The 210,536-nt window shown below is 44.6% G+C and overlaps 1 protein-coding gene across 1 annotated transcript; it reads left to right on the forward strand.

Moving 5' to 3' along the window:
- The first annotated feature begins 704 nt into the window (after positions 1-704).
- On the forward strand, positions 705-172,497 carry TFCP2 (transcription factor CP2). The gene is made up of 15 exons (XM_033939022.1): positions 705-2,031; positions 53,074-53,225; positions 59,567-59,643; positions 61,720-61,825; positions 64,583-64,689; positions 65,217-65,369; positions 84,501-84,611; positions 86,704-86,792; positions 116,069-116,144; positions 116,249-116,342; positions 133,626-133,716; positions 134,522-134,631; positions 147,002-147,144; positions 165,163-165,214; positions 171,463-172,497. The coding sequence occupies exons 1-15, from the start codon at positions 1,910-1,912 to the stop codon at positions 171,498-171,500; spliced, it is 1,521 nt and encodes a 506-aa protein (XP_033794913.1). The 5' UTR covers positions 705-1,909; the 3' UTR covers positions 171,501-172,497.
- The last annotated feature ends 38,039 nt before the right edge of the window (positions 172,498-210,536 follow it).

Below are 210,536 nucleotides of genomic sequence, written 5' to 3' on the forward strand. Positions count from 1 at the left end.
ACCAACCACCAGTTAATGACTATAGCAGACTCTCTCCTCATGGCATCACTCATCAGACTGTATTAGCTCTTCTCTTCTGTCTGTATTTTATCCCTTAATATACTTATGTAATGTACTTCCTGCAGCATCTCTGAACTGTACCAAATTATCTCCTTAACTGCACAATATGACAAGTCTCTACCCCATAGAATCTCAAAGGTTCTATAATGTAGCTCTACTTCATTCTTGCACTACACTAAACTGTATCTCCATAAACTGTACTGGAATTCGCCTTGAACCTTTTTTAAGCATGCATGACTCATAAATCCGAGATTAGATTGTAAACTCACACCAGCCGGCACAGTAGAAATAATTAATCGTAGTAGCAGTTCTTAATACCATTCTCTAGTTATCTGAAAAGGTCTGGGTATTAACCCGATATACAGATCTATCGCTTGAATATTTAGTAAATGAATGACCTCTTCATTAATAGCAATAAAGCTTTAAAAACAAAAGAAACTTGATGCCGCCAACGTATTCCCGACCAATCCTATCCACTTTCTCTCCGATAAACACCGCCCTCCTCATACAATTGGTCAGCACAGCCTTTTGCCAAGTACGAAGCTGTACAAAGGCAAAATTGAGTAGGCAGTCTCTCAGAAGACAGAATATGAAAAAGAACAGTATGGTTTACGATTCTCCTAACCAAACCTAGTCAAACGTTTCAAAAAAAAAAAAATAATAATAATACGCGTAGGGGACTAGTAAACCATTTCCGCTACGATGAGAGAAGGTGAAGAAAAGTCTGCCACCTTCAAGCTACCGCCTTGCTTTTATACTGTCGTCTCCTGCTGCCACCGCGAATCGACCGGCGTCTCTCTTTCCCCGGCGCAACCCAGCTCCCCCCCCCCTACTCCACCTCCAGGTTGCCCTTATCCAAGATGGCGCTCACGCACTCCTCAGAGCCCTGAAGGCGCCCACTCGCGGGCGGTGATTGGGCCAATGACGTCATTGACCCGGGCCCGGCGGCGTGCGCGCACTTCCTTCTCCGGTGGCTGCTGTGTAGGCCGCGGAGGGAGCCGGAGCTCGAGGGCTGTCCGTCCAGCTAGATTGTATGAATACGAGGAAAGAGGGACAAGCACGGTGGTGGCGAGGCGGGGCCCCCGGAAACAGTTCCCCGTTTCTCCTCGTGACCCGGGAAATATACTTGAAGGGAGGGGTGAGGGGTTCATTCGCTGCTCTCTCCTCGTGTGTATGATTTTGGTGTGTGTGTGTGAGATTTGTAAATTTCCTTTCTCCCTTGCCTGTTTTGGGATTTAAATTTTTTTTTTTTAATTTGTTTTCTGTATCTTTCTGTTTGCTAGTTTTATTTCGTTTTGCCTGGGTTTGGTTTTATGTCTGCCTGTTTAGAATTTCTTTCTGCTGTTGTAAGAGCTGTCGGCAGTGCTTTTGAAGAGTTCTGGGCTTTTACACCTCTTTCCTGCATTTTTCCTATTTTATTCTATTTACTACAAATATTTATGTTGTATGAACTGGACGAATTAATTTTATGCAGCTGGAGCCAGTCACTTTTTGCTGCTGGTTTTGTTGGAGGCGTGTGAAGAAGGGTGAGAGGGCTCATTTGGGCGCATGTGTGCCTCTCGAAATGTTTGGGGGATTGTTTCCTTAGCCGAGGCAACAAGAAAGTGAACTGCTTTGGCTTGATAAAATATTTAGCAGACTTTTTATTTATTTATTTATTTTTATTTCCCCCCCCCCAAAGAAGGCATCTATCTTTGATATGACACCCAGAAAACTCTAAGAATTGATTTCTCAGCATTCCGTTTTGATACTTTTCTGCTTCTTTTCAAGGACGGGGTTGGGGGGAAAATATACAGTGTGGGTGAATCTGTTTCAACTTTGGTGGGAATAATTTTTTGGACATAAGAGAATGGCCTGGGCACTGAAGCTGCCGCTAGCGGATGAAGTTATCGAGTCTGGATTGGTTCAGGATTTCGATGCCAGCCTCTCTGGGATTGGACAGGAGCTGGGAGCTGGAGCTTACAGTATGAGGTAAATAAAATAATACTTATCTTGTGGTATTGGTGGTCCTGAAAACTGAGTATTATTAACATTGCAAAATCAGATGAATGGTTGAGTTCACATTGCTTCTCAAGGCTGCTTATGCTCAGTCAGCTTTCACACGTGCTACTCCATGGAACAAATCTGTATACAGACAGTCCCCGGGTTAAGAACGAGATGTTCTTAAGTCGGATTTGTATGTACCTCACAACTTGTAGATCTTAAGACTCTTGCTACTTAGCTCTGCTCCCAGCTGACAAAAGGACCAATTGTCCATACCAGTGTTCTCTCTAATCTACAGCATGCACAACCGCACACTGTTCTTAATGTGGCCCTGCATCATTCCTGAATCTATTACAGGAGAAGTAAAGGAGTCTATGCCACTGGAAATATTGCTCAGTGAAATCAAATTGTGTACTTTTCTTGTACTTAGAAAAATTTTAGTTGGCTCGGTTGAGATGTGTTTCTCATGTATGCCCATAACTAAAAACCTAATGGTGTGTGTGGCCAGAATATCTTATTTGAATATAAGATGCATGTGAGCTTCCCATTCTTCCTAAAACAGTTAGAGGGTAAATGCTGAGGTACTAACCATTTTCCTTATAGACACAATGAGGTCCTTTTACTAAGGTGTGCTAGCCAATTTAGCGCGTGCTAAATTCTAACGCATCCATTATATTCTATGGACGCATAAGTGTTTAGTGCATGCTAAATTGGCTAGTTTGGCTAAATTGGCTAGTTAGTAAAAGGATCCCTTTATGTACAAAACCTTTTGGTCCCTCTGTAGGTAAGTAAGTTCATGTTCATGTTACAATCTATAAAGTAATTCAAGCAGAGTTAGAATGGAAATGCCAATAACCTTGTTAATGTACAAGCGTCCTGTGTCTTTCTTGAACCATGCAATATTTCAGTTGTGTGCAAAAAAATTCCTGGCTTATAGCTATGAGTTGATAGCATTTGGCTAGTGATATGTAGTCAATTGGCAAGATTGCCATCTGTTATCTCTACCTGCCATCTGTTTCAGAGACCCAATGCATACATGGAGGGTTCGTGTATGTCTCAGAATCCTCAGCTTTGCTCCTTTTAGCTAGGAAATAGAATAATTTCTGGCAGTCCCACATTTTAACTGGGGAGAATTGATACATGCATTCCATAGGCATGCATTGTTGGATGTGTGCACATAAGTGGACTACATTGTAAAAGATTTTCTTGCTCAATTCTTTATTCCCTAATGTGTTGTCTCTTGATAGGTCTCTAATAATAGAAAATGTTAAAATTGCCAAGTTATATTATTGACAAGTGTTGAATTGTTGATTTTAAAGCATCTCTACTCACTTTTTTTAGTGTAGTCTTTTGCCTCTTTTCTGTTGGAGGATAGGGAAGTTTGGAAGCATTTACATGATGCCTTTTATAAACTCTCTACAACCATTTTTTTTTTTTTTTAAGTTTGTTAAAGAACAAAAAATAGTTACTTAGTATTTTGGGGCTGATTCTGTAAATGTCAGTCCTTCCAGGCAAGTTATAAACAAATGTCAAGAGGGCCAAGTTGGGCATGAGGCTTCAAGACCTTATAATTTATACTACTCGGGTCTAGTAACCATACATTTTCTGGGGAAACCCAGATTCTCTGCAGATTCTGCAATGTCCAATTCTTGGAGTAACAGAAGAGTTTTTACATTTGAAGAAATGACCCATGAATAACAAATGTCCCTTAAGGCTAAGCTTGGAGAAGAGATGGCTGAGGGGGCATAGAAACATGATGGCAGATAAAGGCCAAATGACCATCCAGTATGCCCAGCCACATCATCCACTATCTCCTCTTCCTGAGAGATCCCATATGCCTGTCCCATGCTTTCTTGAATTCAGACAGTTTGTTTCCACCACCTCTCCTGGGAGACTATTCTATGCATCTACCATCCTTTCTATAAAAAAAGTATTTCCTTAGGCTCAGGAGTAATCTATCGCCTCTTAACCTCATCCCATGTCCTCTCACTCTGGAGTTTCCTTTCACTTGAAAGAGACTTGCCTCATATATATTTTTGCAGGATAGGTATTTAAACGTCTCTATCATATCTCCCCTCTGCTACCTCTCTTCCAAAGTATACATATTGTGCTTTTTCGGTCTGTCCCCCATATGCTTTATGATGTAGCCCACTGTCTCGCAAACTTTTTTTTAGCTCTGGCATAGTAACGGAGCAAAAGTTTTTTTTGCAGCACATGCAGAAAAGGACACATGGCTCTGCTTCCGCATGAACTTCATCTCTTCTTCCCTGAGCTAGGGGCCATGTCTGGAGGGCCTCCGAGCATGCATGGACATCGACATGATGACATCACATGCATGCATCATGTCAACATCTGCATGTGCTCGAACACCTTCCAGAAGTGGCCCTGAGCTCTCGTACTGGCAAACATATTGAGATACACCAGGAGGTGGAGAGGAGGAGAGGCAGTGTCGAGAGGAGGAGAGGCAGTGACACTTAGCGTGCACGTCATTCCCTGGTGGCACACCCAGAATCTCGCCGCAGCACACAGTTTGCAATACACTGACTTAGCTCACTGACCATTTTAGTAGCTTTCCTCTGGACTGACTGGAGGAAGGGCTGTGGTTCATTGGTTGAGCTGCTGCCTCTGCACCCAGACGTTGTGAGATGAAATCCCAGTGCTGCTCCTCGTGACCCTGGGCAAGTCACTTAATCTTCCCGTGCCCACCACTTTGAATGTAAGCTTTGAAATGCCAAAGCCACAAAAAGGCAGTATACAAGTTCCCATTCCCTTTCCTCTTTATATATTTTGAAGGTGCTTTCTCCAGAATTGTACACAGTATTCTAAACGATGTCTCTCCAGAATCTTATACAGGGGCATACCTCTTTTTTTTCCTACTGGCCATTCCTTTCCCTATGCACCCAAACAACTTTCTGGCTTTCTCATTATGATAGTGATCTAAAAATACTGAGTGGAACGGGTAGATGTGAATCGCTTGTTTACTCTTTACAGATATACAAGGACTAGAGGGCATATAATGAAACTTCTAAGTAGTAAATTTAAAATATTTCTGCACTCAACATATAATTAAAACTCTGGAATTCGTTCCTAGAGAATGTGGTAAAAACAGTTGACTTAGTAGGATTTTTAAAAGATTTGGATAATTTCTTAAAAGAAAAATCTATAAGCCATTATTAAGATGGACTTGGGGAAAATCCATTGCTTATTTCTAGGATAAATAGCATAAAATCTTGATTTACTCTTTTTTGGATCCTTTTAGATACTTATGACTTGGATTGGCCACTGTTTGAAATGGGATACTGGGCTTGATGGATCGTCAGTCTGTCCTGGTTTGGCAATGCTTATGTGTTTTTATGTCCATCCTCATCTCGTTATGCTGCATATGCTTTTTCAGTTAAGGCTGTCACTGCCTTCAAAGAGTCCAAAAGCTAATATTCACTGAAGGCCGTTTTTTGTGCATTTAGCAACTTATTTTCCTAAGTCTTTTTTCCTACCATTTTTTTTTTTCAGTATTGAATGTTTTGCTTGTTAGGGTAGAGAGTGTGAGGAAGAGATTTCTGGCCCGTCCTGTCTCAGGTGATTTCCTTCTTGGCTGTGTGGAGATGCTACTCGAAATGTGTACATGAGGTGTGACCTGAGGACAAAATTAGCTGTGTCCTGTTAGAAACCTTTCACTTTATGGATGTGCAGTAGTAGGATTACAGGTGACTCACAAGATGATGTGACTTTTAAGCGTTAAACAAAAATAAGATTGCTTACTCTCTGTTGTTCTTTTGGATGTACTGTGTGCCACTTATCTAATCCACCATACGGTATATAATATAAGCTGAGATTTTTAGGTTTAAAAAAAAATGGCCCAAAAATGGGAGTCTCGGCTTATATTTGGGTCAGCACCCCTCCTGGACTTGTTACAAGCTTCTGTCGGGCCTGCTGTATGAACTTGTGGGGTGGGCCGGGGCAGGAGGGATCTCTCCTGTCCTGGCTAGTGCTTCCGATTCAGGAAAAAAAAATTTGATTCGATTCAGCCTTTTGAATCGATTTTCCTGCCCAAGTGGATGGTTTTCAAATATCCTGGTGGGTTTATTTTATAAAACTAGTTACCCCAGCAGTATACAATAATACAATAGAGATAAATCCAAAATACTGCTAATTACAAACAATACACATCAGTATTGTTAGCCCGACAGACTTGAAGGGCTATGGCCTCAGAATCGGAGCCTACGCACAGCAGTGAAAATCACAGACTGAGGATAATCCGCATAGTGATACAGCTCCTGCTCCAATCATTGGCCGATGTATATATATATTTTTTTAATAATTTTCTCAAGCATTTCAATCAAGCTAAACCCAGACCCTGAACTTAAAAAACTTTTTCAGGGATACTGTGTATATGTGCAAGCCAGGATTTGAAAAACATAGACCAAAAAAGACTTATCTTGTTGCTGACTTGTCTTTAGAAATAGATTCAGTCACTAGTGTTTGTTTGCCACAAACACTAGTGACTGAATCTATTTCTAAAGACAAGTCAGCAACAAGATAAGTCTTTTTTGGTCTATGTTTTTCAAATCCTGGCTTGCACATATACACAGTATCCCTGAAAAAGTTTTTTAAGTTCAGGGTCTGGGTTTAGCTTGATTGAAATGCTTGAGAAAATTATTTAAAAAAAAATATATACATCGGCCAATGATTGGAGCAGGAGCTGTATCACTACGTGGATTATCCTCAGTCTGTGATTTTCACTGCTGTGCTTAGGCTCCGATTCTGAGGCCATAGCCCTTCAAGTCTGTTGGGCTAACAATACTGATGTGTATTGTTTGTAATTAGCAGTATTTTGGGTTTATTTTATAGCCACCCCTTTTATAGCCTCTTCATCCACTTTGCCCTCTCCTGGCGCTGTGGTGTAAACAAAAAACACTTTTTCTCTCTCTCTTAAATCCTAGCTCACATTCGTGGTCTAACACCATAAAATAGAAAATAAAATTATGTTTTCTACCTTTTGTTGTCTGATAATTATTCAGATCTTATCGGTCCCAGGCTCCGGTTGTCTTCTGATAACTTGCTTGCCAGGGTCTCCTTCTTTCTTCTTTCTCCATGCTAACCATCTATCTTCTGTCTCTGTCCTCCCCTTCTGTTTCCCTTCCCTCCCCCGGAGGTCTGGTATCTTTCCTTTTTTTTGTCTCCATCCACAGATCCATCTTTTCTGAATTACCCTATCATCCTTCATCTCTCTCTCCTTTCCCACTACCCCAGGGTCCACCATCTCTTCCCAACTACCCTCCTATCCAGTATCTCTATTCCCCCCTCCACACCATCCCTTGTGTCCAACTTCTCTCCCTTTTTGTTCCTTCCCTCCCTAAATCCCATTGTCCACCATCTATCTCCCTCTCCTGTTTTTAGATCCTTATTTCTTCTATTCTTCCCCCATCTCCCCTCTCCATGATCTCCCCCAAGCCCATCTCCCCCTAGTTCATTTCTCCCATCTATCTTCTCCCCATCTCTCCTCCAGTCCACCAACTCCCCATCTCACTTCTCCCTCCATCTACCTTTTTTCATTTTTTTTATGGCACTCCTAAGCCCCCCACCACCACCACCACACCCCCGCACCTTTCCCAAAGAGAGTCCGGAAGAGGTCTGCCGGTGGCAGTAGTGATCAACTCCTGCTACTACTCCTAGCGTCTTCTCTCCACTGCGACCTGCCCTCAGTGAAAACTTCCTGTTTCCGCTTGGGCGGCCGAATGGAGAGAAGACGCCCAGAATAGCAGCAGGATAGTGAATTGAATTCGCTACCGCCGCTTTTGCCTGGCCAGGGAGGAGAGGAGAAAACCTTGCTTGCGGGATGGAGAGATCCGTGCTGCCCCGATCTGCACCAGAGATCCGTTCGGGCTTCTCCTCTGCCACCAGAGTCCTTGCTTCGATGTAACTTCCGGTTTTGAAAAACCGGAAGTTACATCAGAAGCAAGGACTCTGGTGGCAGAGGGGAAGCCCAAACGAGTCTCTGGTGCAGATCGGGGCAGCAAGTCTCTCTTCTCCTCCCTGGCCAGGCAAAAGCGGCGGTAGCAACGGGGCCAACGAATCGGTAAGTCCGATTTTCTTTAATAGTAAACCGATTCGAATCGATTCGAATCGCGAATCGGGTAGCACTAGTCCCAGCCACCTCTGACAATTTTTTGCCTCCCCCCTCTGTACCTTTTTGAATCCCTGGTGGTCCAGCAGTAGACTGTGCAGGAATGAGCTTTCTGCTCTCCTACCCTGCACTGAGCCCCTCCCTGAAAGGCCGCCTCAAGTTCTTGCGGTCCAGCGGTGTACAGGGCAAGAGCGAGCTTTTGCACTCTTGCCCGGCGCTGAGATGCTCACTGAATGGCTGCCGTGAGGCTCAGATCGACTTAATATTCGAGTATATGCAGTATGTCTCATTAGGCAAGCTACATGGTGGTGTATCAGGAAGAGCCAAACTACCCTGCCCAACGGCAAGGACAGTTGTTAAATAGTTTTTAATGGAACAATAAAAACCCAAGGGCCTCTCTGCAACATTTTGTGAAAAACTTCTCAAACTTCTGTTAGGTATGTAGAAAAAGTCTGCAGTATGTAAAGCCACAGTGAAAACAGAACCATCTTGTAACATGCTAGGCACCCCTGCAAACTTATTCCAGGCTGTTCAATCACCAGGACAGGTTGGAACAACCGGCTTGGGTTTCATGATATCTACAATGAATATGCATTTGAAAATTTTCTTTAAGTGGATATCTGGTATGTACAAGTTCTTGTGAATATTTGTCATGGATTGACTGTCCTAAAAATGTTTTCACTTCTGCAAGTGAGTTGAAAAGTTGTCTTTTGATCTGCTCTGATCTGATTTATTTTATTTTTGGGTACTTTCTTCCCAAATTGTGAGGCTTTTGTGCTACAGAGGTTCTCCATGTTCCTGGGACAGTTCTGACTGCAAGAAGACACACACTCACTAGCAGACTTCTCTGAGAGTACCTACCTAGCCAGCCTGCTTTACTGGTTAAGAAGGCTCAGGGACTGTTCCCCTGGGAGCGTGGCTCACACCAGGCTCTGTCTGGATTTTGAGCGTAGGCTGTATGATTCCCAGGATGGTCTGGAGTGGGGCTGGCTGTGTTTCTTCCTTCCTTTGGTTAAGCAAGTGGATCAGTGGGGGTTTGGGGTTTCAATCCACCTTCTTAAGATCTGGCTGATAGCTCAAAGAAGTAAGCACCTGGAATATTTGCTTGTCTGAGGCAGAAAGTCTTCATGGCTGCACTGGCAGCTTAAGCAAAAAAAATGCAGTTCCTAGCACAGCATGCACATGTGAGTACTGGCTATTGTATCCTGAGGGGGTCAGATTATTGCAGTTTTGAGGGATCCTGGGGCCAGATTGGGGCTCTCCTATCTCTAGAAACCCCTGAATTTTTGGAGGTTTTTTGGCTACCAAAGACTGTTTTTAGTGCCAAAATCTCTATTTCAGCAGCCATCTTGGATTTCCACATTTGTTTCAATATCTCTCAAATTTTCAATAATTCACCACAGATGGATTCCTCAGGCTCTGATACAGTGGATTCATGCCAGATTGGTGCTGGATGGCCAGCTGAGGAGTGTCCATGTTCTATATGCCGTGGGGTATATGAGGACTGGGGGCTTCGGGTTCAGTCTCCTCAGATCCCTTGAGAGTCCTAGGACTACAAATTGGCCGCTCTGAAGGGTCTAGGTCTTTTTCCAGAAGTGGCAAAGGCCAAATCTGTATCTGTGGTGAAACAGTGCTGCACAGAAGACCCTGGACCCTCAAGGAGGTACAGTGAGTACACAAAGGGCTCATCTGGCCCTTCTGTTCAGGTCTTTACACATGACTTAGTAAGCTTGCTGTATGATGCCTAGTTGAACTATAAAAGTCAGTCTTTGCCTGCTTCAGTGGTAGTCTGGGGTGAGCGCCCCCAGGAGCACAGGGTCTCTGCTAAGCAGGTGTCGCCTTCAGATCCAGAAAATCAGTCAGAAAAGGACTGGGATCTTTGGAGCTTAGTCTCAATGGCAGGGGTGTCAAACTCAAATCACATAAGAGGCCAGAATCTAAAACACAGGCTAAGACGCGGGCTGGATTTTTTATTACGATACTTACCCCCTCCTTTGCTGACGCACAGCGTGAGCCCCAGCGGCGGCTGCTCCGATGCTCACAGGACTTCTGTGAGCGTCGGATCAATCGACAATGCTGGTACCAAAACCCATGCTGCATGCCAGCAAAGGAGAGGGTTAGTCTTAGTTAGAAATATAGGGGAATATGCAACCTCTCCAACCCACACCGGCTACAAAATAAATTAAAAAAAGACTATTTCCTCTCTTTTAGGTCCTAGTTCACGCATGGCTGTCAACACTAGCTCTGTCATTATACGCATTCTGAATCTGACTTATTGTAATGCACAAAATATAAAATAAAATTATTTTTCCTACCTTTTGTATGTCTGGTACCATTTTGCTTTAGTCCACAGTTTCTCTTTCTGATTTTTGTCTTATCTTCTAATTCTCTTTCAGTGTGTAGCTGTCCCATGTTTCCTCCTCGTCTCTCTTGCTCCAGTCCCTGTCTCCAACGTATTGATGTCTTCCCTTTCAAGCATTTCTCCTTTTTTTTCTTTCTGCATCTGTCCACTCAAATCTCGCCCTCTTTCTCGTCCATCTTTTTTAAATTTCAGCTACCTATCAATTTTCCATCTTCTCTTATTCTATAGCTCTCCCATTTCCCATCTCACTCTTTTCAAAGCCTCCTATTTCCTTCTGTCTCTCCTCCTCTCTCCTCTTGGTTCACATTTTGCTTCCTCTCCTTTCTGTTGTTGTTCTTCTTCCCTCCCTCTTGATGCTGAACAATGAGATGGAAGGAAAAAAAGAGATGCTGCATCTCTATCTCCCTTCCATGTCCAACTTCTCTCTCTTTCTCTTCCTAACTGTCTCCTATCCCATCTCTCCCCCTGTCTGCCTGCCTCCCTCCATCCCCCCAGGTCCACCATTTCTCCCGTTTTCATCTCAACGGTTTTCCCTTCAAGTATCTTTTTCCCTTTTTTCACACTACCCCAGGTCCAACCCTCTCTCCCTTCATTTCACTTCTCTTCATAGCCCAGCCTTGCCTTTCCCTCCAGTTGCCGGTCCCTCTCTCCTCACAGCCCGGGCGTGTCTCTCCCTCCGGCGTCGGTCCGATGTTGCTGCCAAGCTGAAGAATCTGCCGGCCTAAGCAATTCAGCAGTGTTGTATTGTGGCTCCCCTCCTGGCTTTTCACCTGCCGCAGTCTGTCTCCAATGACGTTGCAACTTGCTGTTTCCGCCTGGATGGACCGCAGCAGACGGAAGGCAAGAGGGGGAGCCATGAACAACAATGCCGAAGCCGGCAGACTTTCTGGCATGACAGTGACGTCGGACCAGTGAGGGAGGGAGGACATGCTGGGGCTGTAGAGAAGGGAACTTTGGGAGCATTTTCACGGGCCACACACAAAGTTATCCACCGTAAGGGCACATCGGTTAAGCGCACGCTTCGGTTATCCGCATCCAACATAGAAACAGACGGCAGATAAGGCCACGGCCCATCTAGTCTGCCACCCCAATGACCCTCCCCTACCTTTCTCTGTGAATAGATCCCACGGTGTCGTATCCCATTTGGCCTTAAAAATCAGGCACGCTGCATGGCCTCAATAACCTGAAGTGGAAGACTATTCAGCGATCAACCACCCTTCAGTGGAAAAAGAATTTCCTGGGTCCCGTGCAGTTTCCCGCCCCTGATTTTCCACGGATGCCCCCTTTTTGCTGCGGGACCCTTGAAAAAGAAGATATCTTCTTCCACCTCGATGCGGCCCGTGTAGATACTTGAAATGTCTCGATCATGTCGGGCCCCTCTCTCTGCGTTTCCTCGAGTGAGTACAGCTGTAACTATCCAGGCCGTCCTCGTACGGGAGATCCTTGAATCCCGAGACCATCGGGTGGCCATTCTCTGTGACCGACTCAGTCCTCAGCACATCCTTACGATAATGCGGCCTCCAGAAATTGCACACAGTATTCCAGGTGGGGCTCACACATGGTATCTATACAAAGGCATAAATGACTTCAGGCTTATGATGACGAAACTTCCTGCGTATGCAACCTATGATTTGCCTGGCCTTGGATGAAGCTTGCTTCACTTGAATTGGCAGTCTTCATGTTCTCTCATGACGATCACCCCTAAGGTCTCGTTCTGCTTCAGTTCTTGTTAGGATCTCCCTTTTTTTTTTTTTTTTTCCGCCCCATTACAGTCCAATGGACGTAAACGCTGGATATTTGCAATTCTGGATAAGTTACACAATCCGCTTTGCACACTGTTATAGGTCGCCACCTCTTATTCGTTCACGCTACGTTCGGCTCCGGTTAAAATCAATCATGTTCTGACTTGGATGAGCACATGTTTCGGAACTACAATCTAAGCCTGGCCGAGGTAGTCGATACTTTCGGAACTGCACCATGGCGTCGCAATGGACAAAATCATTGTCTTTGGCTTAAGCCGTGTCCATCCATACTGACAAAATTTATTGCCTTTTGCTGAACGTGTCAATGTCTTAAAGAGACTATGATCAATTGGGAGAGTCAGGTACTCTATTGCAGAAACATTACTTGTTCATCCTAGCTAGTATTTCTTTGGATTTACAAAAAAGCAAGCCATATTGAAAGACTGGGCAAAACAGCAATCCTATCAGAAAACGGAAAATAATTAGGAAAGCTGGAGACGTTGAACAGGCATTGCTGCGATGGTTTGCTGAAGCTAGAAGTTGACAACTGCCAAATCAGTGGGCCTGTGCTGATGGATAAAGCAGCACAAGCTATCATGAAGAACATGGCGTAGAAGACCTTCAAAGCAACAAGCAGATGGTGTTTGAGAGGTAGAAAGTTTGTAACTGCATAAAATTTAAGAAGCAGCAGGCGAAAAAACAAGATACGGATGAGTTTGGTGCAGAAAGATGGGTTTGTTTTCCTTTTCGGACGCGCATGAAGTCCCCTACGCTGCATTGTTATCTGGAGATAAATGGATGTCAACAACATCAGTAGTCGGAATATACAGCCTGAATCATGTATTTTACTTTTGTGATTATGATAAACACTACCGAGGGGCCTCAAAATATGTACCTGGTGGGCTGCAAGTTTTGAGACCACTGCATCTATATGATAATGCAGTTACTGATGGAATGGGCTCAGCCTGGATGGGCCATTTGGCCTTTATCTGCCATCAATGTTTACTGTGACACATGTTCAAGGGTCTTGAGCAAGGTGTCTGCTTATTATAGTTTCTGCCCGGCAGAATGCTCTGGATCAGGCATTGGGCAGGCGAATCTTCTTCTATAGGCTACTTTGAGCAGGCTTCCATTTTGGGAGCCAAATATCTCATCAGCAAGGGTCTGCATGATCTTATGATGAGTGGTAACAGAACGTTGTCCCAAGACCCTACTGGATATTGTGCCCAAGGACAGCTAAGGGGTCTGGGCGTGGTAATTTTTGTGACTCGCAATTATTCCAGCTTTCTAGAAGGGGTATCTCTGGGCAGACATCCTACCAGAACTCTAGGCAGAGAATCAGAGGTGCCATGAATCCTGTGGCTTCCGCAACACAGTGGGCCTCATCTTAACAGATCCAAGCCGGTGCGGAGGCCGCTTCCATATCAAGATGAAAAAACAATTCCTGATCTCATTGAAAACACATTCCAGGGGAAAGGGAAAGAGATTGGGATTTGTATATTGCCTTTTTTAGTGTTTTACAATCATACTCAGATTTAAGTGATTCATAAAATTTTTTTTTAAATAAATAAATACTCAAAGCAGTTACATACAGGTACTAGTTGGCTCACCAATCTATTTGATGCACTTGGGGCAGGTGTAAGATTAAGTGACTTGTCAGGGTCACAAGGAGCAGTGTGAGGTTTGAACCTACATCTTCAGGGTGCTGAGACTATAGCTCTAACCACTACACCACATTCTCCAGCTTGGCACTGCCCGAGGAAATTTGTAGGGTGGTGATATGGGCTACTCTCCTTACTTTCACAGAGTTTTAAAGGGTTGATGTGGTGGCTTGCCTGGACACACAGCTTTTGGGTCCTCAGACTTTAGAGACTGCTTAGGTACGTCCCATTAGTTCAGGATCTTTGCTCCCATTGCATTGGAAAGAAAGATTAGGGTCTTGGCTTGATAATCTTCTTCCCTATAAACAGGAGCAGAGATCCTGAAGCCCACCCTTCAGATGTTACTGTTGCCGGCTTCCTATTTTTGAAGAGTACTATGATAGACTGCACTGTCTGCCTCAGACAAGTATGTATATCAACAGCTGTTTGAATTCCCCTTTCAAGCAGGGTCACAGAATGCTGTTGCTTCTGAAGTCTAAGTGGGTATGAAACTCCTTAACTGTTAGTGCAGGTAGGTGGCTAATGTTGTTCCACCTTGTTTTGTGTTTAAGTGTTTATAACCATGTGGTTTATGCATGTTACTTACAGAGCAGAATAAAGTTATAACTATTATGCGGGGAGTTTCCCCGTACCTCTTCTTTCTGAGTTATTTGTTACCTCCATTGCTTTGGGACAAACTGAGGGGCTGCAGCACAGCCCTCTGGGAGGAGAGGTGGAGCCGTGCAAGAAGAATTGGCCAGCTTCTGCAAGGAAACTTGCGGTTTTTGGGGTGAACCACTCATTAGTTCAGGATCTCTTCTGCCATTTATAGGAAAAGAAGATTATCGAATGTAAGAACCTAATCTTCTGTCAGCTATCTAATCTACAGGTGACATTAACATAGCCATGCTTGGTTTTAGTTCTTGAAAATCATACTTTCTTCAGCAGCGCAGTTAGAATGAGGGAAATGGATATGCTCGATTGCTTTCCTAGCTATTAAACTCGTAAGAATTCATGTGGTATACATTGGGACCAGTGGGCCTCCCTGCAATTTATTCAAAACTTGACAATGAGCCTTGGGAGATGACTCCATTGTACAGTGGTGCCTCACACAACGAACTTTAATTCGTTCCAGGAGCAAGTTTGTTATGCGAAAAGTTTCGTTATGTGAAACGCGTTAAGCGCAGTGACTAATGACGCCTGCAGTGCCTGCGCGGAATGGATTCAATAACATCGGCAGCGATCGTGGAAGCTCGGGCGAACATCTCGTTGTGTGAAACGAAGTTCGTTTGTATGAATCATGACAATGAAGTTCGTATGTTGTGCAGCGATTCGCTGTACGAGGCGTTCTTTAAGCGAGGCACCACTGTATATAGTTTTTTCAAATGGATAAGAAACTTTTTTGCATCCTTGGGAGAATATCTAGTCCCATTGGATTCCCACATTATTAAAGCATGAAGCTTGTTTCTCCAAAACCAAAATGTCTGTGGGAGGGGGCTGTAACCAATGATTAAATATGCATTTGCCCTCAGTTTTTATGTTTGTTTAGTAAAAGTTTTAACCGCACTTCAGTTTGTCAACAGCACGGTGTACAAATATATAATAAAAACAAGAAATGAAAAGAATGTCCTTAAAACAGGAAAGAAAAGAGCCCCCAATAGAGACAGAAATGTAATAAAATAAATTTAAAAATTATATTAAATCTAATCTAAATCTAAAGAAAATAATCTTATTTATATAGTTGCCAATAAACAGGATCCCAATTTATCAAACTTATAAAAATGCTAAACCAAAAAGAGGCATCTTAACCATTGATCTGAATTTTACATAAGATAACTCAGAACGAATCATAACTTCTTGTATATTCATTTGGTTTTTTTTTTTTGTTTTAATTGTCTTAAGAAAAGAGTATCCACTGACACTGGAATCGTCTTTTTCTCTAGGTACCTTTTTCTTCCTAAAACATGTACGTTGTAATCCTGCCCTATCCTCGGCAATGTTTCCACTGGGCATAGATGAAAAGGCAGTATATAAGTTTCCTGGCTAGAGGGGTGGGTTCATTTGCTGCAACATACATATTTGTTTAATATGTATGTTTTAGATATGATAAGTTTATGTATGTATGCAAGAAAACTAAAAAAGCTCTAGGAAATTACATTTACAATCTAAAAAATCGTAAATGTTGTCAGTGTGAGTCAAATTTACTAACCAAAAAGATTCACATGTTTATGGAAAATATAATAATTAGAAGTAATGTTGTAATTCCACTGGTAAATGCATCCAAATTTTAGCAGCTTGGTAGGCAAAAGTAGTATGAAATTAATATTAAAAATATTTTTCCTTTAGGTATTGGAAAGGAAAACAGAACTATTACAGTATCTGCAATCCTTATTACAAAGAGTATACGTGTAAGATGGTAATGTAACATATAAACCTTTACAGAGAATACAGATAAATTTAAATATAATTCCTTAGCAGCGGCAGCAGATGAATCCAGAGACTAGTGGGATAGCACACATCGACCAGCAGGTGGAGATAGAGAACTGATTAACAGGTGGTCGTCTTGGATGGAACGTCTCCTGCAGCTTCAGTATGCTCTATCTCCCAGCAGGTCATGGTCGCTATTCTCATAGCTCCTGAATTCTGGCTGTCTCTGGCCGTCTGCTCTACTGTTGAGAATTCTCTTCAGTGAGAAAGGGGTGTTCGGCTGAACGGTGCCGACTTTAGAGGTTACATCTGGGCCCCCCCAGTTCCCTGCCTCACCCTCCCCTCGGAGCCAGTGAGGGGTATTCACTCCCTGTTTTTCTTCTTTCTCTAAAAAAAAAAAAAAAAAAGGAACAGGGAGCTTCCGAATGTGAGTAGCTGTCTTTTACTTTGTAAGCAGTCTACAACTAACTACTACTCTATTCAGCACTTCTTGTGTGGAGTGGAGCGAGTGTAATTTTTTGATAATATGGTGTAATTTTAGCAGTTTTATACAAAGAAAAATTTAACCTACCATATATACTTGAATATAAACCCATCCGAATATAAAACGAGGTAACCTTTTTCCCCTTAAAAAAGGGGGGGGGAGGTTGACTTGAACATAAACCGAACTTGTGGCAGTCTCACAAGGTTACTGTGGGAATTTGCATCAGCCATTTTGAGTAGTGAGAATGCACAGGATAGGAGCATAGGAGGATCACTCTTGTGCCCTAGCTCACCAATGGACCAGCAGGGCTTATGGTAGGCCTGGAGAGAGGCCTGAAATGAGTCCATGTGTGTTTTTATCATTCCCTCTGAGAAATTCCCTAATCCTTATTTGTCCTGTTTGTCTGTTTTAACCCTTTATTTGGCATTGTTGCTCAGAAGTAACATGTGCTTCCTATGGCTCTTATGGGAGATCTGTATCTCCAAATGCCTGTTACTTGGTACTGTTGCTCTCGTTCAACATCAAGTTACATAAAGCAACCATTTCATCATCTGCCAATTAAAGGGTTAATTAAATTGTAAACTTTATTGAGCAGGGATTGTCTAGAGCACTGCATATGTCTAGCAGCGCTATAGAAATAAGTAGTAGTAGTAGTAAGACTCAAATACCATAATAGCAATATTTTGTATAGTTTGTGCTAAAAATTTGTACGTTGCAATCTAAATAAATTAGATTTGCAATAATGCACTTGAGACAGTAAGAGAGCCTGTACCAACAATCTAAATTGATCAACTCTGAAGTAATTACGAATGGGACATAACTTACACATTAGTAAAAATAATAATAATAATTCTTGACCAGAAGATTTAGAGGTTCTAAAAATAGTCTTATAAAAAGTATTCCGAAAATCCTAATTGTAGAGAATAAATTATGCTCTGTTAAAAGAAACTGATTCAGAATAAGTAGATAGATATTGCTTCAGCTCCCTTGCAACATAATTGAACCTCTACCTTACTGTTCAGAAGAAAGCCCTGACCCTGGCCAATATTTAACTGGTGGCCCATGGAGGACTCTGAGGGCTCTAATAATTCTGGTAACATCTCCCTCCCTCCCTCTTTCACTTCAAAGTAAACTATTAATAATGGCAGAGACAAGGACAACTTGTCCTTAGCTGGTCATTTGTCACACATTTTGAGGGAGGATAGTGAGCAAAATTTATTTTTTTTTCCTTTTTAAATGAGAACTGACCTTTGTGAAGGTCTTTACTGCCTCTTTCTTCCGGAAACACAAATGTATGTGCACAGTTTCCACTAATCCTTTCCTTTGCTCTTTGCTTTGTGCACTTTATCCTTGCTTGGAAAATGAAAGCAGAACTCTTCAAAGAGATTTTGACTTTAAATATTTTCTCCGTCTTGTCCTGGGAGTTGAGTGAAGTGGGTACGTGGAGTTTTGTATCTTTCTGAAACCGAATTGTGAACTGTTTTAGTTTATGGCAGTTTTTATTTAGAAGAAAAGTTTTTGTAAATCTGTGGTAGCAATTCCTGCCCGGCAATATGAATCAGCCCACTCAATTCCTATGGGCTGCATCACATTTTGATGTGCCGGGACTTACTACTGCAGCTTTGCAAGAGAGGCCCATAATTTTAAGTGTTTGCTTTCATTGTGTATTTTAGTGTATGCTCTTCTGGCCATATTGAGGTAAGACAGTATTTGGACAGCCAGTCTATCACATAAATTCCTATTTACCTCCTTAAATGTCTTTGAAAATGTGTTCTCAAGGTTTCACTCTTGTGTGAAAATTTTAAAAATTATTTAGAGAACTTAAGCTAACTTTCTTCTCTAGCTAATGTACTACTTTCCAGGCATAGCACTGTAAATCATTTGTTTTTAGTAACTTTAATCAGCTTCATATGAACAGGTCAGAAGCCCTCAGGGGAATACCTATTTAGGTGAGAGATCCATGTGCACAGTGTGTTCCAAAGTTCAGCATAAAACCTGGGATGACTTAAGCTGCTATGAATTGGATGGGAACGACAAGTGAGGTGGTTAAATTTTGTAGATACAAAACTATTCAGAGTTGTCAAACTTCATACAGTTTTTTTAATCTGCTTTCATTTTTCTATGTTCTATGAAGAGTGTTAAGGAATTCAAGACAGTTTGGGACAAGTATGTTGGATCTCTTAAGGGAGAGGAGGTGGTAGTGGATGGCATGGTTAGGCAGACTAGATAGGCCATATGCTCTTTTTAAGAATTGTACAGAATAGGGCAGTCCCCTTGATATTTGGACTGAAGAAAAGCGACCATGCTAGTTCCTACTATATAGGCTGTTGCACTGGTTGCCTATGGAGGTACGAATAATGTTTAAGGGCTCCTTTTACGAAGCTGCGTTAGCGCGCGTGACTTTTAATCACTCGCTACCCCTGTGCTAGCTGAAAAACTACTGCCTGCTCAAGAGGCTACTGCGGCTTCGTAAAAGGAGCCCTAAGTTTTTTCTTGCTTTTGTTTTAAGCTGGTTTGGGGACTAGCTCCTACCTCATTTCATTCTATATAGCCCTACAAGGACAACCAGAAATTTGTAATTTATTTGCATACCCAAGGATCACTGGTTGTAATTACAAGTCCTTTTTGGATAGATCTTTCATGTTTCAAGCAAGTAAACAGTCGTGGTTAGTTAACTACATCAATGGAGCCAGGCTGACCTTTCGGAAAGAAATTAAAAACTGTATTGTTTTTGACAGATTTATCTCCTAAACAGAAGTCATACAAAATTTAATAATTTTATACTGTTTATTTCTTGACTAATATGTTGTACTTTCACTATTTGCATTTTGTAATTCGCTGATTGTCCAGCTCTCTTCAGTGTGAACCGCCTAGAAGTCGTCTGATTATGGCGGTATAGAAGAATAAAATTATGTTATGTTTTATCTGCCTTTATTTTTCTCTGTTTCTGTGTCTGTGAAAAATTGCAGGAAGACATTAGGAAATTTGAAAGGCTAGGCATCCAAATGGCAGATGAAATTTAAAGTGAACAAGTTCAAAATGATGCACCTTGGGAAGAATAATCCAAATCATAGTTACCAGATGCTAGGGTTCACCTTAGGGGTTAGCGCCCAAGAAAAAGATCCAAGTCTCATTGTAGATATTACACTGAAATCTTCTGTTCAGTATGCAGTGGCAGCCAAAAAAGCAAACAAAATGCTAGGAATTATTAGGAAAGGGATGACAAATAAGACCAAGAAAATTATAATGCCTCTTATCACCCCATGGTGCAACCTCACCTTTTAGTCTTGCGCTCAGTTCTGGTCAATGTGATGTCCAAACCAACAATACAAATTTTATTGTATAAATTAAACGTCCCAATAAGGATCCAAGTTTCAGCATATACAATGCCTTCCTCAGGGGACACTAAAAACAAAGACATTAAAAACATAAATACAAATACATACAGAATGAAAATAAATGTATAAATTTGAATAATATGTAAGAGGATAGTTAAAAATCTAACTCCTTCCTTTAGAAAGCCGTGCTAGTGTTGTGGTAAGAACTCTGATGCTCATAGGAATTCTATGAGTGTCTTGAGTTCTTACCACTGCGGCTGGCACTAAAAACGCTTGTATCGCATATTGTATGATATTTTAAAAAGAACAATTTACCAGTGACTGGATGTCGAAAATGACAGTCGGTTTCAAGCTTTGCAGTATACACTTCTCCCTCCGTATTTGCGGTGGATGCAGGCAGAACATAGCTGTGAATACCAAAAAACCGTGAATAACTTTTTGCATGTTGTTCACGGTTTTTCGGTAAAAGAGGCCTGAAAAAGATAATAAATCGTGAATAACCCGACCTGCGATTTATTCCGTACAACGCCGGGAGCAGCAATTTCCTTCAGGAACCACCGGGAGCAGCGATTTCCAATGTGAAATGCCGGGTTCAGTGACAAAAATTAGAAGTCAGCAGCCGAAAAATCGCGAATAAGCGAATCCACAGATAACGGAAACAACGGATACGGAGGGAGAAGTGTATGTGATCATCTGTCCCTGTCCAAAGATCTATGTGGGGCAGACCATGAGATGTTTCAGGACCAGATTTGGGGAGCAGAGGAGCAGTGTGAACTGTGAGAGAATTGAGGAACCCCTAGTCAAGCAATGACTGGAAATGACACATTCATTTTCAACTTTGAGATGTTATGTCGTGGACCATTTACCTGAAGATCACTTTGCTGATGACAGAAAATTAATGTTATTGAAGCTTGAACAACAATGGATCTTTTGTTTGAGGACCAAGGAACCATCGGGTTTTAAACACCCACATTGTAACATTTATTTTTCTGACTACCGTATATACTCGAATATAAACCGGGATTTTGGGGACAAAAAATTGGCCCAAAAATGGGGGTCCCGGTTTATATTCGAGCCAATACACCCCCTTTCAAAACTATTGCAGGCAGCCGCCAGGCTCTGAACCCTGCCGCTCTCCCTGTCCTAGCCTCATATCTCTACTACCGATTGTCGGTGGAGGTGCAGTGGGCAGGAGCGAACTTTCCAAGTTCCTGTCCCGCTGTTAACTTGCTGCCATGAGTGTCTTTGGCCACTGAGAAGCACGAGCAGACGTGCGATTTGGCGTTGTTGCTCAGTGCTGAGCGGCTTTTTTAATGGTTCCCGCGAATTCTCGTTCTCAGTAGCCATTAAGGAAGATGCTCAGCACTGAGCAGCAGCACCAAATCACGTGCCTGATCGTGCTTTTCAGTGGCCGAAGACACGGCAGCCAGTTAACAGCGGGGCAGGAACTTGGAAAGTTCACTCCTGCCCACTGCACATCCACTGACAATCGGCAGTAGAGGTATGAGGCTAGGACAGGGAGGGCGGCAGGGTGCAGAGCCTGGGAGCTAGGGAGGGTGCAGAGACTGACAGGGGAGGGAGGGAAGGAAGGAAGGGGGCTGGGTGCAATGCCTGACAGGGGAGGGAAGGAAGGGAGCTGGATGCAGTGCCTGACAGGGAAGGGAGGGAGAGAGGAAGGAAGGGTGCTGGGTGCAGAGCCTGACAGGGGAGGGAGGGAGAGAGGAAAGGAAGGGTGCTGGGTGCAGAGCCTGACAGGGGAGGGAGGGAAAGAGGGAAGGAAGGGTGCTGGGTGCAGATTCTGACAGGGGAGGGAGGGAAGGAAGGAAGTGGGCTGGGTGCAATGCTTGATAGGGAAGGGTGCTGGGTGCAGTGCCTGGCAGAAAGGGAGCTGGGTGCAGAGCCTGACAGGGCAAGGCACTTGAATATTAAGCCACCCAACTTATATTCGAGTCGACCATTTCCCTCCTTTTTAGGAGGGGAGGGGGGTCTCGACTGATATTTGAGTATATATGGTAATCAACATCAAGAGCAGCGTCCTACATTGTTTGACATCGCACGCTCCAGCGCGTCTTAAGTTCAGCTCTACCAACAGCCGGTTCTGCTTTCCTGCTGAACACAGAGACTAGGTGCCTGAGTTTGTAAGTTTTTGTTGGTTTGTTCCTGTTCCTGAGGAGATTTTGATTTACAGTTCGTTCTCTGATGTAGGTTTACCTGCACAAGGGGAAGCATTACCCCTTTTTTGGCTTTGGCTCTTTGGTGAATGCAAAAGAGAAACTTTTTAGCACTGGACCCCGTGGACATTTGAAGCAGCTCTCTCAACTATTTCAGTGGATTGTTTGGTGGATTTCAGAAGATTCTGTCCATCCTGGACGTCTTTCCAGAGTTCAGATAAGTGACACTTGCTAAAGTAATGAGTTTTCAATCCATCTGCAAGTGAAGTTTGAGGGAGTTTCTGTGGGTGGTCTACATGGTTTACTGGCTTGACTAAGTGAATGAATGGTTTAAATTAGTGATTCGGGATATTCATATTCAAACAAAAGGTTTTTTTTTTTAATGAAGGTTGAAAAGATGATGTTTTCTGCCAATGAGGGTTCTCCCTGTATTATGATCCTTTTGCATAGAAATTGATTACAACAGGTTGGAGCTTGAGGCTTTTCCTCCTCTTAGTGATACAGTGACTCAATATGCAATAATGGACTGAAACTTGAAAACATCATTTTCAAAAGTGACATTCACAGTTTCTCCTCGGGAACAGGACTAGAACTCAATTAAATAAAAAAATTGAAGCGTATACTTTTTTGATCGGGTATTTTTTTATTTATTTATGTTCTTTTACAAGTTGAATAAACAAAATTTGAAAGGAAATGTAACAATTTAGAAGGGAAAACTAATGATAAAATTATAAAATAATTCCACATTAATAAACTATAATTAAAATCCACATTAAGAGGAGAGAGAATCAACCATTTCCAAGGGAAGTTGGATTCCAAGAAATAATACTAAATTAATCAAATTACAGAGTGCAGCTGGAATCAATTAATGGCCTGGTTGGGAGATTCCATGGAAGTCTCTGGAATTCTTATAGTTGCTTTACCTTCAAGAAAAAATTGCAACTGATCGGGTTCATAAAAAATATATCTATTACTTTGATATGTAATGCAACATTTACAAGGAAAACATAACTGTAAGGTTGCTCCTAGACTCAAAACAGATTGACGGTAGGCCAGAAATTTCTTACGTCTGGTCTGCGTCCATTTCAATACATCAGGAAAATTTGAAATTTTGAATCCATGAAATTCCACATTATCAGTCCTATAAAATAGACGAAGAATTTAATCTTTATCTTGAAGAAAAACAAAAGTTACCAATAAAGTGGTTCTAACCAAAATTTCCTCTTGAGTGTCTCCAGCATACCAGTGAGATCCAATTCTCCTGGTGATGCATCTCCTTTTTCTTTATCCACTTTTGGAAGGTTTAGGTATTATAACTTTTGCAACGGTGGCATATTATTTTCAGGAAATTTCAAAACTGATTTCAAAAAGGAATGGAATAAATCGCTAGGTGATTGAAATTTAGAGACAGGAAAATTTTAAGTCTCAAGTTCAAATTCCTGTTTGCGTTCTCCAAATTTTCTATTTTCCTAGTGAGCAGAACCTTTTCTTTCAATTTTAAATTAGTGGAGACCTTCACTTCTGCCACAGTTTTCTCCAATTTGTCCATTCTACCAGACTGGTGTTGGAATTTCTCATCAAAGGTTTTAAATTGGATATTAAAATTTTGAACTGAGGTAACAAACTGGGAGCATACCTTATGCAAAGTTTCCAAGGCACTCCAGATCGCCTCCATGTCACTCACTGCTTGTCTAATCAGAGGAGCAGGGAAAGATATTCCAGGATGCTCCACCGACTATTCCGCCTCCCCAGTCCCTGCTTCACTCCGAATTCAAGATGCTCCAGGCACCAACGCCGGCTATAAAGAAGTCGGCGAGCTGTAGTTCCCATCCGGGGTCAGAGGTGAAACCTGCAACGCCGACTGAGACATCAACTCTGGCGCTTCCTGAGCTGCTGAAGGCGTCCCCGACACCATCCCGGGACGCGGAGGAACTCCAGGCCCCAAAGGGCTGAGCGATACCTCGCCCTCCAAGACCGAGGTCTGTCCACCTCGGTCAGTGGAAACGCCTGGTCCAGCTGGAATGGCATAAGCTGTTATTGCTGCTTGTCGCATCAGGGAGGTGAAAGAGGAGGCAGGAAGAACACTCCTCTGCTTACCTCTGCGCTTAAGCATGCTACACAAAGAAGAGGCAAGATTCTCACAGGAAAATGCAAAGATTGCTAGCAAAGTGCAGGAGCCACCCGAAAACACGACTCACTCAGTCACCATCTTGATTCCCTCCCCAGGTATTTTTTTTGATAATTAGAGGGGTTCACCAGGGGTCTATGATGGGTCTGCTGCTTTTTAGCATATCAAAGATCTAGAGATAATTAAATTTGCTGATGACAAAATTGTTAGATTGCATCAAGATGGGAGATGACATTTAAGGCTAAATTCACTAACGTGCCCAAATCGGGCAGGTCCGACAAATTCACTAATCTAAAATATGCAGATGGGGGCGATTGGAGGAACGCCTCCATCTGCCTGCACAGATCGTGCATGTGCAGACCCGTCCGAGCCATGGCTTTTTTTTTTTTTTTTTACTTTAAACTTTTGCGAGCCCATGGGTTTAACCCACTTCGGGTTAAAACCATGGGCTTGCACAGGCGTTCGGGGCCCAACTCTCATATGTTGGCAGCGGGAGTAGCCTTCATCCCATCCTTTCCTTCAGTGCGAGCCCAAGGGTTAAAGTTGCGCTGTACTGCGGCGTGCAGTCCCGCTTTAAAACCACGGGTTTGCACTGGCGGGGAAGGGCAGCATAGAGCAGGAGAGTCGGTATGAGCAGGTGTGTTCGAGGCAGGGCACATTCAGGCTGCAGGAGATGGGGCTACAGGTTAGAAAGCAGGGCAGTCGCAAAGGGCTTCAGCGACGGTCCTCAGCAGTCGCTTTATGTGAGCCCAGTCGGATCGGAAAAAAAGTTTAGTGAATCGCATCCCATGCCTAACTTTGCATGCAGTTCCCACCTCATTTGCATGTGCGCACCGGAATCTGATCACTAAACAGAGGTTAGTGAATACTGCAAGAGGGAAATCTGGTTGCAAAGGGCTCGCAAACCGATCGGTACAACGATCGTTTTGCTAGTGAATCTAGCCCTTAATGTGAGCGAGTGATGCATGTGGGAAAGAGGAACCCAAACTTGGGTTCTGTGTTAGGAGTGTTATAGAACGATACTGGGTTCTGTGTTAGGAGTCTGCCCAGGAAAAGAATCTAGGTGTCATTGTTGAGGATTGTTGAAACCCTCAGCTCAATGTACGGCAGCGGCTAAGAAAGCAAATAGAATGTTAGGAATTATCAGGAAAGGAATGGACAACAAAGATGGAAATGTTATAATGCCCTTGTATCACTCTATGGTACAGCTGCATCTTGGATATTGTGTGCAGTTCTGGTTGCCGTATCTCGAAAAAGATATAGCTGAATTAGAAAAGGTACAGAGAAGGACAACAAAAATGATAACGGGAATGGGACAGCTTCCCTATGAGAAAAGGCTAAAGCGGCTGGGGCTCTTCAGCTTGGAGAAAAGACGGCTCAGGGGTGATGATGGAGATCTGTAAAATACTGAGTGGAGTGGAAAGGGTAGATGTGAAACACTTGTTCACTCTTTCCAAAAATACTAGAACTAGAGAGCATGCGATGAAGCTACTAAGTAGTAGAATTAAAACAAACTGGAGAAAATATTTCTTCACATAAAGTGTAATTAAACTCTGAAATACATTCCTGAAGAATGTGGTGAAATCAGCTTAGAGGGGTTTAAAAAATGCTTGGATAATTCCTAAAAGAAGTCTGTAGGCTTTTATTGAGATGGCTTGGGGAAATCGATGACTTATTCCTAGGATAAGCAGCGTAAAATCTGTTTTACTACTTGGGATCAAGTTATGGGGAAACTCGCTTTGATATATGAGTAATTTGGTTTACGAGCATGCTTCTGGAACAAATTATGCTCATAAACCAAGGTTCCACTGTACCTTGGGCAGGTCACTTCACCCTCCTTTGCCTCAGGTACAACTAGATTGTCAGCCAATTTGGATACAGATAGATAGAACGCATGGACATTAATATACAATTTTACCTTGTGCTTAATTTTGGGAAAGGTGACCAATACATCTAAAATCCAAATCCAGTTTGAAAGGAGCAATTCTCAATTTGTATTTTCCTATTTCTAAGCTCTATGGGCTCATTATCAAAATTTAAATATGTATAAAAACCCACCCAAGTCGGCACTTAGACAATCTAAAAGACAGGTTGTCCAAGTGCTGATAATCGAAACGGCTTTTTGGACGTATCCAGGGACATTTTAGGCCTCTGAATCCTGCTGTGTGCCTAGAGCCGGGAGGAGTGGTTAGGGTGAGATGTGGGCCAAACTAGACTTAGTTGTCCTGCAGGGATGATCGAATGTTTGACGAGAATGCCTAGATGAAATATATGTTGTGAGTTAGACAATGTAAAGACCAGAATAAGTGCCCAAAAGATATCAAAAGTGACCAGATAACCACTGCAGAGATAAATACCCAACACACACTCCCCCCATATTCACTGGCCCCTTTACACCCCCACAAAGTTCAGAATAAAAATGTACATACCTGCCTCTGGAACATCAGCACCTGGCATAGGAAAGCTGCATAGAGGTGGCTTAAGTGAACCATAGAGGGGATGACCCAGGCCATAAGCCACTCTAATAACTAAACTCATGGTGGAAAATTTGATCCCACTAAACCAGTGGTCTCAAACTCAAACCCTTTGTGGGGCCACATTTTGGATTTGTAGGTACTTGGAGGGCTGCAGAAAAAATAGTTAATGTCTTATTAAAGAAATGACAATTTTGGCATGAGGTAAAACTCTTTATAGTTTATAAAACATTTCTTTTTAACAGTTAAAAAGGAAAGATATATAAACTATAAAGAGTTTATACCTTATGCAAAATTGTCATTTCTTTAATAAGACATTAACTATTTTTCTGAGGCCCTCCAAGTACTCTAGAATGTGAGGGCTCCAGAAAAAAATAAAGTTTAAATATCTTTTCTTTCTCAAAACTGACACATTTCAATCACTATATCTATATATACGGTATATAAAATCGGAGGTATGTATGTGTGTGTGTATGTGACGCGATCACGCAAAAACGCTTGACCGATTTGAACGAAACTTGGTATGCAGATCCCTCACTACCTGGGATGATATGTTCTGGGGGTTTCGCGGCCCACCTGCACACGTGGGCGGAGCTACAAACATAAAATCAGATTTCACCCATTCATGTCAATGGAAAAAATGTAAAAAGCTGCCATTCTACAGTAATTTCAAAAACAGCTTGACCGATTTGAACGAAACTTGGTATGCAGATCCCTCACTACCTGGGGTGATATGTTCTGGGGGGTCTCGCGGCCCACCTGCACATGTGGGCGGAGCTACAAACAGAAAATCAGATTTCACCCATTCATGTCAATGGAAAAAATGTAAAAAAGCTGCCATTCTCACTAGTAAATTCAAAAACAGCTTTGACCGATTTGAACGAAACTTGGTATGCAGATCCCTCACTACCTGGGGTGATATGTTCTGGGGGTCTCGCAGCCCACCTGCACACGTGGGCGGAGTTACAAACAGAAATCAGATTTCACCCATTCATGTCATTGGAAAAAATGTACAAAGCTGCCATTCTCACTGTATATTCAAAAACGTGCTTGACCGATTTGAAACGAAACATTGGTATGCAGATCCCTCACTACCTGGGGTGATATGTTTCTGGGGGTCATCGCGGCACACCTGCACACGTGGGCGAGCTCCAAACAGAAAATCAGATTTCACCCATTCATGTCAATGGATAAAAATGTAAAAAGCTGCCATTCTCACTGTAATTCAAAAACGGCTTCACCGATTTGAACGAAACTTGGTATGCAGATCCCTCACTACCTGGGGTGATATGTTCTGGGGGTCTCGCGGCCACCCTGCAACACGTGGGCGGAGCTACAAACAGAAAATCAGATTTCACCCATTCATGTCAATGGAAAAAATGTAAAAAGCTGCCATTCTCACAGTAATTCAAAAAACGGCTTTGACCGATTTGAACGAAACTTGGTATGCAGATCCCTCACTACCTGGGGTGATATGTTCTGGGGGTCTCTCGGCCCACAACTCTATGTTGCTTGCTAAAGGGTGGGTTCACCCAAGAATTTATATGTTCTTGCTCCTGGAGGTGAAACTAAAAATGTTGTTTATAATCACGTTTTGCGTTAGTTGTATTGTATTCATTTTGTCAAATATTTCACATTATAATTTGAATATTGTACTTTTTATTAAGCTGTAAAAAAATAATTTCATTCACCACTATAAAATATCTTTATTTGAATCCATTTACAGTGTTATTGCTATAATTAAATACCCGTGCAACGCCGGGGCATCAGCTAGTTGAAAATAAAATAATTTTACCTACCTTTGTTGGCTGGTGACTTTATTTTTCTGTGCTTTTAACTATGTTTCCCGGGCTTTCTTGTCCTTGACTGTTTTTTCTCTCCGTCTTCACTTTCTGCCTTGCATCCATCTTTGGCATTAACTTAATATTCAATTTTTCTGCTTTCTTTTCAAAATCTGTTTCCATGTCTTACCTTCCCTTCCTATCTCTCTCTTCTTCCGTCCTATTTCCATGGTCTGACATCTCTTTCCTTCCTTTCTCTCTCTTCCTCCTTCCTTCCTTTTCCCTGGTCTGGCATCTGTCTCCTTCCCTCCCTCCCATGAACTTGGCATCTCTTGTTCCTCTCCTCTCCCTTGCCTTCTTTCTCCTTCCTTCCCTCACTTTCCCTGTGCAGCAGCATTTCCCTTCCCTCTTTCCTGTGCAGCAGAGGCATTTCTCTTCCCACTTCTCTCCCTCTCCCCTTCCGTTCCCTTCTTTATGGAGCAGCAGCGTGTCTGGCTGGCTCCCTTGCTCAGTCGATCGTTCCGTTCAAAGCCGCGGGTGGGGGCTTCTCGTGAGATCCGCGCCTGGGTCAGAAGCCTCTCTGATGTTGTGACATCAGATAAGCATTCCGATGCAGGGAGTGGATAGCGTGAGGAGCCGCCACCCACGGCTTTGAACGGAACGATCGACCTGAGCAAGGGAAGCCAGCCAGACACGCTGGCAATGCTGGTATGGATGGCGCGAGGAGCTGCCGGCGGCCGCAGCTTTGATCGGAACAATCAACTGCAGCAAGGGAGCAGTTGATCATCGTGTCTAGACCGCAGGCTGCAAAATAGCACCTGGAGGGCCGTGAGTTTGAGACCACTGCACTAAACCCTCCTCCCATATAGGTGCCACCTGTAGCCATAAGAGCTATTGGGTTGTAGACAGGTGGGTTTTTAGGGGGGCTCACCATAACTTATAAGGGAGTTCTGGTGAGATGTTTGTGGCAACCCTTTTTGTGAAGTTCACAGCAGTTCCCTGTAAGATGCCCCACTTCTCTGTTGCCATGTCTGGGTGACCAGTCCATCACAATACTAACTCCTTCCATGTCCAAAAGGTCTTGTTCTGGATGTTTGGGACTTAGGATAAATTTTTGGTTGAGAATGTGGCGGTCTGGATGATCAAACACCTGGACATATAGACAAGACAATTTTTGAAAAACAGAATAGTTTAGACTTACTTTTTGAAAGTTGACATTTTACCAGTGCTGACTTTGGGTAACTAGCGCTCTATGTCCAAATCGGACTTAAACATTTCTTTTGATTATGGCCCTCCACCTCTTTTTGCCTGTCTCACAAAAATGTCTTGGTCCATGACCCTTTTTATTTTCTTCAAACCCCTCTATAATTTGGCTATCACTATCTTTCCCTGGTTTACCCCCTTGCCAGAATTGGTCCCATTCCTTTACATTTTCAGAGAACTATTTTTGTCTCCATACATTCAAAAATCATCAAACCCTTATGATGATTTGTTTCCATAAATTAGAAGTTACTGGTATAAGATGTCCATTCTCTTCCGCTGCATCACAACCCTTCCCCCTCCGACCACTCTCCCCCATATCTTTAATTATATGGCTGACTAGAGAGATGCCTACTCCCTCTAGTCAGCTGGCCTGCCTCTTCCAAAATGAGCCTTCTCCTCCTCGGTGCATCTTGAGGCTCTGATTGGCCCAGGTTGTTTAAGTCCCCTCTTCCGCTGCAGGGGGAGGTGTTGTGTGGCAGCGGGAGAGACTGGATATCTTTTCCACTGCGGGGGAGTGGGGGTTCGCTTGGCAGTGGGAGAGAATAGGAATCTCTCCCACTGCAAGGAGGTGGTGATGTTGGTTGGTAGCGGGAGAGATTGAACATCTCTCCCGCAGTTGTTGCCCATCGCTATCACGAGTGTTGGGCATATGCAAATTTAGTTAGTCTTTGCTACTCTCCACCAATCTCAAATACATGAGCGTTTTTTGGAGAATGGCTCACTTTTTTAAATTTGCTATCCGAATGTCTGCAATAACAGCCTAGTGTTTTTTAACAAAATTTTTAATCTAGGCCTAAGTCTCTTGTGAAGTTAGATTTTAGGGGTGGTCAGTTTTCGTAAGTAGTTTTAAAGGGTGGGGCAGTTTGGGGGTGTTGTGACAGTTTCAGGGAGTAGTATTTTGGAGGTGGAGCAGTTGAAATATAAATATGTCTTGGGAGTGGGAGCAGTTGCAAGTAGGTAGTTTTTTGCACTGTGGCGGTGTTATGGAGGGGATGGAACAGTAGTGGGGCATTTTTGAAGAGTAGAAAATTGGGAAATTCCACCTCGAAACTTATTTGGCCCATTTTCCACTCAAATGTGGTGTCCTGATGGTTTTTACTCGCATGCCAAGTTTAGTGTAGTTACTTACCTGTAACGTAGGTTCTCCGTGGACAGCAGAATAGTCAGCCACATATGGGTGTTGTCCCAACACCTCCCAATTTGCGGATAAGCTCTCCAATAGCTCAGAGATTTTTTTTTTTTTTTTCTCTGAGCACGTGCAGTGCCCGGGCCCCACTGGGCATGCCCGAGCCCTACCCATTTCCCCCTGCTTCCCCCTAATCCCCAGGATGTTCCTAGCTGTGGCTGGGTCGGCCGTATATGGGGAGGCGGGTGGGTTGTGTGGCTGACTATTCTGCTGTCCACGGAGAACCTACGTTACAGGTAAGTAACTACACTTTCTCCTAGGACAAGCAGGATGAGTCAGCCACATATGGGTGACTCCCTAGCCGAGGGATGTACCGACTGGACCTGCGCCTTAGCGCTTTGTGCATCCCTCGCCTGGCTGTGGAGGCCGAGCCGGGCAGGGTAATCAGGCAAAGCAGGTAAAGTTGTGGAAACAAGGTTTTAGAAAAGTGCTGTGTTAACTGAGCAATAATACTCACAGAACAATGAACTGGTCAATGACAATCAAAGAACAGTGAGAAACCAACTGGTCAACAGTGACCATTCGTACTTGCATGTGAGAATTCATACTTGCCTATTCCACATTCAGTCTAGACAGGAGTGCTGGAAGACCTACTTAACTCACAGAACAGCGAAAACTGGTCAATGACAATCAATGAACAGTGAGAAAACCAACTGGTCAATCGGTGACAATTCATAACTGTCAATAGTGACATTCGTACTTACATATGAGAATTCATACTTGCATATTCCCACATTCAGACTAGACAGGATTGCTGGAAAGACCTACTTAACTCACAGAACAGTGAAATTGGTCAATGACAATCAATGAACAGTGAGAAACCAACTGGTCAACAGTGACAAATCGTACTTGCATGTGAGAATTCATACTTGCCTATTCCACATTCAGTCTAGGAAGGAGTGCTGGAAGACCTACTTAATCAATATCTATAACACCCTACTTCACATGTGTCAAACACAAGGCCCGCGGGCCAAATCCGGCCCGCCAGGCCTTGCAATGTGGCCCGCACCGCGCTGCCATCACTGCACGCCACTGCGTTCCATCACAATGACGCGCGGTGACATAGGAGGCTTGTGATCTCGCCGGCCGTACTTGCTATTTATCTCCCCCCATCGACCGCCCCCCCAAGAACCTCCGACTGCCCCCCCAGCCGACCCGCGACCCCCCTGGCCGACCCCCACGACACCCCCACCCCCCTTCCCCGTACCTTTCTGTAGTTGGCCGGACAGACGGGAGCCAAACCCCGCCTGTCCGGCAGGCAGCCAACGACGGAATGAGGCCGGATTGGCCCATCCATCTCAAAGCTCCGCCTACTGGTGGGGCTAAGGCGGCCTGGGCCAATCAGAATAGACCCGGGAGCCTTAGGTCCCACCAGTAGGCAGAGCTTTGAGACGGATGGGCCAATCCGGCCTCATTCCGTCGTTGGCTGCCTGCCGGACAGGCAGATTTGGCTCCGGTCTGTCCGGCCAATCTACAGAAAGGTACGGGGAAGGGGGGTGGGGGTGTCGTGGGGGTCGGCAGGGGGGTCGGAGGTTCTTGGGGGGGGGCGGTCGATGGGGGGAGGGGAGTTTGCGTCGAGGGCAGGAGGGCCTGGGATCCCTCCTGCCCGTAATGTGTGGGGTGGGGGTAGGGGGTCGCCGTGGTCAGGAGGGTTTGAGCTCCCCTCCTGGCCCGAACAACTAGCGGGGGGGGGGGGGGGGGGGTGTCGCCAGGGCCAGGAGGACTTGAGCTCCCTCCTGGCCCGATATTGTCGGGGAGTTGGGGAATCGGTGGGGCAAGAGGGCTTGGCTCCTTTTTGCCCCGATCGTGTCGGGAAGTTCGGGGGGGCAAGAGGGCTTGAGCTCCCTCTTGCCCCGATTGTGTTGGGAGTCGGGGAGTCGGCGGTCCTTCGGGGTGGGGGTGCAGGTGCGTAGCGAGCGTCCTGCTTGGGGTGAATCGGACGTCGGGGGGGGGGGGAACTATGTAAAAAAAAATACACAGCAGAAGCTGCCAGTTCCTGGCATAAAGTGTAGGCATAAAAATCGCAACAGAATCTGCTATCTGTACCCAGCCAGGCATTTATTGACTTGACTTTTTCATTCTAACGCAGATTTCCAATAAACTACATCTTTTACTGCCAATATTGATCCCAAAATGTCCAGGAAAAGAAAAGTTGACGGTGAAGGCAGACAATTTAATGACAAATGGGAAAATGAATACATGTTTGTGCTTAGTGAGGGCAAACCAGTGTGTATATTGTGTTATGAGACAGTGTCGGTGATGAAAGAGTACAATATACGTCGTCATTTTGACACCAAACATAATGTTAAGTATGGCAAATATACTTTGGAAGAAAAAGCATAAAATTGTTTAAAGAACTAAAAGGCAAACTACAATCACAGCAGCAAATGTTTACAAAGGCTACAGCGAAAAATGATGCTGCAGTGAAAGCAAGCTTTATAGTGGCTGAAGAAATTTGCCCGTACTTCAAGGTGTTTTTCAGAGGGTGCCTTTTTGAAGCAATGCATGCTAAAAGTGTGTGAGAAAGTATGCCCAGACCAGATACAGAGTTTTTCAAACTGTCAGTTGTCAAGAAACACCATTGCAGACAGAGTTCAAGAACTCTCAGGAATCTATCATCACAGCTGGCCGAACAGGCATGCAGTTATCTCGCTTTTTCACTTGCTATCGATGAAAGCACAGACAACACTGATACAGCGCAGCTGTCCATCTTTATACATAGAAACATAGAAAGATGACGGCAGAAATGGGCCATAGCCCATCAAGTCTGCCCACTCTATTGACCCACCCCATTAAGTCTGAATGCTAATGACCTAGTTCCTTAACTCGACCCTCGTAGGGATCCCACGTGGATGTCCCATTTAATTCTTAAATGTCGAGCACGCTGGTGGCCTTGATCACCTGCACCGGAAGTCTGTTCCAGTGATCTACCACCCTTTCTGTGAAGAAATACTTCCTGGTGTCACCACTAAATTTCCCTCCTCTGAGTTTGAGCGGTGCCCCCTTGTGACCGAGGGTCCCTTGGGAAAGAATATATCGTTTTCCACCTCGACACGACCCGTGACGTACTTAAATGTCTCAATCATGTCACCCCTTTCCCTGCGCTCCTCTAGGGTATAGAGCTGCAGTTTGCCCAGTCTTTCTTCGTATGAGAGACCCTTGAGCCCCAAGACCATCCTAGTGGCCATCCTCTGGACCGACTCAGCTCGAATCACATCTTTCAGGTAATGTGGCCTCCAGAATTGCACACAGTATTCCAGATGGGGTCTCACCATGGTTCTATAGAGTGGCATTATGACTTCAGGTTTACGGCTGATGAAGCTTCTATTGATACATCCCATCATTTGCCTTGCCTTTGATGAGGCCTTCTCTACTTGTTTGGCAGCCTTCATGTCTGCACTGATGATTACCCCCAAGTCCCGTTCCTCTGAGGTCCTAGCTAGCGTTTCTCCATTCAAGGAGTATGTTCTGCATGGATTTCCTCTGCCGAGATGCATGACCTTACATTTTTTAGCGTTGAAACCTAGCTGCCATGTCGAGGACCAGTTTTCTAACGTGATCAGATCTTGTGTCGTACTATCCTGTAGGTTGCTTTCACTTACTATGTTACACAGTTTGGCATCATCGGCGAACAGTGCTACTTTACCCTGAAGCCCCCGGGTCAAGTCCCCTATGAATATGTTGAAAAGAGATGGTCCCAGGACTGAGCCCTGCGGCACTCCACTAGTCACCTCCGATGTCTCAGAGAGGGTGCCGTTGACCACCACCCTCTGAAGTCTTCCACTCAGCCAATCACTGACCCATGCAGTTAGTTTCTCACCCAAACCCATTGATTTCATCTTGTTTAGTAGTCTACGGTGTGGGACACTGTCGAAAGCTTTACTGAAATCCAAGTACACTATGTCCAGAGACTCTCCCAAGTCTAGCTTTCCTGTCACCCAATCGAAGAAGCTTATAAGATTGGATTGGCATGACCTGCCTCTGGTGAATCCATGTTGACAGGGATCCCTTAGATTCCCTTCATCCATTATCGTGTCTAATTTACCTTTAAGTAGAGTTTCCATGAGTTTGCACACTATTGATATGAGACTCACCGGTCTGTAATTCGCAGCCTCTGCTCTGCAACCCTTTTTGTGCAGAGGAACGACATTAGCTGTTTTCCAGTCCAGGGGGACTCTCCCCGTACTTAGGGAGAGATTGAAGAGCATGGCTAACGGTTCCGCCAGAACATCGCACAGCTCTCTGAGCACTCTTGGGTGCAAATTGTCCGGTCCCATGGCTTTGTTCACCTTGAGTCTTGAAAGTTCTCTGTAAACATCAGCTGGTGTGAACTCAAAATTCAGAAATGGGTCTTCCTTGCTTTCCTTTACTTCCAGCCGTGGCCCGTGCCCTGGCGCCTCGCAGGTAAAGACTGAACAGAAGTAATCGTTCAGTAGTTTGGCTTTTTCAGAATCTGTTTCCACATAATTCCCGTCTGGCGTTCTAAGGCGTACTATCCCGTCTGCGTTCTTTTTCCTGTCGCTAATGTACCTGAAGAAGGATTTGTCCCCTTTTTTAATGTTCTTCGCTAGAGTTTCTTCCATTCGAAGTTTGGCCTCCCTGACTGCTGTTTTGACTGCTGCAGACTTTGTCCTGTATTCAATGTTTGCTTCTTTTTCCCCGGTGCGTTTGTACAAGAGAAACGCTCTTTTCTTATCCTTGACGAGGTACGAGACCTCATCAGTGAACCATTGGGGTTTCTTTTTTCTTTGTTGTTTAGTTACTGATTTTATGTAGCGGATAGTTGCCTCATAAAGGGTCGATTTCAAGGTTGACCACATAACCTCTACGTTCTCCATTACTTCTTGAACCTGAAGCGTCTGATGGACGAAGTCTCCCATGCGTGTGAAGTCAGTGCCCCGGAAATTGAGTACCCTTGTTTTTGTTTGTGATCTAGGGAAGCCTTTCCTAAGGTTGAACCATACCATGTTATGGTCACTGGTGGCTAGCGGTTCTCCCACCGAGATCTCTGAGACGCTTTCCCCGTTCGTAAGTACCAGGTCCAGGATGGCCTGGGACCTAGTGGGCTCTAATACCAATTGTTTGAGTCGTACTCCCTTCATGGACGTTAATATCCTCCTGCTATCATAAGTAGTCGCTGAGAGTGTGTTCCAATCTACATCAGGCATGTTAAAGTCTCCCAACAGAACAACGTCTCCCCGTAAGGTGATATTCTCAATGTCTTCAATTAATTCAATGTCCTTGTGCTCCGATTGTCTTGGAGGTCTGTACACCACACCAAGATACAGGCATTTTTCTCCGCCTCTGGCCAGGTTTACCCAGATGGATTCCCCAGTATACTTGATATCTGTGATTCTGGTTGTCTTGATGTTTTCTTTGATATAAAGTGCTACCCCTCCTCCTAACTTACCCTCTCTGTCTTGGCGAAGCAGGTTGTATCCTGGTATAGTTATATCCCACCCATGAGAGTCTGTGAACCATGTTTCTGAAATTGCTACTACGTCTAGGTCTGCATTAACTATTTCTGTTTCCAGTTCTAGAAATTTATTCCCTAGGCTGTGTGCGTTAACATACATAGCTCTCCACTCTTTTTGTTTACTAAGCTCATGCAGAGAACCACCCATTTGAGTTAAAGTGTCTCCTAGCAATTCTTTTGCAGTAAGGGTACTTACCTTAGACTTAGAAGCGGAGTTTTGGTTCGCCACATCAGGATTGTTACTTACTGCTCTGGTGTAAAAGTGGGTACCCACCCCCGACTTACCTAGTTTAAAGCCTTTCGAAGTAGGTGGGCTAGTCGGTGTCCGAAGACGTTCTTACCTCTGTTGGTCAAGTGGAGTCCGTCTGGTCCCTGTAGTCCCTGTAGTGTCTCTCCGTGATTCAGGAATCCGAAGTTCATCTCCCGGCACCATCGTTGTAGCCACTCATTCGTCTTCAGGATACGTTCGTCCCTGTCCCTTCCTCTGCCCCTAACAGGAAGAATTGAAGAGAATACTACCTGTGCTCCTGTCTGCTTCAGCCTCTTTCCCAGAGCTCCGAAGTCTCTGGCTATGTCCTCCAGGGTGTTCTTGGCAGTGTCATTCGTTCCGACGTGGATGAGCAGCATGGGGAAGTAGTCCTGGGGCTTGAGAAGTCTATCAAGACAGGTGGTCACATCTCGTATTCTGGCTCCAGGAAGACAGCAGACTTCCCTCGACTGCATATCTGGTCTGCATATTGGTCCCTCGGTGCCCCTCAACATGGAGTCCCCAATGGCTATGACTCTACGCTTCTTTTGGGTGTGTCGATCCATTGTCCCCGGAGAAGGAGCTATGTGTTGATCCTGGTCTTGCTCCACGTCGGTAGTCTCCTGCAAGACCTGGAATCTGTTCTTCAGGTTCAGATGTGGAGTCGATGTGAAGCTGTCCTGGTGAGAGAAAGAGTTAGAAGGTGAAGAGTTTGTAAATGGGGGCGGGGTCTCCTACATTTACCTGTGGATGAGGTCACCAACTGCCAGGAGTCAGTGTCTCCATCCATCTCCTGAACTCCAACAGTTGGTTTCTGTGGTGACGGCCCTGGCGTCACCATGGGAGATCCGTCACGGGCCCGTTCTGTGATTTGGGACAGTTCCTGCACTATCCCATCGATATAGGCCTCATCCTCTCTAATGCCTCTCAGACGTTTCACCTCCTCCCTGAGGCTCCTGAGTTCCTGAGTATACGTGCTACGAAGACCGACCTCTCTGTCACTGAGGAACTTTTGGATGTAGCTGCCATGCATGGGACGACGACTGGTAGAGATATATTTGAGGCTGTGGAGAAATCTATAAATAATTTTAAATTACCCTGGGAAAAGTTGGTGGGGCTAACTACCGATGGCGCACCTTCAATGTGCGGAGAAAAGAAAGGCTTGGTTGGACTAATGAAGGAAAGAATGCAAAAAAGTCACTGCCACACACCCTTGATTACTTATCATTGCATTATCCACCAAGAGGCTATGTGTGGAAAAGTTCTGGACATGAATGACATAATGACCACAGTCATTAAAACTATTAACTTTATAAGGGCACGTGGCCTGAATCATCGCCAGTTCCAGCAGTTTTTTACAGGAGGTGGGTGCAGAGCATGGAGACGTGCCATACCACACAGAAGTAAGATGGCTGAGCAAGAGCGCAGTCCTCAAAAGATTTTTTGAGCTCAGAGAACAAATTGCTCTTTTCATGGAAAGTAAAGGAAAGCCCTTGCCTGAACTGTCGGATCCTGCCTGGCTATGTGATTTTGCTATGATGTGTGACATATGCGAGCATCTCGCCCAACTGAATCTGAAGCTGCAGAGACGCAAACAAGTCATCACGAAGATGTCTGACATGATCACAGCATTCCAGTGTAAACTTCAACTATGGAAGTCCCAACTGGAACAGGACAATCTTGCCCACTTTCCCGTTTGTTTGAGTATCTCAACCACTATTTCTGGTACTTTTCCTTGCAGTCGGCTGGCTACCAAAGTTAGCCGTTTACTAAGTGAATTTGAGCGGCGCTTCTCTGACTTTAGAACACAGCACTCAGGCTTTGACATCTTTGCCAATCCTTTTACAGTTGATGTCAACAATGTGCCCCATCACCTTCAGATGGAGATAATCGAGCTTCAGTCTGACAGTGGCCTGAAATCAAGGTTTCAGGATGTTGAAATTGAGGACTTCTACCCTCTACTGCCCCCTGACTCAATGCCAGAGCTCCGACTTCATGCTGCCCGTATTCTATCCATGTTCGGGAGCACCTATCTTTGTGAACAGATGTTTTCAATAATGAATCTGAACAAAAACAAGCACAGATCACGCATTACCGATGACAACCTCCATGCTGTTTTGCGGGTTGCTACAGCCCAAGAAATAAAACCGAACATTGACTCATTGATACGGGGAAAACGGTGTCGGACATCTAGCCAGAAAACAAAACAATGAGCATTTTAGGTACATTCCAATATTACTGTTTTGCTTGATACCAATATTACTGTTTTGCTTGATAGCATGTGAGTTGGTTAACAGCACTGTTAAGGAAAAGATTGTTCCACTCATTTTAAATTCACATTTCTGGTTAACATTGTCAGTTTATGACTGTTCAGTAAACCATTCGGCCCGCGATTTAGGCTGGATTTTAGATTTTGGCCCCTTCTCTGATTGAGTTCGACACCCCTGCCCTACTTGATCAGTGTTTGTCGATATTTATAACACCCTACTTGATCAGTGTTTGTCAAGGCTGTGCTAGTGGTTGCTGTCCCTCCCGGGAGGGAAGAGCCACTTCCAAGACTGCTTGGCCGAATGCATTTGGAGCGTGGAATGCTATGTCGAGGCAGTAGTGCTTGGTGAAGGTGTGCATGGAGGACCAAGTGGCTGCATCGCAGATATCCCCTATTGGTGTGTGGTGCAGATGAGCCGTTGTGTTGGCTATGGTTCTGCGCTGGTGGGCGTTGGCTCCCACCTGCGGTTGATGCTGCGCTTTTCTATAGGTGAAGGGGATGCACTCTTATATCCAGCGCGAGCACCTGCGTTTGGTGGCCGGAAGTCCTGGTCTGTATTGGTCATAGGAGACGAACAATTGAGGCTTGTCTAATCTGCTGCATAGTCAGGGCCTGCACACAGTCCAAGAGGTGTTGCTGAGGTGGCAGTGTGCCTCCCTGTGGGGAGATGTAGAGTGCCGGGAGGCACGCTGAAGCTACCTTCGGCAAGAATCGGGGGTGGGTTCTGGGTACCACCCTGTTCTCATGAGGGAGTGTGTCGGTAGACACGATGGTCAGGGTTTTCCCAGCCAGGAATACGGGATCTGCCTCCCCCCAAAGGTTTGAAGGGGTCGAGGTGAGATGATGCGGCACCAAGTTGAGGTCCCATCCGGGCGGTGGTGGTCTGACCGGTGGGTGCAGATTGGACAGTCCCTTCATGAAATTTTGTGATTACTGGATGCCTCGACACTGGTTTGCTGTCTAGGCCAGCGTGGTATGCCGTGATTGTACTTAGGTGGACCTTGATGGAAGTGGGTTTTAGGTCCCCCTGAGATAAGCTCATTATGTACTGCAGGATGTCCGGTATGGGGCAGTTGTAGGTGTCTCGCTACGTGTCTGTGCACTGGTAGCGGAACCTTCTCCCTTTCAACCCATAGCGTTTTCTGGTTGAAGGTCTTCTGGCTGCCATAAGAGTGTGCTCCACGTCTTGTGGTAGGTTCATCCTCTCATCATCCATGCAGTCAGGGCTAAGGAACGCAGGTCGTGGTGGAGGGTAAGGTTCCCGCGTTGTGTAATGAGAACTGCACTGATCGGGAGTGGGGAGAGGTGGGTGAACCGCTATCCCTTGCCGGAACGGGAACCATGGTTGCAGGAGCCCGAACAGGGCAATCATGATCACCGTTGCTCTGTCCTGAAGAATCTTCTGCAGGACTTAGGGTGTTCCAACTCACAGACAGACCGTCGGGGCTGAGACGGCGATGGGTTGATATCTTTGCGCAGAAGGTCGAGTATTTTGAGTTCGGTTCGGTTGCAAACAGGTCGATGCTCGGTGTGCCCCAGGTGCTGAAGATCTTCTTCATCGCCGCTGGGTTGAGACACCACTCATCGGGATCCAGCTGGTGGCTGAGTCTTTCTGCCAGGTCGTTCTGCTCCCACAGGAGGTAAGTTGCCTGGATGGGGCATTGAATGGAGTTGGAGAACTCCCACATGTGGCAAGCTTCCTTGCATAGCGAGGTTGACCCTGTCCCTCCCTGTTTGTTGATATAGTGCAAGGCCACCTGGTTTTCTGTTTGGGTGAGGACTGCCCTGCCTGTTTGAAGGTTTCGAGGGCATTCCCTAAGGCCCTGAGCTCCAGTAGGTGGGTGGTCAGAGGTTGGGTACACTGGTCCCAGTGACGTCTGAGGTGCCCTTTCAGGGATCACATGAGTAGTCTGGTGTGCTGCACAACAAAGACCGGAGCGTGCTGACGATGAGCTGCTGGCAGGGATGCACTGGGCCAGGGATGTCATGGCGTCGATCTGGTAGTCCCGTAGGACGGCCTTGGTCTGCGTGGTGTCGATGATTGCCCAGATGAACGATATCCCCTGGGTAGGTATCAGGTGGGATTTCATGTAGTTGATGAGGAACCCCAGTTCTTGGAGGAGGGTTATGGTGGTTGACGGGGCTGCCAGCTGTCGAGATAAGATAGGACGCGCACCCCTTGAAGGCGAGGATGTGCCACTGCCACGCACTTTGTGAACGCTCTTGGAGCCGTTGAGAGTCCAAGGGGCAGGACCTTGTACTGGAGGCGTCTGTCTTGGCTTTAGAAGCGACGATGCCTCCTGTGGGCTGGGTGCATGGGATACTAGCCAATACTCAGGCTGTAACAGGGCCAAGACTGTACCCAGAGAGTGCGTCTGGACCTTGTGTATGCATCTGTTGAGCTTACAGAGATCCAGGAACGAGCGTTGTCCTTGTCCATGGTGACACGGCGGTTCCTGGAGTAGAAACCCCTTGGTGATCTCCTCTGTTCGTCACCGCCTCTATTGATTCTGCCGAAGCAGGTCCTCTCCTTGCTGCAGGAAAGTTGGGTCGTCAGATGGAGGGTGCCCCGCCCACTCGGGGGGGGGGGGGTGGGAGTGGAGACGAATTCGGAATCCCTGCTTGATGATGCTGAGGGTCCACTGGTCGATGGTGATCCTGGGCCAAGCCTTCGCAGACAATCTGATCCTGCTGGGCCGGAGGGTGGTCAAGGTTCTGTCTTTGTCTTGGGGAGAGGGCTGCACTTGGATGCCCCTGCCCCTCGGACGGTGCTTGTTTGCGTAGCAGTTATGTTACTGTTGCGAGCGCTGGGGCACAGACTGCTGCCAGTGTGGACTGGCTCAGTTGTGAGCTGGAGTCTCTATTTTATTTTATTTATTTATTTCCTCTCACTGGCCTCCTGATAAAGCCACATCTGGAACTGGAGCGCAGCAATTCGTGCGCTCAGCATTGCGCCCTCGAAGGTCTTTTTCCTCGTGGAAACCAGGGTTTTTCAGGTCCTTCCCTGACGGGGGTTGGAGGGAGGGGTCGTGCTGCCCTGTTTCTCTTAAGCTACCGCAATGTCCATGTATGGCTGCTGCGGGTTGTCGAATCCCTGGGCTGGAAAGATCTGGTACTTCAATCCCAGTCTCCTTGATGTTGGTTGCCCTGAGGAGGGAGTCAGCCAAATCTTGTCTCTGCAGTCCAGGAGGTTCTTGTGGACTGGAATCGCCACTGCCTGCGTGAAGTACTGGTAGTTCAGGCCTTGTAGTACTCTGTCTTGGGTACTTGTTGTCCACCCACGTGGATCTTGAGAAAGGCTGTGAGTTTCTGGAGGGACTTGGGGTGAGTCCTCGCTTGTGGGGGGTTTTTTTTTTTTAAAGTAAATTTATTTATTTTTGTGGGTGGTGACTCGGGGCGTGGCTGGAGGCTGGTGTGTAGCTTGTTCCTCCGTTGCTTGGGTGCATGGCATGCCGCTGAACCGCGCCATGTTGTTGTGCGTGGCTCCCTCTAAAGGGGGACATTGTGGGGAGTGTAGCCCGCTGAGAGAGGAGTGGGTCAGCAGGAGGATTAACTGTGGATGCTGGTCCCACCCCTGGTGGTTCGCAGGTTCATGTGCTGCTCCACTTGACTGGTTGGGTGGCTCCATGTACCCCACCGCCCTTCTCTGTCCTTCTTGAGAGGGGGGGAGAGCCTGCAGAGAGGGGGCAGGATGCACCCCTTCATCTGTGCCAGTGCTCCTGGCTGCGTTTCCCACTGTGCCTGGAGGCAGAGAAAGAGGAGTGATAATGCCTCTTGAGTGGGCTTCTGCTGCTGTACTGCCTATTGTATATTAAACTGTTCAGCGCTGCATATGCCTTTCAGTGCTATAGAAATCATGAATAGTACAGAGTCCCTCATGCTGGCTGGAAAAGCACTCTGCCTAGGTTTTATGAAGAGCAAACAGCTTTTTAGACTGAGGAGTTTCAAACCCCCACCTTTGGAGAGGCATGGTCTGACATGCCGCATCTCTGATGATATCAGCACCCTGCTGAGAAAGGCAGACTCCTCGTTCCCAACATGGGAGGGGGGCGGGGTGGGAAAGGTGTGAATTGCAGACTCTGCAGGACCCCAAGAGGGAAAGAAACATCGAGTTGTTTTTTTTTTTTTTTTTTCAGCATGTCCTTTATAAGCTGAACTCTGGGGCAGCATGTCTCCTACTGGGGGGAGAGGTCTGCAGGTCCCCTCCAAGGGAAAGAAGCATGGGAGATTCTTTCTCCTTAAATTCAGATTGGGAGGAGGGTGGGGCAGAGCCCCTCGGGGCTGCAACAGATTATCAGAGGTTTTCCCAAAAACAAGCAGATAGGACTTACCTTTGAACCCCAATCGGCTCCCTGCAGAGGCTGGCTGTAAGCGGCAGCATGCCGTCTGGAGGGTGAAAGCCCCGATCTGTTGCTTGCAGAGGCTGTGGATTTACGCAGCAGCATGCAAGACTCCTATCGGCTGCCCTGCAGAGGATGGCTGTACGTGGCAACATGCAGGGATTCCTGGAGAGATCTCTCGGTCTGGCGAGACTCCTATCGGCTGCCCTGCAGAGGCTGGTTCTAAGCGGCAACATGCAGGGACTCCGGGAGATATTTCTCTACCGGGCCAAGTGCAGGCGGGGGGATTAGCTGAGCCAGGGCATCCTGGAGGCTCCTTGCCACTGTAGCTTGTGGATCCCCCGCTGCTGCATTCTGATGAGGATGGCTGTTGGAGGAAGATTCTCGGGCCTCACTTCTCTTCATGCCCTGCAGAGGCTGGCTGTAAGCAGCAACATGCAGGAACTCCTGGAGAGATCTCTCGGTCTGGTGAGACTCCCATCGGCTTCCTGCAGGGGCTGGCAGCTAGCGACAGCATGCAGGACCTCCGGGAGAGATTTCTCGACCGGGCAAGTTGCAGTCGGGGGGGTTGACTGAGCCAGGATGTCCTGGAGGCTCCTCACCGGATTCGTCTGTGGATCCCCCGCTGCTACGCTCAGATGAGGATGGCTGCTGGAGGAAGATTCTCGGGCCTCACTTCTCTTCATGAAGTCTCTCAGTGCCCTCTTCCTTCGCTTGCATGCACGTGGTGACATGTGCGCACAATGCAAGCCACACGGAAACCTCGAGCGCCGGATCCAATCAGTGGGCGCACAATTCATGAGGATCCAGTGTGTTCATCCTCCTCCTGCATCCCAGTTGTTTCTTTAGATGATTCAGGCATCTTCAAGTTGATGAGTAGAAAAGTTGTAATGGAGAGCTGTAGAAAAATCAGACCGATGGGAACGGGCGGAAACTAAAGACTGGGGATTAGGGGGAAGCAGGGGGAAATGGGTGGGGCTCGGGCATGCCCAGTGGGGCCCGGGCACTGCACGAGCTCAGAGAGAAAAAAAAAAAAAAATCTCTCTGAGCTATTGGAGAGCTTATCCGCAAATTGGGAGGTGTTGGGACAACACCCATATGTGGCTGACTCATCCTGCTTGTCCTAGGAGAATATCTTATTCCATTAAATTTCAGAAAGTTATTTTGTCCCTAGGTGGACAGATATTCTCAACCCCATTTTGTATAATTCTTTTGGACTTCCTTTGAGTTGGATAGAATAAAACTAGCTTTGAGACCAAATTGTACTGCTGTGTGACCCTGTTGATCTAAGAAATCATGATCCATGTCTTTGAGAAGGTGGATAATGTGATAAATCAGATTGAGTCCATGGCAAATTCAGGCAGCCTCGGGTTTTGGTCAAAATCAGAGCAGTAACCCCCTCAATATGTGTAGGATTCATAATGGTGGGAGTATCCAAGTGAGAGCAGCTTTTAAACACCTCATTCATTTTATTTGCACTGATATTTAAAAAAAAACGGGGGGGGTGTGGGGGGGAACCCCCCCGTCGGAGCCCTTTAAAACAGTCATTTTCTTCAGCGCGCACCTCCGCATTGCGCTCAGTTGTCTGAGCACGCCTTTGTCCCGGCGCGCTTTTGACCTGACACCGTTTAAATCACTTATGTGGAACTTAGGGGGGGGATTATCAGCAAGTGTCGCTGCATATCCCCTCTAACTGCCTGTGCCGAAACTGACTCATTTGAAGGCAATCTGGGGCAGATTAGGGTGGAAATGTAGCAGCAGTTTTCTTTCTGTTAACCTGCTATATAAAGTTAGGAATAACGAAACAGCTGCTCTTCTGGGCACTATTCTGAAAATCAGCCAGTACCCAGTTAACTTTTGGGTTGGCCATCCCGGTTATTTCAGCCTGTGGCTGGAATACCAGCCACTTATTAATCCAAATCAGAACAATCTGTGACTTCTCCAACAATGACACCACAATTCAAGGGTATTGAACTTAGGAGGAAAGGACCTCTGTAGCTAATTAACTGGAATGCCGGAAATACAGCATTCCTTACATCAAATCAATCATCAGTCATAAAAACTTCCCGTATTTTACAAAGCATATCTTGTCACAATATCACATTCCAAACATACAGGGAACTTATCCTAATAGGCTCAGGCTCAACAGAACTGTTTTTGCTAAGTAAACTTCTGGAGCAAAGCTATCAAGCTTTCATGCTGAAACTTTTTCCACAGAGGATGGGCAATACTGGCAGTAGGTTTTTAATCAAGAGTTTTGCTCCAGAAGAAGCTTACTTAGCGAAACGGACAGTTCCATTGAACATGAGTCTGAGCCTATAAGTCCCTTGCTATGGTCATATTGCTGGTTTCTGTTGTTGCCTTATTTACCTGTTTGGCTACTTTAAAATCATCAGATAGTCACTCCCAGTTCCTTCTCTTGTTTGCTGCAGATAAGAACATGACTTCCTTCTGTACTGTGTTCTTTTGCTTGTCTTTGTAGCCCAAATGCATGACCATACTGTATACCGTATGTTTGGAATGTGATGGTGTGACAAAATATGGGAAGTTTTTATGACCAATGATTGATTTGATGTAAGGTATGCTGTATTTTCAACTTTCCAGTTCAGTACACTCGAATTGTGGTGTCATTGTTGAAGTCGGAGTTTTCTGATTTGGATGTGTATTGCTACCAGGATAATAAATCTGTGTTCCTTCCATCTTGTTCTGTAATCTTTGGCATTTACCAGCCACTTACGTACTTATTGCCATGGGCTGAATATTGAGCCCAGAAGATTTTTTTTTAAATTAGCGGGAGGAAGGTTCTCTAGCAACTGAATTATTTCAGATTGCTTTGCATGCTAATGCGGCTTTAGAGCTGGTTGTCTTTGTGACCTTAAGGCTGGGAGAGTGCACATTCTTTTGAAATCTTTCCTTGCAGGCCACTGGAATTCTTGGCTGTTGCTTTCGTCTTGGATAGCACTTGGGCTGCTTGGGTATAGCTGCCTGCCTGTGCTGTGTTTAACATTCCTTTTCCTCAGCTTCATCAGCTGTCCTCTGATTTACATTTTTGTTCAGCCTTGGCAAGATTATGCACTCCATTCTTCTGTTGCTGAATAGCTTTAACCTGCCTAATTTGTTCTATATTAGCATTTTGTTTTTTTGGGAGTAAAGGTGCAATCAAATTTAATTAATTCCTTAGTACATATAGGCTACACACCTTACCAGCTGCCTTTTGACTTTGTGGATTATATTAGGGAGCTGCTGCGAACCCCTTTCCCCCCCTCCCCCCCCCCCGAACAATCGCTGTAGGAGGGATGCCCAGTCCACATTGTCCAGAACCTGCAAACTCACCCCAGTGTTCCAAGGCAGGAGAGATGCCCAATCTCTCCTGCCAGAGCCCCTCCCCCCACCACTGAACAATTGCAGCAGGATGGATGCCCAGTCCCTCCTGGTGACACCCGTGAACCCCCCCCAATGATCGGAGGCAGGAGGGATGGCCAGTCCCTTCTGTTGAGCCCCCACCCTCCCCCCAAAAGGTCACCCCCCCACACCCGGACCCCCCTAACCTGTTTTCATTCGCCAGCTGGATGGCTCCTGCCTGCGTCTGGCCGGCAGACCCGCCTTCGAAGGAATGGCGAGCCTGCCCTTTCCCAAATGCACCAGGGAGGGACCTGATTGGCCCAGGTGCTCAAGGCCCCTTCTTTAGGAGGGGCCTTAAGCACCTAGGCTAACCGGAATGTTAAGCCCATCTCCCAGTGCATTCTGGAATACACTGCGAGGGGCCTTAGATTCTGACTGGCCAGATCCCCTAGGCCCCTCCTATGGGGAGGTGCCTAAGGGATCTGGCCAATCGGAATCTTAGGCGACTTCCAGTGCTTCCCAGAATCATTGGGAGCGGGTTTACGATGTGTTGGCAGGAGGGATTGGGCATCCCTCCTGCCGGGAAACATTGGGGTGGATTCAGGGGTGCTTGGCAGGGGGGACTGGGTATTTCTCCTGCCGCGATCATTTGGAGCTGTGTGGAGGGAGGGGTTCCGGCAGGAGAGATGGGGCATCTCTCCTGCTGGGGAACATTGGGATGGGTTCGCGTGTGCCGGGTAGGAGGGACTGGGCATCTCTCCCGCTGCGATCGTTCAAGGGGGTTTTGCTGCAGGTCGGCAGGAGGGACTGGGCATCCTTCTTGCCGGCGATGTTCCGGGGGGACAGGCGGCTGCGGCTGCTAATTTTATCGCAGCAGAGAGATCCCTCTCTCTCTCTCTCTGCCTAAGGCTACTTCCAGGCCAAGCCGCACCCACGCCTAGCCTTAGGCAAGCTTAAACGGGCTTGCGCACCTTCCTAGGCTCCCGGAGACACCTCTAATGTAGGCGGCCTTCCTCGGGAGGTGGGGTTGTTTGTTGTTTGGTTGGGTTTTGTTTTTTTTAGAAAACTTGTTTCCCGATTGGCTGGTTAGGCAGCAGTTGGCTGCATACAATCGGGACACTGTTTATAGAACTCGGGCCTTGGTGTTTGGTGTCACATACAAATGTTTGGTGTCTCACAACAGAAGAAAGGTTGAGAACCATTGTAGTAGATTAATGAATTGTGGTGATATGACCCATACAGTTCTTTATAATGGGAAAGTGATTGCAGAAGAAAATGTGGTAGTCAATTTTGGACGTAACTGCGATCTATATATCAATCATTGGTTTAAGTAGAAGTTCTGTGAAGCAGGACTTTGCAGTTTTTAATTAATATTAAATAATCAAAATGGTATTTATATGTTAAATAAAAATTTCACCCAGTGCAAGGAACACAAAAGTAAATCTCTTTTTGTTAAATATGAATTGCAAGCAGTTTCTTGTGATTAAGACAGGTAGCTTAGTATAAAGTGCCTTTTCAAATCGCTCAACAAAAGATTTTTTTTTTTTAAATACCCTAAGGTTTGGAATCGGGCCTAGCTGTTTGGCTTTATAGAATGGATAGCTGTGTAGGAGACCCCAGCTCAGTTTTCCCCAAGAGCCAAGGTAGCTAGTGGTACAGAGTGTTATTACTCCACTTTTTGATTATTATAATACTTTTACTAATGGGTGTGTTTAAGAATCAGTTACAGGCTTTTCAATTTGCATAGAATTCTGTGGCAAGATTATTAGTAGGCTTTAATCAGTATGAGCATATTACTCCTGCCTTGATAACATTTACATTGGTTGCCCATGGATTTTAGAATCAAATATGATTTATATTTTTTTTTTCAAAGTTGTGACAAACAAGTTTCAGCTCAAAATTACATACATTTCAACCACCTCGAACATTAAGATCAAGCAATCGGATGCCAAATTCCTTTTGCAGCAGGTGGTTCGATTTTAGAGCAATATCGTGCCTCAACTTTTTTTTTTTTTTTAATTCTGGGCCTACAGTTATGGAATTCATTGCCTTGGAAACAGAGATGTTCAGCCATATGATCTGGGAAGATTAGACCCGACATGTTTTGCATTTTTGCTTTATCAAGGATCTTTCCTAAACATATTGTATATATTGGGATCTGAATACAAGTCAAGGAAAAATGGTTGACTCGAATATAAGTCATGTGGCTTAATATTCAAGTGCCCTGCCCAGTCAAACTCTGCACCCAGTTCCCTTTCTGCCAGGGACTGCACCCTTCCCTCCCTCCCCTGTCAGACTCTGCACCCTCCCTACCTCCCAGGCTCTTCACCTTGCCCTCCCTGCCACCCCCGTTCACCCTGCCGCCCTCCCTGTCCTAGACTCAGACCTCTACTGATGATTGTCGGTGGAGGTGCAGCGGACAGAAGCGAACTGTCCTAGACGCAGGCTCATACCTCTACTGATGATCATCGGTGGAGGTGCAACGGGCAGGAGCAAACTTTCCAAGTTCCTGCCCCGCTGTCAACTGGCTACAGAGTCTTCAGCCGCTGAGAAGCACGAGCAGGTGCGCGATTTTGCGTTGCTGCTCAGTGCTGAACAGCTTCCTTAATGGTTCCTGCAAATTAATTAAGCCGCTCAGCACTGAGCAGCAGCGCAAAATCGCGTGCCTGTTTGTGCTTCTTCTCAGCGGCCGAAGACACTGTAGCCAGTTGACAGCGGGGCAGGAACTTGGAAAGTTTGCTCCTGCCCGTTGCACCTCCACCGATGATCATCAGTAGAGGTATGAGCCTGCGTCTAGGACAGGGAGGGCGGCAGGGTTGAACGGTGGCAGTGGCCTGCAAAAATTTTGAAAGGGGCGGTGTATTGGCTCAAATATAAACCGGACCCCCCATTTTTGGGCCAATTTTTTGGCCCCAAAATCCTGGTTTATATTTGAGTATATACGGTAAGAGCTTCATTAATAGCACTTCCTTATTTTGTATACAACTACATCCATAAAAGTATGTGTTTTTAAATATCATTCAGTACCCACCTAGATCATTCCATTGTCATCCGACCACTTCACTTTCAAGGTGTCAAGATTGCGGCGGTGTAAGTTCTCCACTACCATTCTTGACTTAAGTTCATTAAGACATAATTTTATTGATCTATTTGTGCGGCCAATATATACCAGATCACAGGGGGAAGTTATTGCATAAATACCATCTTACTATTACAATCTGTTTTCGTTTTAGATTTTAATATGAGTTCAGACATATATCCATCTTGTGGTGCAGTCTGCAGAACTGTGCATGATATTCCAAATGAAATCTCACCAGAGACTTACATAGTAACATAGTAGATGACAGCAGATAAAGACCCGAATGGTCCATCCAGTCTGCCCAACCTGATTCAATTTAAATTCTTTTTTTTTTTTTTTCTTCTTAGCTATTTCTGGGCGAGAATCCAAAGCTTTACCCGGTACTGTGCTTGAGTTCCAACTGCCAAATCTCTGTTAAGACTTACTCCAGCCCATCCTCCTCCAAACGGCCATGCACAGACACAGACCGTACAAGTCTGCCCAGTTAACTGGCCTAGTTCAATCTTTAATATTATTTTCTGATTCTAAATCTTCTGTGTTCATCCCACGCTTCTTTGAACTCAGTCACAGTTTTACTCTCCACCACCTCTCTCGGGAGCGCATTCCAGGCATCCACCACCCTCTCCGTAAAGTAGAATTTCCTAACATTGCCCCTGAATCTACCACCCCTCAACCTCAAATTATGTCCTCTGGTTTTACCATTTTCCTTTCTCTGGAGAAGATTTTGTTCTACGTTAATACCCTTTAAGTATTTGAACGTCTGAATCATATCTCCCCTGTCTCTCCTTTCCTCTAGGGTATACATATTCAGGGCTTCCAGTCTCTCCTCATACATCTTCTGGCGCAAGCCTCCTATCATTTTCGTCGCCCTCCTCTGGACCGCCTCAAGTCTTCTTACGTCTTTCGCCAGATACGGTCTCCAAAACTGAACACAATACTCCAAGTGGGGCCTCACCAATGACCTGTACAGGGGCATCAACACCTTCTTCCTTCTACTGACTACGCCTCTCTTTATACAGCCCAGAATCCTTCTGGCAGCAGCCACTGCCTTGCATAGTAGCATTGCCTGTTTCCTCTCATTATGCACCCAGATAACCTGGTTTCTGTTGTTGCCTTATTTACATGTTTGGCTACTTTAAAATCATCAGATAGTCACTTCCAGTTCCTTTTCTTGTTTGCTGCGGATAAGAACATGACTTCCTTCTGTACTGTGTTCTTTTGCTTGTCTTTGTAGCCCAAATGCATGACCATGCATTTTATTTAGCATTAAATTTTAGCTGCATAGACTGTTCATCATGATTCTCTGAATCGTAAGAAAGTCATACTGGGTCAGGCCAGTGGTCCATCTAACCCAGTATGTTGCCACAGTGGCCAATCCAGGTCACAAGTACCTGGCAGAAACCCAAATAGTAGCAACATTCCATGCTACCTACATGTCTATCTCATGTTATCCACATCTTCCAAGTTGTGGTGGAATTAGGTTTGCATCATGCATACGATACTGCAGAAGGATAATTGAGAATGGTATCACTCAAAAAAAATGTTGAAAAGAATTAGACCTGGGGATCAGTGAAGCTGTATATGCACCTTCCAGAGTCCACATGTAGTTTTTGAAGATTTGACAGTATGACCTGAGGAAGAAATTATTAATTTACTTTTGACAGGGTGTTAATCTGAAGTTCACATGCGGATGGTGTTACGGACATGTGGGCTAACCTGTCTTCCACACCTGGGATGGTTGACCCAGGCCTAGTTGTCTGTATGCCAGTGGAGATAGCCTGTTAATTTAATCTAATCTAGGATTTGTGGATTACTCTGTGCCTATAGAGGTTCAACGCAATTTACAATTACACATGAAAAAGACTACTACTATTATTTCTATAGCACTACTAGATGTACGCAGCACTGTAGAGTCACAAAGAAGAGCTTACAGACTAAACAGACAAACAGGATGTCATGGATACAGTTAAGGGGAACAGTTAAAGTCTGTAAAATTATTGCCTTTTAGCTTAGTCCATTTGTCTATAGGTACATTTTTGGATCTAACCCATCAAGACATCATTAGAATTGAGGGTTAGCCCACTTGTCCATAAGACCATTCATATATCATTTTCTTCGGATAACTCCAGTATGAGGTATAACCTACATACAGTCCAGTATTCTCCAAAATCATGCTTTTTAAAGAGGGATTTGCAAATCCAGTCCTCTGGGGCCACAACCTAGTCTTGACTTTTCTGGAGTTCCACAATGAAGGCAGTAAGTGCAAATTTTAATTCAATGTTTATTTAAATTTTAAGTTCAAACATACAATTCAAAACAAGATGGAAGAAGAACAGCAAAAATCTAAGAAAATTATAAATACATGTATGTAATACAACAACAGGTAACAAGTAATAACCAACTCCAGAAAAGAAAAAAAAATGATTACAGAGAAAGATGTATCACTGCAGGATGCCATATCAACAAACATTTGGAACGGTAGTGAGCTCTAGTAGCCAAAGACACACACTTTTCCACCATGCACAGTGTCTGACCCTGCTAAAATCTTTCCAAAAATAGAAGATATGCCTTCATGCCAACACAATTAACAGGCCAAAAAGGGAGCTTTCTGCCCCACCAAGGCGACCCAGGGCACCAGATTTCAAAAACACTATTGCAAAAGAAAGGGGTTCCTCAGTTTTTAAAAATTTCAAAATGGTAGCCCAGCAACTGCAAGCAAGGACAATAAAAAAACAACAAAAACACATATGGCAAAAAGAACTGAGCCCAACATGGCAGGACCAGCAGTGTGTGCAAATTTAAACCCATGTATATACTTGGAAGAACAAGAGTGGATTTGGGTACCTCTATTGTAAAGCCACAGGAATTAAGAGACCTCGCTGTGGCTTCTTGGAAGTGTCTCCTAGAAGGGGTAGAGACAGAGACCATGTCAAAAGGGCCTGGAATAGGTACATGGGATCTCTTGGAGAGAGAAAATGGTTACTGTGGATGGGCAGACTAAATGGGCCATTTGGCCTTTATCTGCCATCATGTTTCTATGTAAATGGTATAGAAACTGAATCCTCTCTATTTTGTCTTGCTAAAGAGTAGTATGTTCTGCTGTGCCCTGCCCTTGCAATGTAGAGCAGACTTTAACTGTCTTCTATTTTTGTTTCAGTGATGTGCTGGCTCTGCCTATCTTTAAACAGGAAGAGTCAAGCTTGCCCTGTGATAGTGAGAATAAAATTCTACCATTTCAGTATGTACTGTGTGCGGCCACCTCACCTGCTGTGAAACTGCATGAAGAAACACTCACATACCTCAATCAAGGTAAGATGTGCTCCTGCCCTTTTTTCTGGTGCTTGTGGCAGCAAAGAGCAGGGATCTTTATTTTACACAGACTTTAAGCCAGGGGTGTCCAACGTGCGGCCCCGGTTGAAGGCGATGCAGTGTTTTCCCTCTGCAGCCCCTGGGTGTTTAATGTCTTGCCGGCTTCCTCCTCTGTCTTTCAGTGACGTACCAATGGGGGTGGCCGGGGGGCGGTCCGCCCTGGGTGCATGCTCCAAAGGGGTGCACAGCCAGCCGGGTCCAGAAGCTCCCGTGCTGCTGAAAACGGCACCTCAGCGCGGCTGCTGTATTTATTCCAGAGCAGAGTCGGCAGCAGCACTGAAGTGCACAAAGGTCCTGTGATGATAACTTTTGCTGCTGATGCTTCGGAAGAGGTAAGTGACGTCAGAGGGGGGGTAGACCTGCAGCCGCAGCCATTGCGGGACCTTGCCTCTGCCGGCCTAGCCCCCCCTCTGATGTCACTTACCTCTTCCGAAGCAGCGGCCGCAAAAGTAATCATCGCGGGACCTTGCTGATTTCAATGGAGAGAGAAAGAAGCATAGCAGGGTGGTGGAAGGAGAAAAAGGGGGGTCAGGGTGGTATGGAATCATGGTGAAGGGTGAGAAAGGGTCAGGGTGGTATTGAAGTGTGGTGAAGGAGGTCAGGGTGGTATGGAAGTGTGGTGAAGGGGGTCAGGGTGGTATGGAAGCATGGTGAAGCGTGAGAAAGGGGGCCAGGGTGGTATGGAAGCGTGGTGAAGGGTGAGAAAGGAGGCAGATGCTGATGGAAGTGGGGGGAAGGGAGAGGAGAGAGTGAAATGCCACACCATGGGGGTGTGGGAGAGATGGAAAGGGGAGGCATAAAGTTTCTGCAAAGTGAATAGAAGGAGAGAAGATGCCATATAAAAGGGGCAGAGAGAGGATAGACCGTGGATGAAAGGAAGAGAGTGACAAGAAGATGAGGAAAGCAGAAACCAGAGAAGACAAGGTAGAAAAAATTATATATATATTTTTTTGCTTTAGGGGAGATGCATTGCTGTTTCTGTGGTGTTGCATTGTATGCAGAGTCCAGCTTCTTGGTGCTTCAGTTTAATCTTTGTCTACATATTTTTATTCTATCTCCCCATTTACAAAACTGTAGAGCGTTTTTTAGCATTGGCATCTGAGCTGTTACCACCATGGCTAAAAACCACACTACAGTTTTGTAAAAGGGGGAGGGGTTAGGTTGTGATTACATATTCCATATTAGGCGAAGGTGTTTTCTGTGTTCTGTGTGTTCGAAAGACGTGGTTTTCTGTTAGGATTGACTGTGTAGGATTGATCTGTACTAGTCTGGCTTGTTTAGTTTTACAATGGGTTTATTGACATACTGCCCACTGCAGTATGTAAGATGCTGCCTTTTCCTAGGTACACTCTTGTGTGACGTGTGGATTGTTATTAAATATCATGTTTTTCAAACAGATGGGGGGTGTCAAAAAATGATGGGCCCCGGGTGCCACATATGCTAGGTACGCCACTGCTGTCTTGCTGCAGCGTTTGCGCATTTGTGTGGCCACAGAAACATTTTTTTCGGCCAATGCGGCCCAGGGAAGCCAAAAGGTTGGACACCCCTGCGTTAAGCTCTCGTGGACAAGAGTCTTTTTATCTTGTGTGTCCAGATCTCTGTCCACTAGCTGTCCTCAGTGGCATGTCATGGGTGACCTCTTTCGTACCCATTTCTGTTTTGATTCTCATCAGGTAACTATTGTGACCTTCCTGCTTTTCTCTCTCCGTAGCTCTTTTTGGAGTCCATTTTGTATTAGTCTATTTCTGATTCTTCTGATGTACCTGCCATGCTACCCTCTCACCCCATCACCACTTGAGCGCACCCACTATGGATTCTACTGTAGCTCTTTACTTCTTGTGCAAAGGAAAGTGCTCAGTCAATAGCTGGTGCACAAACCTGCTGCTGAAGCCTTGGAAGAAGAGAAATAATAAGAAAATGTTCTGATTGGTTGTTCCAGATAGGATAGTATATCAAATCTAATAAACGATAAATAAGCTGGGGACAGCAGAGCCCTCCTTGCCTGCTTCCAAGATAAGGTCAAAGCAGAGAAGTTGTATTTCACGCCACTGCTAATATTGCTGGCCAGCTCGGCTGTGCTGGAGAGCTGCCCCTTCAAAGCCATGGCTCTATTCAAATGCATGGCTTGCGCATTAAGTTGGCGCTGACCCTGCTGATTCTCCTCCAGATCTCCTCATGGTTAGTTTCTTCCTGTATAGCTTTCTATCTGGCTATAATTGGGGTGCCAGCCTGCATGGCTTCTCTCCTTGTTCCTTCCTCCACCCCCTACTTCAGTTGTAATCAGGCAGTTGCTGAACATGTTCTCTAGTTTTTTGGGGTAAGGGGGATATATATTTATGTTTGAAAAGTTTCTCTCTATATATGTTTGAAAGTTTCTCTCTATATATAGTGGTGGAAGTATAGGTAAAGTATTTGTGCGGGACTGGTGGATCGGGCTGTGTTTCGGTGGGCTGAGCGGGTCCTTGACAGTGAGTCTGATGGTCAGGAGGTGGCGAAGATTCAGATGGCTGCCTCTTTCCTCTCAGACACCCTCTGACTTCTTGCGAACGTCTGCCAAATCTATAGCTGCGCGTCAGACCTTCTGGCTTCAGACTTGGTCGATGGATGCCGTGTCCATCACTAAACTCTAAATTTTCTTTTTCGGGGGTCCTTGTTGTTTTCCAGAGGTTTTGGACTAGTTAGTTTAAACTCTGATGGACTCTAAAGTGCCCTGCCTGCCTGAAGACAGTGCTTGCCAGGCTGTTCGAGGTGGCATTGCTCGGGGGAGTCTGTGAGATTTCCGCAAGTAACACCCTGAGCGTGGGACTGCTCCCTACCTGACCTCTGATTTTGCCTGGGGTCATATCTTTCAGCAACCCGATGGGAGGATGAGAATCCCTCCGCCAGTTCCCCCGCTGTCTATCCTGCTCAATGACTGTGCCCGTGCCCCCTCTGGTTCCGGTGGGTGCTCGGCTGGAGGCGATTCGGGACGGTTCTGCTTTGCAATTTGCCCATTCCCTGCCAGATCATTTTCTAGCTTCTCATCAGGCAGCGTGGAAGAAGCAGGTTTTTCGCCAGATCCTTAAGACTGCTAGTTCTCTAAGCTGTTGTTCCAGTTCCCCCTCAAGCATGTTGCACTGGCAGGTACGACAGGTACTCGATTTACTTTGTGGTGCCAAAGAATGTGGGGTCCTTTTGGCCCTTCTTAAATTTGTAGGGGGTCTACAGGGCTCGTGAAGTTCTGTCTTCTCACTTGGAGACACTGTGATATGTGATTCTGGCGGTTCAGCTAGGGGAGTATTTAGCCTCTCTCGACCTGACGGAGGCCTTTTTGCACATTCCAATCCGGCCCTCCCATCAGCGCTTCCTTCGTTTTGCGATCTTGGGCAGCACTTTCAGTTCTGTGCACTACCTTTTGGTCTGACCATGGCTCCCCAGATGTTCACCAAGGTTATGGTGGTCATCGCGGCGGCCTTGCGGACACAGGGCATTCTGGTGCATCCTTGCCTGGACAACTGGTTGATTCGTGCAAAGTCCTTCCAGGAGAGCACCCAGGTCATGGCTAAGATGGTGGAGTTCCTGCAGTCGCTGGGATGGGTTGTCAACCTTGCCAAGAGCCGGTTGGGCCCCTCACAGCGCCTGGAGTATCTTGGAGTTGTGTTCGACACCTCTTTGGGGAAGGTCTTCCTCCCAGAGGCCCGGGTAAGCAAATTACAATCTCAGAGTCGCCTGCTTATGGCGATCCGGTGTCCTCGGGCACATGATTTCCTCCAAGTCTTGAGGTCAATGGTGGCTTCCCTTGACATGGTGAGGTGAGCTCGGGCCCACATGCGTCCTCTTCAGTATGCTCTGATTCAGAGGTGGTTGCCCCAGAGCCTCAGTCTAGATCACAATGTTCAAGCGGACTTCCTTAGTTGTCACGTGTTAGATCCCAAAGAGTGATATCTAAGCCATGTGGCCTTTCAATTGATCGTGCAGACTTGGGGTCAGCCCCTCATAGACCTAATGGCCACAGGGGTCAACGCCAAAACACCCCGTTTCTTCAGTCTTCGCAGAGATGGTCAGGTCAAGGGTCTGGATGTTCTGGTTCAATCCGTGGCCATTAGTGAGCAGAGTTCTTTTCTGCATTGTTCGTCATCCGGGCCTGGTGGTTCTGGTGGCTCCGGATTGGCCTAGACGCCTGTGGTATACAGATCTGGTGCGGCATCTGGTGTCAGATCTTCTACCTCTTTCGCCCGATCTTCTGACTCGGGGTCCCATTCCCTTGTTCGATCCGGGTCCCTTTTGTCTTACGGTTTGTCTCTTGAAAGGGAACACCTAGGTAAGAAGGGGTATTTAGAAAAAGTTATCTCCACTCTCTTGGGAGTCCCGCAGACTTTCCACATTTCGGGCTTATGTGCGAGTTTGGCGTATATTTGAGGAGTGGTCGCTTTTTGCATTTTTCTGCCTAACATCTTAGAGTTCTTGCAGGATGGCCTGGAAAGGGGCCTGGCTTGGTCTTCTCTACGGGTTCAGCTTGTAGCCCTTTCAGCCTTTTGTGAGATATTACAGGGTTAGCGTCTGACTGCCATTTCTGATGTTCGCTTTTTGCGGGTGGCCAAGTTGCTCAAGCCTCCCATGCGACTGTCTGTTCCCTCTTGGGATTTGAATCTGGTCCTGTCCAGGCTTGTGCGCCCCCCCCCCCCCCTCATTTGAGCCTTTGGGTGTTTGCTCTTTGAAGGACCTTACTCCTAAGGCGGTCTTCTTGGTGGCTATTACTTCTGCTAGACGTGTTTCAGAGCTGCAGGCTCTCTCTTGTAGGTCTCTCTTCCTCGAGTTTTCTAGGGAGAGGATCATGTTGAGGCCTGTTCTTCCTTTCTGCCAAAGGTAGTTTCTCCTTTTCATGTCAATCAGTCTGTGGTCCTCGCGGTGTTGGCTAGTCAGACAGGTGCTTCTGAGAAGAAACAGTTGTGCAAATTGGATGTTGGTCAGGTCCTTCGCGTCTACTTGCAGCGGACCCAGGAGATCAGGAAATCAGATAATCTTTTTGTCCTTCTAGTGGGTCCTCGTAGGAGGGATGGCGTTTCCAAGGCTACCATTGTGCGCTGGATAAAGGAGACTATTGCTTCCGCTTATCTTCTTCAGAAAAAGACTGTTCCGGAATTTCTCAGGGCTCATGCCACTCAGGGTCAGGCAGCTTCTTGGGCTGAGTCTTCGCTAGTGCCTCCAGTGGATATTTGTAAGACAGCGTTCTGGTCTTCTTTACATTCCTTTGTCAGACACTACCCTGTGGACGTTCAGGCGCATCAGGACGCGGTATTCAGTGAGCGTGTTCTGGTGTCGGCCCATGATGGGGACTGCTTTGGTACGTCCTGCTTATAAGATTAACCTGTGCTGGTCTGGAGAGTTGCTAAAGAAGGAGAAAATAGGTTCTTACCTGCTAATTTACTTTCTTTTAGCCTCTCTAGACCTGCATAAGACCTCCACCCTATCTATTGTTATGTTCTTGCGTGCAGATTTTCATTTTTCAGTCGCTTTCTAGTATTTTTCTAGGGCCGGGGAGATTAAGAACAGCAGCTGTGGCTTGGCTGGTGTAGTTGGTGAACTGTGGGGACGTTTGCTATTGGCATTTGTTCCTTTGCATTTTCCAACAGCGTTCCTGTTTTTATTTGTTGATACTCCTGTTTGTTTTCTGTATATAGTTCTTAGTTCTGCTTGACTATTCGGCAGACTGAGGTAATTAGGGAGGGGTCAAATGATATATACATTTCCAAAGTTTTGTATCATTCTCCACCTGCTGGTCATGATGAGATATATACCCGCTTGTAAGATTAACCTTTGCTGGTCTGGAGAGGCTAAAAGAAAGTAAATTAGTAGGTAAGAACCTAATTTCTCCTTTCCTTTTGAGCGTTTATGCAAAGGCTGTGAATAAAAATATCTGTGTACCTTGCACCTGACCTCAAAAGAATCACTATTGCAAAATGCTCTACTTCCACCTGCAACCAAATGCCACTGTGAGAGCAAGATGCAAAAGCTAACTCATGTGCACCACTTTGCCCAGTCTCTATGAATACTGACATAAGCTTTGCATAGCAATATTTTGTTCTGAGGCATTCATTGCTGCATGAAGATTACACTTTAAAACTGAAAAGCAGATAAACCCAGCAAATCTGTTTGGCAGGAGAATTCAAAGTACCGGGTCATATTTTAAATTGTTTGCTCTGTGGAACTATTTTTTCATTTACTGCAGAGTGATTAATGTAGAAATTCAGTGGTGAAATTTGTGTAACTTGTAACCCTTGTGTTCTGTTCATATTCATTAGGGCAGTCGTATGAGATTAGAATGCTGGATAACAGGAAGATAGAAGAATTGCCTGAGATAAATGGGAAGCTGGTGAAGGTGAGTGACCAGAAGATGGGAGTGCTACTACAATGTGAGTTTAGCAGTTCAGATGTTGCACTGAAATCAGCTTAGAACAGAGAACATCCCAGGTCTTGCCTCTCTAAGCCAGGTCTGGTCTTGTCTGTTAAAGTTCTGTGCTGTAGCAATGTTATGGAGACTGTTCACTGTCTTTTTCTAAGACCCCCTTACATATTTCAAAGTACTTTGCAATTGTTTAAACATTTAGTATGACCTTTAAAAATCCATTAGTATAATTGGAGGGGGGGGTTTCTTAATTCATAAATTGCGTTCATAGTGGCCTCCGACTTTGACATATTCACCAAGGTTTATGATGCCACTAAGCTGTTGGCTCATTGAATTCTGGAGTTTCATTAAGAGCTCAACTGTTGCTGGAGCTCCATCCTGTTAGAAAAAAAAGACTCAGAAATTTTCGCTTCAGTCCATATTATAATACTATGCATTGTTGTGGCATAATACTAACTTCATAAAACAGGTCAGTGTTCAGATACCTCCCCTCACCACAGAAACATCCTACATATTTAGAAAAAAAAAATCTAGCTGTGGGTTGAAAAACCATTTGTGGCAGAATGCACATGTCCTTCACCCTCTACTTTTTCCCCTTTTGCACTTCTCTTCCACTTCCTCATAGCAGCTCACATCCCAATCTGTAGCTTGCCTGGGGCTTGGTTATTTGGATGTTCCAGTGGTGGTAATATGAGGGTGGTTTGAAAAGATTGGTTAAAAAAAAGTAAAACAACGTAGTCTCCTTCAAGGTCCTATACACTTTGTCTAGCAAGTTTCCAATTTTTTTCATATCAAAGGAAAAATAGCTATGAAGAAACTGAAAACTCGCTGGACTAAATGTGTAGCCTTTGATGGAGACTACATTGTTTACTGTACAGTATATACTCAAATATAAAGAGATTTTGGAGCTAAAAAAATGGCCCAAAAATGGGGGTCTCGGCATATTCGGGTTAATGCTTCCCCCCATCCCCCCTGGACTTGTTGCAGGCTTCCATGAGGCCGAGACAGAAGGGATTCCTCTGGTCTCAGCTGACTGTGCCATTTTTTTTTTTTTTTTTTTCCTCCCCCCCCCCCCGTGTACATTTTGAATCCCTGGTGGTTCCTCTTACTGTGCTCCTGCCCCATGCTGAGCCCCTCCCTGAATGATGGCCTAGAATTTTCACGGCCAGCGGTATACTGGGCATGAGAGAGCTTTCCTCGCTCCTGCCCAGCGCTGAGCCGCTCACAGAATGGCTGCTGCGAGTTCTCGCTGGTACACCACTGGGCTGCGAGAACTTAGGCAGCCGTTCAGGGAGGGGTTCAGCGCAGGGCAGGAGCATGGAAAGCTCGCTGCTGCCCAGTACATCACTGACCACCAGGGATTCAAAAAGTTAGCAGGGGAAGGTGGGAGAGAGGTAAAAAAAAAATTGGCAGAGTCGGCCGTGAGAGGAGGAATCCTTCCTGTTCTGGCCCACCATGTCATATGGAAGGCCTGGTGGAGGCTTGCGGGACCTCAGGAGAGAGGGCGGGCTGGGTACATAGTCTGGCAGGGAGGAAAGGGAGCTGGGTGCAGAGTTGGGGGGAGGGCAGGGCACAGATCCTGGCAGGACCCTCCCCCCATCTTATATTCCAGTCAACTTTTTTTTTTGGGGGAAAGGGTACCTCGTCTTATATTCGGATCGACTTATATTCTTTCAAGTATAAATGGTAACTTGCTTTTTTACCAAACTTTTTAGACCACCCTCATACGTACATTGTGGTATGTGCCAATAGTGGGTACGGATGTATGTATATTTGACAGTTCACAAGTGCCTGCTGGCAGCTACAAAGAGCACAATGCGGACAGGCAAAGAACCAGCACTCAGTAAAATCTGTATAGATAGAGCAGAAGAGCATACATCTCAGAATGAACTGCAATCAATATTTAAGAATTGTAGGCTTTGCTGGAGGTGTCCTGGTGGTTATTGAGGGGAGTGGGGTGCTTTAAATACATTGTAAAGTGTAATTCTGTAATCTTCTGGCTGTTGGTATTCTCTCTTTCCCCTACAACAACTCCCTTTCTCTTGGTAGAGTATCTTTAGAGTTGTGTTCCATGACAGGCGACTTCAGTATACAGAGCATCAGCAACTGGAGGGCTGGAGGTGGAATCGGCCTGGAGACAGAATTCTTGATATAGGTATGTTCAGAGTTAATAAAAGATGTAGAAAATTTGGACATCAGCTAAAATGTTCAAATGCTAGAAATATTTTTTCCCCTACTTATAATTTGACTTAAAATTCTTTTAACATTTTTATATGTTTGCCTTTTGCTATTTTTGGAAATTTGGCATCTTTTTTTTAAAAAAAATTTATTTTCTGTTTTGCTTGTTTTTCTTCCTTTCCTTTAAGCCCTTTTACGACGTTTTTCCTAACTTCTCAAACTACAAGCTACTACTGTCTCCTAAACTACACTGGCTCTAACACTCTCTTTACTTTTATTCATCTTAGCTTATTATAACTATTTTTATTTTATTGAGATCCTGGAAAATATACTCATAAGATGCAGGGAACTATTACACAGTGATATGTTAAGCTCTTCAGTGGTCTCTCAAATACAAACTGTAATAAGCTGTCTATAATCAAAATTCAAAAATGTATCAAAAAAATAAGACCCCATTTTTTATATAGGGAAAAAAAATCCTAGAATCATGTTTTCCAGAGAAGCAAATTTTAAGTTTGTCAGTGTGTGAGGTCTAATTTTATAGATTGAGGTTATTGAATTTTCTCTTACCTCTCATTTTTCCATAATTAATACTTCATAGCTTCTCTGTAGTCAGCTAGTCAGTAAAGGTGCTTAGGATTTTTCCAGTGGGCAGCTATGATGTATCAAACATGTGGTTTTTAAGGAAGTAATTTACAAATGATTATTACATGTTAACACCTTTATCAGACATTTGATACACTGTGCCCTGCAGAGGATAATTTTTCCTAAATTTACTTTCTAAAAAGAATCCCAGCAAGACAGTATTATGATACAAGAGTCTGGTTATGCTTGGGTTTCACAGTGTACACACCTCTCTGTGGGCCAAGGCTGATGTGATGTCTCCCTCTCTGAGGCTTGTACTGCAGCAGACACATTTTCACATGACTCAGATTTCTATAAATTATTCCCTCTCCTCCTCCCTCCCCCCCCCACACTCCACACTACTCTTAATCCTTTAATTAATGTCCTTGCTGTCAAATGCGTAAAGTGTGACGCTTGGTTAATGAAATTGTGTTGGGATTTTATTTTTTACCCATTCAGTTGACAGTTAAAGCAAACGGTTAAGATCACTCCCTTGTTTTAATTTCTGATTTTTTTTTTTTTTTATATATCCATACTCTGGTGGTTTGGTGTGTTAAATAAAACTTTACCCCTATCCCCCCAAAATTAGTGTAAGTAAATGGTGATGGGGTTATTGGTGTTCAGTACCAGAAGCCTGTTACCCTTATCTCCCCTCCAGCCTACTTACTCAATGAAGGCAACATCAAACTGATTACATGTAGAGCATGAATACAGTACAGACAGTTGAAGAATAGATCAGTGTGGGTGGGTGGGAAGGGATTTTTATCTTGCTCCTTTGTGTTTCAAGTTCAGTCAAAAACTGGTCTCTGTTAGGCCACAGTGCCTTGAACCTTTATTTGTAAATCTCCGGCATCTCATAGCTGTGCCAGTGCCTCAGCCACCTTTAACTGGAGGCCAGGCACCACAGGCTCCTTCTAGAACCTTCAGTTATGGGCCTTAGATGTTGCTATGATGTGACAATAGCCTTTACTGCCTCCCACTTGGGTCTATGAGCGCTGGTATCAGACCCATGTTCTTTGCATGGCAGCATCCAGCACTGCTACTAGACTCAAACAAGTCTTATCAGAATGCCTTGCACCTGTCACAGGGACCGGCATGGAGGTGGTTTGTAAACATGAGTACTGCAACCAGGGCTCCCTCTAAGAATTAACCGGGTGCATGCAAATTTTTTCTCTTACGATCTACAAGTTATACATTTCTGTGTGTGTGTGAGCAACGAGTTCTAACAGTTTTCCAGATTTGCAAGTATTTTTGCTAGCGACGCTCCTAAAATGTATGAGCAATTGCTCACATGTTCTGCTTAGAGGGAACATAGACTGCAACTATGTTTGAAAGCAGCATGGCTTTTAGTTCAAATTAGTGTGAAAATATAAATTAAAATGCACACAATATATAAGTGAGGAGGACCAGAAAGTAACCCAAAAAGGGAAGCAATGGTGCCAAGAGAGAGATGCTGATGTTTTTGAGGAATCCAGTTAGTATTTCATCCTGTTCACTGAGGTCTTTATATACTCTGTAAAATAAATTAGTAACAGTAACTACTTGGAAAGTTAATTTGTGAAATTTTCCCTAGGATCGTTATATTGCAAGGCAAATCGCTAATTTTCATCATGTGTTGATGTCTGATTGGGAGGTGTGAGCATCTCTTGTGAGCATGGACTGCCTGGGAGGAGCAGAGAGAAGGCCAAACTGCGTATTTTAAATGCTGCAGATGGTAGCTTTATCTGTATAGCTCTAATTTCTTATATTCCTCCTGTGTGAAAAGTGTACAACTTTGCCAAGTAAACACAGTAAGAGCATTGGATGCTGATTTCCCAGCTCATAATTGAGCGGGGGTAGTATCACAATAAACCAAATTGTTGCAGAACCCATGACCTTTTTTTTCCCATAATCTGAAACCTAGAGTGTGTAAGCAATACAACCTGACTGTCCCTTTGTTGGGACGGCATGCTCAAAAGTCTGAAATAGGCTGAGTTGGAGTTCACAGCTAGAAATACACTCAGAAGAAAATAATTTCTTTCAAATAGGGGGGAGAGGTATAGCCTGTTGACAGGTCTCTGGTACTGCTGTAACCTGTAAGCTCACTGAATGATTAACTTGGGTTTTTCAGATATTCCCATGTCTGTGGGTATAATTGACCCCAGGGCAAATCCCACACAGCTAAACACGGTAGAGTTTCTTTGGGACCCCTCTAAAAGGACATCCGTGTTTATCCAGGTAAGGACTTGCTGTTGCAGTACCCAAGCCCAAAATATGCAAGCTATGCTCATCAGAAATGTTCTCCCACATCCTTCCCTCTCTCAAAATAGGTGAGACAGGTTTGGATTTTGTTGGGCTTGCATTAAGGAAGAGGCCCTAGCTAAGGAATATCTCTGAAAATCTACATTCCAGTGATTCCAGTTTTGTAAGTCCCTAAAAACCACAATGCCTCCTGGAAATTCTATTTAATCGCTGAGTCCCACTTTATCAGATTCTGGAATAATGCCCTTCAGTCAGCCAAAAGTCATTGATATAGCCATGCCTTTCCCCTTGTAATGTGTATCTTAAGGAAATGGATCTCTAAAAGCCATGTAGTTGTTTTTGGGTGGGGGGTAATAAAATATCAACTTTTTCTGTTGTGTAAGCTGGATAGTGAGTGGAGTTTGCCTAGAACATCAGCTCAGCCTTAAACCCTATGTCCTCCTTGTGTGCTTTTTATTCTCTCTCCTCTTCCATCATTGACCGGGCCTGATCTTTGCATTCAGGTACACTGTATCAGCACAGAGTTCACCATGAGAAAACATGGCGGGGAGAAAGGTGTTCCCTTCCGCATCCAGATCGACACATTTAAGGAGAATGAGAATGGGGAATACACGGAACACTTACACTCTGCCAGCTGTCAAATCAAAGTCTTTAAGGTAGGAAGCAAGGGTGAAAGGTCACTACTGTTTTGAGCATGGGAATATTCTTAATTTTTTTTTTTTTTTCCTTCCATGAATTTATTTTTAGAAATTGTTTACCCTGTATCATCTAAGTTAATCACAGTTTCATGGCGTTATACCAGTGGTTCCCAACCCTGTCCTGGAGGAACACCAGGCCAATTGGGTTTTCAGGCTAGCCCTAATGAATATGCATGAAGCAAATTTGCATGCCTATAACTTCCATCATATGCAAATCTCTCTCATGCATATTCATTAGGGCTAGCCTGAAAACCCGATTGGCCTGGTGTTCCTCCAGGACAGGGTTGGGAATCACTGGGTTATACAGCATTTCTGAATAGTTTTGTACTTTCCTGTAAGTTTTAAATTAATTTAAAATGGAACTTATCTCACTTTTCTCCACTTGTATTCAAGTTGGGATACGACAAGAAAAGAATCGATACAGTGTACAAAATTCACCTAAGTAGCATCAGGCTCCTACCACTGATTCCCCTCCCCATCCTTTAAAATTTACCAACCTACAGTCAACTTAGATTAAAAACAGACTAAAACCACACTAAAATGAATTACTGAATGTGGTTTTATTTTTATTCTTTTGTCCCATTCTTGCAATTCAGAACTGGCCTCTCTTGATGCAATGGCACCATAAGCCTTTTTACCAACCTAGAGTTTCCCCTCATTTTTAATCCCTATCCATATCGGTGTTTTGGAAGCAAGACTCATTTACTGTTAACAAAGACTGTGTCATCCATCTGTATGTAGGGGAATGGGATTTGATATACCACTTTTCTGTGGTTACAACAAAGCGGTTTGCATGTTATATACAAGTACATATTTTTTAAACCTGAAGTAATGGAGGTTTAAGTGGCTTGCCCAGAGTCACAGGAAGCTGCAGTGAGAATTGAATCTGGTTCCCCTGGTTTTCAGACTCAAGTTGAGCTACTCAGAGTGGAAGAAAAGGGAAAGTGAAATATAATGGCAAATAAAAGCCAAATGACCCATCCAGTCTGCCCATTTATATCATCCACTAGCTCAGGGGTGGGCAACTCCAGTCCTCGAGGGCAGGAATCCAGTTGGGTTTTCAAGATTTCCCCAATGAATATGCATTGAAAGCAGTGCATGCAAATAGATCTCATGCATATTCATTGGGGTAATCCTGAAAACCCAATTGGATTCCAGCCCTCGAGGACTGGAGTTGCCCACCCCTGCACTATCTCCTCCTCTCCCTAAGATATCTCACACTTCAGTCCCATGCTTTCTTGAATTCAGACACAGTCTTTGTCTCTACCACCTCTACCGAGAGATTATTCCACGTATCTACCACCCTTTCTGTAAAAATGTATTTCTTTAAATTACTCCTGAGCCTATCACCTCTTAACCTCATTGTACAGCCTCTCATTCTGGAGCTTTCTTGCAAATAAGAGACGCACTAGAGAGTGACTCGGGTACAAATTTTTCCCCATCCCTGCAGGAACTCAATTTCCCCGTCCCATCCCCGCAAGTTTTGTTGCTGCCCCCCTGTCCATACCCCATTCCTGTAAATTCAGCCTTAACCACACAAATCTCGAACATTAATAATTTTAATGTTTCAGGCTACCCTAGAGGAAAGGAGGGACAGGGGAGATATGATTCAGATGTTCAAATACTTGAAAGGTATTAACAAAAGGTAATCCAAAAGGTAGAACAAAATCTAATCCAGAGAAAGGAAAATGGTAAAACCAGTGGCATAATTCGAGGTTGAGGGGTGGTAGACTCAAGAGTAATATTAGGAAATTCTTTACAGAGAGGATGGTTAATGCATGGGAGGTGGTGGAGAAGAAAATGGTGACAGGTCAAACAAGCATGGGATGAGCACAGAGGATCTCTAATCAGAAAATAATGAGTATACATTGAAGGAACTAAGGCCAGTACTCGGCAGGCTTGCACAGTCTGTGTCCCATATATGGACATTCAGTTGAGGACAGGCTAGGGAGGGCTTCGATAGTTAAGATGAGCTGAAGTGAGCTTTGATGAAAACTCCAGTAAATAGAATCTAAGCACACTACCGGGCAGGGCTAGATTTCCTACCCCCCCCCCCCTAATAAATTTAAAGTTCCCATGCCACTTCCAAAAACATTCAGGAGGAACATAATTAGGAAAGACCTGAAATAAGTACAAAAAACGAGGGAGCACTATCATACAGATGGCCTCCATCCTTCCCCACCAAGAAATAAACAATTTGTCCCATTGAGCGAGATCCTTAGTAGTGGCGGCCACTAAAGGGGGATAATTGGTGGCAAATAATTGGGACCAATCCACCCCAGCTGTATACCAAGGTACCGGATGAGACCCCTCACCCACCAAAAGGGTAAATGTTGCTGTATACTTGGAACCTCCGATTCCGGTTCTGAGATGTTAAAAATCTCCATTTTGGAAAGATTCAACTTAAAGCCAGAGAAGGCACCATATGTGCTCCTCTGGTCCTGTAGAGCCCTCAACGATTCCACGGACCCTTCCACAATAGCAAGAATGTCATCTGCAAAAAGCAAGAGCTTATACTCTGTACCATGTACCTGCAAACCCTGAATACTCTCCGTTTGCTTGATGGGCCAATGGCTCGATGACTAGTGAAAGCGGGTATCCCTGCCTGGTTCCCCACTTCAACTCAAACACAGAGGAGTATACTCTATTAACTTTGACACAGGCCAAGGGTGCATTGTACAAGGAATGAATTCAGGAGATAAAATGATCTCCCAACCCCATCATGTGCAGAACACAAGTCATAAATCTCCAATCCACACAATCAAATGCCTTTTCAGCATCTACCGCCACAGCCACCCAGTGCCCACTCCCTGCTCGCGCCCGCCACACCAAATTCAACACCTGGCGAATACCATTTGCTTGTCGGCCCCCTATAAATCCCATTTGATTGGGATGAACCAAAGAAGGCAGAAACCTGTATGATCTATCAGTCAGCACCCTTGCCATAAGCTTCATATCTATATCTAACAAGGATATGGGACGGTAACTACCACATTGCGTAATATCCTTCCCAGGCTTCAGCAGGATCGTAATCACCACCAGTTGCATATAATAGGACAACTATTGCCCATCTTTCTGAGAGTTATAGAGCTGAACGAGCAGAGGTGCCATCCAAACACTCAACTTCTTATAGAAAAGGCCTGTAATCCTGTCTAAGCCCGGAGACTTTCCCGGCTTCAAGGATTTAATCGTCTGCTGCACCTCCTCCACTGTGATGTCCATGTCCAGGGAATGAGCCGCCTCGGGAGCCAAGGACGGTAAGGCTAGTTCTAACAAATAAGACATCTCTCCCCTCAGATTTTTGTTGCTTTTGGAGTATACAGCTCCTGGTAAAATTCCCAGAACCACATTTGAATCCGTACATCATCAGACAGCAAAGTACCCCCCCCCCATCCCTGATAGATATGATATTAGACTGCATTTGACGCATTTTCAGCCGATCAGCTAGAAGTTTACCTGCCCTGTTCCCAGACACACACTATTTATGGCGCAGCCATTCTAAGTTAAATTTAAGAACCTCATCCTCCAATTTACCCAATTGCATCCTAATGTCCTGTATCCACGTCGAGCTCCCCCCTCCCCCCCTCATCTTTCTGATGGGATGCAACCCAACGCGAGAGCTCTGCCCTCAAGGCTTCTTCTCTGCTTCCCTACTGTGATTTTTAAATGCAGCTATAGAAATAAGTTCCCCTCTTAAAGCTGTCTTTAAGCTCTCCCAGATCATGGATGGAGAGAACTCCTGCGCATTATTATGCTCCAAAAAATCTTGAATAACCCCCTCCAGCTTGCGCACCACCAAAGGTTCCCCTAACAAGCTATTATTTAACCTCCAATACCTGGTTCCCGGCCATACATCCCCCCCAGCCCAGATCTAACAACACTGGCGCATGGTCAGACTAAGTAATAACCTCAATACCTGCCCCCTCAACTTACCCCCCCAAGCTCTTATCAGGACATACCATATCAGTACGGGTATAGGTATCATGAACAGCAGAGAAAAAGAAGTACTATTGTTTCTAGTGGCTTTACAAAGCAGTTACCCAAGTATGTCCTTTAATGAATCATGTACATTTAATTTCTTAAAATGTTTAATGTCCTTTTATTTTTTACTCTTTGTACAACGCTTTGTACCTTTTGGATAAGCATTTAATCAAAAAACATGAATAAACTTGATACTCCCAATGCTGACTGCACCAGCCATCATCTACTTTGAGGACCTCCACAAAATTACGTAGTTTGCTCCTATTTTATGTCAACCTAAGCCCCCCCCTCCTGCCCCCCACAGCATCCACCCGAGGATCAAGAACCAAGTTGAAATCCCCCCCTCCTCCCCCCCCCCCCCCCCCGCCACTATAAGGTGCCCAGATTTGACTGACAAAACCCTAGGGAGCAGTTCTTCAAAAAATAATTCCTGTTTATTGTTGGGTGCATACACGTTCACCGGAATCCCATTTATAACTCCCACCCATATAAGCCACCTCCCTCACTCATCTTTCCACTCCTTCAAATGATTAGCAAATAAAATACCCACCCCGCCTTCTTCCGCTCCCACCTATTGGAAGCCCAACTCCTCACCGCAAACCCCTTAGCAGAAAATAGCTTTTCCCCAGTTTTCAAAAAATGTGTCTCTTGTACAAAACCCACATCTACATGTAACCTTTTTAAACTCTTTTAACAATAATTGCCTCTTACGAGGTGCATTTAAACCACAAACATTGAAACTGCAAACACGGACGGCATTACCATCCTCTCCCTTCATCATCCCACTTTAAAATCCCCCATGGCAGCAGTAGCCCCTCCAATGCCAAACTCCCCTACTATCCCCCATACACACATCCATACATACTGCTATGACTTCCAAGCTCGAACTGGGAATCATGCAACCAGCAAATAAACCAGAAAATCCAGATAGACAACAAAAGTTCATTCAGGTGGCTTCATGGGTACCTCGAGCCTCCCGGATCCGCTGCTCCTTCTGCTTCACTCCAGGCAGACGCTGACATCGGGGGACTTCCCACCAGTGAAATTTCTCCAGCTGTGTCGCAGCGGCTTTTCACTGCTCCTCTGAACCGGGCGTCTCCATCCCTTCCTTCCGCAAAAGCTTCCACGCTTCCTGGATAGTAATTAACTTTTTTGTGATTGCCATTAATCACAAAAGCCCAAAAGGAAACAGCCATCTAAACTTGATGGAATGTTGCTTCAACACTGCGAGGGCTGGGTGGAACTCTCTTTCGCTGCAAGGTGATAGATGAGAGATCCTGAAAGACCTCCACCTTACAATTTTTCCACACAGTCATGCCTGCAGTACGGGTAGATTTCAGAAACTGCTTCCACTCCCGGAAATTATGCATGCAGGCAACAATATCTCAAGGGGATTCTCCTCGCTGGGGGCCCAGGGCCTGGTGTGCCCAGTCAATTTTAGGAACCACCAGCTGACCAGGATCTCCATCCTCAACCCCTCCTAGCAGGTGGGCATATAAACTTTTCACTACCTGCTCTGCATCCTGGTATTCTTCAGTATCCAGGACCCCTCTCAGCCAGATATTATTCCGGCGAGATTGATTTTCTAGGTCTTCCACCCTAGTAATAACACTCCAGCAGGTTCTTCTGTGTCTCAGTGGTCACAGCATACAACTCCTGCACTTGCTCCTCTTGCTCTCCTATTCTCTGTTCCATCGCCTCCATTTGCTGTACAGTCTCTCCCAGATCTTGCTTAATGTTCTGGACAACCTCTTATTTTCCCTTTGACGCCCGCCACTTCTTGTTTGATCTCTGCAGGTCCGCCTTAGTAATAGCGGCAGACCGTTTGGATGGGGAGAAGCATTGCTGCTCTTCTTGCCCAGAATCCTGCTCTGACTCACTTTCTCCCCGAGTCCTGGGCCGCCATCTTGGAACTTGCTCCCATGCGATGCAGGGCGCTGCCCTCTGCGTCTCCCAGCAGCTGCTTAAAAGATGTGATCTTCAGTGGCATAATTTTACTCCACCGCTCACCCGCAGTCAAGGGCTCGCAAATCACCCTCAGGGAGGTGAAAAGAGCACCAATTAAGGGTTTTTTGTGCTCAATCGGGTCAGAGCTCACGCTCTAACCGGCTATTTAGGTATGTGATGTCACCGGAAGCCTATGGCAATTCTTATGTTCTTAACTAAAATTCAATGAAGGAAGTGCAGAGTGATGCATTTGGGAAGTAGAAATTCAAGGGAGATATTCTGAGAGACGAGAGGCTGATATGCATGGATGGGGAGAGGGATCTTGGGCTGATAAGTATCTAAGGATCTGAAGGCGATGAATCGGTGACAAGGCAGTGGCTGTAGCCAGAAGAATGCTAGGCTGTTTAGAGAGAGGCATAACCAGAAGAAGAAAGGTGTTGATGCCCCTGTACAGATCATTGGTGAGACCCCATTTGGAGAATTGTTTTCAGTTTTGGAGGCTGTATCTGATGAAGGGCATAAAGATGCTTGAAGTAGTCCAGAGGACAGCGACAAAAATAGTAGAGGGTTTGCATCAAAAAGTACGAGAAGAGTCTAGAAGACCTCAACATGTATACTCCTGGAAGAGAGGAGGAACAGGGGTTATATGATACAGATATTTAAACATTTGAAAGGTATTTAATATAGAACCACATCTTTTCCAGAGAAGAGAAATTGGTAAAACTAGAGGACATAAATTGATGTTAAGAGGTGATAATAGATTTAAGAGTGATGTTAGGAAATTCTTTTTCACGAGAGGGTGATAGATACCTGGAATGCCCTCCCAAGGGAGGTGGTAGAGAGGTAAACGGTGACGGAATTCCAAAAAGTGTGGTATGAACACAGAGGCTCTCTAATTAGAATATGAACGGGCAGACTTTCACCATCTGAATCCTGCTAATTAGATGGTTTGGATAGGCTTGAGTGAACTTCAACAGCAGTTCCAGTAGTTGGAACCTAAGGACAGTATCAGGTAGACTTCTAAGATCTATGGTCCAGAAATAGCAAAGAAAAATAACCTTTTAATTTAATCATGAAATTATAATGCATGTAATTACAAGGCAGACTGGATGGACTGTTCAGATCTTTATCTGCTGTCATTTAGTATGTTACTATGTAGGCACTGGGGACAGAGAAAGTACCTGCATATACTATGTACAGCGCTGCGTACTAGTAGTGCTATAGAAATTAGTAGTAGTGGATAGATCCTATGCATACTCATTGTAGAAATCTTGAAAGCCTACTGGGTCTTGACCCTCGTGGACTGTGATGTCCCACCCCCGTTCTATCCGTTAATGCCATGAGCTTGTATACACAGCCATTTGGAATATTCTCCCCTATCTCAAATCTTTTTTTTCACATGTTCCAGCCCTTCATCTGAGGCAACTGAGAGCTATTTGACCAGTCTTAACACAGAACAGTTTTAGGATAGTTGTGCAAGCTTTCCTATTGCCATACCTGGATTGTTGCTGCTCCTTAAGAACATAAAAATTGCCATACTGGGACAGACCAAGAATCTATCATGCCAAGTATCTTGTTTCCAACAGTGGTCAACCCAGATCTCAAATATCTAGCTAGATCCCAAGGAGGAAAACAGATTTTATGCTGCTTATCCTAGGAATAAGCAGTGGATTTCTCCAAGCCATCTCAATGGCCTATGGACTTCTCTTTTAGGAAATTATCCAAACCTCTTTTAAACCCTGCTAAGCTAACTGATTTCACCACGTTCTCCAGCAACGAATTTAAGAGTTTAATTACATATTGTGTGAAAAAAATATTTTTTCCAGTTTGTTTTTTCCAGTTTGTTGTTAGTAGCTTCATCGTATGTCCCCAAGTCCTAGTATTTTTAGAAAGAGTAAATAAGCGATTCAGATATACCCTTTACTTCACTCCACTCCAGTATTTTATAGACCTCTGTCATATCACCCCTGATCCGTCTCTTCTCCAAGCTGAAGAACCGTAACTGCTGTAGGCTTTTCTCATAGGGAACATTCAGAAAACTAACACTATGTTCTTTCCATGGAAAGAATACGAAACACTTTCCTCTCCTATTTCTATTAAGGGTATTCCTTTGCAAATGGCCGAAAACATTAGGATCTTAGGAGTAATATTTGACAACAAATTATCTTTTCACGATCATATAAGCCAAGTGGTCAAGTCAACTTTTTACAGACTCCGTCAGATTCGATCTATATCAAAATTTTTATGTACACAATCTCTGAATATCCTACTTCATTCTCTTGTAATTTCTAAACTTGATTATTGTAATTCCCTATTCATTGGTTTGCCACAAAAAGAGCTTAGACGATTACAGATAATACAGAACGCCTCCATTAAAATTATATATAATGCTAAAAAATTTGATCATGTGTCACCATTACTCAAGAAAGCACATTGGCTTCCGGTCGCACACCGTATCATATACAAACAATGCCTACTTACACATAAAACTTTAGAATTTAAAACTCCTGCCTTTATCTATAGAGTATTAATACCGTATACTTCCTCTAGATCTCTCAGATCACAGGATCAACATCTCTTAGCTATCCCCTCATTGAAAGTCATTAACACAAGACGTACCACAATCTTCTCTATAACAGCCCCTCAGTCCTGGAATAACCTTCCACTTTACTTAAGACAAGAAAAAAATTTAGGAAAATTTAAAGCTCATCTTAAAAGTTTTTTATTTACAGATGCATTTAATGATTGTCTGTTAATAACTAAACCTCTCTGCTTTGTCAATTTAATTCTCTGAATTTATTGTTTACCTTTCCCCTCCTAATGTATTTCCCTTGAATTTTTGAACATAATAACTGTATGTAACCATTAAATTAAATAACTTTCCTTATGTTTTATTATTGTCAGTTAAATCCCATTTAAGTTTTAATTTTTCTTTTTTGTTTTTGTTTTTATTGTAAATGATATATTAATTAATTTTTGAACAATTTGTACATCGCCTAGAAATGTGAATAGGCGATAAATCAAGACATTTAATAAACTTGGAAACTTGGATCCCATCCCTTTTATCATTTGTTTTCCTTCTTTGTACCTTTTCTTATTCTGCTATATCTTTTTTAAGATACGGCAACCAGAATTACACACAGTATTCGAGGTGCAGATGCACCATAGAGTGATACAAGGCATTATAATACTTTCATCTTTGTTTTCCATTCCTTTCCTGATTATGCCTAACATTCTATTTGCTCTCTTAGCCACCGCTGCACATTGAGCTGAGGGTTTCAATGTATCCTCAATGATGATACCTAGATCCTTTTCCTCGGCAGTGACTCCTTACATGGAATCCTTTATCATATACTGTAGCTATAGTTTGGGTTCTTCTTTCCCATATGCATCACTTGCTCACATTAAAATGTCCATTGAGAATACTGACCATTTAAACCTACAGTACTCTGTTTTCTGTATTTCAACCAGTTCTTAATCCATAATATTACATTACCTCAAATCCCATGAATCTCTAATTTCCTTAGAAGTCTTTCATGAGGTACATACTTTGTCAAATACCTCTTGAAAATCCAAATGCACAATATCAACTGGTTTACCTTTATCTACGTGTTAATTCACCCCTTCAAAGAAATGTAGTAGATTAGTGAGGCAAGATTTCTCTTGACTAAAGACATGTTGGCTTTCTCTAATTGATCCCTGCTTATGTATATGTTCTGTCATTTTGCTCTTTATAAGAGTCTCTACCATTTTGCCCACCGGTTTATAATTTCCCGGATCACATCTGGAACTTTTTTTTGAATTTTAGAGAAAAATTACAAATTATTAATAATAGCTGTGCAAGTTCATTTTTCATTTCTATTAGCACTCTGGGATGTATACCATCCAGTCTAGGCAATTTGCTATTGTTCAGTTTGTCAAATTGACCCATTACATCTTCCAATGTTAGAGGTTTGTTTGAGTTTCTCTGATTCTTCAGAATTGAATTCCCTTTCTGGTACTGGTAACTCCTATATATCTTCCTCAGTGAAGACCAAAGCAAATAATTAATTTAATCTCTCCGCTATGGTCTCGTCTTCCCAGAAAGCCCTTTTCATCCCTCGGTCGGTTCAACCAATTCTCTTCCTGGCGGCTTTTTAATATGCCTAAAAAAGTTTTTGCTTTCAGCGCAGTCTTCTTTTTAAGGCCTCTATTTGCCTTCCTTATTAACACCTTGCATTTCACTTGCCATTCCTTGTGTTGTTTACCATTATTTTCAGTCTGATCCTCCTTCCACTCCATTCTCTTTTGGCTCTAATTGCTTCCTTCACTTCACTCGTTAACCACGCTGGCTGCCATTTGGTCGTCTTTCTTCCTTTTTTAGTACATGGAATGTGGCTTCCAGGATGGTATTTTTTAGTAACATCCACACCTGATGTAATTTTTTTGACCTTTGCAGCTGCTCCTCTAAGTTTCTTTTTTACCATTCTCATGTTATCATAGTCTCCATTTTTTAAAACTAAAACACTGTTGTATTGGGTTTTGTGTTTGAATTTATTCCAGGGATTATATCAAATCTGGTCATGTTATGATCAGGGCCGGATTAACGGATAGGCCCAGGAGGCACGTGCCTAGGGCCCGAAATTGTGAGGGGGCCCCACTCACCGTCGCCTTTCCAACTTTTTTTTTTTTTTACGGCCATGACAGAAAGATCGGGCCCCCCTTCAATGACAGCAAGATCGGGCTTCCCCACCCCTGCTCCGATGACGGCAAGATCGGGCCTCCCCACCCCCTGCTCCGATGACAGCAAAATCGAGCCTCCCCACCCCTGCTCCGATGATGGCAAGATCGGGCCTCCCCACCCCTGCTCTGATGAAGGCAAGATCGGGCCCAGCACCTGCAAGCGGTGCTCAGCCCAAAGTTCCCCTCTGATGCAGCTTCCTGTTTCCGCCTGGACAGTTCACGTCAGTGGGAAGTGTTGGGCTGAGCACTGCTTGCAGGTGCTGGGCTGATCTTGCTACCTGCTAACTGTATGAGCGTTCTTCGGCTATGGGATGGAAGCGGGAGCCTCTGCAGCAGGTGAGCGCTGTGGGAGGGGCGGCTCCAGGATGCATGAAGAGGGAGTTCCGGGGGGGGGGTTGGTGCAGGTGTGGGCGCAGTGGGGATGGAGGAAGAGGAGTAGCTGGTGGCGTGAAGGGTACTACAAACTGCAACTCCTCTGAGAAGTCCGTAGAGGGAGTGCAGGGCCTGGATGCAGTGGGGAAGAAGGAGCTGGAGAGGCCTCTGCAGCAGGTGAGCGCTGTGGGAGGGGCGGCTCCAGGATGCATGAAGAGGGAGTTCCCGGGGGGGGGGGGTTTGGTGCAGGTGTGGGCGCAGTGGGGATGGAGGAAGAGGAGTAGCTGGTGGCGTGAAGGGTACTACAAACTGCAGCTCCTCTGAGAAGTCCGTAGAGGGAGTGCAGGGCCTGGATGCAGTGGGGAAGAAGGAGCTGGAGAGGAGTGGAGGCTGCAAGCACCCCGAGGAGCTGAGGGGGAGAAGTGGAGGAGCAGAGGTCGGAACCCTCGGAGGAACAGGAGAAGGTGATGGTGGGGAGGGTTACAGGCCGCAAACCTTCCAAAGAATAATGTAAGTGGCGACCCGCGAAGGTGAGAGGAAGGGAGGGAGATGGGCCTGGGGTGGAGGCTCTGAGTGAGTGGGAGGGAGAGAGAGAGAAAGAGAGGGGCAGTTGGGTAGATGATGGAAGTGGGGAGAAGGGAGAGAGAGAAGAGGGAAGACGGATGTCAGTTGAGAGGGGAGAGCAGATACTGAATGGAAGTGGAGAAAGAGAACACATACTAAATGGAAAGAGGGGAGAAAGAAAAAGGCATATGCTGGATGGGGGAAGAATAGAGTTAGTGAGATAGTGGAGAGGTAAAGGAAAGGGGTGGCAATCTGTGGGTAGGCACAGTGAAAAGAAGAAAACTGAGGACTGAATAGTAAGAGAGAATTTAATTTATACAGAAGAAGAAAATAGAGAAGAGAGAGATACCAGAGCATGGGGAGGGGAGGGGGAAGGAGACAGAAATATCAGATCTGAGTGGAGGAAATGAGAAGAGAGAGGGAAATGGAAGGAGAGAGATGCCAGACCATGAGGGGAACAGAGGGAAGAAGATGGATGCCAGACCAATGGGGCAGGGGGAGGGCAAGAGGAGAAATGGAAAGATGGAAGGGGGTTGGCAGACAGTGGATGGAAGGAAGAAAATGACAACATGAGGAAAGCAGAAACTGAGAGACAAAGGTAACTGTTAGGTCCCATCAACTCGTGCTCGAGTCCTAGTCCATTATTAGATGAATATTGGAGAAGAGCAGAGAACACCAAAACTACTACTTCGACTACAGCAAAGCTATTGACTGTGGATTACAATAAACTATGGAGAACTCTAGTGCAAATGGGAAGACCCAAACACATAATTCAGCTGAAAATCAAGATGACAAAGGTAGAAAATAAAATTTATTTAATTTTTTTTTTTTGTTATAAGATAAAGTAGTATTGTAGCTGTGTTGCTAAATGTTTATAAATGGAAAATGGAAATACGGTGATTGTTTTATTGGACTAATTTTAATACATTTTTGACTAACTTTTAGAGGCCAAATTATCCTTCCTCAGGTCAGGACAGGATACTGTAACAGCAGTATACTTTACTGACCTAAAGAAAGAGGGTTTGACCTCTGAAACCTAATTAAAAAATGTATTAGTCCAATAAAATGATATCTTATTTTCCATTTTTTATGTGTTAATTTGTAAAAGTGATTTGAATCTCCTTATTGTCTGCTGATCTTCTTTTGTTCCACGTTGGATTCTTTGGTGGACCGCTTGCCTTGTTGTTTTGTTACAAATTAGCATACATGGAGTGGAACGTACCAGAGGAGTTACAGATTTGGTTGTATATACATATGGGTTAAAGTTGAATGACTGAGTGAGGCAGTTGAGACGAGTTGCAAACTTGGTTATTAATATAGACTTATGTTTCGGATAGTATTACTGCTTTACAATGCATTTGAACACTTTTATATACGTATGGAAAGGGTTCAGAGTTAAAGTCCTGGGAAAGGAAGGAAGGGCGAGATTTGTTCAGAGATGTTTGGGGCTTGCATAGAACTAAAACTGTTGTTTGTTTTTAATTTTATAATAAAAGAAAAAAAAAATACGAGTGGAAATAAAGAAGTAAATAATAAAACAGGTAAATAGATGTGGGTGGGGCACAGCTATGGGGCCCAGTGTACTTGTGTGCCTAGGGGCCCTTGAAGAATTAATCCTGCCCTGGTTATGATCACTGTTATCAAGTGGCCCCAGCACCTTTACCTCCCGCACCAATTCATGTGCTCCACTAAGATCTAGATCTAGAATTGCTTTTCCTCTTGTCAGTTCTTGAACCAGCTGCTCCATAAAGCAGTCTTTGATTTATTTTGTCAAGAGTTTTATCTCCCTAGCATGCTCTGTTTACTTGGTCAATATCGAGATGGTTGAAATCACCCATTATTACTGTGCAACCCAGTTTAACCTCCCTTGTACTATAGATAAAGAACTTGGAGGCTACAACTCCTTCAAAATTCAGCAGCTAGACTAATCCTTCGCTCGAATCGGTTTGAAAGGGTCAGCCCGCTACTTGAAGAATTGCACTGGCTTCCAGTGAAAAAGACAACCCAATTCAAGATGGCTTGCATGGTTAATAAGGCCATCTACGGGGAGAACTCTAGTGGACTTGCATCCAAGTTTAAAGTCAAACATGTCTTCATCAATTTAAAATCTATGCAACACTTTAAAATACTTTTCCTATCCCCTTTGCAGGTTTGCCAGAAAAATATATTTGAGTCTACCTTTGAGTTTCAAGGACTCCCTCATCTGGAACAGTCTGCCAACATTCTTAAGCCAGCCCTTGTCATACTTTAACTTCAGAAAAAATTTAGACATATTTCTTCTCCTTGTGATCACATATTACCCAACTTATACTCTCTTAAGAAATTATATATAATCTGATTTATGCTCTCCTCTGTTCACTCTTGTGAAATGCCCTGTAATTCATTTCCTTGTAACTCTTACTGTGAATTGCATTGATTCTTTGTTGAAATATGCAGTATAAAAGAAACTATATGGTATGGTACGGTACTTTAGCATTGAGTGATAGGCCTCAGTTCTCTCCAGAGCTGGTAGTTGTGCATCTTAATTCCAGATGATAGATTTTTCTGATGTACAGAGCTCCAGACCTATGAATACTGTCTCTGAAGGTGGTCTTGGGGGAGAGAGCCGGACCTTGGAATCAAAAGTAGGTCTTCCCTATCAGGGTAGCCAAAGTAGAGCTTATCTTACCCTCATTCCCCCTTGTTCCCGGAGAGCACCCAATTGAGGTCAGCCACCTCCCTTGTTTTATGAAGCAGAATCATAGAACAGAGAGGTTCCCAAACCTCTGTAATCTCTTTAATTCTTTGGGTTAAAATTTGTGAACTTTTTTTTAATGACATACTCTAGACCAGTGGTTCCCAACCCTGTCCTGGAGGAACACCAGGTCAATTGGGTTTTCAGGCTAGCCCTAATGAATATGCATGAAGCAAATTTGCATGCCTATCACTTCCATCATATGCAAATCTCTCTCATGCATATTCATTAGGGCTAGCCTGAAAACCCGATTGGCCTGGTGGTCCTCCAGGACAGGGTTGGGAATCACTGCTCTAGACCACATGTGTCACTGTTCCATTCGGTGGAGATCTCCAGTGTACATTTAGCAGACCCTAGTTAAATAAACAACCAAAACATCATATCCTCCTCTGAATTCAAGAAAACTTGGGACAAGCATATAAGATCTCTAAGGAAGAGATATAGGCTTGTGCCAAGTGTTTGTAAGAAAGATATATTTATGGCATGCAGCCTAATTTTAGTTGGAATTCAGACATGCCGGTCAGAACATCTCTAGTTTCACCAGTATTTGAGAGCAGAATCTGCTGATGTAGAGCCTGTTCTAAAATACAGGCCAAGTGGGTGTTTGTGCCATGTATGTATAGCACAAACATCCACTTTAGCAAAATAAACACAGAAAATATTGATGGGTTCAATGCCAGCATAACTTGGGGGGGGGGGGGACTTTAGAGACATAACCAGCGCTTAAGCGCAGAGCTGTGGAATTGGTACACCAAGTATTCAACTCTCTTCTATTTTTTACTGTACAGCTACAGCTTTTACTGATTCTAGGCTTTAAATTTTTTATTCTGCGTCTAAAGCACTGGTAAATATAACCTATATTTAATGATAAATTTGCTATAGTAACATAGTAGATGATGGCAGATAAAGATCTGAATGGTCATCCAGTCTGCCCAACCTGATTCAATTTAAATTTTATTTCTTCTTAGCAAGAATCCAAAGCTCTTAACGGTGGGTTTTGTTTTGGGTTTTTTTTTTCTATTTTGAAGCTGCAATTGGTCCATTTTTACCACAGCCCTGCTTAAATATTTGTCTTGCATAAATATCTAGGTCCCCATTTTACAGAATCAGGATATGCACATATCAAGCCTAAATGTGCGTAAATGTCAGGGGAGGGGGTGGTCTTGGGTGGGACATGGGCATGGCAAATTAAAACATTAGTCCCCTTCTGAATGTCAGTCCTAAAAGATCAATATTGGGAGGTTATAGCTGCTACCAAACACAATTTTGTAAACAGTTGTTACTGAGCAGCACTCCACTGGAGGGATTAGGGCAGGTTGCCTTCTCAACCCTTTTAGTAGTGTTTATCCTCCTTCTTTCAGTGCCAGCTGGCAAGGGAAACTTTTCACTGTGACAGCATTTGGAAAATACACGATTTATGCATATATCAAATGTGCATAGGGCTTGTAAAATAAGGGCCATAGCTTGCATCAAGAGCAGGACATTCACAGCAGATGTGAAGGATTGCCCGCTCTCCCTTGTAGCCACACCAACATAGTTTAGAGGTGCTAGTTGGGTTTTTGTCACGTACTTGTGACCTGGCTTGGCCACTATTGGAAACAGAATACTAGGCTAGATGGATCATTGGTCTGATTCAGTATGGCTAATCTTATATTATCTATAGAAACTTCAGACCATTTCCTCATCTTGCAATAAGTATTTTATTGTTTTGATATTTTTGTTTCATTTTTTTTTTTTTTTTTTTTTTCTAAAAGATTTGGATTGTATACAATGCCTTGAGTGTAATGTTGTGGAGACGTGTAGTTTTAAATTGGATTTTTTTTCTCTCGATTCTTTTTTTTCTCCATATTTCTCAAATTTTTAGGGATTTTCTCCTTAGTTTAGCTTCCCAGGCTGTGATATAGTTTACAAACTAGAACAATCTAAAGGCATGAATTAGCTTGCCAGATTTCTTCTTCACTGCACTCTATTACAGTTTTGAAGTTTATTTCTTCAATGTCTTGTTTCTAATACACTTCCTCAAGCTGTCGGAGGAAGAACATTTAGGTCAGATGGGCTTTTGGTCTGACCCCTGTTTCACGTCTTATGATGATCAAGGGCTTATCTATTATCTTCTGGGCTGCTATGGCTCTCATTCAGTGTCTATATTACTTGAAGTTTCTTCTCCTGCTTTCTCTTTCTTTTGGGAGATATTTCAGATATTGTCCTGCAGCTCTGTAGTTCACCTCCCTGGCTCATATCTGCTCAAATTACCACCTGCAGATAGCTTTCCTTTTTTTTTTTTTTTTTTTGTAGTAGTAGTAGTTGTGTTCTGCTATGTTACATTTTCTACTGTAGAGCATGTGGCATGCAGAGCTGTGCTGACACATCTCTGTTTATTTGGATTTATTAACCGCCTTTATGAAGAGATTCGCTCAAGGCGGTTGTGTTGTCTTGAAGAGGAATACTTCCTGAGCTGAACATAAATGGGATTGACCTGTCAAGAGTGTTGTGCTTTGGTAAATATGAACGACCCGTATGAGTGATATAGTCTGGATAGACACAGTACTTAATGATCATAATAACTGCACCTTTAACAAAAATTCAAATTAACATTGACAACCCGAGCCACAAAATAACCTTTTTCAATATAAGCTACTCTCTGTGTCAGTACAAGCTAGGAGCCTAGAGTTGTGCAGATTTATGGACTGCTTGCCATGTTAAGCCAACCTAGGTTCTCAGTCTGTGCTCTCTGTTCCTTGTTCCTGTCTTGAGGTCAGCTCCTGTTGAGACAGTCTGCCTGACGCACGCCATCCTGCTATGTAGGTGCTGTTCAAGTTCATCTATTTTTGATATACTGCTACAGGAAGTGTACCATCTTAACGATTTTCAATTCGCATACAATAAGAGGAGCACAGTAATGAAAGGAACTACAATTTGGATAGAAAGCAGAAAATATCAGAAAACTACATACCTGCAAATAAACACCAAAATCTAAAGCAGCAGAACTAGCAAACTGGGTACCAAGCAGAGGTCCCTGAAAGCAAGGGCAACTAAAAAGGGCCAGACGGCCAAATTCAGGAGGTGGACTCAAATACCTGCCTAAATTTGCAGCATACGCAGTTCAAGAGGAAAACCATTCCAAAGAATGGGGCCTGCAGCATTAAATGTGGATTTCTGAAAAGCACTCAAAAAATTGGAAGGAAGGAAGGAACAGACAAGATTAAAGAGAATGGCTAGAGGAGTAGAGTATCAGATTGTCAAGAATTAAGTTTGGAGGGTAGAATGTTGATTATGCATGTTAGGATTGGACCATCAATAATGTCTGTGGCTGGTGCCTTGCCTGGTATCCTACGATTCTGTATTGGGAGGATAAATTTTAAGAAAATGCAATTATTTGCTAATGCTATTGTTCCATCTGAAAATATCTTCTTCAGAATACTCTGACAGTAATGTATGAGTTAAAGCTTGTTTGCATTTCTGAACTGTTTGAATTTGATTTGTTTTGCCTGTATATGTTGATTGGTTTTGTCATCTACCATGGAATGGATCATTTGATATAATGCTTTTTTGCTTCCTTAATTGTTGAAATCTGATTTGACTTGGTATATTGACATTTTATATGGGGGGATGTTAATGGTGTTGTCTAGTTATGTCTGTTATATGTGGAAATCATAGGGAACGTAAGATATTATGTATGTGATATGTAAACCGCATAGTTGTATGCGGTATATAAATTTTTCAATAAATAAATTGGATGTTGATTTGTGTTAAGGGCTTTATGGACTAGCTTGAGGAGTTTATAGGTGATTCATATGTCAATGGGCTGCCAATGCTCTTGCCTAAGAAAGAGATTATCATATTTATAGCCAAAAGTAATTTTACAGCAATTCTGCATAAGGTGCAGATGCCAGACTTCCTTTTGTGTGGTACTATTAAATAATACATTGCAATAATCTATAGAGAAGTACCAAGGCATGCACCAAAATATGGAGAGCTCCAGGTTCTAGGAAAAGATGGAGACCTAATCTGGCATAGTCAATAAAAGCATTTACTGACTGTGGTAGAAATATGAGAGTGAAAGTAAGACTGGCATCGATAGTGACTCCTACAATCATTTTGAAAGCCTTTCCTGAGCAGTTTTGCATGTGGTCTCTGCCTTTGTTTTGGATACTTTGTTCATGCAAATTGCTACAATAATTAGAAAAACTATAATATATCTTGCCAACGTTAGTATTGAATACATTGGACATGCATATACTAAGAAGGGATCCTTGCTTGTTAAAATAGTGAGGAGTGGGCAGCTGTTTGAGGTGGCTGGGTAAGAAAATTGCTGGAATCAGAGCACTGAAACTTAGTGGTTGTTGCTTTACTTAATCCCCCTCCCCTTCCTCCTTCCTGGTTTTTCCACTCCCTGCGAGAGCTTTTCTGCCAGAACCTTATTTCAGTAAGCTTTTTTGAAAATTGTGGGATACAGGGAGGGAGAAAGGGGAGGAGATCGTGAGCTCATGACCCAAATATATGCTTCATTTTTCTTTGTTCAATATCCTATAAAATGGGCAGATGGGTGAAAGCTGTTGGACAAGTACACTTGAACATTTCCAAAGGTCTCAATTTTACAAAAAAAAAAAATCCTGTTTTATTTCCTCATTGTTCCTTACAAAACACAAACTTAAAATGGTAATACTGCATAAGAAAAGCATTTTCATCATCTTTAAAATCATAAATATAAGGATTTTTGTTTTCATTCATACTGATTTGTGGGTGACTTATTATTATTATTTATTTAGCCCAAAGGAGCAGACAGGAAACAGAAGACGGACAGAGAGAAAATGGAAAAACGAACTCCTCAGGAAAAAGAGAAATATCAGCCTTCCTATGAGACAACAATACTCACCGAGGTAATATTAATGTTCATCATTTCCTTTATTTTATGCTTTTTACAATAAGCTCCACAAGGAAAATATTCCTCCTCTCCCCAAACACAGGCTGCATCAGATTTGAACTATCTGCTAACCTAAAGTACTAAAGAAAGTAATAACCAAGTATATTACAAACATGAAGGTTGAGTTAGATTAAACTGAGGATGATCCTTGGTCCATATCTAAAATTGAGCCCAGATGGCTTTGAGCTTATCCAGCTGCCCCAGTGGCTGGTGGTCAACTTACTCAAGAAGTAAATTTCCTTAGTTACCAGACCATGCCAGAACTTGTTGGTTTGTGCTCGCCAATCAATAGATGGAGACAGACTAAAGACAACTAAAGACTTGTGGGTTTTGACCTAGAAGGGTACAATGTAGCATCAGATATTCAGTATTTCTCTTTCTCCAGCAGATGGTGATGGGTGAATCACACAGTTCTTGCACTGATTTCTGAAAGGATGCTCCTTACTCAGATGGAGTCTGTTAAATATATAAATAAATTAAATTAAATTAAATGACTAGTTGAGAGAGGGACTAGTTGAGAGAGGGAGATGCTCCACTTCTAAAATTAAAAAAAAAAAAAAAAAAAAGGGAGCCTAGGATACATCTGAGGAGTCAGAATTTCTCCCCTTCTCCCTCACTGCCTATCCACTGCCAATTTTTTAAAAGTGATTTTATGTTCTTAATTTAAGACTGCATTTTGATTAATAATCATGTGATTAATGGTATTTTATTTATGTATATATTTTTCCTTGTGATTCTGGGCAAGTCATTGTTTGTTCCAGATTTGATATACTACTTAAGAAACATAGAAACATGATGGCAGATAATGGCCTATCCAGTCTGCCTTTCCGCAGTAACCATTATCTCTTCCTCTCTCTAAGAGACTGTTCTATGCATCTCCTCCCTCTGTTTCCCCTTCCCCTCCATCCCTGTGCACCATCTCATCCCTCTCCCATGGTCAGACAACTCCGTCTTCCCCCTTCCCTTTCATATGGTCTGGCATCTCTCTCTCCTCTCCTTTCTGTGGTCTGGCTCTTTACTCCGTGTAGTCTGGCATCTCTCCCCTCCTTCCCTTGCACTCTGTGGTCTGGAATTTCTTTCTCTCTCCTTCCCATTCCAGTGATCTGACATCTCTTTCTTCCCCATGCATCTCTCTACCTCACTCCTTTCCCACCACCATGTCTAATAATTCTCTCTCCCTCCCTTTCTCTGCCCAACAAGTCTCCTTTTTCTTCATCTCCTCATCTCTCTATTTCTCTCTGAGACACCCAACTCTCACTTTTATTCTCTCCCTCACCTCAGCATCTCTTTCCCTTACTCTCTCCATCCTTCTAGTCTATGTCCCAAGTTCATGCCACCTCCCTTCTACCATTTGTCCTAAGTTTGTGCTCCCTCTTTCTTGAGTCCCAACACGCCCCTTTCCCTCCCTCCATTCTGTGCCTTAATTAGGTGCCTCCCTCCAGCAGGTGTCTTACATTTTCATTGCCGCCCCCGGGTGTTCTATCTTCTGGCCGGCTCCCTCCTCTTCACTGCTGCAGTGTGCACAAAGCTGCGGGCGGCAGCTCCTATGAGCGTCCTGCGCCATAACCGGAAGCCTTCTCTCTGATGTCGCAACATCAGAGGGAATGCTTCCGGATGAGACGCAGGACGCATGAGGAGCTGCTGCCCGTGGCTTTGTGCACACTATGGCAGCGAGGAGGAGGGAGCCGGCTAGAAGATAAAACATTTGGGGGCGGCAATGAAAAAGGCGCATCCTTGTGTTTGATATATAGCATGGGCAGTGTGCATTGGTCCTCTTTTTCCGGGAAAGAGGAAGAGTTACAGGAGAGAGTTTAAAAGAAACTCTATTTGGGATTCACAAGGTTGCACTACATAGTGAGATCTTTATAAGCTTTCAATTGATCCAACTTAACCTGAGCTATATACTGAAGGGATTAATCTTGGATTCACAGATTATAGTAGTAAACTGCTATCTTGTTAACTGCTGGTCCTGAGGGCTATGACCAAAGGTCAGGTTATGCTGCTTTTTTTCACTCTTGATATCATATGATATGTTTTCCTTTTTATAGTGCTCGCCATGGCCAGAGATCACATATGTTAATAACGCACCCTCTCCTGGCTTTAACAGCTCACATAGCAGTTTCTCCATCAGCGAAGGGTAAGTCTGGCAGTGAGCAATCCACACACTACAAGTATTAAAATTTAGAGATCAAATGATCAGAATGTTTCTTACTCTGCCAAACATGGTCTCCTTTAGGTAGTTGGTTTTGGGTTGTGTGGGGTTTTTTTTTATGGTTCCCCGATTGTTGCACTGCCATGAGTAGTACCACCTAAGGTAATCCAAGCAAAAAATATCCACATAGGTGTTTTGCTTAGGATTCCACAGCCAACATCTATATAAGGTAGACAAAACCTTACAAGTCAAATTTTTAGACCAAAGGCAATTGTACTGGAGAAATCTGCTTTCTGTAATCTGCCATAAAAATATTGTGTATGCCTTATAAGTTATCGATCACTTTTTCCAAAGATCTGGACAAGTCATTATGGCCTTGAGGAATGAACTCTGGCATTTGCAATAAAGCTTGGCTATGAGATCAACAGTGAATATGAGCTCCTAGACCCATAAATATAAATGTAGAGTTAGGCCAGTGGCTCTTTGGCAGATGCTATTTACTTCTCATTTATGCTTGCTGCTTATTGGGCTGACAGAACCTGAGTAGTGCTACTGCATGTACTTTCTTTCTTATATGGGACAGTGAATGTGTGAAGAGAGCTTGCGCCATTTATGGTGCTCCTATGGTTTTTCCTGTTCTGTGGTGGAGCAGTGTGTATGAGGGGAAACTTGCACTACTGCTCCCTGTTGTAGTCCCAGTTCTGTGGTAGAATGGGGAGTATGTAAGGGAAGTTCTGCAATATTCAGTTGCTCATGGTTTATAATAATAATAAATATATTTATATACTGCAATACCTCACAGTTCAGTGCAGTTTACAATAAGAGGTAAGAACTTTAAAAACACAGCAAATTTACACCACTCAAGTAGTTTTTCATAGGCACAAAGATTGTGACAGTAGATGAGCTCAAGGTCAACCCAGTTTCATTTCTGCTGCATTAACACTGGTCGCAATTGTTAGTACTGAAAATTAGCTTTAGGTTAGTTGTGCATTTTTTGGTGCAGAAAATCATGTGAGTGATATATGATGATTGGTGTGTTTTACTTATGTCCATAGCACAGTAAAAAGACACCTGGTGTCTATACTCTGACTTCAAGCTAGCAAAACGGAGACAAAGCAGTATCCAGTCCTGGAAAAAAATGTCAGGGTGCACAAAACAGATGCATGACTAGTAGAAATAAGGGGGTGATTTGCACAGTTGTATAGGTGGTTGGTAAGACCTTACCTAGAATATTGCCTTATTCTGGAGGCATCGTCCTCGGGAGGATGAGAGAGGAGGAGTTTGAGAGAGGTTACTAAAATGGTTTGGGGTCTTTGTTACAAGAATTGTGAAATGATACTGGGTGCAGAGCCTGGCAAGGAGTGTGGGGTTGGGTGCAGAGCCTGGTAGGGAGAATTTGGTTCAGAATGGGTTTTTTTCCTTATTTTTCTCCTCTAAATCTTGGATGCATCTTATGGTCAGGTGCATCTTATGGAGTGAAAATACGATAATAAAGAAATACATAAAAAAGAAATTGTAAGGCAGGAAAGGAGTTTAATCCTCCCCCATTTTATTCTAGAGGTAGAGAATGACCCGGTGACTGTTACCCACAGCTAGCCATAGGTAACCCGCCGAAACGGGGAGGAAAAAAATCTGGTTGCCAAGGGTACAGGGACAAGACAAGTACGGGGAAAGTACCGTTGGACTGGAAAACTGCCAACGTCGTTCCTCTACATAAAAAGGGTTGCAAGGCTGAGGCTGCGAACTATAGACCGGTAAGCCTCACCTCAATAGTGTGTAAACTCATGGAGACACTGGTTAAGTATAGATTGGATACGATCCTAAACGAGGAAAATCTCCGGGATCCCAGTCAACATGGATTCACCAAGGGTAGGTCATGCCAGTCCAATCTTATCAGCTTCTTTGACTGGGTAACAAAAAGACTGAACTCAGGCGAGTCCTTGGACGTCGTGTACCTGGACTTCAGCAAAGCGTTTGACAGCGTCCCACACCGCAGGCTGCTGAACAAGATGAAATCGATGGGGTTGGGAGAGACTCTAACTACATGGGTCAAAGATTGGCTTAGTGGAAGACTTCAGAGGGTGGTGGTTAATGGTACCCTCTCTAAAATGGAAGTGACTAGCGGAGTGCCACAGGGTTCAGTCCTGGGCCCTCTCCTCTTCAACATATTCATTGGGGATCTGACTCAAGGGCTTCAAGGCAAGGTAACCTTATTCGCTGATGATGCCAAACTATGCAATATAGTAAACGACTATAATCTAAAGGATGCTATGGAGCAAGACCTGCGTACTTTAGAAAGCTGGTCCTCGATCTGGCAGCTGGGCTTCAACGCCAAGAAATGTAAGGTCATGCATCTCGGAAACAGAAATCCTTGCAGAACTTACACCCTGAATGGAGAAACTTTAACCAGAACTACGGCAGAACGAGACTTAGGAGTAATCATCAGTGCTGATATGAAAGCTGCCACTCAAGTGGAGAAGGCTTCATCTAAAGCACGGCAGATGATAGGTTGTATCAGGAGAAGCTTCATCAGCAGGAAGCCTGAAGTCATGATGCCATTGTACAGAGCCATGGTGAGACCTCATCTGGAATACTGTGTGCAATTTTGGAGGCCACATTACTGTAAAGATGTGCTCAGAGTTGAATCGGTTCAACGGATGGCCACCAGGATGGTCTCGGGGCTAAAGGGTCTCCCGTACGAGGAAAGACTGAGCAAGTTGCAGCTCTACTCTCTCGAGGAGCGTAGGGAGAGGGGAGACATGATTGAGACATTTAAGTACATCACGGGACGGGTTGAGGTGAAAGATGATATCTTTCTCCTGAAGGGACTCTCGACCACAAGAGGTCATCCGCTCAAACTCAGGGGAGGGAAGTTTCGTGGAGACGCCAGGAAGTACTTCTTCACGGAGAGAGTGATTGAGCATTGGAACAAGCTTCCAATGCAGGTGATAGAGGCACACAGCGTCCCAGACTTCAAGAATAAATGGGATACCTATGTAGGATCCCTACGAGGGTCAGCCAAAGGATAGGATCACTAGGGTATAGACTTGAAAGAGCGGGTCAGTAGAATGGCATTATTACTATTCTACTTAAAGGGGACATTAGACTTAAAAGGGAGGGTCGATGGTGTGGGCAGACTTGATCTGCCGTCATCTTTCTATGTTTCTAAGACCATGCACCGCCTTGTGGAGCGGTGCATGGCATTGTTCCCGCAATTAAGTATTTTGCACGCGTTGCCTCACTTATCACCTCTCTTAATTTTGTGGTCCAGCAGCCTCCTATCTCCTGTCTCCCGATCACCATGGTCCGGGCATCTCCCTCCGTTCCCCTCACCTTCGCTAGCGATTTTCATTTTTCTGTCTCTGAGTGGCACAAGCCTTTAAACAAGTCACGCACAGCTGCATGAAACTTCTCCTCTGATGCAACTGGAAACAGGAAGTTGCGTCAGAGGAGAAGTTTCAGTGCAGCCGTACGCGACTTATTTAAAGGCTCGGGCCGCTCGGAGACAGAACAATGAAAATTGCCAGCGAAGGTGAGAGTAAGGGAGGAAGGGAGATGTCTTGACCATGGCAATAGGGAGGGGGCTGCTGGATCGCACAAAGAGTGCTGAAGGGTAATGGAGAGGAGAAGGGGGCAGACACTGCATGGAAATGGGTAGGAGGGAGAGGGAAAAAGACGCTGAAGGAAAGTGGGGAAGGGAGAGAGTGGGGAGCACATACTGGATGGAAGGAGGGGATAAAGAAAAAAGGGTATATGCTGAATTAGGGAGACAGATCTGAGGGAAGGAAAGGAGAGAGAAGCTAAAAACCACCAGGGGGAGGGAAGGAAAGATGGAAGAGATGAAGACAGAGATGCCAGGCTTTCAGGGGAGCTGAGGGAAGAAGATGGGTGCCAGACCAATGGGGTGGGGGGAGGGAGAGATGGAAGGGAGAGGCACAGTTTCTGGAGAAGCATAGAAATAGAGCAAATTCCATATGGAAGAGGCGGAGAGAAAGCAGACAGTGGATGGAAGGAATTGAATGACAAGGAGATGAGGAAAGCAGAAACCAGACAACAAAGACAGAAAAACATTTTCTATTTCTTTCTTTCTTTTTTTGCTTTAGGATAAAGTAGTATATTAGTTGTGCTGATAAATATTTATAAACAAAGCCCTGCCAGCTGAAGATCTCTTCCTCTAGTTCAGCAGCCAGAATTTTGATTTATAAAATGACAATTGTACAGAATATTGTTTCTTTTTATACTTTAATAAAATAAGTTCAGTATAAAACTATTTAAGGCTTGTGCAGATATGATCAGATGGTTTGCGGGGACGGGGTGGGGACCCAGCTTATGGGGATGGGGCAGAGATGGAGACAAATTTTTCCCTCTGTGTCATTCTCTAATTAGAGGATCAGTGAATGAAACTTGGAACCTGTCAGTCTTGACTAAAGGCTCATTTACCAACTTCCAAGCTGGTTTCTGAGATCCTCATTCTCCCTTTATTTACATTCTATACAGTATATAGTGGGATTGTTTATTGCAGTGCACCCCATTCATATCCTTTCACCACCTCTCCCAGAATTGCTAAAACATTCCATTACAGCATAAGTTTTGGATTGTCTCATACACCATTCCAATTCTAGCATTATAACTACTTCAGCTGTGTTGATCTTGGTGCACTAAGTACATTTCAGCCACCATTAGTCAAGAAAGTCCTTTACCATACCAGGCCTCCTCTCAAACCTCTTCCTGTTGCCTGGATCCTCACTACTATGCTTTATATGCTGATGAAGTCTGCTTTTCGACCATTCAACTTCATCCCTTAAGCATCTCACTTGAACAGTAGTCTTCCTCACACCTTATGCGTCTCCATGCCACATCAGTCTTCGGTGACTGGTCAAATGCACACAAGACAATAGCACGCACGATCAAATACGCGCTATGCAATCGTGAGCATGACAACTCGGAGCAGACAATCATGCACATGACAAATTGTGAGGTGATGGCGTGCAATGTAAATGCGCATGCACATACCTCGCTGTTATGCGTGAGGCAAATGTGTGTGCGCATGCGCAAACTGAAATGTCCATTGGAACGAGCTTTTCTGTTGCCCTGAGTTACGCGAGTGCATTTTCCGTGTACTGACTCCTTACTTTCAATTGCCATGGTAATTTACTTTAGCCTCGGAGATAATATGACAAAATGAACAACATGAACAGTTTGAAATATCTCTTATGACATGTAGCTATTATCATGCAAATGTACTGAGCAATGAGCTTTAACACATTTCAACCTGAAATGCTCAGATGTTTTGGTTCCATTGCAATTATAGTAAATCACTTTTATTAAATAAAAGTCCCAAACAAAGATCTCATCATTAAAGACAAAGGTATGTAAAGTAATGGGATGAGTCCACATCATAGAACGGCGAGATCCTGCAGGGAAGAGAAAATACAAAAAAGTGAATAAGGGTGGCAAACCAAAAAAAAAGAAAGTAAATAAGGGAAGTTAATGAATGCTACATACCTTGAGTAGGTGGCCTGGTTGGTTGTATTGGCGTCAAAGTATCTGCGTGTTATGCAGAAGGACATACAGGTAACAATTTATATATGCCCCTTCCTTGCCATTAGGGTGGATCAAAAAACTAAATTCATGATCCAATCCTATTTCATAGAACAGACGAGAACCCTACAGGGAAGGAGACAGAAGGACCGGTGGGGGGAGGGAATAAAAATCGGTGGCGGGTCAGCTTTGGTACAGACAGGTACCGTGTTTCCACAAAAATAAGACAGTGTCTTATATTAATTTTAGGCCCAAAAACGCACTAGGTCTTATTTTCGGGGTATATACATGATCATCTCTCCCTTCCTCTCCTTCACCCCAATTCTTCCTTTTTTCCCTTACTTGTACAGCATCTTTCCTTCCCTCCCTCCCATCCCTTGTGCAGCAGGACCCTTGAGCGAGCCCCCGCAGCCGAACCCCCATCCTTCCCTCCCTCCCATCTGAACCCCTCCGACAGTGAGCGAACCCTACATACCTCCCTAAGCAGCATCAGGCCGGCAGCACTCTAAACAGGTTGCTTTGGCCTTGTCTACACGTGAATTCACTCTGCCGCATTACTAATGATGTCATCAGTAACGTGGCAGAGTGAATTCATGGATGGATAAGGGAGAAACAGCCTGTTTAGAGTACTGCCGGCCTGACGCTGCTTAGGGAGGTATGTACTAGGGCTTGCTCGCTCGCGGTCAGTGGGGTTTGGAAATTACTAGGTAGGGCACAGTTTAACAAATTCCATGACATCAGTGTCGGAAAAGTTAAAGCCCTCAAGTGCACAAATTGTTTGTTACCTATTCTCAAAGATGGAACTGTTGATAAAGCCTTGAGATGTATATAACAAACACAAAAGATAGTACCTATCGAGGCTCGAAGAAGGGTCAGGTGAAACTTCTTAACACAGCGCTCTGATAAATTCAAATTGCCTTGGATAGTTAACATGCTGATAGACTAGGAGCCAGCATAAACCAATCAAAGTGAGTCTACTATCAAATTTACCCCAACCATCAATCTGGTTGCCATATTTTGTGCTATCAGAAGTGCCTTAACTATAGCAGGCAAACCAACCATTTCTTAGCATCATCAAAGATCAATACAGCACTTGTGGGTTATACTTGTCTACCAGGAAATGGAGATATAGGAGTCTGAATTGAGTTTTTTATTCATTTATTACCTGCAGCATCCTGCAATTCTATGCGGGGTACAATAAAACATATACAATAAAATCAAAACATACAATTACAAAAACATTCATGAAATTTAAAAAAATGAGTTTCAAGAAAAAGCTTGCTTAAACAAAATTGTCTTAACATATTTCCTAAACTGCAAAACACTGGAAATTCCTTAACCTCAACAGGCAAAGCATTCCACATAGAAGCATCCTGTATCGATATCATGGAGCGCCAAAAAGTTGAATGAGTCACATTTAAATAACAGGATTTCAAGCAACATGTGGTTCTCAGAATGTAGTGATCATGTTGGATGGTATGTATGAAATAAAGAACTTGACACAACAGGACCCACTGTCCTTTAACCCTTTCAGGACCATAAGGATCGTAGGCCAATTTTTGTGGTTTTGATGACATTTTTATGGTAAAAAGGGCTTACAGATGCCAAAAAATTGATTTTTTTTTGTGAAATATCATTATTTTTTTTTAAAAAAATCAAACTTCTGGCTTATGGACAGTGTGGCAAGTGAATCTTCTCGTCAATCTGGCAACGACGCTAATGAATGAATGTCGGAACCAGTTTGTTTACATAAAGGCAGTATCATGGAATCCGTACATATCAAATTTAGAACTGTAGACTATCCCAATCAAAATTTATAGGATTTTAAAGTTATGGGACAAATATGTCCCTTGGTCCTGAAAGGGTTAAGACCTTAAAAATCAAACATACCACTTTAAATTAAATATGAGATGAAATAGGTAGCCAATGCAAATCACACAAAATAGGCATAATGAGGTAAAATTTGAATGCATGCATAATCTGTGCAGCAGCATTCTATGGCAGTTGAAAAGCATAAATTACATATTTATTTATTTAGGCGGATTACAATAAAAACCAAGATAATGTGAATTGCAATAATCAAACACAGGGTCAGCACTGCAGTAATAACAGTTTGACAGTTTGAAAATTGTCCAGTGAGAGTTGTGCTGTAAGACATTTGCTCCTGGTCCAGTGTTCCGGTGGAGCTTGGGATATAGGCAATTTGGAAAAGCCTTGCCCTTAGGGGCATGCCTATTGGTGGTATGTTTGTTTTCTGTGTTTGCTTTACTGCCTTTTTCTGCTAAAACAGGTCAAGGCAGTTTACATAATATTAAATAAAAAGTAGTGTTTAAGCCTGTTACATTAACGGGTGCTAGAAAGCAGCCCCCTTTCCCTCTCCCCCTCCAGTTCCTCCCTGACTGTCTCTCCATGGCCCCCCTTCTGTCTTCCCCCCTTAAGCAAAACGATCTGCCTCCCAGCACACCCCTCCCCCTGAAGCAGCCCCCTTTCCCTCTACCCCTCCAATTCCTCCCTGACAGTGTCTCCGTGGCCCCCCCTTCTGTCTCCCCCCCAAGCAAAGCTGTCTGCCTCCCAGCACACCCCTCCCCCAAAGCAGCCCCCTTTCCCTCTACCTCTCCAGTTCCTCCCTGACTGTCTCTCTGTGGCCCCCCTTCTGTCTCCCCCCCCCCAAGCAAAGCTGTCTGTCTCCCAGCACACACCTCCCCCAAAGCAGGCCACTTTCCCTCTCCAGTTCCTCCCTGACTGTCTCTCCGTGGCCCCCCTTCTGTCTTCCCCCCTAGCAAAACGAACTGCCTCCCAGCACACCCCTACCCCAAAGCAGCCCCCTTTCCCTCTCCCCCTCCAATTCCTCCCTGACTGTCTCTCTGTGGCCCCCCTTCTGTCTCCTCCCCAAGCAAAGCTGTCTGCCTCCAAGCACACCCCTCCCCCAAAGCAGGCCCCATTCCCTCTCCCCCTCCAGTTCCTCCCTGTCTCTTCGTGGCCCCCCTTCTGTCTTCCCCCTAAGCAAAACGATCTGCCTCACAGCACACCCCTCCCCCCGAAGCAGCCCCCTTTCCCTCTCCCCTCCAGTTTCTCCCTGTCTCTCCGTGGCCCCCCCTTCTGTCTTCCCCCCCTAAGCAAAACGATCTGCCTCCCAGCACACACCTCCCCCCGAAGCAGCCCCCTTTCCCCTCCTGTGAGAATTTTTACCTGCATGGGCCACCTGCAGCACCCTCCAGCCGTTCCTCTGAGCTGAAACTCCTTCACGCACCTCCCGCCTACATACTGTTGAAGATGCGCGCCATCCTCACTGTCTGGCCAGCTCCCCTAGTCCCTTACCGTCCCCCCTCCCTTCCTGTGGTCCAGACAAACCTCAAGCCGCCGCGGCCTCCTCCCGGCAGCCGCCACTCCGCACTGCCTTGCCGTGGCAGCGTCTAAAGACAGTTCGGCCGGTAGGGCCGTATTGTGAGGTGGAGAGCAGGGAAACGTGTCTGGCGCGCATGCGCACTCGTGCCGCCGTGACAGATCAGGGAACACGCGGCGCAAGTGCGCATGCGCGCTTAGCGTTTTATTATATATGATAAAAGAGAGAAAAAAAACAATCAAGAACAATCATACAAACAGAAAATTAATTCTAGTGCAATAGGTACATCATTCCTGAATCTTCAAGTAGTCAATCTATCCCTGCGAGAATTTGTGTAGTCTCAGAATTTTTTGCTCCACTTCCCATCTCTCTGGGCTGTGCTCAAGTTTCAAGTTTATTAAAAATTTGATTTGATTGCAAAATCGTAATTCAATGCAATTTACAAATAATGATAAAATTGGGGTAAAAAAGAAAAACACATTAATCAAACCAGACAGTTAAAACAACTTTAGATCAACCAATCACATAAGGTAAAAAATAATAAATAAAAGGTTAAATACATTTATATACAATTTATAAACAAATAAAAAGGGCAAGATGGTGAGAACGTCTCTTCAGCTTGAGTTTATTTTTCCTTTATTTGGGGGGGGGTTCTATCTCATTGTGAGGCTTTTTGGTGCTATAGAGTAGTGGTGTTCAACCTTTTGACACCTATGGACTGGCAGAAATAAAATAATTATTTTGTTGACTGGCACCAATCCGCGGACCAGCAGTTGAAAAACACTGAGCTAAGTTGTGGGCCAGACCCTGCCCATCTCCACCCAATCTCTGCCCCGGACCCCACCCCCATAATAATGGTTAACCACAAAATTAAACTACACAAACCACACTGTATGCTTCTCAGTATTCATTCCTACCAGAACACAGATAACCCCTTGCAAATACGGGACCAAAAACTAAAAGTACTAATATATACAAACAAACCCTAAGATGCAAGACTCTGCATGCAGTACAACCCCAGAGGAAAAGAAACAAATGCATTTCTTCCTGAACAGACAGCAGATGTAAATCAATCACTAAATTAAAAAATAAAATCATTCCCCCTACCATTGTTGTCTTCCTCCCTCCATGCTGTGCCTTGCCTTCTGGCCTGCCCCCCGGTGTTATCTTCGAGCCGGCTCCCTCTTCCTCAGTGCTGCAGTGCACAAAGCCGTGGGCAGCGGCTCCTTGCACGCCCCACACCTCATCTGGAAGCCTTCCCTCTGATGTTGCGACGTTAGAGAGAAGGCTTCCGGTTCAGGCGCAGGATGTGCTTAGGAGCCTCTGCCCACGGCTTTGTGCACTGCAGCACTGAGGGAAGAGGGAGCCGGCCCGAAGACAACGCCGCATTGATCGCACCCTGGACCGGCGGCTGAAGATCACTGGGGCCCAATGCATATGCTGGCTCTGTGGACTATCCTCTTCAAACACTTAGTGATTATAATAATCCAAAAAGATCTGTGCAATTTCTCAGTGGTGTAGCAATCTTATGTAATCACTAGTCTTTAAGCCCGTTACATTAACGGGTGCTAGAACATATGTGTGTGTGTCTGTCTTTTTTTTATCTCTCTCTCCTTAGCCGCTTTCTTTCTTTCTGCCTTTCTTTTTCCTTGGCTGTCCATCACCACCCCTTGCCTGCTCCCCCTGTCCATTTTCCCTTCCTTTTACCTCCACTGTGTCCACCACCACCCCTTCACTGCTCTCCTTATGCAGCAGCAGCCCTTCTCCCTTTGTTTTACCTCCCCCCTGTCCAGCAGCACCTCTTTCCTTCTCCCCCTATCCAACATTAGTCCTCCGTTCCTTTTTCTTCACCTCCCCTGTCCATCACCATCTCTTTCCTTCTCCCCCTGTCCAGCAGTAGGCATCCCTTCCTTTTTTATCCTCCCTCCTCCTTCTTATCCCTATGATACTCTTACCTTGCTCTGCCCCTGATCAGAGGTTCACGACAGCTGCCCAGTTGCACCCATTGGAAAAGTTCCCACTGCCGCATCACGCACCCCTCCTGACGCGGCTCCCGCTGTCCTTTCTGTCTGTCTCTGTCCCTGGCCCCCTTTGCCTGTCTGTCTTTCTGTGTATCTCCCTGACCCTGTGTCTTTCTTCTTTCCTTTCTGTCTCCCTTCCTCCCTCTGTCTGTCTGTCCAAAGCAGCATTCCATCCCTCTCCATTTCCCTCCTCCCCCCCCAGTTCCCTGTGCAGCAGCATTAGCGTTTCCTCTACCCCCCCTTTCCCTTCCCGCGGTCCGGACTACAAAGGTGGTGATTCCAGCAGCGCTTGCATCAGTCTCCACACGCTGCTTCGGGCCCTTCTACTGCCCTGATTTACTCTGGCACGTCCCTGATGACATCATCCACTTCTCTATTTTCCTTCTAGCCCATGGGTCCAGCATCTCTTTCTCTCTTCTCTCTAACTCAAGCTCCGAGCTGCACGTCCAGTACCTCACCCTTCCTTCAACTCCAGTCCCTCCCAAAATGGGCCCAGCACTTCCCTTTCCCCCAGATCAGTTCTAGCACCGCCCTTCCCTTCAGCTACAGCTCTGGAGCTAACTAGCCAGCACCCTCCCCCCCCAACTTGTGGATCATAGTGTAACCCCCTGAGCCAGCTGACTCCACAGCTGCTCTGGCATGCTCCCATGTGCGTCCACCAGGAGTCCCTCCTGGCTGGGCCCCAGCTGCAGTCCAACAGCCTCCCGGACCCCAGCCATCACCCAGCTGGGATCCACTCACATTTCCACTGATGTTGGTGGTGCTCCAGAAGCCCTCTTTTCTTTCTTGGACCTCTTCTCTTCGGTGCGCTCCTGCATGTTCTTTGGCTCTGCTGCCAGTCAAGGCCATACATGTGCTGCTGATTGCTTTTCCTCTCCCCGGCGGCCAGCAATCATATGTTTTGCTGTGCAAAGGACCTAAAGCTGTCTGCCTCATTGGGTGTGATTTAGGCCTTACTGCCGATTCCACTGGCCCAGCCTGCCACAACTGCTCTTCCCAGCTCCGGAGACACAGGGACCAAAGGGCAAAAGCCCTCACTGCCACCCTTGGGTGCTTTCTGCATCGGAGCCCCACACCTCTGCACAGGCCCTGACACAGCCAGACTCCAGCACAGAGACCCCTCCCCTAGGTGGACTAAAACCTTAAAAAAGAAAAAAAAAGCTGGCTGCAATAGCAGAGGCCCCCCCCCCCCGTACCACCATGAGGAACCTTCAGAGACTTCTCTGGGACCTTCCTTATGCCAAGTCCCTTCTTGATATAAGTTCTATCAAGATGCCGAGGAGGAGATGCCAAGTCCGACTCAGGTGCAATTTTTTTTTACTGCGGAAGCAAGGCTTTTTATTGCTCTCACAGGGCAGTAAAAGGCCTTGCTCCTATTCCCACAGTAAACCGGCTGCAATTTTTTCCCATTTCTGCAGATTTAATGCAGTTTTACTGTGGGAACCCATCCCCGTGTCACTCTAATCACGACCAAACTCTTCAGCAGAAGAGTTAGGTTCCCTGGGGTTGGATGCCTTGATTCAGCCTTGGCACCAGAATGCTCTTCTTTACATATTTCCTCTTTGGCCTTTGATAGGCAGGGCTTTTCACTGGATCGCTGTTCATTTGGGTCATGTGATGCTGATCACACTGGACTGACACAGAGGAGATCATGATATGCCATTCTAATTTGGCTCTTGCTCTGCCCAGTTCTAATGAAGGATTCCTCTTGCTTTGGTCTTATTGACTGGCTCTTGAGAAGTCAAAGTTAAGGATGTCCAAAGGATGTAATTTCTACACTCCTTTAGGCTAGGGAGTGTTTTACCCCTCTATAGCTTGTGCTAGAGGATGTTTGAAGTGTGTTCAGAGAAGACTATTTCCCCTTTTGCTTTTTTTCCTGTCACATATTTTGGCTTTTATTCGAGCAGGGTTCAAAAAGGGCCTAGCATTAAATTCCGTGGCTTCACTCATTTGCTTCAGAGTTTGGATAAAAATATTCTTCCATATCTTTTCACCCAGATATCGGGTTTATTTATAAGTTTTCATTATAACATACCAAGAGAAAAAAACACTTTGTACAGAAAGTGAATTAGTGTGAATACAATTCCATAAAGTGTAAATTATATCTTAATACAATTTACAAAAAAGAAAAGGATTTAGGAAAACTTTGACTAATTCTCTCAAGTCCTCAATCTAGGATTCCAAGATTACATATAGATGAAAAAGAAAGAAAACTATTAAACAATTTAGCAAGATCTGATACAGATAGCGCTGGGGAAGGAGCTTCTTCTATAATTATTGAGAGCTTGATTTTCCTTCATCCAGGTGGGACATTGCCAGAAAAACACTTAATTGTTGAGGTTCAAAGAAAACACATTTAACTGAGCGGTGGCAAATTATACACTTGCAAGGATGTCTCAAATAAAATGTTGCCCCCAGTAAAGTGACTCCTGGTCTCAGGAGAAGAAATTCTCTACGACGCTTTTGAGTTTCCCTTGAAAGATCAGGAAACATTTGAATTCTTTCTGTTTGTTTTTGAAGAAAAGCCTCAATAACCACATTTTATCAATTGAAAGAGCTGCTGTTAATATCATTGTAGATGGTATTGCAATGTCTCTGTCTGATGTTTCCAAAATTTCCGATACATTTAATGGAGCTTGATCGGTCATTTTAATCTGTTGCTGTTTCCCTCCTTTATTAGGCAAATAGAAGACTTGGGGAAAAAGGTGGTAATGTTTCCTCTGGAATTTGTAAGATTTCCACTAGGTATCTCCTAAGTATCTCCCTAGGAGTCACCATCGTTAATCTTGGAAAACTAATTATTTTTAAATTATTATTTATTGCATTGTTCTCAAGTATCTCTAACTTCCTCCTAAGATTCACTTGATCCTTAACAAGGGATTACTGTACTTGTTTAATTGATAATAAGTCTTGGTCAATCTTTTGGATTAAGGATTTTGAAACTGTCAGACCCTCTTTTAGCACCTGAAGCTCTTTAGTATGTTGAATCAATTTTGCTTCAACATATTGGAAATTGGGGCTTATAGTCTTTGTAAAATTTGTAATTAAATCCCATAGGGATTCAAGAGTCACTTGTTCTGGTTTATCAGGAATTAAGACCTTTTGCTGAGTATAGAAATGCTCACCGTCTGTAGATACTGTTCTGGTTGGATATCTTTACCCCCGATAGCTGGTACTCCCCGGGTTTCTCCCACAGAGACACCTTGAACCAGGGGCTCTGTCTCCAAACTCTCCGGTAAACTCGCCTCTAGGGAGAGTTCCTCCCCCATCTCCGGGGTTTCCTCCTCCCCTGGAGAGCTGGTAACACGAGGCTGCGGGGGTGGAGCTCTCACGTCGGGGCTGAGCAGGTGTCTGGTTTCGTCATGACCAGGCGCCCTCAACGGGCTGGTTCCTGGCATTGCAGCTGAAGCTCCCTGCATCCTCCGCAGACACTGCTCGATGGTGCCAAAGGTCAGGACATCAGGGCGTCGTGAGGTGCTAACGGCGCTCCTGCCTCTCCTCTTCGGCATCGCTAAAGGTAGGCTACACGAGCCGCAATAATTAATAGGAAAAAGGCTTTAAGTGGTGCGGTTCAGGTGCGATCCTCTCAGCACTTCTGTACCGTGGCCATCTTGGAATCTCCGTACAATTTCTCACATGAATGGTCTTTAACCTCCTCTTAGGTCTGTGTCCTCAGTCGAACATCAACTTAGTGCTTGAAGCTCTCCAATGTCCTCCTTTTGAACCTCTAAAAAAGGGCCACTTTGAAGGAAGGCGAAGGTGGTGATGAGAGGCTATATACTTGCCTATAGTGCTGCGCAGAAGAAACGTAGGGAGGACGAATTACTTTCCCTGACTGTTCAACTGAGCGCCCTCTGGAGGCAGCATATTTCTCAGATGACCCCCATACTTAGAACACAAATGCAACAAATTAGAGAACAAAATAATTTGCTTAACCCACGGGCGGAGTGCACTATTCGTTCTCATAAGTATAATTGTTGGGGCAACAAAGCGGGTCATTTGTTGGCGTGCTTGACTAGACCAACAAAATCCAAGCATCTGATCATCAATATAGTGAGCAGAGATGGCCATATGTATATAGCCCACTCAGATATCATGCAACAATTTGAGCAGCTTTACAGTGCTGGATTGGAGGACTTGACGGTGAGGGATTCCTTCTTCCGAGACTTGCCACTACCATCCATCACCCCAGAACATAAATAGATATTGAATTCTTGTTTTACTTCTGTGGAAATTCTTCAGGCTATTAAAAAAACTAAAGTTGGCCAAATCCCCCGGACTGGATGGCCTGGGTCCCGAGTTCTATAAGATGTTATGCTCTGATTTACAGGAACCCCTGTAAAGATTATTTGAAGGACTTCTAGTGAAGACTTCTCTGGAGTCCCTGTGAAATAAAGTGCATGTGGTAATTCTACCCAAGCCGGGGAGAGCACTGGACCAATTAGGGTTGTACCGCCCCATCTCGCTTCTGAATCAGGATAATAAACTGCTAGCCTCTATCCTTGCAGCCCAGCTCAATACCTTGCTCTCCCTGCTTATACATCCTGACCAGGTTGGCTATGTTCCTGGGAGGTACGCCTCCATGAACCTCTTGAAAGTACTTTCTGTCTTACAGGCTAAACATTGTTCGGAAGATAAATCGCTGATAGCCAACCTGGATGTGGAGAAGTCCTTTGACATGGTTTCCTGGCAACATTTCTTTTGGGTTATGAAGAAGTTTGGCTTTGAAGGAGAATTTGTTAATTGGACACCAATCCCATGGCCCAGCTTCTCATCAATGGTTCTCTCTTCCCTTCTTTTGCACTCCATCGGGGCACACGTCTGGGGTATCCATTGTCTCCTTTATTGTTTCTTCTTGCGTTTGAACCCCTAGCCACAAAAATATAATTGGATACATCGGTCTGGGATATTGCTGTGGGCCTGCATGAATTTCATATTAGCCTGTTTGCGGATGACATGCTCCTTTCTTTCTCATGCGGAACACACTATGTCAAGATTTATGACTCTTATAAATGACTATGGCAGCTTTACTGGACTCCGCATTAATTATGACAAGTCTGAGGCTTTACCCTTATGCCTTGACAAAGATGCAATTTGGCATAACTCTTTGGGTGTGGGTCTCGCTAAAGGCCTCATTAAATACCTTGGTGGTATTCTCAGTCTAGTTGCTCGAGAGCTTTATCTATGAGAAACTGAAACAATTATGTTTTCGCTGGAAAGACTTCCCGCTGTCTCTTATGGGTAGAGTGGCATTGGTGAAGATGGTGCTTTTGCCTAAAATACTCTACCCACATCAGACCTTACCCTTATGGATTACCGTCAAGGATATCCTTTATTTCTGCTCTATGGTGAGCTTCTTTATATGGAACAACAGGTGGGCCCCATCAAATATGACTGCCTCGCCAGACCTAAGGTAAAGAGGGGTCTTGGATTACCTGATTTGTGACTTTACAATGTTGCTGCGCTCTTACACTGGATTTTTGAGGAGATTACGGGTTCCTTCAAATTCTCTTTGAAAGACCTTTTGCGACAATGCGCCATGCCGCTATCCTTGTTGGCATTCATCCATAATCGGGGAGGAAATGGGGTCCCATCCTTTTTACACCTGCTCCAGAGGGCATGGTGGTGGTGGTGGAGAAGGCAAGAATCACGCTCTGAGAGAGTCGCCATATCTTCCTCTTCTTCTCAATGGAACATTCAGGACTTGGGGACAGGACCATCGTCTGACATTTTCTCAGCTGTTATGCCTTGGTGGTGGGCAATTCCCCTCTTTTCAACAGGTATAGCAGTCATGGCAACTACCTGATAGTTTTATCAATACCTGCAAATTCATCATTATTATTGCCAACTGCCTTCGTTACATGGGCACAGTATGGGGGATGGCTCTCTTACCAAATATATCACTACCACCCCCTGCACCTCTAGTCTTTTTGGTATAAAGTCTGCATAGCTTCTCAAGGAGATCAACATTTACCACATCTGGTGGATGTCTGGGCAAATGATTTGGCTCTTCCCATGATGCCTGGCGATTTATGCAATCAATTTCAGGGTCTATATACTTATGTCAAAACAGTCTCTATGCAAGAAACTAAATTTAAGTTGCTGCACCACTTCTATCTCACCAGAGTGTGAGGGGTGCGGTTGGGCTTGTGGCCTTCAGAGGACTGCTTGAGATGTACATCCCAGAGAGAGACACTCTTCCATACTTTCTTGGAATGTCCCAAGTTGCTACTGTGGAATGACATTTTTCAGGTTCTGGAGAAGGTTTTTCAGATACTCTTGGAGTGGGACTATCCAGCTTTGTTACTTGATGAACAGGTTTTTGTGGACTGGGGTCTCCCTCTGGCAACCCAACAATTTCTGTTCTTTAATATTATTCTCGCCATACAAACCATTCTACAGAATGGAGCAACAAAGTAACCATTGTAGTGCATTTTGAACTGTGGGTGCATCACTCTCGCATGAAACCTGACCGACAACACTATAAAGAACTGTGGTGGAGATTGCTAGTGCTTTTAAAGGACAAGTCCCCAGTTTAATCGTAGCACTCAGACTGCTTGGCTTGATGCCCATTGATTGGATTTGGGGAGTAGGCCTGTGGTGTGTACCTATAATCCTACACTGGTGGCAGAATTTTGCTTTCACTGGGGTTGCTGCCTCCATGATATGATTCTTGGGGGGGGGGGTTCGTTTTATAATCTGTCATTCTCTATCCAGTGGATTCTTATTCTTACCTCAGTTATTATTAAGGTGATCTCTTTGTAATTATTCATTATCGGGTGGCAGAGACGGATGGGGGAGAGGTGGATACTTTGGGGTAGATTTTTCAGTAAAATTGGTGCATTTATATACTGTACGGGGAAACCAATATCTGTTCTATTCTTGTACTAGCACTGTTAAAAGGTCCCCAGACTCGGTGATCTTGTAAGGCATTTCCTCAGGTTTTATCTGCTACTGTATATTATAGCAACCTGGGGAATGCAGGAATTCCCTCTTTCTTTTTTTTTAATATTACCGATCACTCCCATGGATATTCCTCAAACTGGTATTATAATTATAACAGTTGATAGATATGAGCTTTGTTTTGCTGATTTTTGTGTCATTGTCTTATTATTACTGCCTTGTGGGACACCTGTATACTGAACTGTATTGCATTGTGATGGTGGTGGTCTTTATTTTTGATGTACTCAATAAATATAGTTTTTAAAAAAACTATGCCATCCTTCCTACCTAAGATAGTGTCTCTGTTTCACTTAGCTTTTGCTGCTTCTCTTAGCTTTTGCTGCTTCCATATTTCTTGAAGGAGAATATGGAAAATAAGTTTTTAGTTAGTTAGTTTTTATATCCTGTCCTCCCAGAAGAGCTCAGATCAGGTTACAAGTTTACATACATATCAGTATATTTATACAAGATGATGGCAAACATGACATGGCAGGACATTGTCTGACAGATGGTCAAATCAAATAGATAAGGAAAATTCAGAAATGTCCAATATGTTTATACGAATACAAAATAGCTGATGACAAAACTAATTTCAAGTAGATTCTAATGCCAGACCTCAAACACCCAAGGCACTACTCTTTTCATGCCCTTACTGGGGTGGTGTTTGAATCATTGGTCTTGACAAAGTGACGTGTGCAAAAAGATTCATTCAAAATCTATATTTTAAACAGGCTCTATATAAATTATAAAGTGCATATAGTGCTGTAGAGGAAAGGCACTTAACGTTCTGCCCGATGGCTGCCCAACCATTTCACTTTTGGTTTCGTCTGGGGCTATGCCTCCTCAAATATGAACACCAAATTTGTGAAAAATCATTAGCTGAAGACCACAGACAACACTGCTCTCAGCACAGCACTCGGCCTGTAAGACTCCCTCCTTATATCGAGATGACAGTGCCAGCATCTATTTGACTTAGAACTATCTAATTTCTGCAAAACTTCTATGAAACAAAAAAAAAACAGGTTTGTCTCGTAGATCCTGATGCTGTATACCTCATCCTCCAAGATCAAATAAGAACATATGAATTGCTGTGGCCATTGAGTAGCAGAAATCTGCTGCTTAATCTCAATGCTCCAAATATCTCTCAAACTTGTTTTTTGTTTCTTATAGCCAGATATTAATTTATACTACTTGGCTGCCTGATGCCCTAGCAAATCTGTCTGGAAGCAGAGGCCCGGCAAGCTATACTCATTTTGTAGATTTCGCCAATCAGGGAACCCCTTCTGAATGGCTTGCTTCAACTGCAACCACTTATATATTTGAGACTTTGAAATACCGAATGATTGTTGCAGTCGTGAAAAATCAGGCATTTTCCCATTAGATATCACATCATCTAATACATATGCCTGCCTGCAACCAATGCTTCCAGAGGATCTTGGACTCGCCAATTTGAATCTTGGAGTTCAACCATAAGGATTGACACGTGGACTTTCCTACTGGAATATCTGTTAAATTGTTAATAAAATTTAAAGTGCTCCATATGGCAAACAAGATCCGCTGACGAATGGGAGCATAAAGCCTGGCACTATGAAAGAAGTTTGAGTGCCTGGTGGCCCACTGAGGATCAATAAGACAGCTTGTAACTCCTGATGAATGAAGTGCTGCATAAATGTGAGATTAGTTCTGACATTTTGACAATTATAATCTTAATGGGGACATAAGTTGCTATTCTAGAAATAACCAATCAAGGAGATGTTTCATGAGCTCAGGGAGGACTCTGACGCAGTATATAGGCCTGATGGTACCTATAAAAATTTGGTAAATTTACCCCACCCGCCACAATTGTTTTTTGTAAAGATACTAAAGCTATTCTGGCAGTTTTACCCAGCCAAATAAATTTGGTGAGAATTCCATTCAGTTTCTTATAAAAGGACCCCTGAAAATAAACTGGCAACATACTCATTTGATAGCAAACTACAGGCAAAATCATCATTTTTACAGTTTTAACTCACCTACAACAAGAAAGATGTAATGGGTTCCATTGCTCACACATTTCAATAACCTTCAGCAATAAAGATTTTTCATTTACTCGCATTGTATCTTCCAGCATTTTTTTGAATCCAAATACCTAAATATTTTATACCCTCTTCCTTCCAAAGGAAAGGGTATGAGTCAAATAATCCTTTTACACAATGTACATTTAGCGGAAGAATCTCCTATTTACTCCAATTTATTTTATATCCTGAAAATTTTCCAAATCATTCAATAAAATCTAGTAAATGCGGAATGCTATTTTCAGGATTCCTCAAATGAAGCAAAATATCATCTGCATAAGCAGAGACCTTATATTCCCGACCTGCATAAGGAATGCCCTGTATCTCCTTTGCCTTTTGAATAGCCAATAACAAGGGTTCCAGAAAAATGTCAAAAAGCAAAGGGGATAATGGACACCCTTGTCTAACTCTCCTCTCCAGATGAAAACGTTCTGAAAAAGTATTATTAATATATAATCTGGCAGAAGGGGAACTATACAAGGTTTGAATCATTTTAATAAATCCAGACCAATCCATTGCTTGATACATGAAGGTCCATTCTACACGATCAAAGACCTTCTCTGCATCCAAGGACACAGAAAAGGCCGGATCCTCCATGGCTTTTGTTAAATTTAACATATGGAAAGCCAGTCTGGTGGTATTTGAAGAATGTCTTTGAGCAATGAAACCCGTTTGGTACATATTGATAATATAAGGGAGAGCTTTGGCTAAGCGTAAAGCCAATAACTTAGCCAGAAGTTTTCCATCTACATTAATTAAAGAATTAGGCCTGTAATTTGAAACCAACATGGGATCTTTATTTGGCTTCAACAAAACAATAGTTAAGATTTTGCCATAGTATCTGAAATGCAAACTTTAGATAGTTGTGATTGAAATAAATTTAAAAGATGAGGTTATAGTGTAATTTGATATAATTTGTAAAACTCCACAGTGAACCCATCAACACCTGGAGCGGATCCAACTCTAAGGGACTTCAACGTTGCCTGAAGTTCTTTAAGTGATATAGGTGCCTCAAGAGTTCCTTTATATGCTCGGGAATTTTTGGCCCCTTGATTAACTTTAAAAATTCTACACCCTCAAGTTCTTTATTTGAATAAAGCTCAGAAGAATATAAAGCTTTATAATAGTTCAAAAATTGTTTTAAAATATTTCCAATTTGAGAATGAGTTTCACCCTTCTCACCTTTTAATAGCCACAATCTTTACTTTTCTTTTTTTTGCTTTGAGATAATTAGCCAATAATCTTCCCGCTTTATTCGAGTTTCCATAATACAGAGCCTGTTGAGAAAACAAATCTTTCCTAGCCAATTGTGAGGAAATCTCATTGTATTTATATTTAGCTTTCAAGAGAGCCTGGAAAGTAATTTGTTCCCATTTCAAGGCCAATTGTGATTCTAAATTCTTAATATTTTGTTCCAAATTTGAAAATTCTGCTTTTAACAATTTCTTAACATGTGCCCTCTCATTGTAGCTTTGAAAGCATCCCACAATGTTTCTAAAGAGATTTCCTCTGAGGCATTAAGTTGAAAATATTCATTTTTAACTGAAATTCCTCAAGAAAGTTTGAATTTCCAAACAGGTTAACTACAATCTTGTTCAGCAAATTTAAATTCAATCCAAACACCAGCATGATCTGATAAAATAATTGGGTCTATGCTGGCTTTTGTAATCTGCTGAGTTAAATGATCTGAAATCAAAATGTAAACTATTCTTGAAAATGATTTATGGACATGGGAGCAGAAAGAAAATTCCCAAGCATTAAAATGAAGAATCCACTATATATCTTTCAAGTCATAGGACTGTACTAAATTATCTAATCCCAATGATTTTATTAGCTTACTGGGTTGGTTATCCAACAATGGATCCATAACAGCATTAAGGTCCCCTGCCACTATTAAATTAGAAGTAGCCAGTGGCAGAATCAACTGCTGGAGATTTTTGAAAAATTCAGCCTGATTTAAATTAGGGGCATAAATATTAAGCGTCAGATTCTTTTCCTGAGCTCATGTCTACTTGAAGCCATCTTCCCATAGGATCTGCTGTAATTGCACCAAATGCAGCTGAGCATTTTCTGTGTACTAGGAAAGCCGCCCCATAGCAGGAGTGAAAAAACTATGCTTAACCCACCCTCCTTCCAACTGGGCTGCTTCAATAGCAGATAAGTGAGTTTCCTGAATAAAATATGTCTGCCTCCTGCTGTTTTAAAAAATTGAGTGTTTTTTTTCTCTTAATAGCATGGTTAAGTCCATTGACATTCAATGGGAATATTTTTAAAGCCATTTTAAGTGATTGTACCATTCAACCAAATTTTCTTGATTTCCCTTTAAACAAATAAGTAGATATAATTTCCCCCCACATCCAGGACCCAACCCCCCATCCCCACCCCACCCCATCCCAACTTATAACTCAACAACTTATAAGCACACCTCTAGGTCAGGAAACCACCCACCTCCCCATGCACCCTAATTCTACCCCAAATTAATTATCTAAATATCAATTAATAAACATACAATTTTCATATTAATGTTTAGGATATCAGGAAACAATCAATTCCCTATAACAGTCATTTTGAACTATATAATTAATTCATATCTAAGATTACCCAAGAAGTCATAATATAAACAAATCCACACATACATATATAAAGATATATTAGTTAATAAAACATAAACTCTTATAATGACTAAAATTCATTACTGATCCAGTTTGGAGATCCAAGATGGACGCCACAGCTTACTGATGAGACAGACGCTGTGAACTTTACCTGTGATATCTCCAGCAACCATGTCGAAACAGGGGAAGAAGCGCCGGTAATGCCTCCCGACGCTCTGCTATTCCCTCGATCATCACTACTGATGAATTGTTAAAGCTACTGCAGAGGGAAACGTAACAGCCAGGGAACTCGCCCGCAGGAGATGCCAGTGAGGAGTGACGCAACAGTGGATCTCCTTGGGTTAAATGCCACCTTGAGTCCTGATGTTAGACTCCCGCCCCCGCAGCCTCAGAAAGCGAGCTCTCCGCGTGTGCTCAACACATCCGAAGAGGCGGTGTTTGAGCCAGGGGAGGCTTCTGAGAGCCTGCTGGAGAGGTTGTGTTTCCTCCAGAGAGAATGCCTGAGGAAGGACCTCCAACGGAGGCGGACCGATGCAGTCAAGAGGTATGTCTAGGAGCTGAGAGTTCCCCTTCACCACTTGTACTTTTTCCAATGGTTACTAAACCTCCAGAAGTTACTCTGGATGCACTATGGGACCTGGTAGTAAAACTTTGGAATTCAATTGCCCCACAAATTAACAAACAAGGAAAGAGACTAAGGGGTCCTTTTATCAAGCTACATTAAACTGCCTGCCACGCTAGCCACTAACGCCTGCATTGAGCAGGCGTTAGTTTTTTAGCTGGCCGCGGGGGTTAGCGCGTGATGAAATGTCTGACGCGCTAATCCCGCTAGCGCAGCTTGATAAAAGGAGCCCTAAATGAACAAGAAAAAGAACTTTTAAATTTAAAACAAGACACTGACACTTAAAAATGACTTAAAAAATTTTCCGCAGAAGTGACTTGGGGGAAAAAAAATTCAAGAAGGCCTGATAATGGATAACACTCTCTTGAGGAAAAAAATGGAAGCTTTGGAAAATTTGGGCAGCGCTAACAATTTATGTATTTTAAATTTTCCTAAGATACCCGTAGTCACTCCAATAGAGATGATTAAAAGGTACTTTTGGATATACCAGAACAATCTATGCCTCCCCTTGTAAGAGCTTACTATTTACCACAAAGAATTGATCAACAGCAAAGACCTGGGAATGAAAATCTATTGAGAGATCCCAACAGATGTCTCTAATTTATTGGTATATGCCACAACCAATGTCACTGCTGTGCCATCAATTAAATCATATAACAGTTGTTTAGATTTTTACACCTGCATATCACAGGCTAGCTGTTCAGTGTCTCATCTACTTCACGCTATGTCTTCATAATTAGTACTTTACTTTTACAGGTAATTTTCTTTTTCAAAATATTTTTGTATGGACCTTCGGGTAGCAATCAGGCAAACAGAGCCAGTTGCTTAAACGCCGCGAGAACTGCAGCCAGCCATTCGGAAAGTGGCGCGGGCCCAAGCGGGAGCGTGTATAGCTTGGCCCTGACTGCCGCGCTCCTGACTCGTGCACCTGTTGCCGGGAATACAGAGCCGTACGCTAGACCACCAGGCTTGGAAAAAGGTTTGGCGGTGGCGGCAACAACAGCAACAGGGGGTTTGTTTAAAAAAAAAAAAAGTGTTGCAGTGCGGGGGTGGGGGGGTCTTTTGGAATTGTATGGGGGGGCAGCGAGCAGTGCTAAAAGGTAGTGCGGCGCAAGGGGCATGTTTTGCAATTATACTGGTGGGGTGCTGAAAGGTGGTGCGGCGCGGGGGGATTGTTTTGCAATTGTATGGTGGGGCTGGCGGGCAAGGTGGTGCAGCTGGTGCATGAGGGTGGGGGCTATTGCAGCTGTGTGGGGGGATTCAAATTTTGCACCTTCGCTTCATAAGACGCGCTGAGATTTCCACTCACTTTTGGGTGGAAAAAAAGTGCATCTTATGGAGCGAAAAATACAGTAGATAGGTATAGATATATATATTTAGATATATATATAGAGAGAGAGAGATTTATTTATTTTTTATTTTTTTTTTTTTTTTTACCCTAAATAATAATAAAAGTATATCCCTTCCTTCCCTTCAGTAAAAATAATTAGGAAGTGCCTCGACCAAAGTTGCAACCTAATTAATATAAGCCCATGGATAATTATTATAATTTGATAAATCAGTACCTACTCATAGCCAAAGACGGAAACTCACCACTAGCTGCAGTCATGCAAGCCCAGGTGCTGGATTACTATCCATTCAGATGCATTTTGGATAATTATGCTCTACCTAGACAACCAGTTCCACAATTAAACACAACACACCAGACATGGCCCATATTCCTGCAGAACTATCCCCCGCCCAAAAAAAAAAAGAAAAATTTTTTTGGTCATCCTATTTCTGGGTTATGGTCCCCCTCTTAAGTCACATATATTGTATAATAGTTAATTTTTGTAATAAGTGCACATCTCTATCATACCCTGTGCCTGCCTGGAACTCTGTTGACAATCAGATGCACTCCACCTCCATCTACAAGCAAGGTAGCTGTAGTCAAAGGTATGCACTGTTTATTCAAAAGTGTAATATTCATAAAGGAAAAAAATCAGAAAAGGTGGATCTATGGATGGAGATAAAAAAAGGAAAGATGCCAGACTTCCAGGGGAGGGAAGGGAAATGGAAGGGGAGGACAGAGATGGCAGATGGATGGTTAGCACGAAGAAAGAAGGAGACCCTGGCAAGCAAGTTATCAGAACACAACCAGAGCCTCGGACCAACAAGATTTGAATAATGACCAGACAAGAAAAGGTGGAAAAAATAATTTTAATGTGTCAGATTTGAAACGTGTATCCTGCCAGATCTGGTGATAGACCGCAAACGTGAGCTAGGATTTAACAAAGAGAGGAAAAGTCTTTTTTGTTTGTTTATTTTGTTTACATCACAGCGCCAGTGTGGTTAGGAGAAGGCAAAGGGGGTGAAGAGGCTATAAAATAAACCCACCAGGATGTTTGAAAAAAACACCCAATTGGGCAGGAAAATCGAATCGAAAAATCGATTCAATGGGCTGAATCGAATTTTTTTTTTTCTGAATTGGGCAGCACTAGTTGATGGATCTGGCTTAAGGCGTTTTGCTTTTCCCCCTGCTGCAAATGCTACTAAATTTTAGATTGCCTTCCTGTGGCCATCCTTATAGCTCTTGAATTCACAAATAAAATTTTACCTTTTCAGAGGAAAAAATTTTTTCCTTATGCTTTAATAATACAGCTTAAAGGTGCAGATGGAGGAGGAGCAGTGGAATCAACCAACCATCTTGGCTGCCAGCAAGCCACACCCCCTCAGCTTCAATTCTTTTTATTGTTGCTTTTACTGTTTAATTGTTGATAGAGGAAGGTGACATTTCTGAATTGTTTTATTTGATATTGCTCCAACTGCTTTGTTATTATAATAATGAATGGAAACAAATGCTCACTGCCTCTTGTGGAATGACTTGGTTCTGAATCCTCTTGTCTGCACCTGCTGGTAAAAGGGCATAACCCATGAGTGCTGGATTCATCTGTTGAGACTTAAAGATTAGCAGGAAAGAGACTAATTTCTCCACAAGTCCTCCAACTGTTCCAAGATGAATACTTAATCCAGCACTATCTCCTCTCTCTCATCTTATTTGCCACATTTTCTAATCATTGACATGGCTACCAAAATTAGCAATGCCATTCTCCGAACTATCCAGCCTTGGGCTAGATCAGCGGTTGTGTCATGGGGTAAAGGAAAGGGAGATAAAATAAGGAAAAGTATTCTTTTGTGGTTGCAAATGAACATCCAGAGTACTGATTTTACTTATTTATATTTTATTTAACATTTCTATACTGTCTTACTGTCAAAAACACATCAAGGTGATTTAGAAAAACCAGAGCTAAAAAAAAAAGCAATATGACAACACAACCAAGAGGGAGGAGATGCGTAGCACAATAATAAAAGTACCTAAAAAACAGCACAGGTCAACAAAAAGCATGGATACACAAGGAACAGGGAAAAAGAAGAAAGGACAAGAAAAGATTTAAAAAATAAACTAAGAAAAGAATCAAGTGTTTAATAATAATAACTTTATTTTTTCAATACCGCCACAATCTTGCGACTTCTAGGCGGTTTACAGTGAAGAGAGCTGGACAATCAGTGAATTACAGAATACAATTGGTGAAGATGTCACTGAGCAGTCAGTGGAAACAATACAATTAGAGTGCACAATACATAGTAACATAGTAGATGATGGCAGATAAAGACTCAAATGGTTCATCCAGTCTGCCCAATCTGATTCAATTTAAATTTTTTTAAATTTTTTCTTCTTAGCTATTTCTGGGCAAGAATCCAAAGCTCTATTCAATACTGTGCTTGGGTTCCAACTGCCGAAATCTCAGTTAAAACCTACTCCAGCCCATCTACACCCTCCCAGCCATTGAAGCCCTCCCCAGCCCATCCTCCACCAAACGGCCATATACAGACACAGACCGTGCAAGTCTGCCCAGTACTGGCCTTAGTTCAATATTTAATATTATTTTCTGATTCTAAATCCTCTGTGTTCATCCCACGCTTCTTTGAACTCAGTCACAGTTTTACTCTCCACCACCTCTCTCGAGAGCGCATTCCAGGCATCCACCACCCTCTCCGTAAAGTAGAATTTCCTAACATTGCTCTTGAATCTACCACCCCTCAACCTCAAATTATGTCCTCTGGTTTTACCATTTTCCTTTCTCTGGAAAAGATTTTGTTCTACGTTAATACCCTTTAAGTATTTGAACATCTGAATCGTATCTCCCCTGTCCCTCCTTTCCTCTATGGTATACATATTCAGGGCTTCCAGTCTCTCCTCATACGTCTTCTGGCGCAAACCTCCTATCATTTTCATCGCCCTCCTTGGACCACTTCAAGTCTTCTTACATCCTTTACCAGATACGGTCTCCAAAACTGAACACAATACTGCAAGTGGGGCCTTACCAATGACCTGTACAAGGGCATCAACACCTTCTTCCTTCTACTGACTACGCCTCTCTTTATACAGCCCAGCATCCTTCTGGCAGCAGCCACTGCCTTGTCACACTGTTTTTTCGCCTTTAGATCTTCGGACACTATCACCCCAAGGACCCTCTCCCCGTCTGTGCATATCAGCTTCTCTCCTCCCAGCTTATACAGTTCCTTCCGATTATTAATCCCCAAATGCATTACTCTGCATTTCTTTGCATTGAATTTTAGTTGCCAGGCATTAGACCATTCCTCTAACTTTTGCAGATCCTTTTTCATATTTTCCACTCCCTCTTCGGTGTCTGCTCTGTTACAAATCAACATGTTAATAATTTTAGAAGGGGTATCTGACTAGGAGATAAATCTATTGAACAGAGCTTTCTTAATTTCTTTCCGAAATGTGCTGTAGGTCAACCCGGCTCTGTTGATGTAATTGCCTAGCCAGGTCTGTTATTTGCTAGCTTGAAACTCAAAGATTTGGGGGGGGGGGGGAAAAAACAAACCAAGTTTTCGGAGTCATCTTGAATTTAAACCTAGATGTGGAGACAGATTATTCCACAATGCAGGGACACAGCAGCAGAAAGCTATTTCATGAGAGGAAACGTCTGCATAAAGGTCATAGAAGGAAGAACCAAGTGATTTGAAGTAGATGATCAAATAGTGATTCAGACAATACAAGATCAAAAGGGAAGACAAATTGGGAGGGAGTATAGAGTAATAAACCTGATGAGTTAACACAAACAATCTTTAAAACAAACAAAAAAAATTATTCTGAAACTGATTGGAAGCCAGCTATGGTATCATTTGAGCTGAAGGCCCATAAGAGTGGGAGAAATCTGCCAGGATTAAAATAATAATTTTACCACTGCTGTTAGGGCTGTGATTTTCATTTGATGTGGTTTACCCATTGGCTATCTCTATCACCTGTGTTATCAGTAGGATTCTTTGTGTTTATCCACGTAAGCTTACTAACGCACGGTAAAAGCGCTGACGCTAGTAGAATTCCTACGAGTGTCTGAGCTGTTAACACCACATGCTAAAAACCATGCTACACTTTTGTAAAAGGGGGTGGTTAGCTAACATATTAGCTTCAATCACCTGTTCTGGCAAGTTATTCTAAACAGTTTGCATTTGTGCTGCAGAAAGTACAATTCAGGGTCCATGACGATATTACTCATTACTTGATTTCATCACTTCAGAATTAGCCTAAACTTCTAATCCTAATGTTATAGGAGAGTCCCCTTAAAAGAACTTTGTGGGCTGGCCAGGAAGCTTGATAGCTTTGCTGTATGCTGCTATGCAGAGGGCATGGATGTGATCCCCAGGCTTGGCTTCCACTACCTTTGTCAGCTGGAGGTGCAGCAGAGGCAGCACTCAGTCCCTGGGCCTAGGAAAACCTGGTCATAGCATAATATTAAGAGCTAGCACCCAGAATTGGGGTCCATATGAGACAAGCGCATTGATTTGTTCATTGTGTCTCCCCTCTGCTCCTGAGCTAATAAAGTTGTTGGGGGATAAGTTGATATAAAGCGAGGGGAAATCTGCAGGTATTTGTGAGTGAAAGCTCATGGTGACAGATCCCAGCTCCAATTCTGATTTGAGCCTGAAGCCATAAAAGGAACAGGACAGCCAGTTCCAAAAACTAAACCTTCGCTAAAAGGGACTAAATTTTAAGATGCTGAAATTGTACTTTATGTGATTTGTTTTTATATATTTTATTTTATTTCTGGTGTTTAGAAATGGTTCTCCAAACCACCAGCCTGAGCCTCCAGCTCCCATCCTAGACGTAAACCCTGCTTTGACTCCCATACAGGTGTGTGTTGGCAAATCTTGATTTTGAACATTTATTTGAAAACATTTCATGCCTGGGAATAACTCACTATGGCAGGGGGGAATATTTTTTTTTCTCTCTTGCAGAACCTCTTGCCAACAGCAACACCTCAGGAAGCTCAGCAATGGTTACACCGGAATCGATTTGCTGCCTTCTCCCGGCTTTTCACAAATTTCTCAGGTCTGTGGTGAGAGCCCAGAGATTAAGCAGAATGTTTGGTTAACACTTGTTATATCTTTTTGGCAATGAGATGCCTCTCTCTGTGAGCGAGTGGGTTGTAGAAGTATATTCGATGTGTAGGGAGAAGCTTGGGTTGGGAGCATAGTTAGCATAGTTTTGGCTATGTGCTGCCATGCAAAGCGACCTGGGTTCAATTCCTGGCTCAAGTCTTCTGCTCCTCAGGACTTGTTGGGGCTGGGCTGCTGTGGAGACAACAAACATAGCTTCTGGGAAGGACATCTCAATTATTGTATATTGGTGATAATTTCAGATCAGATTCAAGGTGTGCACACGCTGGAAATTTGAGGGATTTAGTTTGATCTTTGGCAAATTTCAGTAGTGGCTGGACTCTGTAGGGAGCTAAGGGAAATAAGACGGGGAAAATTCCCCAGAATAAAAAAGAAAAACAGCTCAAACACATTAAAAACAGGAGTATAACAATTCTTTTTTAAAAATGTATTTATAATTCAAATTCATAGCACCAACTCCAATTCTAAATGGAACACTTTTTTTCTGTCAGACTGTTTCCAATTTAGATGTCTGCAAATTTTTAATTTAGATCAGGGATGTCAAACCTTTTGGCTTCCCTGGGCCGCATTGGCAAAAAAAATGTTTCTGGGGCCGCAGAAACATGCAAGCGCTGCAGCAAGACAGAGGAGAGAGCCGGCAAGACGGTAAACACCCAGGGGCAGCAGAGGAAAACACTGTATCACCTTCAACTGGGGCCACACAAAATACTTCACTGGGCCGCAGGTTGGACACCCCTGATTTAGATATTTTATTTACCACAAATTATTATTGCTCTTCTGGGGATGGAACTATTTAATTTAGTTTCTGGGTATGCTCCCAACACCAGCTAGAGTAGATGTTAGGTGGACATTGAGGCAAAGTTGTTGGGGTTGGGAGAAGGATAATGGATTATAGGAGGAGATTTTAACATCACCATAGCATCCAAGTTAGATATATTTGGCCTGGACAGACTGAATGGATGTCTTTATCAACATCTTTTAGGCATGTTAAGAATCCAATGGCTAAAGAGTTCAGTCTGCTCCAGTGCAAGTTTCATACTCACGCATAGACTAGATCTTATTCTATCGCATAGTTTACAGTAAGGAATGTGGGGATAGGTGACAAGGTATGGTTAGATCACAACTCAGTGTGGATAGAGTGGCAGATAGGGCACTAATGTAGTAGTATTTGCCAGTGCTATATAATAATTACTTGCAATAAAACATTCAGGTGTCAGGTGCAATAGATAGTAAATCCCAGAGAACAACTTCTCGCTTTCCTATTTGCTTATAGGCACTGTCCTGAAAGCAATTGTCTTCTATTATGTGGTTATGCCTACAGAAAACACAATTGCCCATGTATACAGGGAATGTACAGCTTAGTTATATGCATGCATAGGTAAATATTCATAAAGGAACACAATAACACAGAAAAATGTGCACACATAATAAGAACATAAGAACTGCCATCTCCGGATCAGACCTTAGGTCCATCAAGTCCGGCGATCCGCCCATGCGGAGGCCCAGCCAGGTGTAACCTGGTAAATCCTTAGTCACCCTTATCCTTCTATGCATCTTGTGAGGAGATGTGCATCTAACTTGCCCTTAAATCCTAGAATGGTGGGTTCCGCAGCAACCTCAACCAGGAGAGTGTTCCAGGTGTCCACCACTCGCTGTGTGAAGCAGAACTTCCTGGCATTTGTCCTGGGCTTGTCCTCCCTCAGCTTCAGTCCATGACCTCTTGTCATAGTCACATTTGACATCGTAAATAACTTTTTTTCCTGCTCTATTTTGTATTTTAGTATTTTGAAAGTCTCAATCAGATCCCCTCGCAGTCTCCTCTTCTCAAGGGAGAACAGTCACAGTTTTCTAAGTCGTTCTTTGTAGCTCAAGTTCTCCATACCTTTTACTAGCTTTGTTGCTCGCCTCTGCACCCTCTCCAGCAGTTTTATATCCTCCTTTAGGTAGGGAGACCAGTGTTGGACACAATATTCCAAGTGTGGTCTGATCATTGCTCTATAGAGCAGCATTATAACCTCCTCTGATCTACTCGTGATTCCCTTCTTTATCATGCCAAACATCCTGTTTGCTTTCTTTGCCGCCGCCACACATTGCACCGATGGTTTCAGGGTCCTATCAATCAGTACACCCAGGTCCTTTTATTGTTAGCTCTTACCCAATGTTACACCTGACATTCTATACTCGTGCTCTTTGTTCTTTCTGCCCAAATGCATTACTTTGGATTTTTCCACATTAAACTTCATCTGCCATTTCTCTGCCCATCTCACTAACTGGCTCAAGTCTCTCTCGAGTTCCTCGCTGTCCTTTTGTGATCTGATCACCCGACATAACTTAGTATCGTCTGCAAACTTGATGATTTCAATGGACGTTCCTTCTTCTAGGTCGTTGATGAAAATATTAAATAAGATGGGCCCAAGAACCGAGCCCTGGGACACACCGCTTGTTACTTTCTCCCAGTCTGAGAGCTTCCCATTTACGCCCACCCTCTGCATTCTGTTTTCCAGCCATTTGTCTATCCACTTTAGTATGTCTCCCTCTATTCCATGGCTTTGTAATTTCCTGAGAAGCCTTTCATGTGGAACTTTGTCGAATGCTTTCTGGAAGTCCAAGTATATTATATCCACCGGTTCTCCACTATCAATTTGTTTGTTCACTGTCTCAAAGAATTGAAGTAAATTCGTCAAACATGACTTCCCTTTCCTGAAGCCATGTTGACTGGCTCTCATCAGGTCATGAGTATCCAAGTAACGGACTATGCTATCTTTAATCAGTGCTTCAACTATCTTTCCAGGGACAGATGTAAGACTCGCAGGTCTATAGTTGCCAGGTTCTCCTCTTGATCCTTTTTTGAAAATTGGGGTGATGTTCGCTATCTTCCAATCGTCCGGTATCTGTCTGGTTTTAATTGACAGGTTAGGAAGGTTTTGCAGTAGTTCTCCGATTTCTACCTTTAGTTCCTTTAATACTCTCGGGTGAATTCCATCTGGTCCAGGGGATTTATCACTTTTAAGTTTGTCAATCTGGTAGTATTATCTGGTCCAAATCCACTTCTACTGTGGTGAGACTGTCCTCTATTTCTCCCTTGAACACTTTCACTGTTTCAGGTATTGATGCAATGTCCTCTTTTGTAAAGACAGACGCAAAGAAGGAATTTAATCTGTTTGCAATTTGTTTGTCTTCTTTGATGTACCCTTTTCTTCCTTGGTCGTCTAGTGGACCCACTGCCTCTTTTGCAGGTTTTTTTCCTTTTTACATATCTAAATAATAATGCTTTTACGTATCTAAATAATAATGCTGTGATATAGATTATGCAAAGAAACTAGGTTACTAAGAACAAAGAACACAACTGCAATTTACCACGGAACTAAGTACCAAGCCACATGAACACCTAAGGCCAGAAAGAATGCCGTAAGTCTATCTAACCCCAGTTCTATAGGAAGAAGTAGAAGCTTTCACTAAGTGATGCTTCCCTCAACTGGCAATGAGCCAGAATCTTCTCCGTCGTGGGTTGTCACGCTGAATATGACAACCTGCTGGTATCATTCCTGTGCAGGTTGCACACAAGGTTAAACCGCTGTCATTCCTTTGATGATCAGAGGTGTAGATACGCTCTGGCAGATTACAGTCTGACTGGATTTCTCTAGTGCAGGGAGATAGGAGGAGACTGATCCCAGTAATCTGATCCATGAGCCTCCCATTAGACTCTTAAGCCGGCTTTCTTAATCTCTTCTCCTGCACACACTTGAAGTTACCTTTTCCACACCTCATGACAAGCTGTCTCAGACTGCACAAATCCTCTTCCTCCCCTTGACAAAAAGATATCAGATCCTTTTTTCTTCTTGTCCTCTTCCTACCCCCTGCCAAAAAGATATCTTTGACAAATAGGGTTCTTGTTACCAGTCAGTTTTTCCTCACATACCGAAGTGTCCTGCGTTATCTGTCCAATGAGACAAAATGGGACCCATCTGTGATCCTAAGTAGTCTTCAGGGCAGTTCCGGTATTACAGATCTCTAATATTTGGCAATATATGACAACATCCAAACCATTAAATATAAGATAAGTGGCCTTTTGTATGAAGTTATTTTTCATTATTGGTGTTTAGATAAAAACTAAGAATTATTAAAAAAACACAGGGGTTGGGGGGTTCATCCATGTCTTTGTTCTGGGGGATTGAGGTGAACTGCTCCTATTTGGAGGGAGGTAATGAATGAGGTGCTGGTTTGTTTACAGTTCTCATTTTGGCTGAAATCGAGCCTCAAAATTTGGCCGCTCATTGGGTTTCAGCTGAAACATGCATGAAAAAAATGGTTTTGTTGATCTCTAAACTAAAAACATCCATATACTTAACATCGGCTATTTCTACAGGTAGCATCATATTACAAAACCAGATACTTGGAGGACAATAGCAAAAAAACAAGAAACAGGTTAATGTGGGTTTTTTTCTAAATACCATAAGATTAGTTTCCAATCATAAATCCACGGGAAGCTGGTTCTACAACTCTTGTCCTCTAATTTGTCCCACTTTTCTAACAATATCCACCTCTGGAACCTGTGCACACTGAAAAGGTTGATTGGAAAATAAGAAATGAGTTTTTCTTTCAAGTATCCTGGTCTCTGAAATTGTAGTACTTTAAAAACCAAAGTTAATAATTTAAAATTAGCTCTCTCCTTCACAGGAAGCCAGTGTAATTTTATTTAAGAGGGTCTCATTTCATCAGATCCCAAGGGCATTAGGGAGACCTTTGTTGACTTCTTCCATAATCTGTGCTCTTCAGACTGTGACGGGGATCAGCTGAGCATTGAAGTATACTTACTGACTCTCACACTGCCTGAGCAGGGCTAGTGGAAATTTGAATAAATGAAGAGGATGTTAAATAACTTAAAACATTTATTTATTGTATTTTTTACATTTATAGCCTGCTTATCACCTAAAAATACACAAGCATTCATGATACCTGTTAATCTCTATAATAAAACCCTAAGTGGCGCATGCGCACTCCCACCTGCGTGTTCCGTATGTCCGTGGCCGGAAGGAGTGTGCATGCACGCCTACAACTGCCCCACAATTGTGGCCCTGTTTGCATTCCAGTGGCAGCAACTGAGTGGTGGAGAGCAGCCCCGCTCCGCCCATTGACCCTCCTTGCTCCAGCCGCGTAGGCAGCACTTTAAACACGCTGCTTCGCGCCCTTCTACTGCCGATTTCCTCTGCCGCGTCTCTGATGACATCATCGGAGACAGACACGGGAGAGGAAATTGGCAGTAGAAGGCCGCGAAGCAGCGTGTTTAAAGTGCTGCCTACGCGACTGGAGCTGGGAGGTTTGTTGGTGGTGGGAGGGTCGGGAGCAGGCCAGATCGAGCAGGACAACGCAGTAAAAGAAGGGGGAGAGGCCGAATGGAGCAGGCCAGATCGTGGTAAGAGAAGGGAAAGGGGGGTGGGGGAAAATGCTGCTACTGCTACACAGGGACCTGGAGGGGAAGGGAAATACCGCTGCTGCTTCTGCACAGGAAAGGGGGGGGATAGAAGGGAAATGCTGTTGCTGCTGCATAGGGAAGTGGGATAGAAATGCTGCTGCACAGGGAAATGGGAAAAAATGACAGACAGCGGGAGGAAGGGAGAAAGAAAGACACAGGGGCAGGGAGAGGGACAGAAAGACAGACAGAGAAAGGGGGCCAGGGAGAGAGAGAGAGTCAGCGGGAGGGAGACAGACAGACATATATTCTAGCACCCGTTAATGTAAAGATAATAAAACCCTAAGTGGTGCATGTGCACTCCTACCTGCGTGTTCCGTATGTCCGTGGCTGGAAAGAGTGCGCATGCGTGCCTACAACTGCCCCACACTCGCAAAGGGAGAAGATACAGAAACAAAGAAAGACTGACAGACAGCCAGGGAGAGAGACAGGGTGCCAGGGAAGACACAGAGACACACAGGGGGACAGAGACAGAAAGAAAGGTGGGCAGGGAGAGAGATAAAAAACAAAGTAAGAAAGAAAGAAACGCCTCAGCGACCCATTGTGCTAAAAGTCTACACATCTATTCTAGCACCCGTTAATGTAACGGCTTAAACACTAGTGTACTATCTTTAACATCACTGCATCATTATATCACAGGTAACTTATTTTTTCAAGCTTTTTAGTTTTTTCCAAAATCAGATGTGGACGATAAATGAATCGGTCCTGGCAACTTATTCCACAAATATGGACCTGCTATGGAAAAACTTCTTTCAGATGTTATAACCTTAGCCAGAGAGGATTGCAGCAACTGTTACGTTCCTGTTGACATCAACAAATGACCTGATTTATAACATTTAAGAATTTATTTAAAATCAGGAGTGATATCGGTCAAATTCTTAAAATCAACATTAGGGTTCGATGGGTTTACCTTCAAGTACTACCAGAAGTTTGCTCCAGTCATAGCCCCTAAAATAGGGCTCCTTTTACAAAGCCACAGTAAAGGTTTCTACCTTGAACCGGCAAGGTAAATGATCTGATGCTAATAGGAATTCTGTGAGCTTCTGAGCATTTACTTCACCAGCCCATAGTAGAAACCTCTACCACAGCTTTGTAAAAGCCAGCATTAGTAGCCTTGTTTAAAATTAAGAGGCAGTGTGTTGGCAGGTAACGTGTCCAAAACAGGCATCACAGTTATTCAGAATACACACTCTTTAAGACAAGAGTGCACTATTACCAGAGAATGACCTTCTTTTCAAATGATATCCCTTCCCTAGTTGAAGTGGCTTGTTGTGAGCTAGCTACAAATTGGAAAACATCACTAGCATAATTCTTGATTTTGGAACATGTATTTTCTAAACTTATTAACTGCAATGAAATGTGATAAGTTAGAAAAATTTAAAGTTACTTGAGCTACTAAAAGCCAAAGTACAGCCACAGTATAATGTGCTGAGGGGACGGATAACTAGGAGGGGATGTTTTTTAGGCTCCAAGGTTTTTGTGGTGGGGAGTAGGGTAACAGCTGTTCTTTCTGGTTTTACACAAGAACTACCAATAATTTTCCTACCTAGAATGACCATGGGGTCATTTAGCCCTAATTTAAAATAAATTGCTTCTTATGGATGCCTATGGCATAATAGGTTTTTTTTTTCAGGAGGTTATTAAGACCTTCTATAGCTGTCCGAAAGCTAGGGTTAGAGCAAATCAAGGAATGGTGGCCCCTTTTGACATCAAACGTGGGACCAAGCAGGGGTGTCAACTATCCCCCCTGCTTTTTGTCTTGATGTTAGATCCAGTTATTCGAGCCATTTTGGCTAATCCAGATATAAAGGGTTTTACTCTGGTTCCTCATACATTTAAAATAGCGGCCTTTGTAGACAATTTGTTAATCCCTCATGATCCAGACTATGGTTTTGGAAAGTTTTCGGGAATATGGCGACTTTTCAGATTTTCAGTTAAACCTGGACAAGTCTGAGGCATTAGCTTCTTTTCCTTTAAAATGAGCAATTGATTCTTTAAAATATTTGGGCGTTCACTTGACCATGCAGTTGGATCAGTGTTTATTTAAAAAATGTATCAACCGCCTATATGTAGGCGGCATTACAATAATAACATGCAAAGACTATGACAAACAGGACTTTTACAAACATGTTGGGTTACAGGTGAATAATCAGCTTAATGTAGACAGATTACTATAAGAGACCAGATGCCAATTAGATAAATGGCATTTATTGCACCTCTCCCTCATGGGGCAAATTGGCCTTTTTCGTATGGCCATTTTCCCCTGGTGGCTGTATGTGCTACAGATTCTGTCATTGTACTTACTTCATAAAGATTTGTTGGCTTTGCAGAAACTATCCTGTTATTTTTTGGGGGCGGGCAAAAACATATAAAATGCTGATGAGCTATCTGTATGACTCTTGGGGACGGGGAGGATTGGGTGTTCCTAGTCTTAAGCATTATAATCAAGTGTGTTTATTAAGACATTTACACGATTGGGTCTTTGCTTTAGAGGACTTCATTCCTACCTTGTGGGAACATCTTCTCTTTGCCCATGGCATTTTTATTCCTTATTGCATGCTGAGTCAGATGCTTTGTCCCAATCATTATATAAGCACATTTTATTATAGCCCATGCGTTCTTTGTGGTGACCTTTTGCCAGTTGTAGGGAATTTATCTTTAACTCCCGGGCAGGAGAATGGTACTTTTTGAAAATGGAGAGACTGTGGTTTTACCTTTTTGGAGGACTTTCTTGGAGAACAAGGAAAATTTTGTAAATCTTATTAATTTGCTGAGTGGGGTCCGATCTTAGCCCATATCCTTTCCATGGCATTCTATGGATCAAGAGTTCAGCAAATGTTTGCTATGCCAAAGGTAGACTCTGGTGGTATCATATCCTTACCCAGTGAGGGAGGAGTCATTCTGAAGGATACACAGAGGGGATATAGTCCTTAGGAAGTAGTTTGAGGCCTGGCCTAGGAATTAAGGCAGTGTTAGCTGCTGCTTTTGTAGCATGCAGCCAGGGCAGGATTAATTCGTTGAGGGCCCCTAGGCACACAAGTATACTAGGCCCCCTAGCCCTGCCCTGCCCACATCCCATCCATGCCTCACCCCCCTTCCCCACCCACATTTATTTACCTGTTTTCTTATTTACTTCTTTATTTCCACTTGTATTTCTTTTTTTCTTTTATTATAAAATTCAAAACAAATAACAAAGATTACCATACCAGTGCCAGTGTACAGTTTTAGTTCTATGCAAGCCCCAAACATCTCTGAACAAAACCCCCCTTCCTTCCCTTCCCACTTACTTGCCCAGGACTTTAACTCTAAACCCTTTCCATACATATATAAAAGTGTTCAAATGCATTGTAAAGCAGTAGTACTATCCGAAACATAAGTCTATATTAATTACCGAGTTTGCAATTCCTCTCAACTGCCTCACTCTGTCGTCCAACTGTAACCCATATGTATGTATAAAAATACACGCTCACTAAAATGGAAGTAACAATTAATTATCCCAGGACAAGCAGGCAGCATATTCTTAACACATGGGTGACGTCACCGACGGAGCCCTCGGTACGGACCTTTTAACTAGAAGTTTCTAGTTGGCCGCACCGCGCGTGCGCGAGTGCCTTCCCGCCCGACGAAGGAGTGCGTGGTCCCCAGTTTCTTCGTTTCCGCGGAGCGAAGAAGACGCGTGTATTTTTTCAACGGCCGTTGAAATCACTTTTTGCCTTCCCGCTCGCGCTTTTGTTATATATTTTTCTTCCTCTACCTTCGGGTTTCCTTTTTCTTTCAATTGCAAAAAAAAAAAAAAAAAAAAAAAACTTTGATTTTTATTGTTTCTTTCGTTTTTGCCCCGGCGGGGCCTGTTGCCATTATACAGGCCTCGGACTTCGATTTTGCGGAGGCTATCTTCCCCTTCATGCCCCCGCAGGTCGGTTTTAAGAAGTGCCAGCGGTGTGCACGCCCGATCTCCGTTTCTGACCCACACAATTGGTGTTTGCAGTGCCTGGGTCCGGAGCATCGGGCAGATTCCTGCACCCGCTGTGCCACTTTACAAAAACGTACACTTAAAAACCGAAGAATCCAGCAAACCCTGCTCTTCGGCTCCGAGTCGGCGATGGATTCATCACCCTCAACGGCGGTACCGCAGAAATCGGCACCGTCCAGCTCGACACCGACCGATCCCGCATCGGCGCCACTGGCGCCAGGTAAGCCGGCTAAGAAGCCTTCCTCTTCCCTCGAGCGCCCTCCAGCTACGGTGACGACACCGTCCATACCGGCATCGCACCGGTCCCGTAAACGCTCCGCCCCGATAACGGTGAGTGCCTCGTCATCGGCCTCCTCATCGCCGGGGCGTGGAGCGGCATCCAAGGAACCGAAGAAAAAGAAAGCGGTTCCGATGCCACCCCTGGATGACCGTATCTCGGCCATTCTGCAAACTCAGCTTCAGGAGCAGTTGAAGAAACAGCTTGAACAACTGCTACCCTCTATCCTGGCACCGCTCCTTCCGGTACCAGACCGGCCCGAGCCCCGCACCGAGCCCCCGGTGTCCACTCCTTCGGTACCGGTAAACACCTCGATGCCGATCCTTTCGGCCCAACAACTTCCTGATGATCCTGTGGTTCATTCTCAACCCACAGTGGATCCTGCTCGGCACCAGGCGGTACGGCACTCTTCTCGGGACCGAGAACGACGCCGATCGTCCTCCCCTGGTGCCGTTTCGGTGCGCTCTGGTAAATCTTTGTCCAAGACTCGCCACACCGCACCCTCCACCCCGGTGTCCCGACACGCACCAGAGGTCAGGGATCCTGATTTATGGGAGGAGACTCCTCTCGGTACCGAGGAGGATCCCTCCTCATCTGATGAGGAACCATCGGCACCTGATGCCACCTCTAAACCTGAGCAGTCCTCTTTTTCTAAATTTCTGAGGGAAATGTCTGCTGCTCTGTCACTTCCCCTTGAATCTGACTCCAAAAAGTCCCAAGCCTTTTTAGAAGCCTTAGACTTTGAGCAACCTCCTAAAGAGTTCCTCAAACTTCCCGTACATGACATCTTACGGGAGACATTCTACAAAAACTTGGAAAATCCCCTCACGGTACCGGGAGCTCCCCGTAAACTGGACAACCTTTACCGTGTCATCCCTATTCCAGGATTCGACAAATCTCAATTGCCCCATGAGTCCCTTCTAGTGGAATCCACCTTAAAAAAGACTCAGGGCTCCAGTGTCTATGCCTCTACCCCTCCTGGCAGAGAAGGTAAGACCATGGACAAGTTTGGCAAGAGGCTTTACCAAAATGCCATGCTTGCCAACAGGGCAAACAACTATTCCTTCCATTTTTCCTTTTATCTCAAACACTTGGTCCAACAGCTGTCTGCCCTCCAGAAGTACCTACCTGAGCGCAAGGTCCCGCTATTCCAGCAGCACATATCTGGCCTTCTCCAAATGCGCAAGTATATGGTCCGCTCGATATACGACTCCTTCGAGCTCACCTCTCGGGCCTCTGCCATGGCTGTAGCCATGCGTCGCTTGGCCTGGCTCAGAGTCTCCGACCTGGACATCAACCACCAGGACCGCCTGGCCAACGCCCCCTGTCTCGGGGATGAGCTTTTTGGAGAGTCACTGGATTCCACCACCCAGAAACTCTCCGCCCATGAGACCAGGTGGGACACCCTGATCAAGCCGAAAAAGAAGGCTCCGCCTGCTCGACCCTATCGGCCTCAATCATCTTACCAGCGGAGGTTCTCAGCCAGGCCACTCAATCCACCTCCCCAACAATCTCGGCGACCCCGTCAACAGCAGCACCATGCCCAGGCTCGGTCTCAGGCCACTCAACCCTCCAAGCCTCCTCAGCCTGCTAAACAATCTCAGCCCTTTTGACTCTTCTCTCCAGGGCATAGCCAGTCATCCACCCTCGCTGCCTCTTCCACAGCCTATCGGGGGTCGTCTCACCATTTTCTCAAGCCGTTGGGAAGTCATCACGTCGGACCAGTGGGTCCTCAACATCATCCGCCACGGCTACTCTCTCAACTTCCAGACTCTGCCTCCGGACAACCTTCCCGTAGAGTCTGCTTCAAACTCATCTCAAACCCCCCTCCTCCTGAGGGAGGTTCAATCCCTCCTCCTTCTCAATGCCATCGAAGAAGTACCTCCAGATCAAAGGGGGCAGGGATTCTACTCCCGCTACTTCCTGGTACCCAAAAAGACGGGAGACCTCCGTCCCATTCTCGATCTCAGGGACCTCAACAAGTGTCTGGTCAAGGAGAAGTTCAGAATGCTCTCCCTTGCCACGCTCTACCCTCTTCTTTCTCAACACGACTGGCTATGTTCCCTGGACCTCAAAGAGGCCTACACTCACATCTCCATCAATCAACATTCTCGCCGCTACCTGCGGTTCCAGGTACTGCACCACCACTATCAGTACAAGGTGCTACCGTTCGGCCTCGCCTCCTCACCCAGGGTCTTCACCAAGTGCCTTATAGTGGTAGCGGCCTTCCTCAGGTCTCACAACCTCCAGGTGTTCCCCTATTTGGACGATTGGTTGGTGAAAGCACCTACGTCTCCACTTGTGCTACAGGCTACTCATCACACCATCTCTCTCCTCCACCTCCTGGGGTTCGAGATCAACTACCCCAAGTCGCATCTGCTCCCCACCCAGCGACTTCAATTCATTGGAGCAGTTCTGGACACCACGCTAATGAGGGCTTTTCTCCCCTCCGATCGCAAGCAGACCCTGCTCCATCTCTGCCGTCAGGTACTCATGCATCCCTCCATTCCTGCTCGACAGATGATGGTCCTCCTGGGTCACATGGCCTCGACAGTGCAGGTCCTTCCTCTGGCTCGTCTCCACCTTCGTACACCTCAGTGGACGCTCGCCAACCAGTGGTCACAGACTACGGATCTTCTTTCTCATCCCATCTCTGTGACATCATCTCTTCAGCAATCTCTCCAATGGTGGTTGAACTCCTCAAATCTTTCCAGGGGTCTACTTTTCCATCTGCCCCCCCACTCTATGATCATCACCACAGATGCGTCCCCCTACGCGTGGGGAGCTCACCTGGGAGATCTACGCACCCAGGGACTTTGGACCCCACAGGAGCGTCGTCATCACATCAATTTCCTGGAACTCAGAGCCATGTTCTACGCCCTCAAGGCTTTCCAACATCTTCTCTGTCCTCAAGTCCTCCTCCTATGCACAGACAATCAAGTCGCCATGTACTACATAAACAAGCAAGGCGGCACCGGATCTCGCCCCCTTTGTCTGGAGGCTCTGCGCATCTGGACCTGGGCCACGGACCGCAATCTCTTTCTCAGGGCGGTCTATATCCAGGGCGAACAGAACTCTCTGGCCGACAATCTCAGCCGCATCCTTCAACCTCACGAGTGGACGTTGGACCCTCCGACTCTACTCTCCATCTTTGCTCGATGGGGCACTCCGCAGGTGGACCTCTTTGCAGCACCTCACAACCATCAGCTGCCCCAATTCTGTTCCAGACTCTTCTCTCCTCACCGTCTGACCCCGGATGCATTCCTGCTCGACTGGAGGGATCGGTTCCTCTATGCCTTCCCTCCACTTCCTTTGATGTTGCGGACCTTGTCCAAACTCCGCAAGGACAATGCCACCATGATCCTCATCGCCCCTCGGTGGCCTCGTCAACACTGGTTCTCCCTTCTGCTTCAACTCAGCTCCAGGGAGCCCATTCCTCTTCCTGTGTTTCCTACTCTACTTACACAGCAGAATCAGTCTCTACTACATCCCAACCTGTCTTCCCTCCACCTGACAGCTTGGTTTCTCTCGGGCTGACCTCTCCTGAGAATCTATCTCAACCGGTCCGCCTCATTTTGGACGCCTCCAGGAAACCGGCCACTCTCCAATGTTACCATCAGAAGTGGACCAGATTCTCCTCGTGGTGTCTCCGGCATCATCAAGAACCCACCTCTTTGGCGGTGGAAACTGTCTTGGAATATTTGCTCTCGCTGTCCAACGCTGGCCTCAAAACCACCTCCATCAGAGTCCACCTCAGTGCCATCACTGCGTTTCACGAGCCTATTCTCGGAAAACCCCTCACGGCTCATCCTCTGGTTTCAAGATTTATGAGAGGGCTCTTCAACATCAAACCGCCTCTCAAGCCTCCTCCCGTCATCTGGGACCTGAATGTGGTTCTCTCTGCTCTCATGAAACCTCCGTTTGAGCCTCTTGCCACAGCTTCATTCAGGCTTCTTACATGGAAGGTGCTTTTCCTAATTGCCATCACCTCTGCCAGGAGGGTTAGCGAACTGCATGCACTGGTTGCCGACCCACCGTTCACTGTTTTTCACCATGACAAGGTTGTTCTGCGTACCCACCCTAAATTCCTTCCCAAGGTGGTCTCGGCTTTTCACCTCAACCAGTCCATTGTGCTTCCCGTCTTCTTCCCTAAGCCTCACTCGCATCCTGGAGAACAGGCGTTGCACACGCTGGATTGTAAGCGTGCCCTTGCTTACTACCTTGATCGTACCAGAGCTCACCGAACATCCCCTCAGCTCTTTTTGTCTTTCGATCCCAACCGTTTGGGCCGTCCTGTCTCCAAACGGACACTTTCAAATTGGCTTGCTGCCTGTATTGCCTTCTGTTATGCTCGGGCCGGTCTCTCACTGGAAGGATCTGTCACGGCCCACAGAGTCCGAGCTATGGCTGCTTCTGTGGCTTTCCTCCGTTCCACGCCCATCGAGGAAATCTGCAAGGCGGCCACTTGGTCCTCAGTTCACACGTTCACTACTCACTACTGTCTGGATGCGTTCTCCAGACGGGATGGACACTTCGGCCAATCTGTGTTACAAAATTTATTTTCCTAATGGCCAACCATCCCTCCTCCCTCTTTGTTAGCTTGGAGGTCACCCATGTGTTAAGAATATGCTGCCTGCTTGTCCTGGGATAAAGCACAGTTACTTACCGTAACAAGTGTTATCCAGGGACAGCAGGCAGATATTCTTAAGTCCCACCCACCTCCCCGGGTTGGCTTCTTAGCTGGCTTATCCTAACTGGGGACCACGCACTCCTTCGTCGGGCGGGAAGGCACTCGCGCACGCGCGGTGCGGCCAACTAGAAACTTCTAGTTAAAAGGTCCGTACCGAGGGCTCCGTCGGTGACGTCACCCATGTGTTAAGAATATCTGCCTGCTGTCCCTGGATAACACTTGTTACGGTAAGTAACTGTGCTTTATATCCAATTCTTTTAGAAATTTCTAAAACTTCTACTAAAAAAGAATTGCAAATCTAAATTTTTGAAGTATTTTAAATATTTTGCATATAAATACACACAAACAATATACAATCAATATACAATATGTTAAACATATAAGCACAGGATATCAATGTTACACAACAAATCAACAAAATACTCCTTTAGAAAACAGTAAATCCATAACAATGGAAAAGTAAAGTAGTACTTATCTTCTTTAGAATTGTCGTCATATCCTGGGCTCAGCTGCCGATTTTAAAGTGCTCCGTGCTCTCAATCAAAACATAAGTGAAAACAGTCCAACGTCCCAAAAACTTCCACTTCTAAAATCACCACAAACGCTCTCAAAGCTCAAAAACTCAAATATTTGATTGAGAGCATGGAGCACTTTAAAATCGGCAGCTGAGCCCAGGATATGATGGGTGTACCGCCATGAAGTTCTGGATGGGAGTTCACTCCAATGTGAGGCTGGATGCTGTTTGAAAAGTATAGTGCTGCAATTCTCTTCCTTTTAAGAAAGCTGGAAGTGAAACATGTATGGTCAAACTACTACCGGATACTGCATACTGTGTTGAGGAAGTCTGTCATATTTGATACTAAGAATTGCATCGAATGTTTGTATCATTGAACATGAATTGTTGAATTGAGGAATTTGGACAGTGTTTTTAGAAGTGGAAGTTTTTGGGATGTTGGACAGTTTTCACTTATGTTTTGATTGAGAGCATGGAGCACTTTAAAATCGGCAGCTGAGCCCAGGATATAATGACAATTCTAAAGAAGATAAGTATAAACCAAAGGAACGGTACAGTTTAGGGGTGAAGAAACAGTGGTGCATATCCCCCAATGCTGAACAAAATATAAAGATAGCAGATGTAAATTTGAAAAAAAGAGAAATAACAAATCACTTTACAAATAAAAATAAAACAAAAAATGGAAAATAAGATACAAATTTTTAATTAGCTTTCAGAGGTCAAACCCTCTTTCCTTAGGTCAGTAAAGTATACTGCTGTCCTGTCCTGACCTGAGGAAGGATAATTTGGTCTCTGAAAGTTAGCCAAAAATATATTAAAATTAGTCCAATAAAAGAGTCACCATTTCTGTTTCTAAACATTTATCAACATAGCTAAAATACTACTTTATCCTAAAGCAATAAAATAAAAACCTCGACGGCAGAGCTCCTTTTGGGGGTCCCAACATTTTCACCCGTCTTCGTTTAGAACCTTTCAAGGTTCCAGCCTCAGGGCTCCTTTGAAGAATCTAATAATGTCTGGGTGAGTAGCCAAGGAGACTCGCTTCACAGTTTTGTTTCCATTGCACATTACAGCCTAGCACATGTATTGCTTAGGCTTCTCCCCAGGCTTTCTTGGTTGACAGGTGCCCTCCAGCCTGTGCTTTCTGCCTTCATTCAACCTTCTAGCCCAGCATCTCTCCCTCCTGCTTCTCTTCCACCCATCCTTGTAGCCTGATGTCTATCATTTCCCCTATCCCATCTCTTCTCTCCTGCCCCTCTCTCATGATCCAGCATATCTCTCCTTCCCCTTCAATCTCAACAACATCCTCTCCCCAGTTCTCCTTAAAATTTGTCTCTTTAGATATTGCTAGCAGCAGCAGTGATACACATAAGTCTGCTTGTGACCTGACTTGGAGTCTTACACAACTTCCTGATTCCATGTCAGTTGGGACACAAAGGAAAGGCTTTAGGTAGGCCATAGGTATTGCTGCTGCTACTGGTGACCTCAAAAGAGAAATTTTTAAGGTAGATTGGGAGTTAGAAGGGGTTCATAGAAATATGAAGGTAGATAAAAGCCAAATAGCCCATCCAGTCTGCCCATCCATAGCATCTACTATCGGAGGGGGGGAGGAGGAGTGAAAGAGATGCCTGACCATGGTCTTGGGGGTGGGGTGGGTGGGAAAGGGCTGCTGAGTGTGTGAAAGCACATCATTGAGAACAAAATAACTCTTGCTGCTATGAAAGCTGAGCTGGTGAGACAGGCTTTTGGTGCCCTGAGCCAGTGCCTCACCTAGCCTTTGTCATGAGCTAATGCTACTCCACACCTTTTCCTCTGATGCTAAATTTTAGACACTTGTAATGGTTTTTCCTACAGTAAACAATCCAGATTGAGATGTATTACTAAAAACAATCCCATTTACATAATACACTACTTCACCCTGAAGAAAGCCACACTAAGATGGATGACACTTCCAAGGGATCAATTTGGCTCCTTCAGTTTATCTAGGCGTGACCACTTGTATCTTGGAAAGTACAGTAGCTAGCTCCTTGAAACTTGCATATCAAGTGTAAAGCACCAGTTAGCATGAAAACTCAGATGCACAAAATAATTTGCTCTTAGATTAGGTAAACAATTTAATTTTGTTAGGTGTCAAAATGACTGCTGTGGTAGTTCTAGTTTCTAGGTTTCAACAAATTGTCACTGTTTTTGTACTGAAAAATTTGTGTAAAAATAAAATGAAATCATAATTTTTGCTTCTTGGACTGTTAATTTAAACAAGTAATGTGTGACTTGTTTTTCTTAATGTGCAGGGTCAGATTTATTAAAATTAACACGCGAAGATGTCATTCAGATCTGTGGCCCAGCTGACGGAATCAGACTCTTCAATGCATTAAAGGGGAGGTGTGAGACTTTGTAGTATTGGTTGAAAGTTTGGGATAATAAGTGTATGAGTGCTTCTGGATGTGCTGGTCCCCATTCCAAACAAGAGAGGTTTTGCTGTTTTACCTCCTATTCTTTCCCTAATTTGGAGCATAATCTGTATTCATTGTTGGCATTTGCCCCTTCTTCCTCTCTCCTGGTGCCGTATAACGTGCTGTTGATGAGGTATGATACATAAATAGCAAGCATTAAAGAAGGTTCTCTGTTTTGTTTTTCAGATCTGGCAATTGCCTTTTGTTTTGGGAGGGGTAGGGTCATGGCTTTGATATACTGTCTTTTTTCTGTGGGTGCAGTCAAAGTGGTTTATGTATACTATATGCTGGCACTTTTCTATCCCTAGTGGACTCTCAATCTAAGTTATGTGCCTGAGGCAATGGGAGGTTAAGTGACTTCCTCAGGGTCACAGGGAGCTACAGCAGGAATCAGACCCAGTTCTCCAGGTTCTGAGCCCACTGCACTAACCATGAGGCCACTCCTTCACTCCAAGTAGTGTCCAAGTAGCTCGGTTAGACCCACCCTATATTAGTGCTACAGTGCAATAACCACATTTGGATTTTTCCCAGTTTAAGTCTCCCCACTTCCATCACAGCAACAGTACTCTCGGCCAGGGCACACCATGGCTCCCTTTGCAGCCTGGCATCCTCCTGAGTTTAGCTCCTAGGTTGTGCAACGGTTGGAATTCTCCTCAGGTGGGGAGGGGGACAGATTGGGTTATGAAGACTTTACACACAGGCCAGAAAATTGACCTGCTCTTTTTCCTTTCTAGATTGGTTCGACCGCGGTTGACGATCTATGTTTGTCAGGAGTCTCAACAAGTGCGGGAGCAGCAGCAGCAGAAACATGAGAATGGGGAGCCAGGGAGCAGCACTTTCTTTGGTAAGGATTGCTGTGATGCGATGTTGATGCAGTGTGAAGTTTCATCCATCACTACCCATCCCTTACAAAGCTCTTTGACATCTGCCTATCCTGAGATACTACTACTAATCATCTTTCTGTTACGTCCCTTCCAGATTCCATACTCTAGGTGTTCAATCCCTTCCTGCAGAAATCCAAACACTTTTCTGAGCATGTACTCCTCCTACCTTAAAGAATTAGTCTCCTACAGTTTTTGATTTCTACAAGCAATCCGTGCAGAAGCCTTTTGATATGTTCTGCATCTTTTTCTTATTTTTTCGCTTAGTTTGTTTTTTTCAGTGGCTTCAGTGTTGTGTTTTTTTCGGTGGCTTCAGGTTTAGTTTTTTATCTGTTTTGTGACCCCCCCTCAAATTTTGTAATTTTAATGATGTGTACATTGCTTAGAATTTTGAATAAGCGATCAATCAAATTTATAATAAAACTTGAAAACTTGTGAGACCCTGTGCAGTGACCTCTGCTGGAGGAAAGCACTCGGAGCCGGACTGCTTCTTCACAGAGAAACCTAGGAGGACCTGTGGAGCCCTCCTTCGTGCCACCCTTCTCAGACTCAAGGTGTCCAATCCCCTGGGATCTCGCTTGCCCTCTAACCTGTCAGGAGTTTAAGCACAGGCTGTATGCATCCTGAGTAAAAGTCCCTCCGGGTTTCAGGCTGCAGGCTGCATTCTCCTCCCCCAATCGTGCTATTTTTTTTTTATTTTCGGAATTTCTTTATTTTTACCATTTTTGCCATGAATTCGCTGGCGTACAACCAGACTTCCTCAGTCAGCAGATCCTGGACACGGGAGAATGATCCATCTCGCAAAGAGTGTTCCTTCTTATCATGCAGTTCTGGGGCCCACCACAGATGAACTTGATGGCTTCAGCCAGAACCTCAAAGATCAGGCACTTCTTCAGTTGAAGCACAGAAGTTTATTCTGGATGGCCCTGTTCTGGACTAGTGCTGCCCGATTCACGATTCGAATCGATTCACCAATTCACTTCAGGTGAATCAATTCGAATCGGTTCGTTAAAAAAAAAAAAAATCGGTCACCCGATTCGGAGTGACCAACCCTCCTAGGACCCCGTGCCTTCGGATCTCCTAAAGCAGGAGCAGAAGCTGCCTCTTTCTGGCCATTCGCTGCTGCTCTTGCTTTAGAATGTCTCAAGGTTCTGCCTCCTACCTCGCATGGGCACCCCCTGCCCCTCGCCTGCACAACAATGTGCTGTTCGTCATGGACTTTGTAATAGGCAATAGGCAGCTGGAAGGAGTGAAACTGGAGATTGTTTCCAAGCGCCTGTTGGTACCTGGTAGACTTTCACGATTCTCCTTTCTTTGCATCTTGGCTTTGCTCCTCGTTGTGAGGCAGGCGACTGTATTCTTGACCAGAGAAGGGAAAACTGCCTTGGGCAATTGCGATGGCAGGGGCGTGTGGGGGGGCTTTGACATGATAATAATCTTGCTCTGTTTGTTTCCTGCTTCCCTCCAACTGAAGTGTAGATGCGAGTGCTCGGCAAAAAGGGGAGAGTGATAGATTGTTTAATTCCCTTTGTTACTTCTATTACTTCAGTCCCCTGCTGCTATTTAACCCATATCTTATTTTTCTCACTTCGGGCCTCCTGTGCAGGGCTTAGGACCCATTATATATATTTTTTCCCTCTGCGAGAATTAAGCACAGTCTGCAAATGAATCTGTTTGCTTCATAGATAAAATCTTTAAGAAATTGCTTGTTGCCACGGCAGAGAAAGCACAGTTACTTACCGTAACAGGTGTTATCCAGGGACAGCAGGCATATATTCTCACATGTGGGTGACGTCATCTACGGAGCCCCGATGCGGACAGCATCTCAAGCAAACTTGATTGAAGATTCAAGCTTGCTATGCTGCACCACGTATGTATGCCTCCTGCTCCACTAGAGGGCGCATCCCCTCCTCATGGTCTCCAGTTCACATATCCAGCAAAGAAGCCAACCCCGGGGAGGTGGGCGGGTTGTGAGAATATATGCCTGCTGTCCCTGGATAACACCTCTTACGGTAAGTAACTGTGCTTTATCCCAGGACAAACAGGCATGATATTCTCACATGTGGGTGACCTCCAAGCTAATAACGAAGGGGTGGAGGGAAGTTGGCAAATTTAAGAAAACAGATTACGTAACACCGATTGGCCGAACCGGCCATCGCTCCTGTTCAGTGTATCCAGGCAGTAGTGAGAGGTGAAAGTATGAACTGAAGACCACGTGGCAGCCTTGCAGATATCCTCAATCGGCATAGACCTGAGGAAAGCTATCGAGGCTGCCATAGCTCGGACTTTGTGTCCCGTAACACGACCATGCAGCGCGAGACCAGCCTTAGCGTAGCAGAAAGAAATACAAGCAGCCAACCAGTTTGACAGGGTGCGCTTGGAAACTGGGTGCCCCAATCTGTTTGGGTCGAAGGACAAAAACAATTGGGGGACTTTCCGATGAGACTGAGTGCGTTGAAGGTAAAAAGCTAACGCCCTTTTGCAATCAAGAGTGTGGAGCGCCACCTCTCCAGGATGAGAGTGGGGCTTGGAAAAAAACACCGGTAGAATAATGGACTGATTGAGATGAAAATCAGACACCACCTTAGGTAGAAACTTAGGGTGAGTGCGTAGAACCACCTTGTCATGATGGAATACAGTGAAAGGTGAGTCCGCCACCAAGGCCTGCAGCTCACTCACTCTTCGAGCTGACGTGAGGGCGAGTAGGAAGATCACTTTCCAAGTGAGAAATTTAAGATGACACTTATCCATAGGCTCAAAGGGGGGTTTCATCAGTTGAGCCAGGACCACATTAAGATCCCAAACCACAGGAGGAGGTTTGAGGGGAGGGTGAACATTCACAAGACCCTTCATGAAACGAGAAACCAAGGGGTGGAGTGAAAGAGCCTTTCCTTCCAGGGGTTGGTGAAAGGCAGCAATCGCGCTAAGGTGCACTCGAATGGAATTGGTCTTCAGGCCAGAGTGAGATAAATGAAGCAAATACTCCAGAACCAAAGACACAGGGACCGACACCGGGTCCTGGTGGTGAGTGGAGCACCAGGATGAGAATCTAGTCCACTTCTGAGAATAGCAGAGTCTAGTCGAGACTTTCCGGGAAGCTTCCAACACTTCCCTGACTGACTGAGATACGGGGAAGGAAGTCAAGGGGAAAGGAACCAAGCAGTTAGATGAAGAGACTGAAGATTGGGATGTAACAGTGAACCCCGACTGAGATAGCAGAGAGGGAAAGACAGGCAGAGGTAGAGGTTCCCTGATACTGAGTTGAAGTAGTAGGGAAAACCAAGGTTGGCGGGGCCATCGAGGAGCGATTAAGATCAGAGTGGCCCTTACCGATTTTAGATGAACCAGCGTCCTCAGAATCAGAGGAAACGGCGGGAACGCATAGAGGAACTTCCCCTCCCAATCTAGGAGGAAGGCATCGGCCTCGAGACGGTCTGGGGAGTATATCCTCGAACAGAAGAGAGGCATTTTTTGATTGTCGGGGGAGGCGAACAGATCTACCTGTGGAGTCCCCCACGTGTCGAACACCTGTCGTAGCACCTGAGAATGCAGGGACCACTCGTGTGGCTGGAGGAGGCGGCTGAGCCTGTCCGCCAGGCAGTTTTGTTCTCCCTGGATGTAAACCGCTCGAAGGGAGATGTTTTGGGAGACCGCCCACTCCCAGAGCCGCAAGGCCTCCTGGCAGAGGGACCAGGACCCCGTCCCTCCTTGCTTGTTTACGTAGTACATCGCCACCTGGTTGTCCGTGCGGACGAGAACCACCCGGTCGTGAAGCAGGTGTTGGAAGGCCACCGCGGCGAGGTAAATGGCCCGAAGCTCCAGCATGTTGATGTGGCAGCGACGGTCCTCCGTGGACCACAGGCCTTGAGTGCGGAGACCGTCTACGTGAGCCCCCCATGCGTACTCTGACGAGTCCGTGGTTAGGACCTTGTGGTGTGGAGGGGCGAGAAAGAGCAAACCCTTGGAAAGATTCGAAGAGTCGGCCCACCAACGGAGAGATCTTTGCAAGGAAGGAGTCACTGTCACGTGGTGGTTGATCGGTTCACGATCCTGACGACATTGTGAAGCCAAAGTCCACTGTGGTAACCGCAGATGAAGGCGGGCAAGCGGGGTAACGTGGACTGTGGAGGCCATATGACCGAGGAGCGTCATCATTTGTCGCGCCGAGACCATGGTCGATCTCGAGACTTGTCGGCTCAGATTTACCAACGCCTCCCGGCGTTGCGGAGGGAGGAAGGAACAAAGACGGACCGTGTCCAGCACGGCCCCGATGAATTGTAAGGACTGAGAGGGGCATAGCTGGGATTTTGGGAAAGTTTATCTCGAAGCCCAGACACTGGAGAGAAGTAATAGTCTGTCGGGGTCGCTGAGATAACCCCCTCCCTGGTCAGGGCTTTAATCAACCAATCGTCCAGGTAGGGGAACACTTGCAGGCCCTGGGAGCGCAGGGCAGCCACGACCACTACGAGGCACTTCATGAAGACTCGGGGGGACGAGGATAGGCCGAAGGGGAGGGCCCGGTATTGTAGGTGGAGATATCCTACCTGAAAGCGCAGGAATCTGCGACAAGCAGGGTGCACCGGAATATGAGTGTAGGCCTCCTTCAGATCGAGGGAGCAGAGCCAATCGCCCTCGTTGATCAGGGGGTAAAGAATCGGAAGGGAAAGCATCCGAAACTTTTCCCGCTTCAGAAATTTGTTCAGGTGCCACAAGTCCAGGATCGGGCACAGGTCTCCCGTCTTCTTCGGTACCAGGAAGTATCGGGAGTAAAACCCTTGGCCCCTTTGGTTTTGGGGGACCGGTTCCACCGCCCGCAGGCGAAGGAGGTCCTGTGCCTCGGAGAGGAGGCGGGACAACTGCGCTCGATTGGGAGGAACCTCTTCAAAGTTGAATGAGTATCCCGATGAGATCACGCCAAGGACCCATGAGTCAGACGTTATGGCTTCCCAGCGAGGGTAGTAGGCTCATAGGCGGCCCCCGATGGGAAGGAGGCCAGGTGGAGGTGCGGAGGGGGCCCGCCCCCGTCCGCTCATTCCGTCAAAAGGACGGAGATGGCTTCGCAGGCGCAGTGGGCTGTGATTTTGGTGGAGCCCTAGAGTGAGCCTGGGGGCGTCGCGGCGGCGGTCTGGAAAAGGCCGGGGTAGATTTCTGGGGTTAGCGGCGAGGCAATCCCCGGAAAGGACGAGAGGCCTGTGGTTTAGGTTTTTGCCATACAAGAGACGCGAAGGAACGTTCGTGCTCTGACAATCGTTTTTGTAGCTGCCTCGATGGTGTCATCGAACAGTTCTTTCCCGACGCAAGGGAGGTTCGCTAACCGATCTTGCAGGTTAGGGTCCATGTCGACGAGCCGTAGCCACGCCAGCCGGCGCATGGCCACCGCGAAGGCTGCGACCCTGGAGGATAGTTCAAAGCCATCGTAAGCGGCATGGAACAAGTGTAGCCGAAGGCTGGAAAAATCCTCGAGGAGGAGGCCAAACGCTGCTTGACGAGGGGCAGGTAGATCCCCCGAGAAAGAGGTCAGTAGTCCAATGAGGTGTTTCAGGTAGGAGGAAAAAGTGAAGGTGTAGTTCAGGACCCTAGATGCCATCATAGAGTTCTGATACAAACGGCGTCCGAATTTGTCTAGTGTCCGGCCTTCGCGTCCAGGAGGGACCGCCGCGGACACCCTAGAGGGGTGAGCTTTCTTCAGAGAAGACTCCACCAGTAGGGATTGGTGGGACAGCTGTGGCTGCTCAAACCCCGGGCAAGGTACTGTTCGGTACTTAGACTCCATTTTAGATGGGACCGCCGTCACCATGTAGGGAGTCTCGAGGTTCCTGATAAGGGTCTGCCGGAGTACCGGGTTCAACGGCAGCCGGAGGGACTCTCGGGGCAGGGAAGGCATATCCAGCTCCGCCAGGTATTCCTTGGAGTATCTCGAGTCAGATTGTAAGTCCAAGTCAAGGGCACGTCCCATGTCCTGGACGAACCTCGTGAAGGAAGGTCGGTGGGATCCCGTGGCCCCTTGCGGGGATGGTGACTGAGACCTCCGTCTCGCCGAGAAGGAAGGAGAAGCCTCCCTCGAATAGCGAGGATCTCGTTCGGACCCTCGATCCGACACCAGGGACGCGCTATGAAAGCGCTCCGGGGTCGAGGACCTGCGTCGCCTCGAGGAGCCCCTCGGGGACGCCGCCGGGTTTCGGGGTACCGATCGATGTTGGATCGGGGACCCCTCCCCGGACTCCCTCAGCGAAAGCCTGGCGCCTCGGACCGGAGCCCCGGACCGAGGGGGAGTCAGTAAGAGCTGTGGGTTAGTGAGAGACAGCTCGGTAACCCGTAGCGGTCCCCCCGATCGAGTCGAGGGGGAGCGGCCTCGGGCTGGAGGGGAACTCCGGGCCTTTTTAGAGAGGGGCTTCGATCTTCGTTTCGCCCCGCGGAGCTCCGCCGGGGATGTGCGTCTCAAGTGCCTCGGAGAAGAGTCCGAGGAAGATGAGAGGCGGCGGAAACGGTGCGCTTTGCCCCGAGGGGTCTCGACGCGTCGCTCAGGCTGGTCTGGCGCGCGAGAGGTCGAGGTCGGTTGAAGGTGAGCCATGGCAGCAGATAGCTCCGTTGTGATCATTGCTCGGAGCAGCTCCTGGAATACCGGCACAGACAGCATCGACGGCTTGTCCGAGGCCGCGGTGCGCTCCACCGGGGGCGATCTCGATTCAGAGCATTCCCGAGTGGTGGAGGCACGTCCCAAGGTCTTCGGGGGTTTTGCCGGGGCTATGGGTAGGGAACTCCCCCCTTGTCCCTCTATTGTCCCCGAGGTTGGCTTCTTCGGAGGTATGGAACCTGAGGAAGGAAGAGGGGACTTACCCGGAGCCGAAGACTTCTGGGAGCTCGGGGTCTTCGACGTCGAGTCCCGAGGCGGGGCCGAGGTCCCCGAGATCGAGGCCGGGGCCGATCTCGAGGTTGAGGGTTGATCGGCGGCAAATAGTTCAGCCATGCGGGCCCGGCGGCGGCAGAGCGCCCGGTGTTGGAAGGTTGCGCACCGGGGGCAAGTTTCTGTTGGATGGTCGGCCCCCAGGCAGAGGATGCACCAGCGATGCGGGTCTGTGAGTGATAGAAGACGCTCGCACCCGGTGCACTTTTTAAAGGCCGAAACGGGCCGGGACATAGGAATTTCAGGCGGCCGCAGCCAGTCAGGCCGCGTGGCCGCGACGACCCGGGAGCCCCCGGATCGCGAGAAAAAGGCGCATTAAGCGCGATGAGCAGGAAAAAAATGAGATTAATACGCATAGCGACTTTGAACAAGGAAAAAATTAAAAAATCGCGGTGTAAGAAGGCACTTGGGGTAGAGCTAAGAAAAAAACGTGTCGTCTTAGCACTGCGGAAAAAAATGAACTGGAGACCACGAGGAGGGGATGCGCCCTCTAGTGGAGCAGGAGGCACAAATGCGTGGTGCAGCATAGCAAGCTTGAATCTTCAATCAAGTTTGCTTGAGATGCTGTCCACATCGGGGCTCCGTAGATGACGTCACCCACATGTGAGAATATCATGCCTGCTTGTCCTGGGATAACTTGACATACTCCTGGCTATTGCAATGTGTTACAAAACAGGTCTTGTCTTTTTGTGGGGGATCGTGGCAAGGCTTAGAGGGCCCTCATAGTCAGATTTGGAGGCCACAAGGGCCTTTCCTCCCCACCCCCTGCCCCAGCACAGGTCACAAAATATAATGGACCCTAAGCCCCCTAGTGGGCTCCTTTCCAGCTCGAAGTGTTAATGGTCAAAACTACCCACAAAACCCTGTCCCCCCCAAGCTTCTCCCCTACAAACGGCTGCACTGAGGACAAATAGCATACCTTCCACCCTACCCTTGGACTCCAACTCATCGAAGGGGACCAGTAATGTTGGGGACAGGTGTGATCCTTATTGCTCCTGCTCTGGTGGCTGCTACTGTGAAAATTGTATTGTCTCACCACTAGCAGTAATCCCATAATACTACCACTAGGGTAATAGTAGCCATCAGACCAGGAGCTAGTAGGGGTCACTCCTTCCTGCAAGGTTGCTCAGACCCCTAGAGTCAGTTATTAATTGGAGGGGTGGATGGGATAAGGGTGGGGGTAATGGGTCTAAAAACAGGAGAGGGAGAGAGATGGTGGACAATGGGATGGAGGGAGGGAAGGAACAGAAAGGGAGAGAAGTTGGACACAAGGAATGGTTTGGAGGGGGGAATAGAGATACTGGATAGGAGGGTAGTTGGGGAGAGAAAGGGAGAGCTGGGGTGGTTGGGAAGGAGGGAGAGATGTTGGATGGAAGGGTAGTTGAGAAAAGGAGAGATGGTGGATCTGGGGATGGTGGGGGTCCATCGCTGCAGCTGCAGAGATAGAAACAAAAAAAGGAAAGATGCCAGACCTCCGGGGGAAGGAAGGGAAACGGAAGGGGAGGACAGAGATGGAAGATGATGGTTAGCACTGAGAAAGAAGGAGACCCTGGCAAGCGAGTTATCAGAAGACAATCAGAGCCTGGGACCACAACAAGATTTGAATAATGACCAGACAACAAAAGTAGAAAAAATTTTATTTTCTGTTTTGTGATTACAATATGTCAGATTTGAAAAGTGTATCCTGCCAGAGCTGGTGTTAGACCGCAAACGTGAGCTAAGATTTAACAGAGAGAAGAAAAGTCTTTTTTGTTTGTTTATTTTGTTTACACCACAGCGCCAGTGTGGTTAGGAGAAGGCAAAGGGGGTGAAGAGGCTATAAAATAAACCCACCAGAGTGTTTGAAAAAAACACCCAATTGGGCAGGAAAATCGAATCGAAAAACCAATTCAATAGGCTGAATCGAATCAAATTTTTTTTTCCTGAATCAGGCAGCACTATTCTGTACAACTCCAAACTATTCTGTACAACTCCGTGACCTCTGGTTGGTTGGGTCCTCTGCCGGATAACGTCGTATCCTGGCCTAGTGATCCTAGTGGCTCCCTGATTGGCATGTGGTATATGGATCTTGTACATTTTCAGCGGAATTGGAATCTTCATCGTGACCTTCTCAGTCAGGGACCAGTGCCCATGGAGAACCATTGGCACTTTGGTCTTCTGGCATAGCTCTTGAGTGCTCAGCCTTGAAGGCTGTGGTGGTTTCAGCGCTTTTGAAGTTTAAGAAACTCTACTTTTGGCTTCTTATGCCACAGCCTGGAAGGCTTTCCAACAGCAGTGTGCCAAGGATCTGGTAGAGCCTGAGCGGGCTCCTTTTATGGTGGTTCTGACTTTTCTTCCAGCAGACTTGGATATGGGTTTAACTGTGGCCTCTCTTAAAGTTCAGGTTGCAGGCTTTTTGTGCTTCTGAGCACATAGGGGGTTCCAGTTTTCTTGCTGCTCATCCTGATGTGACCAGGTTTCTGCAAGGGGTGTTTCACTTGCAACCTCCCTTGCATCTTTCTTTTCCTATGTGGAATCTACCTCATTCTACAGGGCCTTGTGGAAGTCTCATTTGAGCCACTGAAGGATGCTTCTCTTCTGGGTCTGACGATCCAAGTCTGTCTCTTCTGGTCGCTATTGTCTCAGCACAGCGTATTTCAAAGCTTCAGGCTTTTTCATGCAATGAACCTTTATTATGGATCTTGGAAGAGGGGTTGGTTCTCCGTGTGATACCTTCTTTTCTATGTGGTTTCCAATTTCCATGTCAACCAGAAGGTTCATTTGCCTGCGTTTCACTCCATGGAATTGGAGCGAAAGAATCAGATCTTACACTATTAGGACGTCAGGAGAGTCTTGTTCAACTATTTGGAGAAGACAAATGCCTTTCGGCTGTCTGCTCTTCTTTGTTCTGACTAATCCGTCTCGGCAAGGTTAAGTCCTTGCTTGCCTGTTGGATTTGTATGACTATTTCCATGACTTACATCGCCCGTGTGATTCATCCAGATGTCATTTGCAGGGTGGCTACTTGATCCTCTTCATTCCTTTACCTGGTTTTACTGAGTGGATGTGGTGGCTCGCTCTGATGCCGCTGTTGGGACCTCAGTGTTGTGGGCAGGCTCTTCTGTCCCTCCCTAGTCGCTGTCATTGATTTGGTATATCACTTAGAGTATGGAATCCGGAAGGGATGTAACAGAATGGACGATTAGATTTTTAGCTTCGATAATCTTTCTATTAGTCCCTGTATGATTCCATACGACCCATCCTCTGTGTAAACTCAGTTGTTCAGAATCGCCTGTTTTCTTTCTGCTTTGGTTATTCTCCTTACAAGCATCAGGATCTTCCAGCCAGATCCTGGGGGCTGTTTGCTCTTCTGTGAGTATGTATCATGCTGATGGTTATTTCATGTGGGTGCTCGTTGTTGCACACAGCAGGTTTATTTCTACATTGTTCCTCCGTGTCTTTTCTGTGTTGCATTTTGCCTGTTTATTACTTGTTTTTGTATTTTGCAGAGCTGATCATTACAGAAATTGTTTGTTTCCGGGGAGGTTCCCCCGTGTCCTCTTATTTGTCATGGATTGGTTCTGGTATGGTTGCTTGGCTTTGGGACTGAACTGTAGGGGGCTGTAACTTACTCTTTAAGGTAGGAGGAGCACATGCTCAGATAAGTGTTTGGATTTCTGCAACTCCTGGACTACGGGAAGGGACTGAACACCTAGAGTGTGGAATCCTACAGGGACTAACAGAAAGAAGATTATCAAAGGTAAAAACCTAATCTTCCATTACAGCACTGCTAGACGTACACAGCGCAGTACATAATATATGTAGGTACTTTCTCTGTCCCTAGTGGGCTCACAATCTAGTTTTATATCTGGGGCAATGGAGGGTTAAATGACGACTTGCCTGAGGTCACAAGGAGCTACCAGGGTCAAAGCCCACTTCACTAACTGGTAAGCTATTCCAGGTTTCCAAGTTATTAAAAAATTTGCTATCCCACCCATTGTGCAAAGACAGCTAGGTGGTTCACAATGTAATTATAGAAAAGGAGAGGAGGTGGTTAAGACTAAAGAGAGTAAGTAGATAGAAGGTGAACTACAATGTTATAGGATAGCAAAGAGTGATACATAAGGGAAGCAATGCGGTCTCATCAGGAGTGCCCCAAATGTATTTATTGAGATTTAATATATTAATTGCCCTTGTGAAGAGATTTACCCAAGGTGGTGAATGAGTGATGTTTAGATGTAGGCATCTTCAAACAGAAAAGTTTATAGATGTCTGTTCACAGAAATGTTGTTGGGTAATTGATTCCAGCATTCAGAGCCTTGGACCAAAAAAAATTGCCGGTCTATTGTGTTCATGAAAGATGTCACAGCATGAAGCTATCATTAAATGATGCTGGAAGGAAGATCTTAAGGTTCTTTGGATTGTAAAAAGCAAAAGCAGTAACTGTGTAAATGTTGGGTCTTGGTTTTTATAGAAGGGGGAAGTTTTGAACTTCTGCCTTTTTTTATTTTTCATATTTTCCTGTATCAAAGAATATTTTGAGACTCAGGAACACCATCTGTTCTGATCTCCTAAATTGCCTTAAACAGAAAAAAAATATGCAAACAAGTTCAGATTTTCCCTCCTATAACATTCTACAAGTAGCAAGGAGTAACTACCTCTAAGGTGGAATTAATTAGGTGGTAGCGCACTTTCCAGCTTTATAGCAGAAGAAGAAAGTTGAGGCCATATGCACTGGAAGGTGCTGTAGCTGGGATTGAGCTGGTGCCCATTTTTTCCAGCTGTGTTCCGCACTAGCAGCTGTTGTAGGTCACCACCTTGGTGCTTTCCTGTAAATGTGGCTGTTGTGTAACTTGAACCTGTGCTGATTGTCCCCCTCCCCCCTCTCTTTCTCTCTGGTCTGATTGGCATTTTCAGGGGGTAGGATTAGGATCCTTTTGGTTTTTGAGGTGATTTTTGTGCTGACAGCTAAAACCTTGCATGAATCCGAGAGGAATGAGGCTACTGTAGGCAGAATTTCACACATGCTTTTCAGCTTACCTTTCTTCTCTCACAATCTATTTGCACATGCTCTGGCTGTTCAGTCCCACTTAAATTTCTTCCTATTTTTCTCCTCTCCTGTTGCTGTCTGGGATCCATCCCAAGCTCCTTCTGAGACTGAAACACCATAGGACCCTCTTTGAAGAATTCTTCCAGCCTCCTCTGCTAGACATCTTTGTTTTCCATCTTATATATTTTGAAGCACACAAAACCCAGCAATTTGTATGACTCTTGCATGCCATGTTGTGCTATGGGACATCTCTTAATATATTGTGGTGTGTGCATGCCTTAGGAAGTGTCTGTAAGGCATGATGCATGCTAAGGGATAAGAAACTTGCCTGTTCAACATCTGTAACACTAAAATGCTGTTAAGAGAGCAAGTGCTTATGATCTTATCCTATCTCCTATAGTGTATCACGCTATCTACCTGGAAGAGCTGACGTCAATAGAGTTAACAGAAAAGATTGCTCAGCTTTTCAGTATTTCTCCTCAGCAAATCAATCAGATCTACAAACAGGGGCCCACAGGGATCCATGTGCTGATCAGCGATGAGGTAAGCATTTTATCTGATAGGAAAATGCTGATTCTGAAACATACGGTCCTACCTGTTTAGTCTGTTTAGAAAAGGGGTCCCTAGTTTAGTTCTTTTAGAGTTTTATTTGAGACTTTTTTTAATGTAAGTAGTTTGCTGTAACACTGTAGATTAATGTAGCTAAACTTTTCCCAAAGATACTCCAGATTTTGCTAAATCTAAAGCAAGGGTGTTGGTATACACCTCACTATCCCTTTCCTCTGTTATAGTCTCCTGCCTCAGTCTTACCTCCATCAGATGTATCGAGCAGCAGCATCTCTCCTACAAACTTTATGCCCCACTATCTTGCAATTTTCTTCCCTCCCTGCTGTTGCCTAGGCTGCATGCCCCATCTTGTCAAATTGGCACCAGTAGCATTAAAAGAAATGCAAAGTGCAAGGTTTTTGAGCCCATGTGTACCTCAAAAGTCTTATTGGGCTTGTCCCTCTGACATGTTATGTGTTAGTGGTGGGACCAACAGGGCCTTTGAAGCATATATGGACTCAAAGGGCCCACGCTTAGTGTTTCCTTATCGCTTTAGACCATTCCCATCAAATGCCCTACTACTAAGTGATATCACCTTATTAGGTGGTGTGCAACCCTGAGTCAGACAATAGATTAAAATAAATTTTAAAAATGGCTAGAGAGTCTTAAAACCACAGGCAGGGGTGATACTGATTTTGGATCTTGGCCCTGGGAATGCATGCTCCAGGCTCTGGGTGCCCCACCACCCTCCCTCCTTCTGGAGTTAGATTATGCCTTGACCACCTATCCCTTACCTGAGAAGAGTTCCTTGAGTGCCCCCTTAAATTGAATGGGACAACTGTACTTTGGGGGGGGGGGGGAGGAGAAGAAGAAATAAATAGTGCCTGGAGCCTTTTGCAGCTGTGTATCCTTTGCTGCTCTAGACTGGAGGAAGAGTTTTAGTGGGAAACTTTTTGCCTCCAGTACTCAACAGGCACAATTCAGGGGGATCAGCCCATCTCTTTTCCCTGGAATTTTAGTGTCATCACTGCCAGTCTGGTGAAAAGCAGTGGAAACGGCCAGAGGGGTTTGGAAAGAGAATTCTGAACAGAGTAGGTTTGGAGAGTGATGTAGGACCACAGGGAAGAAAGGTAAGGAGATGGAGGGGGAAAGCAAGGAGGAGATCCTGGACTCAAGAGAATTGAGGGAGGTGGAGCGAGGAGGGAAATGCTGGACACTGGAAGGTAAGGAAAGGAGTGAAGACAACAAGAGGGTGCAACACTCGATATAGGGCAATGCTGTATAGAAGGGAGAGATGAGAATAGAAAGTTTTCCCTGTCTCTCTCCTATCCTCATTAAACATATAAATAAGTCACACATAACTTGAAGAAAAAATTCTATTTAACCATAAAGAAAATTACTTATAGAGAGAGAGAATGACGGGAACAAATTTGCCCATCCCACAGGATCTATCTCCTTCCCCTGCCCCATCCCTGCAAGCTCTGTCCTCATCTGCACAAACCTCGAACACTTATGATTTGGAAGTGTTTGAGGTTTATGCAAATGAGGACAGAACATGCAGGGATAGGAAAGAACTCACAGGGATAGGATGGGGATGTAGATAGATCCTGCGGGGACAGGGGCAGATTTGTTCCATGTCACTCATTTATATAGCTCACCAAATTTGCCTGCTGTCCCCAAATAACATCTGTTACGGTAAATAACTGTACTTTTCTGCAAGAAAGACATTCCCTTCTTCTGTTACACAAGCACATAAAACAGGATCATGTGGACATTACTTTACCCATCAAGACTTAGGTTAACAATTTTACCCTCTAGACCTGTTGCATATCGCTCCATTTCTCTGTCATACACTTTATCCAGCAGTTTCACTGCAACATCTGCTCTGCTGAGTGGTCTGACTTCAGTGATTGGACCATATTAAAGAAGTGTGGGTTTTCAATCAAACGGAAAAAAAAAGTTGCATAAACTGGGCAGTGTTTATGTCGATTACCTCTCTTTTTTTTTTTTTTTTTTAATCTGCTGTTTTTTTTATCTATGGTAGTTCCTGGATGATTGGATATTTTGATATACTGTGGATATGTGATGTATATGATGTGACTGAAATACTATCCTGGACAGATAATTCTGAAATCAGGAGGTTGGTGATATTGAAGGTGGATAGTTTCGAGTCCTATAATTTGAAGATAGATTCCCTAAACAAAAAAAGTCAATACTGTTATTTTATTGATACCATTTCTGCTTATTTAGAATTAACTCATTATATTCACTGCTACACAGTACTGCCCCAAAAAAGAGATATTTACTTGTTTCAGTTCTTTATTTCTTCATAACAACTGTATAAAAATGATTGTAGCATGAAGTAATAATAAATATATTTATCCCAGGACAAGCAGGCAGCATATTCTTAACGTATGGGTGACGTCACCGACGGAGCCCCGGTACGGACCTTTTTAACTAGAAAGTTCTAGTTGGCCGCACCGCGCATGCGCGAGTGCCTTCCCGCCCGACGGAGGAGTGCTTGGTCCCCAGTTTCTTCGTTTCCGCGGAGCGAAGAAGACGCGTGTGCTTTCAACGGCTGTTGAAAACTCTCTTTTTGCCTTCCCGCTCGCGCTTTTTTTGATCTTTTTTCTCATTTTCCCTTTCGGATTCTTTTTTTCTACTTTAAAAAAAAAAAATTTTTCTCTAATTTTTCTTTGTTTTTTCAACCGGCCCCGGCGGGGCCTGTTGTAATCATACAGACCTCCGGGTTTGATTTTGCGGAGGCCGTGTTTCCCTTCATGCCCCCCCAACCGGGCTTCAAGAAGTGCCAGCGGTGTGCACGCCCGATCTCCCTAACGGACCCACACAATTGGTGCCTCCAGTGTTTGGGTCCAGAGCATCGGGCTGACACTTGCACCCGCTGTGCTACTCTCAAGAAACGCACACTTAAAAACCGGCAAATCCAGCAGAATCTCCTCTTCGGCACCGGTTCTGCCATGGATCCGGCCCCGACGTCGACGGCGCCGCCTAAATCAGCACCGACCACATCGACACCGCCTGACCCTTCTTCGGGGTCGATAGCGCCAGGTAAGCCGGCTAAGAAGCCTTCCACTTCCCTTGAGCGCCCTCCAGCCACAGCGGCGACACCGGTCCTTCCGGCGTCCCGCAGATCCCGTAAACGCTCCGCTCCGATCTCGGTGAGTGCCTCGTCATCAGCCTCCTCATCGCCGGAGCATCGAGCAGCACCTGTGGTACCGAAGAAAACTAAAACGGTACCGGTGCCCCCATTGGAGGACCGCATCTCGGCCATCCTCCAGGACAAATTACAGGAGCAGCTACAGCAGCAACTCCAACACCTACTTCCGACCCTGCTGGCACCGCTCCTTCCGGTGCCGGACCGGCCCGAGCCTCACACCATCCCACCGGTGTCCACCCCCTCGGTACCGCTGAACACCTCCATGCCGGTCTTATCTGCTCAGCCTGAGCTCCAGACTTGCACTGCGGAGGACCCCTCCCGGTCCCGGGATCAACTCCGGTCTTCCCGGGACCGCGTTCGGCACCATTCCTTCCGGGACAGGGATCGACACCGGTCCTCATCTCCCGGTACCGTATCCATGCGCTCTGGCAAATCTCTTTCCAAAACACGCCATACTGAGCCTGCTGTTAGGGACCCGGACTTATGGGAACAATCCCCACTCGGTACCGAGGAGGATGCCTCTTCCACAGAGGAGGAACCCTCTATGGCTGATACCACTTCCAAGCCTGAGCAATCCTCCTTTACGAAATTCCTTCGGGAGATGTCAGCGGCTCTTTCAATCCCATTAGAGTCCGACTCTAAAAAGTCCCAGGCTTTTTTAGATGCCTTGGACTTCAACCAACCTCCCAAGGAATTTCTTAAACTGCCCGTACATGATATCTTACGGGAAACATTTTATAAAAATTTGGAAAACCCCCTTACTGTCCCGGGTGCCCCCAGAAAACTGGACAGTTTATACCGAGTCATCCCTATTCCGGGATTTGATAAACCTCAATTGCCTCGTGAGAGTCTCCTTGTAGAGTCCACATTAAAAAAATCCCAGGGCTCCAGTGTTTATGCCTCCACCCCTCCTGGCAGAGAGGGTAAGACAATGGACAAATTTGGAAAGCGCCTGTTTCAAAATGCCATGCTGGCTAACAGGGCAAACAATTATACCTTCCACTTCTCCTTTTATATGAAGCACCTGGTCCAGCAACTTTCCGCCCTGCAAAAATACGTTCCTGATATGTAGACGTTTGGATTTAGTTTTAAGATATCTAGCCAAAGGGCGTCCCATAAGGTTATCTCCCATATAATGTCTAGAGGTTGAGATAAAAATATCTCGTCTAGCAGTACTGGAAACTAAAGTGTTAAATTCGTATTTAAGATTTTGTATACGTTGAAAAATGGATGAATCATGTAAGTGGGCAGACATATGTTGTAGTTCTAACTCTTTGATAGAAGATTCTAATTCTTTCTCTTTTTTCATGGATTGTTTCTTTTTCCAAGAGGCAAGATTGATAAGTTCACCCCTAAGGGAGACTTTATAAGCCTCCCAGACAATGGATGGGCAAATTTCTGGATCTTTGGAGTTAAGTTCGAAGAATTCAGCAGTGAAAGATTGAATTTTGTCAGCTATTTCTGAGTCTAAGAGTAAAGCATTGTTTAGTCTCCAAGAAGAAGATTCTTTGCGAGGGGCAGAGATAAGTAGGTGTAGGGAGGTGGCCGCATGATCTGTAAGAGAAATTGGGTGAATAACATTGTTTGCCAGGTCCTGAATGAGAGAGGAGGATATAAGAAAGAAGTCTATTCTTGAGTAGGTATTATGAGGTGGTGAAAAGTAAGAGTATTCTCTACCTTTTGGATTAAACAAACGCCATGGATCTGCAAGGGAGAAGGCATCTTTGAGGGCGTGTAAGGCTGTGAATGACTTGGATTTGGAGGGTTTGCAAGAAGATGATCTATCAATATAAATATCTTGAATTTCATTGAAATCGCCTCCAAGTACTAAAGAGCAAGAACTGTATTCTACTAACGCCACCTGAAGATCTTGAAAAAATTCTGGGTGATCTAGGACTGGAGCATAAATGTTAAGGAACACAAAGTTCACTGAGTGCAACGCAGCGTGCACCAAGCACCATCTTCCATCCTTGTCCGTCGTAGAAGAGTGAATTATAGGAGAGAGTTTATCATGAAAAAATATTGAGACTCCATTTTTCTTACGTTGGGTCGCAGGAGAATAAAAGTGAGAGGAGTATCCCTTTAATTGAAATTTTAAGGCAGCAGCGAGAGGTAGGTGAGTCTCTTGTAAAAAAACCACATCAGGGTGCTTATTAAAAATATAGTTAGCTATCTTTTTCCATTTAATGGGATGATTTAGTCCATTCACATTAAAAGAAAAAATATGCAAGTCAGCCATAATCTTTTAAATACATTAATATATTGCAGTATATTTTGCACATGTTCAATATGTGTATATAGTAAAGAGAATGTTTGAGGAAGACACTCCTGTCAGAAAGTAAAAGAAAGAGCGTAAAGGTAGAAGAGAAAGAGTAAAAAATGTCATCACAAAGGATCACATTCTCATACATAGAGTTAAAATTTTTTTTAATGGATGCTCCTGTGAGTACAAAGATATAACACATTAATATATTGCAGTATATTTTGCACATGTTCAATATGTGTATATAGTAAAGAGAATGTTTGAGGAAGACACTCCTGTCAGAAAGTAAAAGAAAGAGCGTAAAGGTAGAAGAGAAAGAGTAAAAAATGTCATCACAAAGGATCACATTCTCATACATAGAGTTAAAAATTTTTTTAATGGATGCTCCTGTGAGTACAAAGATATAACACAAAGCTAGCAAAGAATCTTAAAACTAAATCCAAACATCTACATATCACAGCCATTCAAAACCCATTGGGACAGATGGTTAAAACCCGGTCTCTGATCTCTTCTCAGTTTGAAAACTTCTATACTACTTTATATAAATCTGATTTTTCTGCTTCAGAATCGGGGATAGACTCTTTTCTTGCTTCTTTGGTTCATCCGACCTTATCGGACTCTGTGAAATTAAAACTGGACTCTCCCATTACTGTATCTGAGATAGAAGCCGCAATATCATCTATACCTACCGGCAAAGCCCCAGGTCCTGACGGGTTTACCAATGAATTTTTTAAGCAGTTTCGTAATCTTCTGGCTCCTCATCTTCTTTCTTACTATGAATTCCTCCACTCTGATCCAGACAAACAATTCAACTTCACTGAGGCCACTATAGTAGTTATTTCCAAACCTGACAGAGACCCTACCTTGGTTAAAAACTTCCGCCCCATTTCTCTTCTTAATTTAGATTACAAGATCATGACAAAACTTCTTGCACTGAGACTCAACAAAGTGATCCCCTCTCTTATTCACAAAGATCAAACGGGGTTTATTAAACAAAGGTTTATAGGAGACAATATACGCCTCTTTCATCATATTAATGCCCATGCTAAAACACTCTCAGATCCCGTAATTGGCTTGGCCATAGATGCCGAAAAGGCCTTTGACCGAGTTGAATGGCCTTTTCTATTCCAAATTTTAAAGTGGTACAACTTTGGCCCGTTCTATACAAATTGGATTAAAACTTTATATCATCAACCCACAGCTCGCATTTTAATTAATAACTCTCTCTCCAATAAATTCTCCCTACATAGAGGTACTCGCCAGGGCTGCCCTCTGTCGCCGCTGCTATTTAACTTAGCGTTGGAACCTCTCCTCTCTGCTATCCGACAATGCCCAACAATAACAGGAATTGAAACCACTTATTGTCATATCAAATTAGCAGCATACGCTGATGATGTCCTTCTCTTTATCCGAGATCCTGTTGCTTCCCTTCCCTCACTCGTTAATATTGTCTCTCATTACTCCAAGCTTTCTGGATACTTAGTTAACTGGGAAAAATCAGAAATTTTCCCTCTTAATGATCTCATTTACCCCTCAGACCTCGCCCAATTTCCCTTCACGTGGTCACACGGAGCTGTAAAATACTTGGGAGTGTTAATACATAAAGATCCGTCTCAAACTCAAGATCTAAACATATCTAAAATTAAAAGTTTAGTTCTTAACACCCTGTCTCGTTGGTCTCCACTCTTTCTTTCATGGTGGGGCAGAATAGCTTCCATCAAAATGACCCTTACTCCTCAGATAAACTATACCCTCTCAATGCTTCCCTCCTTATGCAAGAAGAAATTTTTTCACTGGTTGAATAAGAAAATATCTGACTTTGTGTGGAATAACAAAAAACCTCGTATTGCTCTAGACAAGCTGAAAGCCTCTAAAATTAATGGGGGTCTGAATGTACCAGATTTTCATTTTTACTATATCGCATCATTGGCCAAATATGGAGCCTACTGGATTACTAACCCTAGTACCCATGACTCACCAACCTGGTTTGACCTGGAACGATTTTTATGTGCACCATTACATGTTTCATGCTTGTTGACGGTACCAGTACCCAAACTCTTGAGAAAATACTCCTTATTGAGTGCAACGCAGCATGCCCTTCATATACTAGACACAATCGCAGAGATTTCAATTAAAGACAGTCCACTCTTGTCCATTTGGAATAACCCCAAAATCCAAATCAATAGTAAATCTCTTTCATGGAAGAGGTGGCAGCGGGCTGGTTTGTGGTCTCTCCATCAGATAACCACTCTCACTTCGTTTGTTCCCTTTGTCACAATTTGCTCTACTTACTCGTTGTCTCCTTCTGCTTACTCACAGTGGCTTTCTCTAACTGAGATGTTATCTTCTATGTCTATACGCTTTGATTATATGACATCCATTCACACTTTGTATCACTGGTCCACATTGGCTATATCAAAAGGTAAAGCGATATCTCTCTTTTATAGTATTCTAAGAGATCACTCTTTTACATTTTCCTCTCATTCCATGAAACATTGGGAATCTATGCTGACAACCTCACTTTCTGATGTTGACTGGGAACTCTTTTGGTCCTCGACAAACCGACCTCTTTTATCATCCAGAGTCTCACAATCAATGTTCTTCATTATGTGGAATGCGGTATGGACACCTTTTCGGATGTGGAAAGCTAACCTAAAACAAAACTCTATATGTTGGAATTGTATGAAAGAAGCTGGGACTCTTGATCACATGCTTTTCCACTGTGCTCAAGTTCGTTCCTTTTGGACGTGCATTTGGGACACCAGAAAGTCTATTACCAATTGTTCAGAAGAAATTTCCTTTGACATTATAATTCTCCGATCTCAACACCCTTGTTTTACACAGTCTAACTGTCCTCCTAAACTCATTGATGCAATGTTTGTGACTGCCCTTATGCACATCTTGAAAAATTGGAAGTCCTCTTCATTACTAAACTATACCTTCTGGTGGAATTCTTTGAGCATGTATCATAAATTTGAATCATATGCTTATGAAAAGAAAAATATAATTCGACTTTCCAAAAATTTGATACAATGTAAATCACCCTGGAAATTCCTAGACTCATATGTTCAATTTATTTCATAGACACTCCTCTCTTCTTCTTCTTCTTCCTCTTCCTCTTCTTTTTCTTTACCTTCATCTTTTTCCTCATTTTATTCTTTTTCTTTCTTCCTTCAATTTCTCTTTCCTCTTATCTTTTCTTTTATTATTTTTTCATGAACAGTCCTAGTACTTTAGATCTTTTAAAACGATTCAATTTTACATTGCTCAATGTAACTGAATATTTGTTATTCTAAATGTTTTGTTTTATATTTTGATACCATGTACTTGAACTGTTTCTTATATTTTTTCAAAAAACTCTAAAAAATATTGAACTCAAAAGAGCGGAAGTAAAAAAAAAAAAAAATACGTTCCTGAGCGTAAGGTCCCGCTTTTCCAACAACAGATTTCCAGCCTCCTTCAACTCAGAAAATTCATGGTGCGCTCGATTTATGATTCCTTCGAACTCACTTCCCGAGCCTCCGCACTGGCTGTAGCCATGCGACGCCTAGCCTGGCTGAGGGTGTCTGACCTTGACATAAATCACCAAGACCGCCTCGCCAACGCGCCCTGCCTTGGTGATGAACTTTTTGGAGAGTCTTTAGATTCCACAACACAAAAACTTTCGGCTCATGAGACCAGATGGGACACGCTGATTAAGCCTAAAAAGAAGACTCCACCTGCACGACCTTACCGGCCTCAGTCCTCTTATCAACGCAGGTTCTCTGCCAGACCGCTTAATCCTCCTCAGCAGCAATCTCGCCGTCCTCGCCAGCAACAGCACGCTCAGGCACGCCCTCAATCTCACCAGCCGACCAAGCCTCTGCCTCAATCTAAACCTCCTCAGCCCTTTTGACTCCTTTCTCCAGGGCATAGCCAGTCTCCAACCCTCGGCGCCTCTTCCTCAACCAATCGGAGGCCGCCTCACCATTTTTCTCCATCGCTGGGAGGTCATCACATCAGACCAGTGGGTACTCAACATCATTCGCCACGGATACTCACTTCATTTCCAGACTCTTCCATCCGACAATCCTCCCGTAGAGTCTGCTTCTCACTCCTCCCAAACTCCACTCCTCCTAAAGGAGGTCCAATCCCTCCTCCTTCTCAATGCCATCGAAGAAGTTCCCCCAGACCAACGGGGTCAGGGATTCTACTCCCGCTACTTCCTGGTACCCAAGAAGACAGGAGACCTTCGTCCCATCCTCGATCTCAGGGACCTCAACAAGTGTTTGGTCAAGGAAAAGTTCAGAATGCTCTCCCTTGCCATGCTTTACCCTCTTCTCTCTCAACACGACTGGCTATGTTCCCTAGACCTCAAGGAGGCCTACACACACATTCCAATCCATCAGACTTCACGTCGCTACCTCCGATTCCAGATACAGCAGCACCACTATCAGTAAAAAGTACTGCCCTTTGGTCTCGCATCATCGCCCAGGGTGTTCACCAAGTGCCTTATTGTGGTAGCGGCCTTTCTCAGGTCTCACAACCTACAGGTGTTCCCCTACTTGGACGATTGGCTAGTGAAAGCAACTACATCTCCACTTGTGCTACAAGCCACTCATCAAACCATCTCTTTACTCCATCTCTTGGGGTTCGAGATCAATTACCCCAAGTCGCATCTGCTTCCCACGCAGCGCCTTCAGTTCATCGGAGCAGTTCTCGACACCAATCTGATGAGGGCGTTCCTTCCCTCATACCGCCACCAGACCCTGCTCCACCTCTGTCGGCAGGTGCTCCTTCATCAATTCATACCTGCTCGACAGATGATGGTCCTCCTAGGCCACATGGCATCGACGGTCCACGTTCTTCCCCTGGCACGCCTCCACCTCAGAACTCCCCAGTGGACTCTAGCCAAACAATGGTCACAAACCACAGATCCTCTTTCACATCCCATCTCTGTGACATCGTCTCTTCAGCTCTCTCTTCAATGGTGGTTGAACTCCTCCAATCTTTCCAGGGGTCTCCTCCACCCCCTCACTCCATGATCCATCCACCCCCTCACTCCATGATCATTACCACGGATGCCTCCCCTTATGCGTGGGGAGCTCACCTGGGAGATCTTCGCACCCAGGGACTCTGGACCCCTCAGGAGCGTCGACATCACATCAATTTTCTGGAACTCCGAGCCATGTTCAATGCGCTCAAGGCCTTCCAGCACCTTCTCTGCCCTCAGGTCCTTCTCCTGTGCACAGACAATCAAGTCGCCATGTACTACATAAACAAGCAAGGCGGCACCGGTTCTCGCCTCCTTTGTCAGGAGGCTCTCCGCATCTGGACCTGGGCCACGGCCCGCAATCTCTTCCTCAAGGCTGTCTATATCCAGGGCGAACAGAACTCTCTGGCCGACAATCTCAGCCGCATCCTTCAACCTCACGAGTGGACTCTGCATCCCCCCACGCTCCACTCCAACTTTGCTCGCTGGGGCACTCCACAAGTGGACCTCTTTGCAACGCCTCACAACCATCAGCTGCCCCAGTTCTGCTCCAGACTCTACTCTCTTCATCGTCTGGCCCCAGATGCATTCCTGCTCGACTGGACGGATCGGTTCCTCTATGCCTTTCCTCCACTGCCTCTAATGTTGCGGACCTTATTCAAACTCCGCAGGGACAGAGCCACCATGATTCTCATCGCTCCTCGGTGGCCCCGCCAACACTGGTTCTCCCTCCTGCTCCAGCTCAGCTCCAGGGAGCCCATTCCTCTTCCTGTGTTTCCTACTCTACTTTCACAGCAGCATCGGTCTCTACTACATCCCAACCTGTCCTCGCTCCACCTGACAGCTTGGTTTCTCTCGGGCTGACCTCTCCAGAGAATCTGTCTCAGCCTGTCCGTCGCATTTTGGATGCATCCAGGAAACCGGCCACCCTCCAATGTTACCATCAGAAGTGGACCCGGTTCTCCTCTTGGTGTCTACTACATCATCACGATCCCACCTCATTAGCGGTGGAACCTGTACTGGACTATTTGCTCTCTCTGTCAAACGCTGGCCTCAAGTCTACCTCAATCAGAGTCCATCTCAGTGCCATCACGGCGTTTCATGAGCCTATCCTCGGAAAACCTCTCATGGCTCATCCACTGGTTTCCCGGTTCATGAGAGGCCTCTTCAATGTCAAACCGCCTCTGCAGCCTCCTCCGGTGGTCTGGGACCTGAATGTGGTTTTATCAGCCCTCATGAAACTTCCATTTGAGCCTCTTGCAACAACTTCATCAAATTCCTCACATGGAAGGTGCTTTTCCTCATTGCCATCACCTCTGCCAGGAGGGTTAGCGAGCTGCATGCACTGGTTGCAGACCCACCTTTCACGGTTTTTCACCATGACAAGGTGGTTCTGCATACCCATCCTAAATTCCTTCCCAAGGTGGTCTCGGCTTTTCACCTCAACCAGTCCATTGTGTTGTCTGTCTTTTTCCCTAAACCCCATTCTCATCCTGGGGAACAAGCGTTGCACACGCTGGACTGTAAGCGTGCCCTGGCTTACTACCTTGACCATACCAGGGCTCACCGCTCGTCTCCTCAGCTCTTTCTGACCTTCGATCCTAACCGTCTTGGTCGTCCTGTCTCTAAACGGACGCTTTCCAATTGGCTTGCTGCCTGCATTGCGTTCTGTTATGCTCGGGCCGGTCTCTCACTCGAAGGTGCTGTCACGGCCCACAGGGTCAGAGCTATGGCTGCTTCTGTGGCTTTCCTCCGTTCCACACCCATCGAGGAAATCTGCAGGGCTGCCACTTGGTCCTCAGTTCACACGTTCACTACTCACTACTGTCTGGATGCCTTCTCCAGACGGGATGGACACTTCGGCCAATCTGTGTTGCAAAATTTATTTTCCTAATGGCCAACCATCCCTCCTCCCTCTCTGTTAGCTTGGAGGTCACCCATACGTTAAGAATATGCTGCCTGCTTGTCCTGGGATAAAGCACAGTTACTTACCGTAACAGGTGTTATCCAGGGACAGCAGGCAGATATTCTTACGACCCACCCTCCTCCCCGGGTTGGCTTCTTAGCTGGCTTACCTTAACTGGGGACCACGCACTCCTCCGTCGGGCGGGAAGGCGGGAAGGCACTCGCGCATGCGCGGTGCGGCCAACTAGAACTTTCTAGTTAAAAAGGTCCGTATCGGGGCTCCGTCGGTGACGTCACCCATACGTTAAGAATATCTGCCTGCTGTCCCTGGATAACACCTGTTACGGTAAGTAACTGTGCTTTTTGCTCAAATATGACAATTCCTCAAGGCAGTCTCTTAAGAAATATGATAACATCAAAACATTTACCAACCTGAAGAACTTACCTGCTAGTTCAAACATGTTCCTTTTGTCATCTTGATCAAAGCACTGATTCATTTAAGTTTCTAAGGATGCTAAAATGCTAACTTTAAGTTACAATATTCAAAGTACTGGTCTCCCCTTATTTTTGTTTTGTCTACTTATCTACTAACCAGACTCTTGGTTATCCCATCATTTCGACAAATTCAGTTCATTGACATGAGCCTATAGTATGGAAAAAGTTACCTCCACTAAACTAAACCTTAAGTTTATATACCGCATCCTCTCCACAGAAGTGGAGCTCGGCACGGTTTACAAGAACTTAAAATATAAGAAGAGAAAGGAAAAGGTTTACATGAGCTTATATATAGAATGGAAGAGTAAGGGGGAAAATAGAATTGCATGTTAGAGAAGAGCCAAGTTTTCAGTTGCTTGCGGAATAATTGGAGGGAGCTCAGGTTCCACAGCGGGATAGTAAGGTCGTTCCAAAGACCTGTGATTGTGAAGAGAAGTGATTTTCCCAATTTACCTGCATAGAGAATACCGTGTAGGGAGGGGAAGGATAGTTCATATCTTTGGGCGGGTCTGGTGGAGTCAGGACACGAGGAGTTAAAGGATAGTGGGATTAGGGGAGGAAGGATGCCGTGAATGATCTTAAAAGCCAGGCAGGAGCATTTGAAATAGATTCTGGGAATTACTGGAAGCCAGTGAAGATTGGTCAGGAGTGGGGAGACATGGTCAGATTTGCATTTTGCAAAGATCAGCTTGGCTGCAGTATTCTGGATAAGCTGGAGTCTTTGAAGACTTTTTTTTGTTAGGCATAAGTAAATGGCATTACAGTAGTCAAGTTTGGAGAGGATGATGGATTGGACGAGGACGGCGAAATGTTTTTGACGAAAGTAGGATCTTACTTTCCTCAGCATGTGGAGGCTGAAAAAGCATGATTTTGCCAAGGAGTTGAGGTGGTCATTGAGGGAGAGAGAAGAATCAATAATGATGCCAAGGACCTTGCTTGAGAACTCAAGGTGCAGAGCAGCGCCTGTGGGTAGTGCGAAGAGGGTGGGCAGGTGTTCTAACTGGGCCGAACCAGAGTAATTTTGTTTTTGATTCATTCAGTTTCATCTGTACCGAGAGGGACCAGGAGTGGAGTCTCATTATGCAAGATGTAATGTTCTCGTGGAGGTTGGTGAGGTTCTGGTCTGTTTCAAGAAAGACAAGGATGTCATCAGCGTATGTGTAGATTGTTTCAAGGGGGGAAAGTTGGAGGAGCTTCAGTGAGGACATATAGATGTTAAAGAGAATAGGGGATAGGGGTAATCCCTGAGGGACACCGCAAGAAGGTGTTCAAGGAATGGACATGGTGCAATTTGTGTTGACAGTGTAGGAGCGAGAGCGAAGGAAGTTTGAGAACCAACTTAGGATGGTGGAGTCAATTCCTATCTCGGAAAGTTGATAAAGTAGTATGTCGTGGTGGACGACATCGAAAGCAGCAGAGAGACCGAATTGTAAAAACAGTGAATTTGTTACGAGAATGTAGTTGTTGCACCTTTGAAATTAGGGAAACTAGGAGGGACTCGGTGCTGAAGCTGGGTCTGAAGCCATGTTGATAGGGGTGGAGAATGGAGAATCTCTCTAGGTAAGAAGAGAGCTGGGTAGCAACTATGGCTTCTAGCAGTTTAGTTAGGAGAGGGATATTTGCTATGGGGCGGTAGTTCGATGGTAAGGAAAGGTCAAGATCGGCTTTTTTCAGAAGAGGGGATAAGGCAATGTGTCCCATTTCTGTGGAGAACAGGCCCGATAGTAAAGCAGTTTTTATAAGACTGGTAAGGGAGGAGCAATTCTTTCAAAAATGTAATGCATGTTTACAAACTTTTGTTTTAACCTTCTTAAACTAGCAGGTTATGAGGTAGTGGTATTTTGGTCTGCAATCCACAGATAACAGCTTAATTTTATCTTTAACACTTTTCTTTCCTAGCTTTTCTTTTTTTAAATTCCTAGCTTTTACTTTTTAAAATTTGTTGTAACATTATTGTAAATGGTATAGATAACTTTGATAAGTGGGTATATCAAGTGTTATGGCCTTGTGTACTCTTGCTTGTGTAATTACTTTGAGGATGATATAGTAAATGTCGGCAGATAAAGACCTGCACTTGGCAAAGGTTCTATTTCTTGATTAAACACTGGTTTACTTAATTTCTCTCTCCCTTCCAATTATGGGGCACAGACCATAGAAGTCTGCTTGGCACTGGTCCTACTTCTCAACTACTGGAGTTGCCATCAAGCCCACTCTAGCCTTGATCCTGATCTGTTTTTGCCTTTTGAGGAACCCAGACCATAGAAGTCTGCCCAGCATTGGTCTGTCTTCCCAATCCCAACCTCTGAAGCTGCTGTCAAAGCTCACTCCAGCTATGAGGTCATTTAAGTTTTTTTTAATTGGGCTCCATCCTTTTTCTGTACAGTGTTCCTCTGTTTATCCCATGCATTATTGAAATTTGTCAGTTTTTTCATCTTTACAACTTTCCACAGGAAAGCATACCAGGAATGCAACAGCCTTTCCCTGTAATCTCAACATATGACCCGTGGTTCTACCACTTCTCTAGTCCTCTGTCATTTTTGTGGCTATGTGATCACACAAGTGCATCAAGTAGCCTGTTGTAAAATCCTGGCTGGTTTAAAACATTGATGTGATGGTGGGTACATTGCTGATAGGCATGTACAGGGATGAAGTTTGGGTGGAGAACAGCATAGTTTTTAAGTGTGCATGTGATTGTGAAATAATTTGAGTTTACCTAAATAATCTAGGCATGGGCATTTATACCACCTCTTGAGCAGTCATAAATGTGCACCTGTGATTTAGGTGCAGTTTGTGCCGCTTCTAGGTGCCCGTCTGCCCTTATAAAATAGTCTCTTGATAGCGTCCATTGGTCCTTTTTGTTTCGTACCCTCGAACATGTTGGGTTGGGTGGCTTTTATCTCAATGCGGTACGTTCTCTTTACTCTAACCCGAGCGCTCAGATTCTTTTCCAATTCTTCGGAGTACTAGGCAGGGCTGCCCGCTTTCACCCCTACTTTTTCTCCTTTCTCTGGAACCTTTGCTTTGTACTCTTCGTGAGTTCGCTGAAGTACAGGGTCTTCATATGGCGGAGGAGGAGTTGAAGACTTTGGCTTTTGTGGACGACATGTTTTTGATTCTTACTAGGCCTGAAGATTCTTTACCAACGGCATTGGATCTCATTTCTGAATTTGGCTTCTGTTCTGGTCTTTCTCTTAATCTGGATAAATCATTTGCATTGCCTTCTCACCCCGAGTTGCGTATGTCCTGGAGGGGCGTCTTTCCCCTTCGTTGGGCCGATTCTGCGTTGAAATATCTGGGGGTACTTATACCTTTAGATTTGTCTAGATTGTATCATTTGAATGTGGAACCGTTGTTTCTAGCCCTTCAGAATAAATTGCAGCTGTGGGGAACCCTACCGTTTTCACTTTTGGGACGGGTGCATCTTTATAATATGCTCATTGTCCTATGATGGTTATATGTGTTTCAGGTCCTTCCTCTTTATTTGACGTCTCGGGATGCCCGCCGCCTAGAGCATTTGGTTCAGAGGTTTCTGTGGGCTGGGAAGCGACCTCGTCTGCCGTATAAACTGGCGGCAGCTCCATGGTACAAGGGTGGATTGGATTTGTTGAACCTTCACTATCTGACCATTGGATGTGGCATGCGACATAGTAATGATCTTTTCAGGTGTACGTCTGCCTTTACTAACACCTCTTTGGAACTTTCCTGTTTTCGGATTATTCATTTTAGTGTCATTCTATTCATCTTCTTTGCCTGAGTCTCTTTCTAGCAGGGTGCTACACCGTCCATTGCGGAAGGTTTGGCAATGGGTCTGCAAATATCATTCTATTTCTGCTTCTATCACTCCCTTTCTGCCTGTCCGATTTAATAGCTCCTTTCTTCCTGAGGTGGATGGACCGAGTTTTGCTTGATGGGAATCAAGGGGCATTCATTATGTGTTTCAATTAGTCGATGATGAGGGAAGAATTAAATCCTTTGCACAGCTAGGGGAAGAATTTCATCTCCCGTTTACTGATTACTTTGCCTATATGCAAATTCACCATTACATTACTTCATTGCCTTCTGGTTCGTTGAAGGCTTCCTGTCAGGAGCTGTTGTCTACAGCTTTTACCATTGGTTCTCCACTCCCGGTTCCCCTTAAATTTCATCATCGCCATTTGAAGGATGAGTCCCCCTTGTTTGATCATGTTACATTATGGAATGCTTGGGCTCGGGACCTCGCTATAGAGCTACCTGAAGATGTGCTTTTGCAGGCAGTCCGTAGATTACCTGCTTTTTGCAAATATACCACTTTTTGGGAGCAACATTATAAGATAGTCTTCCGTTTGTATATTTCTCCTAAGAGGGCCTATCTTGCTGGGTTTCGCAAGTCGGCTACTTGTCCTAGATGCCAGACCCCTGAAGCAGACTTGGGCCATATGTTCTGGACTTGCCCCAATATTCGATCCTTTTGGAATACTATTTTTCTTTTTGTAGAGCGTATTTGGACCAATACAATTCAACGCTCTCCTTTGGTTTTATTTGGAACTGTTCCCCATTACTACCCTCGTCACAGGGGGGCTGCTGCTTTCCTCAAGTGGACTGTCCTTATTGCCTTGAAATGTATCTTACTGAAATGACTTGAGGGGGACATGCCAGACTACTCTATCTGGCGGTGCCGGATGATTACTCTCCTGATGTGGGAATGCAGAGATGTGATGGACTTTTCCTCCCTCTCAGGGTGCGTTTTTCAACGCACCTGGGAACCTTTTTGGACCACCATGACCCCCTTGGCTCATAGCCGATTGCTTAACTGTTGATCCTATGTTTTTCTGTATCACACTGTTACCGTTGGTATGCTTGTGTTGCTTTATGTTAACCCGTTGCCTATGTTGGATTTGTTTTGGGAGGAGGACCTGGGGTGGTGGAGGGATGGGGGGAGGAGAGTTCTGTGTGAGATATTGTACAAAACTTTGAGCTTGTTTGTAGATCTTGTTGTTTATTTGTTTGCTTTCTGTGTGAGATATTGTACAAAACTTTGAGCTTGTTTGTAGATCTTGTTGTTTATTTGTTTGCTTTCTGGATGAGCTCAATAAAATACATTTGAACATAAAATAGTCTCTTAAACTAGCTGCCTATTATAAAAATTACCCCCTAAATACCTACTCTGTAATTTTGTTTTTATCCACTTACATATTTTCTTTCTTTCTTTCTTCCCCCCTCTAGATGATACAGAACTTTCAAGATGAGTCATGTTTTGTTCTGGACACAATGAAAGGTAAATTAATTCAAGTTGCTGTGATACCCTGACTTTGGTACATTCGGTGAATCAATTTAAGTTGCCATGAGTTATTTAAGTATTAAAATAGCCAACCTTTATAGAACCGTGGGCTATTTTCTTTTTAGTATTTTCTTTTTAGTAATAACTTTGTGCTTCCAGCTTTATTGCTCAATTCCCTTTAAATGAAGGGCTTGTTTTGTGAATCAGGATTAAGTTTTGTGTTTTATATATTTGTGGGCGATTTGTTTTTTTATTTCTGTCATTTTCCTCAGCAAGATTAGTCTTGTATATTTGATTGAAATTGGAGAAAATGGAGAAAAGAACACAGCCTGTCCAAGCTTCTGCACCCTAAATTAACAAGACTGGGAAGTCTTTAGTAGTTCACAGCCCCTAGAGAGTCTTAGCCATTGCTTAATGGTGATATCTTGTAGCCATACAGACAGAGTGGCTCAAAAAGGTGGAAGCAATGCCATATACGTCAAAGAGGGAATTGAATCTACTGGAGAGAACACGCCATAACCGATGGTAAAGTTAGAGTGTCTATGGGTCAAAATTCCAGGAACAAATGGACTGGAAACGAAGATCGGCATTTACCATATTTTCACGCATATAACGCGCATACGTGTATAACAGCGCGTGGGAACAAAGCATTCTGTAAAAAAATTTCTATATAGCACGCACACGCGTATACCGCGCATGCTGCTAAAACCTCCTCCCGCCATCCCCGCTTACTCCCTCTTCTGGCCTGCGAACCGGCATCCTCCCCCCCGCTCGCGTCACCCCCCTCCCCCACGATCCTACATCCCCCCCAGCCCCGCAAAGACATCGCTTACCTGATTGGGCACCAGCACCAATGCACAGGACGTGCCAGTGCCCGAAGATCCTCCCTCGCCTGGGCTGGGCTGGGCGGTGCGAGGGAGATCCTCCCTCTTCCCTGGGCTGGGCTGGGCTTTGAGCATTTGCGCATGCTCAAAGCCTTCTGGTCTCGCTCTCTCTGAGATTCTCAGATTGCGGGGAAGGGGGGTGACGCGAGCGGGGGGGGAGGATACCGGTTCGCAGGGGGGATGCCGGATTGCAATGAAAAAAAAAAATTGTATAACGCGCTCACACATATAACGCGCATGGTTATGCTCGGTTTGTAAAATCGTGTATAACGCGCGTGTTATATGCATGAAAATACGGTACTACCGACCCCCAGGGCAGTCCAAAGAAATTGATGGAGAAATGACGGATGAGATTAAATGCAACTGCGAGGGAGGCAACGCAGTTATCATGAGTGACTTCAACTATCCAGGGATAGACTGGACCCTAGGCACCTCCAGCTGCACTAGGGAGGCAAAGTTCCTGGATGCTGTAGGCAATTGCTTCCTGGAACAACTTGTCAAGGAAAATACAAGAGGAAATTCAATTCTGGACTTAATTCTAAATGTACTGCGAGGACCTGCACAAGGTGTAGAAGTAGAAGGGACACTGGGAAACAGCGATCACAATACGATCTGCTTTGACCTGGACGCAGAGGCGAAACATCGGTCCAGAACGGCGGCCATGGCACAGAACTTCCGAAAAGGGAATTACGAAGAGATGAGACGCATGGTGGGGAAGAAGATTAAGAAGAGGATAAGCACTGTAAAAACGCTAGAGCAAGCTTGGTCACTGAGGCGCAAAATCTATATATACCGCTTATCAACAAGGGATCCAAGAGGATAAAGAACAAAAAACTGGTGTGGCTCACTGTAGAAGTTAAGGAAGCGATCAGAGACAAGAAAACTAAGTTTAAGGAACGGAAAAGGTCAAAAAGGGACGAAAACTGGAACAAGCAGAAACAACATTAACACAGGTGCCATAAGAGGCGGTAAAAGGAGCCAAAAGAGACTATGAGGAAAAAACAGCCAAGGAGGTGAAAAACTTCAAGCCATTCTTTCGATATATTAAGGGGAAACGACCCACGAAGGAAGCGGTGGGACCGTTGAATGACCGTGGAATGAAGGGAGTGCTAAAGGAGGACAAAGCAATAACTGATAAACTAAACACATTTTTTACGTCTCTATTTATCGAAGAGAATATACACAGCATACCAGAACCCATCAGGCTATATGCTGGAAACGAAGACTGGAAACTGACAGGGTTGATGGTCAGTCTAGAAGAGGTATGCAGGCAGATAGGCTTAAAAGCGATAAATCCTTGGGATCGGATGGCATCCATCCGAGGGTCATCAAGGAACTGAAAGGGACTATAGCTTTACTGCTTCAACTAGTAGCCAACCTGTCGATCAAATCGGGAAAGATTCCGGTAGGTGGAGAATGTTACGCCAATCTTCAAAAAAGGTTTGAGGGGGGACCCGGGAAACTACAGACTGGTGAGTCTGACCTCGGTACCGGGAAAGATGGTAGAGGCGCTGATAAAGGACCGAATCATTGATCACCTTGACGGACACGGGCTGATGAGGACCAGCCAGCACGGTTTCAGCAAAGGCTGATCTTGTTTGACGAACTTGCTGCACTTCTTTGAGTGAGAAAATAGGCAGATAGACAAGGGCGACCCGATCGACCATTGTATATCTGGATTTTCAGAAGGCATTCGACAAGGTTCCACATGAACGACTACTGCAGAAAATTGCAAGCCATGGAATCAAGGGTGACATACTCACGTGGATTAAAAACTGGCTGGAGCATAGGAAACAGAGAGTGGGGATAAATAGACAATATTGGGACTGGAAGAGCATCACCAGTGGGGTGCCGCAGGGCTCGGTGCTTGGGCCCATGCTCTTCAACATCTTTATAAACGATCTGGACATTGTTACGACGAGTGAGGTGATTAAATTTGCAGACGATACGAAGTTACTCAGAGTAATGAAGACACAGGGGGATTGCGAAGATCTGCAATGTGACATAATCAGGCTCGAGAAATGAGCATCGACATGGCAGATGAGGTTCAACGTGGATGTCTGGGGCGGTACTTGGAGACACCTCCCAGGAAAGAGACTTGGGAGTTCTGATCGATAAGTTGATGAAGCCCGCGGCGGCGAAAAGGGCAAACAGAATGCTAGGAATGATAAAGAAGAGGATCACGAACAGATCGGAGAAGGTTATCATGCCGCTGTACCGGGCCATGGTGCGCCCTCACCTGGAATACTGCATCCAGCAATGGTCACCATACATGAAGAAGAACACGGTACTACTCGAAAGGGTCCAGAGAAGAGCGACTAAAATGGTTAAGGGGCTGGAGAAGTTGCCATACAGCGAGAGATTAGAGAAACTGGGCCTCTTCCCCCTTGAAAAGAGGAGATTGAGAGGGGACATGATCAAAACATTCAAGATACTGAAGGGAATAACTTAGTAGATAAAAACAGGTTGTTCACCCTCTCCAAGGAAGGGAGAATGAGAGGGCACTCTCTAAAGTTGAAAGGGGATAGATTCCGTATGAACATAAGGAAGTTCTTCTTCACCCAGAGAAAACTGGAACGCTCTTCCGGAGTCTGTCGTAGGGGAAAACACCCTCCAGGGATTCAAGACAAAGTTGGGCTTCTTCCCCCTTGAAAAGAGGAGATTGAGAGGGGACATGATCAAAACATTCAAGATACTGAAGGGAATAGACTTAGTAGATAAAAACAGGTTGTTCACCCTCTCCAAGGAAGGGAGAATGAGAGGGCACTCTCTAAAGTTGAAAGGGGATAGATTCCGTATGAACATAAGGAAGTTCTTCTTCACCCAGAGAAAACTGGAACGCTCTTCCGGAGTCTGTCGTAGGGGAAAACACCCTCCAGGGATTCAAGACAAAGTTGGACAAGTTCCTGTTCAACTAGAAAGTACGCAGGTGAGGCTGGGCTCATATAGAGCACTGGTCTTTGACCTAAGGGCCATCGTGTGAGCGGACTGCTGGGCACGATGGACCACTGGTCTGACCCAGCAGCGGCAATTCTTATGTTCTTTACACAGGGGAGCACAGTGTAGAACTCTCCAGCTGAAACCTGTCAATGAAGTGACTGGGCTAAGATGGAAGATAGCTATAAAACAGGGGAAATGCTAGGGTAATTGTGAATGGAAATATGTACTACTGTAGCTTAATGGAGGCTAGTTCTAACTGAGAGCTGTAGGACCAAAGAAACATGGGGAAGAAGAGAAGACACATTCCACTTCATTTATGACTTCTCTAATATGCAACAGTACATAAACAGTTGTGTGATAGTCTGTGAGGCTCATTTTTAAAGACATAGATTCACAAAAGCCCTATATGTACTGTGTCAGGGGCCTGATAAATGAGCCTTTGGATCATCATTAGAAAACCATTTTCAGTTCCTTCTGAGCTATAGGAGACTTCCAATGATGAGAACACTGAGCTTTAAGTTAGAACTCCTTCAGCTGCAAGTTAAAATCCTGTGGTCACATATTTCAAGGTGTGCACGTCACATTTTCTTCTCAGTTCTATTCCTATGCTTTTTCCATTACATCTCTGTTTCACCTAGTTATGCCATGTTCCTATTCTTGTTCTATGTTCCCTCTAGAAAATTTTATGCAAACTAAATGCCAGAAACTGTTTCAGCTAATGCTGTCCAGGTGTGGTTGTACATATATGAGAAGTTACCATATTTTTCGCTCCATAAGACATACTTTTTTTTCCACCCAAAAGTGGGTGGAAATGTTCGTGCATTTTATACAGCGAAGGTACTTTTTTTTAAACATCCCACCCCAACGTACCGTTTTAAATGCCCACACCCCATACGGCTCTCCCTAGCATCGGAGAGCACCCAAAGCCTGCAGTGTCCAGATCCAGCGTCCCGCCCTCTCGATGGACGGGGCCTTACCTACAAGCTGCTTTTTGACCCAGCGAGAGAAGTCATCTTCCACGCTGTGACTGCTGCTGACCTAATTACGGCAACCTGCACAGCAAACTGAGCAGGATGGCATTGGCCTCCAAAGCACATTGCCTCTGCCACGGTCCTGCCCTTGACGTCAGAAGAGGGGTGGGACCACGGCAGAGGCAAAGTGCTTCAGAGGCCAATTGCAGCCTGCTAAGTTCGCTTTGCAGGCTGCCGTAATTAGGTCAGCGGTAGTCACAGCGTGGAAGACGACCTCTCTCGCTGGGTCAGGAAGCAGCTTGGAGGTGAGGGCCCCGGCGGGACACTGGATCTGGACACTGGAGTGGGGGGGTGAGAGGAGGCTTCCAAGGGACCTTGAGGAGGGGCAGGAAAACAGACATGAAGACAAGGCAGATGCTGGACTAGAGGGGGTAGAGATAGGAAACACTCAAAATGTTAGTGGAAGGATGACAGAGGGAGAAACCTGAAACAAAAGGGAGGCAGAAGAGAGGGGGGCAGATGTTGGACTTAAGGGTGTATAAAGGGAAGAGAGAGAGACTGCAGAGAGGTGAAAAGATTCTGGACCAGGAAGGAAGGAGAGAGAGAGAAGCAGAGAAAAACCTGGAAGAAAGGAGAACAAATGCTGGACATGGTGATGGGATGGGTTGGGGGGATGTAAGCAGAAGAAAGACACTTGGAAGAGAGGGGGGCAGATGTTAGACTTGGGGGTGTATAGAGGGAAGAAAGAGTGACTACAGAGAGGTGGAAAGATTCTAGACCAGGGAGGAAGGAAGGAGAGAGAGAAGCAGAGAAAGACCTGGAAGAAAGGAGAACAAATGCTGGACATGGAGGTGGTATGGGGGGTTGTAAGCAGAAGAAAGACAGAGAGAGATAGAGACCTGGACCCAAAGGGGATGGGGCTGGATTGTGAAAGAAATGTTGGATGCACAGTCAGAAGGAAGTCCAACCAGAAACTAATTAAATCACCAGACAACAAAGGTAGGAAAAATGATTTTATTTTCAATTTAGTAATCGAAATGTGTCAGTTTTGAGAATTTATATCTGCTGTGTGTATATGAAAAATGAAAAGAAAAAATTGCATTACAATTAGTAGGGGAGGGGGGACAGAGCCTGGCAAGGAGTGGGGTTGGATGCAGAGCCTGGCAGGGAGTGAGGGGGCTGGGTGCAGAGCCTGGTATATGTTAGTACACAATTTGGTTCAGAATGTTTTTTTCTTGTTTTCCTACTCTAAATCTAGAGTGCGTCTTATGGTCAGGTGTGTCTTATGGAGCAAAAATACGGTACATTACAAAGTGTATTGGGGTTTTCCAAGATGCTATATGAAACCAAATTGTTCTGTCACAATAAAAATGTTGATTTGTCTTAACTATGTTTTATTTTCTTTTTGTGTTTATATGTGGTTTTTTAAAATTTTTTTATTTTGTTACAGCTGAAACCAATGACAGCTATCATATCATCCTAAAGTAGAAGCTTGTATGAGAAGAAACCTGAAAGCTCACTCCTCTTTCATGTGCTCTGTGTTCCTCTGAGCTGTGCCTGAGGCAGACACACAAGTCCCTGGGAAGCTCTGTTAAGAAAAAAAAAAGAAAGAAACCATCTTAACAATAGATTGAAGCCTTTGTATCCCTTTCCAGCAATTTCCCATCTTGGCATATGGATCTTTTTCTCTGGCCATGCAAACCGATCTCCGTGTGCGGCTTGTTCCATCTTCTCCTGCTCCAGTCCAATCCTGCCCTGTTTCATGCGCTCTGTGCTACACCAACATTGTTAACCTCCTAGAGTCTAACCACCTTCAGCCTGCAGTGAAAACAGCACTCCAGCGGCACTCCAAAGATGCACACTATTTTCCACACTCAGCTGTGGGGTGAAACCTGATTCACTGTTTGTGCTTTACCAGTATGGCTAATAGTATTTCCACACTTCTGCATTTCACCAACAAAACCTCTGCCCCCCTTTCATTTGGATTTGTTTTTAAAACTGCAAACATCTGCTTGACCTAGCTATCCCTCAACACATTTGAAATAAAACTTTTCATATGCTTATGAAAAGGGACTGACTTATTTTCGTGTTTGCACATACAATTTTATTCCTTTTAATTTCCATTATTTTGAAATCTGTGGGTTATTTCTTTTAAATTGTGTTCAACATGGATTGCTTCCTAGTTTTTATTTTAACAAAGAGAAAAATTAACTACTGAAGTAGTTTTGAAGAGATTACAAAGATATTTGGAGTCACAGGGCATTGAGGTGCTGTACAAAGACTGTCTGATACAGACAAATCTGAAGGACTCGTTTTGAGTTTGTGCATAATCAGGTCTATTGAAATGTCGACCTCTTTTGTATGTTATTTTTTTTTTCTAGATGGTGATAGATGGGGGACTACTGTATTTGAGATCTATGCTTTTTGTTTTTCTGTTTTTTTCACTATGCCACAAATGTAATAGTAAAATGTACAGTATCAGCAACTGGTTGACCTTACCTGTTGGAATACTAGTCTAACTTCTATTTTTATTGATATGTTTCTGAATGTGTACAAATGCTTTTTAATTAAGCCACTGTGTTTGAGAACCTTAATCTCTGATTTAAGGCTGCAGTTGCTTTTTGTGACTGAGTTGTGAATTCTGCTAACATACACACATTCTTATACTCTGAACCTACAGCTTTAACAAGAAGTTAAGATTCTGACTGTGAAACTCAAAATTATGTTGGTGTTTTGACCTGATTAAATTTCAGAAACAAATCATGAACTCAGACAGGTAGATCTGGCAATGATGTCAGGTTCACCTAGAAGAATAGGTGTACTAGAAGGTATCTTGGGTGCTGTCCTTGATGGCCATAAACAGACCTGGTTTTCAAGAGCTTGTCGCTGAATGTTTACTTGGACATATTTGCATGTGGGGTTATTCCTAAAACCAGATTAGTTTGTGGCCCTTGGATTAAAACCCATGCTATGGAATCATAGAAAGATAGGGTTGGGAGGAGCCCTCAGTAAAATCTTTCTGCTACAGGCTTCCCTGTATCTAAGCCATTCCAAATGGCTGTGCCTTACTTGCCTTTTAAAACCCTATGGTAGAGTTTTATTTGCGGACTAGTGTGTAAGCCCGTTACATTAATGGGTGCTAGAATATATGTCTGTCTGTCTTTCTTTATTTCTGTGTCTCTCCCTGCCCCTGTCTTCCTTTCTTTCTGTCTCTCTCCTGCTGTCTGTCTTTCTTTCTCTCTCTCTCCTGCTGTCTGTCTCTCTTTCCCTGCCCTCTGTCTTTCTGTGTGTCTTTTTCATTCTCATGCGCTGCCTGCCTGTCTTTCTCCATGGCCCCCTTCTGTCTTCCCCCCCCAAAGCAAACCCAGATTGCTCCCTGGCCCCCTTTTCCTCCCCCCCCTCACTTCCCTGTGCAGCAGCAGCATTTCCCCCTTTCCCTGTGCAACAGCAGCAGCATTTCCCGCATTTCCCCCCTTTCCCTGTGCAGCAGCATTTCCCCCCCCTTTCCCTGTGCAGCAGCATTCCCCCCCCTTTTCCCTGTGCAGCAGCAGCATTTCCCCCCTTTCCCTGTGTAGCAGCATTTCCTCTTCCCTGTGCAGCAGCATTCTCCCCCCTTTCCCTGTGCAGCAGCATTCTCCCTCCCCCCCCTTCCCGGTGCAGCAGAGTAGCAGCATTTCTCTTCAAAGCCGCCGATGCGGCTCCTGGCACAATCCGTGCCTGCGTCGGAAGCCTTCTCTCTGACATGATGTCAGGGAGGCTTCTGACGCAGGTGCAGCTCAAGAGAGGAGCTGCGGCGGCAACGGACTGAAGAATTTTGGTAAGGGAGCCAGCCAGGCCGCGGCCACACCTGGGGGACCTGTGTTAGACATAGTGAAAGCAGGAGTGTGGGTCGCCGCCGTGGTTGCCACCTCCGTGGTTAAGGTGCCTCTGCATGCGCAATAGAAGGAGCCAGCATACCACCGCTGGCTCCTACTGCGCATGTCTGAAACAGAAGCACACATCACGGAGTCAGGGATCACAGCGTTGTAAGTGCGCATGCGCGCTTAGGGTTTATTATAGAGGATAAAAAGGAAGTGGAGCTGAAAAAAGCATGCATGACCCAGGAACAAAGAGAGGATGAATTATGGATTACAGTAACTGTTCTTTGCTTTGCTCCAGGCTCATAATGTGCTCTCTTAGTCCTGGTAGGCTGCTTGAAAGGGAAGGACTGGAGCAAAACTATCTTTGCTGCTTTGGAGTCTAAAAATAAGTTGTGGCATTGTTCTAGCTGGTCCCCTACAAATTAAGCCCTGCTCTATAGTGACTGAGATCCCTTCATTTCCTTAGTATCCCACAGATCAATCCAGATACTTGTGGGTTGTGCCCATCTACCAGCAGATAGAGATAGAGAGCCCTGTGCAGCATTCTCACTTCGAGTATTCTCTCTATCTAGCAGGTGGATGACAATAACCTGTGCAGCTCTGTATTGATAGTGGACTCCTAGCTTGTACCTCAGGTTTAGTTGAGTCCTGGGGATTACATGAAGGAGCAAACCTGGTGGCACCAGGTCTCTCCCTTTCCCTGTCCCTTGGTTAGCCAGTTGGAGAGTTCAGTTCCATTGTTTCTCCTGCCTGAAAATTTAAGAAGAAAATAAAAAAGGCAGCAAAATCTTACTGGGGTCCGGTAGAAACTGCTTGTAGAGAAGTTGCTGAGGTTCCAGCTCTATGGCTATGAGCTGAAGAGCAACTTTGGGCAGATGTGAAATATGCATCTGCACCACTTCAAACAAAGCTGTGTCGGCCACGGTGTCGGTTGTGGCTGATGTGAATTTTGCGAGTGTGCATCAGTGGCTGCCATTTTTCAGAAGCTGGCGCACAGCCTTCCTGTCAAAATTGCAGCACAAGCCATTTCCACAGAGTCGGCAGCATTATTGGGGACTGCTAAGGGTGAGGTGGAGGTGGGTGCTGATATTTCCTCTGTCCCTTTCTCCCCTGAATTTGTTTTGTTGATGCATCAGGCCTTTTTATTGAAATGACCTGAGTGTTCCTGACCCTCACTGACCCCCCTCAAGGAGGTTTTCAAGACAATCCCCATAAAGAAGCCATATGTGGCAGTCCTTATGGACCTGGATTAGAGGTCTACATGGGAAGAGAGATTATTGGAACCCCATAAGAATCCCCAGTAGGTTCAAGGGAATCCTACAGGGTTCCCCCCAAAGGATGTGGGGATTTCACGGGGATGGATGTTAGATCTGCAGGGTTTCCACGGTAATACCAGCCTACTTTTCTTGTGCCGACTTGCGAGTTCTTCTTTGTGCCCCCCAGCCACAGCTGACCCATCTCACTGATCAGGGGAAAGACTGCGAGGTTGCACTCATCAATAGGCACATGCACGTGGAGACTGACGATTGGCAAGAGTGACCTCTAGGCCCCACCTCCACCCCTAAAGCACAACCCGTCTTAAACTCTTGCTGACTTTGTCCTCCTTTTGCTTCTGGGACTGAGCTAGCTACGGTACTGAGGTCAGGTCGTCGGAGGAGCATGTGCACTGCACATTACAGCAGCCATTGGAGGAAGCAGCAGACAGAGGAAGGCCAAGAATGTGAGTAAATCTTGGGTAATTTCTCACATTCACTGTGGGTTCCATGGGGTGCTGCAGTCCCCGGAGACCCGTTTTAAAGTGCACTGCCAATGCAGGCTGGTGACCACTTTCATTGAGCCTGGTAAAGAAGGAATTTATAATGCTCCCCACTCATTCCATAGACTCCCTGTGCCTTGTCACCCTCCAGCTGCGAATGTTGTGTATGCTAACCCTTTTTAAGTTGTGACCCATTTTGTCCGTTCTTGTCTTATTCCCCCTGTTCAAAGGTAGGTTGGCTGGCTGGCATGAAAATATCACATTTATTGGAGGTGTTAAACCCAGCACATATTATCCTCCTGGGAACTGAAGGAGTTTGCTCAGTTTCTCCCACCCTTATCCAGGGCAAGTAACACTTTTATGTACAAAATAATACATTACATTTAACATACAACCATAACATTCAACACAACCATCACTCTAGTCAAAATACACACATACATACGAAGAATAAAAATACAAGTAACATACAAATAGCTTCAACAGTAATGATATCTATTCTATTTATTTGAATTGGCTGGTGATAGTGAACATATGGAATAGACAAACTCTTCACCCTAAATAATATTTCAAAAGTTCTGTTTATTTTGTTTAGTTTCCTTATTTTAATTTTCTTTATAATAGCTCTGTTTCCTAATTATGTTTCAGAAATAATGGTGAAACTTGCTTCATTCAATGCATGGTATTTTATTGCTGTTTTTGTTGCAGCCTTTTAATGACAAATTGTATCCAGAAACAGCATGTCTGCTAACTTGCTGAAAATCTTACACGTTGTAAATTAGCATTGGAAGGTTTTTCTGTGCTTTAATACAAATAGTTGTCTATCCTGACTATGGAAAAGCAAAAAGAGCTCAGTAATCCTAGCAGGGAAATTGTTTGGTTATTGATCTCTGTATACATTATACATTTATTTTACTGTTATCATTGTAAGGATCCCTTTGGGACCTTCATTGGTTCAGTATGCTCACATTTTCAGGACCATATTTTAGTGTTGTGAGTGAGAAAGTATATAATACAGAAAAGGAGCAGAGATGCCTGAGGTAACCAAGCTGGCAAATGATAATGAACCCATACACTGAATAAAATTATTGCCAGTTTGGATACCTTGATCATTTCTGCTCCTTTTATATATTGTTTGCTACAGTGCAGAGTTTTTTCTCCTTCTTGTTATTTTTGTGAGGGAGTACTTACTATTCTGCTATAGCTTTTCCTGATAAGATGACTGCATATAAACCAGAGACCCTTAGGGCATAGTCTGCATTATGTAGTATGTTTCCCTGAAAATAAGCCCTAGCATGACTTTCGGGGTAGGTCTTAATATAAGCCCTAGTCCCTGGAAGCCTAACCCAAATGTCCCTGGATTCACCGGCAACAGCACTTCCCCCTGCCTTGCTGCACAGATAGAAAGATGAAGCAGAGGAAAGACAAATGGATGGGTGAGAGGGGAGGAAATATGGAAGAGAAAGAGAAGAGGAAGAATTGAGGTGAAGGAGAGGAAGGGAGAGATCATGTACATGAAAAAAATAAGACCTACCCCCAAAATAAGCCCTAGTGCATTTTTTTGGCCCAAAATTAATATAAGACACTGTCTTATTTTCAGGGAAACACGGTAGTTGATATTTGTGTGAACTGGTGGTGGTTTATATCAGGCAGTTAGTGTAACTGGGTTTACAAAAGGTTTGGACAAGTTCCTGGATGAAATGTCCATAGTCTGCCATTAAATTTGAGGCAAGCCTGGGGGAAATTACTGCTAGCATAAAATGTTACTACTCTTTGGGATTCTACAAGATACTTGTGACCTGGATTGGCCACTGTTGGAAACAGGATCCCGGGCTAGGTGGACCATTGATCTGACCCAGTATGGCTGCTATTATGTTCCTGTCAAAGTAATTACTTTTTATGGAGACAGAGGACATTCAAATGAGGGGATGGAGGAGATTTCTGTCCCCGTGCAACTCTAACCTGGAAGGGATCTCGGTTCTTTTGGACCATGATTCTGAAGGTCCACTGTCTGGTGGTTCCTGCCATTTGCGAGAGAGTCCTCTGGGAGAGGGGAATCTCCCATCTGAGGAGGGGAATGACCCCACGGTGGCAATGTGCAGAGGGGAGGAGTTAACTTCCCTGATAGTGTGGGTGTTAGAGGTCCTAAGAATTTTCTCACTCTGTCCTCTTTCTTCAGACTTGGGAAGTGCAGTCCATTATGTCTGGTACTAGGATGCCCCCTAGGACCTTCCACATTCATTTTGCCAAGAGGGTTCTTATTTCAGCTCTGGTTCTTTCTATCCAGTGGCTGTCTTCTACTCCCCACACCATCCAGCGCCTGCCCCTCTCTGCCTTTTTTCATCCATCATCTGCCTTCTCTCCCTGCATGCCTGTCCGCCATTCCATTCAGGACCTCTCCCCCCATATGCTATCCTGCTTGTCTGTCCCCATCTCCCCCTTCTAGCCAGAGTCTGCCTCCTCTCCCCTCTTATATCCAGCATCACCCAACACCTCAGTTGCTACGGTTTCTCCAGATTAATAGCAGCAGGGTGGCTAAACAAAGCCATCAGAGGCTGCTCCATTCATCCTCCACAGCTGCTGGTCCTGCTTCCCTATGATATTTCCAGTTCCGGGCCAGAGATGGCAACCGCAAGGATTAATTGAGCAGCCCTGCAATGGTTTTATCTTTGTTTTGCTGCAGCAGCAGTGGGGTGTAGATGAAAGTGGTGAGATCTTTGGTGTACCTGGCTCTGGCAGCTTAAAGGATTTATGGGGGTGCCATGTCACCCATGGCTCCTCTTGTTCCAACGCCTATGTCGCTACCACCAGAAGGCATTCTTCCAGATTGGTAAGTTTTCTAAACAAAAGCTAAATAAACTACTCCCCACCACCACCCACCACACACTCATACATAACTACCCCCTTTACCTATTTCCCCTTAGACACAATACACACACCAGAGATACACAAGCACACATGCACCATACACACAAACACATCACAGATATGCACATACAGAGGGATTGTAAATAATTTTTTGTTTTCGAAGGACTGCATTTTTTAGCCAGTGTGATGCATATTTAATTTTCTCTATTATGTGAAAAACTACTAGCTAAATCACAAACAGCTCAATTTCCTTTGCTCTGCCTACTGCTGGCGCTGAATGCAGATATTCAATGCTGAGCTATTTCCAGCTATTGGCATTGAATATCTAGCTTTGTTTGGGTCACCAGCCAATAACTGGTTAAGCCGATATTCGACTCTAACAGTCCATTGACTAGTGAATAAAGATAAGACAACAATTTATGTGGTCCTATTTATGCGCTAACATTGCCTAATTCATGCTGAATGTCAGGTCCTAAATGTGACCTGCCTAATTATGCTAACTGAATATTCAACAGGGATAACTATCTCCAGAATATTTGTGGATAGTTATTTGTAATTTAATGAGTTGCTAACTGTTGCTGACTGGTTATATCCTTTAGAATATTGAGCCCACAGTAGTTAGTGGCTGCTAAGTATACTGCAAACTAATATCTGTTGCTTCTAGACAGAGCCAGATTGAAGAATTGGCAATTGAGGTACATATCTAGGGTCCAAATTTAGGGGGTATGATCAGTCGGTATGCAGGAGGCTAGGACTGAAAACCTGTTTTTACACGGTTCAATAGATTTTTGCATTAAGGTCCAGAAGACACATAGATGGCTAATGTGTCGATATTTTTCAGAGATTAAAGTCTTCAGTTTTCCAGGCCTCATCTCACCACCACCACCACCACACCCACACACTCTCCTGTGAGTGAGCTTGCCCTGCCTACTTCTAGAGTACTGTGTGCAGTTCTGGAGGCCACATTACCGCAAAGATGTGCTTAGAGTCGAGTCGGTTCAGCGGATGGCCACTAGGAATATTTCGGGGCTCAAGGGTCTCTCGTATGAAGAGAGACTGAACAAACTGCAGCTCTACACTCTGGAGGAACGCAGGGAGAGGGGAGACATGATTGAAACGTTTAAATACATCACGGGTCGTGTCAAGGTAGAAGATGACATCTTCCTACTCAGGGGACCCTCGGCCACAAGAGGGCATCCGCTCAAACTCAGAGGAGGGAAATTTAGGGGTGACATTAGGAAGTATTTCTTCACGGAAAGAGTGGTGGGGCACTGGAATAAGCTTCCGGAGCAGGTGGCCAAGGCCAACAGCGTGCTTGACTTTAAGAATAAATGGGACATATATGTGGGATCCCTACAGAGGCCTAGTAAGGCACTCAGACTTGATAGGGCGGGTCAGTAGAGTGGGCAGACTTGGTGGGCTATAGCCCTTTTCTGCCGTCACCTTTCTATGTTTCTAGTAGCAAAGACTAGGGCAGAATACATACAATGTCAAAAGTATGGGTGGAGAAGAGCTGAGTGAAATTTCTATGCTATGTAAGTGTGCTTTCTGCAGGTGGTGGGTGGAAGACAAATCAATTCCCTCAATATGTTTCTGTAGGAGAAATGGTTCCAACAGCTGCAGTTTCTTTAGCTTCCCTCTAGACCAGCACAGAAATGAATGGGTGGAGACTGAGACACTAACTTTTGGCTACAGTGCAAGTGAGCTGAGCAGTCCCTATTACAATCAGTCTTTTCTCAGTCTCCAGCAGGTAAAGTGGTAAGATTATGCAGTGTGCGGAGGTTGGTTTTGGGCCAGTTGGATCTGATTTAGTGAATCTTGTCCCTTTTGCTTTCCAGACAAAGCTTGGGGGGTCATACTGACCTCAGGGATGTCACACTCAGAAGGGTTGAGTCCCTCTCCCCCCCCCCCTCCATTTCCCCTACCTTCCCATTTGCTGAATTTAGAGGAGCCTCGGCTATATGCCTGACCACCTGTTTGGCACAGACTACAGTTTAGAGTGCCTGTTGGGTCTGCTCTCTTGAGACAGCTGGTAAGGTGTGAGAATTTTTTTTTTTTTTAATACAAGCAATAAAAGGAGCATACAGTGCTTGAGGCTGCTGTTTTTGTATGGCGTTTGAGTTTTTGGCACATTCAGTATGCGCGCTTCAAAAAAGCAGCATAAGTGCGTTTTAGGTGGGGGCCGAGCAGTAGATGTGGCTGGTGGGTACATGGTTCCAGGCGCCTTGTGCGGGACCTGGCTTCGGGTGTCAATGTGTCAGGTTCCCCATAGTGCACGCACCACTTAGTGGAAGGCCGCCCCTGCTCAGTCTCCTACTACGGCTGCCTCTATCCAACCCCCTCGGCCATCTTGCCTGTAGTGGAGTTTATTATTGTAAATAGATAAAGACCAGCATGGTCCATCTACTCTGGTAAAGTGACTATTTTAAAATTCATTAACCACAACATCCACCAATTCTGTGTAGGGTACAATTAAATCAATACACAAAACATACCAAATTTCAATTAATAATCCAAGGATAAAACTTGATCAAAAAGCATTGTCTTAGATGTTTCTGATATGGCAAAACCCTAACCTCTGCAGGTACAGCATTCCACAAAGAACCCCTGTATTGAGAACATAGATCACCGATTAATCAAGTTTCTGAAAGTTTTAAAAGATTTGATGTCTAACAGAACCCAAGGAAGGTGAAGGTTGATATTGCTGAAATATGAAGGTCAAAACTACTGAGCTATTATTGTTTAATACCTTATAAATAAGGCCTAGCACTTTGAACTTGGTGCATGTCTGTATTGGCGACTAATGCACATCCTGCAGGATGGGTGAAATATGATCTGACCTAGATGCATTGCCAATCATCCTAGCGCTGGTTTCTATACTTGTACTAACTGCAATGCTTATATCATGTATTTAGGCAAACCAAGATACAAGGAATTGCAGTAGTCTAGGATCAAAATAAAAATAGCCACAATTGATCAAAAGTTACTCAGTCTTTTAACCTCAAAATGCATAGCTGGGAAAAAAGCCTTAGACACAACTGCCTGTATCTGGCTTAAACAACAAAGTAGAATCGAGAGCTATTTCTAAATATCTACATTGGTTAAAGTACTGGACTCTACATCTTCAAAATAAATCACTGAAGGTAATTCATTTAACATGTGACTATCCCAAATGTAAAATTTGAGTCTTACCAACATTAAGCTTTAACTGATTCAATAACATCCATTCACTAACTGCTTGTAGATAGTCTGACAACAAAGCAAATGCACCAGAAATTGATTTCCCTACAGGAATGAAAAACTATGTCATTGGCATAAAGTCTATAACTGACACCTAACAGCACCAGAGGCAGCAAATAAATGTTAAAAAGGACAAACAAAGCTGATCCCCGAGGAACACTCCTGTCAATTGGTGACCAGAGCAATCAAATAGCTGGATTTGCAAATGTCTTTCATTGTGGATATCCTGAAAATCTGGCTAGCAAGGGGGATAGGGTATTCCAGGACTGAGTTGAGAAACACTGGCTTAGACCAGTGGTTCCCAACCCTGTCCTGGAGGAACACCAGGCCAATTGGGTTTTCAGGCTAGCCCTAATGAATATGCATGAAGCAAATTTGCATGCCTATCACTTCCATCATATGCAAATCTCTCTCATGCATATTCATTAGGGCTAGCCTGAAAACCCGATTGGCCTGGTGTTCCTCCAGGACAGGGTTGGGAATCACTGGCTTAGACTACTGCAATATACTTCTCTCAGGTCTCCAACTCATCCATCTCTCTCCCCTTCAATCTGTTCAAAATGCTGCTGCACGATTCATATTCCGTGAGAACTACCACACTCACATTACCCCTCAAGTCACTTCATTGACTCCCCATCCATTTCTGAATACAGTTCAAACTCTTCTCATTGACTTACAAGTGCATTCACGCTGTAGCTCCTCAATATCTCCCTCCCCACTGCAAACTCCATTAGGTAAGTTCCTCTTATCCTGTTCCCTTCTCGTCTACCACCAACTCCAGTCTCCATCCTTTTATTTCTTGCCATGCCTAAGCCTGGAACAGGCTGCCAGAGTAAATGTGTCATGCTCCATCTTTAGCAGTATTTAAATCCAAGCTAAAAGCCCATTTTTTGTAAAGCTGCTTTCAACTTTTAACTCCCAATCACTGTCTGAAACCTATACCCATTGTATTATTCCTTCTGCCAGAAACCTCCCAACCCTGAGATGTCCTGTTTGGCTTTATTAGATTGTAAGTTCTTCTGAGCAGGGATCATCCATTAAGATAATGACTCTGCATGGGGCAGGAGCTTAGGAAGATTGTGCCTGCCCCAGTTCAGTGCTGGACCATCAGGGATTTTAAAGATACGCTTTTCTATAATTGGGGAGATGAGACAGAGGTGAGAGTTGTTTGAGTCTGCCAGGCCAGGAGGGATCCCTCCTGTCCTGGACCATCAGGAATTTGTGTCTGTAGGAGCAACAATTAGGTGGTTCCATACCTGCCTTCAAAAGAATAGTAATGCCTGCTGGTCTTCATGCGTGAGGTAACTGCTCCTAGGCTGTTAAGGGACTGAGCTAATGCCTTTATCAAATATTTTCAGAAAGTTTTTTTTATAAAATTTAAAAACCATTGAATCCCAGGGCCTCTCCAACTTGCATATTTTTAATTGCCTAGGAGATTGTATCTTCCAAAATAGGCTGAAATAGTTAGTCTGTCTCTTATCTCTAAGACATGGAAGCTCAACTTGATCTAGAAATCTTTTAATGTTGAGTAATGGAACCTCCTGCTCTGGTTTATACAGACCATGGTAATATTGAGCAAATGCCCACTGTATCTGAGCCTGAGTGGTGCAATTATTACCCTGTTCATCTGTCACCTGTAAAATTGTAGTCCTAAGTTGCCCTAGTTGCAGTCTAAAAAAACAACAACAACTGATAAAGACTGCATTCTAACACTAATCTCCAAATCCAGGGCTTGCAAGTCTAACTGGAGTTTGTTCAATTGCACTTCCACCTCTGGCTTAAGCTGCCTCCCCTTTCTCCCTTGTTCTAATTGATAAATTTGAGATCTTAGGTCCTCTCCTTTCTAAGCTCTGGTTTTCCATACGTGGGCTCTCAGTTGTAGAATCTTGCCCCACATCACCGCCTTTATGCTTTCCCACAGTGTAGTTGGGGAGATCTCATCGGTATCATTAAATTCAAAATACTCTTTTAAATCCCTCTCAAGTTGATATATTATCTGGACTCAAGAGGGAGACTAACATCAAGTCTCCAATAGCTGCGGCTACTTGCTATAGGATGGGATTTTACACTAAACCATACAGGCATGTGTTCTGACCACATTAATAGGCAATATGGATGAATTACTCACTTCCTGAAGTGGGTCTTTTCTACTAGCCAAATATCTATTCTAGAATAGGAGTTGTGGGCATCCGAATGCTGTGTATAATCAATATCAAAGGGATGTTGAAAACACCAGATGTCCATAAGCTCCCATGTCTCCAACAACTGGTGCAATTGCTTCCTATTAGTCCCACCATAGCCTACTTGTTGGGCAAAATTATCCAATGAAGATTTAAGGTCAAATTAAATTCCCATCCCACAACTAACTTCCTCATATTTGCTGCCAATTTCCCTATCTGTTAACAGAATGAGCCCTGCTTGCTATTAGGGGCATAGAGATTCAATAAGGTGTATATTTGACCCTCTATATTTACCACCATAAATATCTTCCCTGTGTCCCTTGTAATTTCTTGTACTTGGTGGGTCAAGAAATTTGCAAAAATAATTGCCACTCTATTAGTTTTTGATTTAACTGTTAAAAACAAAGTAAATCTCCATATATTTGCCATGCTTAAAATATTTTTCACAATAAATGTGTTTCTTGCACAAAACGGATTGACATTTTTAAACGCTTCATTTACTTAAAGTAAAGCTGATGTTTTTGCAGGGAATTTAAACATCGAACATTCATTGATAAAATAGACTTGCACATTGGAGGCCATGTTCTACCTCAAACAGAAATTCTGACAAAAAGCCCCAGACAACTAACCCCACAACTTCCTCCAACCCACATTAGCAGCCCCACACCCATTTCCCTCAAACCCAACAAACTCCCCGCTCCACAGATACCTCCCTCATCATCAGTAGGCCGTCAAAAAAGAAAGACCCAGACACGATAAGGTCACTACGAGAGCATCCTGCCAACTCCCACATAGCCATATTGCCCACAGGTTTCAAAATGTTTTCTCAATAATTCAGCAATCAAACTAAGCCCCAAATCACACACAGGCCACCTAGTAGCCCACTCTCATATCTATCAAGTAAGTGGTCAAATCTTCAAAGGAAGAGGCAAGGGGAAAATTCCTAGAGACCCAGCAAAGCCGCTTGTACTGCAAATTGAGTGTTAAGGCACCGTGCCCCCTCACAAAAGTCAATCCAGTTGGTTTGGTTGAGTAATTGATGCCTCCATATGTTGCTGTAGATGTTTTTTTCTGTTCCACCCAATGCCAGCATTGAACACCTGCCTGGCACAGGGTAGGCAGACCTTTATGCTGCTTATAGAAGTCATCCTGACAGAGTTTGGCCAGCAAGAGCAAATGTACTTCCTGTGTTGTGGTCACCCAATGCACCTTGCTATCTAAAGTAAAGGAGTGGCCAAATGGATAATGCCATCAGTACCATATGTTACCATCTTCCAAGCAACATGTAATTTCTTAGAAGTCCCGCCAACATTGCAAAGTAATGGAAGACATATCTGTGAAGATTTCAGTCGTGGCCCCTTCCAGTAGGGAATGTCCCACTTTCCTAGCCACCTGTAAGATTTTTTTCCTTTAGAGGAAAGTGTAGAAAACAAGCGATTGTCTTGCCATTGCTTGGATATCTTTGGCCCAAGGGCTCAATGTACCCTTTCAAATTCAATCACTGGCTCATCTTGTTGTGGGGTCCTTGGCAAGCAGAAACTGATGGCATATTTTTTTGCATAAGTGAAGTCACATCAGATTCCTGGCCCAGTTCTGGCATGCCCCTGGCCCTTAAATTATTCTGCCTGGTTCAGCCTTGGTATGCAAAGCCCCCATATCTGATCAGAGCTCTGCTTTTAAAGTTGCCAACAAGAATTGAGGATCAGACATCTAAGCTTTAAAATCTACCCAACTTGCCAGAGAACTTTCCCCTTCTATTGATTGTAAATATACCCTTTTACCACCGCCGAGTTCTGTCATCATTCTGTCCACCATGCGGTCAGGGGAAGTTGCAGATCTGTACACAAAAGTTTGATGAGCCATAAATGCCTTCTTTCTTGTGGGAACCTTCTTCATTAAGAGAGAGAATGCAGCTATAAGCAGAGACTTTAAAAAAATAGCTTACAATCTATACAGGAGGGGAACAGTTTTCAGTCCCCAGGTTAATGCTGTCTCATAAGTAGGCTTCCTTCTCATGTCCCCATGATCATATCAGGCTTATATGGTCCCTTGGAATCATCCCACCCCATGCCCCAATCCTAATCTCCTGGCTATTGAACCAGGCATAAGGAACTGGTTGCTGCCAGTATCTACCAGAGCGTCTAACTCAGGGGTGTCAAAGTCCCTCCTCGAGGACCGCAATCCAGTTGGGTTTTCAGAATTTCCTCAATAAATATTCATGAGATCTATTAGCATACAATGAAAGAAGTGCATGCAAATAGATCTCATGCATATTTATTGGGGAAATCCTGAAAATCCGACTTTGACACCCCTGCTCTAGCTCTATCCCAAAGGATCCAGGTTCCAGGGGAGATCCAGGACATTACAGGACCGGTAAGTCTGACTTCAGACACACAGAGAATTTTTGCCCTTTGTAGTTGCAGCCTAGTAAAGACAGATATGCAGACAAGAAGCACAAACAAAACAAAGACAGGGGAGGGCGTCTGAGCTAAAAACAGTGAGGCCAGCTGTAAGGCATGAGACCTCTTGAGAATCTAGGCAAGGAAGCTGCTTACAAGCAAGTTATTAATAATCTGCCACCAGTTCTATAGCACTATCCCACTTTTTTAAAGATGCATTTAACTCCTAACCCAACCCACTTGTAAAGCACCCTTATCTGTTTCAGTCCCTCTATATCAGTGGTCTCAAACTCTTTTCAGGGCCACATTTTGGATTTGTAGATACTTGGAGGGCCTCAGAAAAAAATAGTTAATGTCTTATTAAAGAAATGACAATTTTGCATGAGGTAAAACTCTTTATAGTTTATAAATCTTTCCTTTTAACTGTTAAAGGAAAAATTTATAAACTATAAAGAGTTTTACCTCATGCAAAAATGTCATTTCTTTAATAAGACATTAACTATTTTTTTTTTCTGCAGCCCTCACAGTTAAAGTTTAACATCTTTCCTTTCTCAGAACGGACACATTTCAATCACTATATTGAAAATAAAATCATTTTTCCTACCTTTGTTGTCTGGTGACTTTATTTTTCTGTGCTTTTAACTATGTTTCCAGGGCCTTCTTGTCCATTGACTGTTTTTCTCTCCGTCTTCACTTTCTGCCTTGTATCCATCTTTGGCATTGGGGGACTTCAACTATCCTGGGATAGACTGGAGTATTGGACACTCAAACTGCGCAAGAGAGACCAAATTCATAGAGGTCACGAGGGACTGTTTCATGGAGCAACTGGTCACGGAACCAACACGGGGCGATGCCACTCTTGACCTAATCTTCAACGGACTAGGAGGGCCAGCAAAGGAGGTGGCGGTATTACCCCCGCTAGGTAACAGCGATCACAACACGATCCAGTGCAGGCTTGAAATTGGACCATCAAAGGGGAAAAGAACCACAACGACGGCACTCAACTTCAAAAAAGGAAATTATGATGCCATGAGGAAATTAGTGGGAAAGAAACTCAAAGGCAACATAGGGAAGATGGAATCCGTAGAAAAAGCCTGGACCTTACTCAAGAAGACTGTGCACGAAGCGCAAAACCTATGCATCCCCAAGTTCAGAAAAGGGTGCAAAAAAAATAGAACGAAAAATCCAGTGTGGATAACAAATGAAGTGAAGAAGGCAATAAGCGACAAGAAGGCATCGTTCAGAAAATGGAAAAAAGACCAAACAGAGGAGAACCAAAAAGTGCACAAAGAACACCAGAAGGAGTGTCACCAAATGGTTAGAAAAGCAAAAAGAGAATACGAAGAGAGACTGGCAGAGGAAGCAACAAACTTCAAGTCGTTCTTCAAATACGTCAAGGGGAAGCAACCGACGAGAGAAGAAGTGGGACCATTGGACGATGGTGACAGAAAGGGAGTAGTAAAAGGAGAGAAAGAGATAGCTGACAGGTTAAATGAGTTCTTCACGTCAGTCTTCACGATGGAAAATATAACCAACATTCCGGAACCCGAGGAGATCGTTATAGGAGACCAAGACGATAAGCTGGTCGATTTAGAAGTAAGCCAAGAGGATGTACTCAAGCAGATTGACAGACTAAAGAGCGACAAATCGCCAGGTCCGGACGGCATTCATCCAAGGGTACTCAAGGAGCTAAAAAACGAAATAGCGGAGCCATTTCGACAGATATGCAACCTATCCTTAAAAACCGGAGAGATCCCGGAGGATTGGAAATTAGCAAATGTCACGCCCATCTTCAAGAAGGGCGCAAGAGGAGACCCGGGAAACTACAGGCCGGTGAGCCTGACCTCAGTCCCGGGAAAGATGATGGAGGCACTAATTAAAGACAGCATCTGTGAGCACATCGAAAAAAATGGGCAGCTAAAACCGAGTCAACACGGCTTCTGTAAGGGTAGGTCATGCCTCACTAACTTATTGTACTTCTTTGAGGGGGTGAGCAGCCAGATGGATAAAGGGGAATCTATAGACATCATTTACCTTGACTTCCAAAAAGCCTTCGACAAGGTGCCACACGAGAGACTGCTTAAAAAGATATGGAACCAAGGGGTACAAGGGGAGGTCCACCGATGGATCAAAATCTGGTTAGCAAACAGGAAACAGAGGGTTGGCGTAAAGGGCCACTACTCAGACTGGAAAGGGGTCACAAGCGGAGTTCCGCAGGGGTCAGTGCTGGGACCGCTCCTGTTCAATATCTACATAAACGACCTAGAGGCGGGAACCAAGTGTGAGGTCATTAAATTTGCAGATGACACCAAACTATACAGCAGGGCTCAAACCAGGGAAGACTGCGAAGATCTTCAAAAGGATCTAGCACAGCTGGAAAAGTGGGCCGAAAAATGGCAGATGAGCTTCAATGTGGGGAAATGCAAGGTCATGCACGTGGGGAAAAAGAACGCGATGTTCACATACAAAATGGGGGGAACACCACTAGGGGTCAGCAACCTGGAGAGAGACCTGGGAGTGATGGTAGATGCAACACTGAAGGCATCGGCGCAATGCGCCACGGCCTCAAGGAAAGCAAACAGAATGTTGGGTATCATTAAGAAGGGTATTACAACCAGGACGAAAGAAGTCATCATGCCGCTGTATCGTGCAATGGTGCGGCCGCATCTGGAGTACTGCGTCCAGTACTGGTCACCGTACCTCAAGAAAGACATGGCGGTACTTGAGGGAGTACAAAGAAGAGCAACTAGACTGATAAAGGGAATGGAAAATCTCCCATATACCGAAAGATTGAAGCAGTTGGGACTTTTCTCCCTGGAGACACGAAGACTTAGAGGAGACATGATAGAAACCTTCAAGATCCTGAAGGGCATAGAAAAAGTAGACAGGGGCAGATTTTTCAAATTAAGGGGCGCCACAAGTACAAGGGGGCACTCGGAGAAATTGAAAGGGGACAAGTTTGGAACAAATGCTAGGAAGTTCTTTTTCACTCAGAGGGTGGTGGATACATGGAACGCGCTTCCAGAGGCTGTTGTAGACAAGAAAACATTAAATGGTTTCAAAGAAGGTTTGGATAAAAAGGGATTGAGGGGTATAGATAGGTATAGACCATTGCTCAGGCAATGGGCCTTATGGGCCACCGCGGGAGCGGACCGCTGAGCAGGATGGACCTAGGGTCTGCCTCAGCGGAGGCAACTTCTTATGTTCTTATGTTCTTATTAACTTAACATTCAATTTTTCTGCTTTCTTCTCAAAATCTACTTTTCCATGTTTTACCTTCCCTTCCTATCTCTCTCACCTTCTCTCCCTATTTCCATGATCTGACATCTCTCTCCTTCCTTCCTCACCCTCCCTCCATCCTTCCTTTTCCCTGGTCTGTCATCTGTCTCCTTCCCTCCCCCCCATGCCCTGGCATCTCTCCCTTCCCCTCTATGGTCTGCTATCTCCTTTCCTTGTTTCATTTCCCTCCCTTGGACTTGGCATCTCTCGTTCCTCTCCTCTCCCTTGTCTTCCTTCTCCCTTCTTCCCTCTCCCCAATTGGGTGCAGCAGCATTTCCCTCCCTCTTCCTCCGTGCAGCAGCAGCATTTCTCTTTCTCTTCCCCCCTCCCCCGTGCAGCAACAGCATTTCTCTTTTTCTTTCCTCCCTCCCCCGTGCAGCAACAGCTTTTCTCTTTCTCTTCCCCCCTCCCCGTGCAGCAGCAGCATTTCTCTTTCCCCCTCCCCCCGTGCAGCAGCAGCAGCATTTCTCTTCCTCCTCCCTCCTTCCCTGGATGCGATGATCGAGAGTTGGCTCTCTTCCTGCGGACTTTTTCTATTCAAAGCCACAGCTGGCAGCTCCTCATGCAATGCGCGCCTGTGTTGGAAACCTTCTCTCTGACATCTTGACCTCAGAGAGGCTTCCGATGCAGGTGTGGATCACGTGAGAAGCCGGCATCCTTGGCTTTGAATAGAAAATAGACCGCAGGAAGGGAGCCGACTCTTGATCATCGCATGCAGACCACGGGCTGCAAAATAGTACATGGAGGGCAGCATGCAGCCCGTGAGTTTGAGACCGCTGCTCTATATAGTCCCCTAGCCCAGGGCTAGGCAATTCGGTCCTCGAGAGCCAAAGGCAGGTCAGGTTAGGTTTTCAGGATATCCACAATGAATATATATAAGAGAGATTTGCATGCACCGCCTCCTTGAGATGCAAATCTATCTCATGCATATTTATTGTGGATAACCTGAAAACCTGACCTGTTTGTGGCTCTCGAGGACCAGAATTGCCTACTCCTGGCCTTATAAAGACAGTCTGTGGAAAACACAATGACTTTCCTTTTATTTCTTCTAAAAGTCTTCAAATAGTATAAAAACTTATCCACATAGTTCATAAAAAGGCTAACGGACCGTGTTTCGGCTGACAAGCCTTCCTCAAGGGTCCTAAGGTGTTAAATTAAGAGCCAATTGTAAACGTAAGTGTGTTAAGGGGTGTTCTAGTGGATGGTGTGCACTAAAGTGAAATATGGCATGTATTTTGATCATGCAAGATAGGGACAATTATCTCATAAAAAGACGTGCTGTAAAATTTTGGAGATGCCAAAGTTGATATACAATGAAACAGAGGTGAGACTACCTGTGCATCAGAATGTGATAACTGGTGAGATGTATTGGTGAAAAGACCTGACACCATTTATGGGCATATTCAATGAAAATGCTTAAGAAACTAGTGTATAATAATTATACAGTGGAACCTTGGTTTACGAGTGTAATTCGTTCCAGAAGTATGCTCGTAAACTAAATTGCTTGTATATCAAAGCGAGTTTCCCCATAGGAAGTAAGGGAAACTCGCTTTGATTTGTTCGTTATCAGCCTTCAAATTTGCCTTCAATCCTTCTTTCTTGGCGACTTTCTGCAGCTCCGAGTATTTGAGTGCATCCAACTCTTGAACCAAGAGTTGCACTCAAATACTCGGAGCTGCAGAAAGTCGCCAAGAAAGCAGGATTGAAGGCAAATTTGAAGGCTGATAAATTGCTAAAAGCCTTGAAACAATACTTTCAGCATGAGCTAAAGTCCGAGAATGATAATCAGTGGATGCCTTGATATTGGCCCTGACGCAGTGGACGAGAATTGATTCCGTGAAACGCTGGCCGCGTCAGCATTAGCTGTTTTGAGAACAAAGGCATGTTTAAGAACAAAGATGGCTTAAGATCAAAAGCATTTATAAGAATGAAGACTGCTTGAGATAAGTTCTTTTTTTTGTCTTTTTTTTTTCAATATGATGGATAAGTACATGCTAGAAAATTGATGAATTGATATGGATACAGAGTGAGAAAACATTGCTGTCTAAGAAGTAATGAGAAATATTTATAAATTATTTAAGAGAAAATCCGGATGAGAAATATAAAAAGAACTGTTAAAAAAGTAAACAGATAAATATCACCTATTTTCTTGGCCGATGACTGGACCAAGGAGCAGGAATACTACGCCAACTAGTTCAGTTTGTGATATTACAACTGTGCATAGGCTCCAATTTTGAGGCCTATAGAGAAATGTATGGCTGAAAGACACTAATTGCACTTTTCAGAATAAGTGGTGTGTAATATATATTGTGTGATTTGCGCTATCTAAACCATTTGGGTTAGTGATTTTTGGTTAGTAAAAGGGGAGCCATAGTGCAAAATATAGACAGCAGATATAAATTCAGACACATTTTGATCACTAAATTGAAAATAAAATCATTTTTCCTACCTTTGTTGTCTGGTGATTTCATAAGTCTCTGGTTGCACTTTCTTCTTCTGACTGTGCATCCAATCTTTCTTCTCTTCTTTCAGCCTGTATGCTTTCTCTCCTCCAGACCTCATTCCCTCCCCTAACTTTTTCTTCCTCTCTCCCTGCCCTTTCTTTCTCCCTGCCTCCCTTTCTTTTTTTCTCTCTTCATGCCCCTTTCTTTTTTTCTGTTTCCCTTCTTTCCTTCTGTCTCCCTGCCTGCCCCCTTTCTTTCTTTCTCCTTGCCCTCCACCAAGCCACTGCTACCATCATCGTGGAACAGGCCCCCAAGCCACCACTGCCGCAACGGCCATCGGATAACAGGCCCCAAAGCCGCCACCGCCACCAGTGGCATACCTAGCATATGTGACACCCCGTGCCCATCATTTTTTGACACCCCCCCATCTGTATGAAAAATATGATTTTTAGTAACAAGCCACACGTCACACATGAGTACCTAGGAAAAGGCAGCATCTTACATATGCAGTGAGCAGTACATCAATACACCCATTGTAAAACTAAACAAGCCAGACTAGTACAGATCAATCCTGCAGTCAATCCTAACAAAAAACCATGTATTTCGAACACACAGAACACAGAAAACACCTTCATCTAGTATGGAATATGTCATCACAAACTAACCCCTCCCCCTTTTACAAAACTGTAGTGTGTATTTTAGCCACGGTGGTAACAGCTCTGACGCTCATAGAATTCTGAGCATCAGAGCTGCTACCACCATGGCTGGTGCTAAAAAATACTCTACGGTTTTGTAAAAGGGGGATAAAATAGAAATACATAGACAAAGGTTAAATTGAACCAGTAAGAAGCTGAACTCTGCATACAGTGCACCACAGAAACAGTGACACATGTCTCCTAAAGCAATAAATAAATAGAAATTTTTTTCTACCTTTGTCTTCTGTGGTTTCTGCTTTCCTCATCTTCTTGTAACTCTCTTCCTTCCATCCACTGTCTGCCGTCTCTCTTCCCCTGTATGGCATCTTCTCTCCTTCTATGCCCCTTCCAGAAACTGTATGCCTCCCCCTTCCATCTCTCCTTTCACCCCCATTGGTCTGGCATCTCTCTCCTCTCCTTCCCTCTCCCACACCTCTCCTCTTCAATCCCTTTCCCTTTTTTCCCTCATTTTCCTTTTCAATTTATTTTCTGCATCTGTCTAGATTACGTTCTTACTACCCTCTCATCAATGTCCTTTTTTACTGTCTACCTAAAGCTTGCCACCTCTTTCCCTCACCCCTCCAGTGTTTACCTAACTCAATCCTTTTCTCCCCATCATGTGCCCTCCTTTTATTTATCTCCTCCTTCCATCATGTACCCTCTTTCTCCAACCCTTCCATCTAGTACCTTCTCCTCTCTCTGTCCACTTCCATCCAGAATCTGCTCCCCTCTTTCTCTCCTCTCATTTCCTTCTTGCATTTGCTCCCCTATCTCTCCCATCTGCACTTCCATCCAGCATAGGCTCCCCACTACCATCCAATGTCTGCCCTTTATCTCGCCATCCACCCCTCTTCAATCAGCATCTGCCCCCTTTCTCTCTCTCCAATATCTTCCCCCTTATGTCTCTCCCCTTTCTCTGTACATCAATTCTATCAGCACCACCCTTCCATACCACCCTGCCCCCTTTCCCTCCACCACTCTTCCATTCCAGCAATCCTGCTCCTTTCTCTCCCTTCATGCAGCAAGGTCCAACAATGATTGTAGCTGCTGGCTGTCAGTCCACCCCACTCTGACGTACTTGCTCTGGAGCGGACTCAGCAGCCGCATGCTGGAAGATCCCACGATGACTCGTCTGCTGACTCTGCTCCAGAAGAAGTAAGTTAGGTTGGAGGGGGTGAACCCGGTAGACGCAGGGAGTTGTGGCAAAGTCCCCCAATGACTGCGTCTGCCGGGTCCACCCCCTCCGACGTAACTTACTTCTTCCGGAGCAGAGCCGGCAGATGAGTCAGTGCGGGATCTTCCTGCACCTCAGCACAGCTGCCGACTGCTGCAGAGAAAGTAAGTCAGAGGTAGCGTGACCATTTATTTTTTTCATCAAAAGGGGACATCTATTAATTGACTGTGTATCCTTTCTTTCATTTCTTTCTTTCTGCACTCAGGCCCAACAATTGTCCCTTTCTATTCCCTCCCTCCTTCCTTCCCATGTCCTTAGTGCCCCCAGTGCCTCCATCCTGTGTCCATAGTGCCCCCAATGCCCCCGTCCTGTGTCCTTAGTGCCCCCGTGCCGCCGTCCTGTGTCCTTAGTGCCCCCAGTGCCTCCGTCCTGTGTCCTTAGTGCCCCCAGTGCCTCCATCCCGTGTCCATAGTGCCCCCAGTGCCCCGTCCTGTGTCCTTAGTGCCCCCAGTGCCTCCATCCTGTATCCTTAGTGCCCCCATGTCTCCGTCCCGTGTCTATAGTGCCCCCAGTGCCTCTGTCCCGTGTCCATGGTGCCCCCGTGCCGCCGTCCTGTGTCCTTAGTGCCCCCAGTGCCTCCGTCCTGTGTCCTTAGTGCCCCCAGTGCCTCCATCCCGTGTCCATAGTGCCCCCAGTGCCCCGTCCTGTGTCCTTAGTGCCCCCAGTGCCTCCATCCTGTATCCTTAGTGCCCCCATGTCTCCGTCCCGTGTCTATAGTGCCCCCAGTGCCTCTGTCCCGTGTCCATGGTGCCCCCAGTGCCTCTGTCCTGTGTCCATGGTGCCCCCAGTGCCTCCGTCCCGTGTCCATGGTGCCCCCAGTGCCTCCGTCTTGTGTCCATGGTGCCCCCAGTGCCCCCGTCTTGTGTCCATGGTGCCCCCAGTGCCCCCGTCCTGTGTCCTTAGTGCCCCCAGTGCCTCCGTCCTGTGTCTATAGTGCCCCCAGTGCCTCTTTCCCGTGTCCTTAGTGCCCCCAGTGCCTCCTTCTTATGCCCCCCCCACTACCTTCCAGATTTTGGCCATCCCCAAAGCCAGCCTGCCTGTCTACCTATCTCCCTCCCTGCTGCGCTAAAGCCAACCAGCTTGCCTGCCTACATCCTGCCTTCCCTACCACGGAAAAAAAAAAAAAGCATGTCTCCCCTTCCTTTCCCCCGGTCTGCGCCTGCAATCCTACTCCCCCCTGCCGACAAAGTCTTTCCGACGTCAATTCTGACGTCGGAGAGGACGTTCCGGGCCAGCCAATCACTGCCTGGCTGGCCCGGGAACGTCCTCTCAGACGTCAGAATTGACGTCAGAAAGACTTCTTGTCGGTGGGGGGAGATAGAATTGTAGCGGCGTAGCCGGGGAAAAGGAAGGGCAGGATGACATAGACCTGGCTGGCTGTGCACCCCACCAAGCCATGTACCCGGGGCGGACCGCCCCCCCTTGGTACGCCACTGGCCGCCGCCGCCCCAAGCTCTCTCTGCTTCCCTGCGTCGGACCAACCAACATTCCTCTCCACAATGTCAATTCTGCTGTCAGAGAGGAAGTTCCGCCCAGCCAGGCAGCAATTGGCTGGCCTGAACTTCCTCTCAGACGGCAGAATTGACGTCGGGGAGAGGAAGGCTGATCGGCCCAGTAGATCGCCAAGGCAAAGTGAGTCTATCATGAAGCCCGGGATGGGCTCCACAATCGACTCACTTTGCCCTGGCGATCTACCGGTCAATCGCGATCGACCTATTGGACACCCCTGTTGTGAAGAAACAAAAAGGAATGCTCTCAATCCATAAAAAAACGCTTGCAAAGACAGCGTATTGCCCAGTCCAAAGAAACGCTGCAAGCTATCAGGTTGTGTCGCTGCTAAAAAGGGGTTCAGTACAAAAAGAACTCTCTGTAAAGCTTGCTTGATTGTCCTTGAGACTGATGTGCAGTGTCCCTTCCCCACTTTTTTTGTCTTGCAAAATATGCCTCCAACACGCCCCCTCAAAATGTAGCAAACTACTGATAAATGGCATAGAAAACTGTCTAGAAAATAGGTTTTGAAAATGGTGAGTTGGATGTTTTAGTGATTAAAAATGTCCAAGTGCCACTTTATACCGTTGTTTTTGGAAATGTTTGTCTTTTGAAAATGAGGCTTTTAATATGTCAAAGACTGAGCTGCTCATAATGACAGGATCTGTTGCTCAATTCCTTACTGAAATTGTAGTACAGTACTTGATTGTGTGATTAAAGTTTCTCATGTGGTAAAAATTTTGGAGTAAATTTGGATAATGCAATGTCTTTTTGATTGCAAATAAAATCTATTGTAAGCAATTCATTTTTTAAGTTGTGATTAGTGAGTAAACTGCATTTACTGATATTGCAGAATGATTTTCGAAAGATATTGGAAAGTATAATATTGTCTGGCTTAGATTATTATAACATCTTGTATGTTCGATTGCCTACTTCATATGTCCAGTCTTTACAGATTGTAGTTCATCTTCTGTTTGGGTTATCCAAATATGAACATCACCTCTTTTCCTGAGAAACTGCACTGGCTAACATTGAATGATCAGATTAGCTATTTGTTTTGGTCCATCGGAGTTTATACCAGGAATCATCTCAATATTTAAAAGATTGTCTCCGCTGATATAGACCACGACTTGGTCTTTGATCAGAGGATTCAAATTTGTTGGAGGTGCCTGATTTTTAGCTCTTTCGCCTTGAGCATACACAGAAGAGGATTTACTCATATGTAGCTCTGACGAAATGGAACAAATTGCCAGCGACTCTTAGGAAGCAGAATTTGATTTCAAAGATTACTGAGACAGCATTTACTGTTACAGGTCTGATACCTGCAATGATTGCAGTAAGATTTTAGACTGTTCTGTTATTGTTAGTGATTTGTTTATTGTCTTAATTGTGTATGTTATTTTGTACTCTGCTTTGGGTAAAAGCAGAAGAGAAATTGAAATAAATGAAATGAAATTGAAAGAAAAATCTAATGTGTCATTGGCAAGCACCCTACTCCAAACCCATTTATAAGTTATATCTTTCTAGTTTAGAGCAGTGGGTCTTAATCAGGCTAAGGAAGACATGTTGTCCATGGGAGACAGAGATCAACTTACTGTAAGCACCATCAAGATTTGGAGTACTTCTTCCTTCATGAAGGGACACCCCAAGGAAAATGTGAAATAATAGGGCCATGTGCAAAGACTCATTGTAATAGCTCATTTGCATAAGTCACTAGGAATGGAAAACCAGGGCCATGTGTAAAAGATGCAATTACTCAGTAGTTGAGCTGATCTTGTCCTCCTGCCACCCCATACCATGCTTAGGGGGTGAATAACTTATATGCATGACAGAAGAGTGGGACTTGGGTGTGATTGTATGTGATGATCTTAAGGTGGCCAAACAGGTTGAAAAGGTGATGGTGAAAGCTAGAAGGGTGCTAGGGTGCATAGGGAGAGGTATGGCCTGTAGGGACACTTCTGAAACTACTGCCTCAAGCCTTTGAACCCACACCATTAACAATTCTCCTGCACTGATATAAATCCAACTCTCATCTCTTGCCACTTCTGGCTCTCTTCAGGGACACTTCTGAAAAATGCCATCATTAAAGTATAACCTGGTCCTCAACCTGGCAGCTAGGCTTCAATGCTAAGAAATGTAAGGTCATGCACCTCGGAAGCGGAAATCCATGCAGGACGTACTTCTTGAACGGAGAAACTTTAACTAGGACTTCAGCAGAACGAGATTTAGGAGTAATCATCAGTGCAGACATGAAAACTGCCAATCAAGTGGAGAAGGCTTCATCTAAGGCAAGGCAGATATTGGGTTGTATCAATAGAAGTTTCGTCAGCCGAAAGCCTGAAGTCATAATGCCGTTGTACAGGGCCATGGTGAGACCTCATCTGGAGTACTGTGTGCAATTCTGGAGGCCACATTACAGTAAAGATGTGCGCAGAATTGAATCGGTTCAACGGACGGCCACCAGGATGATCTCGGGGCTCAAGGGTCTCTCGTATGAAGAGAGACTGAACAAATTGCAGCTCTACACTCTTGAGGAACGTAGGAAGAGGGGAGACATGATCGAAACATTTAAGTACCTCACGGGACGTGTCGAAGTGGAAGATTATATTTTCTTTCTCAAGGGACCCTCGGCCACAAGAGGGCACCCGCTCAAACTCAGGGGCGGAAAATTTCATGGCGACACCAGAAAGTATTTCTTCACAGAGAGAGTGGTTGATCATTGGAACAAGCTTCCAGTGCAGGTGATTGAGGCAGACAGCATGCCAGACTTTAAGAATAAATGGGATACCCATGTGGGATCCCTACGAGGGTCAAGATAAGGAAATTGGGTCATTAGGGCATAGACAGGGGGTGGGTAAGCAGAGTGGGCAGACTTGATGGGCTGTAGCCCTTTTCTGCCGTCATCTTCTATGTTTCTATGTTTCTACCTCTAGCCACAGCCACACCATGAACTCAGCTTAAACCCACCCCCCAATCATCCTCCACCTGTTGCCCAACCAATAGAATAAAAGTAACTAAATTAAAAATATAATTCAACAACCCTAATACTATACCTTAATCTTATAAGCGTATATATACTTAAAAAAAATAAAAATAAATCTCACCCTTCCTTATCTATCTTCCATCATATCCAGGACAGCTCTCACTCCCTCCACTCTCCAATGACTCCTGTTCACCAACTCCTCTTACTGCTACTAATCTTCAACATCCCCTCCCCTAAACCACTTAACCTCTAACGATCACACCAGTCACATTTCAGCTTCACCACCTCACCCTCTCTCTTCTCCCTCACCCTCTTCTCAGCCTTACAGCTACTACAATCTTTCCCATTCATACAGAGATCCCCACTCTACTTACATGCATTTCCACCACAGCATAGCCACCATACCTCTCCCACACTCTCTTGTATCCTCCTACTCCTTCTCTGTTGGGGACATCGATCCTAATCCCAGTTCTCCCAATCATCCCTCGGCCTACTCGTGGGGTTCACACCGCAATCTAACAAATCTTATTTCTGTTCCCCTCCTCCCTCTTTCCGCCATGCCCTTCTCATATGCCCTGTGGAATGCCCGCTCGGTATCCAACAAACTTACCTTCATCAATGACCTCTTTATCTCTAGAAAGCTCCACTTGCTAGCACTAACTGAAACCTGGATCTGCCCTGAAGACTCTGCTTCACCTGCCACCCTGTGTCATGGAGGGTATATTTTCTCACACACGCCTCACCTAGATGGTCATGGAGGCGGTATTGGACATTTACTCTCACAGTCATGTAAATATCAACCCCTTCTTCTAACTCAATCTCGCTGTTCTCTTTCCTTTGAAGTTCACTCCATCCGTCTATTCACCCCCCTGTTTCTCAGAGTAGCAGTTATTTACCGACGCCCCTGACAAATCCTTCTCCTCCTTCCTCAATGAGTTTGACGCCTGGCTCTCCTCCTTTCTTGAACCCTCATCTTCCTCCCTTATTCTCGGCAACTTCAACATCCATGCGGATGACCCTTCTGACTCTTATATATCCAGGTTTCTCGCTCTAACATCCTTGTATGACCTCCAGCTGTGCTCCACTGCCCCTACTCACCAGAAAGGCCACTGCCTTGTCCTTGTCTTCTCCTCTAACTGCTCTATCACCGAATTCTGCACCTCAAACCTTACCATCTCCAACCATCAGCTGTTAACATTCCCGACTCATCATCCTCTTCCCCGACTCCAACCGATCACTACCTGTACATTTATGAACTTTTAGGCTATTGATCCTGATGCGCTCTGTACCACTGTCTCATCTCTCCTTTCTACTACTATGTCGAACGAGTCTGCCTCTCTTATAACTCCATTCTCTCATCTTCTTTCGATACCCTTGCCCCTCTCATTTCCCATCCTGTAAGACATGCCAAACCCTAGCCCTGGTTAATTCCCCCAATCCATTACCTGCGCTCCTATGCCCGAGCTGCTGAACGTCTTTGGCTTAAATCGTACACGCTTGCTGACTTCATCCATTACAAATTCATGCTGACGTCCTTCCGATCTACCCTTTCGTTTACCAAACAGGACTACTACATACGTTTAATTAACTCTCTTAGTGCCAACCCTCACTGTCTCTTTGCCATGCTTTACTCTACTCAAAGTGCCCCCCACCTCCAATCCCCTCTTCACTCTTCCCCAGACAATGGCAGAGTTCTTCTGTGACAAGATTCACCTTGAATTCTCAACAATGTTGCCTCCCCAGCCGCCCCTTCCAACTGTCCACTCTGTCGACCTCCCTTCAACAACCCATACGACCTTTCTTCCTTTTTTGAAGTTATGAAAGAGGAAACTGCTCGCTTTCTCTCCGCCTCCAAACCCACCACCTGTTCCTCTGATCCAATTCCTACCTGCCTACTTGGATCCATCGCTCCTGCTGTGATCCTTCCTATCTGTCACATCCTCAACCTCTGCACTAACTACGGTTCCTGATGTCTTCAAACATGCTATAGTTACGCCCCTCCTTAAAAAGCCCTTGCTTAACCCTACATCCCCCTCCAACTACTACCCTATCTCCCTCCTCCACGTCCTATCCAAACTTCTCAAACGTGCTGTTCACCACCGTTACCTGGACTTCCTTTCTTTTCACTTCAATTGGGCTTTCGCCCTCTCCACTCTACAGAAACTGCCCTTACTAAAGTCTCTAAATCTGATGGATTCTACTCTATCCTCATTCTTCTTGATCTGTCTGCTGCCTTTGACATTGTTGATCACTGCTCCTTCTCAACATGTTGTCCTCGCTGGGATTCCGGGGTTCTGCTCTCTCCTGGTTTTCTTCCCATCTCTCTCATCGTACATTCAGCGTATGTTATGGTGGATCCTCCTCCACCGCCACCCGCTGTCTATTGGCGTACCCCAAAGCTCTGTCCTGGGCCCTATCCTATTTTCTCTATATACCCTCTCTCTTAGTATGCTGATCTTCTCTTATGGTTTTCAATATCACCTCTTTGCTGATGACTCCCAGATCTACCTCTCCACGCCGGATATCTTTCAGCCTGTCTTTCCAACATTGCCACTTGGATGTCTTGCCGCCATCTCAAACTGAATATGGCTAAAATTGAACTCCTTATCTTTCCCCCCAAACCCACCTCCCCCTCTCAGCCATCTCTATCTCTGTGGATAATGTTATCCTCCTCCCTGTCTTGATGGCTCGCAAACATGGGGTGATCTTTGACTCTTCTCTCTCCTTCTCTGCTCAGATCCAACAGACCACCTGATGCTTCCTCCTCTATAACATTACCAAAATCCATCCTCTTCTTTCTGAACACATGACCAAAACCCTTGTTCACACTCTCGTCACCTCGCGCTTAGACTACTGCAACATACTTCTCTCGGGCCTCCCGTGTGCCTGTCTTTCGCCTCTTCAATCCATTCAAAATGCTGCTGCGCGACTCATATTCCATGAGAGCTGCTATTCTCACATTACCCCTCTCCTCAAGTCGCTTCATTGGCTCTCCATCCATTTCCGAATACAGTTTAAATTCCTCTTGCTGACCTACAAGTAGGTTCGCTCTGAAGCCCCCCCAATATCTCTCCTCGCTTATCTCCCCCTATGCTCCCCCCCATGTTCTAAAAACTGTTAGAGAGATCAAGATGGCGTCGAGAATGGACGCCTGAACGAGCGGTGCTGCTTACCTCGCCTGAACCAGCATTCGCATCGACTCTCCCCCACATTTCAATATGGGGAAGAAGAAAGGAGCCTCTCGCCCTAACCCTCCGGCGACTAGAGCCTTTCAACGGATGGTCCAGATGTCGATTCAAAGCGCGTTGGCCCGTTTGGGTGAAGAAACCCATTCCACTTTGGGGGAGAACCCGGAACTTTCGGGCACTCTCGGTGCGGGAAGCCGGGCGTCATTGAGCCTGGAGCAAAGGCTAATCCCTCCCCAACCCAGAAGCGAACGGATGCAGGAGTCAGAGGGAGTCCTGCCTCCTAGAGATGGAAGTTTGGACACCTTTGTGAGAGGGACACCTGCACGGGACTCTTTGGAGGAAAGAGCAGGTGAACAGGGTCATCTAATTCCCTGCATCAGAGGAGAAGAAGAGGTGAGAGACGCTTCGGGAGGGAGAACTGTAATTTTTGGGGAGTTGAGAAAACCTGAGAAGATTGATATGGAAGCGCTCTGGCAGGCCATGTCAATCATGGATTCCAACCTGAAACTATCTTTGTCTGCTTTGAAAATGGATTATGGTACTGTCCTTTCTAAGGTTGAGCAACAAGGGATTATAGTAACTAATTTAAAATAAAAATTGGAGAAGCATGAAGAGGATTTGGGACAAATGAAAAGAGTGGAATTGGAAAGGATTAAAGACAGCTCCTATATTTCACGTAAAATGGAGAATTTTGAGAACCAACTATGGAAAAATAACTTAAGAATGCTGAATTTTCCAAATTGTCCTATTATATCACCTGTAGAAATGGTAAGGAAATATTTTCAGGAGACCTTGGCCATTCCAACGGAGAATTTACCTCCAATTCTGAGAGCTTATTACCTGAACACTAAACGATCACAAGAGGAGTCTACTCCTATTGGAAAGCAACCAGCTCAAAATGTGGATATGGATTTAACAACTTATTTAGAAAACTCCCTTGAGGTTGTGACTGATAGAACTATCTTGATGCTCACAGTAGCCCTGGAAAGTGACAGGGAATTTATTTTGTGTTTGTATTTCCGTCATATTAATGACAAGTTTTGGGCTCTAATGTATGAATTTTTCCTGATTTAGCTCAAAAAACCCAGAGACGTAGAAAATAATTCTTGGCCTTAAAACCAAGAGTTCTTGCGCTTCAGATAGGTGTGCAAACTGCTGTAGAGTTAGTAGACAAAAGTAGTAAAATAAAAAAGCCACCCAGACTCTAGACCAGTGATTCCCAACCCTGTCCTGGAGGAACACCAGGCCAGTCGGGTTTTCAGGCTAGCCCTAATGAATATGCATGAGAGAGATTTGCATATGATGGAAGTGATAGGCATGCAAATTTGCTTCATGCATATTCATTAGGGCTAGCCTGAAAACCCAATTGGCCTGGTGTTCCTCCAGGACAGGGTTGGGAACCACTGCTCTAGACAAAGTCCTCAGAAAGACAACATGTCTGGGTAAACCCAGACATCTGGTAACTTACTCCCATCCTCCAAAGATGTGAAAGAAACAATGCATACCTGTCTCTATAACAGAAGCACCTGATATGAGTTAATCTACTACAGCAAGCAGGTGTCTACATTTCTTGTTAAATTTCCCTCAAAATGTTATGTGCTATTTCAAAATAAGAATTTTTTATTTTTTGAGCCCAAACAGTTATTGGAATTTATTACTTCTAAAGAAGGTATGGGTACCATGACTAATTAGATATGACCTTCCATCTGCCTGTGAAATGGGTTATCTTATGTTGTTACTCTAATAATCTAAATAGTTGATTTGAAATTTATTTCCTTTCTTGATCTCCAAATATTGTGGGCTAAATAAGAGTTAAATATTACTTGTCTATATCTTATTTTGTTAATTTTAATTTCTTCATCTCTGATCTGTATCAAGTTATCATTGTATACTTGTATTATTATAAAAATTCAATAAATAAAATAAAAAAACCTGTTACAGAGACTTTGATTAAGGACAAATTAATGGTTCGTAAGAAGATAGAGCAGTTAGAAAACTTTAACAGAAGATTAAACCTGAGGATTCTGAATTTTCCTAAAACATCAGAATATTCTTCAGTAGAATTATTTAGGAAATATATTGACTCAAATATTGGGTATTGCTCCTGAAGCTGTTCCTCCATTGAATAAAATCTACTATTTACCTGACTTAAATAAACGCCAAGGGAGCGAAATGCCATCAACAATCCAGAATATACAGGATCCTCAAAATCAAAATCAAGAAATGGATTTGGAAAACATATCAGAAATTTTGGAAACATCAATCACAATAATTACAGAGAGAGCCACCCTGCTTATCTCATTTGTATTCCAACAAGATTATAATGCAGTTTTGAAACTTTTCTTCCATAAGGCACAGACCCCTTTCATGGGACAGAGAGTATGGATTTTTCCTCACGTTAACAAAGAAACCCAAGAAAGGAGAAAACTTTTTCTTGTAATGAGGCAAGCGACAAAAGATTTAGGTGTCACTTTTCAGTTGGTTTATCCATGTAAATGCCTCATTAAATATTTAAGAATAAAATATGCATTCTTTGTCCCAGAACATCTCAGGAGCTTCCTGGACTTGAAGAAGATCTCTAGGGCTTAATGGATTTAAGAATTAAATAGAAGGAGTGAACTCATAAATGTCTGTTTAATTAGAATTTTTTCTTTTTCCTCTATAATGATAAGGTCTCACATGTGAGCTGCTCCCCTTAAAGTCTTTAATTGGTGTCTAAGGAGAATGTAAAAGTGATTTTGTTTTATTATACTTTACTTATTTGTTGTTACCTTTTCGATTTACTAATGCAAGTACTGTACTGATTTACAAATTATAAATAAAGAATTTAAAAAAAAAAAAAGGGTGATAGATGCATGGAACAGTCTCCCAGAAGAGGTGGTGGAGACAGAGACTGTATCTGAATTCAAGAGGGCCTGGGATAGGCACGTGGGATCTCTCAGATAGAGAAAACGATAATAGTTCCTGCGGATGGGCAGACTAGATGGGCCATTTGGCCTTTATCTGCCATCATGTTTCTATGTTCTATGTTTAGGGGAGAGCTGCCACCATTGCATCAGCTGCATGGCCGAATATAAGAACTGCAGCCTCTTTTCCCTTCTATTTCATGCTCTCAATGCCCATACCAGCCTGAAAACAAATGGTGTGCTGTCATTCTGTTGCTGCCAGTAAGGATGGAAGGAGGGCTGGACTGGGGGCTTTTTTGCTGCCTGGGATCCAGAAGGAGTGACAAATGTGAGTACTTCTAGACAGGGAAGGGGAGGGAGAGGAGAAGGCTGGCTCTGCTGGGCAGGGATATTAGGTAAGGTGGATGCTACTGTGTTGGAGGAGGCAAGGATCTTACAGGGAGAAGGGGTCGGGGATTGCTGAGCTGGAATCGAAGGGGCATGGTAAGATGAGAAAGGGGAAATGAGGAGAGGCGAAGGGGAGCACAGTAATGAGTGCGTGAGGTGAATCAGAGAATGCTAAGCAAGGATAGGAGAATGTGAGAGAGTGTTTTTTTTTAAATTTCTTTATTCATTTTTAAACATACAATAAGTGTATCCATATGTTAAAACAAATTAATCATAAATATATCACTTAATAATCATCAAGAGTACAAATAATATGCTATTATCACCCACCCATCCCATTATATAATCAAATACATTCTACCATATATAATAATAAGATAATAAAATTATCCCCCCCTCATAATTGAACCTGTAAATTTAAGGGAAAAGATGTCATCTAATCAGTATAATATTTTGTTAATGGCTCCCACACATCTTGAAATTTCCTAAAACACCCTCTCTGTATTGCAATAAATCTTTCCATTTTATATATATGACATGGAGAATTCAACCAAAAATTATAATTTAGTCTATTCCAGTTCTTCCAGTTATAAGAAACTTGTTGAATGGCAACCCCAGTCAGAATATGAGAGAGTGTTGAAAAGGAATAGTTGAGAGATGTGAGGGAATGGTTGACAAGAGAAAGACAAAAGTCAACATGGAGATAAGGGAGAAACTGGGGCTGAGGATGTGAAAACCGTGATGTGTTAGCTTGGTACATGTGCTATCTATCTTTGTTCTTTGCTTAGTACAGAAGGAAATTGATTTCTGGTTCTAGTTCTCCAGTTTTGCATTGCCTATAGAACAGATTATTGGAGTTTCCAATTCAGTTTTTCCTCTGTATTTGTAATTTGTTGAAGGGCTTTCTGGGTTCTATGTGGATCCAGGTGTGATGTTTTACAAATGCACAGGGATCTGAGTTATGCTCCCTCTAAGCGGAACATGTGAACAATCAGTCATACATTCTGAGTGTCACTCACAAAAATACTTGCAAATCTGGAAAATTGTTGTTTTTTAAAAACTTGCTACTCGCATGAAAAAATATTTACATGCACCGGGCCAGTCCTTAGAACAACCCTGCACAACATACGGCCTTCGGGCCGTATGCGGCCCAAAATGGCTCTCACTGCAGCCCGGCTCTCACTCTGCTCTCCTGTTCCTGATCTTCCCTCCTAGTCTTACCTTTTAAAAGTGTCGCTGCTGCCGCTTTCAAGGATCAACAAGCTAATTACAGCAGCCTGCAGAACAAACCTAGCAGGCTGCCGTCAGAGCTTGGGAGGTCTGTGGTTTGGGATACTTAGCTTGAAGTAGTTGAGAAACACTTCTGTAGGCAATCAGCCGCCGCCAGTGCCTCTCCTCTCCTGCCCTCTTCCCTGCTGGCACCTCTTACTGGCTTCTCAGGGCCCGTCTGGAAGGCCTCTGTGCATGCACGGATGTCAATGTGATGATGTCACACATGCACGTGATGTCATCACGGCAACGTCCGCGCACTTCCAGGTGCCTCAAGCTGTGTCCACTACCTGCGGACCTTGCTACATTTTCCAACTTTGTTTTAGCCCCCGGATGATTTTTGAGTTGTGCAGGCCTGCCTCAGAGGAAGCATTGGATCTGAGGCAGTCTTACTTGCTGTGTTTTCCCAGTAAGACTAGGGATAGGCTGTCATTTGCAACAGCATGGGAAATTTGAAGTTATGCACCCTCTTTGCAAATAGTGCACACCCTTCGCTGGCTAGTTGAACCATCATGCATGCACACACTGTTAGAAAATGAGTGTGCAAATGAACTAATTCCTGGAACCTCCTCCAAGCATTCCTGGAAATTACATGGGAAGCTACATGAAACAAAAATTTTCCACCTGCCCATCCCTAAATGGGACATGCATTGGTATTATTAAAACACATGCGGATTGTGAAAAATTGCATGCAGACCTTAGGAAATGGGAAGACTGGGCATCCAAGTGGCAGATGAAATTTAATGTGGAGAAATGCAAAGTGATGTACATTGAGAAGAATAACCTAAATCACAGTTACCAGATGCTGGGGTCCACCTTAGGGGTTAGCACCCAAGAAAGGGATCTGGGTGTTATCGTAGACAATACGATGAAACCTTCTGCTTATTGTGCGGCAGCAGCCAAAAAGCAAACAAGATACTAGGAATTATTAAAAAAGGGATGGTTAACAAGACTAAGAATGTCATAATGCCCCTGTATTGCACCATGGTGCGACCTCATTTGGAGTATTGTGTTCAATTCTGGTCTCCTTATCTCAAGAAAGATATAGTGGCGCTAGAAAAGGTTCAAAGAAGAGCGACCAAAATGGTAAAGGGGATGGAATTCCTCTTGTATGAGGAAAAACTAAAAAGGTTAGGGCTCTTCAGCTTGGAAAAGAGACGGCTGAGGGGAGATATGATTGAAACATAGAAACATAGAAATAGACGGCAGATAAGGGCCACGGCCCATCCAGTCTGCCTACCCTAATGACCCTCCCCTACCTTTACCTTGTGAATAGATTCCACGTGTCGATCCCATTTGGCCTTAAAATCAGGCACGCAGCTGGTCTCAATCACCTGAAGTGGAAGACTATTCCAGTGATCAACTACCCTTTCAGTAAAAAAGAACTTCGTGGTGTCACCTTGCAGTTTCCCGCCCCTGATTTTCCACGGATGCCCTCTTGTTGCCGAGGGACCCTTAAAAAAGAAGACATCTTCCTCTGCCTCGATGCGGCCCGTGAGATATTTGAACGTCTCGATCATGTCTCCCCTCTCTCTGCGCTCCTCGAGCGAGTATAGCTGTAATTTTTCTAACCGTTCCTCGTATGGGAGATCATTGAGTCCCGAGACCATCCGGGTGGCCATTCTCTGGACTGACTCCATCCTCAGCACATCCTTGTGATAATGCGGCCTCCAGAATTGCACACAGTATTCCAGGTGGGGCCTCACCATGGATCTATACAATGGCATAATGACCTCCGGCTTACGGCTGACGAAACCCCTGCGTATGCAACCCATGATTTGTCTTGCCTTGGATGAAGCTTTCTCCACTTGATTGGCAGCCTTCATGTCCTCACTGACGATCACCCCTAAGTCTCGCTCTGCTACCGTTCTTGTTAGGATCTCACCATTAAGGGTATAAGTCCTGCATGGATTTTGGCTACCTAGGTGCATAACTTTGCATTTTTTGGCATTGAAACTGAGTTGCCAGGTCCTAGACCAGCGCTCCAGTAGGAGTAAATCATGCATCATGTTGTCGGGCATTGAGTTTTTGTCCGTTGTGCTTTTGCCCACTACATTGGTTAGCTTGGCGTCATCGGCGAATAATGTTATTTTACCTCGGAGCCCTTCTGCCAAGTCACTTATGAAGATATTGAATAGGATCAGGCCCAAGACCGAGCCTTGAGGCACTCCACTGATCACCTACGTCATTTCAGAGGGGGTGCCGTTCACCATTACCCTTTGAAGCCTACCTCCAAGCCAATTCCCAACCCATTTTGTCAATGTCTCACCCAATCCTATAGAACTCATCTTGCTTAGCAACCTGCGGTGTGGTACGCTGTCGAATGCTTTGCTAAAGTCCAGGTATACGATGTCCAGGGACTCCCCAACATCTAGCTTCCTCGTCACTCAGTCAAAGAAGCTGATCAGGTTGGATTGGCAGGATCTCCCCTTAGTAAATCCATGTTGACGGGGATCCCGTAGATTCTCCTCATTAAGGATCGTGTCTAATTGGTGTTTGATTAGGGTTTCCATTAGTTTGCTCACTATTGATGTGAGACTCACCGGTCTGTAGTTTGCTGCCTCTATTTTTGAGCCTTTCTTGTGGAGTGGAATGACGTTAGCCGTCCTCCAGTCCAACGGGACGTTGCCTGTACTAAGGGAGAGGTTGAAGAGCGCGGACAGCGGTTCCGCCATGACTCAACTCCCTGAGCACCCTGGGGGTGTAGGTTGTCAGGCCCCATAGCCTTGTTAACCTTGAGCCTTGATAGTTCACCGTAGACACTGCTGGGTGTTAACTTGAAATTACTAAATGGGTCAGCCGAGTTAACCCTTGTCTGTAGCTGAGGGCCTTGCCCCGGCGCTTCTCGGGTGAAGACTGAGCAGAAATATTCATTTAATAGTTGTGCCTTTTCTGAGTCCTTTTCCACATATTCCCGTCTGGTTTCCTAAGACGTACTATCCCTCCCGAGTTTTTACTTCTGTCACTGATGTACCTGAAGAATGATTTATCTCCCTTCTGGATGTTCTTTGCTAGAGACTCCTCCATGTGGAATTTAGCCTCCCTGACTGCAGTTTTGACGGCTTTTGACTTGGTCAGGTACTCTGCTCTAGAGTCTTGTTTCCCAAATTCTGAGTGGAGTAGAACAGATACAAGTGGATAGATTTTTCACGGCGTCAAAAATTACAAAGACTAGGGGACACTCGAAGTTACAGGGAAATACTTTAAAAACCAATAGGAAGAACTTTTTTTTCATTCAGAGAATAGTTACACTCTGGAAAGCATGGCAGAGGTTGTGGTAAGAGCAGATAGTGTAGCTGGTTTTAAGTATGGTTTGGACAATTTTGTGGAGGAAAATTCCATAGTCTGTTATTGAGGAAGACATGGGGGAAGCCACTGCTTGCCCTGGATCGGTAGCATGGAATATTGTTACTCCTTGGGTTTTGACTAGGTACCTTCTCACAGTAGAGCTGCTACTGGTTGAAACTTGAGAGTTACAGCTGCTATAATATGGGAGAGTAGTTTTTTGTTTGTTTTTGAGGTATTTTCACAGGTTTGGTATTTCACAATGTGTCTGGTAGTGGAAAGAGTGACTCCAGAATCAGAATTGTTTTAACAGTAGGTTTTATGGGGGAATGTTCTAGCTTTGCTCCACATTTAGGGAGTTTATTTAAAATGCAGAGTATAAAGAACACCGCTTGCTCAGCAGTCTCTCTGCTCTTCTTATTTTGCTATCTTCGGAGTACTGGATAGGGGTTCCCGGGGTGGGGGTGGGGAGAGTGTTTGCATTTGGGAGCGGATGGGGGGTGAAGCTGGGGGTTTCTTTGAAAAACCTTTTTGTTGTACTATTGGTATTCTCGATCTTGTTGAACCATTGTTTTGTTTGGTATATTTACTGATTGTGCATCAATAAAACATAACTTACATTAAAATGCAGAGTCTATTTTTCAGGGCTGGCATGAAAAGGGTGCAAAGAAGTCAGCTGTGCTGGTCTCCATGCCACAGTCATGGCTGAAGAAGGCACTGCCTGTCAGTGGGCTTTGGAAGCCCCTCCCCTTAATTTCTACTCTAAGCCCCAGCATGTCTAACAGCAGCACTGATATGTTCATATTTAACACAATGATGGTACTGTTGGGTGCAGTGAACATGACCTGTCAACTGTCTTCTCATGTAAAAAAAACACACACAAACAAATTAAAGACCACTATTATGGAACAGAGTTCTCCTGCTTTATTCACAGGCAAGATAAGATACCTGTTTAGTCATTTGTAAAAAAAAAAAATTAAAAAAATTACTTTACTTTTCTGTTTCCCCCTTTAAATGTCTTTGACTGTTGTGCTTTTGAACCAGTGTCTGACTCTCTCTTTTC

The sequence above is a fragment of the Geotrypetes seraphini genome, chromosome 3 (genome assembly GCF_902459505.1).
Source record: "Geotrypetes seraphini chromosome 3, aGeoSer1.1, whole genome shotgun sequence".
NCBI lineage: Eukaryota > Metazoa > Chordata > Amphibia > Gymnophiona > Dermophiidae > Geotrypetes > Geotrypetes seraphini.

Excerpts from the sequence above, each read along its gene's own strand:
- TFCP2 (XM_033939022.1), top strand. The coding sequence starts at position 1,910 with ATGGCCTGGGCACTGAAGCTGCCGCTAGCGGATGAAGTTATCGAGTCT. Across the intron at positions 65,370-84,500 it reads GTCAAATCAAAGTCTTTAAG|CCCAAAGGAGCAGACAGGAA; the intron begins GTAGGAAGCAAG and ends TTATTTATTTAG. Across the intron at positions 116,343-133,625 it reads GCTTTTCACAAATTTCTCAG|GGTCAGATTTATTAAAATTA; the intron begins GTCTGTGGTGAG and ends CTTAATGTGCAG.